Genomic DNA, 288,358 nt, shown 5'->3' on the forward strand with positions numbered 1-288,358 from the left:
CGCATTCAGCCCCTAATCTCTGGTTAAACTGGTTCCTGGGGATGTCTGCCCCGCTCTCTCTTGCTGCTGCTTCTCCAACACCTCATTTGTCTCTAAACTGCTCCCTGACTCACAGTTTCCTATTATTTCCTTTATTTTAGTTATTGGCCAGACATGGTTTTCAAAATGTCAATTCAATTTTCCTTTTCCCAAAAGCATTCATTTTAATAGCATCCTACCATTTTGTGACACCACCCATTAGTTGTTTAATTGTCCACCATCATTATGACTGGATGTGGCAGGACTGCACAGATTTGTTGTTTGTGGGATTACTATCTCAATCTAATACACACTGCTTCAGTTGCTCAGCATGCATGTAGACTTCTGCTGTAACTTCACTATGTTGACATCTCATTTTTAGGTATGCCCAGTGCTGCTTCTGGCATATATTTCCTTATTCCTTATTGAATCAGGGTTGGTTCCTGGCTTGATGTTAATGATAGAATGAGGATTCTGCTGTGTTACAGGGTTGGTTGGATACAATTCTGCTGCAGCAAGTGGCCCACAGTGCCTCATGGATGTCCAGTGTTGAGCTGCTAGATTTATTCTGAATTTATCTGTGCACCATAGTGGACATAACACGATGGGCAATGTTCATAGTGTCCTGGGAATAGTTTCTACAAGGACTGTGTGGTTGTCACTCCTTTCAATACTGTCATGGACAGATGCATCAGTGACAAGTAGTTTGGTGAGGATAAATATGGATGCATGGGATTGAGGGTGATTTAGCAGTTTGGATCAGGAATTGGCTAGCTGATACAAGACAGAGGGTGGTGGTTGATGGGAAATATTCAACCTGGAGTTCAGTTACAAGTGGTGTACCACAGGGATCTATTTTGGGGCCACTGCTGTTTGTCATTTTTATAAATGACCTAGATGAGGATGTAGAAGGATGGGTTAGTAAACTTGTGGATGACACCAAAGTTGGAGGAGTTGCAGACAGTGAGGATGGATGTTACAGTTTGCAGAGGAACATAGATAAGCTGCAGAGCTGGGCTGAGAGGTGGCAAATTGAGTTTAATGTGGAAAAGTGTGAGGTGATTCACTTTGGAAAGAGTAACAGGATTACAGAATATAGGGCAAATGGAAGGGCTCTTGGTAGTGTCGATGAGCAGAGACATCTCGATGTACATGTGCATAGATCCCTGAAAGTTGGCACCCAGGTTGATAAGGTTGTTAAGAAGATGTACGGTGTGTTAGCTTTTATTGGTAGAGGGATTGAATTTCGGAGCCGTGAGATCATGTTGCAACTGTACAAAACTCTGGTGCGGCCGCACTTGGAGTATTGCGTACAGTTCTGGTCGCCGCATTATAAGAAAGATGTGGAAGCACTGGAAAGGGTGCAGAACAGGTTTATCAGGATGTTGCCGGGTATGGTGGGAAGGTCTTATGAGGAAAGGCTGAGGGACTTGAGGTTATTTTCGTTAGAGAGAAGAAGGTTAAGAAGAGGTGACCTAATTGAGGCATACAAGATGATCAGAGGGTTAGATAAGGTGGACAGTGAGAGCCTTTTTCCTCGGATGGTGATGGCTAACACGAGGGGACATAGCTTTAAATTGAGGGGTGATAATTATAGGACGGATGTCAGAGGTAGATTCTTTACTCAGAGGGTAGTAAGGGCGTGGAATGCCCTGCCTGCAGCAGTTGTGGACTCGCCAACTTTAAGGGCATTCAAATGGTCAGTGGATAGGCATATGGATAACACTGGAATAGTTTAGGTTAGAGGGTCATTAGATTGGTTCCACTGGTCGGCACAACATGGAGGGCCAAAGGGCCTGTACTGTGCTGTAATGTTGTATGTTCTAAATTCAAGTAGGTTTTTCCCACTTGCGGGTTCCCTCATCAACTGCTGTAGGCCTAGTCTGGCTGATACGTCCTTCAGTACTCAGGCAACTCAGTCAGGCATTGTGCTACCAAGTCACACTTGGTAATGGACATTGAGTTCCCCACCCAGAATAAATTGTGTCTTTGCTACTCTCAGTGTTTCTTCAAAGTTGTGTTCAGCATGGAGCAGTACATATTTGTTAACTGAGGGAGGCAGGAGGTGATAATCAGCAGGAGGTGTCTTTGTTTATGCTTGACCTGATGACATAAGTCATGGAATCCGAGTCAATGTTAAGGAATTCCAGAGCCACTCCAGCCCATACTGTTTACCACTACCTGTGGTGGATCTGTGCTGCAGTGGGACAGGACATATCCACTGATGGCGAAGAAGGTGTCTAGGACATTGGATGAGTGGTATGCTATGCATACGTGAGTATGGTCACATAAGACTGTAGCGTGACAAGTCTATGGGATAACTCTCCCAATTTTAGCACAAATCTTAGATGTTAATGAGGGGGACTTACATAGAAATATAGAAACTAGAAGCTGGAGTAGGCCATTCGGCCCTTTGAACCAGGTCTGCCATCCATCTTGATCATGGCTGATCATCGAATTCAATATCCTGACTCCCTCTTCCCCCCATATCCCTTGATCCCTTTAGCCCCTAGAGCTATATCTAATTTATTCTTGAAATTGGGTGTTTTGGCCTCAACTACATTCTGTGGTAGTGAATTCCAAATACTCATCATTCTCTGGGTGAAGAAATTTCTCGTCACCTCAGTTCTAAAAGATTTATTCCTTATTCTCAAATTATAACCCCTAGTTCTGGACCTCCCACCATTGGGAATATTCTTTCTGAACCTACCACATCTAGCCCTGTTGGAGTTTTATAAGTTTCTATGAGATGCCCTCTAATCATTCTAAACCCTAGTGAATATGATCCTAACTGACTTAATTTCTCCTCATATGACAGATTTGCCATCCCAGGGATCAGCCTGGTAAACCTCTGCTGTACTCCCTCTATAGCAAGATAAGGACACCAAAACTGCACACCATACTTCAGGTGTGGCCTCATCAATGCCCTGTACAATTGCAGCAAAACATCCCTATCCCTATACTCAAATCCTCTCGTTATGAAAGCCAACATACCATTTGCCTTCTTACGGCCTGCTGTACATGTGTGCTTACTTTCAGTGACTGGTGCACAAGGACACCAAGATCTCATTGAGTAACCATCTCTGTCAATTTACATCCATTCAAGTAATAATCTGAATTCTTATTATTACTACCAAGGGGATAACCTCATATTTATCTGCAACTGCCATGCATAAGACCACACACTCAGCCTGTCCAAATCACGCTGGAGCATCCCCGCATCCCTCCACACAGCTCACCCTCCCACCCAACTTTGTATCATTTGCAAATTTGGAGATAATACGTTCTTCCAGATCATTAATATATAATGTGAACAGTTGGGGTCCTAGCACAGATCCCTGCGGAACTCCACTAGTCACTGACTGCCAATCAGAAGAGGACCCATTTATGCCAACTTTTTGCTTCCTATTGGCGAACCAGCTTTCTATCCATCTCAATATATTACCTGCAGGGTTTGCAGGGTTGATTGGGCAAGATGTACCTTCTTGTTGTTTCTGGTGCCTACGTCAATGATAGGTGATCCATCTGGTTTTATTCTTTTCATGGCATATTTAATGCACTGAGTCATTTGCTGGGCCAGTTCAGAGGAAGATTAAGAGTCAACTACATTTTTATATGTCATAAGAACATAAGAAATAAGAACATAAGAACATAAGAAATAGGAGCAGGAGTAGGCCATCTGGCCCTTCGAGCCTGCCCCGCCATTCAATAAGATCATGGCTGATCTGTCGTGGCTCAGTTCCACTTTCCCGCCCTCTCCCCATAACCCTTAATCCCCTCTCTTATCAAAAACCCATCAACCCGCTTCTTAAAAATATTTAGCGAGGCAGCCTCCACCACTTCAACGGGCAGAGAATTCCAGAGATTCACCACCCTTTGAGTGAAGAAGTTCCTCCTCAACTCCGTTCTGAACCGCCCCCCCTTTATCTTGAGGCTGTGCCCCCTAGTCCTACTGTCTTTTTTGAGCGGGAAGAGTCTTTCCACCTCTATCCTATCCATCCCATTCATCATCTTATACGTCTCAATGAGATCTCCCCTCATTCTTCTAAACTCTAACGAGTACAAGCCTAGTTTATTCAGCCTCTCCTCATAGCTCAACCCCCTCAACTCCGGTATCAGCCTAGTAAACCTCCTCTGCACTCCCTCCAAGGCCAAAATATCCTTGCGCAGGTGCGGCGCCCAAAACTGCACACAGTAAATGACAGTAAACCAGACAAGGATGACAAATTTCCTTCCCTGGTTACATGGTTACCATTGCAGATATTAGATTTTTATTTCAGATTTATTTAATTAGCTAAATTTAAATTTCCTAGCTGCCATGTTGGAATTTGAAGTCATGTCTCTAGATTATTAGCCAGGACTCTGGATTACGAGTCCAGTAACAGATTCACCATGCTACTGAACCCTAGGCTTCAACACACCATAATCTCCTCTGAAACTCTCTTCCAAAGTCCCTCTGCCTCTTCACCCTTTCTTTTCTTTAAAACCCAAATCTTCAACCAATCATTTAATCACCTCTCCTAACATTTCTTTCTTTGGTTCAGCCTTGCTTTATCTAATGCAATGCCTTGGGATATTTATAGGCATCATGGACGCTAGTAAGACATTACAGGTGCTAAATAAATTCAAATTGTTGTATTATTTGATAGTAGTCAGATACGATAGGGGGAATTTCAATTTCAAAAACAATAGCTTTGGGTCAGGTGGGGGTTGAAGTGTTAAGTGTCTAACTCCCAATGCCAGCCTGATTCCAACCACCTACTGCTGGTTGTAACAGAGATGAATAGAATGGTGGGGGTAGATGACCAAGCTGCTAAAAGAAGCAGAATGGCACTTTAATAATAAGCTGATGTACCTTATTTGTATTCATTGTGTGAAATGCAACTCTGGCTGGTTGGGTTTCCAGTAACGCGGGAAACCCATCAGCTAAACCAAGGTGAGGGACTGGTGGGTAAGAGGCCAGTTCCTATCCTGCAGGACCCAGTGTAGCTGTTGGGTCAACCCTATGATTGGACAAATCACCTGAAATCATTCCAATCCCCCCACAAGCAACAACCCACCATACTACCAGCCCTATCCAGGCCGTGGGGCAGACTTCCCTCATCCTGCCGACTCCTCTAGACTGCAGACTGCCCAACTGGAAGTCAAGACTGGTAATCAGGCTAGTATTCAGATGGGGAATCTGTTGCTGACAGCGCACACAGACCGGGATTTCCAGCACTTTATTATCCTCACCCTACCTCCTGGTAGATCACAAAAGTTATATTTTTCCCCAGTGAGAGAGCTTTCTCCTTACATGGTTCAGTTACCATGTTATGGTCTGCAGGCAAAACTCCAGATTCCCAGCCTTTGGAAATCACTAAGATTGGTGGAGTACTGGATGAGGTGAAGGGCTCTTGTAGGCTGAAAAGAGACATTGATAAGATGCAAAGCTGGGCTGAAAAGTTGCAGATGGAGTTTAACTCTGATAAGTTCAAGGTGATTCATTTTGGTAGGACAAACTTGAATGCGGATTACAGGATCAATGGCAGGGTTCTGATGAATGTGGATTTTTAAATAGGCAGGATCACTCAGGTCAATGGCAGATCTTATAGGTTCGTGTCCACAGATCACTGAAGGTTGCCACTCAAGTGGATAGAGCTGTGAAGAAGGCTTATAATGTGTTAATGTTTATTAACGGGAGTTTGAATTTAAGAGTCGTGGGGTTATGCTGCAACTATACAGGACCTTGGTGAGCCCACATTTGGAATATTGTGCGCAGTTCTGGTCACATCACTATGAGAAGGACGTGGAAGCATTGGAGAGAGTGTAGAGGAGATTTACCAGGCTGCTGCCTGGTTTGGAGGGTAGGTCTTATGAGGAAAGGTTAAGGGAGCTGGGGCTCTTCTCTTTAGACCAGAGGAAGGTGAGAGGCGACTTAATAGAGGTTTATGATAAGGGGGATAGATAGAGTGAACGTTCAGAGACTATTTCCTCAGGTGGATGTAGTTATGATGGGAGATATAGGAGAGATGTCGGAGGTAGATTCTTTACTCAGAGAGTGGTTGGGGTGTGGAATGTACTGCCTGCTGTCATAGTGGAATCGGACACTTTAGGAACTTTCAAGCTGTTATTGGATAGGCACATGGAACACACCAGAATGATAGGAAGTGGGATAGCTTGATCTTGGGTTCATACATAGCTCGGCACAACATCAAGGGCCAAAGGGCCTGTACTGTGCTGTTCTATGTTCTATGTTGGTACATTGGGATGATGGTGAACAAAATTGCGCACAAGCCCAGCTCTGATCTTGAGTGATCCTGCCTATTTAAAAATCCTGGTTGTTGTTTCAAACATAGAACATAGATAGTGCTATGAAACAGAATATTTTAAGTGCTTAAACTAGTTCAAAGCTGATATTTTCTTCGCTGCTACTGCAATCTGTACTGCAATTTAGTACAAATGGAAAAATGGTTGAAAACACATGGGACTGTTTACATAATTCTTGGTATAAAATGTTGTTTCTGTCACTTGCAATTTATTAACTCCTACTTCCTAAATTGCAAATAGGATACATAATCCTAATACATACTCATATATATGTCAATAACTTTATAACACACCTTGCAAATATTGTAGACTGCTCTTATGTTTTATACTTATGTTCACATATCTGATGTACTAAATCTGGAGTCTAGAGAAATTGGAATAAAACAGAAAGTGGCAGCATCTGTGGAGAGAAAAACAGAAAGAGAGAAAATAAAGAATCTGCTTTGGAATTAGAGACATTGGGATTGTTCTCCTTAAAGAGGATTAAGATTGACAAAGGTTTTGATAGAGTTCCACTGTGTGTGGACAGATGTGGATACGCCAGTGTTAGACTGGGGTAAACACAGTAAGAAGTCTCACAACACCTGGTTAAAGTCCAACAGGTTTATTTGATAGCAAAAGCCACTAGCTATTGGAGTGCTGCTCCTTTGTCAGGTAAGTAGGACTTCTGTTCACAAACAGGGCATATAAAGACATAAACTCAACTTACAAATTAAGTTTGTGGACAGATGGCCAGAAAAATATAGATCTAAGATAGCCAAAATAGTGAGCAAACAAGAAACGCATGTTTTTATGATTTGGAATTAGGGTCTGCCATTCCTTAGAGTTGGCCTGGACTCTTAATAATCGAAAGTCCATCTCCAGGACACTGCTGACTGCAAGGCTTGGCAAGCTTCACAGTCACTGTGGTAGTTTTTTGAGTGTTTTGATGGGGGAGAGGAAAGTTGAAAGATTCAGACCAGGTGAGTAGAGTGCATGCTAGAGCACAGAGCTGTACACATTCCAGACACAGGCCCAGGTGAGCTGGGGGGATAGAATCTGAGCCCAGCACGTGGCTGCCAGTGTCACGTGACCCGCCACACCACGTGACTGTCGCAGGAACGTGACGTAAACAGACTAGTCCAAATAAGAATGGGGGGGAAATTTGGAAGAGAAAATTGTTTTTATAAAGTCGCAAGTCTGTTTTGATTGTTTCCAACAGTTATCATGTTAATATTGTATTTTCAGTTTGTTACTGAAGTACTCGACCACAGCCACCACTATTTGCAGTGTTTAACATTTATTTACAGCACAGAACACCCCGTTTATCTCTGATTGAAATAAACCTCGAGTCTGCGCACTGAGTGACAGATGGATAGAGGGAGAGAGGAGGAGGGGAATGGAGGGACTGAGGGAGAGGAGGCCGCAGTGGGACAGGTTGAGGCCGGAGGGGAGGGAGCTGAGGATGGGCCGGTTCGCTCGGACAAGGCGCCGCTCAGAGTCTCGGGGAATCTCTTCATTTGCTCTTTCGGCTGCGGAGCCACTTTCGCCAAAAACTGGCGGCTGCTGGCTCACCTGTGCCGGCACACGGGGGAGGTAAGAGCGGCAGGGCCGGCCTCATTGCAGTTATCTAGGGCCAGGCTCGCTGGTATGGTCTGAGGCTGGGCTTGTTGGCACTGGCAGTAGTGCAAGGCGGTATAGTGTTTAGCTCTGCAGCCTCACAGCTCCAGAAACGCGGGTTTGATTCCCGCCTTGGGTGACTGCGGAGTCTGCACATTCCCTATATTTCCATGGGTTTCCTGTGGGTGCTCTGGTTTCCTCCCACAGTCTGAAAGACATGCTGGTTAGGTGCATTTTTTTCTGTTTTTACTCCAATTCAATCAAATCAAGTCCAATTCAGAGTCTCAACAAGCTGAGACATTCCTGATCCAAGCTGACAAGACAGGGCTTTCACCTCCTGTCTTGGGCTTGATCTACATGATCCAAGCTGATTGGAGTAGGCATAGCTCCTCCTCCAAGACTTGATTGCATTTGCATCTTAGCCAAAAGGTTGAGATGCTGCTTTTAAAAGTTGCTTCAAATGAGGCTAAAATGTAACCTAATGACCTCAACCAAGTGCAGCATGTCAATGCTACACTCGATCTTAGGCAAAAGGCCGATGCTAAATTCTCCTTCAGTGTACCCGAACAGGTGCCAGAGTGTGGCGATTGGGGGATTTTAACAGTTACTTCATTGCAGTGTTAATGTAAGCCTACTTGTGACTAAAATTTAGCTGCAATGTTGGGCTCACTGATGTCGGAGAAATTCCCAAGTCTATTTGTAAAGAAGACGTTGAGACCAGGTTGCTTTGTTAGTAACTGTTTATTGCTGTCATGGTGTTTACTTCTCCACTCCCATCACCCCACTACTGACTCTCTTCTGAATATAGATATTTTAGTGTTATTAACTAATCACTGAGAGTGGTGAATATCTGGAATGCCCTGCTGGGGGAAGTGGTGGAAACAGGTATAAAGGCATTTAGGAGGCATCCAGATGAATGCATGCATTAAAATGGGGATGTGGACTTGGTGCATATGGTTTTAGTTTGAGCAGGCATCATAATCAGTGCAGGCTTTAAGAACATAAGAAATAGGAGCAGGAGTAGGCCATCCAGCCCTTCGAGCCTGCCCCGCCATTCAATAAGATCATGGCTGATCTGTCGTGTCTCAGTTCCACATTCCCGCCCTCTCCCCATAACCCTTAATCCCCTCGCTTATCAAAAACCCATCAACCCGCGTCTTAAAAATATTTAGCGAGGCAGCCTCCACCACCTCAACGGGCAGAGAATTCCAGAGATTCACCACCCTTTGAGTGAAGAAGTTCTTCCTCAACTCTGTTCTAAACCGCCCCCCCCCCGCCCCTTTATCTTGAGGCTGTGCCCCCTAGTCCTACTGTCCTTTCTGAGCGGGAAGAGCCTCTCCACCTCTATCCTATCCATCCCATTCATCATCTTATACGTCGCAATGAGATCTCCCCTCATTCTTCTAAACTCTAATGAGTACAAGCCTAGTTTATTCAGCCTCTCCTCATAGCTCAACCCCCTCAACTCTGGTATCAGTCTAGTAAACCTCCTCTGCACTCCCTCCAAGGCCAAAATATCCTTGCGTAAGTATGGCGACCAAAACTGCACATAGTACTCCAGCTGCGGCCTCACCAATGCCCTATACAGCTGCAGCAAGACCTCCCTACTTTTATATTCAATCCCCTTCGCTATGAAGGCCAGCATCCCATTAGCCTTCCTGACCACCTGCTGCATCTGCAGGCTGGGTTTTTGCGACTCATGCACAAGGACCCCGAGGTCCCTCTGCACCGTCACCTGCTGCAGTTTTTCGCCACGTAAGTAGTAGTCCTTCCAACCATTATTCCTACCAAAGTGGACCACCTCACACTTGCCAACATTAAATTCCATTTGGCATTTCCTGGCCCATTCGCCCAGCCTATCTAGATCCTTCTGCAGACTCTCCACACCCTCCGCGCAATTTGCTGTTCCACCAATCTTGGTGTCATCAGCAAATTTCGACACCATACACTCGGTTCCCTCCTCCAGATCATCTATATAAATGGTAAATAGCTGAGGCCCCAGCACCGACCCCTGGGGCACTCCACTAGTCACCAACCGCCAATCTGAATAGCACCCATTAACCCCCACTCTCTGTCTCCTATTTGACAACCAATCCTCTATCCACGCTAACACCCTACCCCCAACTCCATGCCCCCTTACCTTCTGCAATAACCTCTTGTGAGGTACCTTTCTGAAAGGCCTAATCCGGTGCTGTACTGTTCTCTGTAATACCCAATATCTGTATTTAATATCCATCAACAGAGCCTATTAGATACGAAAAATGGCACTGGCAGGAGTGACTCATGGGCCTGGCAGGAGCCAAGCTCACTGGTAGTGTTTTTTGTAATGAATGATTTCCATGAAGATAGCATATCAAGATTCATCTTGCAAGTTGTTATTTTTTTTCCCTCAGAAACCATTTTCTTGTGAATATGAGGGATGTGGGAAAGGTTATTCCAGAAAAGGTCACCTTGCAAGACACATTCTGACTCACAAAGGAGAAAAGCCATTCAGGTCAGTGCAAACCATGCATTCTTAACATCATTGTAAGCTGTTTTTATATCCTCTTGGCTCTTATACTAATTACAGAGTTCATTGCTTTTCTAACTTTAGCTTTTATTACTATTAAAGTTGAAGCTTTACAGAGATGATTAATAGAAATATTTAGTGGTACAACATGAAACTCAGGTTGGCCAATTCTGCTTAGAATCCTTACAGTACAGAAGGAGGCCATTTGGCCCATCAAGTCTGCAAAGAGTCTTGAGGATACTAAGTGGTTAGCAATCCGTTGACATGCTGCATGGTGTTCTTTAGGATTGTCTCTTGTTGGCCTTGTGAACTGTCACTCTGAACTTGCTGCGATAACTGGTTCTTGCTGACACAAAACCAGCTTCCAAAACTTTTCTGTACTTCAATACTAGTTCAAACTTCAGCATCTGATGTTAATAGCAGCTTCTCACAGATGTTCAAGGCCATGTTAACCTCTGACAGTCCGCTGAATGACTTTTCAAATGTGGTCGATTTCTATCAGGTGTAAAACCTTATAGTGCGTTTTGGATGATTAATCCATATACTTAGTCAATATTTTTTTTAGTTTCACCTTCAGAACCCTTCGGCAATATAACAGAAAGTAGATACTGTATTCTGAAATTTCATTAGTTTCAACTGAATGAAGAATAGAGGATGAACTTTAAATTTTATTTGCTGAAATTAAATTTATTTGCAGTAAAAGTAATACGTTTTAAGGGGGTTGAATTTATACATCTTTATGCTCCAGAAGGAATTGGTTAAAACTTTAGTTGGGTGATGTCATCTTCCACTCCAATTTCATTAGCAAAAGAAGTGGTGATCACTTTAAGTGACTTATTCAGTTTCTAATTCCGCACAGAAAAATGGTGTTATTGCTGCTATTGAGCGTACAGATTAAACACACGCTCTTGTCAAGCACTCTGAGCTAAATGGCAAATACGACACATGTCCTAATTCGAACTGGATCTTTGAAAAACACAATGTCATCCTTCCTGAAGGACATGTTTGTATGAGGTTCATGATTGCACAAGATGGCCATTCAGCCACACTACTGTAAGATATTTCTCTTAACTCTCTTTGACTGTCTTTCCTCTATCCTTTGAGACCTTCACCAAACAGAAGTCAATTGATTTTGGTCTTGAAAATTTCAACTAGAGGTGAGTGTCTCCCATAATCTTGAACCTTATTGAGCAGGCACAGTGGTTAGCACTGCTGCTTCACAGCAGTGCGGACTGGATTCAATTCCAGGTTTGGGTCACTGTCTGTGTGGAGTTTGCATGTTCTCCCCATGTGTGGGTTTCCTCCCACAGTCTGAAGACGTGCTGGTTAGGTAAATAGACCCAAACAGGCGCCGGAGTGTGCCAACTAGGGGAATTTCACAGTAATTTCATTGCAGTGTTAATGTAAGCCTTACTTATGACAATTTAACTTTAACTTTAAACATTTTATGATTTTAAACATGCTGATTAGATCAGGCTTCTAAATTCAGTAGGATACAAGCCAGGTTACGTAATTTAATGCTTTACGTGTGGTGTATCATTCTGATGAATTTGCACTGTTCTCTCCCAGGTCAGTATATCTTACCTAAGGCGTGGTGCCCAAAGCTCATGCCAACACTCCAAGTGAGATCTGATAATGGCTTTGTAAAATTGAAGCATCACTTTCTATCTTTTCTATTCCGGTCTTCTTGAGATGAAGCTAGCATCCTTTCAGTCTTCTGTTTTTTTTTTATTATTTGTGTGCCAGCTTTTAGTGATTTTTGTCTGCTTGGACATTTAAATCCCTTTGCTTCTCCACAGTTCCTAGTCTGTACCACAAAAAAAAAGTTTTGATTTTGTCTTGGATTAAAAGTAGATGAAAAGGCACTCCCAATATTGAACTCCATTTGCCACAGTTTTTCAGGCATTCAGTCTGACTGTGCACCTTTGAAATTTGTCACCTACGCAACTTACTGTGCCCTCCCTAACTTTGTGTCATCTGCAAACTTAGATATATAATTTTATGTTTTGTGTTCCAAGGCATTGATTGTATACTGTGAAAAGCTTTTTCTCTTGCATCCCAGCCAATTTCTAATCTATGCCACAAGGTTGTCTGCTTCATTTTTTTTTATAATCCCCTGTGTGGTAAATACCTTACGATGACTTTTAAAAGTCTGTATAGGCAACAAATGTAGACACTCCTCATCCACTTCATACATAATCATCCAAAAATAAAACTCTTTACTCAAGCAATGATAAGACTGACTGAAAAATGGATTTTTTTTCAAATAATGAACTGTATCACTTAAGAGCTGTAGAGATTTACAGTATGAAAATAGGCCCTTTGGCCCAACTTGTCAATGCTGCCCTTTTTCTTAAACCCCTAAACTAATCCCAATTGCCTGCAATTGGCCAATATCCCTCTATACCCACCTTACCCACGTAACTGTCTAAATGCTTTTAAAAAGACAAAATTGTATCTGCTTCTACTACTACCTCTGGCAGCTTGTTCCAGACACTCACCATCCTCTGTGAAAAAATTGCCCCTCTGGACACTTTTTTGTATCTCTCCCTTCTCACCTTAAACCTATGCTCCCTAGCTTTAGACTCCCCTACTTTTAGGAAAAGATATTGACTATCTAGCTGACCTATGCCCCTCATTATTGTGTAGACCTCTGTAAGATCATCCCTCAACCCCCTATGCTCCAGCGAAAAAAGCCCCAGTCTATCCAGCCTCTCCTTATAACTCAGACCATCAAGTCCTAGTGAATCTTTTCTGCACTCTTTCTAGTTTAATAATATCCTTTCTATAATAGGGTGACCAGAACTCCACACAGTATTCCAAGTATGGCTTACCAATGCCTTGTACAACTTCAACAAGACATCCCAATTCCTGTATTCAGTGTTCTGACTGATGAAACCAAGCATGCTGAGTGCCTTCTTCACCACTCTGTCCACCTGTGACTCCACTTTCAAGGACCTATGAACATGTACCCCACGATCTTTGTTCTGTAACTCTCCCCAATGCCCTACCCTTAACTGAATAAGTCCTACCCTGTTTCAGTCTACCAAAATGCATCACCTCGCGTTTGTCTAAATTAAACTCCATCTGCCATTCATCAGCCCACTGACCCAGTTGATCAAGACCCCGTTGCAATCTAAGATAACTTTCTTCACTGTCCACTATGCCACCAATCTTGATGTCATCCGCAAACTTACTAACCATGCCTCCTATATTCCAACATGCCAATAGTTGCCATGATTTTTGTTTATTTCCCAGTTTTTCAAATTAGTAAACATAGACTGAGATGAATATTTAATTCCTCCATACTGCAAAATTAAGATTGAAACTGGTTTCAGTGATGTTTTGTTCCTAGGTGCATTTACGAAGAATTTCAATGAATCACATTGTTACAGAGTGGGAAAGAGGAAATCAAATGTCCAAGATTTTATAGTTAGAAAATCATGGCCTGTGGCACATCAATCTCTCATGGCTGTGGAGACATTGGATTCATAGAATCCCTACAGTGCAGAAGGAGGCCATTCAGCCTATCTAGCCTGCAACAACAACAACAATCCCACCCAGGCCCTATTCCCGTAGCCTCATACATTTATTATCCTCCTAATCCCCCAACACTAAAGGGCAATTTAACATAGCCGATCAGCTTAACACACACATCTTCGGATTGCAGAAGGAAACCGGAGCACCCGAAGGAAACCCATGCAGAATATGGGGAGAACGTGCAAACTCTGCAGACAGTGACCCAATTCAGGAATCGCATCTGGGTCCCTGGTGCTCTGAGGCAGCAGTATTAACCACTCTGCCAGCACACCACCCTTTTCACTTGAAGTTGGGATGTAAGCATATTATTGGAGCAGTGCTGAGAAAATGTACACTGAACAGTGGTTAAGAGAAAATGAAGTTTTAAGTCCTTTGAATGTGGGGAGCTCAGTGGAGGGTTTTGGAAGAGATCCCCAAAGTGCAGGACCATGATGGCTAAAGTGGAAGGAATGGTGTGCACAGTGAGCCAGAGCCAAAGTCAAAGTCAGAATGTGCAAGATCTTAAATGAGGCAGCAAGAGATTGCAAAAGTAGAGTGGACAAGCCTGTAGAGAGAGGTTCATTTGAAGATTTCAAAATAAACATATTGGGAGATTTGGAGACAAAGTTATTTTGAGATGAATGAATGAGGTTGTTAATGAAAGCTGAGGCTGTTTTGAGAATTAAGCCAGGAGCTGATGAAAAGTGGGTTCCTCAAATACTGCTGAGAGAAAGATCCTTAATCATGAAAGCATCACAAAATGAATTAACGTCTGTTTCTTTTTAGTTTGCATTGCAAATAGATTGCTTTTTACCTTTTGTATGTCTTGCAGGTGTACACATGAAAGATGCAATCAAACTTTCACAACAAAAGACAATTTGAAGAAACATATCTCAAGAAAGCATCTCCACGCAGAAAAGCTTTATTTGGTAATTTGTCTTCTACTTTTTTAATTCATGGAATTTATTCATTGGCAAAACCAGCATTTATCACCACTTCTTCAATTGCTGCAGAATCACTGGGGTGATTCTGACCCAGCAACTATGAAGGAACAGTGATAAATTTGCAAGTCAGGATGGTGTGTGACTGGACAAGAACTTGCAGATTGTCTTCCCATCTGGTCACTGCCCTTGGCTTCCTTGCTGGTAGAGATTGAGGGTTTGAGTGCTGTCGAAGAAGACTTACTGTAGTGCATCTTGTAGATGGTACACACTGCAGCTATGGTGATGAGGGAGCAAGTGTTTAAAGTGGCAGAGGGGGCGGTCCTTCCCAGATGCTGTCAGATTTCCAAAGTATTTTAGGAGCTGAACATATCCAGGCAAATTAAGAGTATACTCCATTATGCTTCTAACTTCATAGAGACCCTACAGTGAAGGAGATCTTTTGACCCAACAAGTCTGCATCAAATCTCCAAAAGAGCATCTTATTAAAGCCCATCCCAACCCCGTAACCCCATGCATTTCGCATGACCAGTCCACCTAACCTGTACATCTTTGGACGGTGGGAGGAAACCAGAGCACCTGGAGGAAACAAATAGGGAGTATGTGCAGACTCCACGCAGACGGTAACCTCAGGCACAGGCACAGGCCCTGGCACTGAGGTAATAGTGCGGATCATTGTACTACCACTGTGTCTTACGAATGGTGCAAGGGTTTGGGGAGTCAAGAGATAAGGCCCATTATTTTCCTAGTCAGTGATGACCACCTATATTGATAGTTGGTGATTTGGTAACATTGTTGAATTCCTGCCCCACACTGTCCCCTAACTACTGACTTTCTGGTCACTTTCAGCGGCTGAACTCGACTGTTAGCAAGATTGCCATCTTTTTGATTGAAATGAACATTTGCTCTACCCACAAGACTGCCTACTTATGGTTTCTAACATTGCGCCTTTCTGCACTTGCATCAGCTCATCTGCTATAGCTGAAACACATAGCTATCCTTGTATCTCTGCACCTATTTTGCAGCCCACCCTCTACAAACTTGGACTTATCCAAAACTCTGCTACCTGTAACCTAACTTGCACCAAGTCCTATTCTCTGCGTTCCTCCAATTCTGGCCTCTTGTGTATTCCTGGTTTCACTTGTTCCACCATTGGCAGCCTTGCCTTTAATTGCTGAGTCCAAAACTTTCAATTTCTCTCTGTCTCTTCTCCTCCTTGTAGATGTGTCTTAAAATCTACCTCTTTTTGACCAAATGTTTGGCTCCCTTTCCTAATATCTGCTTTGTGACTTCGTGCTAAATTTTGTTTTGATGTTGTTCCTGTGAACACTTTGGCTTTTATAATTGCTTTAATATAAAAGTTCTGTTATTTTTGCTTTGAATTGTACAGAGGGCTTGTTTTTGATGATTTCAATTTCTAAAGCACAGTAACTGTTTTAGTGGCTGAAACCACTGAAAATACAGATCCAGCAACCTATGAAAATAGGTCAGTTACCTTGCAAGCAATTCTCAGTGAACCTGACCCTACATGCTGGGCAACCAAATACAACTGGCCACTTGTTTCTAGTTAGTCTTAGATATTTAATCATTTGTTTTCATAAACTTTGCTAATGGTATAAAAATCATGGCTATATACAAAAAATTGTATTAATGACTACCCTAGGACTATTGTGAAATAATCAAACTTCCATATACCCTTCTATGAGCATTAATTTAATGCTGTGAATTGTGTATCTCTATTATTGGTCTGCTGGCTGAAACTAATAGTTTAATTGAATGCGACAAGATATCCTAAAGTGCTTTATAACCAATTAAATAGTTGTAGATAGCGGGCTAGATGAGCTGAATCGACAAACTTTGTTATGCTTTTATTTGTTGTTCTCTTAGCAGTTAATCAATTTACAAGCTCTTGCATTAGCTGCAAGTCTTTTTTTTAAGAGTCTATAAAAAAACGCAATAATAAAATTGCATTTATAAAGTGGCACGATGTCCCAAAGTGCTTTGGAAACATAACATCAATTTGTATGCACAGCCATGAATTAAATGACCAGATCAACTGATTGAGATGTTGGCTGAGGGATAAATCTTGTTCAGGAAGCTTCTGAAACCATTTAAAAGAAAGGACTCCAGTGATGCAGCATTCCCTTAGTATACTGAAGTGGTAGCCTAGATTGTGTTTATGCCTCAGGAGTGGAGCTTTAATCCATGATCTTTTGGTTCATGAAAATGCTTACAAATGTCACTGAAACATCAACCATATTCAGCAAGTACTTATGTGAATTAACATTACAGCTTTAAAGTGCTGCTTGAGCAGTAACCTTGACCAGATCAAATGTATTGAATATAGCTTAGATTATATTGATTTGACATGTTAAATTTGATACTTGATTATTGACAGATTTTGTATTTTGTCATGTAGTGTGATTTTGAAGGATGTGGTAGATCATTTAAGAAGCACCAGCAACTCAAAGTGCATCAGTACGAACACACAAAGGTGCCACCATTCAAGTAGGTATACAACTTTGCTTTTACTACACTTTTTCTATCTTGGGAGGATGTTAAAATCATTTAATCACATTTCAATTTTTACTAGGTGCAATTATGAGGGCTGTGACAAGGGTTTCTGTCTGCCAAGCAAGTTGAAACGTCATGAAAAGATACATGCAGGTGTGTCTTATGTGCCAACCTTTCTCCAATATTGATGAGGAGAATGGAATAATCAACTGTTCCAAATATCCTGTTATACTTGCTGATGTAAAACCTGTTCCTAAGTGAATGAGGTTGACCATTTGCTGAAGGATTTCTAACCAGTTAATTACTGTGAATGGCAAGAACGGCTCTAAGGTTTCATTCTGTGGGCAGGAATTTGGCCTCACTAGTCTTATGGTACAGGTGTAAAATGTGACTCACCAATAGTTTTTTTTACTCTACCTATCACCTCAAAAGAAAGTGTATAGGATTGATGCTCTTTAAAATGCAGGGTCCTGATATCTGTAAATGGGATTGAAATAAAGATGGATGTGACAGTTATTTCTGTGGTTTTGTAGAAAGGTAGTTGAAGTCAGGAAAGGTATTCGGGTCAGTGGCTAGTCAGGTTGGAGGGGAGGTAGTTAGATGATGAGGGATGGTTGGGTCTGATCAGGGGGTTTGGGGGCCAGGAGGGATGGTTGGTATAGATTGGGGAGGGGGGGGTGTCAGTTCTGTAGTTAACTAGGAGTTAGAGGAGGGTTTTTTATATCTAACAGTTCCTTGATAACTATTCCGGTAAGTTGTCGGAAACTTTTGATGAAAGTTCTAGGAAGCAGGAGAATTGCTCTTCAAAGATTCAAACATACTGGGCAATTCCATCGAAGATCAGCACATCGTAAAGTCCATGGAGTCCTGGTACACACATTGGGTTCTATGTTCAGTCTCCAATGATCTGAAGATCTGGACCACAGTGCATAAGCAGTTTACTGCAGTTCAAATCCTGATGTGAACTCTTCCTAATACAAAGTTGCAAATTTATTGATTCCAGCCTGGAGGAATGCCATGTGTGTGACTTGTTACAGTTTTTGTCATTTTGAATATAAAATCCAGGAAATTTCAGTAACAGTTTAGGATATGAAAAATACTATTTGTTTAGCATGAGGACCTCACAAAAGAATAGTTCGTATAAAGTACAAAATAGCCAAGTAAGTGAAAAGAGTAATAATCCCAATCATAGCAAGTTGCGTAAATAAAGTTGATCCATGGCATTTCTAATCAGTTTCTCCTGGAAGGATGGGGGAAAAAAAAATCATCTGGAATGATGTACTAGTGAACCATTGTCCAACAAAAATTCAAGGGAAAGTCTATTTAAAAGTTATTTAATAGCATAAGGTTTACTTAAGACTTGTGATATTTTTATAATTTTCATTTTATGAACTGGGTAGAAGAATGGCTCTTGACTGACTTGCCAACTTGCCTTTTTATAAGGTGCGTTTGCTTGATCATTTAAATTTAAAATGAGCTCTCATACTGCTTTCAAAGATTGAATTGAGATCCTGGGAAAGCAGAGTGCGTAAACAGCAAATGGGGTTTGCTTCTCAGTTCCCAGGTATGTTACCACTTACTTAAATTATTGGGAATTAGGACTTGTACATGAGTGTTTTAAAGTGCAAGAATTGAAATAGTCTGGGTTAAGATGAGAAAGTAGTCCAGAAATGTCGTGGGTTTCCTTTTATTGTACTTTGAAAATTTGACTAATACATCAGAAAAAGTCAAGTTTTTCAGAACTTTTGTATATCATGATGCTATACTGGCTGGTTAAATACCATTGGTTTAGTTTAAGGATCACATTACCCAACTGGCTTCAGATCTATTGGTTTCTTGACAGATTTGATAAACTAGTGTGTTGAAATGCTGGTAAACAGAAGTATTTAAATAACCAGTACTTCAGCAAGAGTCATTTTCTTTGTGCATATAATCACATAGAACATAGAACATTACAGCGCAGAACAGGCCCTTCGGCCCACGATGTTGCGTCGACCAGTTTTAAAAAAAAAACAACAACAATGACCCACTAACCTAAACCAATCCCTTTTCGTCCATAAACCTGTCCACAGACCTCTTAAACGCCCCCAAACTAGGCGCATTTACAACATTGCCATATTTTATTTGGATTTCATTGTATTTTTATACAGAGGGAAATGTTCTTTCTCTATGATTTGTTAACATTGATTGTAAATCAAAATCTGTTCCATCACAAAGGCAGTAGCTATTAATAGAAGTGTTGCATTTGAAAAAAATGCAGCTTTTGACATCAGGCATGCAACCGATTTGCCCTTCAGACTTGAGTTGTGTCTTTCTTCTCTTCTGCTCTATTCCCCAGTGACAGTTCTGTACAGAAAATAAACAGGTGAAATTATAACACTAAATGACATGCCACATTATTTTGCAGGTTATGTATGCAAAGTGGAATGCTGCTCATTTATTGGGAAAACATGGACAGAGTTGCTTTGCCACAAGCGCAAACAACACCAAGGTAACCACAAGAATGAGGATTAGCTGTAAAGTAATTGTATATTGTTGCTATATGTGAAACAAAAAAGTGTTTAATTCTGCCTTATGCTTGACTGTGCAGTGCATCTACTTGACAACTTTTAAACTGAAATTAAATTGATTCTATGACTAAAACATACTGGAATATCCCTTTGACATTCTTTTTGTTTTAAAAAAATCTAGCCTTGTGGGTTAAACCAGTTGGAATTAATTATTGATGATTATTTTAACAAACATGAATGCTTGAAATAGGTCATTGGAAGTACTTTTTAGATTCAATGTCATTAATGTAGATGACAGCAACGTCGTCCAGATTCCAATTTGACTTGTTTTCCATCTAAATCTTATCTCATGCCCACATCTGTTAATTCTGGCATCTATACATTTTCCAATGGGAAAATTTTAACATTTTCTTTAGTGTTTTAAGAAAACTGCCCCAGACAAGTGTCTGTTCTATTACATTAAGACACTTATATTTACCCTTCTGTTTCAGCTGATTAGTATGTATTTTGATAACATATTGAAGAAAATACATCTATAACCAGTGTATTTCATCTTAAAGTTGGATCATGTTTGCCCCATCAAACCCTTAACTCTCCAACACTAATGTTGCATCTTTCCTTAATAGCTCCTCGTTTAAGCAACTGAGCCACATTACTTATTAATACTTTGTATATTCATTTAATAATTATTCAATTATATTATGCCAACATTTAACCTAAAAGTAACATCTTGAGCTTTGAACCAATTAAAATAATTTGATAATCTTTTCAGCTTTTATAAGATTCAAGATAAAGACTAAATGTAGAACTATCACCTACACTGATCAAATACCCTCCTGCAGATGACTGTGGAATAGTTATAACATTAGTCAAACTTAATTTTTTTGTACTTGGTAGATTTCATTTTGTTCATTAGTGTAGTGATTCAGAGAAGGGCTTGAAAGTGGTAGTTTAAAATTTGTAAGTGTGATTGGAATGTAATTTTATCAGTAATTTTTGAATTTTATCTAGAAGACTTTGTTTGCAACCAGTGCAATCGGAAATTCAAACGCAAAGCATTTTTAGAGGCACACCTTAAAACTCATGCTCAAGAAAGGGAAGTCTTCCGATGTCCCAGAAAGGACTGTAAGAGAACTTACACAACCACATTTAATCTGCATAGCCATATTCTGTCGTATCACGAGGAACAACGAAATTTTGTTTGTGAACACCTTGGCTGTGGGAAGAGGTTTTCCATGAAAGTAAGCTTTATTTTGCTTCAAATTATAAAAATTAAGTTAGTAAGAAGTCTTGGTCAAAACCTACTGAACATAATTCCACATCATCTACCTTTGTTATATTTATTAAATTTATAAATTTGAGATCCATTTTGAGCTATGAGAGGCTGAATAAACTAGGCTTGTACTCATTAGAGTTTAGAAGAATGAGGGGAGATCTCATTGAGACGTATAAGATGATGAATGGGATGGATAGGATAGAGGTGGAGAGACTCTTCCTGCTCAGAAAGGACAGTAGGACTAGGGGGCACAGCCTCAAGATAAAGGGGGGGACAGTTTAGAACGGAGTTGAGGAGGAACTTCTTCACTCAAAGGGTGGTGAATCTCGAATTCTCTGCCTGTTGAGGTGGTGGAGGCTGCCTCACTAAATATTTTTAAGACGCGGGTTGATGGGTTTTTGATAAGCGAGGGGATTAAGGGTTATGGGGAGAGGGCGGGAATGTGGAACTGAGCCACGACAGATCAGCCATAATCTTATTGAATGGCGGGGCAGGCTCGAAGGGCTAGATGGCCTACTCCTGTTCCTATTTCTTATGTTCTTATAATGTAGTACATACGTAGGGACCTTGTTTGGGATAGATTGTAGCTGAATACATTCTGCATGGACACAATCATTCTTTTGAAAATGTAGACAAGGTGTGTTTAAAAAGAACATTACAAGATGCTTAAAATGTTACCATTCATTTGTGTTGTAGCAAAGCTTGGAGCGCCATTCTGTTGTTCATGATCCTACAAAACAGAAGTTGAAGGTATCTCATGAAAAAAGTTTTGTTTTCTTTATGTTTAATGTGAATATATTGTATGCCAAAAAGTAACTGACAAGCACTACAGGACTAAGTTGCTGTGGATATATGTTCTTGGCTCATGGACAACTAATTTTACTGTGTAATTAGTTTTTTTAACTTCAATATCTATAATTAAGAGAATTTTACAAAATTCTCTAATCTTGGCACAGTCAGATACTTGGCAATGCTTTTTTTTCATGGCTTACTATTCATAGCTAAAGTTGCTAAGTCTGGAAATGTACAGCAGATATTTTAGTGGAACAGGAAAGACTGGTTAACAAAATTGTAAGACACCTTGGCATAGCTCCTGCCATGCCCAAGCCTGCAAGAAACTAAAAGGTCGTGAATGTAGTCCAGTCCATCACATAAACCAGCCTCCCATTCATTGACTCTGTCTACACTTCACACTGCCTCAAAAGCAGCCAGCATAATTAATGACTGCACCCACTTCAGACATACACTTCTACCTTTTTCTGAGGTCACATACCATCCGGCTCAACAACAGCTTCTTCCCTACTTCCATCAGCCTTTTCAATGAACCTATCTCGAACTAAGTTGATCTTTCCCTACACCCTGACTGATGGGCAAAGCAGGCAGAAGTAGGGAAACCTGAATGACTCGGGATATTGAGGCCTGGTCAAGAAGAAAGAGGCACATGACATGCATAGACAGCTGCGAGCAAGTGAATATTTTAAAGATTATAGGGGGTGTAGGAGTAGAGATAAGAGGAAAAATCATGAGGGATTGTTGGGAAGATAAGGCAAAGGAGAATCCAAAGAACTTCTACAAATACATAAGAGGACAAAGGAGAGAGTAAGGATCAACAATGTCATCTATAAGCAGATCCGCAAGAGATGGGTGAGGTCCTAAATTAATATTTCTCATCAGTATTTACTGTTGAGAAAAGCATGCACTCTAATTTTGACTAAACTCTTGTGTGAAACCTTATTAAAAGCCTTCTGGAAATCCAAATATGCAACATTCACTCATTTCCCCCCTTATCTATTGTACCAGTAGGATCCACAAAAATTCCAGCTGGACTTCCTTTCCATAAATCCATGTTGACTCTACCCAATACTGTTGTTATTTGTAACAAAAACACAAAATACTAGCAAATCTTAGCAGGTCTGACAGCATCTGTGAAGAGAGAATAGAGACAACATTGAGTCTGGATGACCTTTTGTCGGAGTTGAGACTCAATGTTGGCTCTATTCTCTCTCTACAAATGCTGTCAGACCTGCTGAGATTTTCCAGCATTTTCTGTTTCAGATTCCAGCATCTGCAGTATTTTGCATTTGTTATTATCTATTATCACATCCTTTTAAAATAGATTGATATTTTCCCAGCCTAAGATCTGAAATTCCCTGTTTTCTCTCTTCTTCCTTTGTTGCATTTGCTACTTTATAATCCACAGGAATCATTCCAGAATTTTTGAAATGTGACCACCAACGTTCACCAACTCTGAAGCCACCTTTTTCAATACTTTGGGGTGTAAATCATCAGGATCTGGGGATTTATTTAATTTTCAGTCCCTTTAATTTCCCCTCTACATACTTTTCTGTAATCTTTCTTGTACTATTAATAACTCCTAGTTACTATTTTTTCAGTTCCTCATCCTGCTAGTCACTTGGTTCCTTAGTATTTGAGTTTTTTTAAAATATCTTCTTCTGTGAAGACAGACGCAAGGTATTTATTAGTTGTTAGTCCCCATTATCAACTCCTCTGACTTCACCTGTAGTAGGCCCACATTTGTCTTTGCACATCCATTTTTGTTTCTTGCTTGTTTATTTACCTAATTTATTTATTTTTTTAGTTTCATGAGCTTCCTTCACTGATTTCCAGTAATAATCCTCATGCTTACCTTTTTAGCAACTTTAAAATCCTCTTCCTTTGAACTAATACAGTTGTGTTTTGAAACTGCTCCCTGCTGGGGGAAAAGAATGCCAAGCCCAAAAGTTCAGAAAGATAAATGAAATAGCAGAGATACAAATAGTGTGCAACTGGTAAAATCTTGGAGCTGCAAAATTATATATACTATTTTGGGGATTTCAATTATCATGAAAAAATTGATTTTTAACATGACTTGTCCTGTCTTTTTGTGTGTGACCCATGGGGCTCTTGTAAGTGTTTAGTTAAAAAAGCTTTTGGTTCTGATGAATGAACGTACAAATTTAAAGCAGGAATAGGCCATATTTTTAAACTGTGTCCCTTAGTTCCAATCTCCCATTAAAGGGGAAGCTTCCACCTTGTCAGGTCGTTATTAATTATAATTTTGTTATACATGTCACATCTTGTTTCCGACAGGAAAAACGACCTCGTCCTAAGCGTAGTGTTGCGTCTCATCTTGCTGGATATATCCCTTCCAAGAAACAACCAGCTGCTGTCTCGAGTACTTTAACTGAAATGTTTGAAAAGGCCACAGTATCTTTCTTGGAGAAAAAATCTGAGCTGACTGAACCAGTGGTAGCCAATTAATGTCAGTTATTGTATTAAGGCAACTGAAACCTTGAACTGTGAACTGCTATGAAGTATGTTTATTTGCCTCAGCATAGTGAGATTTTGTACAGGCTTCCATGGATACATCAGTTTTTCCAATTTCATAGCCCACTATTAATTGCTTGAGCTTGTAAGAAGTTCAAATCTCACTTTTATTTCCTACTATTAGGAAGTAATATGGGGCAGTTTGGTGTACCTTGTTTATTTTTATACAAAATACTATAGTTTTGTTATTCAGTCAAGAGTTTGTAAATTTATTAATAGTTTCTGGACCATTTTTGCTGCCATTTATCCAAGTGACCTTAATTTGAGAGAGCCAGTCTGATCCTTATTCTCACAGCTACACAAATCAACTTTATTGATCATGGATCTGCCATGTAATGTCTCAACAATGTAACTTCTGTTAAATAAAAGATGCTTTGTGAACAAAATTCAATAACACTTTTAGACTTCTGCTTCAGCTTCTCACCTTTTGCTTGTACGCTCTCAGTTCTTTTTCAGATATATGACGTAGAATGCACATAGCTGCTTTCCCTTCTTTAATGACCTTTGGCTTAGACACATAGGTAGCTTTGTCATGCATGGACTGAACTATCTCTTCCAACAGTATTTCCTTAGATAAGAGATCAATAGATTAGAAGTAAATTGTTCTGTATTGGTACCTGGTTATTTAAATAAAAGTGGAAGTTAGTATTCTGCCCAAATCTAATGGTATCACAAAGAGAAAACACTGGATACAATATCTGATGAAGATCTATGTAAAATGTAATTAAATGAACCTCTCATTTATTCAGTGGAATCTGGCCCTTCATCTATATTTAGAATTATGCTGCAAAAACAGCCATAGCTAGTGGTAGAATGTTAATTCAAGAGTTGGCAATTCTATTTTCCAAAAAGTCATCAGTTATGATAGAATAACATAAACCAAGCAGGAAAGCTCAAATAAGCCATATGTTACACAATCATTATTTGGAATGTTTTTTTTGCTAGTCAGTGTAATGAAGATTGTAGCTTCAATGCATCCTAAAATTGGGCTCTCTGATTTGGGTCATATCAAAGCAAATTATCAATGACAACTAAGTCAGTCCTGAAAGATTCTGTTCATAAGTGATTATTTGTTCATATAAGTGATTATTGACCACTTTACTCGATTTGGAAACTCAACCAAGCCTATTTCAACAAGCTACCATATCCTCAGCAGGAACAAGTTTGGAGTTTTGCATCAAAAAACCACACTTAAGGGAAGCGTAATTTACTACTTGTGAAAAATTATTCCTGCAGAAAAACAATTAGGCAGGGGTTACTGGTTTGTATTCTCCAAATAATAGTCCTTTCCTTCACATTGAACAGATAATCTTGGTAGAAAGTTGACTTGTTGCATTTGTGATCAAATATTTGATTTCTCCAAAAAAAAAGGAATTTCCTCAAGTTACCTCATCAGCCAAGTTATCTTGTCACCCACATTAAGAGTAATAAGCAGCTGATTGGGGAAACCACTGAAGCAGTTTCCTGTGAACCAGTTCAAATCACAGCTGCAGTTGAGTTTTTTTCAAAATTAAGATGCCTGAATTCAACTACACCATAAAAGAAAGCAGGGATAACTCCCTTACTAGTTAAGCACCAACACAAATTCTGTAGTCTGCTATGTTGGTAGCTCTCCAAAGCTCTTGTAATCTCACCTATAGTTCAGCAATGATTGGTATTATATGCTCAAATTATTAGTGCAGGATTTGAATTTAAAAGGGTAATAACAGAGCACCTTTGTTAATAAAACTTCACAGTTTTCATAGGAACATTAAACAAAATATGACAGTGAGCCTTATAAGGAGATACTGGGCAGAATTTAATCAAACCACTTGCAGCTGGGCCCATTTAAATCATAGGAGAGCCTCTTGGCAGTGGCAGCTAACTCTCCCCTGATTAAAAGGGAGGGTCTAAGTGACTGACACAATTCCTGGCCACCACTGGCAAGATGTTAATTGGATGATATCCATTATCCTTCAACCTGCTGCAATTAAGTGTTGGCAGATGAAATAGGAGTCACAAAACCTCCCAGTGGTGATCCCTCAGTATCAGACATTGTGCCTCTGATACTGAGGGACCTGACATTAGGGCGGGGGTAGGGGAGTGAAAGTCATTCCTCTGCCCTGGCCTCTGGCTCTTAGCTCTCCCATCACACCCTCATTCACCTTTTCCCTAGAGTCCAACAGCAGAAGCAGAGAGTCAGGCTATGCTCCAAGTGTCAAATTTGACCTAAAAGAGGCCAAGTGTCAAATTTGAAAATGTATATAAAGTTATCCTACAGCACATGGCTAAAGCACCAAATATGGGCCTCTCCACAGAAGTCAATGTACATTTTGACTGGTATGTTGGCTATGCAGTTCAGTAAATGTGTTACTTTGCCCAATTATGTATGGAAGGTGGGGATCAAATTGCCTACCTTCATACAGCATTATTTTCTGAAAGCAAACATTGTCAAATCACCCACCCATCATACAAGAGACTTTTTAATTTCAGTGAAGTAAGATACACTAATACTCAAGACAAATGTTCATGTCATGCACCCATTACTATGGAACATTACTCATGTCTAACTACATCTGATTTTCAAATGACATCAAGAAAATAGGCAAATTATACACTGATCAATGTGGACTTTACAAAATATTGTTCTATTAATGACTAAAAAATCATAACAGTAACACCAAGAGAAGAACCAATTGCATGGTACTACCATGTCAAAGTATCTTAAATAGTCACATTTATGTAAATGTCTGGCACTGGTTCACTGATAAATGAAGGATGCTTCCATTTAAAAGCTTTTAGGACTATATTTCATCACCTAATATTTTGTTGAGAACATGGGTTGGACACTGATTTACCCAATGCTTGTTTAGTCTTTGTTAAGCCATACCATTTTATCTGCTTTGTCCACAACAGTTCCTTTTCTAACAGTAATCCGAACATGGTGCTTCTTCTCAATCCACTGCTGGATCTGCTTAATTTTTGTTTGCAGGTCATGCTTTGCAATGTCTGCTGAGAAAGTCTGCTCCTTGATTTGACATGGTCCTGCATTCAGAAGGGGAGATTTAAGAAAACTTTATAATTTTTTTTGGCTACTTTCTGTTAAATTTTGTGCCTTCAGACTTATAGACCTCAAACTCAAAATCTGTCTCTAAACCCCTTTGCCTCTCCTTCACATCTTTCCTTTTGGGTTTTGGCCAGGGGCCAAGCTGAGTGGGGTGAGATCAAGGATTATCAGAACATGGGAAAAGACTGGCATCAAAGGGGCAAACTAGTCAGGCACCACTCCAATGCCTAGCAGAATTGTCAAGTTTGTTATCTTACATGATTAAAATTGATGTATGGCACATTGTAAAAATGTCCAGTGTTCAGACAACTCCAGATGTTGAAAAAACACATTTGAGACACTACTGGACTGGAATTGTAATACCATTCTAGCTATTGATCATCTTGACTTCTGCTTTCTCACCACTGTTTCTTCCAATTTTCATCACATTTGCCTGTTCTATATTAATTTTAATTCTTGCATACATGAATTTTCATTTCATAAGTTTTCACCACTTCATTCATTCCATCCAGCAAGCCCATGTGTAACATTAAGATAAGCACCATTAAAAATGTTGTAATATTGTACTGATGAGATCTTTGCTAAACTACTACTTTTTTAAACTAGAGAATTAAGTTTATCTTTATTCATATAAGCCCTTCCAATTTACATTTTTGTTCCCTAGCTAATGCACAAAGACAAACTCTAAGATACAGTCCATTGGTCAACCCATTTTAAGGTGTACACCTGTTGCTAATTTATACAAGAAAGTTTGCAACATTGCTGAATATTTTGCACTTTTTTTTTAAAAAAGGGACCGGTTAAAACAAAGTTTGAAACAACCTCCTTGACATAATTTGTCCTTTATCCAAATTATTTTTTCTTGAATTCATCAGGAATGACAAATTAACAAATGAAATGTAATCATTGTTCAATGCATTGCTATAATGAATATAAATAATCATGTTGATTATACAGTTTTTATTTTTAAAAAATTATTAATAGTGGAAATGGTCCTGGAATTGTTTTGAGCTAATATGAAAAACAGATTACTTTAGCCAAATCATTGAAAAATATCCCCTCTTTATTAATTCTCCTCCAGCTTTCAAGGATCTTAGTATGGAAATTTTAAGACTGGACAAATGAAAGAGTGCAACAGCTCCCCACTGTGCTCGTGCCTATGTTGCAAAGTCTGTGGTCTTAATTGATGCATAAAGTCCACAGAATAGTTGCTTTTTTGTGCTATACTAAATTTTTAATAAACTACTTAATTTAAAGCAGCAGTGATGGAGTTTGAAATCTAGGTTGACAACTAGCATTATCCAGCCAATTACCAAAATGGATAACCGCAACAGTCATGAAAAGCTGTTGTGGCGATCAAGTTGCTGGTAAAAGTAGTCTAGTGTTTTATTTAAAAATGATGCCCCCTATCCCTCACCAGATTCATCTTGCAAAATCAGTAATGCTAGTTCCATATACCCTGCTTTCTCATCTTCAGATCTTTTATACACAGGTAGAATTATAAATACCATTGTCAGAATACAGAGGCAAATAGGCCTTTAAAATCTTATATGCCAGAAATATAAATTAGTCCTTTGAATGTTCTGGCCTGGAGTTTCTGCTTGATCACACGGTGCATTTTGAAATGCTGCTCAGTTGTACTGATTCACAGCAGATTGAGTTCAGTGAAATGCAAATGAAAAGTCACCAAAAAGAAAAAAGGTGCAACTGAAAATCCAATCTGCACCACAATTGCCGGGTGTGCCAAAAGCAGAAACTCTGTCCCCATTATATTATCAAAACACATTTCTTCACCCTCACAAAAGAGAATTAACAAAAGGCACATGAATTGCTATAAATGTTTTTTTTTAGAATTTAGAACTTTTTGACAAAAACCCAAACCAAAAAAAAATCAACAAAAAAAAATTCCTCAAAAATGTGCATTTATATGACATGTTATCACACATGTTTCAAAGCACTTAACACAAATATTTCTTGAAGCATAATGATCATCATGCAAATAAACCAAAAACAGTAATGAGACACAGTCTGTTTTTGATAATGAGGGGTTTGAAAGAGGGAATACTGCATACATGTCTCTAAACAGTTTCACTGGATATTTGATTTATTTAATCTATTCTTTCATAGAATATAGACATTACTGGCATGGCCAGCATTTGATGCTGACCCCCGACTGAATTGGTGAGCAAGCCAGAGGGCAGTTAGTAGTCAACCACATTGCTGTGGATCTGGAGTCACATGTAGGCCAGATAAAGACAACAAATTTTCTTCCATAAAGGATACCAGTGAACCAGACAGGCTTTTACAGAAATTGATGATAGTTTCATGGTCACCATTACTGAGACTAGCTTTCAATTTCAGATGTTTAAAAACTGATTTAAATTCCACCAGCTCCTATGGTAAGATTTGAATCCCTGCCCCCAAAGAACCAACCTCAGTCTGTGGATTACTGTTCCAGTGACATTACCACTACGCCAATACCTCTCCCAAATGCCCGACCTAATCACCATAAAATCCCAAATTCATAATGCTTCATCCGATGGGTCGACATATTACCAGATGGTCTTAGTTTTAAGAAAAATCAATCACAATATTTTGAATGTTTTTGTTTGATAGGTGAGTGGTAGAAGGAAAAGGTTTAATTGAAAAAGGAGAAGTTTGATAGATAAGATACCTCACTTATCCGTCCACTCACCTGTGTTAGATTTGTTTTTTTGTTTTTCTCTGAGTTTCATTTGTTCTTCATGGATCTGTTTTCCTGTCATTAGTTTATACACTGGAGGGTCTGTATTTTCTCTGAGAGGTACCACCTTGACTCCACGCTCATCCATCAACCGAATAACTTCAGCTCTATGCAAATTTCCCAGGTTCTCTCCATTTTCATCTATCACCTGAATGATGCGATGGTGAATCTTTCTGCCAATGCTCCCTAATGTTCTTCGTGCTCTTGGATCCTTTTTCTCTCGGTGTTGCGCCGTCTCAGTCTCCCCCTCACCCACATCAGTTGTTGTAAACTTCTTTACAAGCATAGTCCAGAGGCCTGGTTTCTGACAGGGTGTAATGTGTCTGGATTGGGGTATCATTACTTTCATTGTGGTTTGTACCAAAAAAGTGGTAAACTGTCTTGAACTCTCAGGACAAAGATACCAACAAGCATAACCTGTTTTAGTTTGCAGTGTTTGGAGAGCAAGTTTCCGTATGCAATGCGCAGCCATCCTGAAAGAAAATACAGACAGACAAAAGAATTATTACTGCTTGCGGATTAGTGAATGATTTGAGTGGCTGTTTTTTTTGCTGCTTGAATGAAGTTATATAATGGATGTGTGTTACCCTATCCTCATTTTATTTTCCTGTTTAAAATGTCCAATATAGCACATATTATTTGTAAATTTAACTTAATTCCAGAGACTCAAGGAGCTTCTTTTCAAAACTTCCAATTACAAATATTTTGGATTTTCTAAACTTGTATATATTCACCAAGATTCTAAGAAGTAAATACTTTGAAGGGGAAAAATTACATGATCACAAGATAAATGCTGTGGAATATTGCAGATCAAGGCTATATATGCTTGCTTAAATGGATGTAGAAATCTTTGCCATTATGCAAAGAAAAGCAGAATTGTTCTGATTGTGCCCCTCAATGATTATACTGTGCAGAAATTGGCTGCTGCATCTGCTTATAACAGTGACTGCGTATCAAAATATTTCCTTGGTGATTCAGCTATTTGAGAATGCAGAAGATGTATAAATGTTTGGTTTTTTTTAATCAACATCAGAACTGAGTAATATTTGAACACTGATTGGGAGGGGAAGTGGCAGTAGATTGGAAATAGGCCAATATGGTGCCATTATTAAAAAAGGGGATGAAGAGGAGGAAGGATGAGGGCAAATCAAAATTCAGGTAACTAAATGTTATTTGATGTAAAATAAAACTTCAAAAGGTTATAATTTGTAAATTATATGGATAATATAGCAACAGTTAGTTGGATTCAGAAAGAGATCTTGGTTGACTTTCTCAACTTCTAGCACTTTTAAGAGTTTTGTAACCTATAAGATCACCTCTTGTTCTTCTTAAATCTAGATATTACATACTCAATCTCTTCAATTTATCTTTCATTCCTGGGGCGGTGGGACTGTCCTATTGTCTGGTGAACCACTCTCTATGGCAAGTATATCCTTCCTTAGGTAGGGGGATCAAAATTGTACACAATACTCAAGGTGCAGTGAAACCAAAGCTCCATACAATTGCAGCAAGACATCTTTACTCTTATATTCAAATCCTCTTGCTAATTGCTTACATTGATAGCAAGAAATGATATAGGATCAGAAGGCATAGAATCTTTGTGGATAGAGTTGAGGAATTGCAAAGGTAAAAAGACCCTGATGGGAGTTATGTACAGGCCCCCTAGTAGTAGTCAGGATGTAGGGCAAAAAATAAATCAGGAGATAGAAAAGGCAATATTGCAATAATCATGGGGGACTTCAATATGCTGGTGGACTGGGAAGATCAGGTAGGTAGTGGACCCCAAGAAAAGGAATTTGTAGAATGTCTAAGATTTTTTTTGGAGCAGCTTGTGACAGAGCCTACTAGGGAACAGGCAACTCTGAATTTGGTGATGTGTAATGAGGCAGATTTGATTAGGGAACTTAAGATGAAGGAACCTTTAGGAAGTATTGACCACCATATGATAGAATTTACCCTGCAGTTTGAGAGGAAGAAGCTGAAATCAGATGTAATGGTATTACAATTAAATAAAGGTGCATAAATCCCAGGTTACAGAGAAAGTGAGGGACAAGACCTTGAAGGTATTTGAAAATGGTGATAAATGTTAAAATTGAGGTGTTTGCTAATAAAAAGACTATGATATCTCATGAGGAAAAATTATCAATCACCATTTTCAATTACCTTCAAGGCCTTGTCCCTCTATCTCTATAATCTCCTCCACACCGACAAGCTTCTGGGATTTCTGCATTCGTCCAATTCAGGTCTGTTGTGGAATTCGATACTAATTGCTTCATCATTGGCAATTGTGCCTTCTGCTGCCTAGGTTCCACATTCAGAAATCGCTCTTGCTCTCTCCCTCTTTCTTCCTTTAAGGCAGTCCTGCAAACTATTGGTCACCTTTCCTCATAGCTCTTTGTGTCCTAGTGAAAATTTTGTTTGATGCTTTTGTGAAGAGCCTTGGAACTTCTAAAGACTTGGCCCATTGATGTGGAAGTCCTAAATCAGAACACCAAGGTCTTGGTTTGACAGGTTGAGATGTACACAAATATAAATCAGATACATTTTATGGCTGTTCAGTCATAAATGGATGAATGCTAGACTGAAGGATGGTATGCTGATTATACACAACTTTCCTGGGTTAGCTCATTTCCATAATTATTCAGTTTCCAATGCAACTTTGCCCTTGTGTCAGCAGCTAACCTAATGAACAAATTGTGCTGAAAGGGAAAATTAAAGTGGCTGCCTGGAGGGGTCAAAAACAAAAAATCATGCAAGCTTTGGAAAGATTTACATGGCATTTCAATCAGCTGGCAAGCTTTGCCAAGATTAAAAGGAAATAGGCAGCAAACACAAGCTGGAACAAAAGGAATTCAATATGGAGGCATGTTATGGCGTCTAAAATAGGATTGCCAACCCACCAGGATTGGCCTGGAGTCTCCAGGAATTGAAGATCTATCTCCAGGACACTGCTGTACGCAAACCCGAATAAAACTCACCAGGATATTAAAAAAGGTTTTTTAAAAAATATTTTAACATTTCTCTTTACCAGCTATAAAAATATTAAAAGAGGCTTTCTGGCTTACAGTCAAGTATCATCCACTTGGGTGATGATTCTTTATACCTTTCAATTAATGTAAGAAAGCAATGCATCACAAGGATGGATGTGTCAGCTGACTAATGGCTGGAGTATGGAGCAAGTCCTGTGATGAAGAAACTTCCATGAATACATTTAAACACAGTTAATCAAAGGCAAGTCCCCCTGAGCTATATAAGATGGGTATGAGAAGAACAGCCTATTTTGGTACTATGATTTGCCTATCTTTAATAAGTAAAAAGTCTGACAACACCAGGTTTAAGTCCAACTGATTTATTTGATAATAAACTTACTAGCTTTCGGGTTTGTCCCTTCGTTAGGTGAGAGTTCTGGCCTCAGACAGAGCATATAAAGCACAGACAGTTTACAGATTACTGATTAGAATGCAAATCTTTACACCTAACCTGTTGTTCAAGTCCTAAAGTGGCTGACAACGTGAGTGGAAGGAGCACTGGTCACAGGTTAAAGAGATGTGTATTGTCTCCAGACAGTATGGTAAGTGATGTTTTGTAAACCCAGGCAAGTCACGAGGCTTACAGATAGTGCGACATGAACCCAAGATCCCTGTCGAGACTGTCCTCGTGTGCGGAACTTGGCTATCTCCCTCAGTATAGCAGAAAAGGCACCCGAGTGTGGTGTCTAGGGGATTTTCATAGTAACTTCATTTCAGTGTTGATGTAAGCCTACTTGTGACAATAACGAATAATAAACTTTTACTGATGTTTCTGACATGTCTTCTTTCATTTTGTACACTTTAACTCTGAAGTATTGTATCCAAGAACCCAAACCAATCCCACATTAACAATACCTGCAAACCATACTTTGCTGCTTCAACCAAGATGTGTTTGTTGGACCTTGTTGAACGAATGTTTTTCAAATGGCCTCCACTGAGTCTATTCCCACCAATTCCTGTTGTGCTGAAGTTCTGAAAGTGGTTTACTTGATAGTCCACTGATTTAACAGACACCAATGGGCGGGGGCGGGAATTAATGCTAAATATAACAATGTGTTAGTAAACAATATCCTCCGAAATAAATTTGCAAATTCAACTTAATAAACCAGTCCCAGTCGCTCTGACAAGTAATGGTTTCATATGAGAGATGTTTAAACAGTGTCTGTAATAGAAAAACACAACTCCCCAAAGTTTAACATCATTTTCCAGACCCTCCTACCCTCGCTGAACGACTCCAGTCCGGCCAGAGTCCTCACCCGGGCCCCAGGCCCAGGCCCCAGGCCGCGCTCTCACCCCAGGCCCAGGCCCCAGGTCCCCGCTCTCACCCCGGCTCCGGGCCCCAGGTCCCCGCTCTCACCCCGGCTCCGGGCCCCAGGTCCCCGCTCTCACCCCGGCTCCGGGCCCCAGGTCCCCGCTCTCACCCCGGCTCCCGGCTCCGGGCTCCAGGCCCCACTCTCGCCCCGGCTCCCCGGTCCCGGGTTCCCGCTCTCAGCCCGGCCGCAGGCTCCGGGCCCCGGGCCGGTGCTGATGTCCTTGTGTGTGTCCGGCTCAGACTCACCCGCTCACTCCCAGCCACAGACTCCGAGTCGCCGATGAAGACGGAGCGGCCGCACGTGAACCCGGAGGGAGGCGGAGACTGAGAATCACCGGGAGATCCAGGATCCCCGACAGATACCGAGAATGAGTCAGCTTTAGATCCAGAGAGTTTGAACATCACAGAGTGACTGGGAATGACTGAAAGATACTGAGAATCACAGTGAGAATCATTCTGAGACATTGAGAATTACCCAGCTTTAGAATCTGTGATGAATTGAGAATCACTGAAAAATTGACTATCACTGAGTGATTGAGAATCACTCAGCGAGATTTAGATTCATGGAATCCCTACCGTGCAGAACCTGCGCCAACAATAATCCCACCCAGGCCCTATCCCATAAACTAACGCTGCTAGTACTCCTGACACTAAGGGTCATTTTATCATGGCCAATCAATCTAACCCGCACATATTTGAAGTGTGGGTGAAAAATGGAGCACACAGCGGAAACCCCTGCAGACACAGAAAGAACATTCAAACTCTACACAGTGACCCAAACCTGGAATTGAACATGGGTCTTTGATGCTGTGAGGCAGCAGTGCCAACCACTGTTGTAATTGTGAATACAACCAGCATCCTATATTGTTACTGCAGCAGTATAATTGCTAGAATGTTTGTTTTAATCTGAAATGTTCTTGGTGTTCTCCTGGGATTTACAAAGTGGGGCTTGATTGGATGATTGATGGGTATAGTCATGTGACAGGGTGAAGTTAGCCTTACACAGAATATTCAAGCTTAGGTGCTGTTTTCGAATTGAGGGAGAGAGAGCAGTGCTTCTCTTTTCCCCTCTTTGGCCAGCCTCGTGATCCTGCAGCATATGCCATGTGACGCCACTCACTGAAGTTGGAGAATGGAAGCTGCCAGGAGATAAGTCTCTTTTTTGGCGATTCTGCTGTATGAGAGTTGGTCTTTCTCTGCAAGTTGCTGTTTTGGAAACTGCAGAGAGAGGGGTGTCCTCTTCTGTCTCTGAAGTCTGGAGAATGGGAACTGCCAGAGACTAGACTTACTTCCCTGAAGTTTTGCTGTTTTGAGGATATATCCTTCTCTGGAAACTGCTGTCTGGGTCTTTGTCCAGAAGCATTAAAAGGCTGAAAATGCAGCACCATGTGAGCATACTGGTTTTGTGCTAACTAATTCTGAAGAAGGGTATTGATTTAAATTGGGACAATAAGACAGCTAGTTGTTAAGGATTATACTTTGTCATGTTTAAGTATTTTAACTGGTAAAAGTTACGCTAATTATTTTTACCTAAAAAAAAAAGTGGGATTTACTCCAGTTTTCACGTGAATTTGACACAATTTTTTTTGGGAGAATCCCCCCCAACCCCCACCCTTATGCTTACCCTAATACCAAAATCAAATGTAAAAGTTAGGATCTAGGCTAACTTTGTAAGATATTGGAATTTGTGTGTGATGGCTGCCCATGTGCACTTTCCAGCAGGGGTCGCTGGATGGCAATGAAGAAGGGGAATTCTGGCTATTTTACTCCCTAATAGATGTTGAAGGCACAATTACTGCTGTTTGTCTTGGGATGGCTCAAGGAGCACAGCCTAAGGATCTAACCAAACCACTGATGCCATCAGATTGGATTAGTACATTTACCCAGAGATTCATTTGGGGAAGCTTATATATATATATATCTATCACACAATGCATGTTGTCAATCTGGTATATCAGGATGTGTGCCAACCATTACTTTGGTTAGACTATCATAACACATCAGCTATAATTTTCGTTATTAAAGTTAGGCAAAAATGTTTGTCAATATATTGTTAAGTAGAAGCCGTGCCTGACAAATCTGTTGAAGTTCTTTGAGGAGGTAACAAGGATGTTAGATAAAGGAGAATCAGTGGATGTGATTTATTTAGATTTCCAGAAGGCTTTTGACAAAGTGGCACGTAGGAAACTGTTAAATAAATTAAGTGCTCATAGTGTTAAGGATAAGATCCTGGCATGGATAGAGGATTGGCTGATTGGCAGAGGGTGGGGACAAAGGGGTCTTTTTCAGGGTGGCAGCTGGTGATTAGTGATGTGCCTCAATGTGGAAAAGTGTGAGATTATGCACTTTGGAAACAGAAATGGAGGCATAGACTATTTTCTAAATGGGAAAATGCTTAGAAAATCAGAAACACAAAGTGACTTGGGAGTTATTGTTCAAGCTTCTCCTAAGATTAACTAAGGTTCACTTGGCAGTTAAGAAGACAAATGCAATGTTAGCATTCATGTTGAGAGGGTTAGAACACAAGAGCAGGGATGCACTTCTGACACTGTATGAGGCTCTGGTCAGACCCCATTTGGAGTATTGTGAGCAGTTTTGGGCCCCACATCTAAGGAAGGATGTGCTAGCCTTGGAAAGGGTCCAGAGGAGGTTCACAAGGATGATCGCTGGAATGAAGGGCTTGTCGTATGAGGAACAGTTGAGCACTTTGGGTCTGTACTTGTTGTAGTTCAGAAGGATGAGGAGGGATCTTATTGAAACTTACAGGATATTGCGAGGCCTGGATAGAGTGGGTATGGAAAGGATGTTTCCACTCGTAGGGAAAAACTAGAACCACAGGGCACAACCTCAGACTAAAGGGACGATCCTTTAAAACAGAGATGAGGAGGAATTTCTTCAGCCAGAGAGTGGTGAATGTGTGGAACTCTTTGCCGCAGAAGGCTGTGGAGGCCAGATCATTGAATGTATTTAAGACAGAGATAGATAGGTTCTTGATGAATAAGGGGGTCAGGGGTTATGGGAAAATGTCAGGAGAATGGGGATGAGAAAAATATCATCAATGATTGAATGGCAGGGCAGACTTGATGGGCTGAGTGGCCTCATTCTGCTCTTATGTCTTATGGTCTTATGGTCCTGCATAGACACAACCATGTATGAAAGCTTAATTCCAAGCCATCTGTATAGATTCTCCATCAAGCTTGGTGCTCCTATATACGATACGAAATGGTGACTAGTGGAGTGCCCCAGGGGTCGGTGCTGGGCCTCAGCTATTTACCATTTATATAGATGATCTGGAGGAGGGAATCGAGTGTAGGGTGTCGAAATTTGCTGATGACACCAAGATTGGTGGAACGGCAAATTGTGCGGAGGGTGTGGAGAGTCTGCAGAAGGATCTAGATAGGCTGGGCGAATGGGCCAGGAACTGGCAAATGGAATTTAATGTTGGCAAGTGTGAGGTGGTCCACTTTGGTAGGAAGAATGGTAGGAAGGATTATTACTTACATGGCGAAAAACTGCAGCAGGCGACGGTGCAGAGGGACCTCGGGGTCCTGGTGCATGAGTCGCAAAAACCCAGCTTGCAGGTGCAGCAGGTGGTCAGGAAGGCGAATGGGATGCTGACCTTCATAGCGAGGGGGATTGAATATAAAAGTAGGGAGGTCTTGCTGCGGCTGTATAGGGCATTGGTGAGGCCGCAGCTGGAGTACTGTGTGCAGTTTTGGGCGCCGTACTTACGCAAGGATATTTTGGCCTTGGAGGGAGTGCAGAGGAGGTTTACTAGGCTGATACCAGAGTTGAGGGGGTTGAGCTATGAGGAGAGGCTGAATAAATTAGGCTTGTACTTGTTAGAGTTTAGAAGAATGAGGGGAGATCTCATTGAGACGTATAAGATGATGAATGGGATGGATAGGATAGAGGTGGAGAGACTCTTCCCGCTCAGAAAGGATAGTAGGACTAGGGGGCACAGCCTCAAGATAAAAGGGGGGCGGTTTAGAACGGAGTTGAGGAGGAACTTCTTCACTCAAAGGGTGGTGAATCTCTGGAATTCTCAGCCCGTTGAAGTGGTGGAGGCTACCTCGCTAAATATTTTTAAGACGCGGGTTGATGGGTTTTTGATAAGAGAGGGGATTAAGGGTTATGGGGGGAGGGCAGGAATGTGGAACTGAGCAGCGACAGATCAGCCATGATCTTATGGAATGGCGGGGCAGGCTCGAAGGGCTAGATGGTCTACTCCTGCTCCTATTTCTTATGTTCTTATGTTCTTATATTATGATATCCAGCATTGTTTATACCATTTGATATGCATTGTTCTTTTATCCTGCTACATATATTTTATATGAAGTTAAATGTATTCAATGGACGGATCTTGATGCAAATATAAACTTAGCAAAAAACTGCATATGTTAATTACTCTGTGACAGCAAAGAAGAAAACCTAATGAAGGGAAATGCAAGGGAAGATTGTTTAATCTGGGAAAAGAAGCAATGATTGGACTGAATATATATAGAACATGAGCTGGAAAGTTAGTTAACATTTCTCTTTGGGAAGTAAAATCAATATGCAGATAAAAAAATTTGTGTGACTTGGTTCCTGTGTTGATTGATTTTTGTGCCATCTAATACTGGGACAATGTCCAGATCTTTACAGCAGGTTTTTAAAAATCTGCAGCAATAAAACAATGAAACTTGTGATCAAAGGTCACTATCTTCTAAGATTAAAATACTGAAGATTAAAAGTGTGGAAATGATTGGCTGCAAACTGAATGAAGGAGGGCACTTCATGGAATCATAGAATCCCTACAGTGCAGAAGGAGGATATTTGGCTCATTGAGCTTGCACCGACCACAATCCCATCCCAATTCCCTTAATCCCACATATTTACCCTGCTAACCCTCTGACACTAGGGTCAATTAGCATGTCCAATCAACCTAAACCCCACATCTTTCTGTCCTGAAAACAATGTTTGATAAATATAGACACATGTTAAAAACAAATTTTTAGAAGAGATGTAATTAACAAATTAATTAATCCAAAATTAAAAGCAGAGTTGAATGGGTTTTGATGACCTTATAGGAGCAGTAAATGAATGGGGCGGACTGGATAAAACAAAGCATCCGAACAATTATCTGTATGGGAATGATAGGTAGTGGCTTTGTTTGTTTTTTTAAAGGAGGTAAAGGTAAAAGTAATAAAATTTTAATTTAATGTTTTGATTAATTTTCCAACCCCAATTAATCTGACAACTACCCATCCCCAAAGATGATTTTGAAAATTAATCCCACAAATATGGATTTTGATTTTCATTTATTTATTATTGTCACATGTATTAGCATACAGTGAAAAGCATTGTTTCTTGCGCGCTATTGAGTCAAGACATACCATACATAGAGAAGGAAAGGAGAGTGCAGAATATAGTATTGATGACTATCTCCTTTGTTTGTTGACATTGAGAGAGAGATTATTGTCATCGCACCATTTCACCAGATTCTCTATCTCTTTCCTGTACTGTGTCTCGTCATTATTTGAGATCCGACCTATAATGGTGATGTCATCAGCAAACTTGAAAATCAAGTTGGAGGGGAATTTGGCCATACTGTTGAAGGTATATAAAGAATTTAATAAATGCTGAGGCCACAGCTTTGAGAGGCACCAGTGTTGGGGATGATCATGGAGGAGGTGTTGTTGCCTGTCCTTACTGACTGTGATCTATGGGTTAGGAAGTCTCAGATCCAGTTGCAGGGGGAGGAGCTGGGCCCCAGGCCATGAAGTTTGGAGATGAGTCTCGGAAGAAATATGGTTTGTACAGTGTACTTCTGATGCATCAAACTTTCTCAATTCATTCTTCAGTACTGATTTAGTATTCACCATCAATTGCCTGTCTTACATTGTAGATTTAATCATCATACTCTGTGAAGACAGTTATGTTTGTTATTCAAAGTCATTTGTGTTCCTTTTCAATTTGTTTTTAATAATTAAAGTTTTCTCATTACAAACATTTCTTTTGACCTACATTTATCTGAATTTACCTGAGTTTTTGAATTCAGAACTAACAAAACTTGGAAATTAGAAACCTTGATTATACAGCCATATAAAGTGTAGAGTCAAACAGAAAACATCTGTACAAATGGCACTGTTGACGTAATATGAATTTTTAAGCCGACTTTGTTAACAGGACCATCTAGATAGAAATCCAAAAGCTCACAAAAGCTTCATGTCTCTCGTTTACAATGGTAAATCCAGTGATTTTGTAGTCAGTTGAACAGCAATAGCTGAATTATCCAAAGCATTCTTTCAGAAAGAAAGCACAAACTTCATTTTGCTGAATGGTTTAAACCCTGACATTTAAGTTGAAAGGTAAAGGCTCTTAGGTCCAGATAGTTAATGTTCACCTGCTGCTCCTCCATAGGTGCTGACCTTTTAGTCTACTCCTGTTCTAGCCTAATTGAAGATGAATAGCGAAAGCATTGTGAGATGTAGAGAGAGCTTTGCCTACCGATTGACTCTCTTGTTTTCCCTAAAAGAGGCCTACGGATTGACTCTCTGTTGACTGTAGCCAGAGGAAGTAAAAGAATAAAGAGGTTAATGGTCAGGCAAGGGGTGCATTTGGTTTTGATTCAGTCGATGTTTAAAGCACAGCAGTTACTTTTACAAAGAGATATACTAAATTTAATGGAATCCCAGGCTAACTGGTTCTATGGATGCATATTATGTCATTTTTAATTGAATTCAATTAAAGGTTTCAAATTGAAGTAATTGAAGATGGTTTGATGAATACAAAAAGGGCATTGAAAACCCTGGTGTGTAGGAAAGCTGGAATATCCTTAAAGAGGCAATGTAGGGTTTGTTTGGGAAAGAAGAGACAATCTTTGTTTTCAAAATGACATAATGTGAAAGCAGTCCAAGAGTCTGTAGCAATATAATTATATTGCATTGTGTGTCTCTTTTTTCTATCAGAATAAAAAAAAACTTTCGATCAGTCTTATGGAGAAATGCCAACTAAAATAATAATGGTCCTGTTTGTGACAGATATTTTTGTTAAAAAAGGCCACAAACAAGATATAATTCTCCGTTGCAATAAGATTAAAGGTCTTGCTACTCTCCATAATTTAAAATTTCCTATTAGAGTATGCTTTGTCAGACCATATTCATGGGAATTTCATATATGACAAGTCTCCTATTATTACACATTTTGAAATTGCAGTGCAAAAGTCAAAGAAATGTGTTTCAGAGAGGAATGTAAAGGAGAAGATTCAGAGACATTTGAGGGGGAATTAATCAATTTAAGTTTATTTATTAGTGTCATAAGTCATCTTATATTAATGCTGCAATGAAGTTACTGTGAAAATCCCCTAGCCGCCACACTCAGGCGCCCGTTCGGGTACACTGGGGAAGAATATAGCATGGCCAATCATTCAGGAAGGGAATTTCACATAAATGTTGAAAAACAAAAGAAGATTCCAGATTACAGGACGAGATTAAATTAAATATTTCTGGCAGAAATGAATGAAAGGAGTATAGGACGTATCTTGTTTTCTATACTTGCCTGGTGTGTACTATAATGCTACACTTAGAAGTAGCAAATCTCAGACCTGTATGTTCAGTAACGTGCCCCAGTTTGTGGAGCAAACCCAAGAGATTGAATGGCCTATTCCTCTTCCTATTGTTACAAAGGGAAGGTTGATCTCTCTGAGAATTAACACTCAACCACTCAAAGAGAAGTGCCTCCCTTTATAATCTGTTAAAAAGTTTGTGAGAAGGGGGATTATCTGTCCTGATCTTTTGGGTCAAAGGGGATTATCTGTCCTTCAGCAGCTTTTAGTGGTCAGATCAAAATAACTACGTGAGACTCCCTCAGCAAAATCAACAAGTAATACTTTACTTTTCTTAATGACAGTGAACAGATTAACTAAACTATTAACAAACAAAACAAAACATCCTATTGGAATGCTGTTTAGATAATTACAATTCTTACTTATTACTAAAAAAATACAATTCTTAGTCACACTTGAAATGCAATCAGGTTTGGTGTCTTCTGGAATGTTCTTTCTACTTTTCTAATTTCTTTTGTTTTCACTATATTCTGTTGGTACCTTTACGATTGAGATGACATGTCAGAGTCATCATTCCCCAGAGAGTACTAAGACATCACTAGGGCTTGGATTGTTGATCATTTATACTCATCAATGTGATCACAAGAAGTGTTAATATTGATGCCAAGTCCCAAAAAGTTGCTTCCGCTATCCTTTCAATGCAGTTAATAGTAAAGATTTGTACACGCTTCTTGTCTGTTGGACCTACTTCAATATTGTGTTTTTACATGTGTTGTGATGGTGTTGATTACCGAATGTATCTGTTAAATAAGTCTTCATAGTCCTTTGTATGTTAACAGCAAATCATTATGAACTAAGACAGAAAATGCTGGAACATTGCAGCAGGTCTGATAGCATCTGTGGGGAGAGAATACAGCCAACATTTCGAGTCTAAATGTCCCTTCATCACAGCTTGTCAGAGAAAAGAGCAGTACTTTTTCAGGGAAGGCATTCCTGGAAGAGAAGCGGCAGTGAGTTAAACACATAAAAGCAAAATACTGTGGATGCTGGAATCTGAAACAAAAACAGAAAATGCTGGAAAATCTCAGCAGATCTGACAGCATCTGTGAGGAGAAAATAGAGCCAACATTTCAAATCTAGATGACCCTTCGTCAGAGCTGGTGAACTACTTGTAGTTATACACATATGCACAATAAAGGATACAGTCAAAGAGATATCTCCATCTCCAGATCTTAACACATTTCTGGCCACTTTGAAGGCCAAAATAGAGAAAGGTTCCATGTGAACGGCAACTGAACATGGGTCAGTTGGTCCTAAGTTTGAGTCACGTGCCTTCTTACATCACTGTGTGGGTAATACTGTAGTCAGTCCCACATTAACCCTGCATGTACTAGACCCTTTTACTGCAACCTCAAACTCTAATCTGTGCACAATCTTAAAAGCAGAGTTAGTCACCACTTGCTGAGCTTGATTGCTGAAGCAGTCATCTCATTTGCTCCCAGTTGCAAGTTCAATTTCTCCAACAGTAACCAGGATCAATATAACTTTCAGTCACATCCTTTTGTTATACCAGAATATATTAAATAACTGAAGCAAAAGAATTACTTGCAGTAAATATGGGCTGTGATTCTCCAAAATCGGGACTAAGTGCCCACATCAATGAGAAAACCAGAGTGTTTGTGGGAATGTTTCTCCCATCAGATGGATGTAAATGTGTGCATCCAAAGCAACCCACCGGCCAGCCCAGCTTCTCAGAGATTGGGGCACAATTATTAAAGGGTACCCCAATCTCCATGCTTGGAGTCAGGCTCCCTCCCTCTCAAAAATGAAAATAGAAACCCCTCTCCTTGACCAGAGGAGCATCACTAACCCCTCAGCAAAGAGGGGCATTCCACCCCATCACACGAATAATGGGGCACACCCCCCCATACCACACAGGCTTGTGGATGACACAACATGACCTCCCAGCAGAATCCCCTCCACAATACCTCAGACCACACTCAACCCCTTCTCCTCTCAGCACCCCACTCAGGACCTCCTCCCTCCCCTTTCAGAACCCCAGCTCTTCAGGCCACGTGCTTTGGCAGTGCCAATGGTGCACTGCCCCCTGTTGCTCTGGTACTGACACCTTCACCTGGCACGTTGGGCCCTGAGGGTAGTCAAAGATGTAGTCCAGTGGTCATGTGCCCTTTGCCACTGCCAGGCTGCAGGGGGAGGGGCCTGTTAAGGTCCTGGGGTTTGGGTGGGCTCACCATTCTCTCTTGGGATGTGGTCTCATTGCTGGACTGCCCCTTCTAGCCCTGGCAGATCTGAAGATCACCCCTAGCCTGATGATCAACATCTTCATTCCTGCCTGTCAGCTGTGAAAATTTCAGGTCATCATAATCTGAGTGCTGCTGGTCACCTAGCAGGCTTTTAAATCACTGCAGCGCTGCCTTTCTCCCTGTCAGAAGCTGCAGGTGTGAGCAGATCACATTGAAGTTCTCTGGCAGAGAGGAGATGTCAATTTCAGTATGGGGTTGGGGGGGGGGGGGGGGAGGTGCGGGGCTTTGGGGGGTCGCTTCTCCACAGCTGTGCACTCAGCCTCATTCTATTTACATCACTGTATTGGAAGTTTCTGAGCCTTCCTAACAAGCCTGATTGAGAGCTATAGTTTCTTCAAAGGAAATTAGTTATCTGCAAAAGAGGAAATTTAATCAATTCCTTTGAATAAACCACAGGGGGGCCTCAATGATCTCTGAGCCACCCGCCCCTCCGTTTTTTCCCCCCCACCCAGTATGGCCTGCAGTGGAGGCCGGTAGTAATTCTCATTGGGCCAATGCTGTACCTGAGGGTTGGAAGATCCCAGGAGCTGGGAGAACCTGGTATCAAGTGGACAAGCATATTTAATTGCCACTTTAGATATGCTAATTGCCCTTGTGCCCTTTCTGGGCACAATGTGATCCACACCAGTAGAAAGGGACTGGGATAATTGTAAATCGTTTGGGAAATTGGGAAGCAAATAAGAGATAAAGAGTTATTTTTGGATGTTTAATTTTATTTGAAATGATTAGATTGATAAAATGCACATTGTTATTACAAAGAATCATAGAATATGGGGCAGGGTAGGTGTAGGAAGATGCTTTATGAAATGGCGGCGCGGGCTCGTTAGGCCGAAGGGCCTGTTTCCCGTGCTGTGTTGTTCTTTGTTAATAGAATCCTACAGTGCAAAAGGAGGCCATTTGGTCCATCAAATCTACGCTGACCACAATCCTATCCAGGGCCTTTCCCCACAACCCCTTTCATTTACCCTAGCTAGTCCCCCAACGCTAAGGGGCAATTTAGCATGGCCAATCCATCTAACCTGCACATCTTTGGGTTTTTAACTTTATCTTTTTACAATGTTAAAATTATTAAATCTATTATTCCAATAGAATCGGTATAATATTATGCAAATTCAATAAATATTGAAATACTGATGCTCAATCTGCAAGTTATTTTATAGTAGTAGTAATTCTATTGGTTGAAAGGTCTCATTATTTAGCAGATTCTTCTGCCACTCACATTGACATCTGCTATATCCCTTTATATTTAAATGTGATCACTTTTCTCCTGATGGACCTGATAGTTGTGATACCTCAAAAGTACAACAAGCGAAAAAAAAAGTTTAGCTTTCCATTCCTAACCATGTGTTAAAGGAGAACCCAGAGGTATGTGTAAATTATTTCCAACAGGTCATCCAGTTTTCTGAGCACGTTCTTCCAGAGAGCCATAAAGACTATATTATTATTCCCTGCTTCCTCATAATTTTCACCATACCTTTAGAAGTTGCACACATTTCGATCAAAAAGACTTTGGCTGTCAGGAACTGCACTGTGGCAAACATTTTATAATTAGTGTATTCTGGCTGTTGTTAGAAGCTGCAAATGATGTGACATGCTGACCTTCAACTCATAGAGAGAGACCATTTAGGTCATGTTTTCATGCTGATAGGGAATTATTATACAGACACTAGTGTCTCTGAACAAGCAATTTTCCTATTACCATAGCACAGCTATAGCCCTGCTGGCAAAATGCCATCGTTGATTTTCATTGCTGCTGCAATTCTGATACAAATCTGGCCGCTAGATGAGGTTGTAAGTGCATCAATGCTCATGTTGATGATATTATCATTTTGGTTCATATTCTCAACACTCATTTACAGAAGAGAGGAAATCTAAACGTTCAGGGGCATAAAATACTTGTAAAAATAGTTTGCATATTATCATCTGTCCTCGTCACGTCAGGAAAATATCAACAATACAGAGTCTCGTCTGTCCCTCCTGTTCAGGGTGTTCATTTACTTCCATTTTATGTCAAAATCCACAATATGGTAAATAGAAAAATGTAGTCATCTATTAGTTCTCATCAAAACTGCCTCTTTTTACTGTATGCTCTATTATCAGTAGTTTTGTCTTTTGCACATAAAGTATTTAAACATTTTTTAAAGAGTGACTCAACACTTTGAAACATCAGGCAGAAGAGTTCCACTTAAAATCTTAAATTAATAAACAATGACAAAATGTGTCCAAGAGTCATTGCATCAGTGAAATGGAATTTTGAATTGTCTCATTCATATTTATTAGCTGCATATTTAAAAACAAACCATTTTCCATTTGCTTTCTTTGTTTCAGCCTATTGCATGACACTGGGGAATTTGATTTTATCTTGCCTTTTCTCCCATTAAACTCCGTGAACCTCCCTGAAATACTTGAACTTAGTTCAGGTGAAAATTTCCTGACCTGAGTTTATATTGGAATTTTTTTTCTGATTTCTGATCAACTAAATACCAATCACATTGAATTTCCTAGCAATCCCTTATTGTCATTCTCATTTGATCTTTACTTCTTTCATATTTCTGTGTCTCTCTTGCCCATTTCTTGACACTCTTTCAATACTTTGCATCTTTAATTTCCTGCATGTTAAGTCCCATTGTTCTCTCCAGCGAGCCAACTGATATGAACATTGTTTTTTGTACATATTTTACAGTTTAAATTCTGATCTGTGTTAGGGTTAATGTGTGAAATTCACTGCCACAGAAAGTAGTTGAGGCTGAAATATTGTCTGATTTCAAGAAGAAATTAGATATAGCTCTTGGGGCTAAAGGGGTCAAGGGATATGTGGAGGGGCGGGGGGGAGGGGGTTGGTGGGGGGATCAGGCTATTGAATTCGATGATCAGTCATGATCATAATGAATGGCAGAGCAGGCTCAAAAAGCCAAATGTTCTATTCCTGCATCTAGTTTCTATGTTTCTATCTGGTGCCGGATTTTCCCGTTTGAGATGTCAAGCAGGACAGATTGCAGCTCATCTCCATCGTGGCTCGCTGCTAAGTGTACTCATCCAGTTCCTCAAACCTGCACCTGCTCGATAGTTTTGCAGTTTATTTCTCTGCAGGTAATTATCCAATCCTCAATCCTTTCACCTACAGGAAGTTAATGCCCATACACTCTGTCCAGACCGCTCATAATTTTGTGGACATTTAGCAAACCTCCACTCAGTTTTCTTTTCTCCAAAAAGAACAGCACCAGTTTCTCCAATTTATCCATGAAACTGAAGCTCCTCGTACCTGGAACCATGTTCATGAATCTTTACTGCACTCTCTCTAATGCTTTCAGGTCCTTACTGAATTGTGGTGTCCAGGAATGGACACATTACTCTAGTTGAGGCTGAACCTGCATTATATTTAGATTTATCATAACTTCCTTGCCTTTGTATCCTATTTATAAAGCCCAGGATCACAATTAACTGCACTCACAACCTGTGCTGCCACCTTCAATGATTAGTGCACATATATGTTCAGGCCCATCCTCTCTTCACCTTATTTTATATTGTTTCTCTTTGTTCTTTCTACATAAAAATGAATCACTTCCCAATTCTCTGCATTAAATTGTGTCTGCCATGTGTCTGTCTATTTCACCAGCCTCTTGAAGTTTATCACTAACCTCCTCACATTTCACAATACTTACATATTTTGTGACATCTAGAATTTTTGAAATCGTGCCTTGTACATCCAAGTCTAGGTCAAAAGCAGATGTCCTAACACCAACTCCTAGGGAAACCCACAGTTCACCAGCCTCCAGTTCACCACTACTCTCTATTTCCTGTCACTTAGCCATGTTTGTATCCATGCTGTTACTGTCCCTTTTATTTCGGGAGCTCTAACTTTGCTGACGAGCCTGTTGTGTGATACTTTATAAGGAATCTTGCGAACATCCATTCATACCACATCAACTGGTCCTTTTCAACCTTATCGGTTAACGCAACAAATAACCCTGTCACGTTAGTTGAACACAATTTGACCTTAACAAATCCATGCTCGCTTTCCTTCATTAATTCACATTTGTCCAGATGATCATTAATTCTGTCTTGAATTATCATTTCTAAAAGCTTTCCCTTTTAGAAAAGGTGAGGTGAGATTGATTGGCTTATAGTTGCTGAGGTTTTCCTTGCACCTTTTTTTTGAATAAGGGGGTAATGTTCGCAATTCTACATTCCTTTGGTACCAGCCCTGTATCTAAGGAGGATTAGAGGATTATGGTTCATGCCTCTGCAATTTCCACCCTTCCTTCCTTCAGTAACTTTGGAGGAATCTCATCTGGTCCTGGTGACTTATCCACCAACTATCTAATAACTCCTCTTTATAAATCCAGTATCTTAATTATCTCCTCTTTTACAATGACCTGTGAGCAACTTTTTCCTTGAACATATTTCATAAACTCTTCCCCCTCCCTGCCTTTGCACTGTTACTGCCCCAGTCTATATCAGGGTAATTAATGTTCCCCATTCAAAGTACTTCATAGTTCTTGCGCCTCTCTAATTTCCTTATAAATTTGATCCTCTATATAGAGTCTTAGTGGTTTACAGCATGGAAACAGGCCCTTCAGCCCAACTTATCCATGCTGCCCCTTTTTAACCTCTAAGCTAATCCCAATTGCCTGCATTTGGCCCATATCCCTCTATACCCATCTTACCCATGTAACTGTCTAAACACTTTTTAAAAGACAAAATTGTACCTGCCTCTCCTACTACCTCTGGCAACTTGTTCCAGACACTCACTATCCTCTGAAAAAATTGTTCCTCTGGACCCTTTTGTATCTCTTCCCCCTCACCTTAAACCTATGCCTTCTAGTTTTAGATTCCCTGACGTTTGGGTAAATATATTGATTATCTAGCTGATCTATGCCCCTCAATATTTTATAGACCTCTATAAGATTACCCCTAAACCTCCTACGCTCCAGAGAAAAAAGCCCCAGTCTTTCCAGTCTCTCCTTTTAACTGAAACCACCAAGTTCCGGTAGCAACCGAGTAAATCTTTTCTAAACTCTTTCTAGTTTAATAATATCCTTCCTATAATATAGTGACCAGAACTGTACACAGTATTCCAAGTGTGGCTTTACCAATGTCTTGTACAAACTTCAACGATGTCCCAGCTCCTGTATTCAATGTTCTGACCAATGAAACCAAACATGCCGAATGCCTTCTTCACCATTCTATCCACTTGTGACTCCACTTTCAAGGAGCTATGAACCTGTACCCCTTTGTTCTATAATTCTCCCACCATCTACCATTAACTGGGTAAATCCTGCTCTGGTTTGATCGATCAAATGCATCGCCTTGCATTTATCTAAATTAAACTCGATCTGCCATTCATCAGCCCACTGGGCCAATTGATCAAGATCCCTAGATAACCTTCTTCACTGTCCATTCTGCCACCAATCCTGGTGTCATCTGCAAACTTACTAACCATGCTTACTAAATTCTTATCCAAATCATTAATATAAATGACAAATAACAATGGACCCAGTACCAATCCCGGAGGCACATCATTGGTCACAGGACTCCAGTTTGGAAAACAACCCTTACAGCCACCCTCTGGCTTCTGTCTTCAAGCCAATTTTGTATCTTTCCCATTATTTAGTGGCCTACAGTATGCAGCTAAGGTTCTTAGCTTTAGCTAAATAGATTCTGTCCTTGACCCTTATAGAACATCCCTTATCTGTAATTTGTTTCTTAGTCACCTCCTACATATCTCCTTTCTTTCTTATCTTTCCTGAACGCCATATATCCATGAATACATAATACCCCGTACTAGCCTTTTTTTGTGTCACAACATTCTCTAATAGACACAACATGCTCCTATGTAGATACAGAAACCCACTGAAACCCTACAGTGCCGAAGGAGGCCATCTGGCCCATTGAGTATTGACAACACTGACAACAATCCCAGCTAGGCCCTATTCTGTAACCCCACATATTTAACCCACCAGTCCCTCTAACCTACGCATCCCGGGACACTAAGGGGCAATTCGTCTTGGCCAATGTACCTAACCTGCACATCTTTGGATTGTGGGAGGAAACCGGAGCACCCAAAGGAAACCCACACAGACACGGGGAAAACATGCAAACTCCACACAGACAGTGACCCAAGCCAGGAATCGAACCTGGGTCCCTAGTGCTTTGAGGCAGCAGTGCTGATCACTGTGCCATCATGCCACCCATCCATGATCAATGATCATCTATGCTTCTACCATCCACAAATGCCATGACTTCCAAGTCATTACTATTTATTGCATTAAAAAAAGTCAACCTCCCACCCCAATGCATCTCTTGCCTAAAACCTCCTGGGTCCTTGTATCATCAGTTAACTTGAATAGCTTTTCCTCATCTGTTTTTGTTTAAACCTGCATAATCATTTATTCTTCTACTGCATCTCCTCTCAACCTCTTTTGTTCCAAGGAGAACAACCCAGTTTCTGCAATCTTGGGTGAGATTATCCGGCCTTCCAGCTATGTGTTTCCCGCCAGTGGGAGGTGAAGCGTTGTTTGCTAGCAATAGCACTCTATGGTCCCGCCGCTGTCAATGGGAATTCAAATTGATGTCACACTACACTGGTGGGAAACCCATGGGCTGGGGTGCGCAGCAAGCAGGACTGGAGCATCCCGCCGATGTGAATGGCCAGAGAATTCTGGCCCTTATTTAGTAGCTAAAATCCCCCACCCAGGAACTATTATGGTATATGCTATATATTCTCTGCACCCTGTCACAAATCTTCACAACCTTCCTAAATGGTGATGACTAGTACTGGATACAATACTCTGGTGGTGACTTCATCAGAGCTTTATAAAGGTTCAGCATAATTTCTTATTTTTGTGCTCATACTCAGTGCTTCTGTTTCATAAACCCAAGGTCCATATGCTTTGCATATTACTGTCATGCCCCAGAACATTCTGAACTCTCAATCGATACTTTTCAAAATTGGACACAAACAGACAATTAAAATGGCTACTGCAGATCATGGGATCTTTGACATTTGAGTTATAAACTGTACCTTGTCTCAGATGAATGCTTAATTAAATATGGATATTCACGGCCATCCAGGGAATTCACATGCCTCTTTGCTTAAGGATAGACCAACACAAAAGGACTATGGAGTCTGTTTTCTGTTTCCAGTTCAATGTAGAAAGCCAGAGAATGAATTGGCAACAAACAGCAATACCTTGAAAGCAGGAGATCCCAAAAGAGAGAAGGAACCTCCCCCAATCTGTTCCAACTTCAATTTCACCAATCTCCTAAATTTCAACTACAAGAAACCTCACAGCTTGCTGAGAAATGTTAGCTTTACAAGGCTCCTGTTTCAATATCAAAATGTCAAAGCTATCCTGGGAACTAGAGGTCTGGCTCATGGGACAAAGATAGTATAAGCTGTTGAAGTACAATATCTTTATCTGTATCTCATCTTTGTGCATGTGAGAGGGTGTGTAAGACAAGTGTATGTGTTATCACGCATAAATTTGAGGTAAGGATGGGAGAATAAATTACCTTCTTTAATTCTAAACTCACAAAATCTTGCTGCTGAAGTTATTTAATTTACTTAACACATTATTGAAGGAGCACTGGCTTGGTTGCCCCACCTTTCCCTCTAGCAGGCAGTATGTTCATGTTGAGAAATGCGTGTGTAAGACTTACTGCTGTGCTACTTGAGTGAGCACATGAATATCAGTGAACATAAGAACATAAGAAATAGGAGCAGGAGTAGGCCGTCTAGCCCTTCAAGCCTACCCCGCCATTCAATAAGATCATGGCTGATCTGTCGCTGCTCAGTTCCACTTTCCCGCTTTCTCCCCATAACCCTTAATCCCCTCTCTTATCAAAAACCCATCAACCCGCGTCTTAAAAATATTTAGCGAGGCAGCCACCACCACTTCAACGGGCAGAGAATTCCAGAGATTCACCACCCTTTGAGTGAAGAAGTTCCTCCTCAACTCCGTTCTAAACCGCCCCCCTTTTATCTTGAAGCTGTGCCCCCTAGTCCTACTGTCTTTTTTGAGCGGGAAGAGTCTCTCCACCTCTATCCTATCCATCCCATTCATCATCTTATACGTCTCAATGAGATCTCCCCTCATTCTTCTAAACTCTAACGAGTACAAGCCCAGTTTATTCAGCCTCTCCTCATAGCTCAACCCCCTCAACTCCGGTATCAGCCTAGTAAACCTCCTCTGCACTCCCTCCAAGGCCAAAATATCTTTGCGCAGGTGCGGCGCCCAAAACTGCACACAGTACTCCAGCTGCGGCCTCACCAATGCCCTATACAGCTGCAGCAAGACCTCCCTACTTTTATATTCAATCCCCCTCGCTATGAAGGCCAGCATCCCATTCGCCTTCCTGACCACCTGCTGCACCTGCAAGCTGGGTTTTTGCGACTCATGCACAAGGACCCCGAGGTCCCTCTGCACTGTCGCCTGCTGCAGTTTTTCGCCCCGTAAGTAATAGTCCTTCCTACCATTCTTCCTACCAAAGTGGACCACCTCACACTTGCCAACATTAAATTCCATTTGCCAGTTCCTGGCCCATTCGCCCAGCCTATCTAGATCCTTCTGCAGACTCTCCACACCCTCCACACAATTTGCCGTTCCCCCAATCTTGGTGTCATCAGCAAATTTCGACACCCTACACTCGGTTCCCTCCTCCAGATCATCTATATAAATGGTAAAAAGCTGAGGCCCCAGCACCGACCCCTGGGGCACTCCACTAGTCACCATCCGCCAATCCGAATATCAAATATGAGTCCTTATTGACAGAGCTTTTTGGTGGATGATATTACTGGTGGGTTTGACAGAATATGGACTGGAATTTTTTGACCTCACCTACAGCAGAGATTCTATGGTCTCACTGCAGTAAATGGAGATTTGGTTGGACATCAAATTCTCTGTTCTCGCTGACAGCAGTGGTGGGCATTCAGCATCAGAGAATTCTGGCCATGGTATTTTCAAATGTATTAACTGATCTTGACCATTCATTCTTGCACCTTTTCATCCAGCGCCTTGGGACTTGATTCCTGGCATTGACCACCATAGCAATCTGCAGATTTTCTGGCCCTTCCCACCGGTGGGATCTTCTGGTCCCACCAAAGTCGATCAATTTGTATACATCAGATATTTTTAATGTCCCAATTAAAGCATTTTACAGCTGGACATCTAAGAAAAAACAAAGAAGGGAAATGAGGAAAGATGACTGAAACCTTAATCAAAAAGATAAGAGAGGTAAGCATTTTGCTTCTCCAAGGAGGAGTAGAACCAGACCCATCAAATAGTATGGCAAAAGGAGTGGGGGATGCACAAAAGTCCAAGATGAGAGTAATGGACAGCTTCACAGGGCAGGTAAGCGGTCAGGGCTTGAAGAGGTTTGAGAACGGAAAATCATAGAGGGGCTTTGGACTTGATGCACATGTAAACTCTGAGGTGTTAGGAGGCAGGAGCTGATGTAGCAAAGAAAGGATGATTGGAGTTTTTTCTGATGTAGTACAATCCAATATCGTTGGAATTTTGAATGAGTCAACAACAATGGAACATTGAACATGCAAGGCCAGCAATGAAACATTATACCCAGCAGTGATAAAGTTGAAGGTTTCATTGGCAGGCACTGAGACAGAAACTGAGGAGGGATATTTCTCTGGAGAAGTCCAGGTGTGTTGGTGCTGGGGTAAGAAGAAATGCCATTGCTAGAAACGTCTGGTTATGTTTGGATAAGTAATATTGGAAGCAAAAATGGGATGTCCCACTGAGGGGGACAAAGGATGAGAAGCAGTTGAGGATGAGAATATGATCAATTTTGTTGAAAACTGCTGCAAGGACAAGGAAGGATAATACACCGTGGTCACAGTCACACAAAGTGCTGTTACATATTGTGGGAGGACTGAACACCTTTGCAATCATTAAATGTGTGGAGAATTCATTAAAACAAAATTAGAACAAAATTCATTACAGCAGAGTTCTCACCAATTTTCACCCTTTCCTCCCTCGAAAATGTTTTAATTGTCTCCAAAAAACCAGGTATATATGTGACAGAAAGGCAACCTCAAGTATTGAACTAAAGAATGAAGGTGAATTGCTTCATCGCTGCTTGAGAATATAGCTAATGGTGGCATTCATAATTGTCCTCCTTAGGATTGACATTTATTCAATTAACATTGAGTGGCATGTGTAAGGACTATCACATAACATATATATAGTGTTAGTCACATCTGCTGGATTATGACATATGTGAGAAACATAAAAATCTTAATGTCTGATGCCTGCAGGGGATGGATTTGAACCAGTTATGGCACAATACACTAAGACCTTATCGTAATCAGCATCTGAGCTTTCAGAATAACGATTTTTACACCACTACAAGGTTTCCTTAATTGTTCACACAGACTAGGTTCACTATGCTACACAATATCCCATCCTGTAATCACATATTCATATGTTGCTCATGAATTTTTAAATGATTTCAGTGCTTTGTAACCAGCCTTCAGAGTGATTCTAGTTGTGAATGCAAATACTTATAAGATTAGTGAAAAGCAGTCATTATGTTTGAATTAGTTATATTAACCAGTTATGATTATTTCCCAAAAGAGAATTTTAATTTTAGTATTTCTGAATCCTCTTCAAATGTGTACTTAACAAAAAAATCATCCAACTCTACATCATCTGATCCTCTTTCGATATCACACCACATCCTTCAATATCCTTGCCCCATGTACAACCTGTGTCCCACTAATATGTAGGAAATTACTAAACAACAAGCAGTAACAAAAAACTATTGAATGTGAGGAGAATTCATTGAAACAAAATTAAAACAATTTCATTTGAACAAAATTTTCACCAATTTTCTCCTTTTCTTCTTTAAAAGAGGTTGATCCCTTGCAGGATTACAGTTGCATAATTGCCATCGCCCTGCAGCGCAACATCCAACTGGCAATCATTTATTTGTGAGCCTTGGAAAAAATGCTAGTGGGCTATTTGGCTGTGGGAGAGGGCGCCACAGCCAAACCTGATTGTCTCCTTAACCAATGTCTCGATGTATGGATTTCCAGAAGGGGTCACTCGAAAGCAGTCAGGAACTGGAACCCTTGCTGAGTTTTCTCTCCATAACAGAGGGATGCTTTGGCTAATCGTAACACCTCTACGCTGCTGGAACCAGCTAACTCAGCACAGATCAGGGAAAGACCTGGGACTTTATCTGTATGGCTCAGCTGTAGTCTTGCTGAGACATTGGACGGACTAGGAAGTTCATTTTAATTAAAAGGTTCTACGATTATGTTAAACTTGTAAGTAAATCAGACACTAATAAGCTGTGCTTCGAATGCAGCTCTTCCATAAAGGCAGCCGCAGCGAGCAATTCATGCAACTGAAAGACAGACAGGTGCCTTCAAAAGAGCTGTGGAATGGCTGGACTTGGGGAGGGGGTTGTCGGGTTGTGGGGAGAGGGAGACTGACAAAAGATGGAAGTCGCTGTTAATACACTGAATGTTTATACAACCAATTAGAAAAGACAGCTTTCATTAAAACCATGGGTTCCTTTCAGACAGGTGGAACCACATGCATGGTTCAATGGATTTTAAAAGTTCAACCGTGGGACAGAAAGAAAGCCCATTCATCTTGGAAAAGAATGCTTCCTAATGCTTAGCCGGTTGCTTCTATAATTGTGCTGTTGATGCACTGGGTTTATCACGAGATCTGCATGAAACGGTTGATACACTCAGAATGGATGAATATCTCCAGAAGAAACAAACTATCCTTCATCTTGCATTTTACATATTTCCGTGATTAGATTATCACACCCATAGGAGATTTCAACAGTTACCTGAAAAAGAGCGACCAGTTATCCATACTAAATAAATGTCTGAAATTCACAGTTCATGCGGAATTTTTAAAACATCTTCATTGCAACCTGTTTGTAAATATTAAATCAATAGGCTCTGCACAGCATAGCATTAGATATTAAAAATTGAATATTAGTTAACATTGAATTATTTCCAAATTTAAAAATAATTTTAGAGAGCTGAATGTTAATTTGGCAGAAAATGCACTTAGTTTTTCAAATTTACCAGTTTCTTTTAAAAATGTTCCCTTTGCTTTTTATTAAAAAAAATAAGAATTGTTCTGTTTTATTAATTGTCTGCATTCACTGCAATAACAAATATGTTTCTTGTTTCATAACTGTAAGACTGATTTGCATTTGTAATATAGGTAGGGTTAAATAGTCTCCTGTCTTTGTCTCTCTTTTCTGTAATGATACATGATTTCATAGAATGTGTACATTTGCTTCTGCAACATTTATAATAATTTTTAAAATGTCATTTTGAATATGATTTTGTGTCATGAGGTAATTATTACAGCGTGCAAAACACATCAATGAGATAATAAAGCTTTCATTCAACTAACACATTATATGGAGAACAGTGACACCGAGTGCTACCTGCAGACTGTTCTGTGTGCTAATAAGGTTGTTCAGCTAGAATATTGACAGCAGTGATTAATGGTCCAAATTTTACTTTAATAAAAATATATCCATTATCTTAAATGCAGATACCATGGCTTACCCTAATATGTGATACACTCAGAGGCACTTGATGGAGTAAATGCTGTGAAAGAGAGTTTAATTAGTCAATGCACAATGATGCTGATTGTGAGATTAGTTAATGCCGGTGTTTACTTTCAAATAAATGAAGCTGTCAGTGATGTGCTGCAAACATTGCACTCCGAGCTTTCTGGATTCCGTTCTGAATATCAATGTATCACTCCTTTATGTAATACTTCCACTGTGCTTCTTAAAAAAAAGTGACGACAAATAGTTGCAAAGAGAAGATCTACTTCTTTCAGCATTTGAACATGAGGCACATACCACTGTTAACAATGTGTTGCCTGTCAATTAATTAAATAAAAGAAATAGTGGCAGCTCCATTGAAGCTTTTGAGCCTGTCTTCGCCAACAGAATAGATAGAATGACAGTAATTGTGGTAATACCACTCTCTGAGTCCTTTCTGTGACAGCTGACAAGTAAACCCAGTTCATATTTAGTTTTGTATAAAAGCTATCCAATAAACCATACTGACTAGCTTCTAATGATGCGCATGGAATCAAGTTGAAATAACTTACTTAGTAATTTTTGGCGGCAGTTAAGTAGTAAGACATTTTTGAGTACACTTCACCATTTCCTCCATTCTATATCACTATCTCAGATGATAAGTGTAGTGAAGTTAGATGTTCAGGGTGAGCAAAGTCAGTTGTTAAACTGTAAACTGTTTGGTTTTCTGTCTCCAGAGCAGATTCATGTTAACTTTGTTAATGTGGTGAGAAATCCTGTGTGTATGAGTCCTGAGTACAGTGACACATGAGCCTCATGTCTGTTTTTGCTTAGTTTAAAACTAATGTCCTACTGACAGGCACAATAAATTGAAGCTGATACAAATCTGCCATTGATAAGGGTTAGATGTGTTGAAGTAATTAGAAAGCCAAGAGTCCAAATCTGATTCAAAATGAAACCAGAAGGGATATAAACGGTTATTAAAATTCAAATGCATTATAGATATGTGTTGTCATACACTGAAAGCCTTCTGATGCATTCATTTTTCCAGTTACATTATTGAAATGTGGATCCAAGTGGTCATTTAGGTTTCTGATGCTAGGTTTTAATATCAAGCAGTCATTTCAAAGCAGCATCTCATTGTTCTAGCCTATTAAATGTGCAAAGTTTCACAACCTGCCCCATTGCTGATTAATAGATGAATATTTGCATAATCACTGTACATCGAATATTATTATAATAATTAGAAGAAAAACTAAGATTGAATATTAATAATCATGAATGAATCAGTACATATAGACTGTTGTGATAAGAGCTTTGTTACATAGATGGAAAGCACACAGATAAAATAGCAGAACAGAAATTGGTCATTTTCAAGTTACAGCAGCTAGCCCCATACATGCCCTTCAGAATGTGTACATGGATCTCTCTTCAGTGGCTATAAAGAAGGAAAACTGCACTGTAATTGCCCAATTAGGACTAATGCTGCATAATGTTGACTGTTAGTGTCCATATATTGTGTGTAGAACTAATTGTAGTGTAGGCAAATGAATGGACAGGAGACAAACAAGCTACTAGAAAATAATTACTTGGAGTGTTTCTTTTCAGTACCTGTACAGGCAATTTCATTATAGTCAACAGCCTCTAAAGCTGCTTGAAATGGTGGTATTTGTCATTTTCATAGAAACTTGATAATGACATTAATTTGTCTTAATGGTCTACTCTATTGTTATAAATAGTAAAATTAGCTTAAATTGTCTTGCTTCGGCTGGCTTTGGATGGCTCCAAAGGGCTTACAGCAGTAGATGAGTAGATAATTTGGTGTGCTTGTCAAATTTCCAATAATTTGTTATGTGGAACATGAGTAATGCGAGTACCATTAATGTTCATTTTCCGCAAAATTCATTACTGCCCTTTTCCCTTTTATCTTTTTTAATGCTTGGGCCATTTTTATATGTTTCAAGTACACCACAAAGCCTATTCATCCACAGCTAGCTATTAACATTCTGTACATAGTGAAGATGTAGTGGGAGTACTGACCGGGGTGTTACAATGAAGACTGCTGGTGGCTTTTGTGTTAGGAAACAGCACAAGAGGGTGGGAAATATTTGCACTTTGTTATTTTGTGGATAGTTTAATTTTCCTTCACATTGTTTCTTTTTGGAAAGCAACAATTACATAAATGACGATGAGAAAGAAAGGTGGTAAATATTGGAAAGCCAGAATGAAAATAAAGAAAAATGTATAAAACAGGTTGATCAGCATCGGACAGAGAACGTTGGTTAACATTTCAAGTATAGCTCTTCATCAAAACCAAAATAAACATCATAAAGTCAAATCTGAGCTGAAAGATTGAAGAAAATACTAGAAATTTGTTCTTACTGATAATTAGATGAGATTATTTGAATCTCTCAACAGCAAGTTAATCTCCTTACAGAAGTAATTTACATTTTGGTTGGCAAGTAAGTATTTTACAGTATGGGACTGAATTGCAGAGGTAAGCATTAGGCCAGTTAATTCCAGTAGCTGCCAGGCAGAGGGATAACAAAGTTGCAAAACTAATAAAACAAATATAGCTGTTGTAAATACATATGTAGGTTCTTTTCATTATCAATGTTTCAGACAGAATTCTTCTTGCATAATAATCTTTGGACTCTTTAATAAGGTAGTTTCTTTTTCACACTTTTCTTTTGATTAATGATTTACCATATTGCAATGTTTGATCCTCATTCCCTGATAATGCAGGTAGAGAACGTTGTTTTCTGGTTATCTGTTGATTTTTTTTTAATAGGCATTTTGGACTGGAATTTTCTCTGTTTGGTTGTTTAGCATTGGCATTGGAACTTCCTCCTGCCCAAGGGATGCTTTGGCTCGCATCTTTTTTCTGGCTTGGCTCTGATTATGGTTAAAAGCGGTTAAAGTTGTCATATCAATGGGAGGGGTGGAGGGAGGCAAATCAAGATGTGTTGCAGCACTTAAAACTTGCAGTCGATTAAACGGGCACACATGTTTTCCTGATAGGTGCAGTCACCTATCAGGAAATCAGCTTTCAAGATAGACAGGCTGTCGGATTGGGCGGGTGCATGGCAGATGAAATTTAAAGTAGAAAAGTATGAAGTGATATATTTTGGGAGGAAGAATGAAGAGAGGCAATATAAAACAAAGGGAACAACTCTAAAGGAGATGCAGGAACAGAGGGACCTCAAAGATGTACAAATCGTTGAAGGTGGCAGAGCAGGTTGAGAAAGGCATTCAGGATACTGCGCATTATAAATAGGGGCATGGATACAAACACAAGAACATTTTGATGACAAACATTGGTGTATCATGTCCAATTCTTCACAGCACAATTCAAGAAGGGTGTTATGTCTTTAAAGGGGGAGCAGAAAGGATTTTTGAGAATAGCTCCAGGGATGGGAGATGTGGATACGCTGTTGCCGTTCTCTTCAGGGATAAGGACATTGAGATTTAATAGCAGGTGTTCAAAATCATGAGAGGGCTGGAAAGAGAAGACACAAATAAATTATTCTCAATAGCAGAAAAGTCACATGAAAACTGGAGGACACCACTTTGAGGTGATTGGCAAATGAATCAAAGGCAGCATGAGGAAAATTTTTTTCTCAGTGAGTGGTTAAGGTCTGGAATGCACTGCCTGAGTGTGTGGTGGAAGTAGTTTCAATCGTGGCTTTCAGAAGGGAACTACATAAGCACCTGAAGAGAAAATAATTGCAGGGCTATGGGAAAGGGCTGGGGAGCGGAATCAACTAAGTTACTTTTGCAACAAGCTGGCAAGGACTTACATAAGAACAAAAGAAATAGGAGCAGGAGTAGGCCATCTGGCCCATCGAGCCTGCCCTGCCATTCAATAAGATCATGGCTGATCTGTCATGGCTCAGTTCCACATTCCCGCCCTCTCCCCATAACCCTTAATCCCCTCTCTTATCAAAAACCCATCAACCCGCGTCTTAAAAATATTTAGCGAGGTAGCCTCCGCCACTTCAACAGGCAGAGAATTCCAGAGATTCACCACCCTTTGAGTGAAGAAGTTCTTCCTCAACTCCGTTCTAAACCGCCCCCCCTTTATCTTGAGGCTGTGCCCCCTAGTCCTACTGTCCTTTCTGAGCGGGAAGAGTCTCTCCACCTCTATCCTATCCATCCCATTCATCATCTTATACGTCTCAATGAGATCTCCCCTCATTCTTCTAAACTCTAACGAGTACAAGCCTAGTTTATTCAGCCTCTCCTCATAGCTCAACCCCCTCAACTCCGGCATCAGCCTAGTAAACCTCCTCTGCACTCCCTCCAAGGCCAAAATATCCTTGCGTAAGTACGGCGCCCAAAACTGCACACAGTACTCCAGCTGCGGCCTCACCAATGCCCTATATAGCTGCAGCAAGACCTCCCTACTTTTATATTCAATCCCCCTCGCTATGAACGCCAGCATCCCATTCGTCTTCCTGACCACCTGCTGCACCTGCAAGCTGGGTTTTTGCGACTCATGCACAAGGACCCCGAGGTCCCTCTGCACCGTCGCCTGCTGCAGTTTTTCTCCACATAAGTAATAATCCTTCCTACCATTATTCCTACCAAAGTGGACCACCTCGCACTTGCCAACATTAAATTCCATTTGCCAGTTCCTGGCCCATTTGCCCAGCCTATCTAGATCCTTCTGCAGACTCTCCACACCCTCCGCACAATTTGCCGTTCCACCAATCTTGGTGTCATCAGCAAATTTCGACACCCTACACTTGGTTCCCTCCTCCAGATCATCTATATAAATGGTAAATAGCTGAGGCCCCAGCACCGACCCCTGAGGCACTCCACTAGTCACCAACTGCCAATCTGAATAGCACCCATTGACCCCCACTCTCTGCCTCCTATTTGACAACCAGTCCTCTATCCACACTAACACCCTACCCCCAACTCCATGTCCCCTGACCTTCTGCAATAACCTCTTGTGAGGTACCTTGTCAAACGCCTTCTGAAAATCAAGAAAGACCACATCCACCAGCTCTCCTCTATCCACCGCCCTAGACACTTCCTCATAGAACTCCAGTAAATTTGTCAGACACGACTTCCCCTTAACGAAACCGTGCTGCGTCTGCTCTATCAAGCAATTCCCCTCAAGATGCCTCGCTATTTCCTCCTTGATGACGGATTATAACATTTTACCTACAACAGACGTTAAACTAACGTTAAACTAAACTTGATGGGCTATATGGCCTCCTGCTGTGCTGTCATTTTTAAAATTTATTTTTTAATTCATTTACAGGATGTGAGCGTGGCTGGTTAGACCAGCATTTATTGTCCATCCCCAGTTGCCTTTAAGAAGGTGGTGGTGAGCTGCCTTCTTTAACTGCTGCAGTTCCTGAGGTGTAGGTACATACTCCATGCTCTTAGAGAGGAGTCCCAGGATTTCGATCCTGTCACAGTGAGGGAACAGCAATATATTTCCAACTCAGGATGGTGAGTGACTTGGAGGGGAACCTCCAGCTGGTGGTGTTCCCAGGTATCTACAGCCGTTGTCCTCCTAGATGATAGTGATCATGGGTCTGGAAGGTGCTGCCTAAGGAGCCTTGTGAGTTCCTGCAGTGCATCATGTAAATTGTACACAGTGCTGCTACTGTTCACCAGTGGTGGAGGTACTGAATAATTGTGGAAGGGGTGGCAATCAAGTGGGTTGCTTTGTTCTGAATGATGTTGAGCTTCTTGAGTATCGTTGGAGTTATACTCATCCGGGCAAGTGCAAAGTATTCCATCACACTCCTAACTTGTGCATTGTAGATTGTGGACAGGCTTTGGGGAGTCAGGAGGTGAGTTACATGCCACATGATTTCTAGCCTTTGATCTCTTCTTGTAGCTATGGGATTTATATGGCTAATCAACTTCAGTTTTTGATCAACGGTAATCCCCAGGATGTTGATAATGGGAGATTCAGCAATAGTAATGCTATTGAAAGTCAAGGTGTGCTGGTGAGAACCTCTCTTGCTGGAAGTGGTCATTGCCTGGCACTTGTGTGGCAGGAATGTCACTTGCAACTTGTCAGCCCAAGCCTGGATATTATCCAGGTCTTGCTGCATTTGGACATGGACTGGTTCAGTAGCTGAGGAGCTGCAAATGATCCTGAACATTGTGCCATCATCAATGAATATTACCACTTCTGACCTTATGATGAAAGGAAGGTAATTTTTGGTAACTAGCGGAGTGCCGCAGGAATCGGTGCTGGGGCCTCAGCTATTTACCATTTATATAGATGATCTGGAGGAGGAGGCTGAGTGTAGGGTGATGAAGTTTGCTGATGACACGAAGATGAGTGGAAAAGCAAATTGCACGGAGGGTGTGGAAAGTCTGCAGAGGGATCTGGATAGGCTGAGCGAGTGGGCAAGGACCTGGCAGATGGAGTATAATGTTAGCAAGTGTGAGGTTATCCATTTTGGCAGAAATAATCGTAGGAGGGATTACTATTTAAAGGGCGAAAAGCTGCAGCATACTATGATGCAGAGGGACCTGGGGGTCCTTGTGCATGAGTCACAAAAACCCAGTCTGCAGGTGCAGCAGGTGATCAAGAAGGCGAATGGGATGCTGGCCTTTATAGCGAGGAGGATAGAATATAAAAGCAGGGAGGTCTTGCTGCAACTGTACAGGGCACTGGTGAGGCCGCAGCTGGAGTACTGTGTGCAGTTTTGGTCGCCGCGCTTGCGCAAGGATATTTTGGCCTTGGAGGGAGTGCAGAGGAGGTTCACTAGGCTGATACCGGAGATGAGGGGGTTGAATTATGAAGATAGACTAAATAGACTGGGTCTGTACTCGTTGGAGTTTAGAAGGATGAGGAGGGATCTTATAGAGACATATAAGATAATGAAAGGGATGGATAGGGTAGAGGTAGAGAGATTCTTCCCACTTAGAAAGGATAGCAGGACTAGAGGGCACAGCCTCAAGATAAGGGGGGGGGGCAGTTTAGATTGGAGTTGAGGAGGAACTTCTTCACTCAATGGGTGGTGAATCTCTGGAATTCTCTGCCCATTGAAGTGGTGGAGGCTACCTCGCTAAGTATATTTAAGTCACGGGTAGATAGGTTTTTGACAGACAAGGGAATTGAGGGTTATGAGGAGAGAGCGGGAAAGTGGAACTGGTCCACTTCAGATCAGCCATGATCTTATTGAATGACGAGGCAGGCTCGAAGGGCTAGATGGCCTACTCCTGCTCCTATTTCTTATGTTCTTATGTTTAATTGATCAACTGAAGTTGGTTGGGCCTAGGACACCACACTGAGGAATTCCAACTGTGATGATCTGGAACTGAGGTGATTGACATCCACAACCACTTTCCTAGGTGCCAGGTATGACTCCAACCAATGAAGAATTTAACTCCCGATTCCCATTAACTCCAGTCTTGCTAAGGCTTCATTTTGCCACATTCTGACCAAACCTCTGGAGTTCACCTCTTTTGTCCATGTTTGAAAAAAGGCTGTAGCAAGTTTAAGAACTAAGTGACCTTGGTGGGACGCAAACTGAGCTTCCATGAGCAAATTATTGCTGAGTAAGTGTCAGTTGATAGTGTTGATGATGAGCCCTTCCATCACTTTACTGTTGATCGAGAGTAGACTGATGGGGTGGTAATCGGCTGCCTTGGATTTGTTCTGTTTTTTGTATACAGGACATATCTGGGTAATTTTCCACAATGCTGGATAGATGCTAGTGTTATAGCTGCACTGGAATAGCTTGGCTAAAGATGTGGCAAGTTCTGCAGCACAAGTGGGTAGGACAGTGGTTAGTACTGCTGCCTCACCAAGATAAGGACCCGCGTTCAATTCTGGCCTCAGATGACATCTGTGTGGAGTTAGCACACTCTCCCAGTGTCTGCAAGGGTTTCCTGCGGGTGTTCTGGTTTACGTTCCCCCCCCCCCCCGCAACCCCCACATTGTCCCCGGGCCAAAGATGTGCGGGATAGATTGATTGGCCGTGCTAAAATTGACCATTAGTGTCAGGGAGATTAGCAGGGTAAATGAGTTAGGTTGAGGCATCAGGACCGGCGTGGGATTATTGTCAGTGTAGGCTCAATGGGCTGAATAGCCTCCTTCAGCATTGTAGGGATTCTATGATATCCTAAATCTTCAGAACTAATGTTGGAATATTGTCAGGGTCCATGGCCTTTCCAGTATCCAGTGCCTTCAGCTGTTTCTTGATATCATATGGAATGAAGCAAATTGGCTGAAGTCTGGTATCTGTTGGAGGCCGAGATGGATCATCCACTCAGCACTTCTGGCTGAAGATTATTGTGAATACCCTTATCTGTTGCATTGATATGCTCGGCTCCGCCATCATTAAAGATGGAGATATTTATGGAGCCCCCTCCTCCAGTGAGTTGTTTAATTGTCCACCACCATTCACAGCTGGATGTGGCAGGACTGCAAAACTGATGCATTTGTTGTGCAATTTCTCAGCTTTATCTATCATTTGCATCTTATTCTGTTTGGCATGTAAGTAGGCCTGTGCTGTAGCTTCACCAAGGTGACACCTTTTTTAAAATATGCCTGCTGTTGCTCCTGGTATGCCCTCCTACACGCTTCCTTGAACCAGGGTTCATTCCCTAGCTTGGTGGTAGTAGGAGAGTGGGAGATTTGCCAGGCCATGAGGTTATAGATTGTGATTGAGTACAATTGGGCTGCTGCTGATGGCCCACAGCACCTCAAGGTGCCCAGTCTCAAGTTGCTCAATTTGTTTGAAGTCTATCCCATTTTGCCTGGTGGTAGTATCACACAACATACTGAAGGGTAGCTTCGATGTGAAGATGGGACTTTGTCACCACAACGACTGTGTGGTGGTCACTCCTACTGATACTGTCATGAACAGAAGCATCCGTAATCGGCAGGTTGTTGAGGATGAGGTCATGTATGTTCTTCCCTCTTGTTGTTTCCCTCAGCGCTGCCACAGTCCCAGACTAGCAGCGATGTCCTTTAGGACATCTATTATTCTGTAAGTGGAAGAATGGCAGAAGTGAATTGGAAGGGCAACAGAGGCTTCCATCATGGAAACAGCCCTAAGGCTCAATATGCACCCCTGGATTTTCATTTCACTGAAGTGAGAAGCAATTTAATTCTGGGGGTTCCAAACACAAAACTTCACAAAATGGTGACACAAGGATTAAAAAATGAGGCAGCAGATGTGGTCAATGCAACCTGCGTATTTCCACAAATTGCCACACAGAGAAGAGGTTTACATAAGAAATAGGAGCAGGAGTAGGCCATCTAGCCCTTCGAGCCTGCCCCGCCATTCAATAAGATCATGGCTGATCTGTTGTGGCTCAGTTCCACTTTCCCGCCCTCTCCCCATAACCCTTAATCCCCTCTCTTATCAAGAACCCATCAACCCGCTTCTTAAAAATATTTAGCGAGGCAGCCTCCACCACTTCAACGGGCAGAGAATTCCAGAGATTCACCACCCTTTGAGTGAAGAAGTTCCTCCTCAACTCCGTTCTAAACCGCCTCCCCTTTATCTTGAGGCTGTGCCCCCTAGTCCTACTGTCTTTTTTGAGCGGGAAGAGTCTCTCCACCTCTATCCTATCCATCCCATTCATCATCTTATACGTCTCAATGAGATCTCCCCTCATTCTTCTAAACTCTAACGAGTACAAGCCTAGTTTATTCAGCCTCTCCTCATAGCTCAATCCCCTCAACTCCGGTATCAGCCTAGTAAACCTCCTCTGCACTCCCTCCAGGGCCAAAATATCCTTGCGCAGGTGCGGCGCCCAAAACTGCACACAGTACTCCAGCTGCGGCCTCACCAATGCCCTATACAGCTGCATAATTGGAGGGCATATTCTGTAATAATAGTCATTGCTCCCCCTCATTACCTATAACTGGATGAAGGGAAATCTGCCCAATTCACAAGCAACTTCTCAAACCAATGATACATCTTGGTAACTTCATACCACTGTGTACATTCATATTGATTGCCACATGAGGGATCTGCTAGTCTTGAAGGAGAGGTATTGAGAGGGAACCATGGAATCATCATCTTCAAGCATTCATCATGGGATAACTGCAATCAACTGGATGAAGAGAAATATAATCACCTCTTAGGTTGCATTATCATTTGTTCTATCCTTGTAAAGGAAAATGTTGCTTACGAACAGTGACAAAGAAATAGGATTACCTCTCACATTCCAAAATTTGAGTGGCTTGTTAAGAGAGTTTTGCAGCTATGATATCCAGGTACTGTTGTGGGAAATGGGGAAGCAGGAGGTGAATTGCGAAGGGTAGGTTGGTGAAGGCAGGGCAAGGAAGAGCACCACTAGATCTGTTTTATGGTCAATGTCAAAGTATCTAAATGGACATTGACATATGCCACTATACCTTGGAGATGCCATGCGATTGTTTACACAGTTAAGATATTAAAATGATAAAACATCTCTGAAAAATGCCTTAGAAGAAGAGAAGTAGTAGGAGGGGCATTAGGACCTTTCATGCTTCAGAGCTCCTGCACCATCCTCCCCAATTCAGTAAGCATCATATTTACTCCAAAATGATAATTAGTGAGCTACAGTTTAGATGCCCTTGGGAGTGTCAATTTTAATGAAGTAGTTGGAGGCGTGGGGATAATTCAGAAAAGGATTGTTATTTTTCACCATTATTTTGTTGTTGAAAGCAATTTACAATAAGCTGCTGCCTCTATTCTCTGTATCGATGAATCTACTTCCCCCTCCCTCGTGAAATATCTTCAGAGGTCGGGACAGAAGACTAACTCCATTTTCTTCAGCTTCTGTATTACCATGTGACCAAGCGTACAGCAAATTATTGTGTTGTTGGACAATGAACTTGAGCTAACATGGGCAGTAGGGACCTAATTTATACAGTGGTGAACTGATGTCTAATAAAGGTCACCTAAGATGGAGTGGAAGGATCAAGTGGCATAAAAAGAAGTCTTCACTTTCACTGTGACAAATACCGTGCTCTTCATTGAAGTGGGAGGCATCAGGGTGAGCAGTAAAGTTCACTCAAAACCTGGGAAGACACAGTCACCAACATGCCATGATGACAGTAAAGCTGGTGGGTGGAATTGAATGGATCTCAGCTTGCGAGATGTGTCTCTGAAGTGTCTGGCCAGCAAAGAACACATTACTTCATCCAACTTTCAATGCAATATGTCTGGCCATTTATACGTATCCAGGATTGCAAAGTTCATCAAAAATGAACTTTGTGTGCTCATGTAACCACTTGTCAGAACACTTCTGAATATTGGATTAGAGGTGCAACTTGGAGGAAATTGTCAGTACAATTTGGTGATACCCACCTGATTCCATTTAAGGTAGCATGGCAAATACAGACATTATGATTATTTCAGGATAGAATTTTGGTAGTCATTTGCTGGGTCAAGATCTTACTCATTTTTACAACCTCAAAACCACCTGAAAATGGACAATATTTCAAAGGAAAATCAAACTCCCTTCTTACAACTCATCATGTTTCAGTGTAGATGTCTTCAGCTTTAATTCTTCTCTCGATGCTGGAGGAATAATAAAAACAAAATAACATTATTTCTGCAAGCTCCTCAGTAGATTGACATTTCTTCAGAGTTTTAGGGTTACAACACCAACAGGAATCATAGAACTCTTACAGCACAGAAGGTGGCCATTTGGTCCATAGTGCTTGCACCTGCTCTCCACTCGCCTAGTGCCATTCCCCTGCCTTCTTGCCATAACCCTGCACATTCTTTCATTTCAGGTAACAGGCTAATCCCTTTTCGAAGGCCCTGACTGAATTCCACCATATCTGTTTCAATTGGACCAGGAGTCTAGTTCAAATTTTTCAAATACAAGTTTTTGTGTGTTACAAAATCCAACCTTACCTTAAAGTCATGCAAAGGCTGGGAACACTAATTCCAAACCGCCCTTGGAAATTTTGTGCTGATGTGGAGTGGGCTGCTCTTGTACAGCACAATGTTTTGTTGCTCTCAGGGCACCAGCATGAAAAGGAATGACAAAAGAAACAGATTTGATTTGATTGGTTTTTAAACAAAATTAATCATGCTGGTGTTATACCCATGACTCTGTACCCTAAACTCTACAATTTGACTAGCTAAAACATTGGCGTTTTAAGATCAGAATATACCTTTAGCTTATTGAATTTTAAGCATGGGAAAGTGAATCTTGAATAGGAAATGATTTTGAAATGCATTCAGTGCATTTTAAATTCAAAACTCCAATGATTTTTAGGGATTGAACTGCACAGTTTAAGAGTTTGGTGATGTGGGTACAATGCAGAAGAGATGAATTTTCCTACCTTTAAGAGTAATGGAGAAGAACCATTGTGAGGCAGGCTGAGAATCATGGTTCATGAACAATCACTGTACCATTACTTTTTTGTAGATTTCTTAATGACAAAGGGGAGAAGAGATGAACTGATGTTGTTGAAAAATGGGAAATAAAGCACACAGTAAGACCCAGGCCTATGCTTGTTACATTCAGTGTTTAATTCAGAGAGACATTTCAGAACAACTATTTCTTCCAAATTCTGTCACCACTTTGTTCAGGGAGAAATTAATTAGCAGCCACAGGAGTGGGAATGAAGGTAGGACAACAGAGGGCAGATCTAATTTAAATAGCTAACAACAGCATTACTATGGTTGTTTCATTGAATCAGTAATTATTGTACTGTTACTGATGGAACAGGAGCAGCAGAGGGCTGGAATCCAGGGCAAGGCAGCTTCTTACTTTGATGGTGTGAATCTGGAGGCCCTCCTTGAGTGGTAAGGGAGAGAAGGGAGGTCCTCTTTCTTAAGAGTGGCAGGGAAAGCCACCCTCTCAAACTAAGTAGGCCTGCATCGAGGCGGCGGAAACTGTGAGCAGATAGTGGTCTGTAGGAATTGGGTACAATGCCACAAGAGGCTCAATGACCTATTCACTGTAGCAAAGTGAGTGCAATGCCAAACCATCAGGAAAGGCCTCTGGGTGTTCAACCTCCAGTGGACACCCCTGCTGAGGGTGCATGTTGCTCATAAACATGTGTATTCATGACTAATAAACTTTAACAAGGAGGAATGTGGCTGATTGGATGGTCTTGATCTTAGTGATAAAGAAAACCATAAGCTCCAGGCTGTCGTCAGAGGTAGCATTGGAGGAGACAGGGTAAACAGGTTTAAGAAGACAGCTTGCAGTAGAGAAAAGAAATCAGGTATTATCTTTGCATTAAGGAATGATCCTAGAATATTAGTAGATGAGATGGAGCAGAGGCAGCAGAGTAGTTTGCCAAGTGAGGAGGAAGAAGCCCCTCACAGGCCTCATCCACCTTGGCTCTTCAAAGACTCCTTTCTGCGGCTCAGCCAGGGGCATACCTGCAGTGTGTGCTTCAACAAAGAGGTCACAGGATTGTGCCATCTCCTCACCTGACCTGCAGCCTCACAGCCTGGCCAGTGGCTGGCAATGTTATCATGACTGTAATTTCTTTGCATATGAAAGTTACCAAGCTGAAGCTGACAATATCACTGACAGCGTGGTTCTCCATCCACCCATGCATGTGGAATGTCAACAAGTACTTGTACAGCAGGAGAGGGGATTTTCTTCTCTTTAAGCAGAAAAAATGGAACAGGCACATGGCTTTGCCAGGGTAGTAGGCATTCCCCATGGTGGAGGGAGCCATCAAGTGCATGACTGTGGCTTTGTGGATGCTGTATCCTGGTAATTTCAGCCACATTGCTTATCACAGCCTTAGTGATGGCTGCACCAGGCATGCTAAGCATCACATTCTGGGGGCGTACACTGCCGGGTCATTCCTGCTGCCAACTTTTCTGAGCCATCTTGTTCTGCAAGAGAGAGGAAAAATTATCAGTGTGTTGTAATGAGTTTGTGTGATGTGCCTTTCATTGCTGAATAGCTGTAGATGGGAGTAGTGAGGTGTGTGAGGGATGTAGCAGTGATTGGTGCAAGTGTGAGGTGGGTTATTTGAATGTTTGGCATGAGATCTCATAGCTGGGGATGGTTGACAAGTGAATGATGGAGCTTTGGTGTATGGGCAGTGAGAGCAGTTGATGGTGCCACTGGTGAGATGACAATGGGAGATACATTCACTGACCTTCACCGCTTGTATGAAACTTCTTCCGTTGCTGCATCCATATTGTCAGGGTTACACTGTTGGCAACTGCTGTGACAGCAATTTGCTTCCACTGCCTATCTGCAGGGCTGCCTGGTCACCTGTACATAAAGTAATCTCTCTCCTCTTTTCAATTTCTGGCTTCCAGCACTGCACCTGAGAACCTAAGAGCCCTCTGGTCGACTACATCATGACTGAAGTTTCTTCTTGCTTCTAATGTGTTACTACTCCAGTTGAATGAGCTCCTGCAGCCAGAAAGTACTTCTCTCTTTTAGAGTTACAGACTGACTTCAAGGAATGCAGGTGTGCTTTAACTGCTGCATTCCTTAGATAGACTGAGACCCTTTGATGAATGTACATCCATTCTGCAGCATGTTTAATGCTGGGCTGCATATCATATGGGAAGACAACACAAAATCATACAGAGGTCCCTGTGCTATTAACATGCCTTTGTGAATATTTAACCCCAAATTTTATAAGTTTAATACCAAAGGTGCTTAAGAGAGACTTGAGAATCCATTATAACCAGGAGACAATACCTTTTTATATATTCATTTCGAGCATTAGAATAATAGCCAATTAAGCTGCAGCATCACCCAGTCCAATTTGCAGCTTCATTTTCACTTCAGATATGTTAGAGATAATTTGCAGGCTTCGCATTCCTTTCCTGGAGCATCGCCTGCTGGGAGCGATTGGAAATTTAGATACCTGTGACATCTGATTAGAGGACTCTTCAAATTAATCAATAAAAATGATGCACAGCACGTGCCTGATTTGCTGCTATGCACTTCCAATAGCGAGGGTTCTTATTGGTAGCACAAAGTCAGAAAATTATCCCTGCAATTCTCCATTGGTTTTTCACAGCCAACTTCACTGGAATCTAGCCAGAATAATGTTGCAATTGTGCTGTTATTTGGAATAGGATGTGGCGCTAAATTGTCAATGTGAACATTCTGCTTTTAGGGGTTATAGTATAGTTTATAAATAATCCTTCTGTGTGCATACAAAAGTAGGTAAGTGCCAGCTTGGCTCAATAGCAGCACTCTCATCCGAGTCTGAAGCTTGTGGGTCCAAGCTCTATTGTAGGACTTCAGCTCAATATCTGTGTTGATGCTTGCTTCAGCGCAGTGCTGAGTGACTGTTACCAAAGAAATAGCACAGCTAACAATGTAAGACATTAAAGTGAAGTGGTAAACTTTTTTTTCAAATTAATAGTAAAGATGACATGGCACTATGTGAAATACAGCAAGAAATTCTTCCAGCATAAGAATGAATATTTACTCCCAACCGGTACAACTAAACAGATTAAGTAATAATTTATTTTAAATTGGCTACCAAGTTTGCTTACGTAACAGCAGCAACTGCAGTTCAAAAAGCAAAAAGAAATGATTGAGAACTTCAAGTATTTAAGTGTCCAGATCACCACAACCTCTCCTGGTCCCTCCATGTGGATGCTATAGTTAAGAAAGCCTACCAACACCTCTATTTTCTCAAGGAGACTAAGGAAATTTGGCATGTCCACTACAACATTCACCAACTTCTACAGATGCACCATAGAAAGCATTCTTTCAGATTGTATCACAGCTTGGTGTGGCTCCTGTTCTGTCCAAGATTCCAATAAATTACATAGAGTCATGAACAAAGCCCAGTCCATCACTCAAATCAGCCTCCCATCCACTGACATGGTTTACACTTCCCGCTGCCTCAAAAAACCAGCCAGCATAATCAAAGACCCCATGCACCCCGGACATACTCTCTTCTACATTCTTCCATCGGGAAAAAGAGAGGCTCTTCCCACTTAGAAAGGACAGTAGGATTAGAGGGCACAGCCTCAAGATAAAGGGGGGGAAGTTTAGAATGGAGTTGAGGAGGAACTTCTTCACTCAAAGGGTGGTGAATCTCTGGAATTCTCTGCCCGTTGAAGTGGTGGAGGCTGCCTCGCTAAATATATTTAAGACGCGGGTTGATAGGTTTTTGATAGGCAAGGGGGTTAAGGGTTATGGGGAGAGGGCGGGAATGTGGAACTGAGCCACAACAGATCAGCCATGATCTTATTGAATGGCGGGGCAGGCTCAAAGGGCTAGGTGGCCTACTCCTGCTCCTATTTCTTATGTTCTTAGAACACATACCAACCGACTCAAAAATAGCTTCTTCCCTGCTGCCATCAACTTTTTGAATGGACTTACCTTGCATTAAGTTGATCTTTCTCCACATGCTAGTTATAACTGTAACATTACATTCTGCACTCACTCTTTTCCTTCTCTATGAACGATATATTGGTATGCTTTGTCTGTATAGTACGCAAGAAACAACACTTTTCGCTGTATACTAATACATGTGACAATAATAAATCAAATCAAACCGATTAACTATGAAGCTTTTTGAGAGCTGTGAAAGGCAAATCCCTTTCTTTCTCATGTGCAGGGAATACACTTTACACAAATTTACATCTAGAAGCTACAGTCCTTATGAAAGCATCTGAGAAATTGTTGCAATGTGTCAAAGTAGGTTTGTGCTTTGGTCTATCATTTACTTCAGTTGGTTGCATATGCCAAACAACAAATTAATAGACCCTTAGTTGTATGAAAAATTGGCAAAAATAATTACGTATGAAAAGTACATAGCAGAGTCCATTACTAACTAGAGTCACATAAAAGAGGCTATTGATTTGCTTGAGCAAAGTTTTCACAAAATATTGTCTAATTTTGCCATGGGTATACAAAACAGGGAAGTCTTAAGGTGCAGTGGTAGCTTCCCTACCTCTGGCTTAGAAGCTATGGATTCAAGCCCCATTTCAGGATGTGATGGTTATAAAAGGTCACATTCATAACGTGCAAATCCTTCCAATATGCCTGATAAAAAACAGCAAGTTTCCTGGTCAGCCATGCTACAGAACAAAGCAACAAATCATTGCAATACCTTGCTAAACATAATTGTGGACCAATCCAATGGAAGTCCATGGTTGGCAATGCCCTCTTAGGGCATGGTGCCTGCAGGAGGAGGAAGTTACTGGAACATACAGACTCGCATGGTAGCACAGTGGTTAGCACAGTGCTGGGAACCGGGGTTCGATTCCCGGCTTGGGTCACTGTCTGTGTGGAGTTTGCACATTCTCTCTGTGTCTGCACAGGTTTCCTCCGGGTGCTCCAATTTCCTCCCACAGCCCAAAGATGTGCAGGCTAAGTGGACTGGCAATGCACAATTGCCCCTTAATGCCAGGTGGACTAGCTAGGATAAATGCATGGGGTTATGGGGATAGGGCCTGGGTGGGATTGTAGTCGGTGCAGATTCGATAGGCTGAATGGCCTCCTTCTGCACTATAGGATTCTATGATTCTATGAGACATTGGATAAGGATGAATAATCTTTTGGGATGGAAAACTGATGCAGTGTGAAATGACGTACTTTAATTCATCAAAAGACATTGCAATTCACCCAATGATTTAAGCACTGTGCTCTGTAGTCATAGCAAAATAGTTTTTCTTACAAATAATTTCTAAGTAAGAAATGGATGAACATGCTATTTTTATATCGTAGATCATAATTTTTATTCTACAATGCTTCTTCTACCACCTGTCTGTCAGCAAAAAGCACAAAGGAATGCTGTGGCAACAAAACTAGGGAACCAAAAAGTGCCTTCAATATCTTAAACTGCAATTTGATTCTCAGCTACATAACCAAGTAGAATCATAGAATCCCTACAGCACAGAAGGCCATTTGGCCCATTGAGTCTGCACCAACTCTGAGAGGGTACTGTATCCAAGACCTGTCCCCCACCGTATCCCCATGAACCACAAAATTTTGATCATGGCTAATCCATCCAATTTACACATCTTGAGACACTAGGAGCCAATTTAGCATGGCCAATCCACATAACTTGCATATTTTTAGACTGTGAAGGAAACCCTCGCAGGCATGGAGAGAATATGTAAACTCAACACAGACAGCAGCCAAAGGCTGGAAGGGAACCTGTGTTCCTGGCGCCTTGAGGCAGCAGTGCTAACCAAGATGCTACCGTGCTGCCCACAAAGCACAAAAGAAAGTAATAGCTATAGGATTAGAGGCTTTCAAAACCCTGAGGGGATGGATAGAGTAGATAGGGATAAATTGTGCCTGCTCATAGAAGGATCAAGAATGAGAGGGCATAGATTTAAAATAATTTGCAAAGAAGCAAATGTAATGGGAGAGAAACCTTTCCACACAGTGAATGGTTCGGGTCTGGCATACACTGCATAGAAGTGTGGTGGAGGCAGGTTGAATCAAGACGTTCAAGAAGGCATTAGATGATTATTTGAATAGAAATAATGTGCAGCGGTACTGGGAAAAGATTGGTGAATGGCACTGTGACATAATGCTCTTTGGAGTGCTGATGAAGACACGAAGGGCCAGATGGCCTCTTTCTGCACTGTAACAATTCTGTGATTATGTGACTAGGGTACATATGTTTACATCAGCAGAGCAAGAAAAATATAGGGCAGCCATTGCAGGAACAAATCACAAGTACATAGAAAATAAGGACTGGCACTTATTATCCCTTAAGTATGGAGTACCATCAAATATTCCAAGTATTGTATTAACAATTCCAATAGAAAGGTTATAGGTATAGGTCAAGTAAATTAACTTACAAATCAATTAAAATGGATAGATTGGGGTTTACTATTGAGTTTTGATATTGGTACATTGGTTTCTTTATCAGTTTGATCGCGTTCAAGTAACCTCTTGGCTAAATAACAGGTTATTAAAATAATCTAATAATAATACTTGTACCATAAGATGTAGGAGCAGACATAGGTCATTCAGCCCATCAAAACAGTTTTGCCATTCAATGTTGTTGGAGGGACATTTTAAAGTTGCACTAACTAAAAAGAGTTTACACGATGGATTGTTTTGTGACACTACATTCCACATCAAACACCACTTCTAATTTCAATGGCACTGTGAGAACAGCTTTTTCAAAAATGCAGGATTTTTTGGGGAATTACGCCCAATGGTCAGCCAGAGTGCGTAAAATTCCTAATCTTTATTAAACATGCACTTCTCTTTCACACGTTATTTTAGGACATGTTTTTTAATAGACCAATAAATTAACCTGGAGAATGTGCAATACAATTAAAGTCAATCAAATTAAGATTTCTGCAAACTGTAGTTTACACTATTATTGTTAACACATAAAACAACAATTCAATGCATATTCAGTTTTAAATAATTTATTGGGTCGAAAAGTGTGTGCTTATGAGTCATTATGGCACAACATTAGAACATCTCAATCAATCTGATTCATTCTTGTTATTCAGATATTTTGGATCAGATTTCATTCCTTTATAAACATGGAAATTCTGTGTACTTTATATCATTGATATATAAATTGTAAAAATGCATTTTAAAGTCAAGCTTCAAATGTACATTGGCTACTCAATAAATAACAGCCAGCTCAAGTCACAATTATTTTCTCAAACATTCAGTTCATTTATTCATTAAGCTCTGTAAAACTTTAAGGATGATGTGAAAAATCCGGTGCAATCTGAAAGGAATCAATTATGCTCTGCCATTTCATTACAAGGTGTTACTTGAGTGTGGTAATATTAAGTATACTGCTTTTCTTAGCTTCAATTACACAGATGTTAATCTGTACAACACTGAATATATCGAACAGATACAGTAATTACAATCTGTTTCCAGGATACAATGGTGCTAAGCAGCTTTCAAGTGAAATTTCCCCAGATATTATCCAAGATTCATAACATTTTCAATTACCAGTGAAGGCTTTTAATACATCTTTAAAGCTTGCACTATAGTTCAGGCCACATGTAGCTAATTGGGAATTGGGTGTGGTTAATTACATTTTCGGTCAGTGTATGAAAGATTAGCAAGAGACAAAGACCATCACTGAGTATGCGCTCTCAATACACATACTTACATTGTATAAATATGTGTACTTTCTGTGCATTTAATTATTAAACAGCAAGACAATTGTTTCATGCAAAAGTGTTTTGATTGTTGTATGTGCTTCACTTCCTAGATCACTGCTTATTGATTATCTGCTAAAATAGTGTGTAATGGTTGAAAATACTGGACTTCAGCACTATGGAAACACCAGCCACATTGTATGGAAAAGGGAGTTATCATTGTAGTCAGCTCGACCAATAACTGCTCCAGCCAGAAAAAAGCAACCCAGCTAAGTATGAGCATCTCCAACTGGACATGTCACAGTAAAGGTTAAGTAGCATCTAACCAATTCTGGATGGAAAGCAGGGACAGGTCTGGGTCATCTGACTGTTCAACTTAACATTTTTAGTGGTCACTTTGATGAATCAAAATCCTGTTCATGATTATTGGATAAGCTCTGGAAGCTGCACTGCAATGCAATTATACTCATAAATTCATTCTTGAATTCCAAAACTTGGTGAAAGACAAAGTGCGCTGAATGGTGGCAGATGTCGTTAAATATGCACGGGAGTTGGTAAGTATGCATGGGGCGGCATGGTGGCACAATGGTTAGCACTGCTGCCTCTCAGTGCTAGGGATCCAGGTTCGATTCCCGGCTTGGGTCACTGACTGTGTGGAGTTTGCATGTTCTCCCCATGTCTGCGTGGGTTTTCCCTGGGTGCTCAGGTTTCCTCCCACAGTCTGAAAGACATGCTGGTTAGGTGCATTGACCCGAACAGGCGCTAGTGTGTGGCAAGTAGGGGAACTTCACAGTAACTTCATTGCAGTGTTAATGTAAGCCTTACTTATGATTAATAAATAAACTTTAACCTAGTTACTATACTAGTATTGTGCGCAAGGTATTTTCTACTAAAATTTGTGCATATGGCTAAACTGGTGTTGCTTTAGACATACCTGTGACCAGTCAGAGGTTTCTATTGGACAATGCTGCTACAGATATTAATCTCAGATACTACAGTGTGTACACAGTTGGCAGGCCAAATTATACTATTGGTGTAGTTTTCAATTACTGCAGCATTGAAGTACACTGTATATATGTGCAAACACAAGGTGAAGCCTTCCATTGTTTGCTGGAGCAGACGAGTGAAGGAGCAGAGAGACAGCTAAGATTTTACCTGTTAAAAACCAGTTTAAAATAAGTTTAAAGCACTTTGTTCTTTGTAGAACTGTTTAAAGCATTTATTTATTGTATTTACTGCTTTAAGAATTCTGAGGGAGTGGTTAGCAGGCAGTTGTGGGCCATCAGATTTAAATCAGCGCCAGGTTTAAAAGGAGGCCTGGCGTAGACAGCGGGCAGCGTCTGAGCGGGCAGCGGAGTGAGAGGGAAGCAGAGTGAGCTACTAGGGCTTAATATCAAAAAGGGCTTGAGGGAAAAAAGGCCAGGTGAGTTCGTTTGAAAAACAAAAAAAACAAAAAAATTTTTTCAAAACTACTACAGTAAATAATGGAGGGGCATGTGATGTGTGGTTTCTGTATGATGTGGGAACTGGTGGACCCTAGGGTTCATCCCAGTGACCATGTCTGCAGTAAGTGCAGGTTGCTGGAGGAGCTCCAGCTCAGGGTAAATGAGCTGGCCTCTGAGCTACAGACACTGAGGCTCATCAAGGGGAGAGAGGGTGCCATTGTCAATGAGGTGCAAGTGACATCCACCCCCCCTAGACTGGCTAACTCTAAGGGTCAGGGACAAGAGGGGGCTACTGGGAAGAGGAAGGGGGGTGAGGAGCGGAGGCCTCAGCCTCTTAATCTGCATAACAGGTTTGAGGTTCTTGCTTCCAAGTTGGACGAGAACAAGGCAGGTGAGGTTGGTGAGCAAGCTGCACAGGGTACAGTGCTGCAGCAGGACATAGGCAAAGAGAAAAGGAAAAGGAACGTAGTAGTTATTGGGGATAGTGGGGTGAAGGGTATTGACACTGTCCTTTGTCACAATGACAAAGTGCACAGAAGGGTGTGTTGTCTGCCTGGTGCTAGGGTACGGGATGTCGCAGCTGGGCTGCAGAGGAATCTGGAGTGGGAGGGTGAGAATCCGGTCGTTGTGGTACATGTGGGTGCCGGCGACGTAAGCAAAATGCAGACTGAGGATCTGGGGAGGGAGTATGAAAAGCTTGGAATGGAATTAAAAAGTAGAACCGACAAGGTGGTTATCTCTGGGCTACTGCCTGAACCGTGTGCAGATGGGCGTAGGGTTGACAGGATTAAGGAAGTGAATGGGTGGCTCAGGGATTGGTGTGGGAGGAATGGGTTTGAATTTATGGGGCATTGGCACCAGTATTGGGGTAGGTGGGACCTGTTCGGGAGGGATGGGGTTGGTCTGAATCGTGCTGGGACCAGAGTGCTGGCGAATCGAGTAAAGAGGACTGTAGACAGGGCTTTAAAGTAATTATGGGGGGGGAGGATGTGAGGGTAGGTGACCTTACGAGGTCTAAAGTTAAGGAGAGTGTACATGTAAGGGAAGAGGCCGAGGATGTCCCAATAATAGAGGGAGTAGGGGGCGTGAGTATAGTTGGTGGCGTTGCGGCAAATAGGGTCCAGGTGAAGGCTGGGATGAAAGCACTTTATCTGAATGCACGAAGCATTCGGAATAAAGTGGATGAGCTGATGGCGCAGATCGACACAAATGGATATGATCTGGTGGCCATTACAGAGACGTGGCTGCAGGGTGACAGGGACTGGGAGCTGAATGTACAGGGCTATCAAGTGTTTAGGAAGGATAGACAGGAGGGAAAAGGGGGGGGGCGTAGCTCTGCTGATTAAGGATAGCATCACGGTGGTAGCAAGGGATGATATTGGAGCCAAGGAGCAGAGGGTGGAATCGTTGTGGGTGGAGATTAGGAACAGCAAAGGGAGGAAGACGCTGGTGGGTGTCGTCTATAGGCCCCCGAATAATGATCTGGAGATGGGGCGGGCTGTTAACGCGCAAATAAGTGCGGCGTGCAGGAATGGGACGGCCGTAGTTATGGGGGATTTCAATCTGCATATTGATTGGTCGACCCATGTTGGATGTGGGGGGCTCGAGGAAGAGTTCTTGGAATGCTGCCGGGATAGTTTCCTCGAACAGTGTGTGTTGGAGCCGACGAGGGAGCGAGCTATCTTGGATCTGGTGCTATGTAATGAAGCGGGTAGAATTAGGGACCTTGTGGTGAAGGATCCTCTTGGGGAGAGTGATCATTGTATGGTGGAGTTTCTGGTGCAGATGGAGGAGGAGAAAGTGGGTTCCCGGACACGCGTCCTTTGTTTGAATAGAGGGAAATACGGTAGGATGAGAGAAGAATTGGCGAATGTGGACTGGGAGAGCGCGTTGGAGGGAGGGTCTGTTAAGGAGCAGTGGAGGATCTTTAAGGAGATCTTTCTTGGTGCTCAACGGAAATTTATTCCGATGGTCAAAAAGGATAGTAGGAGGAGAGGTAATAAGCCGTGGATAACAAAGGAGGTGAAGGAAAGTGTTAAACTAAAAGCGGAGGAATTTAGAGTAGCTAAGAGTAGTGGGCGAGAAGAGGATTGGGAGAGGTTTAAATGTCAACAAAGATTGACAAAGAAGTTGATAAGGAAGGGTAGGAGAAACTATGAAGCTGGGCTAGCGCTTAATATAAAAAAGGATAGCAAGAGTTTTTATAAATATATAAAAAGAAAGAGGCTGGCTAGGGTGAATGTTGGTCCTTTAGAGGATGAGAAAGGGGACCTAGTGGTAGGGGATGGGGATATGGCTAAGGTATTGAATAACTTTTTTGTTTCTGTCTTCACGGAGGAGGACGTGAATAATTTGCCGGGTGTTAGCGATAGAAAGGTGGTAGGACTGGAGGGTCTTAATGACATTACTGTTACTAGAAAGGCGGTGCTCGACAGACTGGAGGGGCTGATTGTGGACAAGTCCCCAGGACCGGATGGAATGCATCCGAGGGTTCTGAAAGAAATGGCGGAGGTGATAGTGGATGCCTTGGTGGTTATTTTCCAAACGTCGCTGGATTCCGGGGAAGTGCCGGATGATTGGAAAACGGCTAATGTTACGCCGTTGTTTAAGAAGGGTGCCAGGCAAAAGGCGGGGAATTATAGGCCGGTTAGTTTAACGTCTGTGGTAGGTAAAATGTTAGAATCTGTCATTAAGGAGGAAATTGCGAGGCATCTTGAAGGGAATTGCTTGATAGAGCAGACGCAGCACGGTTTCATTAAAGGGAAGTCGTGTCTGACAAATTTACTGGAGTTCTATGAGGATGTGTCTAGGGCGGTGGATAGAGGAGAGCCGGTGGATGTGGTCTTTCTAGATTTTCAGAAAGCGTTTGACAAAGTGCCTCACAAGAGGTTATTGCAGAAGGTCGAGGGACATGGAGTTGGGGGTAGGGTGTTAGCGTGGATAGAGGATTGGTTGTCAAATAGGAGGCAGAGAGTGGGGGTCAACGGGTGCTATTCGGATTGGCGGATGGTGACTAGTGGAGTGCCCCAGGGGTCGGTGCTGGGGCCTCAGCTTTTTACCATTTATATAGATGATCTGGAGGAGGGAACCGAGTGTAGAGTGTCGAAATTTGCTGATGACACCAAGATTGGGGGAACAGCAAATTGTGCGGAGGGTGTGGAGAGTCTGCAGAAGGATCTAGATAGGCTGGGCGAATGGGCCAGGAAATGGCAAATGGAATTTAATGTTGGCAAGTGTGAGGTGGTCCACTTTGGTAGGAAAAATGGTAGGAAGGACTATTACTTACGAGGCGAAAAACTGCAGCAGGCGACGGTGCAGAGGGACCTCGGGGTCCTTGTGCATGAGTCGCAAAAACCCAGCTTGCAGGTGCAGCAGGTGGTCAGGAAGGCGAATGGGATGCTGGCCTTCATAGCGAAGGGGATTGAATATAAAAGTAGGGAGGTCTTGCTGCAGCTGTATAGGGCATTGGTGAGGCCGCAACTGGAGTACTGTGTGCATTTTTGGGCGCCGCACCTGCGCAAAGATATTTTGGCCTTGGAGGGAGTGCAGAGGAGGTTTACTAGGCTGATACCGGAGTTGAGGGGGTTGAGCTATGAGGAGAGGCTGAATAAACTGGGCTTGTACTCGTTAGAGTTTAGAAGAATGAGAGGAGATCTCATTGAGGCGTATAAGATGATGAATGGGATGGATAGGATAGAGGTGGAAAGACTCTTCCCGCTCAAAAAAGACAATAGGACTAGGGGGCACAGCCTCAAGATAAAAGGGGGGCGGTTTAGAACGGAGTTGAGGAGGAACTTCTTCACTCAAAGGGTGGTGAATCTCTGGAATTCTCTGCCCGTTGAAGTGGTGGAGGCTGCCTCGCTAAATATTTTTAAGACGCGGGTTGATGGGTTTTTGATAGGAGAGGGGATTAAGGGTAATGGGGAGAGGGCGGGAAAGTGGAACTGAGCAGCGACAGATCAGCCATGATCTTATTGAATGGCGGGGCAGGCTCGAAGGGCTGGATGGCCTACTCCTGCTCCTATTTCTTATGTTCTTATGTTCTTAAACACGTATGTGCAGTGTTCTGTTCCCTGTGCATGTTAAAAGTAGTTGGGCAGAAGGATAGGATAAGAGTCAATTTTTGTCAGCATTGAACGGATTCAGAAGTAGGTTTACAAAGTACACTTAAATACTTCTTAAATATGACTTTGCTGTTATACTATTTCTAATGAAAAACCCCAAATGGTCTGAGACTATCCACTGCAGTCCTTGTCTTTAGTGCCAAGGAGTAAGATTGGGAAATGTTTATGCATTGAAACACATCCAAAATGCTTTGTATTGATAGGGAAATATGATATAATGGCACTGTATGCTTGCTTCAATGTATATGACAGCTGCGCTGACAAATGTCTATTTCTAGTTTTGTACGAAAAACTGGTCTGAAGGCCACCTAATACATGAACAAGTGATAGGCGCCTGCATTCCTCATATCTGACTTTAGCTGTTGCACTTCCCGATCTTCTGATTCATTCAGCACTCCCAAAGGGTTTTAAGAGTGCAAAAGTATGGGCCTGCTTTCTCTTTCCAGAAATGATTAACTCTTTTTGTACTTGCATTATTTTCAGATATTATTTCACATAACAACACAGTAGTTGGAATTTATATAAATCTGAATGTATCCAGGGAGAGTATTTACCAATCCAGCTCCTAATCAAATGTCTATACTGCAATATGGAGATATTAAAATTAATCTTTAAATTTTTACTCTTTAAATCTGTAAATCATTACTTTCACATCACCTTTTAAGTTCAATTGGATTAAAAGACATAGCTGCAATGGAGGGTCAGCTTTATATTCTTTTCTGCTAATCTTATGACTGAAAGATTAGAAATGAGGGAAAAATTCTGAAAATAGAAAGTCCGAAATAAACACTGAAAATGTTAGAATTGCATAACCCAATCAGCACCCTTAAATTAAAAAGAGGTTCAGCTTTTGTGCAGGATCTTCTTTAGAACTTAAACCAGTGACGATAATGTTTCTGACAAAGGGCCTGATCCATATATCAAGTTATGTTTTTCATCATTGACTAACCACCTCTGCACTTCCAACATTTTCGGTTTTATTTCCCAATGGAAAGGTTTCTCTATTCGCAATATTTTAAACAGTAAATTTAATCAAATAAAAGCACAGATTATAGTAAGAATACTGCTTTTCTGTAATTGATCAACTTGGAGAAGTACTTATTTTAGATCAAACACTTGATTGTAAAATCTCCCTTTCAATGCATCAAAAAATTAATAGTTTATCTTCAAGCCTACTATTATGATAAGGTAATAGGACAACAAACACTTAAATGATATGTTAAAATAGAAAAGGTGAACTATAAAAAAAAGATAAAAACAGGCACTCTTAGCCATTTTTCAGCAGGTTTAGGGCCTCAACCTCAAGTATTCCATATTAAAATTAGTTATGTAACATGTGTACATTTAAATATCTCAAATATACTGTTGGTACTAGAACACTAGTATATGTCAAAGTTTTGGAAATTCATGCACCGTGATGCAAGTGTTGCTAACAGTTTCACTTCAATGGAAATGTACTGTAATGGGAAGTAAGTGCACATACAAACATCAGCTTGCGTGGTAATTCAGTGAAATAAATACAAATACAGTAGCTAAACTCTACTTTTAAAAATCATTTTACATTAAAACTACATTCGTGGTAATATGAGGTTCAAAAGTCACTATAAGGCTTGGACTGGCTGTGGCTGTCTGAAACTTATCCGGTTGGTAAGGCTTTTAGATCTGAGTAATGAGAATAGCTGATTACATAATTTCTGATAACCTTGAATTAGCTTACCTTTACTAATCATGAATAAGGGTTATTGATTTTAAAACTGTTGAATAGTTGTTGACCACACGATTGAGCTGCAAATGCAAATATCTTAAAATTTTACAAAAGAGTACATTATAGTTTTATATCCTGCTAGTCACTGATCGATAAAAATTGTCAGTGAATCCTGTATTGTTTGAATCCAATATTCCTGCACAATGCATCAAACTTAATCATTTGGCTTTAATTTAAATAAGGCTTCCCGGCCACGATATAACAGTTAGTGTAACTTTGTTTCGTTGCTCTTTCAGCATTGGGACGAGAGCAGAATGGCTCATGCCTGCTGTTGAGAGTCCATTCACTGCTACAATCATATCACCACACCTACAAAGAGAACAAATAGAAAAATAAAAAACTGTGAACCCTAATCATTTATGAGGAATGACAGGTTGTTTAACATTAACAATTGCACTCAGCTACAAAATAGTATGATAATGTAACTGTTATCTTATTGACCATACTGAGATAATGTAGTATTGGGGTGAATTTGTTTGAAAACTGATTCTCCTTGCTGATGTCCTGCCAAAGCTTCTAAGCATTAATAATTGCATGCAGATTCTTAACTGCATAATGGGTGACAGCTGATAGTTTGTATGGTGTGTCATAATGGCAAGAATAATAGATCCACGCCAGTCTCTTCAGCACACTCCAGACCACAATCCTTTGACCTTTAGTGCACTGAAAGAGTCTCCCTGTGAAACATGCTGTTATGGAGTCCCCAGGCATGTGACGCACTCAGTGGCCTTGGCTACGCACTGTTGATATGGGATTGCACCCACAACCAGTCACATCAGGGGGATGGCAGCACATAGACCAGCCCCCTACTTCACTGAGGGAGAGTCATAACAACTATTGGATCCTGTGGAGGATAGTCCTGAAACCCTGGGAGGGACCATGACCCCAGAGCAGGGACTCCAATGCGGCTTGGAATGTGGTAGCCGTGGCAGTCAGTGCCCGTGGCCTGAAACTGAGTATCAGAAATAGATGAAGGACCTGATCTGATTCATCCCCATCTGTCAAACCTGGAATGTTACCTCAATCCAGTCCCTGGCACCCCCTCGAGCTATACTACCTGTCACCCCCACCAGGAGGGAACCACCACCAAGACATCAGAAGCATCACCTGCACCATCCACCAGTGCAGAGATGCACACCTTGGTGGGCGGAATTAGTAAACAGGCTTCAGGGATATTTTCTGGTGAGCACTTTACAGCTGCTGATGCACATCAGGTGGAGGTGGGAATGTGTTATTGATTGGGCACTTGGGAGGTCTGCCAGATCCAAGGAAACAGCTGGCCCCCAGCCGGATGCTGGGCAAGTTCTCAGAACTGCTGGGATGCAGAAGCAGAGCCAGGAACAACAGGAGGGTGTGTCCCCGACATTCCAACAACTGCGAGGCTGTTGGGGGAGTCCCACAGGAGATGGTGCCAGCATTGTGCACTATCCAGGTTAACACTGCAAGGGTGGCAACCGCAGTGGAAAGTTTGGGGCAGGAAATGGTAGCCTTGGGTGACAGGGTACAAGGCATGGCTGAATTGCTGAGGACCATGGCTGAGGGCCTTAGGGGCATGTTTGAGTCACAGCATGCGATGCAGAGAGGTTTCAGAGCTTGGTTCAGACTTAGAGGGCTATCACTGAGAGCTCTCACACTCTGCCCTATACCCATAACCCCATGCTTTTATCATAGTTAATCCACCTCACCTACATACCTTTGGACACTAAGAGTCAATTTAGTATGGCCAATCCACTTAACCTGCAAATCAGCTCACCATCCCTTTCTCAAGGACAATAAATGGTTTCTTTGCCAAAGCTGTCTGCAACCCGCAATCAAATAAGAAAAGTTAATGATCCCCTAATGTTGGTGAAATGCAGGTAGAGTACTTATCATACTATTACTGGCATTGCGGGGGAAGCAGATAGAAGTAATGACCCTGGCATTTAATTAAGCTATTACTTTGTTTTTATTTGCAGATTGACTGAAATCATTCTTGCCAATGATGGGGCAGGCTCTGTGATGCTCTGGAGATATCCTGATAGCAGAAGCTACAGCTATCCAAAACTTACTGGGCCATGCTTTTCTGTTAAGAGTATCCTTCAGTGCCAAAGCGGTTGCCCTTTCTTCAACTTCTATGATTGTAAATACAACTTTTGTGAATCTGGGCTATCACTGCCTGAAAGGGTGGTGGAGACAAAGGCCCTCATAATACTTAAGGAGCATTTGGATATGCACTTGCAATATCAAGACATACATGGCTATGTGTCAAGTGCTGGAAAATGGGATTAGAATAGCAAAATAATTGTTTTTGACTGGCACAGACGCGATGGGCTGAAGGGCCTTTTCTGTGCTGTATACATTTATGATTCTAAAAGTACATGGAAGACAAATATGGTTAGCTTCAACTATAGAATAACTCCAAATATTTTGGCTTTAAATCACTTTGTATGTACAATCATACAAATTAGGCGCAGGAGTAGGCCACTTGGCCCCCCAGACCCAATCTGCCATTCAACAGGATCATGGCTGATCTGATTAGAACTTCATCCTCACATTCCTGCCTACCTAATTTTGGAAAGTTAAAACCAATGCATCAACTACCTCATTAACCGCTTCTTTTAAGAAGTCCATCTGGGCCAGGTTATTTGTCAGCCTACAGACCAACAATTTGCACAAAAACGCTTCCTTCGTGAGAGTTCTCCTCTCCCTTCCATTTCCTGCATTTCTGGGATATTACTCTATATTGAAGACAGATGCAAAATACCTGTTTAATTCATCTGTCACAGCTGTACTTTCCATTATCAAATCCCCAGATACACTTTCCATAGGACTAATGCTCACTTTGTTAGCTCCTATTTAAATATCTATAGAAACTCTTATTATCCATCTTTATGGGCAGAATTTTGCCATAACTTGTCACAGTGTCAGGCTCTGTATGAAAAAAGGCATGAAACTCTACAGATCTTTTGGCACTGAGTGCAGACTAATTCTGAGGCATAGTTTATGCCGTCATTCTGGCAGGGCCTGATAGAGCTGGCAAGGCTGGCACTACGGATATCAGGGTGCCATCTTTAAAGGGAAGCCCATTCAGTGCTGGAATTATTGTTGTCAACATCACCCCCAGCCCCCACAGACACAGAGAACCCACCACAAACATTGTGGTAATCCCATCACCCCATCTTGGAGATATTGAGGGCTCTCTTCCTATCTCCCATCAACCACAGCACACAAGTATTGGGTGCTCTGCCCCCCCACTCCACCTTCCACCACAGCAGGATCATGGGAACTCTCCCCCTTATCGCCATTGCCTCCCGCGTTACTGGCATCGCCACCCTTTTGCTTCCCATAGCCATTGCTACCCCCACTTCACCAGCAAAATTCAATCATACTATGATTGCTGCTACTTAGAGATGCCTTCATTGTGAGGACATCAGTTAATCCTATCTCATTGCACAATAACAATCTAATATAACTTGCCCTCTAGTTGGCTCCAGAATGCGCTGTTCTAAGAAACTGAAAACATTCTTTGAACTCTTCATCTGCAAGTTGAAGCTTTATCTAGCAGTATAAATGCAGCACAGCATACAATAACTCATTCAGCTTGTGCAAGGAAACAGTCCATCAAAAATTGTGATATTGTTGAAAACTGCATACAACGAGCCTCACAACACCAGGTTAAAGTCCAACGGGTTTATTTGGAATCAGGAACTTTCAGAGCACTGCTCACTCACCTAATGAAGGAGGAGCGCTCCGAAAGCTTGTGATTCCAAATAAACCTGTTGGACTTTAATTTGATGTTGTAAGACTTCTTACTGTGTCCACCCCAGTCCAACACCGGCATCTCCACATCGTTAGTTTGTTGGTTAATGAAATTTTCTACATTCTGTAAATTATTGTCAGCAGTATTGAAAGAGTGGCAAGTAAACATGCCACTAGATCAGTGGTTCCCAACCATTGTGCCATGGCATACTGGTATGCCATGAGAAGCTTGCAAGTGTGCCGTGGCCATGGCTGTGGGACAGACTCCTAGCCCTGATCTAATTTTTTTCCTCTGTCAATTTCCCAAGGCTCGGTTCTGTCAACCTCCTGAATCTCAGCCACTATAGCTTCAGGGGAGTTTCCCCGCTGAATGCCAGAATCAGGAAGAGTCCTTTAGTTCAAGCCCCTGACCTTGAAGTGTCTGCGGGCTGGGGTGTGCCATGATGGAGCCTCTGCTCCACTGCTACGTGGCTGCTGTGGTTTTGAGCAAGGCAGGAGATATGCTCGGTTACAGGAATGGTTCCTGGGATTCTGCAAGAGCAGGAAGGGGATCCACAGCCAGCTCTAGGATCGGGGGGTCCTTTATCACATCAATGTGTCTGGCTGGAGGGTGAGCTATGATAAAGTCATCCATCTGGCCGTGCATGGGCTCTGGTGTACACGGTGGGATCCACGGAACACGTGCAGCAATTGTACAAGAAAATGGCTTGGGAATACAAGGTATGTAACTTAGTAGTGTTCAAATGGTATGCTGCAGCCACTGGTATGGAGCAAACTCCAAGTCCCAATAGATTGTACAACTGCTCTTTAGATGGTTTCCATACTTATAAAAGAGAAAATATCACAACTTACCCAGTTCCAGTGGAAAGTAAAGAGAGGAAATGCTGCAAGGATACTCTGAAAGCCTCATTAAATAAATGCAACATGGGAATCACTGCCTAAGAATGCAAAGTGGAAAAAAAGCATCTGTGAAGGTGCCAATCACCTCAAATGTCACTGTTTGGAGCACATGGAGGCTAAGTGTAAACAGAGTGCAAAATCCAGAACATCCCAAGCACCCATCTCATCAAACACTACCTGCAAAACCTGTGGCAGAGTCTGTGCCTCCAGGATTGGACGACTTAGCCACTATAAAACACGCCACCCCTGAGTGGAAGCAATTCATACTCAACCCTGAGGGGCTGCCAAAGAAGTAGTGGTAGTATTAGTGGATCTTTTGCCAATGATTTTCTGTCCTGTCCATAAAATGGCATGCAAGTATTACAAGAGTAATCTTACCAAGATCCAATACAAGTTTAATATAACGTCTCTACTTCTCTAGAATTTGCGGATGACACCAAGATTGGGGGAACGGCAAATTGTGCAGAGGGTGTGGAGAGTCTGCAGAAGGATCTAGATAGGCTGGGCGAATGGGCCAGGAAATGGCAAATGGAATTTAATGTTGGCAAGTGTGAGGTGGTCCACTTTGGTAGGAAGAATGGTAGGAAGGACTATTACTTACGGGGCGAAAAACTGCAGCAGGCGACGGTGCAGAGGGACCTTGGGGTCCTTGTGCATGAGTCGCAAAAACCCAGCTTGCAGGTGCAGCAGGTGGTCAGGAAGGCGAATGGGATGCTGGCCTTCATAGCGAAGGGGATTGAATATAAAAGTAGGGAGGTCTTGCTGCAGCTGTATAGGGCATTGGTGAGGCCGCAGCTGGAGTACTGTGTGCAGTTTTGGGCGCCGCACCTGCGCAAAGATATTTTGGCCTTGGAGGGAGTGCAGAGGAGGTTTACTAGGCTGATACCGGAGTTGAGGGGGTTGAGCTATGAGGAGAGGCTGAATAAACAAGGCTTGTACTCGTTGGAGTTTAGAAGAATGAGGGGAGATCTCATTGAGACGTATAAGATGATGAATGGGATGGATAGGATGGAGGTGGAGAGACTCTTCCCGCTCAAAGGCGACAGTAGGACTAGGGGGCACAGCCTCAAGATAAAAAGGGGGGCGTTTTAGAACGGAGTTGAGGAGGAACTTCTTCACTCAAAGGGTGGTGAATCTCTGGAATTCTCTACCCGTTGAAGTGGTGGAGGCTGCCTCGCTAAGTATTTTCAAGAAGCGGGTTGATGGGTTTTTGATAAGAGAGGGAATTAAGGGTTATGGGGAGAGGGCCGGAAAGTGGAACTGAGCCACGACAGATCAGCCATGATCTTATTGAATGGCGGGGCAGGCTCGAAGGGCCAGATGGCCTACTCCTGCTCCTATTTCTTATGTTCTTATGTAACATTTTATGGGTTATTTTAAAAAAAGGTTTTTTTTTAAACTTGTATTGGTAATTTGAGTGGTTTATATATGTGCACCTGCAGATTCCTTTTCTCTACCAAGGTGCGAATCTATTGACAAACTTGGAAGCTTTTATTAGAACAAACTTTATTTAAGAACATAATTTAACTATAACAAATGAATTATCTTAACCTTTAACAATAATTAAACATGACAAGATACAAGTCTTAACTGCTAACTAATGAGTTCCATTTCAAGCAACATTCCTCTGATAGACTCAACCCCCTCTTTAAAAATGACTTAGTAAAACACAGGCATACTTGCTGTGACATAGGCTAACCAGGCTTTGGAACTTTCAAATGGCCTTTTCAGAGAGAGAGCCACTGCTCTCTTCTGGCAGTCCAGGTAGCAACTCCCTTTGTATTTTAAAATGAAGCTGAAATCCTTTCTTTCCTGCAATCTTAACTCCTCCCATTAATCATATAATTGTTTGTCAATTAACCTAATCAAAACCCTACTCTGAAAACGCAGGGGAACCCAAAAATACACAAATGCATTAGCACTGCTTAAACCAACACACAGGCCCTATTTTACCATTTTGATTCTAAGTGCTGGGTGGACTTGAAACCGGGAGGGTTCCAGATCTGGTTTTTAGACGCATTCTTAGGTACCCCCATACGCACTCTACCTCTAAAAATATCTGCGATTTTGAATCGCACTGTAGAAGTCTGTGGGTGGGACTTAACACGCCCCAAACCCTGCAGCTCCAATCGGTGCTTCCAACGGCACATGCGCAGACAAAAAAATGATAGAATGCCACTCCCTTGCTTCATCACTCCCGGGCTGGATAATGCCTTCCCCTGGTCCCCACAGACATTGCCTCACCTCCCCAACATTACTGACCCCCTTATCCCATCCACTCCCCTGCCACCCAGACTGATCATGGACTTCTTTCCCCTTCCTCTCCACTGATCTCAGGCAGAGTGGCAGCAGACCATTCCCTGCTCCCCCCCTCGTTTTTTCAGCCCTTGGTAAAGGCAGAACCGGTGCAAAGACAGATGCGAATCACACTACTCAACTCATTCCCGATTTTACCGAGCTTTCGTGCCCGAAAACAGTACAATGCAATGGTTGAATCAGTCCCACAGTGTCTAAAATGAGTACTTATCTTGTGCTCCTAGCTACTAATTTAAAGATTTATCTTGACAAATCAGCACCCTGCAAAACAGACCTGAATTCTAAACATAACCCTTCCAACAAACATGATGTAAATATATTTTATAGTCCAGAGGGGCAGCACAGTGGCACTCAGCGCCAGGTTCGATTCCCAGCTTGGGTCACTGTGTGTGGAGCTTGCATGTTCTCCCTGTGTCTGCATGGGTTTCCTCCGAGTGCTCCGGTCTCCTCCCACATTCTGAAAGATGTGCTGGTTAGGTGCATCGACCAGTTAGGTGTGGCGACCAGGGGAATTTCACAGTAACTTCATTGCAGTGTTAGTGTAAGCCTTACTTGTGATTAATAAACAAACTTTACTCTATATTTCTTAAAGGCGCAGCATCATCACATTTGCAACTTTATTGATGCCTTCTTTTATTTTGTGGCAATCTTCCTTTGTGTTAACTGCACCCCCAATTTGGTGTTGTTTCCAAATTTTAAAATTGTACTTTTCATTCGAGTCCAAATCATTAACAACACTTGTCCTACAACCAACTGCTGCAGAACATCACTTCCCCTTTTAACAATCTGGGCAAGTTGCTCTGTCAGGAAACAAGATCTTTAATTATTTTTTGTAATATTACTGTGACGTTCTCCTGTATTGGGAAAAAAAAGCATGCAGGGGTGTGACTGGTAACTGAATTAGAGAAAGATAGACTGCAAAGGTCAAACATCAAAAAGGAGGGTGTGAAGGCAAATGGTTTGATCTGTTGATGAACAGAGGGTGCCAAGAAAGCTTACATACAAATTTACAGAAGACAAAGAAAAAAGTGGTTTGAAATTGGCTGTGTATGCCAGAGGGCAGCATATACAATTAGAAGATTGTAAATAGATGAGGCAAAGAAAATGTAAGTTTACTTTTAAAACAAAGGGCAAAATCTTACCAAAACATTAGCCGAGTGTTGATTCTGGTAAGAAAATCAGTGAATTTCTCTAGAGAAACGCAGTTTTCTCTCCAGATCTTACAACATTCTGCCTAAAAAATTCTGTGTTTCATGCTGTCATGCAGGAAGTGGGGCCTAAACAAGCTGGCAAAAGCCGTCTGCACTGAGATTGGGGTATCATGTTTAAAGGGCACCCTGATTATAATGAGAATGAAACTCCCCCTCAGCCCACCACAGAAGTCACAGCAGCTCTCCTCTCTACCCCTGATCTGAGTTGGCACTTCTCTCCTCTTCTTCCCCTAATCACCAGCCCCTTCCCCTCCTCTCCTCCAACTATTGGCCCCTACCCCCTCCAGCAACACCAGAGCAGGTACCCCCCCCCCCCCCCCCCCACCCACCCTGGCCGTGTCAATTTATATCATGGGGCAGTGTCAAGGAACATTGCCAGGCCCTCTCCCCCTGGGCCTTTACTCACCGTTATGCCCAAGGGCGACATGTAAATGAACCTATTGTAAATGGCACCAGGGAGAAGTAATGCTGGCACACACTGAATATCCATTGAGATGGGAAGTCCTGGAGAGAGGGGGAGTGGGAGAGCAAGTGGGGGAGCAAGAGGGGGAAGCGGGTGGGGGGAAAGAGCGAGAAAGCGAGGGTGCAGCGAGCGAGAAAGTGAGGGTGGAGCGAGTGAGGCAGAGAGAGGGTGGAGACAGGGAGCAGAGACAGAACAGAGAAGGTGGAGAGAGAGAGAGGGAGAGGGTGGAGGGAGAGAGAGAGCGGGGGGCCAGAGAGAGAGAGAGCAGGGGGCCAGAGAGAGAGAGAGAGGGGGGAAAGAAAGAGCTCAAAATTGCCCATATAGTAGCCATAAAGTAAAAATAAGAATTTATCAATTCTGGAAAAAAAAGGAGCTTCAAAAGGATTGTAGGATACAATAGAGGATAAGATCAAAGGGGAAAAACAGATTTAAGAGAACATTGAAGACTGTGTGTGTGGTGTGAATGTGGGCTAGTTGGTGAGACCTCAGAGGAGACAGTTGTGGAGAAAGCCAGACCTGGAAAATACCATTTGCTGTGATCCTTAGAGAATCTTAGAGCAGCATGGCAATTTATGGTAAAATTTTTGGGATTTTATAGATTAGAAAATATACAAGACTGCTGACATTGAAAGGGGATTTTGTTTTCAGTTATTTAAGCCAAGATCTGTTTGGAAATGTTTATAAAGTACTGTTAACTGTGTTTTAAAGTGTAATTTTTTTCTATTACTTTAGCTTTACGTAAGTTTAACTTTAATATAAAAGTCATGACAATTAGTCTGAGAAGCTACTTTCTGATTTCAGAAAACCTCCTCTTAATACACAAATTGCAAAACTATTCCAGCAACTGTTTCAGGCTTTTCTTTGGGATTTGGGAAGCTCAGCACTTATGTGCTATACCATAACAACTCTTACTCTGTTTTACATTTTGTAATGATGTGGGTATGCCGGCGTTGGACTGACGTAAACACAGTAAAAAGTCTGACAACACCAGGTTTTGTTAGACTTTTTACTGTATTACATTTTGTAACCAGCTTGTGATCCATTATTATCATTGATAGTGTTATGTAGACAATAGGGTTCCCAAAAGATGGCCTAAAACCAAATGTGAACATACTACTACCATGCTCAGTGCTGTGGAAAGAATCAACTTTAGCAAATTTCTTCAATGTTAAATTTCTAAATAATTTGGGATGTCAGCCTCCTGACCACAGGTACAACATTGGCCTGAAATTTATCTCTTCTCTAGTTACTTTTTGATAAGAGATTCCCCTCTAAACTGGGAAACCATCCTTTACCTTAACTCTAAGTGTGATCATAAAGGCACAATTTAAAAAGTCAGTTGTATTTCTTCCTTCATGAGTCTTTACTGAGGCCTTAGCTACCTTTGGCAAAAACACAATAGTCTAACAATAAACTTCTTTGGTGTCAGGTATTGAAGATTCTGACGAAGGGTCATCAACCTGAAACATCAATTTGATTTCTCTTTTTTAAATTTGTTCACAGGATGTGGGCCTCAATAGGATGGCCAGGAGTTATTAGCCATCCCTAATTGAGAAGGTGGTAGTGTGCTGCCTTTTTGAACTGCTGTAATCCATATGGTATAGATACACCTACAGTTCTGTTAGAGGGGGAGTTCCAGGATTTTGACCCAGCGTAGGAAAGAATAGCAATACAGTTCCAAGTCAGGATGGTGTGTGATTTGGAGGGGAACTTGCAGGTGGCGATGTTCCCATTCTTCGGCTTCCCTTGTCCTTCTAGACAGTAGAGGTTATAAGTTTGAAATGTGCTGTTGAAGGAGTCTTGGTGAGTTGCTGCAGTGCACCTTGTAGATGGTACACATGGCTACCGCCATGTGTCAGTAATGGAGAAAATCGATGTTGCAGTGGTGGATGGGGTGCCATTCAAGAGGGCTACTTTGTCCTGGATGGTATTGAGCTTCTTGAATATCGTTGGAGCTTCAGGCTTTGGGGAGTCAGGATGTGAGTTACTCAGCAGAATTCCCAGACTCTGACCTGCTGTAGTAGCCATAGCTTTTATATGGCTGCTCCAGTTCAGTTTCTGATCATAGGTAACCCCCAGCATGTTGACAGTGGAGGATACAGCGATGGTAATATCATTGAATGCTAAGGGGAGACTGTTGGATTCTCTCTCATTGCAGATGGTGAATACCTGGTGCAAATGTAATTTTTTAATCATGTTGCCGGAACTGCTTAGTATTTCCAGCATTTTCTATTTTTATTTCAGATTTCTAGCATCCGCAGTATTTTGGTGTGTTACTTATTTAAAATGGCTGATCAATTTTATGTCAATTAACTATAAAAATCACATCTGATGTCAAGTGATTCAGACTGGAACCAAAGTTAATTGGTTATTATATAATTTTCTAAGGTAATTTTTCCTGAAGGTGTGTAAAAGGTGATTAATTTTTGCTGTAGTAAGTAGGGGAGTGTGTTTAAAAACATATATTTCATGACAAAAACTTTGCCACTGTCAAGTTGTTTAAAATTAATTCTTTACAATATTTTCATTATATCTATATGCCAATTCTCCCCCTGATAGAAATTGGGTCTAAATGGTTTACACTTGTGCTAATCACACAAATACTTTCAGATCAGCTCATTTACATAACTATTCACAAACCCAGATGTCAACTTGAACAGGTATTTAAAGCACAGCAATGGAGAAGACAGATCATCTCGGATGCATATAATTTAAGGGATAGTGTCAATGAAAGGCAAGCAACACGAAACAAAAGCAAATATTTTGAAAACTGGGTGCAGGTAATAGCAGGCTTATTGCACAGTTCGGTTTCTAGCTTTTGCTGACCCAGACACAATACAAAGTCTGGGCATCAGGATCAGACCAAGGAGGAGGAGGAGGAGGAAGAATGTGTACGCTGAGGACGATGACAAGAAGAGCAGAGATTATTCCAATGTTGTAAAGTGAAACAAATGGACAGGATGGGCCAAATGATTGCTTTACATGTTGTAAATTTTCAATGGTTTTACACTGACAGTTAGTTAAGCCAAGTACTATCATTGCAACTGCATTGCAGAGTTTATTTTGGTGGCAACATTAATGTTCAAGAAATATAACTTTTAAGTAAAACAGAAAAAGTAAACATTATTTTAGCTAAGTTGAAACAATGAAATTCTCAACAAATATTGCTTATATGATATGCTTACATGACAAAATATTGGACTAACCAGAAACATTAACTACGAACCAATCAGAAAACTCAAAAATAAACTAACTGTTACAAAAATATCTTGATGAAATTAATTACATAATAAATTGCTTAGATTCCAATAATGAAGAATTTTCATTTATACCATTTCTACCACATGAACTTGATCAATGTTTAGTTTTTGCGGGTGATGGAATTTGAAATGCCATTAATTATTTCCAGGAATGTGCAAGTTTTCAACACTTAGCACAATGAATTTGATGTATGATGTAATATTTAACAAAATTTGTGACACTATTAACTTTCATAAAATATATCACATTAATTGTGTTAAAACATTTTAGGAATCAACAGTGATGACTGTTTACATAATGCTCTCATTCATAAATTTTGAGACAACTATTTCACATAAACAAAATACATACAAAAGAAAAAGTGCAAGGAGACTCAATATTTTAAAACATGTAATTGCATTGAAATTAATCATCTTTATTCACTGAGTTCTCAATTTTTCTGCAGCCACTCATTTCTAAATTGGTGCCTTAAAATGTTCATTATATATTGCCACTTGATTATTAGAGCTATTGCAAAGTGACATAAACATTTGGGCTTACATTCAGCTTCAGCAATGAAGGAGCATAGTGTGCAGAATTTCTCATTCTAAAATGGAGGTTTCTCTAAAAAGATGGTTCCAAATAAAGACAAAAAATGCTTACTTACCTCAGTCTTCCATCGTAATAAGCTGGTGTCCCAAATACAATTGTTTTAATAAAGAAGGGCTGATTATAGTGATTTTCTTCATAACCACCAACAATACTAAAGCCCCAGCTTCCTGAGTTACTCCTCCGTAAGACAATATCATGACTGCTATGAAGGGAGCTGAAAAGAAATGAAACATTACACTAAATGCTTATTGTAGCTCCATTATGTTTTCACTTGTTTGCTAAATATTCTTTATTCTTGGCATCTAATTCACACTTTAGGAGATAGAAAAATAGCATAACCAGAAAACAAAGAAAGAAGTCACTTGTGTGGGTGTTAAGATTCTGGCAACTGGAACAAATTAATCAAAATGTAGATCATCTCTAGCTGAGTGATCTAAGCCACAATTCTTTCTTCTGGTGTGCAGATTACTCCATGTGGCAGCTTTGCAGCTGTTCTGAACTGAGATCTACTTTAAGTCAGCTGAAATAATAACAAATCTTAAGGAGTGCCCTTAACAAAGGCCTTCTGACTGCCACACAATAGCAAAGAAGAATAGATTGAACCATCCATTTTACCTTCCCTTTTTGGAGATAGTCTGACTCAGCCACAGACCTCAAAACTGTTGGCAAATTCACAGAAAAACTTGATATGATGTATGTTAAATGCCAAAGATTTTATAATTATCAACTTAGTGAAAACAGCAATTTTGTTTTTGATTTGAGAGGAAGGAGGTTTGAAGTTGGGGTAATGATATCGTATTGAAGGATGAATTGTTATATCATTTTGGGCATCAACTTACACTAAGACCAGGTTAGAGGACCATCATGTCAAATTAATTGATTAATGATCAATGCTGAAAGTTCGTTACACCACCTATCAAAAGGCACCCATAGGCAGCTATCTACAAGAGAAACAAGAGTTTGCAAGAGTTTTAGAAATTCCAGTGCAGGAAACATTATTTACAAAGAACAAAAATTATATACCCAATTCAAGGAAGAAATTGAGTTTGCACAGCAGATTGATAATGAAAGAGAAGAATGATCCCCAGTGAAACTTGGCAAAAGATGATCATGGCAAGTTGCTGCTGAAATTCATGCTAATATAAGCATGAATAAAAGTAGAAAACACAGGCGCTACGGATATAACATAAGCTAAAGGACCAACTTATTGAGCAAATATCACTGGAGTTGATGCCAAAGTCTCAATACAAGCCAAGGTGAAAAAGCATTTTGGTCTGTTAGCACCAGTCGGACTATCTCCAGTCAGTGCTTCTGCCTCCAGTCCTAACTTGGAGTCTTGGGAAAAATGCACGTTCAGAATTTTGAATTAGATATAGCAACATGGCAGCTGCAGTCCTATGCTTAACTATGTGAAACATAGTTTTTGATGGGGGAAAACAAACAAAAATCCTCATTTCTATAATGGACAAAGCCAATTTCAGGCACTCGCTTGATATATAGATGATGTTGAAAATGAAGAACTAGGGAAATTCAAACAATTTTTTGGAAAGTTCCCAAAGGTAGGGGAGTCTAAAATTAGAGGGCGTAGGTTTAAGCTGAGAGAGGAGAGATACAAAAGTGTCCAGAGGGGCAATTTTTTTCACACGGAGGGTGGTGAGTGTCTGGAACAAGCTGCCAGAGGCGGGTATAATTTTGTCTTTTAAGAAGCATTTAGATAGTTACATGGATACGATGGGTACAGAGGGATATGGGCCAAATGTGGGCAATTGGGATTAGCTTAGGGGTTTCAAAAAAAAGGCAGCATGGACAAGTTGGGCAGAAGGGCCTGTTTCCATGCTGTAAACCTCTATGACTGTAATACTTTTTGAATAGAAGTAAATTTATACAAAATGTCTTCAGCGTTTCGGAATTAATACTGAAAACAGGCTTAATGTCATCAATTCCACAAGACAGAATACATAAGTCATTCACCTTGGCAATCCTAACCACATGACCCACGATGGTGACCAAGCAGTATCATACTCATTCTCATTGTTTGTGCTCAGTTGCTCCTCCGCAGCTTGGCCCTGCTCTTCTATTGTTTGTACTTCCAGTGCCTTTAGTACAACAACTGGTGAAGTAGCACTAGTTTTCAGTGTGTCCACTGCTTCGCTGTGACTCAGACAGGTCAGGTCAATACCATTGATGCTCAGTAGTACATCCCCTGTTTAAAAAAAAATCAGACTTATTTTCAGCTTTCCATTAGTCAATGTATTTTAGTCTTTGGGTGCTTGCATTCATTTTTTTAAATTTGTTTTGACATTTTCACAAGATTACTAATTTACATGAAATCCTAATTAAAAGTTCTTGAACAAAATTCAATGCACTATTAAATTTGGAAAATGTTACTTTTACTTTTTTTACTCAGTTACATTAATTCCTTCTAAGAAATGCAGAGGTTGATACATTTCCGAGCAGCAAGGCTGACTATGCTACGTAAAGTTGAATTTTACATCTGACCAGGGCCTCTGCATCCCCCAGTGTAAAAGTTGAGGGCCAACTCACCTGCACTTGGCTTGTGCACCACACAGCCATTTACTAACCATGAAGCTATTAATTGGCTTGAGGTGGATCTTCTGCCCCATCCAGAAGGAAGTCCCACCTCTGAGAGCTGCTAGCGAATCAAATAGCTGGCAGATCTCTTCTCCTAGCAATGGCAGCAGAAGTAGTAGCTTCTATTGGCCTGAAGAAGTCTATGGATTGTGAACACTGGGGGGGTGTTTGATTGGCATAGGTTGCTCAAAGAAAAGGGAACCTCTCTCCCTATTACCAAGGTCACCAGCTTTTACTGGGTAGTGTGATCACTTGGCTCTGGTCTCCCCTGCCACAGGTAAAATCCATTAATTGGTCCCCTTAAAAGGTCCTCAACTGGCTCACAGGCAAGCAGGCTAATGCCTTCCCTGCCATGGGTAAAAATATATCCTGGGGAGCATAAAATTCTGGCCATAATCTCAGTCTTCATTGTCAAGTGATGGTGTTCACTTCTACAAAAGATACACTTATCAGCTTATACACAGCTAGCAATAACAAATCAATGTCAATCATAAACAGTCATTCAAAAACAGAGAAAAATGTTGAACATGGGGAATTGTTGAAAAGGAGTATCCAAATCTGCTTTAAGCATGTTAACATACGGTGTCAACCAATTTCTCCAATTCCTCTCAGCTTCAAAATCTAAATGTTCTATTTATCTACTTGTTGTCATAAGATGCCATAAATTGAATTCATAATTAGAAAATATGATCATCTATATATTTACTGCATTACATCCTCACAGTTAATTGAATACAAATAAAAAAAATTTAGTTGAATTTGTATTATTCTCCATAAACTTAGTCACTGAAGTTCTGTTTTGTGTTTATCGTCTCACTCCGACAATAAACCCCTAGTTATAAAATACATGAAATACACTGTGTAGAAGCAATACATTAGCAGGCTTACAGATGTTACAAAAGATGACTGTCATAAATTTTCAAAAGCCTTGGGAATTGAGGTTTAGTCAGCACTTTACTTTTTCACAACTACATTCAAATTCTAAGATATTGCACAGCAGGTACAATTTGTTCCCTACTCTGCATGATGAAAATAGGTTACACTTTATAAATTAAGATGCTTATTGGAATCATCGAAGGTGTTCCTGTGGATTCTGACCAGTGTATAGCCTTACCACGTTTAATCCTCCCATCTCTGTAGAGGCAGCCATGTGGCTGTACACTGGTGACGAAGATTGGCAATTCACCGTTTTTGCTGCCCCGTCCTCCTGCTACAGTCATCCCTAAAGATTCATGAGGATTTTTCTTTACATTGATCTGCTTTTCTTGACAAGTAACACATTGGGATAGGTCCTGAGGAAATAGGGAAAACTCTTGTTTTCATTCAATGTCTTCAAAATTAATGTGAAAACTGGGAGTCTTTATATATATATTTTCATGGATTATATGGATTATCATTTATTTCACGATCTTTTCATTTATTTACCTTCAAAGATGATCATTCAAAAATGACATCCAATATGGCTGTGACAATGACATTCAATATGACTGTGACAAGGCCTAATGGCAGCCTTTGACATGGTTGGTCACACTAACCTCCTCCAGTGCCTATCCTCTGTCACAGAGCCAGGTGGGACTTCCCTCTCCTTGTCCTATTCCAATGTTTTCAATTGTAGCTAGAGAATGACAGGCAATGGCATCTCTTTCCTTTCATGCACTGTTAAGTCCAAGGTGCCCCAAGGATCTATTCTTGATGACCTAGTATTTCTCACCTTTCCGTTGCCCCTTGGTAGCGATTTTATCCAAAAACACTACAGCTTCACAAATACACTGACAACATCCAGCTCTAACTCACTACTACCGCTCTTGAACCTGTCACAGCTTCTGATTTGTGTCATTCTGCTTAAGTAACATGCAGTACTGCATGTGCAGAAATGACCTCCACTTAAACATTGGAAAGATTGAAGGCATCGTCTTCATTCTCCATTACAAAATCCAATCCCTAACTGCTAATCCATTCATCTCCATGGCCAATGACTGAGGCTGAAATAGACTTTCAATAACTCAGTGTCCTATTAAGTCCTGAGATAAGGTCTTGAACCTTTATTATGTCTATCACTAAGACTGACTATTTCCACATCCAACTCTATCCCTGCCTCAGCTGATCTGCTACTAAAAAACTCATTCATTCCTTTATTACCTCTTGATTTGACTATTCCAAGGCTTTCGTGGCCAGTCTCCCAACTGCTTACTCGGAGCTCATCCAGGACAGCACAGTGGTTAGCATTGCTGTCTTACATAACCAGGAACCTGGATTCAATTTCCAGTTTGGGTCACTGTCTGTGCGGAATCTACACGTTCTGCCCATGAGTTTCCTCCGAGTGCTTCAATTTCCTCCCACAGTCCGAACGAAGTGCTGGTTAGAGGCATTGGCCACGCTACATTCTCCCTCAGTGTACCCGAACAGCCACCGGAGTGTGGCGTCCAGAGGATTTTCACAGTAACTTCATTGCAGTGTTAACGTAAGCCTACTTGTGACAATAATAAATAAACTTTAAACTTAAAACCAAAACTCTGCAGCTTGTATCCTAACTTGCAGCAAATTCCATTCACTCTGTGCACTCGCTGACCTACACCTGCTCCTGGTCCAGCAATGTTAATTTTGAAAATGATCATTCTTGCTTTTAATTCCCTACATGGCCTTATACAAATGATCAATTTTCACTGCATTATCAATGGCTGCTGTATCTTCAGTTGCCTCAACGCTGAGCTTTGGGATTTCCTTTTCTAAAACTCTCTGCCTCCTTTTCCCATTCTTTAAAATGCTTCTCAAAATATACCTCTTTGACTCAGCTTTTGCAAGTGAACACCTGTTCCAACATTTCCTCACATGGTTCAGCATCAAATTTTATTTGACAACGGACTTGTGAAGTGCCTTGGGACATTTTTCATTGTTAAAGGTGCTCTACCAACAAAAGATCTGATTGTTATTCATTGATTTTTCCTCCTATATGGATATAAGTAGGTAGCCTTTGCCAACCTCTCCTTCCAGTCAAGATTGGAAACAGTCTGCCCAGAGAATCACAGGTGTCATCATTCTTAGCAAACCTAAGAGTCCAAGATCGATAGGTCACCACAGATGCATCCTACTTAACTTATGTGTTATTAATGAAACGTATCACATTGGAAACTGCAAAATGATTCCTAATGGACAAGTATTATCTTGCTGATTATAAATTTGAAGTAAATAGCTTTAATCCAATATTTAATATCAAGTGATTCCAGAGTTGAGAGGGTTGACCTATGAGGAAAGACTGAATAGACTGGGACTATTCTCATTGGAATTCAGAAGAATGACGGGGTTGGGGGGGGGTGGTGGTGTCTTATAGGAACATATAAGATTATGAAGGGAATAGATAAGATAGAAGCAGGGAAGTTGTTTCCAGTGACAGGTGAAGCCACAACTAGGGAGAATAGCCTCAAAATAAGGGGGAGCAGATTTAGAACTGAGTTGAGGAAGAACTTTTTCAGCCAAAGGGTTGTGCATTATGGAATTCCCCACCCAGTGAAGCAGTTGAGGTTACCTCTTTGAATGTTTTTAAGCAAAGTTAAGATTTTTGAACTGTAAAGGAATTAAGGGTTATGGTGAGCAGCAAGGTAAGTGGAAAATCTATGAAAAGATCAGCCATGATTTTATTGAATGGTGAAGTAAACTCGAGGAGCCAGCTGGCATACCCCTGCTCCTAGTTCTCATGTTCTTTGTTCTTATGATAGTCGTGCATACTGAAGCTAATTGGGAGTTATCTTAGAACTACTTTTATAACACAGCCAATTAAGTTAACAATGAACAGGTTCAAATAATATAAAGCATGCATTTTAATGATATTCATTAGTGAATTACTTTTCTTACTCACCTTTTGAGTATTGGGTCTGCTGTGGTATAGGAGCTCTGTATGTTGGGATAGATGCTGATTACTTGTCTGAGATCCCAGTTCTCGAATAACATTTGGGAGCTGCTCCTTTGTTGTCCTACAGATTATGAAATGAACTCTCTCACCACTGGCCTGATAATCATAAAAATAAAACATTTACTTTTGGATTACCTTATACACTATTCATTAACAGTTAAAATGAAAACATTTCAGAAGGGATTAAGAACAAGGGAATCCAGAAATTGTTGGGGTCCAATAAGTTGGCCTTTTAACTCCGAAATTTGATAAAAATCAGCCTAAGTTGTGATGAAAGTATTTTCTGTTTACTGTAAGTACCCTATTTAAAATGAAATTAAGCAGTACCAATTCAATCCTCATGGATGTACGCCTACACTGCAAAAGGTCAGAGGAGATGTGGTGATGTAATGGTATTGTCACTGGGCTAGTAATCCAGAAACCCAGGATAATGTAAAAGCAAATTGCCAGAATATGAAACAAGAATAAAAAATGCTGGAAAATCTCAGCAGGTCTGACAGCATTCGTGGAGAGAGAACAGAGCTAACGTTTCGAGTCTGGATGACTCCCATGGAAGAATAGAAAAAAATCTTTAATGCACAAATCTGATCAATTTCCAAAACTTGGCAGTGCCCATCAACGTTATCTTCCTGGTGGGGACTCTGGGATGAGCAGGAGTCATGGGTGCTGCTTCCAGCAGCAGTCCTGAGCTGAAAATGGAGATAAACAGATGGTCAGACGGCCCAGTTAAAAAACCCCTGCCTCTGTTTGCTGGGATATCAGTCAAGTTCTGGGGAGGAGTAAGTGGCCCCCAAAGCCCTGCTCTCTCAACTGTAAACCCACGCTGTATCCCCTTGCCAACCTTCCCTCCCATAATCCTCCGCTCTGTCATGTTCCACCCTCCATACTCCCCTCAATTCCCCTTCTCCCCATTCCCAATCACTCAGTATTTTCTATACACAGAGCTCATAGGCCCTATTATAGCATGGGAGGCTTCTAAGCAGCTCATAAAACTGTCAAAATAAAGTCATTCAAAATTCACTTAAATTTATTATTCTCCTATCTGTTCATAAAACTGATAAAATAACCAATCTCGTAGTTCCCTTGACAGTCTTATAAGCAAACTCTGCTAAATTAAATCCATTTATCGTTATGCATATCAACTTGATTTAATTCAAAAACTGTTGTCGACAAATCTTCCAGAGCCAAACGCCTTTGAAAACAATCAGAAGCTCGGCCATCTGTCCAAGTTTTGAAACAGTCAAAACATATGTCTGAACTGAATTTCAATAAAACCATGAAAGCATTGGCAACACCTGACACAGTCAAATCTGAATTTCAATGTTGTGTAATGTAGAAGAACATGATGGATAATGTATTTTAATGCATCAGAAGACTTTTTCACTTTAATAATGCTATTCAATTTAATGGTCACTTACCTTTTTTAAAATCAGCCTGAGCCATCAATCACTGTATGAAATAGATATATTACTTATCAGACAGCATTTTATTATGACACATGAATTTGGCAACACCTTTTGCACTTGTTTGTCACACAGTTCCTGACTCCAAACCAGATTCCCCCATGGTTCATTACACCTCTTAGCTGGTATGAACAACATCAAAAATCATAACTCCATGAAAATTGAAGGCACTTATAAAGCACATTTATTTTAATTCTAACAATATATTTTGGCTTGTTTTCTGGGTACTTCTGCTTCTTGAGCCTTTACATTTTGAAACTAAAATTAAAACAATTAGGAAGAAAGGAAACTAATTTATGCTGAAGGTATCTCAGAATCCAGCAGCCAGTACAGACATATTGAAAGTAAATGATCTGAACAAGAGTGATCGCAGCAGTACGATCACACTGCAGAAGGAGTTGCACTGCTGATATACATAGTTAGGACAGAGGGGAGGAGAGCTTCGCTCTGTATCTGTTTTATACAATCCACCATTCCGATGGTTGGTGGATTGTGTCAAATAGCACATCCCTTTGGCTGTTCGCAACAGGCAGAGTTGACTGCACTCAACCAGCCTGCGCTTGCAAAACATCGGGCCCGATTTTACCATATTGATTCTAAATGCTGGGCAGATTTGAATCTGGGAGTGTTTCAGATCTGACTTTTAGACCCCATCTCTGGTGCCCCCATACACACTCTGCTTGGAAAAACAAAATCAGTGATTCTGAATCGCGCTGCAGAAGCCTGTGGTCAGGGCTTATTGTGCCAGAACACTGCAGCTCTGATCAGAACCTTCAACTGCACATGCACAGTAAAAAGTATAAAAACGCTCCCCTGTCACATCGCTCCAGGGCCGGATAATGCCTCCCCCCAGTCCCACAGACATTGTCCCACTCCCACAACATAACTGACCCCCTTGTTCCCCCCACCCAACCACTACCCAGGCTGATTGCAGCCTCCTGCCCTCCTTCCCTTCCACCGATTGCACGCAGAGTGGCAGTGGACTCCCCCTTCCCTGCCCCACCTCCCTTGCTCCCTTCTCTCCTCCCTCCCCCACCATAGAGCCATCTGACCCACCTCCCTCCCCCACCAGAGTGTGATCTGACTCATCTCCCTTCACCTCCACCAGAAAGCCATCTGACTTGCTTCCCTCCCATCCACCCAACTGAGAGCGATCTAACCAGACTCCTTATCCCCTCACCAGAGAGCCATCTGACCCGCCTCCCTATCCCCACAAACTACCATCATCACCGATTTGAGTCAGAGAGCCACTGGAAGCTCTGAACTTACCTCCTCAGAAGTTGGAATGCCTGAATTGGACCTTTGCGGACCATATCTGTTTTGTGCCGAATCTGGACCGGCGAACATGGTGGTAAAGAGAGAAGTATTCGTATAGTTGGGCGTCCAGCCCATTAATTTAAATGCATTTAAATTGCTTTGTGCCCTTTTCGGGCATGATCCCAATCGCCACCATCTTCAGCCATTGGTAAAGGGGGAACGGGCAAGGAGACAGGTGCCGATTGCACTACTCACTTCATGCCTGACTTTACCAAGTTTTTGTGCCCAAAAACGGGCGCAACTTGATGATAAAATCAGGCCCATAGTGTCCAACATTAGGTGTAATTCTGGAATTTGACATGCATGCTAAACAATCCTCATTGTGCAAAGAATTACACTGAAAACCAATTCAAAATTATTTGTTGGGGGTCACAGGGCAGCTCACTTATGCATGCTAGAAGCTATATATATTCATGAACGGGCCCTGGCTTTTGCAAACAAACAGAACATGTCCACACGTTGTGCCTTTTTCAACTAAGCATAAGGTTCAACTAAGCATAAGATTGGGTGACAGTCATTCCCTGGAGCATGCCCATGCCAATGTCTCTGCCAATCAAACTCCACTTGCTAGTCAATGAGCACCCTCTTCTCATGCAGCATAAATTGTTGTCCTTCGAGATTTGGTATTCTTGCGAATCTGTCCTGATAAGCACCAGATGAAAAGTTGTGACAGCATGTCTCTTTTTTTCAGCACAAATGAAATTAGTACTACTTGACTGCTTCCACAAAATAGTTCCATAGTGGGCAGTTATGTAAGTTTGGAGTTTGATTCATGAGTAGTTCATGAGTTGTCTTTGATTTGGAATACAAATATTTGTTTTGTAAGGAATCAAGTACTTGAAGGGATTTAATATTGAATGGACTTTAATCAATGGAAATGTCTCTTTTATATACAGTGGAGTCTGTAATATATATTAGGAACTTTTTTTCATCTCAGCATGACTCCTGAGGTCTACTCATGATAGATACTGGGTTTGTTGGCATAGAGGATATGAGGGTAAAGAGTGGTGGATGGGAACATGAGTCAGCATGTGGGCTTTAGACAGCCATGGGGTGGAGGGAGAGGCATTGGTTGACAGAGGGTATGAGCAGCCATGGTGGTGTAGAGAGACATACGTTGGCATGGTGTGTGGGAGTAAGAGGATGATGGTTAGAGGGAGGTAATTTGTTTTAGCATTTTCATTATAACTGGGACAAAGTCCCAGAATACTGTGGCAGCCTTTGCATTGCTTCCAGGGACAGCAGGCCATACTCCAGTATGTACCTACATCCTGAGCAAAACTCCGGTTCTGACCCCCAAGTTGGGTTTGCAGAGTTGGGAAATTGGGTGTGAAAATTTGAGTCTAACACTTAGTGGTATTCAGCATTCCAGCCACTAGCACACATATCTCTCAGCTTGATGAGCTCTGCTAAAAAGAAAAAGTGAAAATTAAAAACGCCAAACAATAATTGCACTGAGCTTTGCTTTATGATGTCATTACTCTGTCTAATTTGAAATTAAATAATATTTTTGTAAAACTTCCAATGACACAAAATTATTCTCAAGTTTTAGTGTTACCTTTCTTCAAGCTACAGCTACAAGTAGCACTATAACATGGAGGCTAACATGCAATTTCACGCCAAATATTTGACTATATTCCAATATTACTGAAGCACTAAAATAAATGTACCTGTATAATTTGTGCAGCATGTTCAGGCGTTCCATGCTTCAGGTCATGTCCATTTATGGCAAGCACCCGATCATTGCTGCACAGCCTTCCATCCTGAGCAGCCAAACCACCTTCTAGAAGGTCCAGTATGAAGATGCCTGCTTCATCTGTTCTACGAACCAATTTAATACCAAGTTGCTCATTAGAGTCCCTTTTAAGCAAAGTCACATGAAACCCATCTTCTCGTATACTGCTGCTATCAGGGTGGATATTTGTTCGAGCAAAGCGTCTCTCCCTTAGGACAGTGAGATGTAGAGCAAAGCAGGGTTGTGAAAATACAGATCTAGCATAATTGTGAGGTACATTGCTGATATCAACACCATTCACCTGAAATAAAATAGAAATGACTGCAGCACTGTATTTTACATAAAGGACATAAAAAAAAGAATGATCGGCACAAAACATAGATTTCCTGACATTTATTGCATTACTGAAGCTATACAAGGACATCACATGTCAAACATGCACTGTCTAAAGGCAGACCCTTGGTTCATTTTCTGCTGATGCTTTCTCCTGAGCCCTATTTTTGGTAGTTTTTGTCAGTGGTGGTTTGCCATTGCCTTCTGCTCCCAGGGACAGAGGAAGAGGCAGGTCCCAAGACAACCTCAGCCAGAATGGGAATTGAACTTGCACTGTTGAAACTGTTCTGAATCACATGCTAACCATCCAGCCAATTGAGTGAACAATCAGCCAAACATTAGCCAATCTATATCCTCCAACTTTTAGATGGGAACGTAAGCAATGAGGAAGATATAAAGAGACTTCAAAGAGATACAGGCAAGTTGGCTAAGTGGGCAAGAACATGGCTAATTGCATACAATGTGTCAAGGTGTGAAGTTATCCACTGCGTAGCACAAAAAAAACTATATATCAGTGTTAGCTGTCCAGAAAAGTAAGGTATTTTCTCTAAAGGGCAAACAAGCTGCAACAGCAGTTTAATGGCAGACAAAGTTGTAAATTTATCTCTTGGATTCTTCATTTTAACAATGACCTTTGGATCCAAATCTTGTGTATAGGAAAATGAGAACTGATTCAACAAATGCACAATTATATAGTATATATATTCTCAGAGGCACATATATAAACCAACAGTCCTGTAATGCTTAAAAATCAAATGCATCATTGCGAGGGATTCAAAGTTGTTCTGTATGTTAAAATATCACATTTGATCTTATAGCTTAGACATGTTTTCATTATAGTGCCAATATTGTTTGAACAACATTCTTTTGGTCAGATCTCCTCAGGTTTAGTGAAATAATCTTTTAATTCAAGTTTAGAAATATTGATCATCATATTTTTTGACATAGTAAATACATGTGTGAATGAGATTAATTCTGTAGCTTGCTAATTATGGAGATTTAATAATTCAGATGTCTCTCATCTCCTGATGTTATTCAATTGCAGAAGGAGTCTAATCTGAGTTATTGTTTCAAGTAACAATTTGCTGACAAAGTAATTTCCAACTGAGTGGGTCCCTGGTAAGCCCAGATATTCAAAATGACAGCTCACCATAATGAGAAAGAATGGTCCCAGCATTCCAAGAAACATTCAAAGGAATTATTTTCATTACATAGCCAGGAATTGGTGAGATCAGTTTGGATAGAGAAAGTATACTTTACAAAACACAGCAATGACGTACAATTTATCTGCATCTTACGTAGACTAATTACTATGAAACAAATCAAATTAGATACAGAATTGATTTTTAGTTTATTACCTGCAATATTTGGTCACCAGAAAGAAGCCTTCCATCTTTTGCAACAATACCATCTCGATAAACTTCCTGAATTACAATATTTATCAAAGGAGTTTCATTTCCACCTACGATGCTCAGACCTAGCTCCATGTAGGGATTGGCCCTATGGATTTCAATACTGGTAATCTCTCCTTCAGGCAGACCAGGTTGCTTTGGTCGTGCTGCAATTAAAAAAAAATACACGTAAGTGCACTTAAGTCATAAATTTCCAATTCATTATCAGTCAGTAATTCAGAACTTTTTATTATACAAATGTTTATGCACATATGGTTTAGTCACATAACAAAACACATTTTCTGAGATGGTGGGTAGCTTGTGTTTCTCCACAAATTGCTTCCTCTTCTTAGGATGTTCAGAAATGTTCAGAAATAAGCCTGATCCTTTTTTCAAGGGGAGGATGTGAAGGTTAAAATATCAACTATCAAAGGAAAAAATCTATACTCACATGCAAGAGTGTGAGATAAAGAATTCTGTTTGAAACTAAAGACGGAGAGCAGGATTAATAAAACTATTGGAATAGAAGAAGTTACGGTAAAATAAGTAGGAGAAAAATACCATTAGAAGAGGAAGTACTTATGAGACAGTCAGAAATCTAAATAAAGGACCAAGGGAAACAAAAAAAAATTCCAGTTTGGAACAATAAGGAAAAAGGTACCAGAAAAGTAGTATCAGATTTGAGTGGTAGGTATATGAATGCATAGTACTTAAAAGAAAATTGAGAAGTTAATAGCAGTAATAACTAAGGCACAATATGATATAGTAGATATAATGTGGATTAAATTTAGACAAGACTGGGAAGTTAACATTTTCAAGTATAACACGTCAGATTTTGTGATCAAGATCAAAGTCAGAGGAGATGTCAGGGGTAAGTTTTTCACTCAGAGGGTGGTGAGTGAGTGGAATCGGCTGCCATCGGTGGTGGTAGAGGCGAACTTGCTGGGGTCTTTTAAGAGATTTCTGGATGAGTACATGGGATTTAATGGGATTGAGGGTTGGTAGGTATGGATATGACCGGCGCAACTTGTGGGCCGAAGGGCCTGTTTGTGCTGTAGTGTTCTATGTCACTGCACTTGTGCTGATCTGAAGAAAACAACCCAAAATTACTTAGTGATCACTGTGGCTGTTACCAATGTCAGTTTGCAACTGGCATCAAGTCACTGCTGCTTCACAGTGCCAGGGACCCGGGTTTGATTCCTGGCTTGGATCATCGTCTGTGTGGCGTTTGCACATTCTCCCCGTATGTGTGTGTCTTCCTCCGGTTTCCTCCCACAGTCTAAAAGATATGCTGGTTAGGTGCATTGACCTGAACAGGCACTGGAATGTGGCTACTCGGGAATTTCACAGTAACTTCATTGCAGTGTTAATGTAAGCCTTACTTGTGACTAATAAATAAACTTTTAAAAAACCCTTACAGATCTGCAGACATCTAGCAGCAATGTCAGCAAGCAGGATAAGTAGCCAATAATACTTAAGTATTCTTGTACACAGCAAATCAAGAAGTTAAAAGCAATTGAATTTGTTACTTTTAATTATACTTTTGGAAAGCAAAACAAATTTTTGGGACATGCACATGGGATTAAGGGAGAAATTAAAATAACACTTTTAGATCTATTTTAATACACTTATTTTGAAGGAGAAATTTAACATTACACAAATAAAATGGAAGTTTTTCATGTACATCAAGACTATTCAGGAGTTATTGTGAGATTAATAGCTAAAAAGGGATCTCTCCTCTGTTCAGTGATTTTTACTAGATTGTGGTGGGGACTTCAACAGCATGCCTTCAGGGGAAGCAAAGAATTACTGACTTCTGGATTTACACACTTAACTGCATGTAACCAGACTCCAAAAGTTACTGTCAGTTTCAAAAGAGTAACAAAGCAAACACTGACAGCTTTGTGTCATTACTACCATAAAATCTGGGCCAATATTTTCAGATTTTATTAACGTTTTTCTTGTGAGCTGCAAGTGCAAAATGGCCATTTCACTAAAGCTTAGCAGTTCCTTGCAGCAGAAAGATCAGTAAACCTTAGTACACAGCCAGTAAGCAATGCCTGTTGAGAGGAGATTGTATGGTGACAAAGGTATGGGAGGGGGAGTGCATCAAGAAAGAGTGAAACATCTTGCTTCTTTTGGCAAAGAGAGTTAAGTCCGCTTCTAAAGGGCTACCTGAACATTGATTGCATTCAGTGCTGTACAACAAACAAGCAAAGTTAAAGTTCTCAAAATAAAAGGAACTGTAGCAACATGGATACAAAGTTGGCTGAGTAACAGGACACAAGAGATTAGTAATTAATGGATGCTTTTTGGGCTGGAGGAGGATTTGTAGTGGAGTCTGCCAGGGTCTGCACTGGGATCCTTGTTCTCAGTGATATACATTAATGACCTAGGTCAGTAGTGTGTAACGTGTGGCCCATCAATGTTCTGAATGTGACCTATGGGATATGTTGTAGGATTGTCAGATTCCTCCAGTTTCCATCTGGTAATATTGAAGTGATAAGCAAAGGTGCCTGAAGTGAGCTGCCTGCTGATAGCACACAACTATGACTGTAAAAGCCATGCGCTCCCTTTGTGTGCAATTAAAATGGTGCTATGGTTCAATTGGTACACCCTGCAAATTCTAGATACTCAAGTGTAGTATATCTATTTTTTTTTTCATTTGAAGTTGATGACAGTTCTGTAACTCGTTATGAAATATTCAACATGTATTAAATGTATTTAATCTTATTAATGGGGTCATGGTTAGTGCACATGCCTAATTTCAAACCACTCACGCGGCCCTCTCACTTGTCTATGTTGCTCATCACTGATCTAGACCTTGATTGACCATGCACAATTTCAAACTTTGCAGATGAGACGAAACTTGGAAGCATTATGAACTGTGTGGTAATAATGTAGAAGTTAGAAAGAACATAGATCAGGCAGTGGAATGGGTGGACAAGTGGCAGAATAAATTCAATGTGGAAAAATATGAGGAGGTTTGAATAACATGGATAGACAGTAGAAACTAAAGGGCACAACTCTAAAGGGGATCGGAAGGACCTTAGTGCATATGTGTATAAGTCATTGAAGGTGGCAGGACAGACTGAGACAATAGTTAAAGCACATAGAATCACAGGCTTTATTAATAGGTGCATAGAGTATAGGAGCAAAGAGATTATGTTGAACTTGTATGAGACACCGGTTTGGCTTCAACTGGAGTGCTGCAACCTGTTCTGAGAGCCATGCTCTAGGCAAGATGTGAAGGTTGGAGAAATGGCAGGTAAAATTCATGAGAATGGTTCCAGGGGATGAGAAACTTTAGTTATGAAGATATATCGGAAAAGTTGGGACTGTGAAGAGAAAACTGAGAGGAGATTTGATTGTGGTATCAAAATCATGAGGGGTCAGGACTGAATAGATAGGAAGAAAGTGACATGAGGAAATTTTTTTCTAAGTTGTTAAGATTTGGAAGTCACTGTCTAAGAATATACTGGAGATAGGTTCAATTGAGTCACTGAAATGGCAACTTATCTGAAAAGGAAGTATGTACAGGGTTACAAGAAGATGAGGAAATGGCACTCCATGGATTGCTCATTCAGAGAGCTGATGCAGATACAGTGGACTAAAATCCCTAGTACTGAAAGGGTTGCATACTTGATTATATATTGTGATAAGAACTGATTTAATTAAAAGTTAGACTTGTTCAGGCTCTGAGCCTTTTGCTAGATATTTCACCATTAACTTAGCACTGAACCATTTTTAATGATTATCAATCACTGAAGATCTGGTTACATTTTGTAGCAGCCATTTCCTGTACATCTTGCAATCTTCAGGGATCTGTGGACATTCATTCCAAGCTCCTTCATTTCCTCTACACCTTGCCTTCTCCCATTAATTGTGTAATACTTCGACTTGTTTGAATTCCCAAATGCAAATAAATTGCAAAAAGTAGAAAGAGTAAGATCACCTTCCTCTGTGGTTGGACTCTGGAGTTCAGCACGGAGATCCCAGCTTGCAGTGCTGTTTGCTCGGTGAAGATAAATATTGGAATTTGTCAGCTGTCTTTTAGGGCGATTTGGCTGAATATCCATAGGATGAATACCTGAAGGTTTAGAAACATATTCACTTAAAAAAACAAGTCCATACCACTGCAAATAATATCTAACTTAAATCTTAACGTAATTTAAATAAATACTTTGACTGATCAGAATCAAAAATAATTACTCCATGTTATATCATAACAACATTAGGCTTTTGTAAGCTTGTTTACTTTTGACAGTTTGGAATTCAGTCCTGGTTACATAATCAACAGAGAAACAGAAATAAGTCATTTAGTCCCTCAATTCTGTTCTGCTAGATTTTTAAGACCCTTCTGTAAAACAGCTTTTCAATTTTACAGTAAATAGCCTAGCTGTAATTCTAAGCACAGGCTTGGACATCTCAGAGGTGACATAGGTTCTGCAGCTGGAGCTACCGTTCATCAGGGTGTCAGGACTCATGGCCGCATATTACAAGTGACAGCCAATTACATGGCCACCACTGGGCCGGAGATCCTATTAAGGATGGAAACCTATCCCCAAAAGCTGCTGGCCCAGAGAGCCGGCAACCTTGTCAGGGCCACCAAAGTTGGTCACTGCTGAGGCAGTCAGCTGAACTGAAACCTAGAACAAGTAGATGAAGACAAAATTTTAAATAATTAAAAGGACTGAGTGCTACAGGGAAAATAATTCTTGGCAAATAGTTTGGGCTGAGGGGAGTGCCTTCTCTGTTTTTGGCCCCTCAGTAGTTTCATAAAACCTTCCAACTGGGTTGCTGCTTCATATAGCTGGTGGTCTCCTCACTGGCTGGGGTTGACATTTGCAATCATCTTTTTAACAACCCACTTTAAATGATTCTAACTGGGCCTTTAAATACATAATTTAGCTGCCCACCCCAAGGATTTGGGCAGTCCATCTGCTTCTAGTCCTAGCATTGGTAAAATGAAGGCAGAACCATGTCTGAATCAACGTTACTCCCTCTGATTTTCCTAGCTTACACCCACTCCTGGATGCCAGTAAAATTGAACCATCTGTCTTCTTGATCATTATTGCCTCAACACACAAAATAGTTTTGCTGTATATGCCTTATTGAATCAATATTGTTTTAAACACATTCATTAGAATGCCCTCCATAACTATTGAAACTCAAAGAAATACAAGACAAGTTAATGAAAAAGCAAAATACTGCAGATGATCAGTATTGTTGGAAATAAGAGACATATCAAAGCTTTTCATCTTGCGCTCATCAGGACACTTGGCAAAAATACCAACATAAGTGGAAAACACCAATTTACATTGTTTGAGAAGAGAATTCAGATTTGTTGACAAGTAGACTCTGATTGGTAGAGGTGGTACCATGGAGAATGCACCAATTAATGATGACTAACAGATAACTGCCAAATACTTAAACCACACAGCTCGTCTCTGATTGGTTAAAATTTGCCCTGAGGAATGAGTCAGCTAACGGTGTCACTTATTTTGTTTAGCTGAAACAGGCACAATGTGTCCTATTTTACCCATCGAAACTGGGAGTGTTTCAGATCTGACTTTTAGACCCATTCTCAGGCGCCCCCATTCGCACTCTACCTGCAAAAATATGAGTGATTCCGAATCGCGCTGCACAAGCCTATGGGCAGGGCTTAACACGCCTGAAACACTGCAGCTCAGACTGGCACCTCCAACTGCGCATGCTCAGAAAAAGAAGATAGAATGCTGCTCCCCTGCCACATCCCTCCCAGGCCGGATAATGCCTTCCCTTGACATCCATAAACATTGCCCCAACCCCACAATATTACTGAACCTCTTATCCCCCCACACTCCTGCCATCCAGATCGATCACGGGCTCATCCCCTCCCCCCCACTGATCTCAAGCAGAGCGGCAGTGGGCCCCCCTTGCCCCCGCACTGATCTCAGGCAGAGTGGCAGCAGACCCATCTCCCCCTCCCCGATCCCCCCAATTGTGGCCATTTCTGCGCCTTGGTAAACGGGAAACAGGCGCAGAGGTGGGTGCAGATTGCACTAGTCACCTCACACCCGACTTTACCAAGTTTTTGCGCTTGAAAACGGGCACAATGCGATGGTAAACTTGGGTCCAAAGTGTGTAAATGTTCGTTCTGTCTACAAAGAACAGGTTTCCGTCTTCATATACGTAGCTTCCTGCACACGCAAATACACCACATTGCAATCCCAACTGACAATTTTAAATTGGTTGTCAGTATAATTCTTGGTAAGGATTATTTAGCAAATGTTGTTCAATTGTGGGATAACGTTTAATGTTGAACACTGTTTTGAGTTTTGCAAGCATGGACGGGTTGGAATGGTCTGTACCTTGCCAATGGCTAACAGTGACTAGATTAGGCTGTGTGATACGATCCTCCACTCTTCCGGATATCTGGCTTATGTAACTAACAACACACTGGCACGGAAATTCATATACCAAACTAATCATGTGTGTGATAGGCAAAAGTCTTTGTGACTGATCAGCAGGATCCTGTTGGTGGCGAATACCACTTGTGTTGTTATTGCATGGTAGTGAGAACCAGCTCGCTTCACCTGTTGCTCAATTTTTGCCCTTTCAGAGTAATCAGAGGTAGACTGGGCACTTTTCAGGGTCAAAGGTGATGGCCTTAGACCCTTTTGGGAGTCAGCCTGAAATATAGCGGCATGGTAGCACAATCGTTAGCATTGCTGCTTCACAGCTCCAGGGACCTGGGTTCGATTCCTGGCTCGGGTCATTGTCTGTGTGGAGTTTGCACATTCTCCTCGTGTCTGTGTGGGTTTCCTCCAGGTGCTCCGGTTTCCTCCCACAGTCCAAAGATGTGTGGGTTAGGTTGATCGGCCATGCTAAGAAATTACCCGTTAGTGTCCTGGGATGCGCAGATTAGAGGGATTAGTGGGCAAAATATGTAGGGATAGGGCCTGGATGGGATTGTGTTTGGTGCAGACGCGATGGGCCGAAGGGCCTCTTTCTGCACTGTAGGGTTCTATGACTCTATAGCGTGAAATGATTTGACCAGGTTAGCCATTAGCCCGCACAATTCCTTTGCTGTGATCTATTTCAGCATCAAGATCGCATGGTGAGCAAATGGCTTGGACCCTGTTTAAAGTTCGCCGTTTGGATAAATTTCATCGTGTTCTCAGCTAGAACTCCTAATCAAAGAGGTAGTAACAGGACATTTATATTAGACTCCCCCACCATCAGCAACATCCTTCCTGCATCTACCCTATCAAATTGTTACAACTTTATAGGTTTTTAGGAGATTTCTCCCCTCATTCTTCTGAATTCCAGTGAATATAATCGTAACTGACTCAATCTCTTCTCATACGTTAGTCCTGCCATCCCAGGAATCATTCTGGTAAACTTTTGCTTGCATGAAAGAGGCCAGTGAGGATGAGTCAGTGGTGAGTGGAGTCAAGGATATGGAGGGAAAGGCCTATCACCTTTGGTGTGGTAGGAACAGTCAGTCAAAGAAAAACTAAAGGGCTCTAAAGAGAAGTGTCAATACCGTACTTTTGTGTAGACCTACAGGGCTTTGAGTTTACCTATAATATTTCAATTATCCCTGCTGAGAGTTACATTGAACAATGTCATCTGCAATGCATAGAAAGGAGGGCCAGCTGAGCCTGCAAATTCAGTCATGTTCCACAGAGATGACTGACCTCCAACAATCACAACCACCTTTCTTTCTGCTTGGTATGACTCCAACCAGTGAAGAGGTTTCCTCCAATTTCCATTGACTCCAGTTTTGCTCGAGTTCTTTGATGCCATAGTCAAATGCTGTCTGGATGTCAAGAGTAGTCATGCTCACGTCACCTCTTGGTTCAGCTCTTTTGTCGATGTTTGAACCGAAGTTGTACGGAGGTCAGGAGCTAAGTGACCCTGATGGAACCCAATCTGAGTGACCATGGTCAGGTTTTTGCTGAATAAGTGTTGCTTGATCACATTGTTGATGACCGCTTCCATCACTTTACTGATGATTTAGAGTAGACTGATGGGGTGGTAATTGACTGGGTTGATTAGTCCCCTGCATGGGGCATAACTGTGCAACTTTCCACATTGCTGGGTAGATGCTAGTAATGTAGCTGTACTGGAACAATTTGGCTGGGGGTGCAGCAAATTCTGGAGCACAAGTCTTCAGTACTATTGTCAGAATATTGTCTGGGTCCATAGGTTAAACTTTAAACCTTTGCAGTATCCACTGCCTTATATTCCATCTGCCAAATTTTTGCCCACTCTCTTAACATATCTATATCCCCTTGCAGAGTTATGCGCTCCTCAAAACCTACTCCTATCTATCTTTGTGTCATCAGCAAATTTAGCAACAGAATATTTGGTCCCTCCATCCAAGTCATTAATATATATTATAAATAGTTGAGGCCTCAGCACTAATCCATGTGGCACTCCACTAGTTACAGCTTGCTAACTTGAAAATGGCCCATTTATTCCTATTCTCTGCTTCCTGTTAGCTAATCAATTCTCTATCCATGCTAATATATGTTAGCCCATAAACCACATGCTCTTATCTAGTTACAGTAAAAGTCTTAAAACGTGAAATCTAGTTCCATTTAGAAGCTTGGATTTCTCTTTTTAAAGGTTATTGATCTTTATGGGGATTGTAACGAAGGTTGTAGCTATGGCTGAACATGGCAAGAATTTTTTTGAGAGTTTTCCAGATCGACCATTATAACTTTAGCAGAAACCTCATGTGGACACACAAATGGGATTTTCATTGATATTCCACTGAAGTTATGCTGTCAGTTTGGAGAAATCCTAAGGAAATTCCCAGTTTGATGTCAATTGTTTTATACACTACACTAAAAACTCATAGTGCAAATGATAGGCCAATGCAATTTTGAAGAGTTACTCAGGTCAGAAACATCAAGAAGTATCACTTACATGGATAATTTGGTGCAAGTAAAATTTCAGCCTTTGCAAAGCTAGGGTTCATAAAAACTTTGAGATAAAACTTACTTTGTTATTTAGGTGGAGCAGTGAATTGCCATTTAAATGTGATCAAAACTCTATTGAATATAGTTCTCATATATTCAGAAATCAGGACAGAAAGCTCATCAGCTTTTTGATCTTAAAATAATAAAAATAATATAAAATTAATGTAAAAATGTGGTTTTAAATTGATCAGAATTGCAGTAATTGTCAGCTCAAATCTGCAACAACTTGGCAACCTCAAATACTCACTGTTTTCCTCTGTGCTTCCTTGAAAGGCAGGATTGTCTAGGCCATGTTCATCTACACAGACAGGTGTTGCTGAAGCAACGCTGGATCCCACAGTTGTCGTTTTGGTCTGTAATTGGTCTGTATCTGATGGCTGCCCTGCCACAGTGGACCTGCTATCACTTCTGTTCTCAGTCTGTAATCTGCAAGCCCTCTGTAGCTCTAAAGCAGCTCTGTGGTTTGATGCTCCAGGACACCTAAAAATGGAAACAGAACCAAATATATTTCAGCCTGTTTTGAAAGATGGAAAATTTTGAAAACCACTGAATTCTTAATTTCAATGATTTCAGACGGAAAGACAAAATGTAAAGTACAGAGGAATCAGTAGTATTTAGAAATTATAAAGTTGAGTGCATTTAATATTAATGACAAATGTGCAATAAAGCCAAACACAAATTAATCCAATTAGCCCACTTTTCCATAAGAACTGAGGGTCTCTCAACCATGGCACCAAATTACCTGTTGATTGATTCTAGAACTTTTGATCTCCATTAATTTATCTGGAAGGTTATTTCAGGCATTGAGGAAGTTAAAAGATGATAATCTAGATTTGATTTAGCATGCATGCATGCGGTGTGAGAAGAGTGCTGCTCGATCTGTACTGTGTTCACTGTGTATGTATTTGCTAGATCACTGCCTTCGATTATGAGCATGTATACTGATTTGCATGAAATTGTGCACTATCACAGGAATTTAAGATGTGAAATAGCTTAAAATGGAGGCATAGCTGGGCCACTTTGGAACCCAGTTCAAAAAAGTACCAAATGCAAGAAGCTAGAGTACCCTGTGTTTTGAGACAGGCCATTGGCCACAGGAAATGCTGTCAATGACAGCAATGAGGTAAGTGTATACAAAATAGAAAGGGGAAATATTTTGTAAACTAAAAAAAGGATAAAACTCCTGTTCTGGATGGATTGTATCCATTTGAAGAATTTTACATTCCACTGCTGGTGGGTTTGCAGATGGGGTAGGGGGCTATAAAATTCCTCAGATCGCCTCTCCAGAGGCTCCTATCCACCCTGACTCTTCTGTTACTTTATTGTGGGAAAGATGAATCACATGTTAATCTAGCCACGTTTCCCCCAAATGAGGCAGATGAGTAGGCAATTAATGACAATTTGAGGGCCGTTTCCTGCCTGGCATCAATTCTCAGGCTGATAGGAGGAGTTCAGGCATTGAAATGAAGCCCAGAAAGTGACTATGCTCAGGCCTCAGGCAGAGAAGCTGGAGAGGCCACCATCTATGGTTTCCCTTCAACTGTGGGCAGCTGCACCACACCTACAAGGTCTGTCCCTTGTATGTTCTTGCCATCCAACATCTCCAACTCCTCTTGTTCCAACCCCCAAGGTTCATATCCACTTCCTGCATTGAAACACCATGTACTTACGTTATCCTGGACTCCCAGGAAGTAGACTCTGGGGACTGTTCATAGACTGAGTCCTGTCCACTGCAGCTGCGGGCACCACCAGTATGATTGATGGCAGCTCTCTCAGGCAACACTTCTCCCAACTGAGAAGTTAAGTCCTGCCTCCAGACAATTAACCCTTCTTGGGAGTATTAAACAGCTGCAGAGCCAATATGGACAACGATGCATTCGCCACCAACTCTTCGGGTGGATAGGCCTACTATCCTAAAAATCCTGGCCCATGTATTTTAAAATAATCTAGGAAGAGATAGCAGAGGCATTTGTTCGAACATGGTGCAGCACCAGAAGACTGGTTAATAGTTAATGTGACTCCTACATTTAAGAAAGGGGGCAGAACATGCCAAGTGAATAATTAAACAGTCAGCTTAACATCAGTTGAGAAATGGAAATGCTACTAAAGGATAAAGTAGAACGTAAATATTTATATAATAACAACAAATAGTGTGGATTTCAAGAGGGAAAATCTTGCTTGACCAATTTCATTGAACTTTTTCAGGAGCTAACAAAGAACGGTTTATGAAACATAGCTTGCATGCAGTAGATGGAAGGGGCTGTGAAATTGGTCTGGATCCCTGGTGGTCAGCTGAGCCCAATTACATGGCAGAAAGCAAGAGCAGGTTTTGCAGGCTTGCTGCCGAATCACAAGACGGAGCCAGGAAACTCACACCACCTGATGACCATGCAGGATCTGGTGCCACGTTTAATGAGGCAGCCACCCTTGTGTTAGAGTTGGAAATCATTCCACAGGCTTTAAACTCTGCAATTTAAATCTCCAGCATCTCAACTTCTGATGCACAAAATACAACAGTCCAAAGTGCAGGCAGAAGATTCTTTCGTTGTTGCACAAAATCATTCAGTGGCATCAACACAGCTTTGAGATGTCACAGTCCAGCCAGCACATTCCCTTCAGGGAATGAAGCATGTCAAGGTGGATGACTCCCCGTGCTGCCACCACCTCTCCCTTTCTTTGCAGACAGCCTCACAAGAGTCCTACCTTAGGGACTCAGCTGTGTAATACCACTTTCAGGGATGACTCCTCAGTTATGGGCTGTCCTCTAAATTTTAGGCTCAGTACTTCTGGATGCAGAATTTCCTGCCGGAGGCTCCATCTGTCAATGTTGTTAGGAAGGTTGTTAAGAAGGTTGTTAAGAAGGCATACGGTGTCTTGGCATTTATTGGTAGGGGGATTGAATTTAGGAGTCGCAGCGTCATGTTGCAACTGTACACTACTCTAGTGCGGCCGCACTTGGAGTACTGTGTGCAGTTCTGGTCCCCGCATTACAAGAAGGATGTGGAGGCGTTGAAGAGGGTGCAGAGGAGGTTTACTAGGATGTTGCCTGGTATGGTGGGGAGGTCCTATGAGGAGAGACTGAGGGATTTAGGGTTGTTTTCGTTGGAAAGAAGGCGGCTAAGAGGGGATCTTATTGAAACATATAAGATGATTAGAGGTTTAGATAGGGTGGATAGTGATAGCCTTTTTCCTCGGATGGAGAAAGCTAGCACGAGGGGGCATGGCTTTAAATTAAGGGGGGGGTAGCTACAGGACGGATATCAGGGGTAGGTTCTTTACCCAGCGGGTGGTGAGGGATTGGAATGCCCTGCCTGCTGCAGTTGTAAATGCGTCTAGTTTGGGGGCGTTTAAGAGATCTCTGGATAGGTTTATGGACGAAAAGGGATTGGTATAGGCTAGTGGGTCATTGTTTTTGTAACTGGTCGGCGCAACATCATGGGCCGAAGGGCCTGTTCTGCGCTGTAATGTTCTATGTTCTATGTCAGCTCAGCAGGTTTTAACACACAGGAAACATCTCCAAGATCAATCCAGTGCCCTGTGACTCAGTCTGATGGACATCTAAAGGATTGAATGCACTTAGCATATCAATGAGCTTTGTGCCAGTAAAGGGTGAGTTCACAGTTTTGTCACCTTGCTGTCACTGTCTTAATCATTTCGGGGTCTACCCCTGACAAAGGGGCAGACCCTGAAAGCTAGTGGGTTTACTATCAAATAAACTTGTTGAACTTTAACCTGGTGTTGTGAGACTTCTTACTTAATCATTTACAACAGGCTTGTCAAGACATGGCCCACGGTGCTGCCTAGAACCACTGTTCAAAATATCTGTAAGGCAACTAAATTAGAAGTTGAATGATTCTGCAAGGAACTGCTCCTCCATTGGAGACTGTTCCTCTCCTGCATTTGCTGCTGTAAGGCTCACTCAGTTGCAAAGGTGGGAGAGAAACAGTCCCTGATTGGAGGAGCAGCAGACAGCAGAGTGGTGAATTTGCTGAGAAGAAATAAATTTTCACGGGGAGAGTCGGTGAAAGAGAACAAGAGACTGCTGGGCCATACTCTGGTCAATATCACATTCTAATGTCAATTCAATTAATTACTATTTTTTAAATCATCAATTAAATTGCTCTGACATTGTTTTATTTTTGCTCAGCAACTTGTTTCTTTTCTTCATACTTCAACTTTATTTATAACTTTATTTTTCTGAAATTTGCTCAGTGGCCCCTTGAGTGAGGAAAAAAATGGAAATATGGCCCTTCACATGAAAAAATTTGGACAAGCCTGGTTTACATTTACTCGCCAAGCGCATAATTCTCCATGTCCACTCACTATCTTGCCCACTCCATTAGACCCCATAAAATCCAGTCTAATTTCTCTGTATATTCAAAAGACCTTGGTAAAAGTGCCCCAAAGTAGACTAATGAATGCACCAGTGACACCAGTGATAAGGAAGGACTGTAGAAAAAGAGATAATCAGCCATAGATATCTAAGGAAATAAAGGAGGGTATCAAATTGAAAGAAATTGCACACAAATTGGCTAAGATTGGTGGGAACCTAGAGGATTGGGAAATCTTTAAATGTCAGCAGAAAGTCATGAGAAAAGCTATGAAAAAAAGTAAGATGGACTATAAGAGTAAACTAGCTCAGAATACAAAAACATGTAGCAAAAGTTTCTACAAATGTATAAAACAAAAAAGAGTGGCTAAAGTAAACATTAGTCCTTTAGAGGATGAGAAGGGGGATGTAATAACTGGAAACGGGAAAATGTCTGAGGCATTGAACAAGTATTTTGTGTGTGTCTTCACAGCGGAAGACACAAATAACATGCTAAAAATTTGTAACAGGAAGGCTATGGCAGGTGAGAACTAGAAATTATCATCACGAAAGAGGTAGTGCTGGGCAAGTTAATGGGGGCTAAAGGTAGACAAGTCTCCTGGCCCTGATGGAATGCATCCCAGGATACTAAAAGAGATGGTGGGAGAAATAGCAAATGCACTAGTGGTAATTTACCAAAATTCGCTGGACTCTGGGGTGGTTCCCACAGATTGGAAAACAGCAAATGTGACATCACTGTTTAAAAAAGGAGGTAGACAAAAAAAAGAGGTATAGGCCTGTTAGCTTAACTTCTGTAGTAGGGAAAATGCTTGAATCTATCATCGAGGATATAAATTGTCCCAATTGTAAGATGCAGCGTGGGTGCATGAAGGGAAGGTCATGTTTGACTAATTTGGTGGAATTCTTTGAGAACATTGCATGTGCAGTGGACAATGGGGAAGCTGTGGATGTGGTGTATCTGGATTTCCAGAAGGCATTTGACAAGGTGCCACACCAAAGACTGCTGCTTAAGATAAAGATGCATGGTGTTGCGGGTAATGTACTAGCATGGATAAAGGACTGGTTTACTAACAAAAAGCAAAGAGTGGGGGTAAATTGGTGTTTTTCTGGTTCGCGATCAGTGACTAGTGGTGTGCCTCAGGGATCAGTGTTGGCAATTGTTTACGATTTACACAGATCATTTAGAGTTGGGGACCAAGTGTAGTGTGTCAAAATTTGCAGATGACACAAAGATGGGTGGAAGAGCAAAGTGTGCAGAGGACACTGAAAGTCTGCAAAGGAATAGAGATACTATAAGTGAGTGGGCGAGGGTCTGGCAGATGGAGTACAACGTTGGTAAATGTGAGGTCATCCATTTTGGTAGGAATAACAGCAAAATGGATTATTATTTAAATGGGAAAAAAAATTGCAGCATGCTGCCGTGCAGAGGGACTTGGGTGTCCTTGTGCAGGAATCTCAAGGAGTTGGTGTGCAGATGCAGCAGGTAATTAAGAAGGCAAATGAATTTTGTCCTTTATTGCGAGAAGAATGGAATTTAAAAACAGTGTGATTATATAGCAGCTGTATAAGTTGCTGATAAGGCCACACCTGGAGTACTGTGTCTCCTTACTTGAGAAAGGATATACTGGCACTGGAAAAGTGCAGAGGAGATTCACTACGTTGATTCCAAAGTTGAGAAGCTTGACTTATGAGGACAGACTGAGCAGACTGGGGGTCTACTCATTGGAATTCAGAAAAACGAGGGGAGATCTTATATTAACATATAAGATTATGAAGGGAATAGATACAATAGAAGCAGGGAAGTTGTTTCCACTGGCAGGTGAAACTAGAACTAGGAGGTATAAACTCAAAATAAGGGGAAGCAGATTTAAGACTGAGTTGAGGAGGAACTTCTTCACACAAAGGGAAAGTGAATCTGTGAATTCCCTGATCAGCGAAGCAGTTGAGGCTACCTCATTGAATGTTTTTAAGGCAAAGATAGATAAACTTTTGAACAATAAAGGAATTAAGGGTTATGGTGAGCATGTGGGTAAGTGGAGCTGAGTCCACAAAAAGATCAGCCATGATCTTTCTGAATGGCGGAATGGGCTCGGGGGGCCAGATGGCCTACTCCTGCTCCTAGTTCTTATGTTCTTTCCCAGCCCATGCAGAAGCCCCCATCCATCCTCACTCATTTGTGGCCTGGGTCCTTGTTGATCCACAGCCTCTGGTGAATGCCTTACTAGCAGCAGCAATTGCTGCTGGTCCTGCTGACGGCCGATGGAGAGCTGCTGGCCTTGGATTCGCCAGCAGATTTCTACCCTAAATCCCAGCAAAGACCTGTGCTAGCCTTTAATTCTGTCAGGTTTTCCCCCAATGGAGGAGATGCAGGGCTCCTGTTGATTCTTCAGTGAACAGGCAAGATCCCCTCACTGACGTAAAATTCTGCCCAGGGAATGGGAGTATTTATTCAGAGTGACAGAAGGTTGGAATGGCATTCCACAAGGATTAGTGCACTGCTGATCACAATTTGCATTAATGATTTGGATTTAGGAATCAAAAACATAATTCTTAAATTTGTGGATGGCATCAAAGTTAGGGGGATAGTCAATACCAAAAAGGACTGCAGCAAGTTACAGATTAGCCTTAATAAACTTGCAGAATGAGTAAATAAGAAGCAAATAAATGTGGAATGGTACATTCTGGTAGAATGAATAAGGGGGTCATTTATTACTTGGAAGGTGAAAGTCTAGATGGAGTAAAGGAACAAATGAATCTCAAAGTACAAACACATCAAACACAAAGTTGCACTACAGGTTAGTAACGCCATAAAAAAGCAAACCAAGCACTAGGTTTTATTTCTGGAGGGATAGAATTGAAAATTAGAGAAATTATGCATAATCTGCACCAAACTTGGGCAGAATTTTCTAGCCGTTCACACCAGTGGGATTTTCTGGCCCCACTGCAATGGACGGAGATTTGGCTGAACGCCAACTTCTTCTTCCTTGCAGCAGCAACAGGACATGAACAGCTGGAAAATCCTGGCCCTTCTCTCAGTTCAGCAGCAGAATTGTACATCTTTACAATTCAAATTAAACATGCTCCATTGTGAAAGTCTATAATTTGGTTGCTGGATTGAATCAGTTTTATCATTTCAAATGTGCAGAGCTTTTGTACAAATTTATTTTAAACCCAACAGATTTCAGGTTGCAGGGACAAATACAAAGTGCACAGGCAGGCCTAGGCAATAGGCTTAAGGTATATTAGCTCCCGACCTGCAGCTGGCCTACTGCCATTCTGAAATGTGCAGAAGGTGTTGGCTGGTCAATGAATCAATATTTGGAAATCAGAGCCTCGCAGACAGCACCAGAAGGTGTGAAGTGCGGTAATTTTGGGAGTGTCTTGCAGGAAAGAGTAAGGGGACGTTTGTGATGGAGTAAGATTTGCGACTTTCCTTTTAAAACCTAGAAGAGCACTCCAAAATTTTAATAACCCAATAGTGCAGATGAAATGATTTTAATAAAATGGTTCTTCAAAACACAACAGAAACTTTATGAATGTCCTCACACATAAAATAATTTGAAATGCATGTTATCAACTCTTAAGCATCAAGGAACTTGTGCAACATAAATTTCAGGAATTTTGTAAAATACTTTGCCATTGCTGCTTGCTTCCTGCCAATAGCACATTTGTCCACAAACTGTTCATCTTACTTAAGTGCAAGAGGAAAGTCAGGATATCTGGTTTAGTTATTAATTCCTCAACATTGACATTTAATTCAATGCCATGACTGTGGCAAGAGCTGTTTCCTGTATCTCAATCTGCTAACTGGATCCAGTTACTTGGGCTTTTTCCTCACTCCTTCCCTGCCCCACCACCCCCACCCGGCATCCTCCTCTCACATAGCATTAACAATTACCATGTAAGTCAGCAGTCTGGACTTCAGGACATCCTTACCAACACCAACAATGGACTTAAAACTCATGTCTGTTGGCAATCGGAACAGAGAACTCATTAGTTCAAACAGGTTTGCTGCTTCACTGTCAATCACTTGTGCCTTTGTGGGATCTCCAATTGTGTTGGATGCAGCTGCTTCCTCTGCTGGCTGATTGAATTTACAGTGAGGAAAGCAGCTGCCAATAGATTCTGCTTTTAGATGTAGGCACTTCATGCAAGTGCCACAGTTGTCAACTAACAAGGAAACTTTGTTATCTTGCAATGTCAGGGTTCAAAAAAAGAGCAATAGTCATGCATGCCTTCCTATTGTTTTGTTATGCTACATGGAGAGTAGCATCACCTAAAAAAAGAACAGGCATTTTTTTAAAGAATTCTCAATCGTCAGTGACTTTATTTTCCCACCAGTCATGTCAAAAAGAGGAAATAGGTCAGCAATATAAGATTTAAACTAATAAGGTAGGAGACTTAAAACAATATACATCAAGTCTTTGTGCCAATAAAAATGTACTTTTATGCATACATCTAATTAGTTTTGAGAACTGTTCAGTGACCAAATAGAGCAGTCCAGTTATTTTCATCTAAATATTTTATTAATAAGCACTAAAAATGTTTAAAATACATAAGATATCCATATAAGTAAGAGTACATTTGCCACTGCTTACAGTGAGCATGCAGGTACTAATGTGATTTTCCCACTGCATGCATTGGTCAGCTAAATACCATTATGAAACAAAACTACAGCAAATCATGTTCAGTAACTAAATAAAACTACATGCTGTGTAACTAGTTTTATTTAAATAACCATACAAGGTAGTTGGATTCCAACAATATATTTTTTATGTATTCAACACTGATTATTGTAATGAGTATCAGAGTACTAAATAATGCAAGATACCAGTTAGAGGTGATTCGTGTGTAGTGAATGAAGTGCAAACGATTGAGTAAACTAACTGTACTGAATAATATCATTTAAGAATTTCCTGTCCATTCGTAAGTACACTTTGGCTGCTACTCCAGACCTAAGATCATCACTTCATATTTTCTCCTCTCCTTCTACTTCTTTTTCTCTATCCCTCCTAGAACTTTTGTTTTACCTCCTTTCATTCTCCTCTTTTAGGAACCCTGCTTCCCAAATCCCTATCCAAACCTTCTTTTTATTACTCTTCCATCATGGCTTGGCTCTCTCCTAAATTAGCTTTAAGCTTCTCAGTGCCTCATTTGGCATTCTCTGAAGGACCCATTAAAGCACTTGTCATTGCATTCTCACGAGAAACAATTACAACTGGCCACCCCACAGTTCTACTGACCTTCCTGCCCACACGCTGGCCAGAGTCTGATCTCTCCAATGTCTTTCCCAGTTCTGACCCCATGGGCTCTGCAGGTAGCTCAGCTATCATCACTGAGCCTCTCTGCATCTCCTTCCTGAATGTCCATTCATTCACGAACAATCCATTAACATTGTGGGTGATTGCACTGACATATGGCCTTATGGAAACTTGGCGGAAAATGGATGGCACCTTCTCTTGAAGTGCCTGCCTTTCTATATCTTTCACTTTCATCATTTGCTTCACCCAGACCATTGTGGTGTGCCTCTTATCACCAAATCTCACCTTAAGCTTCTCCCTACTGCTCTGTTCCTTTCTCCTCCTTGGAGACCCTTACCTTGGTCCATTCTCTCAGCTCTCATTCACAATCCTATTTTTTAACCACCCTCCCATGTACCATGCCAATTTTATTAACAAGTTATCTTCGCTGCTTTTTTCCCAAGCATCTTCACCAGCGATTTCTCAACCGATGTGATTTGAATTCCATCACAATTCATCATGTTCTCTCTCCCATGTTCACTCCTATCCTCTCAATTGATCCTGCCATGTAAAATCCCCAACCCATATTCATAGGCATTTGTTTGAATTTGCCATTTCAAAAAGGCCCTCTACTACCATTGACATTAATCAGAGATAAGGCCATCTCTGATCATTTTCATGAGATCACTCCACTCATGTCCCCATGCACCCCTCACCCCCACACACACACAAACAATCCTGCATCTTCTCCTCAAATAACTCTCTTGCAATTCACTTATAACTGAGGTCTCAAAATCCCAACTGTCTAGCCTTTGGCCCTCTGTTTACCATAAAGGGTCTAGAGCTCCCAACCTGCTCAACCACACCCCTACCCACATCTTTGATGCCCTAATCCCTGTAAAACCATTACTCCTTTTCACTCTAGTTATTTCCCTGGTACAGGCACCCCATTTCCATTTGGGCACAGACTTCAACAGATATGGTGGATAACTGGTTAGCCATTCACCATCAGAACTGGTTGAACCACATAAAGCACTATTGGGTCCTGCTTTCATCAGTAAATACTTTGTACTTTTCCAGGATCATCTAGAATGGAAATGCAATCTCCAGCTTCTTGTCCCTATTGCAAGGGGGGCTCTTGGGCCATTGAAGCCCCCAGGTTGTCAGGGGCATGGATGGGCAATATTCACCAAACAACCTGGCTGTGCCAACTGGACACCCTGGCAGTGGCCACCAGGTGTCCCAGCAGTGGTAACTGGACACGGCCAGTATTCCAGGGCAATGCCAAGGGGGCGGGGCTTAAAGGTGTGGACCACGAAGGGGGTCATGCTGGGGGTCAGGCATTGGGGGGGGCCCAATGCCCATGTTGCAGAGGGGGTGGGGAACTTGTGTTGGGGTCTCCCAGTGTACTGAGAGACTGGGGCGCTCTTGTGAAAAGGCACTCAGATGCTCTGAAGTTGGGCTCACCATTGTGTTTAGGCCCCCCCATTCCCTTCACCAAAACAGACATTAGCAACCCCCAACCCCCCCTTGCCACCACACCTTTACAACCCTCTCTCGTCTTAACTGAAATTCAGTTAAGCAGGGCTTTATTGGCTTGTATTGAAGATGGAATTGCTTCAGAGTTGCTGAAAGCAATGCTTTATTGTTGATGAAGGGTGTGTTCTCAGACTGGAGTTATTGTTCTGAGACTGTTACTATTAACCTGTACTGTATCTTACCTTGGATGACTTATGTATAGTATCAGGCGAGGCCAATTTTGCTCTTGATTTATATAAAACCAGAGGCAACATGGAGAACCAGTTTTTGTACAGAGCGAATTGTGATATGGAGTGCCTAAAAGGGCAGCGGAAGCAGGTTCAATAATAGCATTCAAAAGAGAACTGAGTAAATGTTTGAAGGGGAAAAAATACAAGGCTGTAAGGAATAAGCAGGGAGTAAAACTAATTAGATAGTCTGCCAAACAGCCAGTATAAGCTTGATGGGTTGAATGGTCTCCTGTGCTGTATGCTAGGATTCTAAGAAAACACCTATTTGCATAAATTTATTTGAAAATGTGACAGTTATACATCATAGGGATGATCCTGAGCCTGCGTTTGACATCTGTGTGAATGCCAGCAGGGGTCAAGATCTGGAAGTTGCAAGATCTGGATTTTGCTGGTAAGATTACAATCTTGGATCTTTTTTGCCTCTCGCAGGCAACTTCATCAGGTTCACATCAGTAGTAACTTGCCCCCTCGCTATATACTGACACCTACCCCCCCATATATTGATACTGCGCCAACAAGATGTAATTTTGGCACAGTTTACAACAGGTTCACTTATAGATGAACGTGTTACAGGGTTCACCCCAGGGGCATAAAGTATAGCCCCCAGGGAGAGGGACATGGTCAGGCAGTGGCCTGGCAATAGCCCCTGGCACAGGTTGAGCGGGGGGGGGTGGGTGGGGAAAGAGGTTTATTCAGGTAATCATCCTTTAAAGATGGTGCCCCAAGATGAAGAACCTGAACAAATTACCCCTTCAGAACAAGGGTTCCCAAACTATGCTATTCCTGAGGGCATCAAGGACAGCTGTGGAGTGTGTGCAGAAGAAATTGTCTAACAGCGGCAGATTCCTTTGCACAACCCTTCAACTTGCACCCTTGCATGTGCTTCTTTGGAACCCTTGGGTCATTCTCTTTTTGTGAACTCCCTCCAATTTACTTTTACTCATTTACCGCTTTCTCCATTTAGATATAACTCTGCAGCCACTCTGATGCTACAGTCCATAGAAATGACTGGGTAACTTTATTACCAGAAAGTGAAAATTAAGCAATTTTCCAAACTTCTACTTTCAATATTCTGTTTAACTTTGTGTAAAACCCCTCAGGCCATATGACTCAATTGAATGTATACACTAAATATTACATGCATTACAAATGTATTGAAGCACCTCAGAATACAACATGGCCTATGTAGAAAATTTTAATATCATTGCACTCTGCAATGGACATTGAGATGTTTTGTAATTTTTTTTAAAATATAGTTTTGCAAAAATACATTCATCTGTTTTTTTCCTGCAGATGGTGAAGGAGGCAGTTCATTTTCTTTTGTTTCACAGCACCATGCTGCAATTTTCATTAAATTAGGAACTGTGGACTGTCGCTCATTGGCATTGAGGCATCGTACATGGTGTATGCAGTTAAATAAAAGAGACTTCAGGGAGCACCGATTGGATTTAAATTCTTTGGCTGCTGTTTGTCTTATTAAGATCATTTAGAATGAAAATAAAGACTTGCATTAAGGATTTTAACAAGATGATGACTAGATATTACAGGAGATAGTGGAGGCAGATTTCAAGACTGTTGGAATATTCCCTGGGTTTATCTGATCAGATTTTTAAAAAATCAATCCTTGCTTGTTTTTGTTCAGAAAACTGTGTCCTCCTCCGTTAGGCCCTTTCCCCCTCTTTCAATGTGTTAGTATTGACCACTACACAAGCTTTTTGGGAGAAATTCCAATTATTTTATGTTCTTGAAATCAATCATCATACTGAGAAAATCTTGACAAATTTTCATTTATTTCATAGGCTGACTGACCCAGTTTCTTAGAAAACTTGATGATTTTTTATTAATTATGCACCAATTCCAATTTAAATCTGAAATGTACAACTTAACTATTTGGAGTATATTTGAATATTTGAAACAATTGTGTAAGCAATCGTATTTTTATATGTGGTCTTATTCAGTACAATAAGATACATTGAAAGAAAGAAGTTGACTTCATATGTGACCCATCCTACAGGTACAGTGGTTACAAGATCATATCCCATTGCTGAGAAATGCATTTACTAAAGCTTGCATGGAGTAAATTTGGGGGGAAATACTTCACATTCTTGACCTCTGCAATACCTGAAATGTCAAGTAGGATTTATAATAAATTTAGGCTGGTTAAAGAGACAGTCTGTCATCCTAGATTTAGGTGATACCACCAGATAAAGTCCATTTCACATCCAGTAAAAACTGGAGCCACTACAAGACTTTCTGCAGTAACCAGGGCCAGGGATATGCCATTTAGCCTGTCAAGCCTGTTCCACCATTCAATGGAATCATGGCTGTTCTTTGACTAACGTCTTCAATTGGGTTGACACTTAATACAGTTGATCAACAAAGATTATATCAATTTCAGATTTTAAATTTACTTCATTGCATAACATAATAGGTTCAAGTAATTAAATGGCCTACTCTTGCTCATACATTTCTAAAATTAACATGTTATCTAACATTAATTACCATTTGCAAAATCTAATTCTATTATTGGAAGCTCCTGTCACCATTTGCCTGTAAATATTTTCTAATTTCACTCCTGAAAGATCGGATTCTAATTTTAGACTATGCTAGTCCTAATTATAGACACCCTTGTTATTTTCTTAATGTCTTAAAAACTTCAATCAAATCACAATTTTATGTTCTAAATTCCAGAGAATGCATTGCTATTTTAGTTAATAAAGACCTGTAACTTAACCCTTGGGAACCAGGTTTTGTTCTGGTATACCTACGTTCCACTGCCTCCATAGCTAATACATTCCCCCTAAGGTGGGGTGCCTGGAACTGCTCTTGCCAAAAGAACAAGAAAACCTCCCAAGTAAGTCAAAAGATGGGAGATAACAAAACAGAGCTGACAACAGTTTGATGCCATTTGCTACAAATTACATTTCTATACTGCCTTTAGCATCATGAAATATCCCTAGGTGCTTCACAGGAGTATTCTAAAAGTCACAAAGCGCTTGGTCAAAGAAATAAGAGTGTCTTAAAGGAGGAAAGTGAGATGGGGAGGACACTCCAGAGTTTGGCACTTAGGCAATCAAAGGTAGAGTGACAAAAATTGGATGTTGCAGAAGAGGCTTGAATTACTAAGCTGTAGATACCTTGGGGTGTGTGGCTGCAGGACATCAGAAGCAGGGAAGAGCAACATCATGGAGGCATTTGAAAACAAGAATTAGAAGTTTAAAATCAAAACATTGCTTGACCAGGAGCCAGTATGTCAGCAAGCACAGAAGTGGTAGAGAATTGGCACTTGTTGCAGGTTAAGATACGGGCTGCAGAGATTTGGATGACATCAAGATTGCATGGATGGTGCGGAGCATGTTGAGTATTGTTGGAGCTGCACTCATCCAGGCAAATGGAGAGTATTCTGACTTGTGCCTTATAGATGGTGGACAGGCTATGGGGAGTCAGGAGGCAAGTTACTTATCTCAGAACACCCAGCCTAAAACCTACTGTTCAAGTCAGTGTTTATATAGCTGATCTAGTTTAGTTCCTGGTGAATGGTCACCCAAGGATGTTAATAGAAACATAGGAAATGGGGGCAGCACCTTGAGCCTGCTCTACTATTTCAACTAAATCATGGCTGATCATCTACCTCAATTCCTTTTCCTCCACACTCCCCATTCCCCGCCCCCCCAAGGCCTGTTCTAAGAATTTTATGATTCAGTGAGATAATGTCTCATTCTTCTAAATCAATGGTCTCCAGCAGTCTTAAAAATTTCAACTTTACTAAAACCCCCAAAAATGTATGCTATGCATAACGTATGCATGACCTATTCGTAGTATGACACCTGAAAGTGCTGTGAAGTCTGGGTCATAGTTTGAGATGGCCAATCTCATACAGTCCATCATATGAGTATCTGTGAGATGTGTGCGATACTTGACCTTAGTGATTTTCATCTGGGAAAGAGCCATCTCACAGAGGTATATGAAACCAAAGTAGGCACTCACCTTGAATGCACAGAATGTCAGAAGAGAATACTTCTCTGTTCCCAAAAGTCTTTGTCCTTTAACATAGTTTTCAGCTCTATGAAATTTTGCATGATGATAATTTCCATGTCAAAGTGCTTTATTCAAACACCTGCTGAAATTTTGCTTTCAGTTCTCCCATGTCCACTTGAGGAAAAGGATTCAAGACAAATGTAATGATTTGTTCCATATTGTGTACCTTCTGAAATCGTCCGCTGAATTCCTTTCCCAATTTGTCTGGTTGGTCACAGAATTGGTTTGGATAAAACCCTGTTTGACCAGTTGTTGGATTTTATCCAGATTTGGGAAGTGTTCAGTAATTTTGGCACAGTTTCCAATTGAATGCATTCACCACACTGATCATGTGTGACAATCTCTGTCCCAGTTTGTGATTCAGTTTGTTCAATTTTGCAGTTACGTCTGTAAGAAATGCCAAGTCTAGCAACCATGTATTAGCTGACAGCTCGCTGTACACCTCACTTCTTTATTTAAGAAAGGTGACAATTTCAGGGAGCAGACCTAAAAATCTCTGGAGGACTTATCCTCAACTTAACTACCCCACATCTCCATGAAGGATTAGTTCATCACATAAGTGGCATCAAGCTCGAGTAACAATTTGAACAAGTGATGTTGCAGAGTTCTGGCACAAATTGAATTGACGATTTTGACAACTGTCATTACATGAGATAAGTCATAACCTTGCTCGCTTATGGGTGGACAACACAATGGTAATTGACAGAGGAGAATTCAGGGCCATTTTTGCAAAATGCAATAAAGCCTGCACTGGCACCCAGAATTAATGGTGCACCATTGGTTGTGATTGAAACCAGTTTCTTGATTGGAATGTTTTTCTTAGTCACATATCTTTAGAATTTATTGTAGACATCCTTACCTCTAGTCCTCCCTTTTGAGTGGCAAAGAAAGTGAGAAAGTCTTTGGTTGTTGTTGAGTCTTTGAATGCCATGTGAACAAAACCAATCAGCTGGGAGGTATCCATCACATCTACTGATTCAAACCATTTTCTGAGACAGGTTCTCGGACAACAATTCCAACCTTCTGGCTACTGTTAAAGCAGCAAGCTCTTGATGGCTGTCATAATTTCATCTTTTTTTTTGCTAGCCTTGCCTTTAGTCACGGTTTTAGAAAAGAGTGACTGTTGAGTTTTCAAAATTCCTTTAACTCCCCAATTTACTTCATCCGAATCACACTGTTTAAAGGGGAATTTTCTTGAAATTTTGCATTCATTGTCCTTTGATGCCATTCTAAATTACCTCTTCTCAAGACTACACTCTGATGACAAATGAGACAAGTGATCTTGTCTTTGAAATTTATAAAAAGAAATTCACTTTCCTGCTCTTGGTGGAAATGATAGGATTATGCCCACTTGGACGTCCCTCGCTTATCATTTCACTGTAGAAAATTAGAAAATGAAAAGCCCAGCTTATTACAAGTTTTGGTGCGAGCAAGAATCTCATTTGCGCATTTTTGATGCAGTTCAGCAGGCAATGAGTTGATTCATCTGTGCCGACATTTAGCTCTCTGTTTTAAAACTTTTCAGCAGCTTGTATTTGCACCCCATAGCTGCTTCTGTTTAAAATAAAGGCACCATGCAGAATCTTAGCTTTTCCTGCTCAATATATATTTTAAAAATGCTAAAATCGACTGTTCAAGACTCTGGGGTCGATTGACTGTCCAGCGTTTAGTTTCTAAATTCCACAAAATACAGGCCCAGTCTCCTTAAATTGTCATAGAAACTAGAAGCAGGAGTTTGCGATTCAGCCCTTCAAGCCTACTCTGCCATTCATTTTGATCTTGGCTGATCAGTGAATTCAATAACCTGATCCCCCTTCCCCCCCTTATCCCTTGATCCCTTTAGCTCCAAGAGCTATATCTAATTTCTTCTTGAAATCAGACAATGTTTTGGCTTCAACTACATTCTGTGGTAGTGAAATCCACACATTCACCACTCTATGGGTGAAGAAATTTCTCCTCACCTCAGTCCTAAAAGGTTTATCCCTTATCCTCAAACTATGCCCCTAGTTCCAGACTCCCCACCATTGGAACATTCTTTCTGAATCTACCCTGTCTAACACTGTTAGAATTATATAAGTTTCTATGAAATCCCCTCTCACTCTTCTAAACTCCAGTGAATTTAATCCTAACTGACTTAGTCTAGTTCATAGTTGCATTGCCTCTATGGCAAGCATACCCTTCCTTAGGTAAGGAAACCAAAAGTCTTCACAAAGTCCAGGCATGGCCCCACCAAGGCTCCACACAATTGCTGCAACATCTTGCAATAAAAGGTCAAAAAGCCTGAAAGATACAAAACAGAAGCGATTACTTCTATTCGGGATCAAAGAGCTACATAATCTGAGCGGAGTACAGAAGCTTAAAGAAGTCTACAGGATGAAACTAGTCCGGGGTTCTGCGTGCTCCATTGTTCATAGCTGAAGTGCGAATTATAACCTGTTAAGCTGTATTAATTAGCACCACGTGTCTTTGGTCATTTTTTAATTTCCACTTGACTACAATTTTGACGATCCTGCTGTTGGCTTAGGTATCGTGCCCAAGTTCCTTAGAAATTAAGTACCTATGGCAAAATAATGACACACTCAAATTTTAAAGGAAAAGTTATGGATGAGTCATGAATGCTTTGATGGTTAATTGAAGTATTTGAGTGCATTCTTATTATTTCTGTAATTCTTGGATCAGGAGTTTAAGACTTGTTAGGACCAGGAGAGTAATTACAGAATCTGGCAACCTTTAGAAGAATGTGGAGATGTCGGTGTTGGAATAAACACAGTAAGAAGTCTCACAACACCAGGTTAAAGTCCAACAGGTTTATTTGGTAGCAAAAGCCACAAACATTTGAAGCACTGCTTCTTCATCAGGTGAGTGGGACTTCATTCACAAACAGAGCATATAAAGACACAAACTCAATTTACAAAATAATGGTTGGAATATGAGTCTTTATAGGTAATCAAGTCTTAAAGGTACAAACAATATGAGTGGAGAGAGGGTTAAGCACAGTTTAAAGAAATGTGTAATGTCTCCAGACAGGACAGTTAGTGAGATTTTGCAAGCCCAGGCAAGTCGTTGGGGTTACAGATAGTGTGACATGGATCCAAGATCCTGGTTGAGGCCGTCTACATGCGTGCGGAACTTGGCTATCAATCTCTGCTCAGTGATTCTGCACTGTCGTGAAGGCTGCCTTGGAGGACGCTTACCTGAAGATCAGAGGCTGAATGCCCATGACTGGGCATTTTACAACTTTAGAAGAGGCAAAATAAAAGACTGCACAGTCTATCGTGTTGGGAACTTTGAATCTTAGTCCTGTCTTGTCTGGCCAGCTTGCAGCCTGGCAGAGGATATCACCTGATGGTAGGAATATGGTGACTTGTGAGGCCTGTCAGTAATCAGAGACAGGTTAGGTGGATTGGCCATGCTAAATTGCCCTTTAAGTGTCCAAAGATGTGTAGGTTAGGGGATTAGTGGGGTAAATGTGTGAGGTTACAGCGATAGAGTGCCGTGTGGCACTGGGTAAGTTGCTCTGTTGGAAAGTCAGTGCAAACTCAATGGGCCAAATGGCTTCTTGTACCGTAGGGATTCTATGATTCTTAAAACAGTGAAGAGTTTATCTAACTGTGAAAACTAATTTTTTCTTCAGTTTAATTACAATCATTTATAAAGTCGCCAGAGGAAACAACAGTAATCTTTTCTTCTTAAGAGTGCGTATTGTTATGTCCTTTGTCTTATTAAGAAGTGCTGGTTTGACCACATTAGTTGACCTTAATACTCCCAACCTGCAATGGTGTGAAACCTAAAATTTCATTAGTGCCCATATTGATATTCTAGTTATTATGTCATGGTGTGTGTAAGAATCTTTAATTTCGGATAATAAGGTTCACACATATAAAGCTTGGTAGTTTCTAATTTAAAACGTTTGATTACGTGAATTGGGAATGGATTCTGATTGCTCAATTATCCTGCTTCTATCAGAAAAAAGTAATCTTGGGTGAGAAACCGTTTATAAAAAACTAAAATGTTTGGGATCAATTGGTGTTGAATCCAAAATGCTATCTTCCCCAGTCGGAAGGTTTTCTTTCAAAGTTGATAATGTTACGAATGATTTTTGTTGTTTTCAATCCCCAAGGGTAAAATCTGTCGGAAGAATACTGCATACTCAAGGCATCTATTTTCCCATTAGATCATGTTGAACGCAAAGCTGTCACCCTAGAATAACAAACCTGCTGAAAATGACAATGATTTCTCTCTTGAAAAACTGAGCATCATTTTGCAGAAATGTAGGTGAACTATACAACAGGGTGCTGACATTAGGCAGCGTCAGCATGTGACATTGATGCAAATCAATGCACTGAGTTATTGGTAATGTTTTCTGGAGGTTTATTACTACCTTCATAGTTATTATACTGTAGCAAAAAAAAAAATCAATAAATGTCAACAATTCCAGAAGTTTGCTATGTGCAACATCAATCACAGTAGAATGCTGTAGTTCAAGTCCAATTGGCCACAAAACGTAAATGATTTTCCAAAGAAGCAGAGTGCAGTGCTTATTCATTACAAAGCTCACATTAAACTATTCTTAAAAATACTTCTTTTGCTGTTCCAGTGTCCTACATATGCCAATTGTTGGTAAGGGTTTCATTAGGGAAGGCCAAAATTATGCTGGAACTTTTAAGAAATTATTTTTTAAGAATAACAATCCTTGTTAACTGACCAACACAAAAATCGTTGTCTTGAAAAAGGAATGCAATACAAATCGGTGTTGTTCCTGTTCCCTGTCCTCTTTCTTTTTCTGTATTTTATCCTTTTAGTTTACAAATTGGATCAAGCCTCATAATTTCAAGCTTCTATTTAAAACTTTTACCAAACTCAGAACAATTGTTGTTTTTTAGTATGTTACTTTTATTTCTCAGCTCTAGACAGTAGACTTATTTAAAACTTGTGTCAATATCTCTATTTCCATTTGTAAATTTACTAGTCAAAGTGAACACCATGTTGTAAAATTAAAATTTTTAAAATATCAACTTATTTGGCTGACAGAAGTCTTTCAGAAAAAGCAGAGAAATAAATTTTGCTGTGAAAACATTTCAGTTCATAGCTTGCTTTCAGCAGGCAATGGTTTAAAAATGCATTATGGGACCAATTATGGCCGGTACATGCCACTGTGTTCTGGACAATGAACATGTTTGCAACATTTGAGACAACCTTGAATGATAAGGCAAAGTCAGGTAATTTAAATATTCAGCACATGATGAATGTGCTGTCCAAAATGAGGTTTGGGGAGGGAATGCACAATTGGATCCAACTGTTCGACACAAACATCATTAATGCAGTTTCAATCAGAAAGCTTTCAGACCAAATCTGGCAATAGGCATCTCCTATTCTGTTTGAGTGTTGCATAGAGTCCATTATGAAGGATATGGGCATAAGAGGTATGATGATCCCAGGCAGTGGAAATGGGCAGGTCAAAGCCTCCCTATACATGGACGATGTCACCATCTCCCGCTTGGATCCAACACAAGCTCCTGAACATCTGTGGCCGTTTGAACTGGCTTCAGGAGCCAAGGAAAAGGTGACAAGAGTGGGGCTATGTTCTTTGGGAACTGGATTGACTGATCCTTTGACCCTCCACCATCAGTAAAAAGTCTGACAACACCAGGTTTTAGTCCAACCGATTTATTTGATAGTAAACTCACAAGCTTTCGAGGGGACTCCCTCTTCGTCAGGTGAATGGAGAGTTCTGGCCTCGGACAGAGCATATAAAGCACAGACAGTTTAGAGATTACTGATTAGAATGCAAATCTTCACACCTAACCTGCTGTTCAAGTCCTAAAGTGGCTGACAATGTGTGTGGAAGGAGCATTGATCACAGGTTAAAGAGATGTGTATTGTCTCCAGACAGCACAGTGAGTGAGGTTTTGCAAACCCAGGCAAGTCACGGAGGTTACAGATAGTGCGACATGAACCCAAGATCCCTGTTGAGACCGTCCTCATGTGTGTGGAACTTGGCTATCAGTCTCTGCTCAGCGACTCTGCGCTGTTGTGTGTCGTGAAGGCCGCCTTGGAGAACGCTTACCCGAAGGTCAGAGGCTGAATGCCCGCAGCAACTGAAGTGTTCGCCAACAGGAAGGGAACAGTCTTGCCTGGTGATTGTCGAGCGATGTTCATTCATCCGTTGTCGTAGCGTCTGCATTGTCTCCCCAATGTACCATGCTTTGGGACATCCTTTCTTGCAACGTATCAGGTAGACAATGTTGGCCGAGTTGCAAGAGTATTTACCGTGTACCTGGTGGATGGTATTCTCACGTGTGATGATGGTATCCGTGTCGATGATCCGGCATGTCTTGCAGAGGTTGCTGTGGCAAGGTTGTGTGGTGTTGTGGTCACTGTTCTCCTGAAGACTGGGTAGTTTGCTGTGAACAATGGTCTGTTTGAGGTTGTGTGGTTGTCTGAAGGCAAGAAGTGGGGGTGTGGGGATGGCCCTGGCGAGATGTTCGTCTTCATCAATGATATGTTGAAGACTCCGGAGAAGATGTCATAGCTTCTCCGCTCCGGGGAAGAACTGGACGACGAAGGGTACTCTGTCCACTGTGTCCCGTGTTTGTCTTCTGAGAAGATCGGTGCAGTTTTCGCCGTGGCGCATCAGAACTGTCGATCGATCTATGAGTCGAGCGCCATATCCTGTTCTTATGAGGGCATCTTTCAGCGTCTGGAGGTGTCTGTCACGATCCTCCTCATCTGAGCAAATCCTGTGTATACGGAGGGCTTGTCCATAGGGAATGGCTTCTTAAACATGTTTAGGGTGGAAGCTGGAGAAGTGGAGCATTGTGAGATTGTCTGTGGGCTTGCGGTACAGTGAGGTGCTGAGGTGACTGTCCTTAATGGAGATGCATGTGTCCAAGAATGCAACTGATTCTGGGGAATAGTCCATGGTGAGTCTGATGGTGGGGTGGAATTTGTTGATATCATCATACAGTTGTTTCAGTGATTGTTCACCATGAGGCCAAAGGAAGAAAATGTCACCGATGTATCTAGTGTATAGCATCGGTTGAAGATTCTGTGCAGTGAAGAAGTCTTGTTCGAACCTGTGCATGAAGATGTTGGCATATTGAGGTGCAAATTTGGTCCCCATGGCTGTTCCGTGTGTCTGGATGAAAAACTGGTTGTTGAAGGTGAAGACATTGTGGTCCAGGATAAAGCGGATGAGTTGTAAAATTGCATGTGGAAACTGGCAGTTGTCAGCATTGAGTACTGAGGCAGTCGCAGCAATGCCATCGTTGTGGGGGATGTTGGTGTAGAGCGCCGAGACATCCATTGTGACGAGGAGTGTCCCTGGTTCAACTGCTCCATGTGCGCTGAGTTTCTGTAGGAAGTCCGTAGTGTCGCGACAAAAGCTGGGGGTTCTTTGTACAATGGGTTTCAGGATGCCCTCGACGTAGCCGGAGAGGTTCTCACACAGAGTTCCATTGCCCGATACGATGGGACGGCCAGGTGTGTTTGCCTTGTGTATCTTTGGGAGGCATGGTACACTGGGGAGACCATGCAGACGCTACGACAACGGATGAATGAACATCGCTCAACAATCACCAGGCAAGACTGTTCCCTTCCTGTTGGCGAACACTTCAGTGGTCACGGGCATTCAGCCTCTGACCTTCGGGTAAGTGTTCTCCAAGGCGGCTTTCACGACACACAATAGCGCAGAGTCGCTGAGCAGAGACTGATAGCCAAGTTCCACACACATGAGGACGGTCTCAACAGGGATCTTGGGTTCATGTCGCACTATTTGTAACCCCCGTGACTTGCCTGGGTTTGCAAAACCTCACTCACTGTGCTGTCTGGAGACAATACACATCTCTAACTTGTGATCAGTGCTCCTTCCACACACATTGTCAGCCACTTTAGGACTTGAACAGCAGGTTAGGTGTAAAGATTTGCATTCTAATCAGTAATCTCTAAACTGTCTGTGCTTTATATGCTCTGTCCGAGGCCAGAACTCTCCATTCACCTGACGAAGAGGGAGTCCCCTCGAAAGCTTGTGAGTTTACTATCAAATAAATCGGTTGGACTAAAACCTGGTGTTGTCAGACTTTTTACTGATGGTGGAGGGTCAAAGGATCATTGCTGAGGCATTGCTGCGACTGCCTCAGTACTCAATGCTGACAACTGCCAGTTTCCACATGCAATTTTACAACTCATCCGCTTTATCCTGGACCACAATGTCTTCACCTTCAACAACCAGTTTTTCATCCAGACACACGGAACAGCCATGGGGACCAAATTTGCACCTCAATATGCCAACATCTTCATGCACAGGTTCGAACAAGACTTCTTCACTGCACAGAATCTTCAACCGATGCTATACACTAGATACATCGGTGACATTTTCTTCCTTTGGCCTCATGGTGAACAATCACTGAAACAACTGTATGATGATATCAACAAATTCCACCCCACCATCAGACTCACCATGGACTATTCCCCAGAATCAGTTGCATTCTTGGACACATGCATCTCCATTAAGGACAGTCACCTCAGCACCTCACTGTACCGCAAGCCCACAGACAATCTCACAATGCTCCACTTCTCCAGCTTCCACCCTAAACATGTTTAAGAAGCCATTCCCTATGGACAAGCCCTCCGTATACACAGGATTTGCTCAGATGAGGAGGATCGTGACAGACACCTCCAGACGCTGAAAGATGCCCTCATAAGAACAGGATATGGCGCTCGACTCATAGATCGATCGACAGTTCTGATGCGCCACGGCGAAAAACTGCACCGATCTTCTCAGAAGACAAACACGGGACACAGTGGACAGAGTACCCTTCGTCGTCCAGTTCTTCCCCGGAGCGGAGAAGCTATGACATCTTCTCCGGAGTCTTCAACATATCATTGATGAAGACGAACATCTCGCCAGGGCCATCCCCACACCCCCACTTCTTGCCTTCAGACAACCACACAACCTCAAACAGACCATTGTTCACAGCAAACTACCCAGTCTTCAGGAGAACAGTGACCACAACACCACACAACCTTGCCACAGCAACCTCTGCAAGACATGCCGGATCATCGACACGGATACCATCATCACACGTGAGAATACCATCCACCAGGTACACGGTAAATACTCTTGCAACTCGGCCAACATTGTCTACCTGATACGTTGCAAGAAAGGATGTCCCAAAGCATGGTACATTGGGGAGACAATGCAGACGCTACGACAACGGATGAATGAACATCGCTCGACAATCACCAGGCAAGACTGTTCCCTTCCTGTTGGCGAACACTTCAGTTGTCGCGGGCATTCAGCCTCTGACCTTCGGGTAAGCGTTCTCCAAGGCGGCCTTCACGACACACAACAGCGCAGAGTCGCTGAGCAGAGACTGATAGCCAAGTTCCACACACATGAGGACGGTCTCAACAGGGATCTTGGGTTCATGTCGCACTATCTGTAACCTCCGTGACTTGCCTGGGTTTGCAAAACCTCACTCACTGTGCTGTCTGGAGACAATACACATCTCTTTAACCTGTGATCAATGCTCCTTCCACACACATTGTCAGCCACTTTAGGACTTGAACAGCAGGTTAGGTGTGAAGATTTGCATTCTAATCAGTAATCTCTAAACTGTCTGTGCTTTATATGCTCTGTCCGAGGCCAGAACTCTCCATTCACCTGACGAAGAGGGAGTCCCCTCGAAAGCTTGTGAGTTCACTATCAAATAAATCGGTTGGACTAAAACCTGGTGTTGTCAGACTTTTTACTGTGTTTACCCCAGTCCAACGCCGGCACATCCACATCCTCCACCATCAGGTCAGAGTACCTGAAAGTGCTGGGGGTGTAGCTCGGGGCAGTTGGGGTGTGCTCCAAAAACTGGAAGGGGCATATTGCTAAAGCAAAACAGAAACTGAGCATGTGGGAGAACGCGCCCTCTTCAGTGTGGACAAAAACCTGGTCATCAGGTGCGAGGTACTCTCTGGATTGGTTCCTATATCCTGATCTGGTGCCAGAACAGTCATCCAAACCATCTTCAAGTTCATGTGGGGATCCAAGATGGATCATGTCTGAAGAGATACCATGCACAAATCTCTGGATAAGGGAGGGAAAAAAGGTACCCAACATCGCCTTCAATCTGATGGCCAACTTTATGTGTGGCTGCATCAGGCACATTCTTGGTAGGTAAACACCAAGTACACTGAGGTTCTACATGTCCCCGGTGTTGTGAAGGATGAGTCTGACCACATTGCTGCAGAATGTTTCAAGTAGTTAGATCATGCCTATCACCTATCCCTCGTTCACTTTTGACCACAAGGCTACCAATCAGTGGTCTTCACATATTGTCCTCAAAGCCTTAAGGAAAAAGGGGATGGTGGATCCTGTCAGACATTGGCAGAATATCTCATTACACGAACTTTCAAACAAGTACCAAGACTAAATTTGGCTGGTAGTGAGAAGAGTACTCCGCATCAGATCCTTCATGCACACCTAACGCGCATGAAGGGGCTGCGAATCTGTGGAATTCCCTGCCCACTGAAGCATTGAGGCTACCTTGTTGAAGGTTTTTAAGGCAAAGATAAAGGAATTAAGGGGTTATGGTGAGCAGGAGAGTAAGTGGAACTGAGTCCATGAAAAGATCAGCCATGCTCTTATTGAATGGCACAGCAGGCTCAAGGGGCCAGATGGCCCACTCCTGCTCCTAATTCTTATGTGTCAGCGCCACTGCACGCTGCCATTGAAGTGTCTGCGATGGGAAGAGATGGTCGAATACCTCCTAATGGAATGTGCCTTTGCAAAGAAGGTCTGGAGAGATGTAGTGGCCATTAACAATTCATCATTGGGATTCATCCCAAGCAGCTGTGATGCAGAACTCCGTTCTCTACGGGTTGTTCCCAGGGACGCACACAGAAACAAACATCAACTGCTGCTGGAGAATCATCAATTCAGTGAAATACGCTGTTTGGTCTGCCCAAAACTTGTCTGACTGAGTGTTGAAGACTGGCACATTCCAAGGTCCAGAACTGAGAGATACACTCAAGCTTGGGGCAGTTTGCCCACCAAGATCCAATGGGGAAAGGCCGCTGTGTAAGGCTTTCCAACAATAGCACATGGAGGGACTGGTAAATGTGAAAGCCCTAGGACTGTGTCTAATCCCAACATATGTAAGTGTACTGAATGCAACATGGCCGATGTTTATAGTTTGAGAAAACTGTACTCTCTGCAATGAAAACATTGAAATGTTTATAATGTTCTCATTATTGAACTGAAGCATCTCAGAGTGCATCTTGATTGCTGGAGAAATTGTGAATATCATTTCACTTTACTGTTATGACAATTTGAAATGTTTTGTAATGTTTCTTTCAGATATTATATGAATAAAGTGTATTTTTTGCAATAAAAAAAAAATCAGTGCACAGCACATAATGCACTGGAAACATGCTGCCAGCCACCAAAACTTCATAAGCATCTGCTGGGCTTTCTTAAGGAGGGAGATACAACTTAAAATTTTCAAAAGCTGTGGTTCAGAAACAAATAGATGGAATACAACTTCAAGGGCTTTTCTGCCTATATGTCAATAACAAGTAAGTACCTTGTGCTGTGACCAAGAGAGAATTTATAGGGATAAGCCTTCAAGTATGCAATTTATTTTGAAAAAGAAATCCAACTTTATAAACCAAACTAAACATACTTCCCATGCAGTACAATTGTTGATCAGATGCTCCAGTACTCCTTTAGATCGCATTTAAATTTAGGCAAGGATAGTTCTCTTAGGGCCCTGAGCTAACAACAGTAAATAGGTTACCTGGTCATTTATATCACTGCTGTTTCTAACTTTGTTGTGTGCAGATTGATTTTGATTTGATTCATTATTGTCACATGTATTAACATACAGTGAAAAGTATTGTATCTTGTATTGTATCTATACAGACAAAACATACTGTTCATAGAGAAGGAAACGAGACAGTGCAGAATGTAGTGTTGTAGTCATAGCTAGGGTGTAGAGAAAGATCAACTTAATGCAAGATAAGTCCATTCAAAAGTCTGACAGCAGCAGGGAAGAAGCTGTTCTTGAGTCAGTTGATACGTGACCCCAGACTTTTGTATCTTTTTCCCGAAGGAAGAAGGTGGAAGAGAAAATGTCTGGGACATGTGGGGTTTTTAATTATGTGGCTGATTTGCTGAGGCAGCTGGAAGTATAGACAGAGTCAATGGATGGGAGGCTGGTTTGCGTGATGGATTGGGCTACATTCATGACTTTTTGTGTTCCTTGCAGTCTGGGGCAGAGCAGGAGCCATTCCAAACTGTGATACAATCAGAAAGAATGCTTTCTATGGCACATCTGTAGAAGTTGGTGAGAGTTGTAGCTGATATACCAAATTTCCTTTGTCTTCTGAGAAAGTAGCGATGTTGGTAGGTTTTCTTAACTATAGTGTTGGCAAGGGGGGACCAGGACAGGTTGTTGATGATCTGGACACCTAAAAACTTGAAGCTCTCGACCCTTGCTACTTCATCCCTGTTGACATAGACAGGGGCATGTTCTCCTTTATGCTTCCTGAAGTCGATGACAATCTCCCTCGTTTTGTTGACACCGAGGGAGAGATTATTGTTGCCGCACCAGTTCACCAGATTTTTTATCTCATTCCTGTACTTTGTTTCATCATTGTTTGAGATCCGACCCACTACGGTGAAAATTGACAACTGCGAGACTTTTTTAAAAATTAATTCACGGCAGCGTCACTGGCAAGACCAGCATTTCTTGACCATCCCTGATTGTCCTTGAACTGAGTGTCTTGCTAGGGCAAAACATTTAACTACTGTGGATCTGAAGTCATATATAGGCCAGATCAGGCAAGCACGGCAGATTTCTTTCCCTAAAGGATATTCGTGAATCAGATTGGTTTTTACAACAATTGATGATAGTTTAGCTTTATGTTCCAAATTTGCTAACTGAATTTAAATTCCACTTGCTGCTTTGGTGTGATTTGAACCCATGAGCCTGGTGCATTGCCTGGGTTACTAGTCTAATTACCACTACACCACCACCTCCCCCAGATGGCTACACCACAACAGTGATTACCCATACTTTAAAATTGCTTCATTGACTTTGAAGTTCTTTGAGAAGTCCTGAAGGGATGCAAATTCTCTCTCAGTGTGCCTTCTGCGTAACATGCTGAGTTTCTTAGTACTGAAGGATTTTGTACTCACACAGACTATGGGTGGGATTTTCCACATAACCCACCATATATGTTTTACAGTAGCGGAGGTGACCCGCCATTGCCTGTGCAGGATCTTCTGGTCCTGCCATTGTCAGCAGGATTTTTTGTTGAATGCACCCCTTGCTGCTGGAAAACCTGCAGCAGGGGTGTGCCATTGGCAGAACCAGAAGATCCGCTAATGTGAATGGCTGGAAAATTCTGGCCTGTGTGTGCAACAAATTATAGTTTAATCAAATTGTTTACTATTTTTCAAAGTACCTGGGAACAGAGTAAATCATTACACATGGGGAGGCAATGGCCTCGTGGTATAATCGCTAGACTATCAATCCAGAAACTCAGCTAATGTTCGGGGGTCCCAGGATAAAAGAAAATTACTGCGGATGCTGGAATCTGAAGCCAAAAGAGAAAAGGAGAAAATGCTGGAAAATCTCAGCAGGTCAGCCAGCGTCTATAAGGAGAGGAAAGAGCTGAAATTTTGAGTCCAGATGATCCTTTGTCAAAGTTGACAAAGGGTCATCTTGGACTCGAAACATCAGCTCTCTTCTCTCTTTACAGACGCTGCCGGACCTGCTGAGAGTTTCTAGCATTCTCTCTTTTGGTTTCTGAGGACCCAGGTTTGAATCCCATCATGGCAGATGGTGGAATTTGAATTCAATTTAAAAAGATATCTGGAATTAAGAATCTACTGATGACCATGAAACCATTGTCAATTGTTGGTAAAACAAGGGTAACTTGGGATGGACAATAAATGCTGGCCAGTCAGCAGAATTGAATAAAAAAATTCAATTTTCATTTTCAAGATTATTGTGCAACTGACCACAATTGTGAAACATAACTACACTTAAGTAATGTAGGGTTAAAAAAAAAGTACAGAAGCATATAGTGTTCTCCATAGAGCACAGAAGCTTCTATAGGTGTGCAAACTAATGAAGGGTTTTGATAAGAATTATATCTTGCACAGTATAATTCTGTACAAGCAAAATGCATCCAATAGACTTCATGAACTTTCCCAACTGTTAGAGAAGCTTCTCTTGAAACAACTTTATCATTTAGCTGGAATTAATTGGCCCACGGGAAATGATAAGGAAATCCTGTTTCCCGGATGTTTTCTTATCATAGGAAATTCTCACGTCATAAAATAGGAAGCTTCTTTTTAAATGATCATGACCATTCTTGCTGTTTTCATTGTAATCAAAGTGTCAAAGTTACTGGATTTTGGAAGCAAATGTTCATATATTCATGCTCACTGGAAAAGTACATGCAGCGACTATAAACACAATGGCACTCCAATTGTCATGTGAACAAGACTTCCACTAGTAAGTAGGTCAGCTGACATTCTTAAACAAAACAGGGAATGTTGGAAAAACTCAGCAGGTCACATGCTACAAAAAGAAATGAAGGTATTCAAAATAAGGAAGGCAACAATGTTGATCTTGCGTACAAAACATATAAGAAAATATTAGAAAAGCTCATGACCTACAATCTGGAAAGAAAGTAGTTGAGGAAGGATCACATCAAAATTTAATATAACTGAGCATTAGTACATAAGACCATAAGAAATTGGAGCAGGAGTAGGCCATCCAGTCCCTTGAACCTGCTCCGCCATTCAATAAGATCATGGCTGATCTGATAGTGAGTTCAGTTCCACTTACCTTGTTGGTTAAAAATCTGTGACTTAAACACATTTAATGAGGTAGCCTCTACTGCTTCATTGGGCAGAGAATTCCAAAGATTCACTACCCTTTGGGAGAAGAAGTTCCTCCTCAACTCTATTCTAAATTGACTCCCCCTTATTTTGAGGCTGTGCCCTCTGGTTCTGGTTTCCTTTCTGAGTGGAAATAATCTCTCTGCTTCTACCCTGTCTAGCCCCTTCATTATCTTATATGTCTCTATGATCTCCCCTCAACCTTCTAAACACCAATGAGTACAGGCCCAGTCTACTCAATCTCTCCTCATAAGCTAACCCCCCTCGTCTCTGGAATCAACCTGGTGAGCCTTCTCTGTAGCCCCTCCAAAGCTAATATATATCCTTTCTTAAATAAGGGGACCAAAATTGTTCACAGTACTCTGTGTGGCCTCACCAGTATCTTATACAATTGCAGCATGACCTCCCTGCCTTTATATTCCATCCCTCTCGTGATAAAGGCCAACATTCCATTTGCCTTCTTGATTACCTGCTACACCTGCAAACTGAGTTTTTGTGATTCATGAACAAGGGCCCCCAGGTCCCTCTGCACAGTAGCATGTTGTAATTTTTCACTGTTTAAATAATAGTCCATTTTACTATTATTCCTTCCAAAGTGGATAACCTCACACTTACCAACGTTATACTCCACCTGCCAGATCCTTGCCCACTCTATTATCCTATCCAAATCTCTCTGCAGACTTTGTGTCCTCCACGCAATTTGCTTTCCCACTCATCTTTGTGTCATCTGCAAACTTTGTTACCTTACACTCGGTCCCCTCCTCCAGATTGTCTATGTATATGGTAAATAGTTGAGGCCCCAGCACCGATCCCTGCAGCACGCCACTAGTCACTGATTGCCAACCGGAAAAGCACCCATTTATTCCGACTCTCTGCTTTCTGTTAGATAGCCAATCCTCAATCCACGCTAACCCTTTACCCCCAACTCTGTGTACCTTTATCTTATGCAGCAAACTTTTGTGAGGCACCTTATTGAATGCCTTCTGGAAATCTAAATACACCACATCCATCAGTTCCCCTCTGTCAACCGCATTCGTTATATCCTCATAAAATTCCAGTAAATTAGTCAAACATGACTTTCCCTTTATGAATCCATGCTGCATCTGCTTGATTGAACCATTCTTTTCCAGGTGTCCTGCTAATTCTTCCTTAATGATAGATTCCAGCATTTTCCCAACTACGGACGTTAAGCTAACCGACCTGTAGTTACCTGCCTTTTGTCTACCTCCTTTTTTAAACAGTGGTGTTATATTAGCTGTTTTCCAATCAGCTGGCACCCCCCCAGAGTCCAGTGAATTTTGATAAATTACAACTAATGCATTTGCTATTACTTCTGCCGTTTCTTTTAGTACCCTGAGATGCATTCCATCCAGACCAGGGGACTTGTCTACCTTTAGTCCCATTAGCCTACCCAGCACTCTCTCTTTAGTAATAGTGATCGTTTTAAGGTCCTTACCCCCTACAGTCCCATGACCATCAATTATTGGTATGCTATCTGTGTTCTCCACTGTGAACACCAACACAAAAAAAACTTGTTTAAGGCCTCGGCCATTTCCTCGTTTCCCATTATTAAATCCCCCTTCTCATCTTCTAAGGGTCCAACATTTACTTTGACCACTTTTCCATTTTATATATTTGTAAAGACTTTTACTAACAGTTTTTATATTTTGTGCTAGTTTACTTTCATAATCTATCTTTCCTTTCTTTATTGCTTTCTTAGTAGTTCTTTGTTGTTTTTTTAAAGCTTTCCCAATCTTCTAGTTCCCCACTAATTTTGGCCACTCTGTATGCATTGGTTTTTAATTTGATACTCTCCTTTATTATCCATGGCTGGTTATCCCTTTTCTTACATTCCTTCTTTTTCATTGGAATATATTTTTGCTGAGTACTGAGAAAAATCTCCTTAAAAACCCTCCACTGTTCCTCAGCTGTCCTACCAACTAGTCTGCGCTCCCAGAATACATTAGCCAATTCCACCCTCATCCTATTGTAATTCCCCTTGTTCAAGCAGAGGACACTGGTTTGGGAAATTGTGCGGAGGGTGTGGAGAGTCTACAGAAGGATCTAGATAGGCTGGGCGAATGGGCCAGGAAATGGCAAATGGAATTTAATGTTGGCAAGTGCGAGGTGGTCCACTTTGGTAGGAATAATGGTAGGAAGGATTATTACTTACGTGGCGAAAAACTGCAGCAGGTGACGGTGCAGAGGGACCTCGGGGTCCTTGTGCATGAGTCGCAAAAACCCAGCTTGCAGGTGCAGCAGGTGGTCAGGAAGGTGAATGGGATGCTGGCCTTCATAGCAAGGGGGATTGAATATAAAAGTAGGGAGGTCTTGCTGCGGCTGTATAGGGCATTGGTGAGGCCGCAGCTGGAGTACTGTGTGCAGTTTTGGGCGCCATACTTACGCAAGGATATTTTGGCCTTGGAGGGAGTGCAGAGGAGGTTTACTAGGCTGATGCCGGAGTTGAGGGGGTTGAGCTATGAGGAGAGGCTGAATAAACTAGGCTTGTACTTGTTAGAGTTTAGAAGAATGAGGGGAGATCTCATTGAGACGTATAAGATGATGAATGGGACGGATAGGATAGAGGTGGAGAGATTCTTCCTGCTCAGAAAGGATAGGAGGACTAGGGGGCACAGCCTCAAGATAAAGGGGGGGCGGTTTAGAACGGAGTTGAGGAAGAACTTCTTCACTCAAAGGGTGGTGAATCTCTGGAATTCTCTGCCCGTTGAAGTGGTGGAGGCTGCCTTGCTAAATATTTTTAAGAAGCGGGTTGTTGGGTTTTTGATAAGAGAGGGGATTAAGGGTTATGGGGAGAGGGCGGGAATGTGGAACTGAGCCACGACAGATCAGCCATGATCTTATTGAATGGCGGGGCAGGCTCGAGGGGATAGATGGCCTACTCCTGCTCCTATTTCTTATGTTCTTATGTTCTTATGACCCTACTTTCTCACCCTCCATCTGTATTAGAAATTCAACCATATTGTGATCACTCATTCCAAGAGGATCCCTCACAAGGAGATCATTAATTTTACTTGTCTCATTACACAGGACCAGATCCAAAATAGCTTGCTCCCTCATAGGTTCTGTAACATACTGTTCGAGGAACCTATCTCGACAGTATTTTCAGAACTCTTCCTCAAGTCCACTGCATCCGACTTGAGTTGACCAATTAATATGGAGGTTAACATCCCCCATGATTATTGCTGTTCCATTTTTACATGCATGTTATTTGTTTGTTTATAGCCCACCCCACCCTGAAGTTATTATTTGGGGGCCTATAGACTACGTCCACATTGACTCTTTCCCCTTACTATTCCTTATCTCCACCCACATTTATTCCATGTTTTGCTCCTGAGAGCCTATATCATCTCTCACTACCGCCCTGACGTTATCCTTAATTAACAGAGCTACCCTGCCCCCTTTTCCTCCCTGTCTATCCTTCCGAATTATCTGATACCCCTGGATATTTAGTTCCCAGTCCTGGTCACCCTGCAACCACGTTTCTGTAATGGCCACTAGATCATACCCATTTGTACTGATTTGTGCCATCAACTCATTCACTTTGTTTCAAATGCTACGTGCATTCAGGTAAGGTATCTTTACGTTAGGCTTTCTTACCTGGACCCGATTTGTTAGTGCATTCCTTTGTTTGCACGCTCTGTCCCTTCCTGTCACAGACTGGTTATTCTTCCCCAGACCATCTCCCTGCACTGCATTGACCACCTCCCTTCTCACGCTTGTCACCTTTTTTACTCTGCCTGAGATTAGATTCCTGCCACCTTCTATATTCTCTGTTTAATTACGTGGTCTGGAAACTTTACTAACCTCTCCTGAGCCCTCAGCTCATTCAACTAGTTGAAAGTCCTCATCGTTAACCTGCACTCCTACCCTCTCCTTTACCTTTGATTTTGTAATTCTCCATACAACTGAACCCTCCCCACCACTATTTAGTTTAAAGTCCTATCTACAGCCTTGTTATACGATTCGCCAGGACTCTGGTCCCAGCACGATTCAGATGAAGACCATCCCATCGGAACAGGTCCCCTCTTCCCCAGCACTGGTGCCAATGTCCCATGAATTCAAACCCATTCCTCCCACACCAATCTTTGAGCCACGCATTTACCTCCTTAATCTTATTGACCCTGTGCCAATTTGTTAGTAGACCTAATAACGATAATTATAATAATATACAAGCAACACAGCGATCATGGGTTAGATCCCACAAGTTCTAATCCCAATTTAAATACATCTGGTACTTGTTAACTAGTATCAGAAAAGTGTCCATAGAAATTGTCAAATTGTCATTAGAAACCAAACTGCTCACTAACGTACGCATGGGATGCTGGCCTTCATAGCGAGGGGGATTGAATATAAAAGTAGGGAGGTCTTGCTGCAGCTGTATAGGGCATTGGTGAGGCCGCAGCTGGAGTACTGTGTGCAGTTTTGGGCGCCGCACCTGCGCAAGGATATTTTGGCCCTGGAGGGAGTGCAGAGGAGGTTTACTAGGCTGATACCGGAGTTGAGGGGATTGAGCTATGAGGAGAGGCTGAATAAACTAGGCTTGTACTCGTTAGAGTTTAGAAGAATGAGGGGAGATCTCATTGAGACGTATAAGATGATGAATGGGATGGATAGGATAGAGGTGGAGAGACTCTTCCCGCTCAAAAAAGACAGTAGGACTAGGGGGCACAGCCTCAAGATAAAGGGGAGGCAGTTTAGAACGGAGTTGAGGAGGAACTTCTTCACTCAAAGGGTGGTGAATCTCTGGAATTCTCTGCCCGTTGAAGTGGTGGAGGCTGCCTCGCTAAATATTTTTAAGAAGCGGGTTGATGGGTTCTTGATAAGCGAGGGGATTAAGGGTTATGGGGAGAGGGCGGGAAAGTGGAACTGAGCCACAACAGATCAGCCATGATCTTATTGAATGGCGGGGCAGGCTCGAAGGGCTAGATGGCCTACTCCTGCTCCTATTTCTTATGTTCTTATGTTCTTATGTACTTCAGGGAAAGGAATCTGGTTCCCTCTACACAATTTCACAGTACATGATCTACTCCCATAAGGTAATTTGAGATGCTTAATAATTACTAGTCTTCCAGGGTCATTCATATCTTGCCAACATAACCCAAGAACCAAATTTGCTACAGACCAATGATAAATAATGGAATGGTATGAATTTCCAATGCATGCAACATTCCAGCTCAACTATAAGTTGGGGCCCATGAATATGTAATAAATTCAATATAGAGACTCCTTGGGCCCAATTCTGGCATTGCGTTGTGCCTGTTTTCGGGTGCAAAAACATGGTATAGTCGGATGTGAGGCCATTAATGCAATCTGCGCCCATGACCACTTTACCGAGTTGGGGGAATGGCCGTGATCTAATTTGCACCCAAAACGGATGCAACAGCGATTTAAATACATTTGCAAGTATTTCAATTGAATTAATGAACTGCCCACTCAACTTCAGATCATTCTCAGGGGGTGGGGGTGCTGTGGGGAGGTGGTGGTTGCAGATCATTGTCTGGTTGTGGGGGGTGGTTGGAGGGCAGATCGTTGTTTTGGGGGGGGGGGGGAGCAAGGCAGATCGTTGTCTGGTTGTTGCGGGGAGGGAGGAGAGTCAGATGTACCTCAGGGGGCGGAGGAGAGCGAGGCCAGATCATTCTCCGGGAGGGGAGGGAAGGGCAGGTAAGATGTGTCTCTGGTGATGGGGGAGGGGGTGGAGAGGCCAGATAGATCTCTGGTGGAAGCAAGGGGGGTGAAGGGGAGGGTCTGCTGCCACTCTGCTGGCGGTCAGTGGCAGGGGAGGGGGTGTGGCATGGGTAGGGGGGTCACAATCGGTCTGGTAGTGGGGAGATGGGTGGATAAGGGGGACAGTGATGTCTTTGGGGACCATCGCTCCCGCTTTTCATTCCTGGGTCGCTATTTGACACAGGTGTGCTTTTTCAAATCTTTTTCTAACAGCGCATGCGCAGTTCAGAGCTCCAATTGTTTTGGATGAGTTAAGCCCCACCCACAGCATGATTCAGACTAAATGCGTATGGGGGTGCCTGAAAGTAGATTTCCAAGTCGGATCTGAATTTTGCCCAGATTCAGCACTTAGAATGAAAATGGTAAAATCAGGCCCCTTGTGTGCTTGTCCTGGTATGCTGAGTTTAAAGAGAAATCAGTAAATGCCTCTTGAGCCTCACGTTTGTGTCTGTTACTCTTCTGCCCACTCAAATGGATATTTCAAACCTTTTGTTACAATTACCTTATCTTCATCTGCTATTTCACTAACCTGGCTGTACAGCTGCCAATGTCACCTCTCCCTTGATTTTTGGTCAGCCCCAAGAACTAGAAACAACTCTGGTCTGTGCTTCAAATGTTTCTGTTATGATGACCACAGGGGAATCATCAATAAATTTCTCTATGGACCTCGTAGAATACAAGCTCCCTTATTAGCTGAGTGAAGGCTTGCCCAATAGGAAGGAGCAGCAGTGGGGGAAGGGGGAGATGTGGTTTACAACCAGCATGTTCCACTCAGACCAGCAGTTGAAAAACTTTGGAGCTGACCCGTAAACACTGGCCACTGAGTGACAAGTTGAGCATGTTGCAAATAAAGGGTGATAGAAGACTGGTCTTGGTATGATCATTACATTGGCGATAAGGAGTAAAGCAAGATTTCCTTCCCTCTGTACCATCCTTTCTTTCGAGACAAGTAATCTCCCAGTAAGAAAAATGCTTCTTTTTGGTAAACTTGAAGTCTATAGCGCAAGCATAGAACACTAACAATATGCAGGACGCATGCTTCACTTTTTGGATCAACAATACTGAGGGCATGAGGAAAAGAAATTAGTCCTATTGACAGCATGTGGGTGCCCGACCTTCAGTGTAATAAAAAGTCTGACCTACACAATTGCCTGAAACCTTTAATTAACGTGTGGAATTGATTAAAAGCTATTATAACCCAAATTCTTCCAGTAGTCCAGTGATACTGCTTTAACATGGCAGCCTCTGGGGAATCTGTGATTGAATTTCTGACCAGTTAACACAAACTGGCAAAGCACCATGAATCCAGCCCATCCCTGAACAACATAGATTCATAGAGGTTTACAACATGGAAACAGGCCCTTCGGCCCATCTTGTCCATGCTGCCCTTTTTTTAAAAACGCCCAAGCTAATCCCAATTGTCCGCATTTGTCTCATATCCCTCTATACTCATCGTACCCATGTAACTATCTAAATGCTTTTTAAAAGACAAAATTGTACTTGGCTCTACTGCTACTTCTGGCAGCTTGTTCCAGATACTCAACACTCTGAACACTTCTGTATCTTTCCCCTCTCACCTTAAATCTATGCCCTCTAGTTTTAGACTCCCCTACCTTTGGGAAAAGGTATTGACTATCTAGTTGATCTGTGCCCCTCATTATTTTATAGCCCTCTATAACATCACCTCTCAGCCTCCTATGCTCCAGAGAAAATAGTCCCAGTCTATCCAGCCTCTCCTTATAACGCAAACCATCACATTAGGAGGTAGAATTAACAATGTGACAAGCCAAAAAAAAATTGGCAGAACCAATTTGGATCTAGAAAAAAACTATTGAGATATCTGGAGTAGGAACTGAAACGCTTGAAAAAACTGGGCATAATAAGACCCGTACAATTCACAGAGTGGGCCGCACCTGTTGTTCTTATCCTTAAGCCAGATAGATTGGTCTGACTTTGTGGAGGCTATAAGTTTACTGTCAATGGGGTTTCTAAACTTCACAGATACCCCATGACCCAAGTTGAAGGGCTGTAGGCTAGGTTAATGGGGTGGGGGCAGCTGAGCATTTTCAAAGTTGGACATGAGCCATGCATATCTCCAACTTGAATTAGACAAGTTGTCCCAAAAGTATGTGACAATTAATACACACAACTACACTCGCCTGTCATTTGGGGTCTCATCTGCTTGTGCCATTTTTCAACTGGTCATGGAAAACATACTCCAAGGGGCGATACCTTGGTCGCAAGAATTTCCGAATGAGAATGTCTAGTGAACGTGGAAAAGATCTTCTTACAGTGATTTTTGGAAGTCTGAGTATGCCTGAAAAGGAAAAAATGTGTCTCCCAAGCATGATCCATGACCTATTTGGGATATCGGGTGGATGCCAAGGACCTTCATCCAGTGGAGGACAAAGTGAGGGCCATTAAGGAGCTACCACCTCCAAGGAATTGAAATCCTTCCTGGGGTTAGTGAATTATTATGGGAAATTTACTCTGAACTTAGCTTCTTACTACTGGCCTCCTTGCATACCCTACTACAGAAACATCAAAGGTGGTCCTGGGAGGAATCACAGCTGAAAGCTTTCAACACCGCTAAACAGAAATGTTTGATCTCAGTTATTGGTCCATTTTGAACGCAAAAAGAACTTTATCTTGATAAGTGATGCCTTCCCTTACAGGATTGGGGTGCGGGTGGTACTGGCACATTGCTGGAAACATGGAACAGAGAAGCCACTTGCATACACATCTAGGACCCTTTTGGACACTAAGCGGAGGTACTCGCAGACTGAGAAAGAAGGGTTGGCAGTTGTCTTAGGCATTAAAATAGTCCATCAATATGTCTAAAGTAGATGTTCATCATAATAACTGATCATAAGCCATTGCTGTCACTTTTTAAAGAAGACAACACAATACCCTCCATTGCCTCCATCCAGAAACAGCATTGGACCTTGTTACTGGCAGCTTACGAATGTCTCCTTGAGCACTGCCCCAGAACCTGGATAGCTAATACTGATGCGCTGAGTCATCTGCCATTTCCCATTGGCCTGGCTTTGTTACCAGCTGTGGAAGAAGTCATGAAGACCCTCAATTTTGTGGACACCTTGCTGGCGTTTGCAAGGCAAATCAAGACCTGGATGCAAAAGGCCCTAGCCTTATCTAAATTAAAACATATAGTATTACATGGGGATTCAGAGAACAGCCCTCAGATTAAATAAAACACTACATGACAAAAAAAAAGAGACTAGCTCAACGTTGATGATGGCATCATCCTCTGGGGTTTCTGGGGTCCCTTGCCCAGGGCAATGTCCAATATTTATAGAATTATACCACAATCACCCTGGGATTTCAAAGATGAAAACGCTAGCCAGGAGCTAAATATGGTGGCTCAGGCTTGATGCAGACATTACCAACTTGGTTATACAGTGTGAGTCATGCCAAGAGAATCAAACACACCCGTCTTCAGCCTCCCTTCATCCATGGGAAAGGCCTGGTAGGCCCTGGGTGAGGGTAAATGTGAACTTTGCTGGTCCTTTTATGGGTTCCGTGTTCTTAATTATGGTTGACATGCATGGATGGAGATATATTGCATGGGTTCCACCACTTCCCATACTACCACTAATAAACTACAACAATGCTTCTGCGTGCATGGGATACTTGAAATCCTGATCTCTGATGATACACTGCCTTTGCAAGCACCAAATTTCAGGCTTTCCAATGGAATCAAACACATTAGGACAGCTCCTTATCCTATCATCGTATAAGTTGACTGAACCGATGGTGCAGATTTTTAAGCTGGGTGTGAAGAAGCAAGCCACAGCGTCCATAGAGTCCAAACCGGTGCAACTTTTATTCGAATACAGGACTATCCCTCATACAACGACAGGAATTGCCCCAGCAGAATTGTTAATAGAATGAAGGCTTCAGATGAGATTAAGACTACTGTTACCAAACCTGGCAGGGAGAGTGGAGTCTCAAACAGAAAACCAGAAGAAGAATTATGATAATGCAAGGAATGTTCACAACCAGTAACCAGTCCCTGTGAGAAACTTCAGGGATGGTGTAGTTGGACTCCTGGGATCATAACAGAAAAAACAGGGCCTGTGTCTTATAATGCCCAAGTGCAGGGAAAAAGTGTCAGGAAGTTTCTGGACCACCTCAGGAGTAAGGAGCCTGTGCCAGTGCATGCCTCATGACCAACCATGGAGATGATCATTGCCAGTGTTAAGCCCTGACTAGAGGTCAATCCTATGCCTGCCCCTTCGGCTGATGGAGATGTGGATTCTGAGCTAGAAGCAGAAGAGACCAGCATCCCAAGTGAACCAAGACCTCAGGAAGAACCAGCATCTGTGGTTCTCGTGCTCATTTTGGAAGCAAAGGTCTGCAATTCACTTTACCCCCTCTGATCTGGCCTTGCCTCCAAATCAACCGAAGGCCAATCACTCTCTGATTGTATAGTGATTTTCTAGAAGTCCTGCCATTACCTCTTGATAATAGAAAACTGCTTCCCATCTCTTTCCTTCGCTGCGCACGTGTTACATTTTTGATTTTTCAATTTGAGATCTTTTCAATTCTGGGATCTTTCCATAATCTAAGAAATTATACTATAACCAACATCTCTGAAGGCACTTCTTTTAACATCCTAGGATGCAGGCCATTAGGTGCAGGGGAATTGTCAGTTTTAATTCCCATCCATATTTTTATTACTTTTTCTTGAATGATAGCAATTTTTTCTTTTACATATATTGGCCTCATTATTATCTTGAGCCACTTAAATTATGAGATGGCAACATTGACTGTAAAATATGCATCAGCCTTTAATAGGAGCAGACACTGTGGATAATGTGATCTTCAATCACATTGTAATATATAACACTTGGCACCAACTTTACTAATAAGTAATGAAGAAATTACTAAAGTAAAGAGTTGACTGCTGCAGATTCCCCAGGCATTATTTTTTTGCTGATGGATCTGAACCCCACTGAGCAAAGGAGTCAAACACTGGAATGCCTACATTTATAATTTTACTACTGATGACAGGACACGCTATTGCTCACTTAATCTCTCCAAAAAGAAACCTAACATTACATTGCACAAATGATCTGAATCATTTGATTGTATTATAGTAATGTATCAAACTCCAATTATATTATCTTTCTTTTCATACACTTTCTGTCCTTCTGCCTTATTTTCCATTACTTATCGATTCTCAGCCTACATCTCACTGCACAGTCATCCCCTAAATGTAAGTGATAGAGTGGAAAATGTAAGTTTTAAGAAGTAATTTTAAAATTCACCTGTGGCTCAACAAGGTTATTAAAAGAGTAACTGAGCTAGAAAGACCAGAATGTCCCAAGTTTGGCCCTAGCTGGAGCGGACTTCAGCAGTGCAATGATGAAACTACAAAAATAGGCTTTAGAAAAGAAAAGGAAAAACATATTAGTCTAGAAAGACGAGTATGTTAATGTTGAATGAGGAACAGGTTGGGCTCAGGCTTGGCTGTGATGCCACTGCAACTGAATAGCTTGGTAAAACTCAACAATCAACAATTCACACTTTGGCAAGTACTAGAATTTTTTTTCACCAAGGAACCCACACCTTTCAGAGAAAACGGGGTGGGAAAATAGCAGTGGAAGAAAGTAATTTACAATTTATAAATTGATGGGAAACATCAGTTCCTATGGTTATAAACCTTTTATTTAACACCAGCAGAACGTTACGCTACTTTTCAAATCAGAGATGGAACAAAACCAGTCATAACATGGTAAGCACTTTTACCAAATTGGCTATTTACTAGGTTAAATGCAAAACTTATCAAAAAGCATGACCATATGAACCAAATTTTTCATTTGTTAGGGATTTGGAAGTTAGAGGTTAACAGTGAACTTGAAACGAAAACAAAAATAACAGACAAACGACAAGATTATCAGGCATCTACGATTTTCCCAGCAACGAGATTAGCAGGCATCTAGTGAAACTGGAGATGCAAATCGCCATTTCAGAAACATTGTTTACCAGAAATCAGCCATGTTATACAAATGATACATTCTAAAAGGTAACGAGTTTGAGAGCTGGGCAACCAAATTCAAAGTGGGGATATCAAAGCGGCTGAATAGCAATACTGCTGGCATCCGCACTGGGGAGGAACCTAGTTTTCTATCCAATAGCAAGACAGACCAAAATCTTATTCATTTTGGAAGTGAAAACAAAAAATAGTATTACTTAAACATAGAAAAAAAACTGCAGAAAGCTACAACACAAATGGACTTGGGAGTACTTGTGCACGAAGCACAAATCTAGCACACAGATGAAGCAGGCAATCAGGAAGCCAAATGAAACATTGGTCTTTATTTCAAGGGGGTTGGAGAATAAGAGTAGGGTGGTCTTGCCGCAACTGTAAAATGTACAAGATACTGGTGAGCAGTTTGGGTCCCCTTATTTAAGCAAATATATTATTTCATTGGAGAAGATTCACTAGGATGATAGAAACATAAAAACTGAAGCAGGAATAAGCTAGTCAGCCCTTCAAGCCTGCTCCACCATTCATTTTAGCCATGGCTGATCTCCAATATGGAGAGACTGTCTTATGAAGAAAGGTTAAATAGGTTGAAACTCTACTCATCAGAATTCAGAAGAATCAGAGGTGATCTCAATGAAACATATAGGATTCTTAAGGAGCTTGGCAGAGTAAATGTTGAGAGGATGTTTCCCCTCATTGTTGAGTCTAGGACCAGAGGCCATAGTCTCAGAAAAAAGGGATGCCAATTTAAGACTAAGATGAGGAATTCCTTCTCTCAGAGGGTTGAGAGTCTTTAGAACTCCTTGCCATAGAGAGCTATGAGGGCAGAGTCCTTGTATATACTTAAGACTGAGATAGATCATTATTGATCAGTAAAGGAATCAACAACGATTATAGGGTAATGGCAGGAAGGTGGGCATGAGGAATGTCATCAGATCAGTCACGATCCTATTGAATGGCAGAACAGGCTCGGAGGCTGAACAACCTATTTATAAACAAGGTTTGTATTTCTTATGGGCTTATTTATTCTCTAATTAAATATCAGGATGACCAAAACCACAAAGTAATTTCCTAGCCATTGATTTCAAATTGTTCCTAACCACTGTTTTAAACTGTTTGCAACCAGATTGTCCTATCTTTCTGCCTGTCTGTCTAACATGTACTATCCGGATCACCTAGCACCCATGTATTTGCTGACATACATTGACTCCGAGCTCACCAACACTGCAGGTTTAAAATTCTGATCCTAAGATTCAATTTGTCTGTGGCCTCACCTGTTCCTAACTCTGGAACCTTTGCCAGCCTTTCAACCCAAGAACTTTGTATTCTTCCAAATCTGGCCACTTTTGCCATTCCCTGCTTGCATCACCTTAACAATGGCAGATGGCATCTAAGCCCCAATATCTGGAGTTTCCTCTCTAACATCACTAATTCTTCCCACTTTCTCCACCTTTACAACCCTTCTTAAACTCTATTGCTTTGATCAATTTTTAATTGCCAAAGATTACTTCTTTGCACCGCAGTCAGTCTTTGTCTGTTTACCTTGTGATATTTGCCCAAGCTGTATAAATGCAAATTGTTGTTATTGCAACAGTCACCCTTCTGTTGTTTAGGACAGTTGGGGAGGGAAATCTTGAGAGAAAAAGAAGTGAGGAAAGAGAGAGAGAGAATAAAAATGAATGAGAAAGAACGAAGAAGCAAAATACGTATAAACGGATGAGGAAGAATGAATATCCTATAATCAGGGTTCGTGAAATGATCAACAAGGTTTTCTGCCTTCTGGAATCAACCATCTGCAATTGTTACAATCGTGCAAAGGAATTGTCAGACCACACCTGGAGTAGTGTGTCCAGTTTTGGTCTCCTTACTTGAGGAAGGATGTGGTGGCACTGGAGGCAGTTCAAAAAAAGTTCACCAGATTGATTCCGGGGATGAAAGGGCTGTCATACGAGGAGCAGTTGGATAGCTCAGGCTCGTACTCGTTGGAGTTCAGAAGAATGAGTGTAGGGTCGTGGGGCGGGGGGGGAGGGTTCTGATTGAGGTATATCCAATGCTTAAGAGGATTCATAAGGTGCATGTTGTAGAACAAGAGGTCATACATACAGAGAGTGAAAGGAGGTAGGTTCAAAACTGACATGAGGCAAAACTACTTTTTTCAGAGGGTAATGCATTTGTGAAGATTGCAGTAGAGAGAGAGTCAATCAGATTCAAGAAAGGAATAAATAAGTTTCTGACGAAAAGCAGGATAAAGTGCTATGGGGAGCAGGCAGGAAAGTGGAGTTGAAATCAGGATTAGATAGCCAGGACCATGTTAAATGGTGGGGCGAACTCAAAACTAAATTGCCTACTCCCGCTCCTAATTCCTACTACAAGTTGAGGTAATTCTTAATACCCAAAGCATATTTAGCTACATAGACTTTATTTTCGTGCTTATACAGGTTAAAAACCACAATTCTTTGCAACTATTTAATTTTCAGCTCACATATAACCCATTTGACTTTAGCTTTCCAAGAAGCACTCTCCCATTTTAAACTTCAACTGTCATGCAGAAGTATTTTACAACCTATTCTAGCAGTCACAATAAGTATCATATTGGGAGGTCTGACTAGAAGCTGCAGTAACTGTTGACTGTCTGCTTTACGAGATCAGTTTGTTTCTTCATAAATTAGCCTTTTGAAGTAAAATGCGGCTAATAACCACAGGTAAATTATGTCAAATTTAGAACGTAAAATATTACCTGTGAAACACTTAACTAAATTGGTCAGTCAACAAAGTCATATAATGCTCAAGTGTATTAATGTCTGAAGTAATGTGCATTGTATTATTTAAAATCTGTTCTTGGCTGAAAGAATGTCAGATCTTAATAAATAGATGACACACTGAAAAATGCAGGCATTACCTAAATGTAAAACGATATAAAGTGACAGGCAAACATGTATCTGAATGAGTGATGCCAAGTTCATTTCTCCAAGTACTTGATGGAATATTGATGAAAAAATATCGATGAAAAAAATAATTCCAGTAGAATATTGCAGGTTATCATTAGATGGTTTTTTTTAATGAAGGTAATTCACACTGTTCTACAGTAGATATAAATATGTGAAAATTTTCATTTGTGACCAAGCAATTTGCTTGATTGGTTTGAAAGGATTAGCTAACTTATACACTAGTAGCTTACGTTTTTCAGCAGTTACCATACATATTAGTGCCATGTCATGTTTCATGCAATCAAACAGATTAAGTTTGTAATATGATCAATTGCAATATCAGTATGATGATGTATGAAACACAATTGTAAAAACATGCAAGCTCAACCAATCAAAACCCAATTTCTCCACGTTCTCCTCTATTGCACAAACACTTTTCAAGCTAGAGTTTCAAATTGTTATACACTTAACCAGATTCAGCCTATTTCCAGCAATTGATAGGATACTCAACCAGGTTTGACACATTTCCCACACCCAAGTTTAAGTTTATTTATTAATGTCACACGGATGACATAAGTGCTCCAGTTTCATCCCACAATCCAAAAGACAAGCTGATTAGGTGCATTGGCCATGCTAAATTCTCCCTCAGTGTACCTGAACAGGTGTCAGAGTCTGGCGACTAGGGGAATTTCACAATAACTTCACTACAGTGTTAATGTAAGCCTACTTGTGACACTAATAAATAAATTTTAAAAACTTAAGCACATGCTGGAGGAGCAACATCTCACCTTCCAGTTTGGGCACATTGCAGCCCTCAGGACTCAATGAGTCGAGCAGTTTCAGCTTGTACCTTTTCTCCTCCTTGTAAAACTCAATTTTTAAACAACATCCTATATATGTATTGCCTCAAAGCAACTTCTCCCCTCTCCCCCACCCCCGTTCTCTGCTATCTATCTTTTGTTCTTAAATTGCTACATTTTGGAGCAATCACTCACAGCTACACTTTAACATCTGACAGTCTCCTCTTTTCAGTCCTGATGAAGAGCCATAAAATGTTAACTCTGCTTTCTCTCTTTACAAATGCTGCCAGAACTGCTGAGTTTTTCCAGCATCCTCCGCTCTTGATTCAAAAACACGTATTGGACAACACCACCAGACCTCTTAGTAACAAGGTGGCCCAAGCAAGTACAGTAGACGTTTATAATATTTAAAGCTACCAATTATTTATGCAATATATTGAATAAATAGGATACTCATTAAAACCGATGGGATTTCTTTATATCTGCTGTACCCCTAAATTCAAGGCACCATATTTTATTCCTTGATGACGAGCAGAATTTTGAACTTATTAGCACCTAGGTTTGATTAACAATAATCATGTGGGACCATAAACATTCTTAACCTGACAAATATGAATAGAAATCAGTCATAGCGGAATATATTTGTAAATATAATGAATATATATCAATTTCAGTTTCTTCACTACCTCCATCTCTTGGAATTAATAGTAGCAAAATAAAATTCATAGCATGGCATTCTAATGTAATAAACCGCTTTGCTTATTGTCAAATAAAATCATTGATCATGTATCAGATCAATGAGATAAAGCTTTTTGTGCTTAAAGATTTCTTGAAATCCATTCACTTAACAAATCTGAACAATGAGGTTAAACTTGCCTGACAGTGTTAACAAAATTGTATAATACACAAAACTGATCGGTGTTTTCCTTTAGACAGAGTTAGCTGTTTTTTGGAAAATGAATCAGAGATACAATGGCTAAATTAGAATTAAATTAAAGTTAGGTTGTTAAAATTATATTCATGAAATTGATTGTCTTGTTAAAGCACCACATTCCCCAAAAGGCACCCAATGCTGCATGTAGACATATATCTGCCCATTAGAACCTTAGAACCCCTGAAGTGTAGAAGGAGGCCATTCAGTCTATTGAGTTTGCACCAACTCTCCAAACAGCATCTTACCCAGGCTCCCCAGCAATGACAATGGCCAGAATTTTTTTTAAACCTACAATGAAATTAGACATAAGTCTATTTGTATGTGTAAATAAGTTGCTTAAGGTCTGCTTCTAGTCCTCACTGCAACTTAGGTTTGCCGTGAAGCGACAAGCTGATTAAGGAAGCACTTATGATCATACCACTTGCAGTTTGGAAATTTATAACTTCACCTTCCAATGCCACATCACCCTGATCCTAGCCTCCACTTCACAACATCATTCCCTGCACTCCTCCCAATCTTCCTGAGGATGCTGAACTTTCTATCTGACCTCACCCTGCAGCCCACGCGTCACCCCAAATCACTCACAAGGCCTGTGATCTTCCTATCCAACCCCTACTGAGCCTTGATTACGAACTCCAAAACTCACTCATTCCTCCTCTGGGCCCACATGAACCAATCCAATCAAATCACTAAATTACAAATTAGAGCACCAGCCTGTGCAAGACTCCTATAGCAGCATTGTCTACATTAAGAAGAGGTTAAGAGATCCAAAATCAGGGGCTCCTCAGACCTTCAGACCTCAGCACAAGCAGTTAACATTGTGCAGTTGAGGTGTCCATGAACAGTTGTGCCTGAATTTCTCTGCCCTGATACTTAGTAATTACATCAATGTGACTTTATCAATATTGATACGATGGTAATCTATGTACTTGGAATTTTCAAAAACCTTTTCCCATATTGCTTACCTATGTTTAAGATGTGCTTCCAAATCACAGCGTTGCATCACTTCTTGACAATCATTTTCAAAAGGACACAACACCAACAGTTTGTCTAGAAGTTTGTGAACAAGGATGCTGGACCTTTTGCACAGTTTAAAGTGAAGCCTTTTGCGGTCCAATGGGCAGAAATTCTTCTCTCGCAAAAAATTACGGAGGCACTTGTGGCAAAATGTATGCCCACAGGGAGTATCAAGTGGCTGTAATAAAGGCTGGAGACATATGTGGCAGACAAGGTCATCATCCATTTCATGCTGGTAATTGTACAGATGGTTCTCCCGTGTCCAGTGCTGCTGACCACACTCAAAGCATAATGGGTTTAAAGGGGACTCCTGTTCCTCTGGATTAACGTCACCATTAGTAGTACTCATGGTAACTCACTTTGGCACAGTTGCTGTCAATCAGTTACTAATTTATGGTTATCGGTCCATGGTCAGATATTCAAATGCAATTTATCCCTGGTGCCAGCAATCTTTGAGTCTCATTGTTCTGCAAAAAAATTAAAAAGTTATTCTTCAAACAAAAATTCCACTTTACCCAATTGTTTTACCATTCTTAATTGATTGAGGAATATAGTGTTTAACAGTATCAAACATGAATATTTACACTAAAGACAGTTCATTTTTTCATATATTCAGAGAATGAGTCATTCTACTTTATAGCTAGCTCCAAATAATATTTATCTTTTTTATCAAAATGCTTCACTTGATATTCAATTAAAAAACCAGTTAACAACCTATGGTTAAAAGCTCTCATGTAACATTTCACAAAATATTCCAATTTGCTGCCTTCATAGAAAGCCTGCACTGCGGATCAGTCACCCATTATACAAAAATCAGGCAGTTCACATAATAGGAGGTTAGAACATTAGGTGCAGCATAAGACTGAGCAGAGTAGGCCATTTGAAAAAAATAATCCCCGACAATGCCCTTTCCTATTGTTCCTCGATTTCCTTCATCACCAACCTCTAGGTCTCCAAAAAAACTATCCTATCCCTTTTCTCTATCAACGTTTCCATGCACCTGCTCAAAAGCTGCCTTGTCTCCACTTTGTATCTGATTCCAGATAAGCTCTCAATCTGGTAGGAGAGTCATTTTATGACCTCAATCCAGGGTTTTTAGGCATTAACGAAGACCTTTGGACTAGTCTAAACCTATGCAAACACACAGTGGCTCCCCTCAATCAAATTCAAACATAAACAATAATAGCCAAATCCAAACCATTATTAGCCAAACCCAAACTCTTCACCAAAACTTCAAGACCTCATTCCCAAGCTAATTTAATCTTCACTTGGAGAAAATAGCTTGCAAATATTGGTCCCTTTATTGATGTTAGAACAATATGAGTGAGAACATTCTACTTAAAACAATTGTTTAATTCCCAATGCAACCTGAACTCTGGACAGTGTTCAAGAGAAGCTTTATAGGATATTGTGAACTTACAATTAAAGGAGTGAAGTCACTTAAAGGATAAGTGCCCATATAAAGGAAATATGATGAAGCCTCATTATTGACAGAAATCCCACCACAAAGACATGAAACAGATTGTGGGAGCAAACAACAAAACATAAATGTCCATGACCTCCTTTGATAATAATTGTTCTGATTTAGAAAAACAAATACTGTCGCCAAATATATTTTGCAAAAGGAATCACCTTAGAACTGTGGAAAATAAAAGCAGTGGCCTGGATTTTGCAATGGTGAAAATGGCAACATTCGCTGTCATTGTTCTGTGAAATGGACAGCAAAAGGAACAATAATACAGAAATCCACATTGGTGCTAGTATTTAATGCTTCTCCAGAACTGCTGAGGTCTCAAACAGTGCAATTTCTAAGCAATCAACCAACCAGTAAACTACAAATTTTATGCTGTTGATCTCATTGTAAAAGCACTTGAAGTGTTTTCCCTGGGGTGCAGCTGTTTCAACATACTAATGGATGTCTGGGATTTCAGCCAAGTCCTTTTATGCATTCTTGGCTGAGATCCCAGATCAGTAATGTAGTGCTATTGGAGCACTGCTTCAGCACCTTCTATTTAAAACAGATTTATCCAACTCAATGCAGTTTGTCAAACTTATTGGACATTAAAAGGGACTTGTATTTGAAAAAAGTGCTGCAAAACTACTCCTCCAATCACAGACTGCTTCCTCCCTGTATTTGTTATTGATAAACTCACGAGTGAATAATGCTGAGATAAACCAGCTTATGATTGATAAGCAGCAAAAAGTGAGAAAGTAAGTTTTGAAGGCATGTTCCAGGGCCCAGGGCAGGAAGTAGCAGGATCCCAAGCAAGGCAACAAAGCAGCAAATGCCACAAATGAGTGAATGATTGGACACAGGAGGGCAGGTGGGAGGGGAGATGAGAGTGTGCTTGGGAGGGGTGGAGAATAGAAAAAGTGTGTAGGAGGGATGGCGAATAAAGGGTGTGTGGGATGGGTGAAGAAAAGACCATGTGAAGGGCAGAGAAGAGAGTGGGGGTGAGGGCACAAAGAGAGAAATGATTGTATGTGGGAGTGTTGGAGAAGGGAGTGTGCCGGGGACAGAGAGATTTTTGGGGCTGTGCTGTGGGGTGGGGCAGAGGGCAGAGAGAGAGTAATTCACTAATTCCTGGGTTGTGATGGCCTGAGGATGTGAAACACCATTTTAATGTTGTATTCCCTGCTGGCAACTTGACATAGAATTTAGATCACAGAAACAGGCCATTTGGCCTGGCACACGTGTGTTGGTGCTTATGTTCCACGTAAGTTTCCTCCCACTCTTCTTGATCACATTTGGGTAACCTTCTTTCTCATGTTTTTATCAAGTTCCCTGAATGTATATATACACTAGAACCATAGAATGTTCACAACACAAAAGGAGGCTATTCAGTACTTTGCCTTTGTGTCAGTTCTCTACTACAGCAACTCAGCTAGTCTCACTCCTTGACCATTTTCCTGTGGCTCTATATACTCTACTTTTAGATAATTGCTCAGTGCCCTTATGAAAGCCACAACTGAATTTGACTCCACCACATACTCACACAATGCATTCCAGATCATAACCACTTGTTGCATGAAGAGATTTTTCCTCATGTCACATTGGGGTCTTTGTTAATCATCTTAGCGTTCTTGACCTTCTGCCAATGAGAAAAGTTCCTCCCCATTTAAGCTATCCAGCATCACATATCTCCTTTCAACATTCCCTTTTTGAAGGGAAAACAGCCTCAACTTCGTCAATCTATCCACATAACTTTCATCGTCAGAATCATTCTTGTGCATCTTCTCTGTATCCTTTCTAAAAACTTCAGATTCTTCCCATGGAGGCTGAACAAGTGTTTTATGCAGGCTCATAACTTATTTGCTTTTGTACTCTGCGCCCTTATTTATAAAACCCAGTGTCAGTATAATTTAACTGCTTTCTCAACCTGGCCTTCCACCTTCAATGATTTATGCACATATACACTAAATCACTTCTCCTTGTTCTTCTGACCAAAATGCATCGCTTCAGCTTCTCGACATTAAATTTCACCTGCCATGTATCTGCCTACTCCACTGGTCTGTCTACATCCTCTTGAAGTTTATCACTATCCTCTTCACAATTCACAATACTTCTAAGTCTTGCATCATCTTCAAATTTTGAAATTGTGTCCTGTACACTCAAACCTTGGTTAGAAATAAATCAAGAGAAGCAGTTTTCCCAGTCAAAAAGTAAGTAAAGATTTCTGTAATTCATGTTTTTAATATTTTGAATTAAATAATTAACTGTTGCATAATTAAATTCTTGCTATGCTAAACAGTAACGATTCAAAATAAAAATCCTACCACACTAATATTTTTCACTTAAAAAGTATAGTTCCACTGACATTTTAAATGATTAATACACAGGAATCCAACATAATAATATTTAGAAATGTTATGGTGAACATATTTTATTAGAATTCCTGCATCTTAAAATTTGACACTACCTTACTCTCCCAGACATTTAACATTACGTGATTGGCAGTTTCTTCTCTGTGAGCTATACTGTCCATTAAACAACATTTATTTACACAATATAAAGTGGTGTTATGTGCTTGAAGTTTCAGCAAGTAGTGAATGAATGTTGGTTTTTTTAAAAAAATCATGTTCACAAGTGTTAGACTTCACAAAGCCTATACCCTTCATGCTATTGGTTGGCATGGAGAGTGTAATTGTCTGTGGTGGGGGGGGGGGGGAATAAAGAGAGAGAGAGAGAGAGAGGAGAGGAGAGGCAGGAGCTGGGAAATTTCCTGACTCCAAAACGCCCACCTTTAGGATGAAAATCCAGACCATTATGTCAGTACTGGCCAAAACAAAAGAGAGTTTTTCAGCCTAATTCCACTTTCCAGCTCTTGGTCCATAGTCTCCTGAAAAGGGAGTGCCATAATCTAAGTATTTTTAAATGCAATGAGTGTTTCTGCCACTACTACCCTTTCAGGCAGTGAGCTCCAGACCTCCAACATGTGTAAAAAGATTTTTCCTCAACACTCCTCTAATCCATCTACCAATTGCTTTAAATCTAATTAAATCTGGATACTGGCCTCTGTTAACAGAAACAGATCCATCCCAAGTCACTACATCCAATTGCCACATGGTTGAGCATTTTCATCACTCAGCTCTAATGTTCTTTTATATTCTTCCCATGGTATTTTATTTCAGCATTTTAGTGATACTGTAGGTGTAACTCACTTAAGTATTTCCATTTTAAAAATATGCAATGAAGATCTAAAAAATGTTACTCAACCTATGTGATCTGCTGACATTCATCAACCTTGCCCCTGCAGTTTAGTCATCTAAATCCTTGATTGAAATTGACAACCTTGTAACTCCTTCCATTATAAGTATACATCTACCATCATCAAGAGTACAACTTTTTATTTTTTTCAAAATCATTACATTGTTGTTTCATATACACCCAGCTGTTATGCCACCCACAGCAAAGAATTAATCTTCAAGCGACACATCGTGATTTATGCCTCCTACACTGAATGAGTCATATCGCTGTGCTATGCCAGTATAATATGCAAGTGATATATGTACAGGCTGATCCAAAAGGCAGCAAAAATAATTGAATACATTCCCCTTGCTTGCTATATTTGCAGATTAGGCACCAAAAGGTGCTTAAAAGGTGACGCGTTGCCCTCAGCCATGGCAGGTGTTTAAAAAAATACTGTTAAGATAACTGTTAAGCAGGAATCACAATGCCCCTCTTGTTGATCTGTGACCAAAATAGAACATAAGCTTGCTCTAAAGCCACTGGATTCATTAATCCATATTTCTACCAGGATTTAGCTTCAAAATAATTTTATACGTACAGTATTATTGTATGGTTATTTATTTTGCAGTCATTTTTGATTAAAATTTTAAAAGAAACTAGATGAAATAGTATTTCAAAAACAGCAGGGCTGAAAATCCACTACACTTGCGGCATATTCCTGCTGTAACTCCAGGAAAAATACCTTCAGAAGTGTTTAAAGTGGTCTAAAATCTACAAACAATCTTGCATCACAGATTCCATGGAGCCTTATAAAAGGCAACTACTCTTCACATGGTATAGGAGAATGCTGGGTTGGAATATTCCCAGCACCAAGAGTTCCTGAGTTCATGGTCCCACAGAAACCCAGGGCATCACTGGACCAGGCATAGCTGAAGGCCATAAACCACAAAGGGTCATAATCCATGAAGATTTAAGGATGGCACAATTTTATTTTAAGAAAGATTAAAAAAGACTATCTTTCTGCATGGCAGCATTCTTCTGCATTGCTTTGCAACTAAATTGACCTCCACAGTACAGGTCCTGGTTGAGCTGTGCATTCTGGAACTTACATTGTCACACATCACTCCTCTAACTTCTGGTTTAGCAATTAAATACCAAGTACATGGATTATTTTTGTTAACAGCTTGCCTGAAATGAATATACTCCTGTTTTATAAAAAACTCTTATTTCGCGTGTCAAATTTCATATATGCAAATAAATCAAAATCGTTAAAAGTTCTCTGTCTAGCAACTTCAAAAATGTCAAATCTGGAATCATTATACATTTGTATGACAAAAATTGTAATGGATTCAAATAACCACCTGTCTCTTCTAAGCAAATAAATACCTAATTTACTAAATATGATCATGAGTAGGAAAAACCTGTCAGCAAGGAACAAGCGACGTTCTAAAACTAGCAATAACTGAAAAGTAACCATGGCAAAATTGACTAAATTGCTCAAATAATTTGTTCCATTTTCCTTTTTCATTCAGATCAGAGTTAGAAATAATATCCAGCAAATAAAATGTTTTGCATTTATTATAGGACCACCAGATGTCTCAAAGCACTTCACAGCCAATGAAATATTTTTGAACTGTAGTCACTGTAATGTAGGAAACACAGCCAAGCAAACTCCCCATAAACAGCAACATTATGTAAACAGAAGATTTATTTTTGCAGTGTTGATTGACGGATAATATTGGTCAGGACACCAAGAAGAACTCCCATGTTCTTCTTTGAAATATAATGACTGGGGATTTTTTAAAATCTATCTGGGAGGGTAATTGGGTCCTTGGTTTAACTTCTCAGTCAAAGAACAGCACCACTGACAGTACAGTGCTGCATTGGAATATCAGCCTTGATTTTTGTGCACTAGTGGCACAAAAGCCCAGAACATGCCACCAACTGAGCCATGGCTGACACTCTGAATGCAAAATGCACAAAAGAATTAAACAAATTTCTAAAAAAGAACCACAACTTTTAAAATTAGTTATTTAATTAGAATCAAAGAAACATGAAGCACTGGAGACCACTACTCACTCATTCTTCTAGAAATACCTGCCAGATGTTCCTCTACGCAAGTCCGTTTCAGGTTGAAGTTGGACACTTCACCTATACTTTTGATATTGAGGACAATGTTAATGATGTGGATTAAATTGTTAATTCCAATAATTGTATGTTCAGGATGAAAGGACAGAATTTATGGCCTCGCTTGTCCCAAAACTGTAAAATCCCACTTGAGATCAACGGACATTTTCACGGTCCACGTCTCGCCCACTCTGATTCCCATGGTGGGACGGTAAAATTCCAGCTAATGAGTCTGAAGCTAGCCTGTAACTTAAAATAGGTTTGTTTCCAAGGCAGCAAAATAAAGTCACAGGCTCTCTCAGTTCCTCTCAGACACCCAGATTGAATGGTTTATCTACTCAGGCAACGAATCTATAATTCTTCCCCAATTGCGGACATTCTGTACTTACTTACCAACTTAAAGCATGTATTCTATTACAGCACAATTTCAACATTAATATAAATCATGAATGTTGTGATTCTCATTCTGTCCCATGGAGCTTCATCACCAGATTGTATAGTGGCAATTGGTGAGAAAATTACCAATTGTAAGTTGTAAGCAACAGAAAGCACAGATGTCAGAATTAACTTGAACAATGCCTAGGGCTGCATCCAGGAGCTCAAGATGGAGACCGCCAGCAATCCTAGACCCCGGTCCAGCCTCAGAATAATGGAGACCTGGCTCAAAAAAGGGTAGAATTGGATATTAAATATTACTGGATACAAGGGGCTTGATTTTCCTTCTGAGGCTGGGAAACAGATGCTTGTACTGTTCTGGGTCCTTCATCCTCCCCAGGTTGTTAGGAAAGCAGTCACAGGTTCGATTTCCAAAGGGGCAGCTTTAATTGGCCGGAGGATTGGCTGGGCAACAAATTAGTGAACAAAGGTAGGAGCGAGCACAGACCTTTTAAGCAAACCATTACTGGTTACTCATTAAATTTTACTCATTAAATTGCAGCAGTAGTTACAGAACAGGAAAGGCAGAGGGCTGGAACATGAGGCTAGGCTGGTCCTTGCTTCAGCGATGCCAATCGGGAGGTCCTATTGAGGCAGTGAAGGAGAAGAGGGAGGTTCCCTTTCTAGAGGCAGGAGAAGGCCACCATCCAAAATCAAGGTTGCGTGGATTGAGATCACTGAGAATATCAGCAGATGAAGTTGACAAGGAGAAACTGATTCAGGGCCAGAAAAGGTTTAATGACCTTATTCACACTGGTAAGGTAAATGTAATGTCAGACCTTCATGACAGTAGTTTAGCTATTCAACCTCAGGAGTTGGAGGGCACACGTTGCTCCTGAACATGGGAGAAAAGTGGATCTGGAGTACTTATTGATCCCCCAGTCAGGCTGAGTCCCAGTGCTACTGAGGACTTGCAGCATTGATACATGCAGCTTTCTAGCTCAGATACAGTCAGGTTCAGCTGGGCACAGGTAAAAGGCTTCAAGAAAGAAAGCCCTACCTTAGAACAGCAACAGGAGTTGAGCACCCACAAGTCAGAGCTCCCCAAGGTACTGCACTGTTACGGGCAGAGAATGAAGGAGTGTAATGGTTCAGGTGTGAAACCCTGGCTGAGTGCTGGAGACAGATCAAAAACAGATTCTGTTTGTTGTGAAACAACAGAGTTCTCATTACGGAAGAGGAGCATCCCACAAGCCACTTACTAGTGGGAAAAATACCCAGGAATGAATTTGAAAAGTTACAAAGAGGTGCAAAAACTATAAATTAGTGATAATGGAGACTTTAATTACCCTAATACAGACTGAGATAGTAGCACTATGGAGAGAGGGGAAAGAGTTTAAAAAGTCAGAGTCATAATGGCACTGGTGGAGGCCATTCAGCTCACCAGATCCTTGTCAGTGTGTTCAGAAGAATTTTCTTAATCATGATGTTTCTAGCCCAAAGAGAAAGGAAGCATTTCTGGATCTGCTTCTGGCAAATTAGGTCAGTCAAGCAGATCAAAGGGTGATCTTACCTTCCCATCCCACCAGTCAGTGGGCAGGGCAAGCCGGTAAGATCACAAGAGAGCTGGGGAAAAAAAAAGAAAATCGGGTTCTCGCCCTATATCTCGCTTCTCGCGATCTTACCAGCATTGGATATCAGCCTCATGCCCAAAAATCAGCGATGGAGGCCAGTGATAGCTGAGGGAAGGCAGCAACAGATCTTTCTACGATCTGTGCATATGCAATGATGCCCTCTGTTGCAAACCATCACCTCTTGACCAGCTTAGGCCCTGTCCCCTCCCCCTGCTGGCAGGAAACAGATCTTGCTTCGTTTTTTCCTCAGTATAGAAGATTGGATTCTTAGCTCACACACCTTCCCCCCCACCCCACCAAAAAAAGCGCAGTTCTCTCCAGTTTTCACATTCGTTTGACACTTCGAATTTTTTTGGTAAGATCTGAGGCAAGAATGATGTTGAATAAATTATTCAAATGGGGATTTAAATGTAATTAATGAGTCCAGGACTGAAGTCTCCAGGCCCGCTAAAATCTGCACTCTGCAGTGCACTGAGTGCGGGAGATTCATTTTGAAAGTGCAGCTGAAAATAAACCAGTGAGATTTACTTCAGGTTTTATACAAATTCAACATTTAGGAAAGAATTTATTTGGGACAAACCACGCTATACCTCTGGAAATCCTGATAAATTACAGCAGGTGACAGTGCAGAGCGAACAGCCAGCTGTGAATGAAGGAAAGCTATCTGATGAAATATAAAATAAACACTGAAAAAGCAAAATGAAATAAGGTTGGAAAATGTTCACATCAGGACTTAATTGGAAGATACCCTAGAAAACACAAGACACTAAAGTCAATGAATTAAATTGTTCAAGATCGGAATAAACATTTTTGAGGTGTCACAAAGGCACAAGAAAGAGACTACAGAACTGAAAAAAGGTTGAATATTTTGGAAGAAAACTTAAGATGAAACATTACATTTCCAAGGTGGCATGTAAAGAGATGGAAAAATCAAGAACCTAAAACAACAAGAGAAAGTAGAAGTTGTCACAAGAAAGCGAGAGAAACCTCAAAAACAAATAGCAGAAGCACAATTACAAAATGCAAGCTTGAATGATAGCACAGAGGAATAATACTCTGCCAAGGAAAATCATATTAGCATAGTGAATCAATTTTCAAATATGAAAGAAGCATATTATCAAATGAGAAAAATGTGGAACACTTGAAATAGGACTTGAAATGCTTAAATGATGAACTTGATCAACAAAAATGGATCTTCAACTAAAATTTAATGAACTTCAAGCAATCGAGCAAAATACCTAGAACAGGAGAAGAAATTGTTGATGAATCAGGACACAGTTATTTGAATGCTGGATAAACAACAACTTTGGTTCAAACAGAACAACATGAAGGACGAGATGTGCAGTGTACAGACTTTAAAACCAGAGAAGGGAATGCTACAGAATAGATTGAAAATTTAACAAATGAAATTAAAGAGTCTTAGGAGCAGTCAGCAATCATGGAGGAAAGATTCCAAAAATAACTGATTGCTCAGACGAAGTTGTTAAAAAGTTTCACAGATGACTCAAAGATAAACAACTTACTCAAGTTGTTGCTTTGAATGCAAAGATTCATAATAACTTCTGAATCAACCAAAAATGATTCAAACCAATGAATGAAAAATGAAGAGGATAAAAAGATACTCAGATGACAGAACAAATTCCAAATCAACAGGGTCTGCCATTGTTCCGATATTTGTGTGAATGAGATATGGAAGAGTTATAAGGCCTCCAGACTAGCCGAACTTTTGAACTCTGAGACTTGAAAGGGTTGATGGACTTGAAACAGCAATAACAATGTAATGTATAACAATTGGCAATGTAATATAGAATTACTTGAAATAGATTGGATAAAGACTTGCTGGTGGTGGGTGGGCGGAGGGAGGTGTAGTATCTTGCGGGGGTGGGGAGGTGGAGGGAAGGTGTAGAATAAGGGTCTAGCAAAAAAGGTTAATAAAGAATAAAGAAAATTACAGCACAGGAACAGGCCCTTCGGCCCTCCAAGCCTGCACCGACCAGTGGGACCAGGTAGTGTACCACCCACAGAGTGATGTAAAAGAACACATGACCTGCCTCTGGGAGTGGAGACAGATCCTAACTTGAACTCTTTACTGTACTTGTTAACTACAAGAATAATGTATATACACGTCATCTATTTAAGACAACAAACATTTCATTCAGACCTACTATTACCATGTAACATTACCAAGTTCAAAAAAGGGTCAAAGGATATATCCAGCAATTGCAGATCAGCCAATTTAAACTCAGTTGTGGAAAGACTTTAAAAAAAATAATCCAGGACAAGATTGTCATTTGGAAAAGTGTGGATTAATTAAGGAAAGTCAGTAGATTTATTAAAGGCAAATTATATTTAATTAACTTGATTGAATTTTTGGTGACATAACCACGAGAGTAATGTGATTGATGAAGTGCACATTGATATCCACAAAGGTATTTGAAAGTACTACATAATAAGCGTAATAATCTGACTGAGGCCAATTTTCCATCATCATCACCCTTTATTTGAAATGTGCCAAAGTGCTGCTCAGCGGCTGCCCTGCACAGGAAAGCCTCAAAGTCTTTCAACTGCCGGCCTGAATGGAGCCAACTGCTTTTATACCCCTCTGCATGTCCTATCCTATTGGGCAAGCCTCTAACAGGAGAAACTGTATTCTACAAGGCACATGGGGAGATCTATTGACTGTTCCCCGTGGTCATCATGACATCAAGTTTGCAAACAAAGTTGAAGTTCATGGAATAAAAAGGACAGTGGCAACATGAATACATTGTTGAATAAATGTTAGGGTACAGAGAAGAAGTGAACTATTGCTTTTTGATGAGAGTAAGGTGTAGAGTACTATTCCCTAAAATCATAATTGGGACCACTATAGAGATCATAAGAAATAGGAGCAGGGTTAGGCTATTTGGCTCATCAAACCTGCTCCACCACTCAATAATATATTGCATAATCTGACTGTGGCCTTCCTTCCAATTTTCTGCTAGCCCCCCCATAACCCTCAACTGCCTTATCAAAAATTTGTCTAACTCAGTCTTTTATATATTCAATGCCCAAGCCCCTACAGCCCTTTGGGGATGAGAATCAGCAATCCTTAGAGATGAAATTTTTCATCTGATTCATAAATACAAGACCCCTTATTTTCAAACAATGCCTCTAGTTCCAGATTTGCCTGTGAGAAGAAGCATCCTATCAGCATATACCATGTCAAGTCCCCACATAATCTTGCGTTTCAAAAGATCACTTTCATTCTTCTAAACTCAAATGAATATAGAACCAATCTGCTCAATCTTTTCAATAAGACAGCCATTTCATTCCCAGGAATCAACTGAGTGAACATTCAATTAACTGCCTCCAATATAAGTATGTCCCTCCTTAAATAAGACCATCAAAACCATTCACTGTCCTCTCAGGGCAGTCTCATTGCCCTGTACAGCTATAACAAGAAACTTTCTAACTTTTATTTTCCTGCCCTTTGCAATAAAAGCCAACCTTCTATATGCTTTCCGAATTATCTGTTGTACCTGCCTGTTAATATTTTTGTAATTAATATACAAGATACCCACATCTCTCTGGACCGTAGCCAATTGGACAATCTTACACTTTCCCTCAACATACTCAACCCGCCAAATTTTTGCCCAAAAGCTTAATCTAGCTACATTCCTTTACAGACTTTTGAGTTGGATTTTCACGGTCGTGAAGATTCCAGAGGCCTCTCAAAATGGTGGGTGGAGCCTCAGTCCAGAATTCCAGTGTCAACATTTTACATATCTACTTCAGGAGGGAATAAGGGTGGGAAATGGCCCCCACATGTGGAAAACTCAAACTCAGTAAGGCCATTTAAACTCTGTGCTGTGTGCTGAATTTAAACAGAGCCCACTTGTCCTGATGCAAGGGGCTTTTTCTGCAATGAGGGAGGTATGAATCTTTGGAGAGGCTGCAAATACTCAAGGGTGGATAAGGACTGTAGAACAATCAAAGTTATCTAAATGGCCGGTAACAATTGAAAATAAAACATCTATCTGTGTCTGTGGCAATTGAAAAAAAAAGTTCAATAGTTTCAATTAGCAGTTTGTTGACAAAATTCTAAGTGCTATCAATGTAGCATTATTAATGTTTGGCTGTTTTCCATAACCCTTCATTATCACAGTAGGAAGTTGTATATTCAGTTTGATTGACAGCTCAAGATTATGAAGAAATTTACTATCGTTCATGCGGGGTTATGAATACAAATGTTTGTTTTTATAAGGGATTGAGTACATAGAGGGGTTTAATTGTATTGAATGAGAGTGTTCACTAAAGTGAAAGCTGTAATAGATCTATATTTTATTTAACTCAACGTGGCTCAGGAGGTCTGCCCATGTGGATACTGAGTGAGTTAACATGGAAGGTGTAATTCCAAGGGTAGGTGGGAGGGCATATGTTGGCTTGGGGGGCAGGTAGGATAGTAATAGAGGGTGAGGGTACAGACTAAAGGGCCTAATATTTAACACTGCCTTTAAACAGCTCACTCCAGCACTTGGCCATCTTTGTGGCCACCTCCTATATTTGGTATTTGTAGTTCAAGACATTCTATTATAGAAAACAAAAGCATGAGAAAAGTTGCAATGTAGATTCAGTAGAAGCCACTGGGAATGAGGACATTATAGTTATAAAGAGAATTTTCAAAGATTTATTCTCATAGGAGTGTTCAAAGGTCAGAAACATAAACCTTTAAAAAGGTGGGAAAATATATTGATAAAGGATTTGGACCCACAGTTTTAGGAGTAAGGCATAGAGTACATAAGCAAAGAGATAATGCTAAATTATACAAATTATTGATTAGGCCATAGCTAAAATGATCTATCCAATTATTTTGCCTCCTTTATCTGAGAGAACTAGTTATATCCTAAAACTAATCACCAGGCAATGTTGCAAACAAAAATTGCAAATCAGTAAAGAAAGGACCCCTACTACTAATGTGGTCTGATGCTTATATTTTTTTTCCCCCATTTCTGATAGACTCCAAGGCTTCATCAGTGAACTAGTGATGGAATGCCAGATCCCATCTATCCAGTTCTGCCAAATCCCAGTTTTCCCTTCCACAATGCTGCTAAACCACAGGAAACACCCCACTCTGCTGTCACATTCGATCACAACCATCGATGCCAAACTCCAGGGCCTACATAATATTACTGGCAAATCCTAGAACTAGCCCTCCAGTTCTACAAAACCCCAGGACCCCTCTCGCCCCACCTCTCAGCATTGCTAAATTTCAGATACCCACCTAACATGGTGCATCTTCTGTACCAACTGGTTGTGCAATCTAGCTTTAAATTATGTAAGGAATAAAATGTAAATAGGCTACTCATTTAGAAACATTAGAATAATCCAGGCTTCAAATATAGCTGTCACAGAAAAACTGAGCAGCTGCTGACTTTAATCCTCAAAACACCAATATAAATACGATGTAATAAAACTGAAATGGACTCTGTGACACTAATCATTGGCCTGATAAATACATTGTTACATGGCATAACATTCCTATTAAAAATAGCACGCTCTGTCTGACTCACCATGAGCAACACCACATGAAATCTGTAAAAATAACACATCTGGATTACATTTTGAATTCTTCAGTCTCCTCTTCAAATTCCTTCTAACTAAAATATCCTCCATGATTCAGATCCCTCCCTTCGTCCTTTGATCCTCAGCCCATGTCCTTCTAAGCATCCTTCTATCCCTTTGCCTGATCAGTCACTTTTGATCTTCCTACTTATGCCCGCCATTTTTGAGGAGCTGCTCTTAAGATTTGATAAAAATGAATCATCTCTTAAAGTTTATTTATTTGTAACATAAGTAGGCTTACATTAACACTCCAATGGAGTTACTGAGAAAATCCCCTAGTCACCACACTCTGGCGCCTGTTCGGGTACACGAAGGGAGAATTTAGCATGGCCAATCACCTAACCAGCATGTCTTCTGGACTGTGAAAGGAAACTGGAACACCCAGAGGAAATCTATGCAGACATGGAGAGAATGTACAGACTTCGCACAGACAATGATCCAAGCTGGGAATCGAACCTGGGTCCCTAGTGCTATGAGGTAGTGGTGCTAACCACTGTGCTGCCATGCTGCCCTACACATGCCTCAAGTCTCACACCATGATTTCAGATAGATTTCTTATGGAACAGCCACTCACCAACACCTTCTGTGAAGCTCCTACATTAGAAACATTTATAAAAATGCAGTTATCAGTCTTCACATTAAAAAAGGTAGTAATCTGCCCCTGGACATTCAATAAGTAATCTTAAACAAAAAGGCAGGACTGCAACCCCCCAAGGAATAAATTAAACATTGATTTCAGCATAATTTTGACCTTTTACAACAGAGCACACTAGCCAGTTGCATGGTCTTATTTATATTTGGCATACAAGACATGGAGTGCAAAACAGTCATCTCAATCAACTCGCCTGACCGAAGCCGCAACATCAGGCCAGGACAGCCACAGCAAGATAAATTGAGGGGGAATGTAATCCTGGGGCAGGAGGGGCCCAGATTATCTTTTCTGGCCTTAGTGGAATATCTTGGGACAGCATCTTTGGTTATACAGTCTTTGGAACTGGCGAAACTCTGAACGGCACACATTCTGACAATAATGATAACTGGGGTAATATAGAGAGTCAGTGGTGTTAAAAGGTCTCTTTGTCATCCAGCAGACTAGGTTGCTTCTAACCAATATAAATCTTTGAAGAGTTTCCCATGGGACTTCAATACTGAACAAGATTAAAATAGGAGGACACAATTAGTGCACATAATACAATGCTTACATTTAAGGGTTAGTCACATCTATAACTTTTAACATACTGATATAAAACCCAAATCACCTCAAGTATCTGACAAATTAAGCCTAAGCAGATCACCAAAAGCACATTTCAGTACAGAAATTACAATTTTCCCACGTACTACATAATTAATATAAGGCAGTTGACAATCTCAGGTATCACAGTTTAACAGGCAGACTTTCAATAAGATTATTAAAAATAACTAAAATTTAAAGTACATTAATGTGTGATATTACAATATTTATGCTGTAAATTGTACACAACTATATTTCACCAATGAGAAAATGAGTACAATGTAGTTCAATTAAATTTTAAAAAACATAAAGAGCAAAGGAAACACTAATATCATCAGATAAACATAACCGATTAAAATAGGGGACTTTTCCTAGCGCAGATGACACCAACTAAAATTATGCTCAAATTGTGCTCAAATTTAAATTCATATCTAAAACAAGCAAGGTAATTTATATAAGTGAGTTGCCTCCGATATTCTTAATATGACTGTGCTACACAAAGAGTTATGCTCTTGCTATTTTAAAAATCATAGCTTAAGGATGCTGAAGAAATGCAATCACTGTTGGGGTGAAAGAACCTCAATGTGGGCACCATCAATTTTCAATCTTGGGCTGATGCCCCAACAAGATTAAAATCAAGGTCAAAAGGCAAGACTCGGGGCTAGATTTTAAGGGGCGCTGTATTCCTCCCACGACCACCCACTAATCTGACTGAAAAGTGAGCCTCACAGTTAGAAGGAGCTTGAATTGTCTCAGAGTGGGACTTCTGTCTCCATCTGGGAGGACGTGCTGTCTTAGAGAGCTGGTGGCCAACAATCCCAACATTGCCAGAATCAAGCAGTGGCATTGCTGGAACAGGCTGGACTTAAAGGCAAGTCTGGGATTTTGGGCAAGCCTAGGTGGCAAATCCCAGTGAGGCTAGGAGGCAAAGTCTGGGTTTGAGAGGTTGGCAGCAGGTGGCAGGATGAGGGGGTGGGATTTTGGTGGATGAAGATGCCACCGATGGGCACAGGAAACTCCCCAAAAAATGGAAACCTTCCCCATCTTGCCTCTACATAAAATAATAGCAGAGGCAGAGGCTGAGGCCCTTAAGTGGCCCCCAATAGACCTAAAGGCACGAGGAGCTAGCTGATATCTTCCCACCCATCAACATATCTTGGGACGTGAAGGTGCAATTTGGCATGGCCAAACCACCTAACCTGCACTTCTTTGGACTGTGGGAGGAAACCAGAGCACCTGGAGGAAATCCACGGGGACACAGAGAGAATGTGCAAACTCCACATAGACAGTTATCCAAGGCCAGAATTGAACCTGGGTCCCTGGCGCTGTGAGGCAGCAGTGCTAACCTGTGCCACCTTGGCAGACAGTTCAGGGATGGGAAGGAAGGCCATTTGCTTTTCTTTGCGACCTCAGCTGCTTTCAAATAAGCCTGCAGAAGGCTGCAAAATTCAGCTTTCAGACTGCAAATTTAACTCACAGACTTAACAAGAAGGCCGACAGCAAGAATAAGATGATTTAAAACCCAAGCGTAAATTAGATCAGAGCTCTGAAAATAGGACTATAAATACAAACATTGAACAATTGAATGAAAACAGTGTCATTAAACTGGATGATTACAATAACAAAGTCAAAAGATTGGAAGCTGATCGTAGCATAAATCAATCCAAAACAGGATTCGTGTTTTAAATTACTATCCAATAAAAGTATATGTGCAGCGAGAAATTAAATAAACTTCTTAAATCAGAGTAGGTGATAATAATTACTAAATCTAAAGACTTCTAAAGAAAGCTTCTGAATTAGTGAGTAAATATTAAAAAAGGCCCAATTTTTCAGTTAGTAGAGACGGTTACACCAGAATGGAACAAGCATTCAGTTGGTTAAGGAATTTGGCAATGGTCTTGGTTGTATGTGACCTCCCAAGCCTCTTAGCAAGCTCTTGCACCAAATGTTAAGAATCTTCACATGGTAATATTATTAACACTAACTGAAACATAGAACTGACAAGAATTTTTCAATCTTCTCACAGGAAATATGCTCTGTCTTCAGGTAACTGCCAGAGTAATCAGGGTCACACGATTTTTAGGCAGATAGGAAATAACTGTTTAAAGGAATCATTTTGACTTAAATATGGAAGTACACTTTCGGTTGGAAAGAGCTTAATTTTTGGTATTTAATGAATTCTGGATCCCAACTTTCCAACAGGAAAAAGACTGAAAAGGCTTAGACAGGAAGCAAATTTGACTGCCCAAATCCATGCTTACTCACGGAATCACATTTATACTTCCCAGAAACATTTACTGGAAACATATTTTTATCACCAGGAACTCAGATCAGCAGAAACCTCCATCAAAAAAAGGGAAAGTAGCTAAAGTTTTGAACTTTGGGTTTGATTATGGCCTTGAGATGTAAGATGTATGTTTGCCCTGTGTCTTCCAGGTTTCTTCCAGGTGCTCCAGTTTCCTCCCACAGTCCAAAGCTGTGCAGGCTAGGTGGATTAGCCATGGTAAATGCATGGGTTACGGGGATGGTAGGGGGGGGCCTGAGCGGGATGTCCTTTCAGAGATTTGGTGCAGACTAGATTAGTCCATTGGTCTCTGCACTGTAAGGATTATATCATTCTGTGGTTCTATGGTTGATCACAGGGAATATTAGCAACAGTGAGACAATCTTCAGTGCTGTGATGCAAATTTATCAAGCTATCCATCACCAAGGAACTTATTTTCATCAATTTCCTTATGAAAATTGGATAGGATAGAATTGCAAAAGTTTGCCATTTTTCCACATTGCTGGACTCTCCAAAATCCACACAACGTTATTAATGGTGCATAAATAGGAATGTGGATGCTGCCCAAAATCCCATTCATGATCTATACAGAATTCCGTACTTCAGTTGCAAAGGATTCCATTCCTATCAGTGTGCAAGTAGTCAGTGACAAGTAGAATAGGATTGTGCAGGTTTGTATACTCCACATAGTATTCAGAATCATTTTGTTTTAAGTCGAGCTTTTATGCCAGAGATATTTGAAGGTAATGGTAGACAGCAAAAGTGATATTAGCCAACTAAGCTTATTCCCTTCAACCCTGGTTCATGAAACAGCCCCATCAAACCACCATCTCAGCCCATCTGCTGTTGAAACTCTTATCCATGACTCTGTCAATGTCAAATATGCTTATCCCTATTTTCCCTTGGTTGGATTCCTGGTCTCTATCCACCTCCAATTTAGAATTGTTATCCTCTTTTTTACATGCTTCACGCACCTCCCTATTTCTGAACCTCCTCCATCCCTTCATCAGAACAGTGTGTTTCTCAAACTCTGGCCTTCTATTTGAATTTCCCATCACTCACCTCTTGATATAAAATAAATAACATTGGATTTCAATTTTTAATAATCTAACAAAATCTTTGATCAGTACTATACCAACTTTCAGGAGCACATTCTGATATTTTGCTGGCAGTTGCTGCACAATTCTACTGCCGAGTAAAATAAGCTACCTGCTTGCAAAATGATTAAAATATGGGTAACCAGTAGTGACTTAAAGGGAACAGATGTTCAATAAGATAGAAATATTTCTAAGCTCATGATTGCTGTTCATGAAAATATCTATCCATGCAATTTCCTCAAACAGACTAATTATTTTTGCTTTGTTAATAAATTATTCATTAAATATCAGTTTTAACTACTACTTCATTTTTAATTGGTTATTAGTTGATTATGTCGGGAGTTTTTACTTCACAAAAGGTTTACAGGATTCAATCGGACAAAACACTATGAACACAAGAAAAACATTTCTTCTTCTCTAAATTATTTTCTTGGGCACAAATATATCACCTATTTCTTATACTCTAGCATTATTGTCCTTATTCCAAGCTCTTTTCTCTCATCAAACTAATCCTGTCACAGAAGCAGCATTTCATTGTGAAAATTTAAAGCATTGCTGTCCTTCACTATGTATGAAATGATGTTATCCCACAAGAAGACACTGACCTTTCATAATGATATTCAATTTCAAGCATAAAATTACGGCTTAACACCAGGCTGGAAGAGAAAAGTAAGTCTTTAAATCAAAACCTCCCATCCATTCCCATTTTATCATGAACTGGTGTTGCACAAATATTACATCAACTTTCCAAACAAACCATGCTTTCAGTCCATTTCCACCAAATCCAATTATGCCAGCTGACTATAGTCAATTCTAACATAATACTGCACTGAAGTTGATTTTAGATTGGTCACTTGATAAACAAAGATAAAATGAGTACTTGCTTTGGATCATTGCTGTAGAAAACATTTTTATTTCACTGCATAATAAAGCATTTCCTAACAAATAAAAAAACTTACTCATTTTCATATTAATAGCTTGTAATTCCAGGCAAGTTAATACAATTTGTAGATAATGGTTACATCAAAAATAAAATTTATAGAATGAATCAAAGTAGATTGGTTAATAAATAAACAGTCTGCTAAAGATTCCATGACATTGTCGTTTGCATGTGATGTTACAGAAGAGCAGATCTCATCTAAACACTCCAACTCTAGCATACCATGGCTGTGGTGTGTACTATCTACAGGATTCTCTGCAGCAGTTTGCCAGAGTTTCTTTGAAAATCCCTCCAAATCAGTGACTTTCAGCATCTAGAAGGACAAGGGAAAAGGGTACATGTAACATAATCACCTCAAAGATAAACTACAAGTCACATACCATCCTAATTTGGCCACATAAATATGATTCCTTTATCATCCCTGGGTCAAATTACTGAAAGTCCCACAGGCTTAGGAACACCTTCAACACTCAGTTCCAGGTGGCCCACCACACCTTCTCGGGGCAATCAATACCCATGCGTTAAGTACAGATACATAAGGAGTAAGATTAGGAGAAGGTTCTGTGTCCCTTTGAGCCTGTTCCATTATTCAACAAGACCGTAGTTGATATTCTACTGCACTATCCCCACATCCCATAATTGCTTAAGCATCACAATGACTCAGCATCCACAGCTTTCTGACATATTGAATTTCAAAGAATTAGGATTTTTCTCCTTATTTCATTCCTAAATTATCACATGCATAGGCAGCTGGGGTCAAGCGGATCTCTTGAAGAGTATGGGGGTGTAGGAGTAGACTTGAGAGAGAAATCAGGAGGGCGAAAAGGGGACACAAAATTGTTTTGGCAGATAAGGCAAAGGAGAATCCAAAGAGCTTCTACAAATACATGAAAGGCAAAAAGAGTAACAAGGAAGAGAGTAGGGCATCTTAAGGAAGAACAAGGTAATTTATGTGCAGATTCACAAGAGATGGGTGAGATCCTGAATGAATATTTCTCATCAGTATTTACTGTTGAGAAAAGCATGGATGTTAGGAACTTGGGGAATTAAATATTGATGTCTTGAGGTGTGTATATATTACAGAAGTGGTGGTGCTGGAAGTCTTAAAGCGCATCAGGTAGATAAATCTGCAGGACCTGATGAAGTATATCCCAGATCCTTGAGGGAGGCTAGAGAGAAAATTCAGTTCACCTAGCCCAGGTATTTGAATCATCGATAGTCACAGGTGAGATGCCTGAAGATTGGAGAGTGGCAAATGTTGTGCCTTTGTTTAAAAAAGGGCTGAAGGGAAAAGCCTGGGAACTACAGGCCAATGAACCTCACATCGGTGGTGGGTAAATTGTTGGAAGGTATTCTGAGAGACAGGATTGACGTGCATTTAGAAATGCAAGGACTGATTAGGTTCAGTCAGCATGGCTTTGTGAGTGGAAAATCATGTCACAAATTTAATTGAGTTTTTTGAAGGGGTAACCAAGAAGGTAGATGATGTTGTTTACATGGACTGTAGCAAAGCTTTTGACAAGCCTTGTCATAAGGTTAAATCTCATGGGATCCAGGATGAGGTATCTAAATGAATAAAAAATTGGCTTCTTGACAGAAGCCAGAGGGTGGTTGTACAGAGTTGTTTCTCAGACTGGAGGCCTGTGACCAGCGGTGTGCCTCAATGCTGGGCCCTCTGTTATTTGTCATTTTTATTAATGATTTGGATTAGAATATAGGAGGCATGGTTAGTAAGTTTGCAGATGATACCAGGATTGGTCGCATAGTGGACAGTGAAGAAGGTTATCTACAATTGCAGTGGGATCTTGATCAATTGGGCCAGTGGGCTAACGAATGGCAGATGGAGTTTAATTTAGACAACATAAGAACATAAGAAATAGGAGCAGGAGTAGGACAAATGCAAGGTAATGCATTTTGGTAGACTGAACCAGGGCAGGACTAATGCTAGGGCGTTGGGGAGAGTTACAGAAAACAAAGAGATCTAGGAGTACATGTTCATAGCTCCTTGAAAGTGGAGTCACAGGTAGACTGAGTGGTGAAGAAGGCATTCAGCATGGTTGGTTTCATTGGTCAGAACATTGAATACAGAGGTTGGGACGTCTTGTTGAAGTTGTAAAAGACATTGGTAAGGCCACACTTGGAATACTGTGTGCAGTTCTGGTCACCCTATTATAGAAAGGATATTATTAAACTAGGAAAAGTGCAGAAAAGATTTACTAGAATGCTACTAGAACTTGATGGATTGAGTTATAAGGAGAGGCTGAATAGACTGGGACTTTTTTCTCTGGAGCGTAGGAGGTTGAGGGGTGTCCTTATAGAGGTCTATAAAATAATGAGGGGCATAGACAAGGTAGATAGTCAATATCTTTTCCCAAAGGTAGCGGTGACTAAAACTAGAGGGCATAGGTTTAAGGAAAGAGGGATGAGATATAAAAGTGTCCAGAGGGGCAATTTTTTCACACAGAAAGAGCTGAGTGTCTGGAACAAGCTGCCAGAGGTAGTAGTAGAGGTGGGTACAATTTTATCTTTTAAAAAGCATTTAGTTACATGGGTACGATGGGTATACAGGGATATGGACCAAATGTGGGCAACTGGGATTAGTTTAGGGGTTTTTAAAAAAAGGGGGGCATGGACCGAGTTGGGCCAAAAGGCCTGTTTCCATGCTGTAAACCTCTATGACTATGACTCGATAACTCCTTCTCCTGAGATTGTAACTCCCGATTCTAGGCTCCCCACAGAGTAAAATATCATCACAGGATCTACTCTTTCAAAGCCCTTAAGAATATTTCAATGAGATCACCTCTTGCTCTTCTAAACTCTGGGGAAAATAGACATCTATTTAATCTCTCTTCATAGAACAATTGCCCTCACTTCACAAAAAAGTCTGGTGTGAACTTCTGTTGCACTTATTACACTCCCTCTAAACAAATATATCCTTCCTTGGGTATGGAGACCAAAACTACACACAGTACCCCCAAGTGCAGTCTCACTGAGGCAATATATAATTGTAGTATGACTTCTTTACACTCAAGTCCTTTTGTAACACAGGCTAACACACCATTTCCTTTCCTATTGCTTGCTGCATCTGAATGTTAATTTCCTGTGTAGTGTGTGCAAGGACACCTAGGTCTCATTGAATACCAACATTTCTCAGTTTCCCACCTGATTTTTCCTACTACAATGATGAGTTTGCATTTCTTCATGATTTATCCCAACTTTCACTTTTTTGACCATTCACTTAACCTGTGTTGAACAAATAAGTCTCCTGGAACACATTCCTCCATTTCTCACTCAGATCTCTGTCCCTCCTGAAAATTCATGGAAAATTTATTCACTTTCCTAAAGTGGCAGACTTACACTTTGTGGAGCCAGCATTCACCTTCATTTTTGCCCCACTCCATATCATCATGCCCTTCCACAATTGATATCATACCTCTCCTGCCCATACAGGCACAAAGGCATAGTCACAAAAATACACAAATTAATCACTGCTTAACTGATTTAGTGTTTTTTAACTTAAGACACACCCATATGAATAATTGCTGAATTGAAATCCAAATCTTTTTGTCAGAATGACAGTACAGATGGTCAATATTGCAATATGTGTCTTCAGGTGTCAAATGTGGAACTTGCTGATGAGCAACAAGATGGGAAAAAAATAAGTTGATGATATCAGTGTAGCAGAAGCCAGTATAGGTCTGAATGGAGTATATGCTCCTGCACTGGGCTCAAACAAGATGCATATGCTGCCAGTGTATTTGTGTCAGAAGTTAACTTCCTCTTATAAAATCAAAGAAGTCATAGTTGTAAATTCATGTGAGTGGAGTGTCCAGTGAGTCTAAGTCCAATATCAGTAGCTCTCCCTGGAGGATTTTGTTCTTTTTCCTGATGTGATTTTCTGAAGTGATATGGAGATGCTGGCGTTGGACTGAGGTAAAACACAAAGAAATCCCACAACACCAGTTTAAAGTCCAAACAGGTTTATTAGTAGCAAACGCTGCAAACTTTCGGGACAGCCTGTCCCTTTGTCAGGCGGCTAGGAAAGCCTGCGGCGTTTGCTACGAATAAACCTGTTTGGACTTTAAACTGGTGTTGTGGGATTTCTTTGTGATTTTCTGAAGGCCAGTCTTGAGAGCAATGGTTGTTCAAATGATCAGCATGTGACAGTTGCAGGCATAGTATCAAAATGATTCATTTTGAAAAACAGAAATTAAACAAGACAATATGAAAGTTGGACAGATATTTTACATTTTCTTGCTTCATCACTTGTTGGTTTGGCCATTTAGACAAATATTTTCTTTACAAAATCATCAATTACATCATCATAGATAGAATCTTGTAAAGATGCACTTCAATCATCAGTATTGCTGAACTTGTCAAATGTTCCTGGCCCATTGTACTTCACAAATAATTTTAACTCTTTCAATACAGAAAAAGAGTGTTCACCAGAAACATGTGACAAGTAATGTTAAAAATATTTTCAGAATGGTTGCCTGACACCATCATGCCTGTACAAATCAGTTGGTGATCTTGAAGCACAGGGCTCATCATTATCGATGAAATTAGCCAAGGGGAGGCCAGGATTGGCAGCCAAGGGGAGGCCAGGATTGGCAGCCAAGGGGAGGCCAGGATTGGCAGCCAAACATTCCAGGATACAGATGTTTCAGGCGGGATAGGGAGGGATGTAAAAGTAGTGGAGGAGTTGCACTGCTGGTTAAGGAGAATATCATAGCTGTATTATGGGAGAACACCTCAGAGAGCTCATACAGCAAGGCAATATGGGTAGAGCACAGGAATAGGAAGGGTGTAGTCACAATGTTGGGGGTTTACTATATGCCTCCCAACAGTCAGCGGGAGGAAGAAGAACAGGCACGTAGGCAGGTTTTGGTGAGGTGTAAAAGTAACAGGGTTGTGGTGGTGGGTGATTTTAACTTCGCTTATATTGACTAGGACTCTACTAGGGCATGGATGGGGCAGTGTTTGTAACGAGCATCCAGGAGGGCTTCCTAAAACAGCATGTAGCTAGTCCAACTAGGGAAGGGGCCATGCTGGACCTGATATTAGGGAATGAGCCCTGCCAGGTGGTTGATGTTTCAACAGGGGAGTAGTTTGACCACAGTTCAATAAGCTTTAAGGTATTTGCACCCCTTTATTGTGGAGTCCAAGAGGTGTAGACAAAAGTCGTAGGTAGGAGAAGGATTGGAAAGAGGCACTCACTGAATGTGAAAATGGGCAGCGCGGGCTTGTAGGGCCGAAGGGCCTGTTTCCTGTGCTGCGTCGTTCTTTGTTTATTGGTGGATAAAAACAAGTGTAGTCCTCAGGTGAAGGTGCTAAATTGGGGGAAGGCTAGTTACAACAATATTAGGCAGAAACTAAAGGAGGTAGATTGAGGGCGGATGTTTGAGGGCAAATCAACATTTAGCATGAGTGAGGCTTTCAAGTGTAAGTTGATAGGAATTGACAGCACATTCCTGTAAGGATGAAGGATAAGTATGGCAACTTTCAGGAACCATGGATGAGAGAATATTGTGAGACTAGTCAAAAAGGAGGAAGCATTTGTCAAGGCTAGGAGGGTGGGAACACACAAAGCAAGCGTGGAATACAAGAAAAGTAGGAAGAAACTCAAGCGAGGAAGGAGGGCTAAAAGGGGTCACGAAAAATAATTGGCCAGCAAGATGAAAGAAAATCCCATGGCTTTTTATACATATATAAACAGCAAGAGGGTAGCCAGGAAGAGGGTTGGCCCACTCAAGGACAGGGGAGGGAATCTATGGAGCCAGAGGAAATGAGCAAGGTATTAAATGAATACTTTGCGTGTACATTCACCAAAAAGGTCTTGGTGGATGATGAGTCTGGGGAAGGGTGTGTAGATGGATTGGATAATGTTGAGATCAAAGAGGAGGGTCTTGAGAAACATTAAGGTAGACAAGTCCCTAGGGCCTGAGGGAATATAGCCCTGAATACTAAGGGAGGCAAGGAAAGTATTGCTGTGGCCTCAAGAGAAACCTTTGTATCCTCACTGGGCTACAGAGGAGATCCTAGAGGATTGGAGAATAGCCAATGTTGTTCCTTTGTTTAAAAAGGGTAGCAAGAAAAATCCAGGTAACTACAGGCTAGTGAGCCTTATGTCAGTGGTAGGGAAATTATTGGACAGGATTCTTCGAGGCAGTATTTACTCCCCCACTTGGAAATAAGTGGACATATGAGTGAGGGGCAACATGGTTTTGTGAAGGGAAGGTCGTGCCTCACAAAATTGATCGAGTTTTTTGAGGAAGTGACAAAGATGATTGATGATGGTAGGGTGGTGGATGTTGTCTATGTGGACTTCAGTAAGGCCTTTCACAAGGTCCCTCATGGCAGCCTGGTGCAGAAAATAAAATCACATGGGATCAGAGGTGAGCATTGTGGATAGCAATGAGGACTGTCAGAGGATATAGCAAGATATAGATCGGTTGGAGGCTTGAGTGGAGAGATGGCAGATGGAGTTTAATCCAGACAAATGTCAGGTAATGCATTTTGGAAGGTCTAATATAGATGGGAAATATACTGTAAATCACAGAAACTTCAATAGTATTGATAGGCAGAGGGTCTGGGTGTACAGGTACACAGATCACTGGAAGTGGCAACACCAGATGGAGAAGGTTGTCAAGAAGGCTTATGGCATGCTTTCTTCGTCAACCGGAGCACTGAGCTTAGAAATTGACAAATCATGTTGCAGCTTTATAGAACCTTAGTCAGACTTCACTTGGAAAATAGGGTTCAATTCTGGCACCACACTACCAGAAGGATGTGAAGGCTTTAGAGAGGGCACAGAAAAGATTTACCAGGATGTTGTCTGATATGGAGGGCATTAGCTATGAGCAGAGATTGGAGAAACTTGGTTTGTTCTCACTGGAACGATGGAGGTTGAGGGATGACCTGATAGGAGTCTATAAAGAGGCATGAGGGGCATGGACAGAGTGGTCAGACATTTTTTCGGGGGGGGGGGGGGGGGGGAAGAAAGGGAGAGAGAGAGAGAGAGAGAGAGAGGTGGTGTGGTGAAGAGAGTCAATTACTAAGGGGCATATGTTGAAAGGAAATGTATGAGGCAAGTTTTTTTTTTACACAAAGAGTGGTGGGTGCCCGGAACTCATTGCCAGGGGTGGTAATGGAAACAAACAATAATGACTACTAAGGAGCATCTTGATAAATACATGAATAGGATGGGAATGGAGGGATATGGTCCCCGGATGGGTAGGGGGTTTTAGTTCAGTCAGGCAGCATGGTCAGTGCAGGCTTGGAGGGCCAAGGGGCCTGTTTCTGTGCTGTAAATTTCTTAGTTCTCTTTGTTCTAATTGTTTCACTTCATCTTCAAAAAAATGTCTTTACGTCCTACTAATAGAATCCTCTTAATTTCTTAATTCAATGGCTTTTAGCTTTTACATCCAACCTTCAATGAAATGTATGTAGAATAAATCAACAATTTTCTTCAGAGATTCACTTCTACTCTATGATTGCACCATCATTGTGTCATAAATAATACTGACAATCTCAATGATAATCCTCTTCTTCCTTTTTAAAGTGATTCATTGTCTCTAGTTTCATCGAAAAGTAACTTCCTGTCTTACATGCTTCTCATCATTACAGGGTATTTTTTGCTAATGTTAGAGCCTCTGCTTCTACTGAACTATAGTCATTTTGAACTCCTGTGACAAAACATTTAACTGAGGTAAACAATTCAAAGATGTTGCATCAGCATTTTTCAACGAGTTGCCGACTGCATTAATTCCTTGAAGTAATCGGATCTTCAAAACAGGAAGCAAAAGCACTTTTAAACTTCTCTGCTAAGGATTTTGCTTCAGCTTTCACACGTTTTTCAGGAACATGGGATGAATAATGCACAGGGTTTGCATTGTTCAATCTTATCTGTGAACCTGAATATTTTCTTGCCATATTTGGGTCACTATTGAAGCTCTGTCCACAACAATTTTTGATGTCCAAACCGAAATTTGCAATGATTTCAAAACAATTGCCTCCAGATACTCAGAAGTGTGGGATTGTAACTAGACAAAAGAGAGAAATTACAACGTCATCATCGCTCGTCACAGATCTTAATACTAATTGGTCGACATGACTCACATCTGGTGTTGAATCAACTATTATGGGATATTATTTGGCATCTCTTACTTCATTAGTGAATTGGTTTTTGAGTCGCTCTGCCATTTAGTGATGAAGTCACTGTAGGTTCTATACATCAAGTTGGTTTTCACTGACTCACTGTTGTTGAGCTTCTCAAAAAGCATTTGAAAAATTACCAAATTCACTGAGATGTTCAAGGCAGGCTAAAAGAATTACCTCTTTGAGGTGACAACGATGACTGATCATGTCTTCTTAGAGGTAGTCCCAAAGAAGACATCAGTTTGACTGTGGCAACAACGTGTCTCAGCATTGTTTGCCAATAAGAACACTCCTTTTCAAACTGAGCCGATAATGCAGAATTAATTATTATTGATAAGTTACATCTTAGAACAAATACACACAATTTTAATATGAGCTTTGAAAGTTTCATAATCAGCAATATCTCTTCCAACATTTCTCCAGTTAGAGTACCTGTCAACAAATGCTTGTTTCCCTTTATTAGAGCCAGGAAATAATTTGCAAACAACAGTAAACTGCCTTACAGGTATCCAAAAAAAACAACCAATTTCTAATTTCTTCTATTCTATTTCTCTTCACCCACAGAAAATGGGAATTGTAAAAGACTTCTAACTTGCTTTCAGCCCAACACTTTTCTCAAATTTTCCATTTTATCTGTTTTTCTGGTGTAGTCAGTACTAAATATTCTATCGTACCTGTGGAACAGATACAAGACAATATTTTCAACAGAAGAAATACCTTGTAGTTCCATTGTCAGTTCAAATTCCACTTCTTGTTCAACTCCTGTCTACATCAACTGTGATCAAGTGGAAATAGTCAAGAGCTTCAAGTTGCTGGGTGTTCAGATCACCAACAATCTGTCTAGGTCTCTTCACGCCAACGCTATGGTTAAGAAAACCTACCAACACCTCTACTTTCCCAGAAGGCTAAGGAAATTTGGCATGTCCATTACAACTTTCACCATTTTTTATAGATGCACCATAGAAAACATCCTTTCCAGATGTATCACAGCTTTGTATGGCTCCTGCTCCAACCAAGCCCGCAAGAAATTACAAAAGGTTGTGAACGTAGCCCAGTCCATCATGCAAACCAACCTCCATTCATTGACTCTATCTACACTTTCCAATGCCTTGGAATAGAAGCCAGCGTAATCAAGGACCTCATGCACCCTGGAAATACTCCTCTTTCATCTTCTTTAATCAGACTAAAGTCTGAGAACACATACCAACTGACTCAAGAACAGCTTCTTCCCTGCTGCCATCAGACTTTTGAATGGTCCCATCATTTATTAAGCTGATCATTTTCTTCACCTTATCTGTAACTGCAACACTATATTCTGTACCCTATCCTTTTCTTCTTCCCCATGTACTCTGTGAATAGAATGTTTTGTCTGCATAGCATGCAAGAAACAATACTTTTCACTGTATCCCAATACATGTGACAATAATAAATCAAATTAAAAACTTTTTCAGGTGATGTGGTTTCTCTGGAAATTGGCAAGTCTAAGTCATCAACTAATAATTTTGTAGATGAAAGGGGTCAGTGCTGGGTCCTCTGTTATTTATCATTTATATTAAATGATTTGGATGAGAATATAGGAGGCATGGTTAGTAAGTTTGCAGATGACACCAAAATTGGTGGCATGTGGACAGTGAAGAAAGTTATCTCTGATTGTAATGGGATCTTGATCAATTGGACCAGTGGGCTGACGAATGGCAGATGAGTTTAATTTAGATAAATGTGAGCTGATGCATTTGGTAGATTGAACTAGGGCAGCACTTACTCAGTTAATGGTAGGGCATTAGGGTGAGTTACAGAACAAAGAGATCTAGGAATACATGTTCATAGCTGCTTGAAAGTGGAGTCACAGGTGGACAGAGTAGTGAAGAAGGCATTCGGCATGCTTGGTTTCATCAGTCAGAACATTGAATAGAGCAGTTGGGATGTCTTGTTGGAGTTGTACAAAACGTTGGTAAGGCCACACTTGGAATACTGCATACAGTTCTAGTCACCCTATTATAGAAAGGATATTATTAAACTAAAAAGAGTGCAGAAAAAGTTTACTTGGATGCTACCGAGACTTGATGGTTTGAGTTATAAGGAGAGGCTGGATAGACTGGGACTTTTTTCTCTGGAGTGTAGGAGGCTGAGGAGTGATCTTACAGAGGTATATAAAATAATGAGGGGCACAGATCAGCTAGGTAGTCAATATCTTTTCTCAATGGTTGGGGAGTCTAAAACTCGAGGGCATAGGTTTAAGGTGAGAGGGGAGAGACACTGAAGTGTCCAGAGGGGCAATTTTTTCACACAGAGGGCGGTGAGTGTCTGCAACAAGCTGCCAGAGGTAGTCGTAGAGGCGGGTACAATTTTATCTTTTAAAAAGCATTTAGACAGTTACATGCATAAGATGGGTATAGAAGGATATGGGTCAAATGCTGGCAATTGGGATGCGTTTAGGGATTTAAAAAAAGGGTGGCATGGACAAGTTGGGCCAAAGAACCTGTTTCCATGCTGTAATCGTCTATGATTATGTGAAGTATGTGCATTGTTCAATACTTCAAACTTTTTAAAAGTAAAATATAAACTGCCTTTTTGTCTAGCTTCGTCCTCTTGCCACACCTTCAATTTTGTGTGTTTTGGACAGCCAGATTGTTGGTGTCACTTCTTTCTTGGTTTTAGTGAATGATTTTTCTGAAAGATTAGGCTTTTTTTGCCCCTCCTCAGCCATGGAGATTGAGTCACCCCTACTCCCCAGTTACCCTGAGTCCCGGCCAGCTGGCTGGTTCACTCACCACTTTGCTCATAAACACAGGAGATCTTCACCTTCACAATTGCCTCTCTCCCCACTTAGACACCTCGACGTCAAGTGTTTTCCTGCTGTAAGGGAACTCAACCAGAGTCTGATGTCACTCTGCATTGCCTGTACTCAGGCTCTGACTGGTGCCCAGAAACACTGGCCGATGTGGGGGCTGATTTTGGCCTTACCATATCAGCAACCGCATACCAGTCCCTGTCTACGGTAGCAAACCAGATGGTGTCCAGAAAGGGTGCAAGGCCAATTTAAATATGCTTAGTCCATTCAACACCGGATTTTTCTACCTCCCGGGATCTTCCAACTCTTGGGCATGGCATGAGGCTGGCTAGATTTAGTACCGGTCTTCACAAGCAGAGGCCAGGCATGATGGTCACAGCTGGGAGCGGTGGGGGTATCTCAAAGGCCACTGAAGCCCCCCTGGTAATTCGAGATATGGATGGGCATTGCCCACCTGGCAGTGCCCAACTGGCATGACCAGTGTGCCCAGGGGAGTCAGGGGGACCCATTGGGAAAGTTGGTGATCTGTGTTGGTGTGGGGAAACATGCTGCACCAACAAGGGGGATGGGGATGGGGGTGGGGGAGGTTTCCCAGTGCAGAGAGAGATTGGGGCACCCTTTCAAAACAGCACCCAATCACTTCACAGATGGGCTCACCAGCGTATTTAAGCCTCGCCCCTCACAGAACCAACACTCAACTCACCTCTGTCCCATAAAATTAATGTGTGGGATGATTGCGATCCGTTTTCTTGCCATTATGACACTTAATTGGCAGTTGGCACAATCTTACTGGCTCGTGCCACTGGTTGATTGGCGATCCCCCAACATTTTCATCCGGGCTCACTTACCTTAGTCCCTTGACCATTAGCCATTGAAGTCCCCCAGGTGGTCAGAGACAAAGCAGTGTCCATGGGACAATGCCAGCTTGGCACATTGGTAGTGCTTACCAGCATCCTGACACTGCCAGCCTGGCATCTGACATGGATGCCAGCCCCCTCCCCCTACTGGGGGGATATGCATTACAGCTTCTGTACACTGTGCTGTAAATTCCCATTACTTACCTCACTGAAAAAAAGCCAAGAAAGCCTATCATTTTCTCACCCATTCAATACTTGGAATTTTCTCAAAAATTCTTCCCCACACCACATCTCACAGGAATGATGAAAACTGACTACATAAATACAGTAAAGGCTGTCATGCTGCAAACATGAGATCCATTTGGCACAGTACAACATCTCAAAGCAGCAATTAAATACATTAACTATTTAACATTAATTTTGGTGATAGCGGTTGAGGTACAATGTTGATTAAAATATTGGGAAAGTTCTTGCTCCCTGACAAATAGTGTAATGGCATCTTCAAAGTTTCCCTGAATAACAGGAACAGGATGCTAAGGAGGATCAGACAGGGAGAACAAGAAATGGTAGTTTAATAAATGCACATTTTCTAAGATACTAAGAAGCGGAAGAACAGGAACACGATGCTGAGGAAGGTCAGACAGAGTTAAAGAGAGTAGGTAGATGAATGAAGGAGTTCAAACCTTCACAAAGAGTGGAGGTATGCATCCTGCCCCACTTGGATGTTGTGTGTGGTTTTGTTATGAAATTGTATAATGTGATTAATGCACAAACTGTCATCTGATCATGCAAAAAATCAGAATATCTAATTTAACAGATGGAGAGGATGATGATTTATTGTTTATTTAGAAACCAAAAATTCAAAATCTGATCCGCAGTGGGATCCTTATGATGCCATAGCCAATGATGGTGGGAGCACCATCAGTATGAGCATTGTTGCTGCAAGTAGAAAGTCCACCTATCACCCACTCAGTGATAACTGTGTTTTTCTCTCTCCTGAGAGACTTGCGAAGTTTATCCAGTATTTTCTGTTTTTATTTCAAATTTCCAGCATCCACAGCATTCTACTCTTAGTTTAGATCTTTTGAGACATCCCAGTCCAGGCTCATCCATCTAGCACTGAAGAGAAATGAGTCTGACATGGAGCATGCCAGTCTCAATCACTTTATATTGAAGAGTCCAGCAGCAGAACAATTTTCTCTGTGGTCTGCCAATCAGGACTGTAACATTTCATACACTAAGCAGAGGCCTGGAAGAGCGGCATTATTAACTATAATGATAATCAATAAACTTTGACAATTCCTGACATTTGATACAAGCTCTGAAGACAACTTTTAAAAAGAGACATAAACTTCCAGTTACTAGCTGAAAGAATGACATTAACTGTAATCAATGTCTAAAAGCACGATTCACCAAATACTGTTCTCTTTTGTAGACAACTTATACTTTAAACTACAGAGGGGAACACTGCCCTTTTATACTTATCTCACATTTCTATAAGGACCGTAATTCCATAGAGTACAAACAGTCCAGTTACTCCCAGCTTCCAATGCATTCCCATATCCCTGCTTCACTGAATAGTGACTCTGGGTGACCTCCAGGTCTTTTCCTCAGATTTTGGACCATTTATTAAATCCACTACCAGCAATAAAGCCCATCTCAATAATCTTTCTTCTCTCAACCATGCCAGAATAAATCTGTCAAAATCAGTAGAAGGCTGGAGGATGTGTCTCTTTGACTACCTAGAGACCTTCTCCCTCTCACATTTGGTTTGGCTTCCTCTTCCCCATGGCAATTTGAAACACATAGGTAGAAATGCCAACTAGTTTTCCTTGGCCTCAACTTCTTTTCATCTTACAAGTAAATGGATAGTTTACAACATAATTTTCCTTGTGGGCGACAGCAGTGCTGACTACTGTGTCACTGTGTCTCACAGCACCTGGGACCCAGGTTCAGTTCCAGCCTCAGGTCTGTGTAGAGTTTGCACATTCTCCCAGTGTCTACATGGGTTTCCTTTGGGTACACCGGTTTCCTTCCACTGTGCCAAAGATGTGCGGGTTAGGTTGACTGGCCATTCTGAATTGCCTCAGTGTCTGGGTTACAGAGATAGGGCCTGGGTGGGATTGTAGTTGGTGCAGGTTTGATGGGCCATATGGCCTCCTTCTGCACTGTAGGGATTCTATGATTACTTTTCATAGCCTGATACTAATGACATCTTCTTGATATTTTGGCTGAGTCAGAGTCTACCCACTATAGTCTCAGAGACTGCTGTAATTGTCTTTAAGTGCAAATACCTATAACTAAATATCTTCTTCCCCAATAAAGCAATAAGCTTTTGATCTCTAACAAATCAAGCCACTCAGGCTTACTGTCAAGCAGACTTCAGAACAGGTCACATGATTTCCTTCATTTACTCCAATTTAAAACTAAGGCCCAAAGTATAATAATCTTATAAACCTCATAACTTTCCCAGCTATAGTACTAACATTATATGCTCCAGAACTAGCCGTGTCCCAAGTCAAACATTTCTAGTACAGCTACAACACTGGCATCTACCCAACAATGTGAAAAATTGCCCAGTACGTCCTGTCCACAAAAAGCAGGACAAATCCAATCGAACCAATTTATGCCCCTTTCCAAATGGCATACAACAACTGAACAGGAAGCAATCAAAAAATGTTTACCTGTTAAAATATTTATCTAAAGTTTGACTGAAACAATTTTCCAAAGAACATAAAAGGGTTCAGATAACCACTAATTGCTCTTTCTTCAATTTACTTTTCATGGAAACTTTGAAGGGTATGCAAAGGCAATGATAAATTGCGCGATGGGTCTAAACGGTTCAAGATTGAGCAGAATTGTTATTTTGGACAGGCATCCAGGCAATAGCAAGACTGCATCAAGTTCAGAATTCAGAGACCATGAACACTGCAAGTCAGCTGGATAATAGTACTGGTTCACCCTTGTCTAAGTTTTTAAATTTGCAGCATCAGGTGAAGAGTAGAAATGGTTTGGTAGATGGGGGACAGTTATGCAATCAAAAAGAGACAGGAAAACTTGTCAAGTTAATATTCAATGTAAAAAAAGATGCTGGGCAGAAATTAATAGTCATAGCTGGGGTCTGTCCATTGGCTGAGGGTTGGTGATAACCTCACCTTACCATTTCTGGGTGTCAATTAACCTCCGGACAAGGTCGTCCTCAAATCTTTCTACCCTGGGTTTAATTGAACTAGGAAAATTAACAGGACAAGAGGCTGATAAATCCTCTGGACCTAATAACCTATATCCTCGGATCTTAAAGGAAGTGGCTAGGGAGATAATGACTGCGTTGGTTGAAATCTTCCAAAATTCCTAGGAAGGAGGGTTGTAACAGATTGAACATTTCCATGAATGCTCAACCATATCAAACATTCAGGAGCAATATAGGAATAAGGCTGTTTTAGTTTTCAAAATTCCAGTTGTCTTAGCATTCACAGTATTTGAGGAGATTGTTCCAGGTTTCCACTCCTCTTTTTCCCCTGAATTTCACCCCAAAATGTCACACTTTTGTTTTTAAGATTATGCCTTCTTATGCTGGATTCCTTCACTATGCAGTCCTTAACTAAATCTCAAAACTATACTGCAGCTTTAAAAATTCTCCCAGACAATGGTTCACATTAGGCAAATATTTTTGTATTCATTAAGTATGCTAAAGCAGTGATGATTGACTATTGGATCCCTATGAATAATGTATATACCTACTAATTTCTGTATTTTCTTCTGCCAACAGACAAAGGTACCAGGAAAATGATTGCATCTAATACCTTGTCACACAAAATTGTTGCAGATCACCTCCTCCACCTTATGCTTGCCTACTTTTAGTATGAAAAAATAAATTCTCTCTAGTCAAAAGACACAACCCTCCAAGAAAAGAAACAATTGCCCTGCCTCATACAGATGGATAATTACAGACCTCTAATATAAGCAAATATCTTATTTCATAACCAAATTATACAAAGAACATACAATATTATATATATCCATATGAATAAGGATGAAAAAAATATGCAAAGCCACAACCTTCCCAGAACAGCCTTGTCGAACTATCAGAATCAATCCGTGTTCGCTGTGTTAATGGCTTAAGACAGAAGTTTTCTTGCATAGAATTCCAGGATATGCTTTGCTGCTCTGAAGAACTTCAAAATACAAAAGCAAATTTCATTTTAATTAAATGCAATTCTAGGAATTTTAGAACATGGAAAAACTACAGCACAAACAGGCCCTTCAGCCCACAAGCTGCGCCGAACATCTCTACCTACTAGGCTTACCTATAACCCTCTAAGTCCCATGTACTCATCCAGAAGTCTCTTAAAAGACCCTATCAAATCCGCCTCCACCAACACCGCGGGCAGCCAATTCCACGCACCCACCACCCTGAGTGAAAAAACCTACCCCGGCATCTCCTCTGTACCTACTCCACAGCACCCTAAACCTGTGTCCTCTTGTGGCAGCCATTTCAGCCCTGGGAAAAAGCCTCTGAGAATCCACTTAATTTTACAAATTAAATTTGATCAGGAGATCGATGCTGAAGAATATTGGACAGCAAAAGACAATTGTTTAGTGCGGTTATGTTTGGAACATTGGGTAATAAATCCACATTAATCCTAGGATGGTTTATGACTTTTCAATCCTAATAAGCTGTTAGTTTTATCAGTTCTCCAGTACGAATTGCTAGCTGTCACTACACTCATAACTGTGGCTAAAGAATTAATAAACATTAACTTTGGTAGAAAATGCCACGAGAAATGCTCAATATTGGCAAAAACGTATATTATGGGCCCGATTTTACCATCACTTTGTGGGGAGGAGGAGGCAGGCAGGTCAGATGGCTCCCTGATGATGGGGGAGGTGCAGGGACAGGGGATCTGCTGCCATTATATGTGCAATCAGTGGTGGCGGGGGTGCTGAATAAGGGAGTCAATTAAGTTGTGGTAGTGAGGCAATGTCTGTGGGGGCCAGGGGGAGGCATTATCCGGCCTAGGAGCAATGTGGCGGGGGAGCATTTTTCTATTATTTTTACTGCACATGTGCATTTGAAGGCTCCGACTGGAGCTGCAGCATTTCGGGCACGATAAGCCCTGCCCTCAGGCTTCTGCAACGCGATTCAGAATCACTGATACTTTCTCAGGCATCGTGCTTATGGGGGCGTCCCAGACCAGGTCTAAAAGTCGGATCTGAAACGCTCCCAGATTCAAGTCCGCCCAGCACTTAGAATTAAAATGGTAAAATCAGGCCCCATGTGTATATTTACTGAACATCCCCAATATTCAGTGACCAAGGAAGCATTGCACTCCCAATGATCCAAAAATAACACTCACCACAATTCAGCTTACCATTTTAACCAATAAAGTAAGCATAATCACAAGCTGTGAGAATACATGTATCGATCTTGGACCAATTCTTTTCTGCCAGAAAATTGGCGACAAATGTGCAAATTAGCCAGGATTTGTAGCAAGAAATAACTGCCTCATTGAGTTGTGAATCACCATTAACTGCTGGCTGATATGCCCCACTTCACAAAAAGCATCTCACACACAACCTTCATGATTATCATCAAATAGATGCATTTGTACATTAAACTCAACACAAAAAATAATTTAAGTATTCTTGCAAAGACTTAATAATTGTCAAATCAACTTCTTTTGCCCATAAAACGAACAATTAGTAAAGTATTAAGTTTCATTGCGTCAGGTGGTGAATTGTTTTAGCAGATTGTAAAAAGATTAAGCTTTACAATTTATTTTTCCTTTCAATCCCATTTTCTTTACCCTTTTACGAGCCAATTTTGCACTCCAGTCAACTCACTGTCTGCTATTAATTTTTCAGTTCTTTAAACATATTGTCCCAATTTTCAGTCCTTCCATTGTTATATAATTCATAAAGGGCTAGGGACTAATTGTTATGTGAATATATATCCTGGGATGCCCTCAGGCACTGCAGTTACAGTGCATCAACCTACAGGTCCACCAGATGCGTGGCCTGTGTTTTTCAGCAGTCCTTGCCAGCGGGATCTTCCGGTCCTGCCGGTGACAAACCCCGTTGCAGGTTTCCCGCTGACAGGGGATGTATAGAATGGGAAACCACGTTGAAGGCATCAGAATCAGAATCAGAATCAGAAGATCCCATCTGGCCAATGGTGGGCTGCCTCCGCCACTTCAAAACACACCACAGAAGATGTGGAAAATCCTACCCATGGAGAGCTGAAAGAGAAAACTCCAGCATTTTTGAGTCTATTGTGATTATTCCTAACTTATGGGATACAAAAGGCATAATGGTGTCAGTGGTTGTCAGTGAGTAAAAACCTAAATCATTTTAAACAAATATAATGCTGAATTAGATTGAGAAAAAAAATTAACTTGCATTAGTGCCAGAGAAAAACTGAGCGAATCATGCAAGAATTAAATGACCGCCCATGATAGATTAGAAGGATGATATTATAAAGGCAATCAAGAAATTTAGCAAAAATTGCAGACTAGTCATAGAAGTTTACAGCATGGAAGCAGGCCCTTTGGCCCAACTTGTCCATGCCACTCCTAAGCTAATTCCAATTGCCTGTATTTGCCCATATCCCTCTATACCCATCTTACCCATGTAACTGTCTAAATGCTTTTTAAAAGACAAAATGACACCTACCTCTACTACTACCTCTGGCAGCTTGTTCCAGACACTCCCCACTCTGTGGGGAAAAAAGTTACCCCTCTGGACACTTCTGTTTCTCTCCCCTCTCACCTTAAACCTAAGACCTCTAGTTTTAGATTCCCCTACCTTTGAGAAAAGATTTTGACGATCTAGCGGATCTACAGACCTCTATAAGATCACCCCTCAGCCTTCTACGCGCCAGAGAAAAAAGTCCCAGTCTCTCCTAATAACTCAAACCATCAAGTCCCAGTAGCATTCTAGTAAATTTTTTCTGCATTTTTTCTCGTTTAATAATATCTTTTCTATAATAGGGTGACCAGAACTGTACACAGTATTCCAAGTGTGGCCTTACCAACGTCTTGTACAACTTCAACAAGACATCCCAACTCTTGTATTCAATGTTCTGACCAATGGAACCAAGCATGCTGAATGCCTTCTTCACCATTCTGTCCACCTGTGACTCCACTTTCAAGGAGCTATGAACATGTATTCCTAGATCTCTTTATTCTGTAACTCTCCCCAACACCCTACCATTAATAGAGTAAGTCCTGCCCTGGTTCAATGTACCAAAATGCATCACCTCGCATCTATGAAACTCCATCTGCCATTTGTCAGCCCACTAGCCCAATTGATCAAAATCCTATTGCAATCGGAGATAACTTTCCTCACTGTCCCCTATGCCATCAATCTTGGTGTCATCTGCAAACTTAGTAACCATGCCTCCTATATTCTCATCCAAATCATCAATATAATTGACAAATAACAGTGGACCCAGCACTGATCCCTGAGGCACACCGCTGGTCACAAGTCTCCAGTTCGTAAAACAACCCTCCAGAACTTCTGTCAAGAAGGCAATTTTGTATCCATTTAGATACCTCACCCTGAATCCTGAGAGATTTAATCTTATGCAACAAACTACCATGCGGTACCTTATCAAAGGTCTTGCTAAAGTATCAACTGCACTGCCCTCATCTACCTTCTTGGTTACCCCTTCAAAGAACTCAATTAAACTTGTGAGACATGATTTTTCACTCACAAAGCCATGCTGACTATCCCTAATCAGTACTTGAGTCTCTAAATGCCTGTAGATCCTGTCTCTCAAAATACCTTCCAACAACTTATCCACCATAGATGTGAAGCTCACTGGCCTGTGGTTTCCAGGCTTTTCCCTACAGCCCTTTTTAAACAAAGGCACAACATTTACCACTCTCCAATCTTCAGGCACCTCATTTGTGACTATCGATAATTCAAATTTCTCGGCTAGGGTACCCGCAATTTCTTCCCTAGTCTCCCACAATGTCCTGGGATACACTTCATCAGGTCCTGGGGATTTATCTACCTTGATGCGCTTTAAGACTTCCAACATTTCTTTCTCTAAAATATGTACACTCCTCAAAATATCACATCCATGCTTTTCTCAACAGTAAATACTGATGAGAAATATTCATTTAGGATCTTACCCACCTCTTGTGGATCCATGTATCGATGACCTTGTTGATCCTTAAGAGGCCCCACTCACTCTGAAGTTACTCTTTTGCCCTTTACGTATTTGTAGAAGCTCTTTGGAATACCCTTTGTCTTATCTACCAAATCAATCTCGTGTCCCCTTTTTGCCCTCCTGATTTCTCTTTTAACTCTACTTCTATAGTCTCTTTACTCTTCAAGGGATTCACTTCATCCCAGTTGCCTATGCATGTCATGTGCCTTCTTCTTCTTCTTGACCAGGGCCTCAATATCCTGAGTCATCCAGGGTTCCCTACTTCTGCCAGCCTTGTCCTTCACTCCAAGAGCAATGTGCTTACCCTAAACCCTGGTTAACACACTTTTGAAAGCGTGCCACTTACCAGACATCCCTTTGTCTTCTCACAGACTCCTCCAATTAACTTTTGAAAGTTCCATCAGAATTGGCCTTGCCCCGGTGCCAGACCTATCATTCTTCATAATGATCTTAAAACTCATAGAATTATGGTCACCTGTCCCAAAGTGGTCCCTCACCTCTGTCAACTGTCCTTCCTTATTTCCCAAGAGGAGGTCAAGTTTTGCCCCCTCTCTAGTCAGGCCATCCACATACTGATGAGAAATTCCTCCTGAATATACTCAGCAAATTTCTCTAACATAAAGTAGCTTTCTAAAAGACAATAGTGAAAAGGAAAGGGTCAGCTATATGATTTTTTTGGGATAAGAGTGAATGAATTGAATGTTTCAGAGCCGGGAGATGAGTGAAGACAACAGCAGAAACCAGAGAAAATGTCTGAAAAATGCAGCACAGATCCCTAGCCAAAATCAAATGATCAAATCGACAGATATGATATTCAAGGCCTGGGGCAGGAATCAGGAAAACCTATTGATAAATTCATAACAAGATTGAAATATATGGCCAGAAAATATAGATTGAAGGTCACAGATGAAAGGCTGCTAGATCAACCCACTTGGGCTTTGTACACCTGAAGTACAAAAAGAATTGATTGGAAAAGGAAAGCTTACAATATTACAGACTGTAGATGCTGCCAAAGTACATGAAGTCACAAAGGACAGATGACGATGCTGACTACCCAAATGGCTTTTAGTTAAAACAAGAGGAAGACAGCAAGGTCGATGCAATGATACAGAGAAAAAAATGTACAAGAGCTGTAGATGAGTACACATGTTCACAAACAGAAGGAAATATCCCATGTATGGACCAAACTGCAGAATTATGGAAAGCTTAATAACTGGGAAAAGATGTGCAGGACAAAGAAAGGAGAGGACAGACGTCAGAGCAATGGGACAAATGAAAAATAAAAATCAAAAACATCCATACCCTGCATAACGGCAACAAGTTTGAGGACACAGTAGGCACAAGAACTATACAACTGCATGAAATGCCAACTGCATGAAATGGCTGGATGTGACAGTTCTGAGAGAGAAAAAGAATCATAATCATTCAAATCAGGAAGAAGGTAGACATAAGCCCACAACCATAATTCTGAAGCTTGATGCTGGAACATTCAGACTCTATCAGAAAATCTTCCTTGAAAACTTGAAAGAAAACATGCTTTGCAGCGGACCAGCGTTATGTTCGTGGCATACAGGAAAATGGAGATTTAATAACAAGAGGGAGACACAAAGGAAAATATGTTGACTAAATTTTCTATGTTACTGAAACAGATGATCCTGCTATTGTGAGGTTTAGCAGTTGCAAAGAGATCCAGTTTGTAAACTATGAGGAAATAAAGGAGCTAGAGGGCTGAAGGTAGGACAACCATTAGAAAGCACTCTTTATTCAGAAACTTGAACCTAGTGTCATGATCTTGATAGAGATCAGTAATTTGTTTTTAATTTTTTTAAGAATCCAAGAACCTAGGTAATCGACAATGTTCATGGTTTAAATAAAAGAATTTCACTTCACAAAAATCAAATAACAAGAACTATAATAACTATACACAATCTTAAATAGTCAGTTACATTAAAGATAATTAAAAAGTACAATGAATACAATTACTCTTATGTAAATCAAACATCTCAATTCCATTTTCTTTCTACATAGGGACAAGAGTGGACCATTCAGCCCCTTGAGCCTGTTTCATCATTAAATGAGATCATGGCTGATCTATGGCCTAACTCCCTATACTTGCTTTTGGCCCATAATCCATTTCAATTACAAGCCAAAACTCAAAACTTATCAAAAGTTGGAAAAATCACACTTAATCCAAGTAGTGCTTTGAATATTTGAATAAGGATAGAGATTTCTTGGATCTTGCTCTTACTTCCGGAAAGGTTTTACTAACAAATCTGCTCCAATCACTTGATGGTTACAAAGTTGTTGTTCAACACAGGCATGTCGTGTAACCAACCTGGGTCAGAACTCTGCTGGTGCTAATATTTTTCTGCTGGAAAAGTTCCATACATACCTCTAAAGGAGAAAGTTCATATTGGAGATTGATCATCCACTGAATCAGATCTGCAAGAAAATCTGCACAGTGCTCTAGCAGGACTGCAGAGGTTACTTGAGGTTCAGAGCTACAATTTCACTGCAAAATACAAGCGTGGAAGAGGATTGCTGCTCGTAGATGCCCAGTCAACAAAAGGAGAAACAAGAAGTAAAAGATCTAAGTTTGAAGTATATTTATTGGTGTCATAAGTAAGCTTACATTAAACACTGCAATGAAGTTACTGTGAAAATCTCGTAGTCGCCACACTCCAGTACATGGAGGAAGAACTTAGCATGGCTAACGCACCTAATCAGCACGTCTTTCGGACTGTGTGAAGGAACCATAGCATCTGGAAGAAGCCCACGCAGACATGGGGAGAATGTACAAACTCCACATCAACAATGATCCAAGCCGGGAACTGAACCCAAATCCTTGGCGCTATGAGGCAGCAGTGCTAACCACTACGCCACCATACCACCCCATGATCTAGGTATAAAGATCCATCACCTAGTAAAGGTAACACAACTGAAACTGAATCAAATTAGAAATGAAGCTGGCAAAGATAAAGTATTACAGGTACTGTTTCAACAGGTGAGCAAGAGACAGTCTGATAAGATATAGCAGTACTGGGCCAGAGATGGCATCTCACCAGGAAATGGCACTCAGCTAGCCAGATCTGGATAATCATACCCAAAACAATGCAGGAAGAACTTCTCCAAGGCCAAATGGGAATGGAGAGTGTATATTCAGAGCTAGACCATCTGTGTGCTGGATAGACATCCAGAATTCTGTTTACATGCAAGAAATAAAGAAATACCCAAACAGAAAGAGGAAATGATAGCTACTAAAGTACCAACTAGACCATGACACATTGTGGGAGCAATTTATTTGCACACAATGAACCAAGAATGATATCACATAGTTTTGCAGAATTCATAGTTCTCTTTTATCCGAAAGGGGAAATATTTGAGAGCTATAACAATCATCTCAACTGTACAAGTTCTGTTCACTGAACAAGAAATTCCTGAAAGAAAATGTGACAATGTAACCCAAATCATCTCTGGAGAGTTTAGGATATTTACTACATGTAGGTTCAATATCATTACCTCATCACCCCAACACCAGCGGATCACTGGTTCACAGAAATATCCAGATGGTAAAGAAAGACAAAGTGCTAAGCAAAAAAGGAAGACCCAAACCTTGTTTTATTGTCATTCTGATTTACAACTCTCAAGGCTGACATGAAATCACCTGCAGAGCTGTTGAATGGAAGGAAGTATAAGACAATTCTGCCAAGCAAGGCACATTCTGTCCTGCAAGTGACCCAGAGGAAGTAAGACAAGTACTGACGCACAAGTGGAAAGAGATCAACACTTTAACAAGCATGCCAAATCCCTGACTATGTTGTTGCAAGGACAAACTGTACATGAGGATTCAATCATTAAAAACCTGGAACCCAGCAAAAGTTGTTGGTGAAATGAAGCAGCGACTCCAAGGTATACATCACAGACTTGACACCAGTAACAAACGAGAAGGACCAGAGTCCATATTTAACCTACACCAGAGCTGAAGAGATCATCAACATCACTAACCAATGAGACAACATCAACAGCATCACCAACAAGAGTGCAACATCAACAAACAAATGACACTAACAACAAGCACAACTCCTATAACATCAGGAGCAACATGCAAATCACTGCCTGTGCCAACTCATCACAGAGCGATGAATGTCAAATCTACAAGATGGAGGCACAACATTCTACCACCTAAGTGATACCTTGAATGTTTTCTCAGCAAAGAAAACAAGCTATATAAGACAGAAGGGATTCAGTTTATTTATATGAGCTAAATTATAATTGGGATAGCATCACTGAAATAGAGGCTTTTATTAAAAAGGTATACTATATTGTTATATTCTTCATAAGGAGCAAGGAAGTAATTGTTATATGTATACCCGAGGGTACCACATTCACTATCACACTGCAATCATGTGAATAACAACCTATCAGTCCATTAACCACATGGCGGGCTCAAAGAAATACACTGGATGAAGCTCTAGTACTGTATCTAAGTGTGATTATTTCTAATTTAGAGGAACCAGATGACATAACAGCATTATAATTCCCTCAGTCATTTAATCTCATTGGTTAAGGAGATGTCCTAGTGTTCAGAAAGGTACCAGTCATCCTGTTGACCTCTCTGTGCCATTATAAACTCGCACTTCCAGCAACTTTGTGAGCAAATTAATTTAAATTTAAATGTGCAATTATAAATTTAACTAATGTAGCACTGCCAAAATGCGTCTCTCCAGCGAAATCTGGCCCACCCATGATATTTTACGACTTGAGAAATAAAAGTAATCGATCTAAATTTCCGAACTACATGTAAGATCACGACACAGCGTAACACGCAATTTCACTTACATAATTTTGTTACGGGTGATCAAAACAATTCGAAGTACTGAAAAGTATATATAACTGACTTATAGTTACAAGTATCCATTAAAGTCCCCAGTGCGCAAAGGGATTAAAATTTCTAACCACAATAGACCGAAGTCAAACCATTCAAGATTGATCACGCAGTCAGATATTACGCAATGCTAAATAACACGACCAAACTCAACCCAGAATTTAATTAATATTTAAATTGATGCCATAAATTAGATCTTATATTTGTTCAAAAATGTAAAGTAATATGATTCCCTCGCATCACGACTTAATTTTTTTAAAAAATCAACCCCTTTAATTTGAAAGGCGAACGAATACGAACATATTTGCATGATGAATAACGTTGCAACAAAATTAAAATCTGCTTACTTAAGCCATCTCCATTAACTTAAAACATTTGATATTACAATGGAATTAAACACGTTCCACTGCATGAAAGTGTGCACATCCAAATCTATTTAACAAGCCACGTTTACATAATGCAAGAACATTTTCTAAACTAAACGCTCCTACTTAAAAAATTTGCAAGGTCAAAAAAAAACTTGTGTCTTTTGTTTGTCACATGGACATCAAAATTACCCGAACAACTGAGCAAATTAACGATAAAGGTACAGGACATCAAGGTAAGAATTGAAAATGGAAATTCGTGATTTAAAAATTCACGCATTATACACCTATACAAAAGCAAAATGCTGCGGATGCTGCAAATCTGGTGGGGCGAGAGTTGGGGATGGCGGTGGGGGGAAACTATATATCTATGATGGTATTCTCAGAAGTGACAAGTTTTATACTCTGCACAAGCACATATTATTGCTCTCCAAATGGAATATAAACACTCTCGAAAGCACGGTGAGATGTGCAGACGCACGGAGTCAAACATCAAAGCAGCCTCCGCGCCCAATCCAAGAAGCCGCTCTGTCCATTCCAGCGGCTTCCCCAATAACTGTCACATCAGCCGTGCGCTCCTATAAACACTCTGACACATAAAAGCGGCGCTCTGGGGGTAACAAAAATTCCACCGAGAACGAAGATTTCACCTTAAAAAGATAAAGTCGAGAGGAGTGGGAATAGAGGCTTTCTCTCTGCCTCACACGCGCTCCCTCCAAGGTTCTTCTCTTGTCAAGATACCAGTAACAACGAAATAAATATCAATTAGCCATTTCTTTAACATTTACTTTACCTTCCATCGCTGCAAATCGCATCCACTAATCATGCAGTGGCATACAAGGAACCGTGCAAGTAACTGGATGCTTCAAAGGGACCGAACGGCATTTACCGTCGAGAACTTGGTCTCGGTGTTTAAGATTTGCACAAAAATTACCGGCCAAATTAACTTGCTTGCGGAGGAGGGGCGTTTCCATCCTCCGATTGACATGATAATTATCCAATCGCAACTCGAGATACCGCCTGGTCCAGCCCCTATATGACGTAATAGGACTGTAATAACCAATAGGAGAGCAGAAGGTGAAGATCCCGCCCCCCCTCTCCTGCCAGCAAGTTAGAATGAAGTCGGGCTGAGGAAACCTGTCTGTCTTTGGACGCCGCCTGCGCGAATAAGGAGGAGGTGAGAGGAGGAAGAGACAGAAAAATTTCCTCAAGGAAGTGTAGGTTATTTGTCGCAGAGATTCATCGTGTTTCATCTTTCAGACAGAGCTGATTCCGCAGACTGTTTTATTTTGTTGGCTGCTGGGATCAGGCGGATGAAGTGGGCCATCCGCCGGCTGGGTGCGAGAGGGCGGGGAGGGAGGGAGCTGCTGGTCTTTAGGCGGTCCTGGCGCCGCTTGGGCCCGGGGAAGGAGAAGCGATCGCGCACTCGGACTCGGGCTTTGAGAAGTTAACCGGCCAGCTGGCAGCGCCGTTAGAGGCGCGCGGGGTTGTCATGGAGAAAGATGGCGAGCTCGAGAGGTAAACAGTGTGCGGCCACCTCACACCGCCTTTCAAACTGAGATGCTGTTAATGCTGTGTGATCGGCGGCCTTGCTGCACCTCTGGCCGCGGTGTCTTGGCAACCAATTTAAAAACAAATCCGACTCTTAAGATTTTCTTATTACCCGTTCAGTGTGTTGCCCCTGTTACGGGCCTCCTCACGCCTGACGCGTGTGTGTGTTGGCTGGAGGGCTTAGCCTGATTTGACGTGTTTCTTGCCCAGCTTTCAAATTTGGGACATGTCACTGACAGTGGAGTTTGGTCAGCAAGTGCCTACATAAAGTCAAGTTGCCCTCACGCTGAATGCCACACAGTTGTGTTCAGGGCAGGGGTTGAGTGACGGTTCAGAAACCTGGCACGTTACACTATAGCATCTCACTCACCAGTAGAATATTGCATGTTCATCATTTTTCTTTCAATTATGCCCTGCTCATATTATTTTGAAAATCAAATTAAAATATGAAGTCTCGCCATAGGTAGCCTAATTATGTTCTTTGAAAATGCTCCCATTAATTTTTTGCTTCGATTGTGTTGGCAGCACAGACTCATATCCATATTCCAAAGAAACAGAGACAATAGAAGCAGGAGTAGGCTATTCGCCCTTTTGAGCCTGCTCCTCCATTCATTATAATCATGACTGATCATATTCAAAATCCCTTTAACCCCAAGAATATTTTGAAATCAGAATATTTTGGCCTCAACTACTTTTTGTGGTAGTGAATTCCACACATCACTCTCTGGGTGAAGAAATTTGTCTTCATCTCAGTCCTAAAAGGTTTACTTCTTATTTTCAAACTGTGATCCTAGCTCTGGACTCCCCCCACCATCAGGAATATTCTTTTGGAAACAACCCTGTCTAATCCTGTTAGAATTTTATAAGGTTCTCTAAGATCCCCTCTTGCTCTTCTAAACTCCACTGAATATATCCTGTAAACACTTCTATGGTTAGTGTCAGTTGAACCAGATATAACCTGATGTAAATAATCTAAAGCTGAGTCTAGAATATTTTAAGTGATGGGGTTGTGACTATTTCCATTGGGAGCTTGTTTGACTGTGGGGTTATCTTTAAAGTAAAGTTTATTTATTAGTCACAAGTAAGATTTACATTAATACTGCAATGAAGTTACTGTGAAATTCCCCTAGTCACCACATTCTAGTGCCTGTTCAGATCAATGCAACCAGCATGCCTTCCAGACTGTGGGAGGAAACCAGAGCACCCAGAGGAAACCCATGCAAACACAAGGAGAACGTGCAAACTTCACACAGAATTGAACTCGGGTCCCTGATGCTGTGAGGCAGCAATGCTAACCACTGTGCTGCCCAGAAATTATAATTTATATCTCTTACCTTCTCAAGGGCAATTAGGGATGGGCAATGAACCTACATCCCTTGAGCTAATAAACAAAAACAAGATCCAACAGAGTGGAAATAAAGGAGAAAATTTTGTTGAGCAAAATTATTGTAATCTGGGATGCAGGTCCAAAAGGGAAAAGCAAATATTATAGTAACTTTTACAAGACTTGGAAAATGAGAAATGCGCAGATTTATAGGTAACAGGAGTGGAGGTAGCCAAGGGACAAACTGGATAGCTCGTCTAAAGTAAAAATTGGCCCAGGCACATTGTGTTGTGCAAATTTTTTTTAGCACACTTCAGAGCTCCAAATAGTCAATAAATATATTTACTGTTAGCATAATTCCTACATTACAACCAGTTGCATACAGCAAAATCCCATAAACAGTTTTTAAAATATGATGTTGATTGAGGAATAAACATTGACCAAGAACCTGGAGAGAATTAGAAATAGTGGTTCTCGCTCATCCTCCTCAGAGGACAGACTAAGCCTTGGGTCATTTGAAAAGGCCACTTTCTGTGCTTCAAGACTCGGACTCTGCAAATTGACAATTCTCTCATTTACTTTTAACAACACTTGTAAAATGCTTTGCTGTTCGTTTTGATTTTTAAACTTGATTTCCCACTGTTGCTTAACTCTCTCTTACCCTTTTTTTTGTCATTATTACTCTTGTATTTAAGGGGTTACATTCATTGAAAAGAAAGATGGTTGATATAATATCTTGGAGACAAATGGTCTTTGTAAGTTTGTGTGGATGGCTACTTTATGTTTTGTCATTGTCAGTGGGCACTCGGTACTTGTTTCTATCAATTCTGACCAGTCCATTTTATATTTTGTAGTCCGTTTACTTTTCTCTCCTTTGCTGTAGTGATTCCTATTCCAAATTTTTGATCAAGAATGTGACACCAGTGACTTATGCAGCATCCCTTTAGATTGCTTCAATTTTTTTTATATTTCTTGACATTTAAGGACTACATGATTTATATGCTCAAGGATTGGATGAACAAATGTTTGAGAGTTGAGGCATACAGTTTTGTAGCACAGAAAGAGGCCGTTTGCGTGGATGGGAAAGAGTAGACAATCCCATGAATTCCTGAGAAATTAGTCTGCATTAACCGTTGCAAAATTGAGATGCAGGCTTTGCATCAGCCATCAAGCATTTAATCCCATTTTTCAGCACTTGATCCGTAGTCTTGCATGCTATGGAAAAGAGTTTCTTTATCTTGCCTTTACACTATAGTTACTAGCACAGTACTGACAGTATTTTAGCTGTGATGTAAAGTCCTGTAAACAGCCATGTGATTATGTCCAGCTAATCTATATTTTAACTCAACTATATGTGGGCATTGACTGACCATGCTGCCCTGCTGGAGTTATAACCTATTCAAGAGTTGTGAGATGAGCAATTTCACAGTAAGAAACAGGTCATGCCACACCATCCAGTCCATCTTGGAACCATGAGCTGATTGTTTTGCGTATATACATACATATACATGGAACTATGTCAAGCATGAGCTGCAATTTCATTGCCTTGGAGTGGGATGAGGTTGGGGCCTATATGTGTGCACTCAAAGCCTGCATCTCAATTTTGGAACGATCAATGCAGACTAATTTCTCAGGAATTCATGGGATTGTCTACTCTTTCCAATCCACGCAAGTCGAAATATATTGCCAAAGAATTGTTGAAGATAATAATTTGGAAAGTTTTACTGCAGTTGGAGTAAACCATATAGAAACAGAAAGATGACATTTCTTTTGATTTTATAATTGTTATGTGCTCAAAATGAGAAACCCAAAGAGACTGTCTTAATGCCTCTGGAGGCATTTGTAAGTTATTATTTGGGCAATCACATCAACAGCAGTCACAATGAAGTAACCCAGAAGTCAGAAACAGCATTCTGCAGGCAGTGGACTATATACCATTTGATAAAATAGTTTGTGACTATGTTTGTATTGCTACTGAAAAACTGCATCACTAGATGTGATAAGGCACAAACTGCAGTTTCCTGAGATTGAAGTCAGTTATCTAAAATATTAAATCTGTTGCAGTGCAGTTCATTTATTTTTACATTGCATAATCTTATTTTTATTGAATTGCATTCAATAGCTGTGATTTATTTACTCTTGATTAGGTTTTATTTTGTGCATTGGTTGATGAATTTATGTTAATGGAATAAGGAGTATTTTTTCTTATTAAGAATATTGGAACTGTTTTTTCTAATGTAAGAAAAGTGTATGGTTGTATTTTCAAAAGTATTCAACTCGACAGGACATTTTGATTTCTATCTGGATCTGTCCTGAATGTTCGTTTATTAAATTATTAGATCAGATATTAAACCAACGCCTCATCCACCCTTTCAGGAGGACATAAAAGATTCCATGACCCTACTTCAGAGATGACCAGAGAGCCCAGGCCTATAATTATTCCCCATCCAACATCACTAAACATTCAGATTATTTGGACTTTGCTGTTAGTGGAATTGAGCTGTGCTCAGGATTGGCTGTCACATTTTCTACATTACAACGCCAGTTATACTAGAAAGAAAATTCAGAAGTACTTAATTGCTGTAAATCACTTTGGGATGTCCTGAGGATATTGAAAGGCACTATACAAATGCAAGGCTTTCTTTGTCCTGTGTAGTTTCAGCTTTTTTTCTATTTTTCCTCATTTGGAATATCTGATTGGCATTGAGGGTAATGACCTTAATGTCAGTTTAAAGAATTTAGCTTGGGTTGCCTTTTAATGTTCTCCCATCAGCAATACAGCTGCCAACAACTATGAGATAAAGTAAATGAAGGTGATAGCAATGAAATTTTTGCTTTGTTTGACGTAATTAGGAATTGTGTTATCTTAGACACTCATGGTTGTGCAGAAATGGGGAATTTGGTGACTTGTGTATAGAGAGAGAAAGTTGTAGTGCGTTTCGCCTCTATTATCTGGGGTTTGTGTAAGCTTAAAGCAGAAAGTATTTAAATTTTGTCCAGTGTTTTGGTACTTAATACAAGATTGTGTGCAGCAAAAGAAAAATCTTGCAACAAATAAAAAAGTAAATAAAAAGTAGGAGCAGGAGTAGACCGAACACATTCTAAGTGTGCCCACCATTCAATACGATCTTGGCTGATCATCTATCTCAATTCCACTTTACTGTCTGTTCATCATATTCCCTGAAAAGTCTGCCTATCTTTGCCTGAAACATATTCAACAATGGAGCATCGACAACCCTCTGGGACATATAATGGCCACAGATTACTGAGGAGTGATAATCTCAGTCCTAAATAATACAAATGGTCTAGACCAGTGGTGACCAACATGTAGCCAATCAGAGTTCTGAGTGCAGCCTATAAAACATTTTGTTGACTGTTGCCCAAGTGCAGGGTTGCCACATTCCCTTCATTTCAGTTTTTGTTTTCCAACCAATATGACTGAAATGATATGCGTATAAACCAATGCCAATGAAGTGAAGTGCAAGGTGAATGCGCACAACATTGACTGTGAGAGCCATGTGTTTGCCTGCGTCCAAAGTGTAATGTTTATTTTGTTTCATTGGTCGTACTATTAATATGTAAATAATTAAGCATTTTCTATACCTTCTTATGAAATATTTGGTGTATGTTAAATCTATTTAATATTATTCATGGGGTCATGATTAGTGAACAAGCCTGATTTCAATCTTGTGACCCACTGAGATGAAGGAGGGCCACTCATGCAACCCACTCACTAGCCTAGGTTGCCCATTACTAGTCTAGACAAAAGATATGACAGAGTATGTTGTGTGTAAAATGCAAAATGTTTATATTAAATGCATTTCAAGCAAAACTGGCAAATGGATGTGATTGTAGGAAAATTTGCAATCATCCAATTTGAACTTAAAACGATACATAGAACAGGTTGCTTTCAAAATGAAAACCTAGGAACAATGGGGGTCAGAAGAAACTTGGCGGTCCATGTGCATAAATCATGAGCAGATACAGAAAAAAAAACTAAAAAGGCTGATAGAATGCTGGCCCTCATATCTAGAAATTAGAATGCAAGGAGTAAAAATCATGTTTCAGCTACACAGAGCCCTGGTTATACCACACTTTGAGTACTGTGAGCAGTTCTGGCCATCACATCTTGGGGAGAATATATTGGGCTAATCATACCTGGACTGCAAGGGTTAAGCTAAAAGGAAAAATCGCACAAACAAGGGTTATATTTTCTGGAATTTAGTAAGTTAAGGGATGATTTGGCCAAAACATTCAAAATATTAAGGGGATGAAAGAGGATAGATAGAGAGAAACTTACCACTGGTTGGAGAGTAGGACTGGGGGTGAAGTTAGAGTCAGACTTTACAGGAGTGAAATTAAGAAAGGGTGGTAGAAGTTTGGAACTGTCTCTTTTGGAAAAAGAAATTGATGCTTAGATTAATTGTTAATTTTTAATCCGATATTGATTAAATTGTTAGCTAAAGATTTTAAGGGTTAGGGGCTAAGGCAAATGTGTGGAATTAGGTCACTGAGCAGTCATTATATCACTGACTTGCAGAATGGGCTCAAGGGGTGAACCAGCTTACTACTGATTCAATGTATGCACTACACTTTGTCTACTTGATGATTTTCATATTTTAATTTGTTTGATTTTATTAAAATTAGGTCATGTTTCATTTTTGTTTCATTTTAGACATACTGATGTACCAATTACTCCAGGTGATGCATGGTTGATGCCAAAGTTCAGGGTACAATTAAATAGCGCTTACTATATTTGATAATCCAGAAAATGTGATTTCAGCCTCCATTGTGCAGCTTTAATAGAGTTATTTTCAAAGTAAAACTGCCCCCATTGAAATTATCCATGGAGCTGTTGAATTGTTGAAAATAAAATCCTGGTGATGTTCTTTAGGGAAAGAAACCTGTCCTCTATATCCAATCTAGCTACAGTAACACGGTTGACTCATAACTGCCCTTTAAAATAACCTAACAGGGTACTCAATTATATTAAATCATTACAGAGTGATTCAAGAAGAACGCCCACCCCCTCCTAGTTGAAGGCAACAATCACCAGATCTCAACATTAAATTAAAAAAAATAAGTAAGTGCTTTGACCTTGACTTCAAAGAATACCTCCATTGTAACAATGATAAAGACCTATACAATAGGCTTGTCCATCAGGTCGATGTGATGCATCTAGTAGTATATGGGAGAAAAAAGATAACATGCCTTCCTACGTTTTGTGTGCTAGTATGCTTCTCATTTTCAATCTTCACTTCAGGGCACCATTTTCAATTCCACACTCTCAGCATATGGGAAACGAGTGGAAAAATGCTCACTGATTTAAGGCTAACACCACTGTGAAGGAAGTGGTCAATGAAGTCAAGCAATCCACTCTTATTAATTACAGGAGGTAGCCAAGGGATAAGACTCTGAATGCACTAAAAAATGCTCAAAGTAAAGTTCAACTGAATGATAGTTGGGTGCACCAATGATAGCTGGTTACAACTTTGTCAGATGCCCTTCAATACAGGGAATACTACTGGCATATACAATGGGATCAAAAAGGCAACAGGTCTGTTGATTATTAAAACATGTCCATTTTGAACAAAGGTAGAGGTGGTCATTATCAACTGCAATAAACAGTTGGAGAGGTGGGTAAAACCTTGGGTTGTACTTGAGAGTGAATACTATCATCGAGAAAGCTCTGGATACCATTGAAAGCCTGGCTATTCCAGTTGGAAGAGCTGAAAATAAAATCCACTAGCTTTCCATGGGCAATACTCCAGGTGCAGATACTATATCACCTAGATTCATAGAGCATGAGACACTGGCACTTCTGTAGCATCTGCACAAACTTCACTACTTCTGCTGAAGCGAGGGTGGTGAGCCCCAAGAAATGCTTGATGCAAAGATTGTGATCCTATATGAGAAGAAGAATGACCACAGCAATTGCAACTGCCAAGGCATTATCACCCTGTTGAGAAAAGTATTTGCCCATGTTTCCCTTGTCAGACTACAGGTCTTGGCTGAATGCATCTATCTTGAATCCAGGAGTGGTTTCAAAACTGGAAGATCCATAGTTAAAATCTTGCGAACAAAGGAGACAACTAAATATTTCCTTCAATCTCACCAAGTTACTACGTGAGCAGAGACGGTTTGTTTAAGCAGCTGGAAATAATTGGCTGCCTGCTACAGCTGCTCAATATAATCTTTTTATGATAATATGTTTGGTTAGGTCAGTTGTGACAGGGCAACACTGGAACATTTTGAAATCTGTGGTGGAATCAGACAGGGTTGAGTTTGGCACCCATTCTCTTTGGCATATTCTTCTCTTTGCTATTGTACTATTCCTTTGGCTCACCTAGAGAGGGTGACTACTTACATACCAGAACCGACAGAAAGCTGCTGAGCCTTCTCCATGTAAGATCCAAGGCAAAAGTGCCCTAAGTCCTTATCAAAGAGATGTGCTATGCTGACTATGTTGCACTAGCATTCTGTACAAGAAATGTCCTCAGCAGCAAATGGATGGAATTTTTTATGCCTATAAAGAATTTGGTTTGACTGTCAGCAACAGGAAGACAAATGTCATGGTCTGTTGACAATGTGATGTTCGAGGTTGTTGATAGCGACACAATCACTAGCAATCTGTCAACTAATACTAAAATCAACATACTGTTGGCAAAAGTTGCATCTATATATGTCCAAACTGACTGACTGTGTGAAACAATAATAACCTACCTGAAAACTCCAAACTGTGAGTTCACCAACCCTGCATCCTCAGCCCACTCCTGTAGTAGTGAGACCTAAACAACATATGCTGGACAGGAGAAAAGGTGAGCAGTTTCCACCTTCATTATCTTAGACATATCCTTGACATTTCTTGGCAGGAAGAGATCACCAACTCTGAGGTCTTGGAGTGTGCTAGTTCCATCAGAAAGCAAATGATGACATCTATACTGGCTCAATCATGTTGATTGGATCGATGCCAGTTCTACACTCAAAGACCTTCTATACAGTGAACGGCTAATAGATCATGAACTGCTGTGTGCCCATACCTCTGCTACTGGGATACCTGCAACTGAACTATGAAGACGGAAGGTATTGATACCACAGACAGGAGGTAGTTGCCATTGGCCGTGATCTCTGGAGGCTGATTCTTCGGAATGACAGTGGAAGAAGCAAGGAGAAATGGAAACTCAGCTGGCATAGAAAAGGGCCCAGAAAAAAACATTGTCAGTGAATCCTGCACTGTCTCAGCCCAACATCTTCCACTGCAGCAAATGTGGTGGCAGAAACTAGAGACTGCCAAGCCAAAAGTCAAGTTCCTGAGCTACACGAGTCAATGTTTACTACATAGTTGACCACAACAGTGTAAAGCATCCTCTCATGCAATGGAAAGTGGCCAAGCAAGAAAGGAATTTTTCACATCAGTCTGAGGGGGAATTTTTGTTTTAGCTTGCAGATCCATTGCATGATGCTAACAGAGAGTCAAAAGATGTTTATGTCATGGGCCCTTCATTTACAGTAACTAGAAGTCAAATGGCATTTGTATTATGTAGTATTCTAGGATGTTTACTGATGTTTTAGAGATTCAAATTTGAAATGCCATGACTGTTCATTATTCTGTAGAAACCATACATGGTTAAAGTTAAAGCTTGTTTATTAGTCACAAATAGGCCTACATCTTGAAAGGGCTGACCTGTTCAAGAGGGACGGGTTACACCTGAACTGGAAAGGGACTAACATCCTGCCAGGGTGATTTGTTAGAGCCACTCAGGAGGGTTTAGTTTGGCAGGAGAGTGGGATCCAAAGCAGTAGGGAGACAGAAGAGAAGTTTGAGAACAGCACAGAAGTTAAAGAGAGCACATTAAGTATAAAGGCAGAGTCAGTAATCCTAGTACCAGACAGATCAGGCAAAAGCAGGATAGAGAGTAAGGGAAGTCCAGATTAAACTGCAGTTATTTCAATCCAAGAGGCCTGACGGGCAAGGCAGATGAACTCGGGGCATGGATGGAAACATGGGACTGAGATATAGCAATTACTGAAACATGGCTAATGGAGGGACAGGATTAGCAGCTCAATGTTCCAGGGTCCAGATGCTATAGGAAAGATAGAACAGGAGGTAAGAGAGGGAGGGGAGTTGCACTTTTGATTAGAGAAAGAATCACGGCCGTACTGAGAGGGGATAGATCAGAGGGTTTGGCCACTGAGTCTATATGGGTAGAACTGAGAAATAAGAAGGGGGAAATCACTTTGATAGGGTTGGACTATAGGCCCCCAAATAGTCGGCAGGAAAGTGAGGAGCAACTATGTAAGGGGATTACTGATAGCTCCAAGAAAAATAGGGTGGTAATAGAGATTTTAACTTTCCCAACATTGACTGGGACAGCCATTATATTAGAGGATTGGATGGAGAAATTTGTCGAGTGTATTCAGGAGGAATTTCTCATTCGGTATATGAATGGCCTGACTAGAGAGAGGGCAAAACCTGACCTCCTCTTGGGAAATAAGGATGGGCAGGTGACACAAGTGTTGGTGAAGAATCACTTTGGGACCAGTGACCATAATTCTATTGGTTTTAAGATAGCTATGGAGAATGATGGGTCTGTCCCAAAATTCTAAATTGGGGCAAGGCCAATTTTGATTGTGTATCAGACAGGAACTTTCAAAAGTTAATTGGGGGAGTCTGTGGGAAGGCAAAGGGACATCTGGTAAGTGGCACGCTTTCAAAAGTGTATTAACCAGGGTTCAGGGTAAGCACATTGCTCTTAGAGTGAAGGACAAGGCTGGCAGAAGTAGGGAACCCTGGATGATTTGGGATATTGAGGCCCTGGTCAAGAAGAAGAAAGAGGCACATGACATGCATATGCAGCTGGGATCAAGTGAATCCCTTGAAGAGTATACAGGGTGTAAAGTAAAGAGAAAAATCAGGAGGGCAAAAAGGGGACACGAGATTACTTTGGCAGATAAGGCAAAAGAGAATTCAAAGAGTTTCAATAAATACATAAAGGGCAAAAGAGTAACAAGGGAGAGAGTAGGCCTCTTAAGGATCAACAAGGTCATCTATGTGTGGATCCACAAGAGATGGGTGAGATCCTAAATGAATATTTCTCATCAGTATTTAATGTTGAAAAAAGCATGGATGTTAGGGAACTTAGGGAAATAAATAATGATGTCTTGAGAAGTATACGTATTACAGAGAAGGAGGCGCGGAAGTCTTAAAAATGCATCAAGGTAGATAAATCCCCAGCACCTGATGAAGTGTATCCCAGGACATTGTGGGAGGGTAGAGAGGAAATTGTGGGTCCCCTAGCTGAGATATTTGAATTATTGATTGTCATAGGTAAGGTGCCTGAAGATTGGAGAGTGGCAAATGTGCCTTTGTTTAAAAAGGGCTATAGGGAAAAGCCTGGGAACTACAGGCCAGTGAGCCTCACATCTGTGGTGGGTAAATTGTTGGAAGGTACTTTGAGAGACAGGATCTACAGGCATTTAGAGACACAAGTACTGATTAGGGACAGTCAGCATGGCTTTGTGAGTGGAAAGTCATGACTCACCAATTTGACTGAGTTTTTTTGAAGGGGTAACCAAGAAGGTAGAGGAGGGTAGTGCAGTTGATGTTGTCTACATGGAGTTTAGCAAGCCTTTGACAAGGTGCCACATGGTAGGCTGTTGCATAAGGTTAAGTCTTAGGGGATCCAGGATAAGGTATCTAAATGGATACAAAATTGGCTTCTTCACAGAAGCCAGAGAGTGATTGTAGAGAATTGTTTATTCAAACTGGAAGCCTGTGACCAGCGGTGTGCCTCGGGAGCAGTGCTGGAGCCACTGTTATTTATATTAATGATTTGGATGAGAATATAGGAGGCATGGTTAGTAAGTTTGCAGATGACACTAAGATTTGGTGGCAGCAGTGGACAGTGAAGAATGTTATCTCCAGTTGCAACGGGATTTTTGATCAATTGGGTCAATGCGCTGACGAATAACAGATGGAGTTTAATTTAGACAAACACGAGGTGGTGCATTTTGGTAGATTGAACAAAGGCAGGACTTACTCTATTAATGGTAGGGCGTTGGGGAGAGTTACAGAATAAAGAGATCTAGGTGTACATGTTCACAGCTCCTTGAAAGTGGAGTCACGGGTGGACAGAGTGGTGAAGAAGGCATTCAGCGTGCTTGGTTTCATTGGTCAGAACATTGAATACAGGAGTTGGGATGTCTTGTTGAACTTTGTACAAGACATCAGTAAGGCCACACTTGAAATACTGTGTGCAATTCTGGTCACCGCATTATAGAAAGGATATTATTAAACTAAAAGAGCGCAGAAAAGATTTACTAGGATACTACCAGGACTTGATGGATTGAGGTATAAGGAGAGGCTGGATAGACTGGGACTTTTTCTCTGGAGCGTGGGAGGTTGAAGGGTGATCTTATAGAGGTCTATAAAATAATGAAGGGTGCAGATCAGTTAGATAGTCAATATCTTTTCACAAAGGTAGAGGAGTCTAAAACTAGAGGGCATAGGTTTAAGGTGAGAGGGGAGAGACACTAAAGTATTCAGAGGGGTAATTTTTTCTCATACAGTGGTGAGTGTCTGTAATAAGCTGCCAGTGTTAGTAGAAGAGGCGGGTACAATTTCGTCTTTTTAAAAGCATTTAGATAGTTACAGGGTATGATAGGTATAGAGAGATATGGGTCAAATGCGGGCAATTGGAATTTGCTTAGGGGTTTCAAACAAAAAGGGCGGCATGGACAAGTTGGACTGAAGGGCCTGTTTCCGTGCTGTAAACCTCTATTACTCTATTAACACTACAGTGAAGTCACTGTGAAAATTCCCTCGTCGCCATACTCTGGCACCTGTTTGGGTACATTGAAGGAGAAGTTAGCATGACTAAATGCATACTCCACATAGACAGTGACCCAAGCTGGGTCCCAGTGTTGTAAGGCAGCAATGCTAGCCACACTGCCATTCTTACTATTACAAAGGCACTAGAATCCCAAGTTCTTGTTTCCAGCAACATGAGATATGCCTGTATATTTTACTTTGCCCTTTACTCCTTTCAAAGCTCAGGTATTCAAGCTATGATGGATTGAGTCAGATATTTGATGTATAATATTACTCTACATTGGGAGAAAGTGATGTTTAGTGACATTGGAAGCAGTCGTGCAACTTCCTAGCATTGGAGATGGTCCTGGATTTTCATTTTCACTGAATATTGTTTTGGCCTGTTAGCACTGAAAGGTATGGAATTCTGGAGTTTGATAATATTATCTATTATACTACTGAGATTTGGCAGCATGGGAAGATCCTTAGTGTCTTGTGGAGAATGTGGCATTTAGCAGATATGTGGATAAAGAACAAATGAGTTGGAGATGAGGTACCTGATAGATTCACCACTGTAATACTTTCTAAAAGACAAAATATCAGTCCATGTTCTGGCTAGCGACCTCAGTGTAGTAACCCCAACTAGAGCAGAGCTGGGTTATAGATGCAGGTAGAGTGGAGAGTGCAGGAGAGAATTGTGGAAGAAGAAAAGGAAGATGGGAGAAAGACAGAAAAGGGGTTAAACATTTTGCGAATTGCAAAATTTGCCAATTATACCAAACATAGTGTGGATGACACCAGTTGATAGTAGCAGAATGGGCAAACAAATGGCGGATGGAATTTAAAATGTAGAAGAGCAAAGTGTTTGGCAAAACGGATGCGGAAAGGCAATATAGGCTTAATGGCACAGCTCTAGAACATGGGAGTTTGTGTGCATAGACTTCTTTGAAGTTGGCAGGATGTATTGAGAGAACAATTACTCTTAAGATCTTAGGCTTCATAAATTGAATTATTGATTGCAAAAGCAGAAAATTGTGCTGAATTTTTATGAAACTTTGGTTGTGCTATTATTGTGTCCAGTTCTGATCACTGCACTTTAGGAAGGATGTGAAGGTCCTTGAGAAGGTGCAGAGAAAATTGGTCCAAGGGTGAGGGATATTAGCTGTAAGGTTAGGATGGAGAAGCTGGCATTGTTCTCCATGGAACATAGGAGATTGAGGGGAGGGGGTACAAGATTATGACATTAGATAAGAGAAGCTGTTCCCATTAGCTGATGGTACAAGATCTAGGGTGCAAGAGATCAGAGGGATCTGAGCTGCAAGTGATAATGACCTGGAATTCACTGCCAAGAGGAATGGAGACAATTACTGATTTCAGATGGAAGTCGGATGGGCACCGAAGGAAATAAATTTGCAGGGCTGCAGCTATAGAGCAGGGGAATGGGACCGACTGGATTGCTCAACAGAGTCATAATGACTCCATGACTAACCACATAAAAGAGGATGTTTTCACCAATCTACTGATTGCTTAGGAATTGCACTCTGGGGTACCTGAACAGAGCACCATCTGGAGGAACATTGAATCACTGACAGCAGTTTTTGAAATCAGCTGTATTCTGTGCATGTGCAGACTTCCAAGGTTGCTGTCAGTATCAGTGGAGTAATGAAACATGCTGACAATTTTGTTGTCATTGCAACTGCAATATCTAGAATGTTATACATTCCATCAAGGCTGGATATCTTAGAAATCTGAAAACTAACAATCCCCATGATCTGCACATTTTAAAAATAGATTATTAGAATTCAATTCATGCTTATAAAGATATTCAATTTTTCATATTTAAGCTGTTTCCCTGAATTGCTTAAAGGCAAGTTACCGTTTTTGAAGTGATAATATTTCAAGATTGAGTGATTTTTTGATGGGATGGGAAGGGAGTAAGGAAAATAACGTAAATGTTACTGGATATCGCACAAACATATAGAAACAGATGGGTTATCAAATGAAATTACAGTTAATTTCATTACTGATCTTGCTGAAGACACATGTAATATCTCACCCAGCTTCTAATTTGTGCAACAGTAACCATAGTGGTCAGGTAATTAATCCAATAAATACAGTTGGTAAAAGAATCATCTTGACCAAACTACATTATGACTTTCAGGATTACCGTCTGCAATTATGAACATTAATTTTCTTTTTCTTGGTTGGAAGACAGAATCTGAAAATTAATAGTGTTGACTATACAAAAAAAAAATCTGCCATTTACTGTACATTTTCTATCTGTATTAGACCTTCCAAAATGCATTACCTCACATTTGTCCGGATTAAACTCTATCTGCCAACTCCCTGCCCAAGTCTCCAACCAATCTATGTCCTGCTGAATCCTCTGGTCCTCATTTCTATCCACAAATCCACCAATCTTTGGGTCATCTGCAAACTTACTAATCAAACCAGTTACATTTTTCCTCCAAATATATACAGCAAAGTACAGGTCCCTGAGGAACACCATTTGTCACAGCTCTCCATTCAGAAACACACCCTCTGACTGCTACTGTTTTCTGTGATTGAGCCAGTTCTGTATCCACCTTGCTTGCTCACCTCTGATCCCAAGCGACTTCACCTTCTGAAAAGAAAGTGATGTTTTTAAACATCACAAGTTAAACTGCATTAAGTTAATGCACAAGGCTGAATGTTTTAAAACTTGTTTCTCTTTGCACAGTGGATCTGAATTTAGAGAACACAGCTTATAATTTTTACTTGCTGTGGGGTTTGATGTGTTTCCTCAGAAAGAACTCTTTAAAAAATGCAGATACGAAAATACAACAAAACTTACTCCAACTTATAAATCAAAGAAAGGGTTTAATAAAGAAACATCATTACTCCAAATTCGGGGTCTCACCTTTCACCACTCCAAGCTCTCCACAATTCTACACAGATTCCTATTTATAGTGAAACAGCGGACTATTACATTACTCTGTAATTGGTTCCATGGTTCACTGGGTCAGCTGACCCTTATCTTGTGACCAATGGGAACATTACATCCAATACAAAGTTGTCAGCGGTTACATTCTAACATGATGGTCCCATGCAAATACTGTTTGACCTTGACATCTTCCATCACTGGCTTAAGAGCCATATGTTTTTCTCCCTTGTCAAGTATGAATATGATACTAAAACCAAGTCATGTGAACTACTGTCCCAAAAATACAAACTATCAAACTTTCCTATATAGTTACTGATTAATTTAAGCCAGTTGTCATTTTAGCTTACTGAAAGCTTCTATCTCCTATAGAGAATATTGCTCAGATATTCCTTGTAGATCCTTGTGAGAAACCACTGTATCTGCTTGTCAGAGGCATCAGTCAACTAATGTGCAGTTTATTCATAAATGCTGGAGCCCAGCAAAGCGGCAATGCTTGCACAGAGAGCATATGACCTTAAATTTCTGTTGATTCTTCTCTTTTCGGTGAGGACAGGTGGAAACTGGGTCCAAACATCTGTGTAAAACCGAGAAAGCCGTTATGCACATTAAAATTTCAATTCTGTTATTGCTGGGGAATAGTTTGAAAATACTTCAAGAAATGTATCACTAGTGTAGTTACAGGGTGCCTCCATGCAGTGTTAAATCATCAAAATGACTTATTACACCAGCATTTTACCTGTAAATTAACTAGTTAATTAGATAACATTGCAAGTTTCTGAAAGCAAGCGTAAAATGAATAAATTGTCAAAAACGCACTGAATTTCCAGGAATATATGTCAAGTTAGTGATGTTCTATTGCTCTCATTGGAATTAATACACGTTCTGAGAAGCAGAGGCTTAGAATATTCTTGAAATATTAATGCTGAAACTGACACCAAGATTCTGATGTACAAGGCAGTCATCCTCCCAACTCTTCTATATGGCTTAGAAACTTGGACTACATAAGATCCCACCTCAAGGCCCTGGAGGGACACTTCAGTGCTGTCTGAGATGGATTCTCCGCTTCAGCTGGCAGGACAGACGAACTAATATCAGCACCCTTGAAGGAATCAAGAGCACCAGCATCAGGGCCATGATCATTTGAACATAATTCAGCTGTGCTAGCCATGTGCTTAGGATCCTGATTGTCAAAGCAAATCTTCTTCGCCCAGCTCATAGCAGGCTTCTGAACAAGAGGAGGACAATGGAAATATTTCAAAGACACCCTGAAAGCTTACTTCAAGAAGTGCAACATTAATAACCTTTGCTCAAAAGAGACCTAGTTGGAGGAACCTCCTGACTGAAGAGACACGATTCTTTGAAGGCAAGAGGAGGCCCAGAAAAGGAGCCTGAGAAAAGAATACCAGCGATCTAGAGTCCAAGGACTGAACCCACCTCCCATAAACATCTGCCAAGTGTGCAGTTGAAGATGCAGTTCTAGAATTGGACTGTTCAGCCATGCCAAGGACCCACAGAACCCATGACCAGAACATGGAGTTTTTTTAGGTAGACAAACATACTCGTTAGCAAGTGGTCGCCAGATAAATGCTAAAACCATTCTAAATTTACATTCTGTGGATATTTAGTTGTAAAACTTTGATAATGTAAAACACAAATGAATGGCATATATGCGGAATAAATTAAACGTTTTAAAGTATCGATTCTCAGTGCTATCTAGGTTAATTTCTATGAGCTCTTGGAAACATTAGAATAGCAAGTGTTGTTACTATGATTTTTAGTCCCCAGCACAAAAGTTTTTGAAGAACCACAGTACTAAGTGTTTCCTGAAACCTACTTCAAGCATACCTTTTAAGAATTTGGCACAAGTTAGTTAAAATATCTATATAAAAATACATAATTTGTTTTCTGCTGTGCAGATCTTCAGCTTAAAGCATACAAAAAGACTTCATAAGACCATCAGACATTAGGAACAGAATTAGGCCACTTGGCCCATTTGAGTCTGCTCTCCCATTCAATCATGGCTGATGTTTTTCTCATCCTCTTTCTCCTGCCTTTTCCCCGTACCCCCTGATCCCCTTGTTAATCATGAACCTATCTATCTCTGTCTTAAAGACACTCAGTGACCTGGCCTCCACAGCCTTCTGTGTCAAGAGTTCCACAGATCCACCACTCTTTGGCTGAAGAAATTCCTTCTTATCTCTGTTTTAAAGGATCGTCCCTTTAGCCTGAGGTTGTGTCCTCTGGTTCGAGATTTTCCTACCAGTGGAAACATCCTCTATAAGTCCACTCTATCCAGGCCTCGCAGTATCCCTGCAAGTTTCTATAAATTCGGCCCCACCCCCCCCCCAATCCTTCTAAACTCCAAGTACAAACCCAGAGCCCTTAACCATTCCTCGTACAACAAGCTCTTCATTCCAGGGATCATTTTTGTGAACCACCTCTGGACCCTTTCCAAGGCCACTACTTCCTTTCATAGATATGGGGCCCAAAACTACTCACAGTACTCCAAATGGGGTCTGACCTGAGTCTTATACAGCCTCAGAAGTAAATCCCTGCTCTTGTATTCTAGCCCTATTGACATGAATGCTAACATTGCATTTGCCTTCCTAACTGCCGACTGAACCTCCATGTTAACCTTGAGAATCTTGAACAAGGACTCCCAGGTCACTTTGTGTTTCTGACTACCTGACCATTTTCCCATTTAAAGAATAGTCTTTGCCTTCATCCCTCCTTCCAAAGTGCATAACCTCTCACTTTTCCACATTGTATTCCATCTGCCACTTCTTTTTCAATTCAAAATCAAAATCAAACTGTGGTCTGGACTTTGCAGTAATAATTATGGCAGAAGCATTAGCATCCACCGTCATCACTCTAATGGAACATGCGCAAAGTAACATGAAAATCCAGAAGTTGCTGCCAGTGATTCAATGCTCATCCAAAGGATTGCATTCGGAATGCAATCCCAAAGCCATCAGTGAATAGACGAAACATCCATTAATTCTGTTAGTCTCACTGTAAAACTCTTTAAAAAGATATGCTTTGTTGAAGATGTGTAACTGAGCTTTTTAAGTGTCCTATAATTATTATTAAATGTCCTCACTTGCCCTGAAAATTTAATTTTATATTTGCGAAATGTCAAATTTTTCTACTATGATAAAATTCCATCTTTAAATTTCTTTTAAGTTTTTATTGTACTTTAGCTCTTGTGTCAATCTAATAATTTATTTTGTTATCTGAAAATCTAAATTAAAGTTGACCAATAAACACTGCTTTTCACTTCCTGGTTAGCTGTCTGAGAATGCTTCACCATATTGGCTACTTACTCTGCTTGTTGATATCACTGCTGCTGTATGTTAGGACATCCCCTTGACTGAGACCAAATTTAAACTGCTGTTGGGAACAAGGAAACCAATGAAACAAGGCTCACTAGATGTTTGCAAGCAGTTTTCTTCAGTCATCACTTTGCTGCTGACCTCAAAATCCTGTCCTGTAGCTTTTATTCATCAGTAGTAATGTTACTTTATAACTTAAGAATGAAGAAATCTGCAGTAAATATGCTAGGATTGTAAGTATAAGTAGGAGGGAAACTCTAAGCTTCTAACTTTGAGCAATTAAACATTTTTTAAATCTTAATATAGAAAAGCTGTGGAAGAACTTCTTACAGAGGCAAAGCGTGGAAAAGCCAGGGCTGAAACTATGGGACCCATGGGCTGGTAAGAATGTACTTGAAACTTAAAGTATGCAAATAGAAAAATTGGTGCAATAATACCTTTTTGCTTTTGCCTCGTCTGTATTTTTTGATTTACCACATGTTTGCAAGTTTGAACATTTGAGAATGTTAATGTTGCTCAAGCTGCTATTTAAGTATAATTTTTTGTAACAGATTTTTTCCATAAAGTTATTTGGAAATAACTAAGCTGCTCCACCCAGTGGAGATTTACTCAAAGATGTCATTTCAATGATTTGAGCAAAAAAGTGAAGTCTTGATGGAACAGACATCTAAGTTCAACTATTTGCAAATTAAATCTTAATTTAATCTTTTGTACTCCTCCTCCTCTGAAAAGTAACATACTTCTATACCTTGAATTTTTTAATAGGATGAAGTGTCCTCTGCCAGGAGCCAACAAACGATTTCTCATCAATACTCTTAAGAATACCTTATCATCTCACAGGCAGACATATGACCATAGACAACGGGAAGAGGCTAAGGATTCGGATCTAAAGGAAAAGGAACGAAGGAAAAAGGAAAAAAAACACAAAAACAGTTTTCAACCCTATAAACAGGGATCAAAAACTAAGATGAAAGCAAACAGGTCTCCTTCTCCACGGGAAAATGACTCAAAGAGAACTACTAAAAAACACAAGAACGCAAAAGATTATTGAAAAATCTTTTACATCATTATGGCACCTAAGATGATTAAACTATTAAAGAAAAAAGCTCAAGTTAAAACAGAAAATAACTTGCTTTAAAGAATTTCAGACTTTAACCTAAAACAGGAACAACTGACAACTATCTTCTTTACAGACAGTTTTCTAGCACACTAACCAGATAACATTTCATGCAACTGTTTCACTTTCTTGTTCTACATAATTGTGTGTATAGAATACAGTGTCACGTGAAGAACTGTTAAGTAAATGATTTGGCAAGTACAAATCAATGTGTTCAGTTGATCGCTATTTAGAAGCTGGACATATAAAAATGAATGCAGAGGTATGCTGCACATAAAAAAAATCCTTAACATTTGACAAAAATGGTGCAGTGGTTATTTAAAATACAGATAATTATTTTTGTGGTATCATTAGAGAGTTTGTGTATATATACCTTGTGAACTTTTTTTTTGTTGTTTTAAGTGATTTTAAATAGAAAAAACTTTCTTACTGTACATCCTCACCTGGTTTTGTAATTCTTACCGGCCCACAATTTGCATCCCACTCATGTTAATGGACAGGAAAACTGAGCTGGTTAGAGCAGAAGTGGAAAATCTTAGCCATTGACTATATTTCAGTTGCTGGTAATAGTTTATACTTTGCTGCAAAACTCTGTATGAACATAATTTTTGCCAGACTGCTAAGGTTCAGCTTATTGATTCTATTTACCTTAAGACTGCATTACATATTTACAAATAAATCATACATAATTTCTTCATGTAGAATAATCTTTTCAAATTGAAAACCTGTAATTGAAGATGTGCAGACTTCAGATTGTCTCAAATATCCTTATAGATTATGCTGCTAAAGTTAAAATAGTATAAAATGATTTTATTTGGTCAAGTGATATACAACAGATAGTATAAGCAGCAATATTTACCATCAAGAATTTGTCTTGGAAAAATTAACCAGCATGATGTTTATCAAAACGTTAATGAATTATTCTTTGGTATCAATTACTATTATCTAAGATTACTATTAACATCCACGTATGCAGAGTCAATGAAACATATCTGCATTTATATTTAAGAATCAAAGAATACCTACAGTAGAGAAAGAAGCCATTTGGTCCATCAAGTCTGTACCTTATCCAGGCCATATCCCTGCAACCCAACGTATTCCACTAATCCCCCTAATCTACACATCTTTGGATGGGAGGAAACCGGAGCACATGAAGAAAACCTGCGCACACACTGAGAGAACGTACAAACTCCACAAACACAGTCATCCAAGGCTGAAATCGAACCTGGGTCCCTGAAGCTGTGAAACAGCAGTGCTAACCATTGTGCCACCGGTGGAGGAGGCAGATCCGGTTATTATGCTCCTTATTGAAATCAACAAAATAGATGAAATGAGATTCTGTGGAGGGAGTTTGAGGAGTTATGTTCTAAAAAGGAACATAAAGATAACTTCCTGATTACTACTTGAGCCACATACAAAGGTTAAGCAGATCAGTTATTTAAATGTATGCTCAACACGTGTGGAAGGAGGGAGTTTCAGGTCATTGGGCATTGATATAACTACTTGCAAAAGAGGGAATTGTTCCACTGGGACTTAAACCAGGCTAGGATCTGTGTTTTGGAGAATTGAACAACTTGGACTGTAGGTAGGACATTTAATTAAAAAAAACAAGTTGGAAGGGTGGAAAGGACTTATGAATGGGGAAATTAAGATATCAAAAGAGAAAAGCCAAGGCAAAAAAAACAATGTAGCAATTTGTGTGAAGATAACCAAAATGTGATAAGGAATGAAGTTTATCAGCAAATAAGTTCCAACCAGGAAATAATAGTATAAAATTAAAGTCTTTTTATCTGAACTCATCTATAATAAGATGGATGAACTAGTGGCACAAATAAAGATAAATGGTTTTAATTATAATAGCCATTACAGAGCCTTGGTTGCAAGATGACCAAACGTGGGAAATAAATATTCTAGGATACTTTGCACTTTGAAAAGATAGGCACAATAGAAAATGGGATGGAGCATTCCTGATAATAAGGAATGACATACAATGTCATTTTCCTTTCTGGTGTTTATGTTCAAGGGTGGTAATCAAGGGTGGCAAGTGGGCAAGAGCAATGACACATGATCTTGCACTGGTCAACACATTACTCTCTGATATAGATCACAGTGAATCTCATGGCAGGGGTTCCAAGAAAGTTGTTCCTACCATTACCTCATGTAGGCATAGGTCCGACGATAAATTTAAAGGGTACCTGAACAGCTTCCACCATTCCTACTACCTTTGGTTGTCAAATAGGAGGCAGAGAGTGGGGGTCAACAGGTGCTATTCGGATTGGCGGATGGTGACTAGTGGAGTGCCCCAGGGGTCGGTGCTGGGGCCTCAGCTTTTTACCATTTATGTAGATGATCTGGAGGAGGGAACCGAGTGCAGGGTGTCGAAATTTGCTGATGACACCAAGATTGGGGGAACGGCAAATTGTGCGGAGGGTGTGGAGAGTCTGCAGAAGGATCTAGATAGGCTGGGCGAATGGGCCAGGAAATGGCAAATGGAATTTAATGTTGGCAAGTGTGAGGTGGTCCACTTTGGTAGGAAGAATGGTAGGAAGGACTATTACTTACGGGGCGAAAAACTGCAGCAGGCGACGGTGCAGAGGGACCTCGGGGTCCTTGTGCATGAGTCGCAAAAACCCAGCTTGCAGGTGCAGCAGCTGGCCAGGAAGGCGAATGGGATGCTGGCCTTCATAGCGAGGGGGATTGAATATAAAAGTAGGGAGGTCTTGCTGCAGCTGTATAGGGCATTGGTGAGGCCGCAGCTGGAGTACTGTGTGCAGTTTTGGGCGCCGCACCTGCGCAAAGATATTTTGGCCTTGGAGGGAGTGCAGAGGAGGTTTACTAGGCTGATACCGGAGTTGAGGGGGTTGAGCTATGAGGAGAGGCTGAATAAATTGGGCTTGTACTCGTTGGAGTTTAGAAGAATGAGGGGAGATCTCATTGAGACGTATAAGATGATGAATGGGATGGATAGGATAGAGGTGGAGAGACTCTTCCCGCTCAAAAAAGACAGTAGGACTAGGGGGCACAGCCTCAAGATAAAGGGGGGGGGGGGGCGGTTTAGAACGGAGTTGAGGAGGAACTTCTTCACTCAAAGGGTGGTGAATCTCTGGAATTCTTTGCCCGTTGAAGTGGTGGAGGCTGCCTCGCTAAATATTTTTAAGACGCAGGTTGATGGGTTTTTGATAAGAGAGGGGATTAAGGGTTATGGGGAGAGGGCGAGAAGGTGGAACTGAGCCACGACAGATCAGCCATGATCTTATTGAATGGCGGGACAGGCTCGAAGGACTAGATGGCCTACTCCTGCTCCTATTTCTTATGTTCTTATGTTTGCCCACTCACTGATTCATGCTTCTCTACTAATCAATCCTCAGTCCTTCTCACGCAACTTGCATTGCCATCACCTGGTCTCAAGCATAGGCTGGCATTTACAGGTACTCCGCATAGAGGACAATTCAGTAGCAACTCACCATTGCCAGATGCACACCACTTTTCTGCAGTTGTAAAAGTGAATGTTCTTATTTAAGAAAACTTAATTTGACTGGGGAGCTTAATTCTGACAAGGTACCCTCTTAGCGAGCATGTGTGACATGCAAAAGGACTTCCAGATGTTATTCATCAAGAAGCTTGACCCACCTTTAACTTTCTTGTAAAGTCCCATAAACAGAATCAGGAAACTGATTTTTGGCCTCAAGTCAAATTAAGTTCCCCTGCCACCAAGCTTCCTGCCACAGGCAAGACTGGAAGATATTGTCCATACGGACTATAATAAAGGATCTTGAATCAGAAAATCGGGAAGCAAAGTCAGTATGGGTGATGAGAAGGACTATCAATGGGTAGAAAACGTGGTGGGAATATTTAAAGGACCCAAAACAGTTGTTTTTCTATGAACATAACTCAATAAATAAAATATTTTAACAAAGATAATGCAATAATCATGGGGACTTTAAAAATATGGAAAGAACAAATCAAATTAGCAAAGATAATCTGGAGAATGAGTTCTTACAACACATTCAAGACAATTTCCTCGAAAAATATGCTATGGAACCAACCCGGAATAAGACTTTTAGATCTTGTATCATGTAGTGAGACAGGGTTAACTAGGAATCTCATAGTAAAGGATTCTACAGGGCACAGTGATCATAAGATTGAATTTCTCAAGTTGAGAATGACACATTTAAGACTGAAACATAAGTTTTAAACAGTTGTCTGGTAGTCTAGAACTTGATTATTGCTGAAAATAGAGACATATTGCTGAACGTTTTCATCTTGCAGCCATTGGGACAAAAACAAGAGTGCCAAATTTCAAAAGCTCACCACAATTTATAGTACAGAAGAAAGGGTACAGAAAAGTTGGTAAGTCATCTCCTATTGACTAGCTTTGCCATGGAGAAAGCAATGGAAAGCTATAGAATCCTCAAACTTCTGGGTAATTCAAAAAAGGCACAAGCTTACTCTTTTTGCAGAGAACAGGTGCCTGCATATGAATATATATTGCTTTTAACAAGTGTAAATGAGCCATAGTACAAGCTCAACTGATTACCTTAAATCAGTTAAGTGTAGCTATTAACACATGCCTGGACTGTTCAGAAAGTACTCTCAATCATATCTAACAGCACATTATTATTTTGGGTTTTGCAACTGTGAACAGGTTTTGTATGGTCTATACCTGCCTATTACAACCAAAGGAACAGGCTGTTTGATCATCAGCCTATTACTCAAGATGTATGGCCTACCAACCTGTCATTGCATTGGCGTTGAAACTCGTATGACACTGTTCAATTGTGTTGTAGGCAGAAACCTGTTAGTGGAAAAAATGACTTGTGATGCCACAGCGGATGAATAGCATGAAACACCTTCCTTACCTATTGTTCAAATTATTGAGATCTTTGTCTTTCCAGAGTAATTTGAGATAGACCAGCCACACTTCAGGTCCGTAAGTGGTGGCTTTTGGCCCGTTGGCGAGTTTACATGATACACAGCGGCAGTGATCTATTGGCTTGCCATTATCCTGAAGGATGACTTTGATATGCTCTTTTCTGTATCAAGCTTGCAAGATGAGGAATGGGTAGGGCACAAATTTGGATAAGATTGATTGAGAAAGTAGATTAAAAGTTTTGGAAGTGGATAAATAGCTGTCAACATTTCAGGAAATAATGTAAACCATCAGTGCGTAACTCACCCACAAGTTGACTCTTGAGGTTCACTGGTTTGTAGTTCCCTGGTTTATCTCTACAACCTATCTTAAGTAATGGAACCACATTAACTGTGCTCCAGTCCTCTAGCACCTCCTGCATGGCCAAAGAGAAATTAAAAATTTGGGTCAAAGCCTCTGTATCTCTCCTCCCTTGCTCCACAAGAGCCTGGGACACAATTCATCTGGGCCTGGAGATTTGTCCACTTTTAAGTCTGCCAACACCTCCAATACCTTGTCCTTTCATTATTGATGTTTCAAGATACATCTTGTGCAGTTGTCTTGTAATTCAATATTGACCTGAATGTATCATAAATGATTGCTTCCCTTTTGTAAAAAAAAAGTCTGATTGAGGGACAGAATTCCTAAGAGTTCATTGATATTACACCAAACATTTGTACTGCATTATATTTCATTGTCAATGGAGATTAAATCATGTTTGAATATACAGTGTTTGTGTGTTTCAATCACATTTGCTGTGCTTTAAAAAGATTGTCTACTATTCGATAATACGCAAAATCCCTTTGTTTATTTGGCAATTTGCTATTTTGATCATGTCAAAGCTGGAAAATAATCAAATATCCACTGAAAATATTCACAAAGGATTTTGGGCAATTTTAGATCAAAAGAATAACGCAGCTGGAGGGGGCTGCTGTTTTTCGAAGACAAAGGTTTTTTGTACGCAGCAAACAGTCCTGTTACTTAGACACACATTTTAATTCTTCCAACATCTATCTTGTTTTCCGTTTGACAAAGTAGCCCCAGCATCTTGAAATGAATGTTGACTATTTAACATAAGGACATTTATTTCAGCAACAATTTTCACCTTATTTGCATGTAAAATACAGCAGATTCAAGTTTGTTCAACCTTTCTTTACAGTCCATATCCTCTAAATTGGGCAACATTCTGGTCAATCTCTCTGCACCCTTTCCAATGCATCAACATCCTTCTGGTAACATGGCAACCAGATTGCATACCATACTCCAAATGCAGCCAAACCAAAGTTTTTTTCAGCTGCAACATGATTTTCCAATTTCTATACTCAACAATCCAATAGATTAAGACCAGCATGTCATACACCTTCTTGACCACCTTGTTCATCTGAGTTGCCACCTTCAGAGTATTGTGGATCTGCATGCCTAGATTCCTCTGTAGGTGAATATTTATGAGGGCTCCACCATTTACTGTATACTATTGTAGTAGACCTGCCAAACTGCATCAGCTCACATTTGTCCTGGTTAAATTCCATCTGCCGTTTATTGGCCCAGGTCTCCAGCCGATTTATATCCTGCTGTGTCCTCTGACAATCCTGCTCATTAAAGCCAATGGAATTAGATCTCAGGTGGTGTGCATAATGGGCGACCAATCTAATACTGCCTGTTTTACACAATGCCTAAGGTGATTCTCCAGCCCCAGATATCTTCCAAATATTCAAACGTTCACCTACATAATATCTATTAGGTCCTGTAAATGGAAAAGAAACCTGTAATCAATATACTATGATGCTCAGTCCTTCAAAGGCAAATGATTATGCTATAGATTCAGGAACTAAGTACAAATGCTGCTCTAAATCCTCTTTAAGATCAGTCATATTTGGAACTAGCTCTTTAATAATGGCAAGTGCCATTTCAATTTCAATTTTCCCATTATGTATTCAAACATTGGAAAAAGCAATAGAACTAGGTTTTAAGCAATCAGTGCTTAGCTTTGATTCAACAAGCAACAAATAAACAACCTTTAAATTGGAATTAAAATACATGTTTAATGTTAGAAAACTGAGCTTCAATGCTCAGTGCAAAACAGTGCAACAGTTCTTATTGCCCAAGCATTTCTACTGCATTCCACATTTTACATTCCAGTTTCAAATTCTGAATCACAAATTATACGAGCGTTCAGAAATAGAAAGCTAAACTGTGATATTTTGGTTACAAAGGAAACATTCACTGCAATGTTAATAAACTGAGTTCTGGAATGTTTCGGGACAATAAAATCAGGGCAAGGCAAATTTAAAGTGAAGCGCAAAGTTCCATATTGGAAGAGTTCTAAACTTTCATCCTGTTGTAGGATATGATAATCTAAGCTATTTTAACTACAGATAAATAAAACGCTCTTTAGCAGGTGTCCAATAAATTATAATTATACGATTTACTAAGAATTAACCACAACAGAGCCCTTTTAGACAATATAATTAAAAATTGAACAGTCTGCAAAAAGAAAAGCTAATCATCTGAACTTAGGGGTTGAAATGTGCAGCTGTCAAAGCAATAAGGTAAATGGGTTTTACACTGCAATGGTTTTGCTGTAGAACTCCATATTCTTTTTTTTAAAAGGGGACAGTGAACTATAGCACCATCCTACTGTTGCTCTGTAAAATACCATTTTGGCTGACTGGGTGGTCTTAAGTCCATTGCCACAGTGGTTACATAGCTGATACCAATCAAGGCTCTGCAGCTGAGGCCCTCTGTGACCTGTTCCAACAGCTTGTCAAACCCCAGTTCACATTCATTTGTGTGAGGATGCTTTTTTCTGGTGTTTTATTTATGGGATTACATAAATGAGCCATTAAAAATGTAAATCTTCAAAACACTGGATGAATACAGCTTTAAACAATAAGCTTAGCGCAGTACAGTATATAAATGCATTAAATCAGGAGTACCACAACCCCGTATCTATGGCAACAATACCGAATTAGAAAAAAATGAACCAGCTCAGTGTCACATGAGAAATTGGAGCTAGAGAAAGATTAGTTGCCAGCACATATATCTGAAAAAATAATGTCTATGCAGTTAACAGAGAGGGCTAGATCAATCTCAACTAGTTCAGGTGCAAAACAGTCCAAAGGGATCCCTTATTTTAAAGAAAAATCTCTTTAGAGTAAAGGCATTAAAGCCAATCAGATCCCATGCTTATGATGGTGAAAAATAATTAACTCCAAAATATTAGCTCCAAATTTAACATACACAATTAATTGATTTGTTAAAATAAAATGTCGTGTTTCTTAAGTTCCAAAGATCTGAACTGATCGCAAGATGTGGAAGAGTTTTGCCGGCTTTTAAGTTCCAAAGTGGGATGATTACACTTGTTTTACTTTAAAAACTTCTCTTTGCCCTAACTTTTTATGCAGTTCGTTTTGAATTCAGTGTCAGTGTGAAGATCAAATGGTTTAAACTGATAAACTTCTTAAATTCACACCATCACTGCAACAAGGACAACCCAGAAGCTAGAACAGGAGTATTAATATTTAAAATGCTCTGCAGACTATGTTTCTGTATATTTACATATAAATAATTTGATTTGTAGTATGTGTCACCATCTTCCAGCCCTGAATAAACTTAATCCCCAAGAAATAACATATATTATTGGGTAACTTTTTGTATTGTGTCTAATATTTGACATATTTAAGTTTCAGCTATTACATGCAAGAGACATAGATAAGGAAGATTAATTATGTGCATGGAACTATAGTTTAGAACTAATAAAATAAATAAAATTGACAATCAAATTACATTTGTAACTTTTAGAAAATCCTTTTTTAGCTAATAAGTGGATTATGTTGTTTCTCCTAACTTTGGTAAACATTTATTCAATTACCACATTTAAATATTTGTCCATGTGCTCAAATGAGTTATTTAAAAAACTGGGAAAGTATTTTTTTAGGCTGGGATTTCTCAGCCCCATTGTTGGATGGGAACATGCTGCAGGAGATTCGGTGGTCTAGCCAAAAGACCAGACAATCCTGGCAGTGGGTAGAATCAAAAAACCCTGTCCTTAGAAAGTATTTCAATTTTGTTCCTATTTCAAATTTTCCAGGCTTTGAAATTCTGATATTCCCATTCCCTTATGTTCCTAATTCCACTGAAAGGTGTCTTCAGTCAAATCACATAATTTCTTCAAATATGGTACGTTCCTTCGACGTTTTTTTCCCACTGTCTAAGCCTGAGCACTAATGGGGAGAATTTGGATACTTCTGGGTTACAATCATTGCAGTTAAGTTCAACTTTGGCAGGGCCACAAAATGGGCAGTAGTGGATGAACTGTCCATTGTATAGGATGCTCAATTTTCCTCCCATCAAAGTCAATGTAAAGAAAAACTATGTAGGACACTTACCAATTGGCCAACCATCTGATCTGCACCCTAGGTGAAGATGCATTTTCTGCCTGTAAAGCTTTAAAGCAAGCAATAGGCCATTTAGTCCATCACACCAGTGCTGGCTCTTTCAAAACTGTCCTTTCATCATTGCCATTAAAATACTCATTCCAATTAACATTTTTGTGCAATTAATTCATAAAAAAAAGAAATATCCCAACTTTGTGAAAAAATACCATATTGTGGCCCAGCACTTCAATATTTGAGAATTATGAGCAGAGAGGTCTCAAATTTGCACTTAGCCTTAGCTCATCCCAATAATAATGATTGTATTTCAATGTTGCTATTTAATCAAACTGCTATTGCTGCAGAGTTCCTTGATTTCAGGGACACCGATCACAACTTTTCTAATCAGATCTCTGGTTAATAATAAGGGTCTTCCACTATTTTCCTGACCCCATTCTTCCCAATTCACTGCATTGTTGCAGAAAGGATAAAAGCAGATCATCAACAATTTGGGGATTTGGTGAGAAGGACAGACACTATAATTATGAGGAGGGATTTGAGATATCTGCACTATTTCCATCGCCACAAGAAGGCTGTAAGTAAATGGAATTGTGTGGGTTTATAATTTATGAAGGAGTTTGACAAGAAAATAGACCAGATGATAGGCTAGAAGTTGATTTTCCCCACTTCTTAGATGTGGTATCACAGTCAATGACTTGCTTGTACCCATTCCAAATGGGCAACACACCAAGTTCATGTTCCCAATTCATTTGAACCATTATGGAACTCAATGTTCCCTGCTGCTAAACTTTAATTGCAGCCTCTTTGCATAGCAAGAGGGATCAGCAGTCTTGTTTGCAGTCCACAACGTACATTTGGGCAGTTTATAACTTAAAGGGAAACCAAGTCAACAATATTGCTACACTGCAAATTATTGCAGAAAGATTCATAGCGATGAATGTATCACACTGGAGGCATTTGTGATATAGGTGGAAAGAAGAGAAACCAGGGCCTATGAGTGACCAGAAGACTGTACTCTTAGAAGGGTGTGGGAACAGGTGTTAGGGAAGATCAACCTGGAGTTTAGACCCAAAGATCTAAATGCTTGAGGAGGGTGGTAAAGTTAAATGAATGCTGCTAGTCTCACAACCACCTCAACATATCTCAAGCTAATCAGCTATGTCAAGCATATCACTCAAACACTGTATCACACAAATACTGACATTCTGCCCTCCCACCATCCTGCAATCTGGCATGATTAGCAAGCTGCAGACTTTGAGACCATAGACATTGTGCTCTCCTTTCCCATGCTCCTCCTTTTGTATCAACCTTCCTCTCCTGAATCCATGCGTGTAAACATTCAAGAACTACCACTTGCCCAACAGCAGGTGTCCCTATGAAGAGGCGAGAAAACAAAGCACAAGGCTGAGGAAACTTGGATCTAACATTCTTAGCTTAGATAGTGACTGTGTGTGTATTTTGGAGTCTCATGCAGAGCTGAGATCTGCACGTAGACAGTCACCAGGTACAAATGGGCTCCAGCAAGACCAGGATAAAAGATGGGTTTGTTTGCCAGCTCACCAGAGGGTGGGGGTCACAGAGCTTTACTATAGGGGGTGATTACCTCGATGGAGTAACAGACCGAAGGATGCTCTGTGCACACCAAGATGCTGGGTGCATTAGCTGGCCTGCCAGATAGGCTCCTATCACTGTCAAGGATTATGGAGGAGGCTAATTGGCCAACTTAGGAAAGGGGATCTCGCAGTCCTTCGGCAACCTCTCAAATCTTTATGGAGATAGTTGAAGAGTGGGTGACCAGTCTACATAAGGCTACATGGGGGCAGCACTGGGAGTGCCTCAGGATCTGTATTGCAGATTTATCCTGTGTTGCAGATCCAGAGACACTGCCAGTGTTGTCTCCATAACTGTTACAGCCTTATGTCTCTGGCAAATGCAAAACTAAACGAGAATATTCCAGAGTTGAAACAGAAAGAGTTCAAAAGCAAATCCTTACCTGCAATCAGGGTGCCTTTAAGTAACATTATGGCAGGGCCCATCTTGTAGCATCACACTTGATTTTGCTTGAGTAAACAACACAGATGTGGCCTGGACATTCATCACTCAAATCCTTGCATTATATCAGCCAGCTGGACTGTGCGATGATAAGATAGTGCTGAATCAAAGTTTTGCAACACATAAAAGGGTTGGCGCACCTTACCCTAGCAGACATCCACATGGGCCGTGCAGGAAGTCATTGGTGGCATGGGGGCAGAAATACAATGGCTCAGCTATACAAGATGGCAGGAAGAAGATTGGAAAAGCATTTGTAAAATGCTATAGTTTGGGGAACTAACAGGTGTTTCTGCAAGCGCTGATATGAATCCAGGATAGTTGTTGCCTCCTTGATGCCAGGGTCAAGCACATTACTAAGCAACTGCAGACCACTCTGTTGGGGGTTGGGAGGTAGATTGGTAGGGTTAACAACCAGCTGTCATGATTCATGTATTGGTAACAGCATCATAGATAGGTAGGCCAATTCAAGATCTCTATAGCACTGCCAATTTTGTCCTATTTTCTTGAGTCAAGGTCAAGGGTGCCAGCAATTTAAAACTGACGTGAAGACAGTAAGGAGAGAGGTTACACAAATATTTCTTCCACAGAATAATTTGTTAATCTATTTAGGAAAAATTTATCAAATCCCTACTGTGCAGAAGGAGGCTATTCAGCCCATCAAACCTGCACTGACAATAATCTCACTCAGGCTCGATCACCATAACCCCACTTATTTACCCTGCTAATTCTCCTGACTCAAAGGAGCAATTTACCATGGCCAATTAACCTAACCTGTACATCTTTGGACTGTGGGAGGAAACTAGAGCACCCGAAGGAAATCCACACAGACACAGGGAAAATGTGAAAACTCCACACAGTCACCCAAGGCCAGATTTGAACCTAGGTCCCAGGTGCTGTGAGGCAACAGTGCTAACCACCATGCCACTGTGCCATCCATATTAAATTATGACGAAGGGGAAGATTCAGAGCTACGAGGAGGGAGCAGGAAGTATTAGTTTTGGAAATCTCTTGCAGAGCTGGCAGAAATATGATGGCTCAGCTATACAGGATGGCAGGGAGAAGATTGGAAAAGCATTTGTAAAATTCTACAGTTTGGGGAACTAACAGGTGTTTCTGCAACCGTTGATACAAATCCAGGATAGTTGTTGTCTCCTTGATGCCAGGGTCAAGCACATTACTAAACAACCAGTTAACAACCAGTTGTCATGATTCATGTATTGGTAACAGCATTATAGATAGAAAGAGGGATGAGTTGATTTGATTTATTATTGTCACTGTATTGGGATACTGTGAAAAGTATTGTTTCTTGTGCGTTAGACAAAGCATACCGTTCATAGAGTACATGGGGAGAAGGCAAGGATAGGGTGCAGAATATAGTGTTGCAGTTACAGGTAGGATGAAGAGAAAGATCAGGTGCTAGTTGCAGGTTTTAGGGAGCTATGAAACTAGCAAACAGGGCTTCAAAGTTAATAATTTCTGAATTACTTCTGGTGTCACTCGTTAGTGAGTAAAGAAGTAAAAAATAGATAAATAAGTAGATAGAATCATGGTTTGAAAGATGGTGAAGGAGGCAGGGTTTTAGATTCTTGGGACATTAAGATTGGTTCGAAGGATATGGGATCTATACAAGTCAGGCATGTTTCACCTAAACAGAGCTGGGACTGATCCCCTGGAAGAATAGTTTGCTAGTGTTCTTGACAAAGAGATGGGAACGAGGACATCATCTTAGAGAGGAAAGATAGGATGCACAAAAGAATTTTAACAGAAGTATTGACCCATTAAAAATCAATTTCTTTGCAAGTTCTAGGACTCATTCTTTTTGTCAATAAACAAACACTTCATCTAAAATAATTATATTCACTGAATCGTTTAATTTAAAATGTGAATCTTAGTATGTTAGTGGATATAACAAGCCAGTTTAATTCAAACATAATGATTTGATAATGTTAAAAGTTTGTCAGTTAAAACTTTTGAAATTATGTTGAACTAACTGTATTCCATATGGATTTGAAATACTAAATCCATGATTATAGAATCAGAGAATCCCTACAATACAGAAGAAAGCCATTTGACCCATTAAATCTGTGCTGATTCCAAAAGAGCATCTTACTCCTCCACCTTATCCCCTTAACCCTGTATATTTATCATGGCAAGTCCACCTAATCTACATATCTTTGGACACTCAGGGGCAATCTAGGATGGCCAATTCACCAAACCTGCACATCTTTGGACTGCGAGAAGAAAGAAGAGCATTTGAAGGAAACACAGAAAACGTTCATATTTCACACAGTCACCCAAGGCTGGAATTGAACCTTTATCCTTCACACTGTGAGGTAACAGTGCTAAACATTGTGCCACCATATCACCCTTTGAATTACTTTGAAATGTTAAAATGGCAACAAAAAGATGTTCTTAGGATCCATCACTTGGTCATTGGCAATTTCTAAGTTATTGCACGTTCTTCTTGAATGCATCCTTTTTTTTAAATCCTATAATATTCATCTTCCATATAGTGACCAGGAGTTGCACAGGATCATTACTGAGTGTTCCAAACAGGTCTTTTGAGCATAATTCCCAGAACTCTCCTAACTTCACCTCTAAGCTGAATGCTGAATTAAAGTGGATCCTGCTGTTAAACTTTTGTTTAAGGTTTTATTTTGAGTTGGAACTTGCATAAGCTTAGCACCGACATGGCATTGCAAACTGCAATTGCACTTCAATGCAGAGACAGAATATTGGTTTATTAAAATTATTTTAATATTGTTTACATAAATCTTTATCTAATCTTGCACGATACCTAGCTTCACATTTCAAGAACTGTTTAGAATAGACAAATATAGGAAAACCATTTCCCCGGATGAATGAAAATCAAATTGTCGTTCGAAATCGGGGTGCTCTTGTGCACCTCCTAGTGGTTGAATACACTAGGGCATCCAAAAAGAAGAGTTGCACTCAGAACTTCCGTTCCAGGAAGATATATCTGGAGGAACTAACTGAAGGAGAGAGAAAAATATTGCTTAAAAAGTTGGCAAAATGATTAACCGTAAAATATCTGTTTGCATACATTGTAAAAAGTGAAAGTATGATAAGGATAGCATTAAGTGGCGATTTAAAGCAACATTTCATATTTTCTACGCTGTACCAGTTGGGTGGGAATTCAATAGTTAAACTGTTTAACTCTGAAATATTAACCACTATATTCATGTCACATTTCAGTTATGGATATAATGTCCATACATGTATATTTCTCTGTGTGTCTGTATCTATGTTGTTAAAGGATTTCTTGAATTTGAACTTAAATTTAGATGATAAGAAAACGTTCTTTAATACATTTTCAACCTATTACAAGATACACTGGTTAAACAACTAAGCTTCAACTTGAAAGCAGCAGCTGTTTTATAGTGAACAAAATGGATACAAATGGGTATTATTTTAGGAAAAATGCTCGATTTTAATTGAAACAACCATATTGGCCTCTCTGTAACCCTATGCCACACAAGCCACAATCTCCAGTAGAGGGCTTGATTGCACAGGAAACTATATTAACTTGCTATTGCCCACTTAAATGACAAGCAGTGGGCAATGTTCTAGTTACTATGGTAATCAGAAAATGGAAAGGTCTTTTCTTCTTTCCACATCTCTGCATGTTGCCACAGACTGCTCCTGAATAGTCTGCATCTGCAAAAAAAGTTTTAGCACGGTACTCAACAAAGAAAGGAACCAAAAATGGGCACTGACCCGTTTCAAAAAAATGTTGCAAATTTTACATATTAGAAGTGAGAAGCTGTTCCACTTTGCACATGTTACGTCATAATGTGAAGAAAAAAGATAAAAGCTAATGAAAGCTATTGCTGTCAAATATAGAGGGAAAGAAGCAGCCGTAAATGACAGCTTTAATGCAGATGTAGCAGAAAAGTCAAAGATGGGTGACAGAAAGTTACCGATCAATGAATGTCGAAAATTTTCAAATGAAGAAGACAAAAGGTCAAAATACAATAAAATTCTGGAGAGATTTAAGAAGTATTGAAAAGATAGATCGTCAAAACATAATATAAATTTGTGTGCAATATTGTACTGTATTGCTAACATATTTTCTGATGTAGAGACATTGATGTTCCCTAATTATTGCAAAAACATATTGCAAAGTAATTAAATCCATTACTTTTCTTACCTTAACAGAGATAGCAAAATATCTTATAATGTCAGTCCATTTTTAGGTAATGGTCTTTTCAGCTTTACAGTGAGAGAATGTACATTTAATCCGATGTTAGAAACAACATTCCGATTAATATTTAACACATATAGAGAATCGCGTTTGACCACTTAACATTCAGGTTAAATGATTTAACTAAAAGCAAAGTACTGGGGATGCTGGAGAACGGAAATAAAAATAGAAAATGCTGGAGAAACTCAACCGGTTTGGCAGGAGAAAGTAACAGAATTAACATTTCAAGTCTAATATAATTCTTCTTTGGAACTAAATGATTTAACTCATCTTTTAATAGAGCAAAGACAAAAATTACAGACGAACAAGCCACATATTTCTGCATTCCAAATGCAGAATGTAAATTCAGCTAAAAGGTAGCCTGTTATGATGCACTTCTACTTGCTTCATTAGAAACGCAAAAGATATTTATTAATAAGAACGGTACAGCAGTAACTGGCTATCTTATTCTCCTACATGTCTTCTGCTTAAGAGAGATCTCCATCCTCTGGGTCCCAACTGGTCCCCCAAACAAGCTGACCCTTACTCTACTCTGATGCACTTAAAGGGACAATCACCACAAATCACCCAATCACTCTCCCTTTAACTCCTTTATACAAGCTTCAATAACTAAGTCGTTCTGTCCTAAATTCTAACTTAACATAATATACATGGATTGGACAGTTATAAATTGAGTCTTTGGGTTTTTTTTCTTTTCTTGTTTCTTGAATAGCAGCATAATTCTGTGATCTCGGATGCTTCAACGGGATCGACATTAATAGGAACTGCAGTAATGGGCATCCTCTAGCACAGGCTTGCTTCTACGGAGACATCAGTTATGTCTATAACAGTTCAATCAGGTACTTCAGCGCTTACAGGTTCGAAAATATTTCTTGAAGCCAACACCGACTGCTGGAGTCTCTGTACTTCTCCAGTGATCCACATGTTTAAGAATGATCCGTTCCCCCATGTCTACTGGGTACGACAGGAGTCCGATCTCAGAAGCAATAATTCCGGGGATCTAACTTGATCCACTACCGATGTTTCATATTATGATACCATGTCATATTATGTACCTAATATTGGCTTTTTATTTTTGCTCTGTTTCTGGCACTTTGATCACATGATAAAGTTTCTTCTCTTTTCAGCACTTCAATGTGGCATCCTTTTCATTGACCATTTTATCAAATTGATTCTTATAGTTTTCTATTCACCATTTCAGCATTCTTGTTCTGGCACGAAATCTCAGTTTCTTTCTCTGTCTCAATTGCTGATTCTGCTGTCAGTTTCAATGCTTTTATGTCTTCAGTTAATTTCTTACTGTGAAGCTTTCCTTCTTCAAGCTCTTGTTCTACTGATTTAATTCTTTGCTGAACTTGCTTTTATTTTCTAGTTGCTTTTTCATGGAGTTCATCTTATTCTCCATTATCTGATTAATTTCTCCTTCTTCCTCATTTCATTTTGTAAATTTTTTTTTCGAAGTTTGCTGTCAGCCACTTCATCATTTTGTTTTAATATTTTCTGTTGAGTTTTAATTCTTTTCACTCTTCCTTCTTTATGTTCGATTGTTCCTGGTCTCTTTGAAGTCTTTAATTTCTGCATTTCTTCCAAAGGAAATCTGTCACGTACACATTTCACAAATATTACTTGTGTTAACTTTAGCCAAACTCTGTTGCCTTCACTGTTGGTTTTCTCCAAAGTTTTGTGTTGGTTCTTCTTTGAGGTCTTCATTGCTTATAGGCGTCTTCTGAGAGTTACCCTCTATCTGGGATCTGAAGTGCTCATCCAGATGCTCCTGAAATGTTGCAAGAGTACCTGCCTCCATCACCTTCTCAGGCAGCGTGTTCCATATTTCCACCACCCTCTGAGTGAAAACACTTTTCCTCAGATTCTCTCTAATCCACTTACTCCCCACTTTAAATTTTGTACTTTTATCACATTTTCCCTCTACCTCCTCTGCTCCAGGGAAAACAAACCCAGCCTGTCCAGTCTCTCCTCAGAGCTGAAACTATCTATCCCTGTAACATTCTGTAACTTAGAATCATATCATTCCTATGATACAGAAGGAGATCATTCAGTCCATCAAGCCTGCACCAACAGCAATCTCACTCAGGTCCTATACCCTTGACCCCATATATTTACTCTTCTAGTCCCTGAAGGGCAATTTAGCACGGCCAATCCACCTAACTCGCACATCTTAACATCCTGGTGAACTCTGCACCCTCTCCAGTGCAATCATCCTTTTCTGATAGTTTAGCAACCAAAACTGCACATGGTACACCATCTATGCCCTTATCGATGTTTTATAAAGTTGTACCAATATTTCCCTGCTTTTATAGTCTGTGTTCAGGATAATGAAGGCAAGCATTCCATATGCCTTATTCACCACTCTATCTACCTATTCTAGGTAAAGTCGCCATATTCCTAGATGACTATAGGCTATGCTCCCCTTTGAGATGGGAGAGCTGACTGGTGGTGATATAACCTGAGGATCACCACATCTCAGATAAAGGGCAAGGTTGAGAAGGTGAGCCTTGATTAAAGGCATCAGCCAATATGGAGTCTGAACTTGGGCTGTTGGTGTTGCTCTCCATCACGAACCAGCTGTCTAGCCAACTGAGCTAAACCAGCTGCGTTGACTGTTGTGGGGGGAAGAAGTCGGATGTTCAGGGGGAAGGGGGGGCGGAATGCTGGCACTGATTGTTTGAGTGGTGGGTTGAGGGAAATGGGTCCAATGTTTGAAAGTCAGGGTGGGGCAGCCAGCACTGATTATTGCAGGGGTTGAGAATGCCCACTCTGATCAAGGGGTCGGGGAGGTCAATGCTGACTCTAATCAAGAAGAAGTGCCGGTTCCAATCATACAAAAAAGGAGCAGGAGTAGGCAACTTAACCCCTTGAGCTTGCTTTGCTATTTAATGTGATCATGATCGTGCTATTTAATATGATCATGACTGAGTTTATGACTCAGCCTCAACTGCAGTTTCCTGCCCATTCTCCATAACACTTCAGCCCACTGCTAATTAAAAATCGGTCTATCTCCTCCTTAAGTTTAGTCAATGTCCTGGCATCCACCGCACTCTGGGGTAATGAATTCCACAAATTCTCTTCATCTCTGTTTTAAATCTGATACCTCTTATCCTAAAACTATGCCCTCTTGTTATAGATTGCCACGCAAGAGGAAGCATCCCCTCTATGTCTACTTTGTCAATACCTTTTATCATCTTATTTATCTCAATTTGATCTCCTCTCATTCTTCTAAAGTTTAGAGAGTGTAGGCCTACACTGCTCAATCTCTCTTCATAAGACCATCCTCTCATCTTTGGAATCAATCTAGTGAACCTTCTCTGAACTGCCTCTAAGGCCATTACATCTTTTCTTAAATAAGTGGACCAAACTGTACACAGTTCTCCAGGTGCGGTCTCACTAGTGCATTGTACAGTTGCAGTAACACTTCCTTACTTTTATATTCTATTCCTTTAGCAAGAAATACTGAAATTCTATTTGCTTTCTTCATTACCTGTTGTACCTGCATACCTGCTTTCTGTGACTCATGCATGCGGACACCCAAACCCCTCTGCACCAAAGCACCCCAAAGTCTCTCCATTCAGATAAGTTGCCTTTTCATTTTTCCCATTAAAATGGATAACCTCATACTTGTCCACATTAAACTCCATCTGCCACATTTTGGCCCACCTGCCTAACCTAAATATATCCATTTGTAAATTTCTTATTTCATCATTACAATTTACTATCACACCTATTTTAGTGTAATCTGCAAATTGAGCTATAGTACCTTCTTTCTGTTTATTCAAGTTGGGGCATGAGGACTGAATCGTGTGACACCCCACTAGTTACTTATTCCCAGCCAGAAAAAGACCAATTTATCCTTACTCTCTGCCTTCTGTCAATTAGTCAGTCTTCTATCCAAGCTAATAAATCACCCCAACCCCATGTGATCTTACCTTGTGTGTTAACCTTCTGTGCGGTACCTTATCAAACATCTCCCTGAAGTCCTGATATACTACAAAGAACAAAGAAAATTATAGAACAGGAACAGGCCTTTCAGGCCTCCAAGCCTGCATTAACCATGCTGCCTGATTGAACTAAAACCTCCTACCCTTCCAGGGACCATATCCCTCCATTCCCATCATATTCATGTATTTGTCAAGGCCCCCTCTTAAATGTCGCTGTCGTATCTGCTTCCACTACCTCCCCTGGCAGTGAGTTCCAGGCACCCAGCACCCTCTACGTAAAAAACTTGCCTCGTACATCTTCTTTAAATGTTGTCCCTCTCACCTTAAACCTATGCCTCCTAGTAATTGACTCATCCACCCTGGGAAAATGGTTCTGATTATCCACTCTGTTCATGCCTCTCATAATCTTATAGATTTCTATCAGGTCACCCCTCAACTTACATCATTCCAATGAGAACAAACCAAATTTCTCCAACCTCTCCTCACAGCTAATGCCCTCCATACCAAGCAACATCCTGGTAAATTTTTTCTGTACCCTCTCCAAAGCCTCCACATCCTTCTGATAGTGTGGCGACCAGAATTAAACACTACATTCCAAATGCGGCCCAACTAAGATTCTACAAAGCTGCAACATGACTTGCTAATTTTTAAACTCAATGCCCCGGCCAATGAAGGCAAGCATGCTGTATGCCTTCTTAACTACCTTCTCCACCTGCATTGCCACTTTCAGTGACCTGTGTACCTGTACACGCAGATCCCTCTGCCTATCACTACTCTTAAGGATTATGACATTTACTGTACATTTCCCACCTGTATTAGACCTTCCAAAATGCGTTACCTCACATTTGTCCAGATCAACTTCCATCTGCCATCTCTCCAACCAAGTCTCCAACTGATCAATATCCTACTGTATCCTCTGATAGTCCTCTTCACTATCTGCAAATCCACCAACTTTTGTGTCATCCGCAAACCAGTTACATTTTCCTCCAAATCACTTATATATATTGCAAACAGCAAAGGTCCCAGCGCTGACCCCTGAGGAATGCCACTAGTCACAGCCCTCCATTCAGAAATACACTCTTCCACTGCTACCCTCTGTCTTCTATGACGGAGCCAGTTCTATATTCACTTTGCCAGCTCACATCTGATCCCATGTGACTTCACCTTCTGCATCAGTCTGCCATGAGGGACCTTGTCAAAAGCCTTACTGAAGTCCATGTAGATAACATCCACTGCCCTACCTTCATCTATCATCTTTATCACTTCCTTAAAAAACACGATCAAGTTATTGAGATACAACATCCCCTTCACAAAACCATGTTGCCTCTTGCGAATACGTCCACTTATTTCCAAGTGGGAGTAAATCCTGTCTCGAAGAATCGTCTCCAATAATTTCCCTATCACTGATGTAAGGCTCACCTGCCTGTAATTATCTGGATTATTCTTGTTACCCTTCTTAAATAAAGAACAACATTGGCTATTCTCCAATCCTCTAGGACCTCGCCTGTAGCCAATGAGGACAAAGATTTCTCTCAAGGCCCCAGCAATTTCCTCCCTTGCCTCTCTCAATATTCTGGGATATATCCCATCAAGCCCTGTGGACTTGCCTACTTTAATGTTTCTCAAGAACCCCAATACTTCCTCCTTTTTGATCTCAACATGACTCAAACTGTCTACATGCTTTCCCAGACTCATCATTAACCAAGGCCTTCTGTTTGGTGAATACTGATGCAAAGTACTCATTTAATACTTATCACATTTCCTCTGGCTCCACACATAGGTTCCCTCCCCTGTCCTTGAGTGGGACAATCCTCTCCCTGGCTCACCCTCTTGTGCTTTATATATGTATAAAAAGCCCTGGGATTTTCCTTAATCTGCTAGCCAATGACTTTTCATGACCCCTTTTAGCCCTTCTTACTCCTTGCTTAAGTTTCTTTTTACTTTCCTTGTATTCCACATTTGCATAGTGTGCTCTCAGCCTCCTAACCTTGACAAATGCTTCCTTTTTCTCTCTGACTAGGCTCACATAATCTCTCGTTATAAGAACATAAGAACATAAGAACATAAGAAATAGGAGCAGGAGTAGGCCATCTAGCCCTTCGAGCCTGCCCCGCCATTCAATAAGATCATGGCTGATCTGTCGTGGCTCAGTTCCACTTTCCCGCCCTCTCCCCATAACCCTTAATCCCCTCTCTTATCAAGAACCTTATCCAAGGTTCCCAAAACTTGCCATACTTATCCTTCATCCTTCCAGGAATGTATTGGTCCTGAATCCCTATCAACTTACTCCTGAAAGCCTCCCACATGCCAGGTTTTGATTTGCCCACAAACATCTGCCCTCAATCTACATTCATCAGTTCCTGCCTAATATTGTTGTAATTAGCCATCCCCCAGTTTAGCACCTTCGCCTGAGGACTACACTTATCTTTATCCATCATTACCTTAAAGCTTACTGAATTGTTGTCACTGTTCTCGAACTGCTCCCCTACTATAACGTCGATCACTGGCTCATTCCCCAATATCAGATCCGGTATGGCCCCTTCCCTAGTTGGACTATCTACATACTGTTTCAAGAAGATCTCCTGATTGATTGATCAAGATTGGGGGAACGGCAAATTGTGCGGAGGGTGTGGAGAGTCTACAGAAGGATCTAGATAGGCTGGGCGAATGGGCCAGGAAATGGCAAATGGAATTTAATGTTGGCAAGTGTGAGGTGGTCCACTTTGGTAGGAAGAATGGTAGGAAGGACTATTACTTACGGGGCGAAAAACTGTAGCAGGCGACGGTGCAGAGGGACCTCGGGGTCCTTGTGCATAAGTCGCAAAAACCCAGCTTGCAGGTGCAGCAGGTGGTCAGGAAGGCGAATGGGATGCTGGCCTTCATAGCGAGGGGGATTGAATATAAAAGTAGGGAGGTCTTGCTGCAACTGTATAGGGCATTGGTGAGGCTGCAGCTGGTGTACTGTGTGCAGTTTTGGGCGCCGCACCTGCGCAAAGATATTTTGGCCTTGGAGGGAGTGCAGAGGAGGTTTACTAGGCTGATACCGGAGTTGAGGGGGTTGAGCTATGAGGAGAGGCTGAATAAACTGGGCTTGTACTCGTTAGAGTTTAGAAGAATGAGGGGAGATCTCATTGAGACGTATAAGATGATGAATGGGATGGATAGGATAGAGGTGGAAAGACTCTTCCCGCTCAAAAAAGACAGTAGGACTAGGGGGCACAGCCTCAAGATAAAAGGGGGGCGGTTTAGAACGGAGTTGAGGAGGAACTTCTTCACTCAAAGGGTGGTGAATCTCTGGAATTCTCTGCCCGTTGAAGTGGTGGAGGCTGCCTCGCTAAATATTTTTAAGATGCGGGTTGATGGGTTTTTGATAGGAGAGGGGATTAAGGGTTATGGGGAGAGGGCGGGAAAGTGGAACTGAGCAGCGACAGATCAGCCATGATCTTATTGAATGGCGGGGCAGGCTCGAAGGGCTGGATGGCCTACTCCTGCTCCTATTTCCTATTTCTTATGTTATGTTTCTCACAAACTCTGCCCCATTCATGCCCTTAGCACTAAGTGACTCCCAGTCAATATAAAGGAAGTTAAAATCTCTCAGCACAACAACACTGTTACTTTTACAACTTGCCAAAATCTGTCTACATATCTGTTCCTCAATCTCCCACTGGCTGTTGGGCGGCCTATAGTAAACCCCCAACATTGTGACTACACTGTTCCTATTCTTAAACTCTACCCATATTGTCTCACTGTATGAGCTCTCCAAGGTGTCCTCCCGCAATATAGCTGTGATATTCTCCTTATAATGTGGGTATGCTGGCGTTGGACTGGCGTAAACACAGTAAAAAGTCTGAGAACACCAGGTTTTAGTCCAACCGATTTATTTGATAATAGACTCACAAGCTTTCGGGGTTCGCCCCTTCGTCAGGTGAATGGAGAGTTCTGGCCTCAGACAGAGCATATAAAGCACAGACATGCTCTGTCTGAGGCCAGAACTCTCCATTCACCTGACGAAGGGGCTAACCCCGAAAGCTTGTGAGTCTATTATCAAATAAATCGGTTGGACTAAAACCTGGTGTTGTCAGACTTTTTACTATATTCTCCTTAACCAGTAATGCAATTCACCCACCCCTTTTAGATCCCCCTCTATCCTGCCTGAAACATCTGTACCTTGGAACATTAAACTGCCAATCTTGTCCTTCCCTTAACCAGGTCTCTGTAATAGCAAATACATCTACAGGATCCCCATTATCCACTTGGCTAGTTAAATCTTCGAAGAATTCTAGCAAATAAGTCAAACACAATTTATCCTTCATAAAACCATACTGACTCTGATGGATTATGCCTTGACTTTCCAATATCCTGTTACTACTTCTTTAATAATGGATTCCTAACAGTAGACTTTAAAGTAACTGGTCTCTAATTTCCTACTTTCTGCCCCTCTCCCTTTTTGAATAAGGGTGTTACATTAGCATTTTTCAATTCACTGGAACCTTACCCACATCCAGGGATTTTGAAATATTATCACGAATGGACCCAGTATCTCTGCTGCCATTTCCTTTAATACCCCAGGATGTAGGCCATTAGGATCTAGGGACTTCTTTACCATCAATCCCAATGGTTTGTTGAGTACTAGTTCCCTTTTGATGATGATTGTTCTAAGTTTCTCCCTTTTTGTTTCCTCTGCATTAATTGTTATTATTGTGATGGTACAAATGTCATCCACTGTGAAAACTGTGCAAAATACTGATTTGCCATTTCTGTATTCTCCACTATTAACTCCCTGGTCTCATCCTCCAAAAGACCAACATTCACTTTAGTTATTCTCTTCCCACTTAGATACTTATAGAAGCTTTTACTATCCTTTTTACTATTGAGTACTAGTTTTCTTTCATAATTTACCTTTGCTCTTTTTATTAGTTTTTTAGTAACTCCTTGTTGATCTTTAAAAGGTTCCCAATCTTCGAATCTGCTACTAGTCTTTGCAATATGCTTTGCCTTGGTTTGTGTCTTTAACTTCCTTGCTTAGCCATGTTTTTTCCCCTCTACAGTTTTCCTTCCTACCTGAGATATATTTTAGTTAGGAAGAATTGAATATCTCCTTAAACAACTGCCATCAACTGTTCTAACTTTTAGCCTTCCTGCCCAGTCCACTAGGGCTAAATCTATCCTCCTGCCTACGTAACTATCTTTGTTTAACTCCAAAATGTGACTTTGAATTCTATCATACTATGATCACCCTTCCCTAGATGATCCTTAACTATGAGGTAATTAATTATTCCCTGCTCATTACACAATACCAAATCCAGAATAACCTGCTTCCTGGTTCATTCCACAACATATTTCTCCAATCTCTAACAAATTAAACAAACTGTCCCTCAAGGCTACCCTTGCAATTTGATTAATCCAGTTTTCGTGCATCTTAAAATCACCCATAATTATTGCCATACCTTTCTCACAAGCTCCTAGTATTTCCTGGTTTATACTACGCTAAACTGTGGAACTATTCTTTGTGGGGGCTATAGAATATTCCCACCAAGAGCTTCTTTCCTTTGCTCTTTCTCATTTCTACCCAGACTGATTCCACATTTTGAGCTCCAGTGCTTAGATCATTTCTCACCACAGCACTTCCTTCATTAAGAAAGCTACATCACCTCCTTTTCCTTTCTGACTATTCTTCCAAAATACTGAGTGCCCTTGGATATTCAATTCCCAAACTTGGTTTCCCTGTAACAATGTCTCACCAAATCATACCCCTTTATCTCTAATTACACTGTTAATTCATTCATTTTTCATCTGAATTCTTTGTGCATTAGACAAATAAATTTGTTCTATTGTCAAATTTCTCTACTCTTGTATAATTGCTTGTTGCAAGATGATGTTCACATGTTCTGTCCATTTCTTTTATTTTCTGGTAACAATCTGCCTCATCACTAACCTGCACTTCTACCTACTTTAATTTCAATTTTCTAATTTTCCATGTAACTGAACCCTCCACCCAAGCACTTAGTTTAGGGCCCTTTCTACAGTCCTAGTTATGTAATTTGCCAGGATTCTGGTCCCAACATGATGCAAATAAAACCTATCCCATCTGAACATTTTCTTTCCCCTATACTGGTGCCAACGTCCCATGATTTCAAATTCTTTTCTCTCACACCAACATCGAACCACACATTTATCTCCTTAATCGACCCAATGCCAACCAGCTTGTGGCTTAACTAGTAATCTAGAGATTGTTATCTTTTTGGTTCTTTAATTTAGGTTTGGTTTTATAATTTAGCCCCTAGCTGAACCTTTATCCTTGTTCTACCTATGTCATTGGTACCCACGTGGACCACGACAGATGTATCTTTATCCTCCCACTCTAAGTTTCTCTGTAACCTAAATAGGATATCCAAACCCTGGCACCAGGTAGGCAACACAATATACAGGACTCTTGATCCTGGTCACTGACAACAGTATCTGTGCCCCTAACTATGTTATCCCTGATTACAACCACATTTGTCTTCTCTCCCTCACATGAAGGCTCCCTGTACTATGGTGCTGTGGTCAGTTTGCTCATCCTCTCTATAGTCCCTGCTCAAACCTGTTGGACAGGGACAAGTGTGAGGCTCCTGCAATCCTACATCCTGATCCCTCTACTTGCCTCACTCACAGTCACACCATCCTATCCCTGACCACTGGCCAAATTCGAGGTAGTTAATCTAAGGCATTTGACTGCCTCCTGAAACACAGCATCCATGTATCTCTCCCCCACAGCCCCCACCACACCCCCCCCCCCCAACCCCCCATCCCCATTGATGTATTGCAGCCTCTGGAGCTCAGACTCCTACTCATCAACTCTGAGCCGCAGTTCCTCGAGCAACAAACACTTACTACAGATGTGGTTACTAGGAACCTCATTGAGGTCCACCAGCTCCCACATCATGCAGCTACAACACATCGCCTGGCCCTCCATCCCTATTTTATTTAGTTAGTATTTATGTTTTTTTAAATTTTCAAATGGTTTTTAGCTTCTTGATCTGTAAAATATATTTTTTTATGGAGGGGCTGGTGGTGCAGTGGCATTGTCACTCGAATTGCAATCCAGAAACTCAGGCTAATGCTCTGGGGACATGGTTTCAAATCCCACCATGGCAGCTATTCAGTTCATAAAATCTGGAATATAGTGCTTGTCTCATTCAATTAATTAAATTGTAATCAATTAATTAATAAATACAGAATTGAAAGATTGGCTTAATAATTGTGTCCATGAAACTATCATTGTCCTTAAAAACACATCTGGTTCGCCAATGTCCTTTAAGGAGCAAAATCTGCCATCCTTCCCCAGTCTACATGGGCAACACAGTGGCACAGTGGTTACCACTGTTGTCTGACAGTGCCAAGGACCCAGGTTCAATTCTGACCTTAGGCTACTGTCTGTGTGGAGTTTGCACGTTCTCCCTGTGTATGCCTGGGTTTCCTCCAGATGCTCTGATTTCCTCCTACAGTTCAAAGATGTGCGGATTAGGTGGATTGGCCAATGTATATTGGGTGATAGATAGGGCTTGGGTGAGATTGTGGTCAGTACAGACTTGATGGGCTGAATGGCCTCCTTCTGCACTGTAGGGATTCTATGATTCTATAACTAAAGACAGATTTCACTCTGAAGAGATAATTTTATATTTGCCCTATGTTATTAAATGTTCGCCATTAACATTAATTACTGGACTTTGAATAGATTTTTTAAAATAATTAACTTTTTCAAAGTTTGTTTCAAATATTTCAGGTAACAGTCAAAATGCAGAGTAGATTCGCTTGCATTCAAAAAGTCGAATCCAGATAATATTTTGAGTGCAGATTGTTAGTCAGAACTCCTATGGTGTTTATTTTAAGTGAACAAAACTTAATCACTTGGCTTTGAAGGTCGCTTTGAACAAATATCAATTTTTCATAGGAATGCTGTATTTTTAAAATTATATTCATTGTTTAAATTTGTATTTTGTTGTGTTGATAGATTATAAAGAAACATTAAAAGCAAGAATTCTGAAGAAATATCTGCATGGACAGCACGGTGGCACAGTAGTTAGCACTGCTGCCTCACAGCACCATGAGCTCGGGTTCAATTCCCTGTCTGTGCAGAGTACGCACGTTCTCCCCCGTGTCTGCGTGGGTTTCCTCCGAATGCTCTGGTTTCCTCCCACAATCCGAAAGACATATTGGTTAAGTGCACTGGCCATGCTAAATTCTCAGTGTACCCGAACAGCTACTGGAGTGTGGCGACTAGGGAATTTTCACAGTAACTTCATTGTGGTGTTAATGTAAACTGACTGGTGACACTAATAACTAAAAACTATGTGAACTGTCATATATATCAAAAATACGTTTAATACTAAGACCATACTGCTAATCCTATATATTTATATTTGAATTCAGACCCAACACTCAAGAGCAATATTCAGATTGATTTGAATAATTCCAGCAAAGTATTCTACATCTGATTTTGGAAAAGTATGGACTTTGGATTTTGCAAATAACAATGAAGATAATGAAGAAAGCCCGCTTGCTTTGGACATTGAACAGAGATTCACTGAGAGATCTAGTATCTCTGTGGTGAGAATTTCAATTGTTTCAATGTGCAGTCAATCAGCAAATTGTTTACTGGGGGTTCCCAACATTAAATTGCAATAATTGCAAGTTGTCCAAGCAACCAATTACATTAAAGTATTCTCACACACTGCATATCAGGAAATGAAAAGCTCTTTGTCCTTTCCAAAAGGGTAGGGAATTTTAGTTAAGTCGGGCAGTATGGTCGGTGCAGGCTAGGAGGGCCAGAGGGGCCATTCCTGTGCTGTAATTTTCTTTGTTCTTTGCTTTTGTTCTCTGCCAATCAACAGGTTAATCAATACCTGTGAGGAGAAAATAAAATAAATATTTAGATTGATGAACTTTCATCAGAACAGCGCTGTCTGATTTCCAAGTAAATTGGAGCCTATGCTAAATCTTCACAGTGCCAAAATTTAGTCAAATTCAGAGGGATAACAATGGCATTACTAACTGGTTGCCAACTAAAGCCTCAGAAGTTCTGAGCCATTATGTTTCTGGAGCGACTCAATGTTCCAGGAAGTAATATATTCCTCACACCGGTGAATGCATATGGAGCATGGCTGAAATATTAAGAAAATACCTGGCTGGTGATAGAGATGAAATTGTATTCAATTGTATCAGAAGGTTGCCAGAAGAAACAACATAAAAGGGAAATGTTGAACATTAAAGAGAAAACAGCCTCACTCATCCCAAAACCATAAAATCCAGGTCTCCAGCCAATTTATATCCTGCTGTATCCTCTGACAATTTTCCTCACTATCCGCTACTCTGCCAATTTTTGTCTCATCTGCAAATTTACTAATCAGACCAACTACGTTTTCCTCCAAATCATTTATATATATTACAAACAGCAGAGACACCAGCACTGATTCTTGAGGAACACCGCTTGTCACAGATGTCCAGTTAGAGAAGTACCCTTTCACTGTTACTGTCTGCTTTCTATGCCCAAGCCAGTCTTCTATCCATCTTACCAGCTCACCTCGGATCCTATATGACTTCACCTTCTATATCAGTCTGCCATGATTGAAGGTATTCAATTATTGAAGGTTTTATTTTTAAAACCTTATTGAATGTTTTACTAAAGTCCATGTATACAACATCCACTGCCCTACCCTGATCAATTTTTCTTCACCAGGGCAGGACAGTGGATATTGCCCCTCAAGAACTCAATCAAGTTTGTGAGATACAACCTCCACTTCACAAAATCATTCTGCATATTGCTAATAAGCCTATTCTCTTCCAGATGTGAGTACATTTTGTTCCTAAGATAATAATTTCCTCACCACAGATGTGAGGCTCACAGGCCTGTAATTTCCTGGATTGTCTCTTCTGCCCTTCTTAAACAGAGGAACAATGTTATCCACTGTCCAATCCTCTGGTACCTCGCCTGTGGTTAAAGAGGATACAAAAATTTTGGCCAAAGCCTCAGCAATTTCTCTCCTCACCTCTGTCAATATTCTGGGATAGAACCTATCTGGCCCTGGAGGCTTGTTCATCTTAATGTTTTTCAAAACTTCCAAGTCTCTTCCCTTTTTATCTCACAATGTCTTGTAAGGCATCAACCAAACACAGTATATTCAACAATGCTGTTGTTCTTCAGGGACACACTGAATTATTAGCAAGGAAGATAAGGATGTGAATGATAATTGTTGAAGTAAATCACGTTTTAGTTTCAGTGGAAGGTGCTTGATTAAATGACTATTCCAAGATGAGTTTAAAACTTGACAATACACCAGTATCCAGTAGAAAATGGGGTAATGCCTTTATCTAGTTTCAGTCTTGGCATGCACCTATAATTCAAACATTTGTAGCATTATAATGGGTATGATATTCAGCAAATGTTTTCTGGCAAGAACAGTATGTTCTGACTGTGTGCCCCATGTCAAATTCTTAAAGAATTTCCTGAAACTTTTCAGACTCAATAGAATTTCTGTCATGAATATGACTATTTCTGAAGGAGGATGAAAATTCTGAGCCTGACTAATCAAAATACAGTTATATTGAACAAAAATCTAAAGTCTTCATTTTAGCAATGAAAACAAAAGTAATCTGATGCATATTCTGGCTGTAGTTGATCAAAAAATTTGGACCAGACCCTGGGGACAGTTTTCTGAATCCCATTTGTGTGCCATAAACCTGATTTAATGTCAGTGTAGGTGCATATCATGCTTGAATCACATTACATGGCCTAAGCATTATTAAATCTAATTTTTATCTTTTTTAAATGAGCCATGTTTTCCAGTGGATACATTCTGGCAGTGATCGTCTGCAAAGCATTATTCTACCAGCCTTCATTATTGATTGAAGAAAATGGTGCTGTCATTGCTTTAATTTTAACAACTTTTCTTTACCAAAACTGAAATTCCCTAAGGAGATGTAGATAATTTTGACTTTGGAGGCAATGGAAATATAAATCAGAAGGCATATAAAATGGGTGGCCAATTCTCTAAAATTTGTTTTTACATTATAATACAATGAAAATCACCTCCTGGGTTTCAACATCCAGAATGCCATGTAAATTATTCTTAATTATTAAATCGATAGATCTGTCGAAGAGGCTATGCTGTAAAAATATCAGTATTTCATCAACAGTACTTATTAGCTTTGCACAAGCACTGCCTCTAATAATATTTATCACTGTATCTTGAATCAGTAATTACAGGACTATTAGGACTGTTAAAGATTAGAGCACAAATACCGATTGAATATGGCAATGCCCATTTCTTGTCTCCAAAAATGTGGAGGAGAAAAAACTAAGCAAGATCAAAGCATTCAGGGAGTTTTAGAGATTTTCTTAAAAGATCTTTGAAAACTTCCAAGAGCTCTTGGATGAATGCAGATGAACAAAAAGGGAACGCTAAAGTTGTACTTCATCCAAGTTCAGCAGTGCTGTTGCTAAATACACATTTAACAGTGCGTAAACGAGCATGACAAGACTGAGAGATTCCAACCATTTTGTCTTATTTGTGTACTAACCACTTAAGGTTCAGTTAAAGCCTTGTGACCTGCACTGACACATTTAGTTATCGGGGTCAAAATGCTAGCCGCATCCATTGTGCTAATCTAGCTTCATTAAATTCATTGATTTGACCTGTATTTTGAAGACTAGAAGTCAATTCATTTAAGTGCATTGGTTCCCATGCAAGAAACCATTTCTGAACAAAGTACTTTACACCTTATTAAACTATGTAACGCATGAAGAAAGGGTATTATAAGGCTACTGTGTGCAAGCGTGTCGGTCACACACTATTCTAGAAATTGTGGCTTCAGCTCTCAGAAAATCTATTTGTTTCTGTAATTGTGTTTGAAGCTTGGTGGAAAAGTTAAGCTGTGTTAAATTAAAACCTTACCCAGGTGCTAAGGCGCATCACTTTTTAACTGGGATACTTAATGAATTTCTTAACACCCCCAGTGCAGACTTTACATTTTGCGCAGCAACAAATTGTTTTCTGGAGCTAGTTCACAAGTATTATTCGAACTTTTTAAGTCTGAAGATTATTTGTCCTCTGAGCTGTGCATACGTTGCACTTTACACACACAGTTTTATTCTGAAATTATTTTAGAATATGGCATCCGACAGCTTTATTGTGAGTTGAACCAATATTCTGAGTATAGAAGGATGCCACAGCCATAGCTACATGAAACCAAAGATATTGGGTGGTCTTTCTCTTTCAGCTAATCCTCCTTAGATCAAGGGAATCAATGTCCAATAGATAATAGTGCTAAAGGAGGCAGATTGACTGAGAAAAGTAATGGATGCTTTGAGAATAAAGCAGAGTCACTTAAAAATGTGAGATGATATTCAGATTAGCTAAGAGAATGCATGCCCATTCCATTCATTTCAAAAATGACAGAGAAATGTGGTAAACCCACTGATGGACAAATTATTCTTTTGAAAGCAGATCATAGAATGCAGTTTTGCTTTTAGTTGACAACCCTCTAACTTCACTCTATTTCTGGCAGAATAACATCACTTCTCAGTTTAATGTTAGACTTTGCAATGACAATCACAAATAACAGGGAAAACGAGAATCTATTAGGAATTGGAAATGGGAAGTTTAACTTATTTTTTTCTTATTAACACAGCTTCGTTTGGATTTGAGTATCATTGACCTATGATTCAGACTTCTCAAGATGTGTCAGTTAAAAGATTGAAAATAATCCCTATTTCTCATAATCCCATTTTTGCTTGCAAAAATTTTCCAAACATCTCAAACATGACATGACAAAAACTCACTGGTGAAGAGCTTTGTGAATTGTACATCCAAAGTCAGTTTTTCCTTGTAAGGAATGCTGTATTTACCATATCATGTCTTGAATTGCTTTTGTATGCATTTCAAAATTTGAATTTCTGGAAATGGGGTGGCAAAGTGGTTAGCACTGCTACCTCTCAGCACCACGGACCTGGATTCAATTCCCAGCTTGGGTCACTGTCTGTGTGTAGTCTGCATGTTCTTCCTATGCCTTATGTGCCAAAGTAGAGGCCTAATTAGAATGCATTATATGCCCTGCACAATTTGCTGAAGGGGCCAATAGTAAAATTGAAAGTTTGGTCTGTCTTTGTGGGGATTCTAAGTTGACAGTTAACAGAGCCTCCTTGTTTAAATTGATATCCCATGTTACACATAGAAGACTTGTTTGCGAAGCTGTCTGGGAGTCACATATTTTCCAAATTGGACATGAGCCATGCCTACATCCAACTTGATCTTGAGCTGTCATTCAGGAATTACGTCAACATAAATGCTCACAAAGGATTGTATCAGTATACTCACTTGCCCTTTAGGGTATCTTCAGCTTGTGCTCTTTTTCAAAGGGTGATGGAGAACATCTTTCAAGAGATGCCCAGAGTGGCAGTCTATCTGATGTTTTAACCTGAGGAGCTTCTGCAAAGGGATATTTGGAGAGTTTGGAGGAGGTCTTACCATGTTTTTCTGGCGTTCGATTGAAAAACATGTGTTCCAGGTAAACAAGGTGATGTGCCTTGGGTACAGATTTGACAAGGATAGATTACACAATGTCAAGGAGAAGGTGAAGGCCAAGGTTGCTTGATAGAGCAGACGCAGCATGGTTTCATTAAAGGGAAGTCGCGTCTGACAAATTTACTGGAGTTCTATGAGGATGTGTCTAGGGCGGTGGATAGAGGAGAGCCGGTGGATGTGGTCTTTCTGGATTTTCAGAAGGCGTTTGACAAAGTACCTCACAAGAGGTTATTGCAGAAGGTCGAGGGACATGGAGTTGGGGGTAGGGTGTTAGCGTGGATAGAGGATTGGTTGTCAAATAGGAGGCAGAGAGTGGGGGTCAACGGGTGCTATTCGGATTGGCGGATGGTGACTAGTGGAGTGCCCCAGGGGTCGGTGCTGGGGCCTCAGCTTTTTACCATTTATATAGATGATCTGGAGGAGGGAACCGAGTGTAGGGTGTCGAAATTTGCTGATGACACCAAGATTGGGGGAACGGCAAATTGTGCGGAGGGTGTGGAGAGTCTGCAGAAGGATCTAGATAGGCTGGGCGAATGGGCCAGGGAATGGCAAATGGAATTTAATGTTGGCAAGTGCGAGGTGGTCCACTTTGGTAGGAAGAATGGTAGGAAGGACTATTACTTACGTGGCGAGAAACTGCAGCAGGCGACGGTGCAGAGGGACCTCGGGGTCCTTGTGCATGAGTCGCAAAAACCCAGCTTGCAGGTGCAGCATGTGGTCAGGAAGGCGAATGGGATGCTGGCCTTCATAGCAAGGGGGATTGAATATAAAAGTAGGGAGGTCTTGCTGCAGCTGTATAGGGCATTGGTGAGGCCGCAGCTGGAGTACTGTGTGCAGTTTTGGGCGCCGCACTTGCGCAAAGATATTTTGGCCTTGGAGGGCGTGCAGAGGAGGTTTACTAGGCTGATACCGGAGTTGAGGGGGTTGAGCTATGAGGAGAGGCTGAATAAACTAGGCTTGTACTCGTTAGAGTTTAGAAGAATGAGGGGAGATCTCATTGAGACGTATAAGATGATGAATGGGATGGATAGGATAGAGGTGGAGAGACTCTTCCCGCTCAAAAAAGACAGTAGGACTAGGGGGCACAGCCTCAAGGTAAAGGGGGGGCGGTTTAGAACGGAGTTGAGGAGGAACTTCTTCACTCAAAGGGTGGTGAATCTCTGGAATTCTCTGCCCGTTGAAGTGGTGGAGGCTGCCTCGCTAAATATTTTTAAGACGCGGGTTGATGGGTTTTTGATAAGAGAGGGGATTAAGGGTTATGGGGAGAGGGCGGGAAAGTGGAACTGAGCCACGACAGATCAGCCATGATCTTATTGAATGGTGGGGCAGGCTCGAAGGGCTAGATGGCCTACTCCTGCTCCTATTTCTTATGTTCTTAAAAGGGGCTCCAACGCCAAGGAGCATGACAGAGTTGAAGTCTTTCCTATGTCTCATACATTAGTATGGAAAATTCATACTGGACTTGGTGACTCTAATGGCACCTTTCCACGTTACTGTTAGAAAAAAACAGAAAGTGTTGTGGCAAATGCCACAAGATTAAGCCTTTCTAAAAGGCAAACAATAATTGTTGTCAACAAATATATTAGCCCATTATGAACCATTGAGCCCATTCATTGTAACCTTTGTTGCCTCCTTCTATGGGACGGGAGTAGTATTATCACACTGTTAAGATGAAGAGATAGAACATCCAATTGTGTACATATCATGAATCCCAGAGGATACAGAGAGGAAATATGCCCTGATCAAAAACAGGTTTGGCCATGGTGCTTGCAATAAAAGAGTTCCACCAGTACGTCTATGGGTGGCAATTCACCATTGTAACTGATCACAAACCTCTGTTAGGCCCCTTCAAGAAAGGCAAGGTGACTCCTCCCATCACATCAGCCCAGATCCCAACACTGGTCACTGCCTACGAATATACTTTAGAATACTGTCCAGGGAAACATATAGCCAACATGGATGCCTTGAGCTGCCTGCCGCTACCCACTAAACTACACTCACCTCCAAAGGTGAATGAAGTCATCATGACTCTGAACTTCATGGACACTCTGTCAATATCAGCCAAGCAAATCCAGACTTTGACATAAAAGGACCCTAGGTTGGCAAAACGACATCATGTTGTCTTAAATGGCGGACCACAGGGCATCCTATGGGGAATTTAAAATCTCGCCTAAAATATCAGGAGTTGAATATAGAAGATGGCATCATCTTGTAGGGAGCCTGGATGCTTGCCCCGCATCCAGGGCAGCGAGCAATATTTCAAGAATTGGACAATGGCCATCCAGGAATTTGTAAGATGAAAATGCTCACATGGAGCGATGTCCGGTGGCCTGGCATAGATGGTAACATCAAAAACCTGGTCAAGTGGTGCAAAACCTGCCAGGAAAACCAGGAGGCCTCACCAGCAGACTCATTGCACCCTTTGGAATGGCTGGGGAGACCCTGGGTGCGAGTACATGCAGACTTTGCAGGACCATTTATGGGCTCCATGTTTATAACACTCATCGACATCCATTCAAAATGGATAGATGCAAACCGGTTAGCCTTTACTACCTCTTACAATAACATAGAGAACATCCCATCAAACTTTTAGTGCGTGTGCTATACTCGAGCTTCTTGTGAACGACAACGGGACCCTGTTTACCAGTGAGGAGTTTCAGACCTTCATGAGTTCAAACATCCGCACTGCACAGTATCACTCTGTCCTCAAACACCTGGCTGAATGGGTGGTTCAGATTTTCAAAACTAGCATGAAGAAACAAGCCACAGGTTCCCTAAAACCAAAGCTTGCACCTTTTCTTTTCCACGATTGGAATATGCTACATGTGATGACAGAATAGCCCTGACAGAGCCCACAGCAAAGGGTCTACTGGGATAAAATCAATATTCTCCACATGATGGAATAACACAAACCCAGAAAGCTCAGGCTTTCATTGCAAGTCATTGTTGAGACCTGCAGTGTCCTGAAATAAGACCTTCGTTCAAGAGGTCCAGGTGGACACATATTGCCAGTGGCCAACTGACCCAGCAGAGTCCTGAATTTCTTCACACTGGGTTCTTTCCAGGGACTTGCTCATGACATCAACAACATCTTTTAATCCGCTCCCCGGAAGTACACCTCCAAAGTAACTGATCCATGCACATTATCACATATATCCTCCTCTTCCCCCACTGAATATGCCATGGGGGGAGGGCATCAGGTTCTGCCCTAAGTGTTAAACTGACACTGTTTCCTCATCTTCCAACCTGATCATACCATTCACCTGAGGGGGACTGTCCAAATGGATTTCAACAGGCAACATAGCTGTGGGCAAGAGAATGAAGAGTTCAGGTGAAGTGTTTGATTCATTGATATAAACGTAACGTCACTAACAAGCGAATCTCCGAGTGTAGCTATTAAGTCTTTCTTGGCCATTTCCTATTACTTCCACATAGTGCAATCTCCAATCCCTTTCAGCCAATGTAGACCAAAGAGCCAGTAACCGAGTAAAGCCCCTTGGACTATGTGCATATTTCTAATTGTGTTCAATTTTATTAAAGAATAGCAGAGTGCAACATGACCAATGTATATAGTTTGTAAAGAATTTTGGACTTTGTAATGAAAATATTGAAATAATGTTTACAAACTGAACACAGTGAATTTTGATCTCAGGAGAAAAAATAAATATCATCAAACTTTACTGTTGTTTTATAATGTGTCTTTCTGATTTTATAAAGTATATTTTTGCAAAAAGTGGATTTCTGTTCATTCACCTGTTTGGACAGATGAGATGCCTCTGGCTGATGTTCCCTAGGTTTTGGAGCCCATGAGGTCCCGACCAAAGATTGCCCATTTGCACATGTGTAGGACAATTCAGTTATCTGAGCAGAAGTCAATAAGTGAGGGTCTGGTTGGGGAGAGAAAGAGGAGGGCAAGGGATTGGAAGTGGGAATGGGAGTCCTTTTCTCCACCTTCCCTTCCATAACCCAACTGCACTTTCCTACTAGGCAAGAGCTAGAGAGCACTTGTTGGAATTTCAAGGAGGCATTGAGCCCTGTGTAAAGCGGCAGGCCATTGGTCTGGACCAGCAGCCACTCAAAGGCCTGTCCTGTCTGATTATCATTCTTTCCTAGAAGGTGCACATCATAACACTCGTGTGAAAGATAGATTTTTCTAATCTCTCTTTCAAGGCTGTGTCTTGCCTCTTGAAATTCTGACCGATGCACACACATTTCCCATTCCAAAGATGTGTGGGTTAGGTAGACTAGCTATGCTGAATTGTCCCTGAGTGTCAGGGGGACTAGCTAGGGTAAATGCATAGAGTTATGTTGATAGGGACTGGGTGGGATTGTGGTCGGGGCAGACTCAATGGGCCAAATGACCTCCTTCTGCATTGTAGGATTCTGTGAGTGTAGGTCATCATCACACCCATCTATCATTGCATTAGAAAGGATATTAATGCTGTTGCTGAGTTGCACAGCCATAGCAAAGCCTGCTGCTGAAACAAGCACATTTGGATCAATCTATGTAACCAAAATCAGTGGACGTAATTTTAGTTTTTATTGTTTGATGAAAAATGGGGATAGCAAATCAGCCACTCATTTTCCACAACTCCTGATTTAATTTTCCATTGAATTCAAAGGCTGTTAATTCCCAACTGCTTGCTCTTTGACCATCAATAAAAGTTAAAACTATCCCTAATCAGTTCAATGTATTGGAACTACTAATTAAACTTCGGAAATGCAAGTTGACCTGAGTATATTTATATGGATGAAAAGCCATCAACTAGACAGGAATAATTTCTGAAATCAGCTTATTTCATTACATTAAAGTGTCTCATAGCTTGAATTCTTGTATATGTGTATATACACACTCACGTTTTCGGGTGTTTGACGTAACATTAACATTTCAGAATCTTACTTAAACCAGATACATTTTATTGCAATACACATTTGTTACTAACACAGTGTTTAAGGCTGGCAAGACAGATTCACAAAGAATTTTTCATGACAGACAGATAATGGCATATGTAATCCTTCTTCAGACCAAAAGGGGCTTAAGAAGATCAAGGGGTGAAAATGCTGTCCAATGGGAATGAAGGATATATTTCTCTTTCTTTCTTGCTCATAGCTACATGTTTAACAATGACAATTCACATCAATTTATTTTCAATCAGGTCATTTAAAACCTGATTCACTCAGAACACTGTCCTTTCACCTCTGGGACCTGAGTTTGAACCCATCCAGCACAGACAGAGTGAACGACTCTTCCCTTTGATGGCTGTACGGGTTTGTGGCATTATGGGTTGCATCAATCTAGTTTTCAGTGGACACGAGTCCACAGCATGAAACTTCCTCTGAGATTGAACAATATTAGCACAAATTTCAGAATCTCACTCAGAGGTGGCCATAAAAATCAGTTTGGAACATGGCAAAATCTTGCTTGTGCAGTAGGAGGTGCTCCTCTGAGGTTAAAGGTCAGGTACATTGTCAGGGTAATGAAGGGGAACATTGTATTAATTTATCCTGTGCTACACCTGACACAGCAAATGCAAAGAGAAGATTTCAATTCTCACATTGCTTTGATAAACACAGATAAAAGAGCAAGAAATAAATAACTTGTTTGTTTTCTGTTTATGCATCTATCAGAATTTATCATAAATTACATGTTCAACAGAAGTTAAAATAATACAAATTATTCAAATAATACAAATCTTTCTTCCTTCACAGTTTTCCTTTCATGTTAATATTGATCACCCTACAATTATTTTTGCTAAAATCACTACAGGACCTTCAGAAGAAGTTTTATTTATAGCAGTCAGGACCTAAATGTAGCTAAATGCAAGTTGCCAAAAGACATATTATTTTTCCAGAATTCAAATCTGCATCTTGTCTTTGAGGTCACAGAAGGATTCTCGAACAATTAAACTTTATTGAGTTTTACCAAAGGTCAACTTTGGTTCTGGTTCTCTGGTATATATAGAATTCTACAGTGCAGAAGGATGCCATTTGGCCTATCAGGTCTGTGCCGATCGCAATCCCATACAGGCCCTATCCCCATAACCCCACGGATTTACCCTAGCTAGACCCCTGACCCTAAGGGACAATTTAACATTGCCAATTCGTGGGGGGATAATGCACATCTTTGGACTGTTTTACAATGCAGTGAAACAATGAATAATTCAAGATAAAATATTGTTGCTTGGTCTAATTCAGAAATCATTGTATTTAACATCACGGCCCCCAAAAGGGGCTAATTACTATTTTTGGTAGAGATGCTTATTTTGGGGAGTTCTGTTGATTTCAATAAAATTAGTTGTGGGATCATACAATTTTAGACAGTTATCTAAACTAAACTCAACTGAGATTAGGTGATATGCCTTAGATAATAAGGGACAGCATTATCTGTCATCTTCCTTGATTGTCATCTTCTTCCTTCCAAGTTTTTTTCCTTTCAAATTCCAGTTTAATTTGTACAGGTATGCACATTATTTTCTCTCTTGCTGTTAAACTGTACATTTTCTGTACTTAGAAAGATATATTAATTACTAATAATTGGAATGTGCTTTACATTTGCAACTTCCACTTGGATCCAAAAATAAAGTTTCTGAAACTCTTTTTCTTAATCACTTGTGGAAATTTCAAATACCTTCTTAAGATTTCTAGCCTCCTTCAAAATGCCTCCTCAGATCTTCAAGTACTCATGAAACAGGTAAAAGGCATCATAAAACAGTACCACATCAAGTAACCTGAATGATCTAGTCAGATACACGAGTTAAGTGTAAAAGGTACTATTCAACTAAACAGATATATCTTTGAAATTATAATTGCTAGAATTTAATCAGTTTTATAAAAGCCTTGTTTCAATTGTTTTTTTTTCTCCCTGAATAGAAGTCACGAAGGAAGGAGCATCATATTGATAATGGTCTTAAAGCTTGTTACTGTGTGATCAATCCAAAGATCATGGTACCTCGTTCCTTTAACATTGACAGATTGCAAGCTTCAGCTAATACAAGGATGCTTAATTAGTTGCACTTGGCTATCTTTGAATATGTCTTGTAATTTGCCATATCATTTGACAGGGTTAGCCACTTATACAAAGCTGCTCTTGACTGTGTGTGGATTGTTCCGTTTATTTTAGGAGTTAACAGAACTATTAGCTCATTAATGTAAATTAAAATTTGTAGCATAAAATTAATTGGAATTTAATTGGAACTGAGGAAACCTAAGTGGGATTCAAACATGAAAATGCTTAATTATTTGTTCCCTCCTCTGCTGTTTCAGGGCATTTATGTATTTATTTTAAATCAGTTAATACCCCTATTAAAATAGGAATAATTTCAGATAATTTCAGTTCCCTGGTGATTTTCAGCAGAATAATCTTTCATATTTCCAAATGATCATTGTCTTGAAAAACAGCTTTGGTTCTCTGATTTAAAATGCAGATGCATAATGATACTGGAAGACATTCCAATAGCCTACTCAGAATCACAGAACACTACAGTGTAGAATGTGTAATCATGTACAGCTATCTCATTTCAAATGTGGCCAGATGACAGCGAGGATTAAACTTGGATTTGGTGAAAATTGCAGTTTTCCGGTCCAATATGCCAGTCACTTCACTAGTAACTGAAACCAGAGTGCCTCAGTTGTGCCTCCCAGTTTCTTTTACATAATGCTTTGCTATATTTATGCAATATCAATCCAGCAACATTGCTAGTGAATCTCAAGGCACTCATCGAAACCCATAAAGCAATTTTAAAATATACTTTCTAGCACATGTATTGGCAATTAATTTTAAAACCACTTCTGTATCTAATGTCAACCATAATTTTGATTAACTTGAGTGCATTCATGATACAAGGGAAAATTTTACAGTCTGACCTGTTTGTGACTTTTTATTGCTAAGTTATATTATATAAGTAATATAAAATAGTTGCATGAGCTGTAGACTATTTCTGCTTGGAACATTTTTGTTTCACGAACAGGCTGAACTTACCACTATAGTTTCTAAACTGTCTCACTGATAGCCATGGGGGCACGATTCTCCCATCCCACTGTGCTGCTTTTGTAGTGCAGCGGGCCGGGAGACTTGAGCGGAGCGGGGGTCACAGCCTCTGAGCGTCTCCCAGCACCAGATTTCCAGCACCATTAGCTCCATGCCAGAAGTTGATCTAATATATGTAGCAGATCATTTGAATATGATTCAAATACTACTAGCGGGCCTGGGACTGAAACCTCCAGGCCTGGTAGCCTTTCCCCCAGGCCAGGAGTATTTCACTCCAGTGGGGTTTAGTATAGATCCTCACTTGCTGGGCGCTGGCGGCCCAATCCTGCTGGAGTGAAGGGGGAGCAATCGAGGCTCTCCTGGAGGGTTGGGCACTGGGGCGTTGTGTCCCTGGGTATTGCCACTTTGGTCAGCCTGGGCCCCCTCACACTGCCCAAGTGGCAAAGTACCAATAACCAGGGGTCATCTTGGCACTGCCCACCAGGCATGGGGCAGTGCCAAGGGGGCAGGACCTAATGGGGGGCCTTGATGCATAGCAGGCCCTCTGGAGCGGGGGGGGGTTTGCGATCTATGGGGGGTGGTCCGACTGCCACTCTGCAATCAGGCTGAGTGCCAGATGAAGGGAGTAAAGGTTACTGCGCATGTGCCGATCTCTGCTCTGACAGCCTGCTCAGCGCTACGCTACCGGCCTCTCCAGTGGAATAGACCCCAGTCCTTGAATTTCAATGGGATTAATGCTAGTACACTCTGTAGTGCACAGATTGTGAGAGATTCATTTTGAAAATCCCACTTGAAAAAAAAGCAGGATTTACTCTAGTTTTTAGGCAAATTCAACACTTAGCATTTTTTTGGGAGATTTCCACCCGAGATTGGCAATCGTAGCCTTGATGAGGAGTTCATAAAAAGCTTTTGATTTAGTTTTTTTTATATATCATTGCAATGGGCTGATTATATTGGATCTGGTATTGTGTAGTCTGACAGGATTAATTAATGAGCTTAGGCACCCCGAGGTAACATTGACCAAAATATCATTGAATTTTGAGTCAACTGTAGTGAACTGGGACCCTAGGCTACAGGATGGATTAGTAGAGGAACAGTGGCAGATATTTAAGGAGGTATATCAGGCAAAGAATAACTAAAAAGTTTATCAGGAGAAAAAAATTATAGTATGACAGGTTAGCTAGAAGTGTAAAAGCAGATATTAAGAGTTTCTACAGGTATTTAAAAAAGAAACAAGGACAGTGTGTTAGTCCTCTAGACAGTAAGAATGGGGAGTTAATAGTAGATAAAAAGAAATGGCGAATGAAACGAACAAATATTTTTCACCTTCTTGTTGGTTATGTTTATGGAACCTGAACCTTGTGGTGATGACCAAAGTTTCAGGTGAGAAGTGGCCCTGCAATATCTCTACAATCTTGTCATAGATTTTTGAGTCTGTTTTTCTGGTTGTACCAAATTTTGCAGGGTGCTAAAAGTTTCCCCTCATTTTCCTCAGGAAAGTTGGGACTGCTTTATTCCATAATTCTGTTTGCTTGGACAATGTATTTGAATCTTTCAGTATATGAGCTCCATCACTCAGTGTTTTCACCAAATGATCCTATGGTCCATTTTTTTTTAAACTTTATTCCAATCCAATCCAGTCAAATCAAATCCAATTCAGAGTCCCAACAAGTTGGGACATTCCCGATCCAAGCTGACAAGACAGGGCTCTCACCTCCTATCTTGGGCTTGATCTACATGATCCAAGCTGATTGGAGTAGGTGTAGCTCCTCCTCCAAGGCTTGATCTTATTTGCATCTTGGCCAAAAGCTGAGATGCCGCTTTAAAAAATTGCTTCAAATGAAGCTAAAATGTAACCTAATGACTTCAATCAAGCACAGCATGTCGACACTACACTTGATCTTAGCCAAAAGGCTGAGGGCGCCATTTTTACTATGGGAAGTGCTTGCATATGCCTGATGTGCCATGAGGTTTTTAGTACCACTTTTCCTTCAAACAAGGTAACCCTGAGCTCAGCCTGTTTTCTCCTGAGTTTTGCAACATCTTTCAGCTCTAATTTATTTTTGTAGGTGGTCGGAACCCCACTGATGTTACCTGTGTCTCAAAACCCTGAAAGATAACTTGAAATACTTGTTCTTACTGACGTATATTTGTTTGGAATAAAATGAGGAACAACGTACAACCCAGTGAGGAACAAGTTAAAGCATTGTGTGAACAACTAATAAAGAGTATTTATTAAAGTGAAAGGGAAAAAACACACAAGAAAGACTAATTTACACTATAAACACAAAGTTTTATCTAAAATTATTTATTGTTCCAAAAATATATTCACGTACCCTGAACTCATGAAGGTACCCCTTTCCCAGGCAACATCCACTTTAGTAACTTTATAGGTCAAATCCAGCTCACAGTTACTACAGAATATGGCTTAGAAGGCCAGATCTGGGAAAAGATTGTTTGCTGATTCAGTGAAGATACGAAACTGTGTCTTTTAGAGGAAAATATCTAGAAACTGCTTGGCTCTAAAGCTTAGATAGAACAAGCCTCCAAGCTCTGATCATAGATGGAACTGGCCTCTCTGAAGTTTTTGGCTTGTCTGGCTGTGAGATGGAAAACTAGTGTCCTTCCCCAATGAGGGTGCTAGCAGTTATACTGTTCATCCATCCTGTGGATTTGGCTGTCCATCTCTCAAACACTTTGCCTTTAGAAGTTATCCTTTTGCATAGCCCCATTGATCTCCAGTAAACACCAAACAACTCAAGGACAGCTTCTTCCCTGTTGCTGTCAGATTTTTGAAATGATTTACCTTGCATTAATTTGATCATTCTCTACATGCTAGCTATGACTGTAATGCTACATTCTATACTCTCTCGTTTCCTTCTCTATGAATGGCATGTTTGTCTGTATAGCGCAAGAAACAATATTTATCACTGTATGTTAATACATGTGACAATAATAAATCAAATCAAAATGAAATGATATGGCAATTAGCACCTCAATTTCTCTGGACATCTGCTAATCTTGTTACTTGTCTACTTTTTGAGAGGAATGTCAAGCTGCATGCATGACTTGAACAGGTTACTCTAGCACACGATGCTCTTGCATTTGACAGACTAAGAACACTTCTGATCCTTCTCTTGTGAACTGCAGTGGACGTTTTGTGCATCAAGGCAATCACAGTCACAACAACAACAAAATGGAGATTTTTATTGGAGAAAGGACCACTGAAATACAGACCTTTAACCCTGCTGCATCTCCCACTACTGAAATACCAGACTTGGAGAGCTCCCAATGAAAAGGGAATTCCTCGGTCACTGTTCATGATTCTAATTACTGCAGGAAGAGCAATGTGCAGAAACCCCACAAGTAAGCAGTAAAAATGAACACAAATATCTAGCCCACAATAAATTCTGGAACACTCCTATCAACTCAATCTGCCTTTGTTCCTATCTCCTTTTATCTAGCTTTGGGTGACAAAATAGCAAAATTGGATTAGCCATCTCCCTGTGTTGCCTACGTGTTGAGCTGGAAATCTCACGGGCAATGTAAAATTTCAATTAATTGGTGTATAAATAATTTAAATTAGCTTCTTAACTTTCAGTGGTAGTCCACTCTCATAGCTGCCAACCAAAATATGTGAGTGCATGATGATGTTGAGGTATGCCCCCATGTCTTCTTGTGCAGTGTCACACAATTCCAGGTTGGACACCTTTCTGAACTTCAGCTGTGAAACTCTGGCCATGGTATCTAAATTTGCAAATGACACAAAGGTAGGAAGTAATGGTGTGAAGAGGACATAAGGAGGTCGCAGATGAGTATAGATCAGTTGAGTGAGTAGGCAGATAGAGTATAATGTGGGAGAATGTGTTCAATTTGGCAAGAAAAGTAAAAAAAGTAGAGTGTTACTTAAACAGAGAATGACAGCAGCATTCCGAGGTGCAGAGGAATCTGGGTGTTCTAGAGCATGAATCACAAAATGTTAATATGCAGGTACAACAAGTAACTAAGAAGGCTAATGAAATGCTATCCTTTGTTATGAGAGGAATCAAACATAAAAGTAAAGATGTTATGCTTTAGTTATGCAGAACATTGGTGAGACATCTTCTTGCATATTGTGTGCAGTTTTGGTGCCCTTATTTAAGGAAGGATGTGAATGCATTGGAGATAATCCAGATGATGCTGACTTGATTGATACCTGGAATTTGCACATTGTCCAATAAGGATAGGTTGGATAGTTTGGGCTTGTCTCCACTTGAGTTAGAAGAGTAAGAGGTGACTTGGTTGAACTATATACGATCTTGAACAGTATTGATGATATGGACGTGGAAAGAATGTGCACGAGTCCAAAACAAGGGGCAAGTCAGAGGTTGGGGATTCTGTGACAGTATCTCACCTCCTGGCTCTCAATACCTTTCCAGCAAGTCCAAAGTCAGGAATGTGATGGAATTCGCTTCACTCTCCTGATTAGTTCAGCACCAACGGTAACCAAAAAGTTCAATACCATCCAGGAAAAAGCAGCCCACATAATTTGCACCCTTTCCACCACATTAAACATTATCTCTCTCCACCACAAGTGCACAGTGACTGCAGTTGTACTATCTACAAGTTGCAGTGCATCAATCCACAAAGGCTCTTTAGACAACACCTTCCAAAGCTGTAATCTCTATCACCCAGAAGAACAAAGGCAGCTGGGGACTGAGAACACTACCGCCTACAAATTATTCTTTAAGTCACACACCACCCTGAGACACACCATGTTGTCCCTTCATTGTCACTGGATAAAAACTCTAGCATAATCTCTCAAATAGTATCGTAGGTGTACCTACTCCAGGCAGAATACAGTGGTTTAAGAAGGCCATAGGACAATAAGGCATAGGAGCAGAAGTACGCCATTTGGTTCATCAAGTTTGCTCTGCTGTTCAATGAGATCATAGAATCCCTATAGTGCAGAAAGAGGCCATTCAGCCCATCGTATCTGCACCGACAACAATCCTACCCAGGCTCTATCTCTGTAACCCACATATTTATCCCATTAATCCGTCTAACCTACGGATCATGGCTGATCCAACCAGATAATCCTCAACTCCACTTCCTGCCTTATCCCCCTAACTCTCATTTCCTTTACTGATTAAAAATTTGACTCTCTTCAGCATTTCACCAGCATCCTTTCAAGTGAAATTGGGCATGGGCAATAAATACCAGCCTTGCCAGGGATGCTCACATCCTATCAATGGGTAAAGAAATAACCTTCAAAGAGCTTGTTAGTACAGAAAACAGGTAATAATGCAAACTGTGATCATTGAAAACAGTGAGGTCTTAAAACTGGTTTGAAACATGACAAATCCAAAGACTTCCCAAGCCATGTGAATAAGTAAATAGGAGTTGAGAATCTGACATAGGGAATAATAATCAATCATTCCAAAATGACTGAGGATCAATCCCATTCCTAATATACTTTCATGCCTGTCTTCATTTACATCATTTAGTTCTTACACTTGTTTCCAATTAAGACAGGTTCCCACCAGCAAAAGCTCAACAAGCAAAAAACTCCACCACCTCTTTCATTAGATCGGCCTTTCTTCAGCTTAATTACTGTTGAAGTCCTGGACTATTAAATTAGTTTTTCCAGCTCATTCTGAAATCTTGTGGAAATTATCTAAAAATCATGAAATCAATTCCCTTACGCTCTTTTAATCCTTTATTTTTTTTTGTTGCAGAGAAGGATGGGCAAACAAGTGCAGACCGTTCAAAAGTGTGCACCACTAGACGGCTCAGCAGCCTTCTATCGCCTTTGTCGACCATCTGGGTCAATTTCCTTCCAGCTAAATGAAATGCAAATAAAAATTCCAGCAGTTTTTCAGCTGCAGGGTGCCGAACGGATTAGCATAACAGAAGCTCGGAGCTGAGGCCTGACCCTGTGCACTTCCCCTCAATCTCATTAAGTTGTAACTCTACCGTGGCCACATTCATGGTGTTTATTGACGCTGAAAGGCGTCTTTATCCAAAACTAGCTAAATTCACATTCAGAGTTTACTTGGAAACCTTGCTTGCTGTATGTCTACGTGAAAGTAAAACTATTGTCCCTGTTAACATGTCCTGCTGATTCTTATAAAACTCAGGATTTCAGAGTCCTCTGTGTCACACAGTAATGCCCCCAAATGGCTCAGAAAAGGCACCTACAGCTGATTATTTCTGAACAATTGATTCTGTAAATTTTTGTAGTTGATTTTTGATTATTTTTCAATTTGCTTTTTTCTCAGATACATCGTAGTTATCAGGGCATGAGTTAGAGAGCTGTTGGACTGATGTAGGGAGCGATTCAGCTAAGCAAGTGTGAGTCTAATTTATAAACAACCTTTGCAACATAGCTCTTGAGTTATAGTCAAGATTTGCAGCGGTCCGCAACATTTTATATGTCATGGCACACTTCTATGCTATAAAAATTTTGGGGAACACCTACTACTTTCTCTGTCTACTTCCCTAACCGGGAACTTCGTTTTTAAGTTCTCCCTGTTCTCTTGCCTGTTTTTTTTAAACTGCTCCCTGTCTCTCTCGCTTCTCTCAGGGTTTTTGAGTTTTAGCTTTTTGTGTAGGCACATGGAACCTTTGTCGTCAGCTCCAAGTACTCATGGTTATGCGCATAGACCTGACCAACGTAAAAACAATCTAAGATGCTCTTTCAGAGAGTTGGTGCAGACTCGATGGGCTGAATGGCCACCTTCTGCACTGGACAGGTTCAAGGATTCTACGTCCGGCTCGTCATGTCATTTCTCACTCTCTCAAAGAGAATCTTATCTAGTCCCAATCCCCAGCTCTGATTTTTTTTCTCTTCTGATAATTAACTAATTTCCATTGAAGACTTTGATTGAATCTGGCTCTACAACACTCTCAGGGCAGTGTGTTCCTGATCTGAACTGCTTGCTGCCAAAAAAAATGATTTTCCTTGTTCCATTGCTTCTTTTGTCACTCACTTGAAATTGCTGTCTGCTGGTTCTTGATCCTGCCACCAAAGAGGACACTTTCTCCCTATCTATTCTGCCCAGAACATTTTTAATTTTGAATGTCCTCTTAATTTTCCCATCTCCAGCTTTTCCAATCTATTCCTGTAACTAAATTCCTTATCACTGGAACCATTCTTGTGTTTTTTTTGCACCCCCTACAATACCTTCATATCCTTATGAGTTGTCAGGAACAGATCCAGACTCAATACTTCAGTTGAAGATGAATCAATATTTTAAACAGGTTTATCCTTCCTTTTGCATTCTCAGGGCAGAATTTCCCCATCCCACTCGCCACGGGAACATGGTGGGCAGGACACAAACAATGCAAAGATCTGTTGACCTCGGACAGGATTTTCCAGCCTGAGGGCGAGCGTGGCTGGAGAATCCTGCCGTTGTCCCTACTTATAAAGCCCAGGGTCCTGTATTTATTACCCATTTTCTCAACTTGCCCTTCCCCCTTTCAGTGATTTGTTCTCACGTACTCCCAGTTCTCCCTGCTGCAGTACCTACTTTATATGGAAATGTCAAGACCACTTTTAACAAATCCACCTCCTTTCTTTTCCTATCACCTTGAACTCTAGTTGTGTGTGAAGGTGACAACTCAGAACTGGAGCCTCTGTCAAAACCAATCACCACATAGACTTCATACACCAAAAGCAGCCAGTACAGACCCATCTGAACCATGCACACCTTTCTAAACAGAGCTCAGCACCAACATTTGTAAACTATTCCTTGGACTCAGACTCAATAAAGTAGAAAATTCTCAGATTGATAGGGAATGCACCACAACAGTGAACCATTCCTGGCAATTAAGCTGCTGTTGGTGCTTTAGCTGGAGCCTTGTTTCTCTGAGATCCTTTTATCACATACATTCCCATTCCATTTTAAATTACACCATTCATCTTGCCACAACACTTAGTTGTGTGGAGCTTCCCCAAATCTAATAGCTCTCAGTGCAGAAATCTTTTCCCTTCAATTATTCCAGTGAAAATCCTTTATTCACATCATTTTGCTCCCGTTTGGTACACCAGTGGGAAAAAACCTGTGCTACCTGCCAACCCTCACCCCCAATCACCATGTTTCAGCACCTCTCAGATGTGCAAAAATGTCAGGTCCTATGGCCACCCCATTTTCCCTTTTTTCCCTCCTACCCCCAATTATTCCTGTCTGCAGTCTCTCTCTCTAACCAAGCCCCATTCTCCCGCACTCCAATGCTCAATCACTCATTCTATTCCCCCAAGCCCAACCTTTCTAGTCCTGATCCAGTAAAGCCACATATTTTTCACTGGGGCTGTCTCCCTTTCCAGTTACTCCTCGTCAGGGATAACTCTTCATGTTAGCAGTGGTAACATGGAGTGAGATTTGTGGCAAGATATTAAAAGTTCTCCCAGGCTGTTTGAAACAATGCCCAGAGTCATGTCCAATTTGAGGGACTCGCAGACTATTTGGAAGGTTGTCAAACCTCATCTACATTCTAATAATGACAACTTACCCACAGCCATGAAAAAATTCCAAGGCATTTAAGAGAGTTATAAACACAATATTAGTGCCAAGCCAAAGAAGTGGGGATAGTGACCAAATTTAGGAACCAGAAGAGTTGAGGTTGGAAATCAGGGTGTAGAATGCAGATGGCTGAAGGCCTAGCCACCAATGGTATGGCACAAGGAGAGGCAATGTGCTTAAAGCCAGAATTAGCTGAATAGAGAGCTTTGGGTTGTTATACGTTACAGAAATTAGGTCACAAAGGGATTGAAAGGCAAGGATCAGAATGTTGAATCTGAGTCGCTTACAGGCTGAGTGCCAAAGTAGGTCAATGAAGGAGCAAAACTTGGTGCAGGAAATTATATGGACAGCAGAGTTTGGGATGAATTGAATTTTACAGAAAGTGAGGAATGGGACGGTGAGTGGTGAGGACATTACTGAAAGAGTCAAATCTGGAGATAATGAAGAGATGGAGGGGTGTTTCAGCAGCTGTGGAGAAGGGCTAAAATGAAGGAGGTTAGACGCTCCATTTTGAATTGAAATGAATGCCAAGATTGTGAAACAGTCTCAGGTAGCTGTCAGAGAAGTTGAAATGGGAGTGGAATCAATGGTGATGATGCATTTGTGTCAGAGCCAAAGACAGTGGTTGCCTGCTTCCACTTATGGAAAAAACTGATTGTCCAGGACTAGATATTGGACAAAAGGTCTGACAACACTGGAACAGTGGAAGAGCTGAGAGTGCTGTTGGAAAGGTAGAGCTGGGTGTGTCACCAGTATAAATGTGGACGTTTAGGGATTACGTCACCAGGGCACTGGATTTAGATGATGAAGATGCCAAGAATAAAATGTGAGGGGCTCAACAAGTAACAGTGTGAAGCAGGAAGATTCTCTGGCTACAATCAGTTAAGTAAGAATGGAATCAAATCAGACCATACCGCTGAGTTATACAATGTAGGAGAGATTGTGAAGGACCATGTCAAAGGCTGCAGAGTGGACAAGAAGGACATGGAGGGATCATACATCATGACAACTTTCACAGAGCATATCATTTATGTTGGTGCTGTGGTATGTCAAAAACCTAGCTGGTGAAATTCAGACAGGTAATTCCAGGCAAGACAAAGCTTATTTATTAATGTCACAAGTAGGCTTACATTAACACTGCAATGAAGTTACTGTGAAAATCCCCTAGTCACCACACTCTAGTGCCTGTTTGGGTACACTGAGGGAGAATTTTAATATGGCCAATGCACCTAACCTTTTGGACGTGGGAGGAAACCAGAGCATCTAGAGGAAACCCACGCAGACATGGGGGCAACATGCAGACTCCACACAGACAGTGACCCAAGCCGGGAATTGAACCCAGATCTCTGACACTGTGAGGTAGCAGTGCTAACCACTGTACCACCATGCTGATAGTGTGAACATGGAAGAGCCATGCCAAGGGGATATTATTGAAGCTTAAGTGAGTCGCATCATTCATAAATGATTATTTTTGCATAAATAAGAACAAAATACTGGAAAGATGCAGCAGTTTGAGATCATCTATGGAGAGGGAAGCAGAGTTACCATTCTGGATCTGTATGACTCTTCTTCAGAACCTTCAGATATTATTTTTACAGAAGGTTTCAGGAATACTTTGCCACAGGGAATGTTAGTTAAACTTGAAACTGAGAAAGTTACAGGGATTTTGTGGAGAATGGAATTACTCTAGCATTTTGGATTGATCCAGTAAAAAGCCAACACAAACAAGCAGAACCAAGTGATCTTCTGTAATGTAAATGTCAATGGCCATTCACATTACTTACCTCATAACAACATGAGTAAGAGTACAGGAAGTGTAGTTTACATGAAGTATGAGCTATGAAGGCAATGACTTTAAAAGGAAACAATACCTGAGGAGAGGGAATCACTTACGTGTCATCTTGCACGGCATCCATGAAGAGAGGTTGGTTAGTCAGCAATTTATTAGCAATAAAGATGTGTTTCATGGACCAAGTTGAGCTTGAAGGGGACATGGGAGGAAATTGGAGAGGAAAGGTTTCAAGGCCATGCACTATTAAGGAAAATGAGAATTAATAAGTCGTTGTTTCCCAGTTATTGTACATGACGGCGATCATATTATATGCATGTTACATGCAGTTATATGCATTATTGTCAGCAAGACGGTTATTCATTAACGTTTGGTTGCAGACCACAATCCCAATATCTGTCTGTATTATTATATAACAACCTGGCCATGTGGTATTATCGCTAGATTATTAATCCAGAAGCTCAGCTAATGTTCTGGGGACCCACGTTCGAATCCTGCCACAGCAGATGGTGGAATTTGAATTCCATTAAAAATATCTGGAATCAAGAACCTACTGATGACCATGAAACAATTGTCAGAAAAGAAACATCTGATTCACTAATGTTCTTTAGGGAAGGAAATCTGTCATCCTTACCTGGCCTGGCCTACATGTGACTCCAAAGCCACAGTAATGTGGTTCACTCTCAATCACCTTCAGGCAACTCGGAATGGGCAATAAATGCTGGCCAGCCAGCGACGTTCATGTCCCACGAATGAATAAAAAAAACCTAACAAAGGATGATCAGACAACAGGCATCACATTTTGTTACAGGTGCAAAGCTAGATAAAGGCAATGAGAATCAGGCTTTCATCTGGTTTGTTCTGACTAAGAGCCTGGCATGTATAAACAATTTACTGCCCACTAATTTACCTCAGGAATTTACAAGCTGCTATCATTATCAGGAAAAACTTGGCCTTTAAGGGACAGGTCAGATGAGTTGTGATAGATTGCAGCTATGCTCCAGATTCTAACCTAACCATGGGTAACACTATAGGAGATCTGCTATTTTACAGATCTATGCAACATATTTAAAATATTAAACTGGCATATGTTTCACATCTTAAAAAAAACCTTACTTTCTGTTGTTTTGACTCAGCTTTTGTTACAGATTTTTCTAATCCATATTTGTTACGATAATTACTATCACAGCATTTGGCCTGCTATTCTGCTCCCAGTATGGTACTACTTCACCCTGTTTCCCAGTCTTTACTGATCTTATCAATTATACTTCTGTTTCCCAAATTATCATAAGTTTTTAATCTAAAGTAGTATAAAATAAAATATTATGCAAAGAAGGAACAGGATTTATTACTTTAAAATTGTATCTGGTTTATGTGGCCTGGAGGGAGTGCAGAGGAGGTTTACTAGGCTGATACCGGAGTTGAGGGGATTGAGCTATGAGGAGAGGCTGAATAAACTAGGCTTGTACTCGTTAGAGTTTAGAAGAATGAGGGGAGATCTCATTGAGACGTATAAGATGATGAATGGGATGGATAGGATAGAGGTGGAGAGACTCTTCCCGCTCAAAAAAGACAGTAGGACTAGGGGGCACAGCCTCAAGATAAAGGGGAGGCGGTTTAGAACGGAGTTGAGGAGGAACTTCTTCACTCAAAGGGTGGTGAATCTCTGGAATTCTCTGCCCGTTGAAGTGGTGGAGGCTGCCTCGCTAAATATTTTTAAGAAGTGGGTTGATGGGTTCTTGATAAGAGAGGGGATTAAGGGTTATGGGGAGAGGGCGGGAAAGTGGAACTGAGCCACAACAGATCAGCCATGATCTTATTGAATGGCGGGGCAGGCTCGAAGGGCTAGATGGCCTACTCCTGCTCCTATTTCTTATGTTCTTATGTTCTTATGTTCTTATTTTACGGTCTCACTCATCGCAAAACCATAATATTCTACCCGCGGTCAACAGACCTTTCTAAGCTCCATTCCTGTGGTGGGTGGGATGGTAAAATTCCAGCCATACTCTTTTTGAATAAAACAATAATCAATAAATAATCAAAAATTACAAGTGTGATAGCCCATTATGGGCACTGTAACTAATATAAAACATCAAAAGGAAACTTAACTAATTCAATTAAAATGTCATTCCCGGAGGTGATGATGCATCCCAGCGGTGCCCATTAATCATGGAAGACCTGAAGCCTGCTGATGGACACCTCATGCTCCCTCTCCAAGCCCACCTAGCTGCAAATCATAGAATCCTTGCAGTGTGGAAGGAGGCCATTCAGCCCATCAAGTCTGCACTGACCCACCTTTTATTTTACCTAGGCCCTCTCCCGTAACCCCACATATTAACCATGCTAATCCATAGAACCATAGAAACCTTACCGTACAGAAAGAGGCCATTCGGCCCATTGAGTCTGCACTGACAACAATCCCACCCAGACCCTATCCCATATCCTTACATACTTATCCGCTAATCCCTCTAACCTACACATCCCAGGACGCTAAGGGGCAATTTAGCTTGGCCAATCCACCTAACCCACACATCTTTGGACTATGGGAGGAAACCGGAGCACCCAGAGGAAAATCACCAACTAACCTACACATCTTGGGACACTAAGGGGCAATTTAGCACAGCCAACCTGCACACCTTTGGATTGTGGGAGGAAGCTGGAGCACCTGAATGAAACCCATGCAGACATAGGGAGAATGTGCAAACTCCACACACAGTCACCAAAGGCCAGAATCGAACCTGGGTCCACCACATCACCCTATATAGCCACAGTATTATTCTAAGCCAGCCCTAATCCAGTTATCCTCTGTTATCCCATTTCATCTATATTTGGCTTCTGCCAATCTCACCATCCACTTCTACTGCCTATGGACAGGGTGAGTAGGGAGTAGCTGTTGCTTTTTATTGAGGGATCAATCATGAAGGGGGATAGTTTTAGGGGAAGGGGCAGGAGATTAACAGGGGATTTGAGAAAAATATGTTTTCAGTCAGAGAGTAGTGATTATCTAGAATGCACTGCCTGGGAAGGTAATCGCGGCTGGAAAACTCACAACCTTTAAAAAATATTTAGATGAGCACTTGAAATATCATAACATTCAAGGGTATGGAACAAGTGCAGAAAACTTTTAGTGATAGATAGTGTTGGTGCTGACTCAATGGGCAGAAGGGTCTTTTCTGCATTGAGTGGGTGGGATTTTACGGCCTTGCTCAAGCGAGTCTGGAAATTCCTGCCCGAGGTCAATGGACATATTTGTTATCCGCCCCTCGCCCGCTCCGAGTCCTTGTAGAATTTTGGCATATGAATCTATGGACCCTATTTTACCATTTTGATTCTAAATGCCGGGTGGACTTGAAACTGAGAGTGTCTCAGATCCGACTTTCAGAAGCATTCTCAGGCACCCCCATATACACTCTGCCTGCAAAAAATATCAGCAATTCTAAATCGCGCTGCCAAAGCCTGTGGGTGGGGCTTCACACACCCGAAATCCTGCAGTTCCGATCAGCGTCTCCTGCTGCTTATGTGCAGGAAAAAAAGATAGAATGCGGCTCCCCTGCCACATCGTTCCCAGGCTGGATAATGCTTCCCCCTGGCCCCCACAGATTTTCCCCACCCTCACAGCATTTCTGACTTCTTTACGCCCCCACTCCCTCCATCATCCAGATCAAATGTGGGCCCCTCCCCTCGCTGATCTCAGGCAGAGTGACAGCGAACCCGCCCCCCACCCCGCCCAGTCGCCTTCATTGATCTCAGGCAGCAGCGGACCACTCCCCTCCCCCACACTGGTCACAAGCAGAATGGCAGCTGACCGCCGCTCGCACACCCCCCCCCCCACCCCCCACCCCCACCAACACCTTCCATCTCACTGATCACAGGTATAGTGGCAGTGGAACTCCCCTCCCACCCCCCTCTACCCCCACCACTGATCTTAAGCAGAGAATTGTCAGACCCACCTTCTCCCCACCCCTGCCGATATAGCAGAGAGCCATCGGACGTGGGCACTTAGCTCCTCACTAACTGGAGTGCCCGAATTGGACTTTTGTGGAACATGCTTGTTTCACACTGAATCTGGATGGGCAAACACAGTGGTAAAGAGGGAAGACTTGGCAATGTTGAGCGTGCAGCCCATTAAATCAATCTAAATGCATGCAAATGCAATTAAATGGACATCGTGCATGTTTCGGGTGTGGTCCCGATCATGGCCATTTTCAGGCCTTGATAAAGGTGAACTAGTGCGGATGTGGGCACAGGTCATGCTACTCGCTTCAAATCCAACTTCACCAAGTTTTTGCACCTGAAAACAGGCACAACACGATGGTAAAATTGGGCCCATACTCCAGGACAGATTAACTAGTAGATATCAGCTGCCAACACCAATCAGAAGCCTGACTGGATGATTCTGCATTGTTCCA

General features: G+C 40.8%; 3 protein-coding genes across 11 annotated transcripts; 1 reads left to right on the forward strand and 2 right to left on the reverse strand.

The window, feature by feature from the left end:
* Positions 1–19,155: 19,155 nt before the first annotated feature.
* Positions 19,156–35,221, reverse strand: mtif3 (mitochondrial translational initiation factor 3). 7 transcript variants are annotated; one of them, XM_080197395.1, is made up of 7 exons: positions 34,196–34,574; positions 30,264–30,784; positions 27,392–27,546; positions 24,947–25,090; positions 23,843–23,905; positions 21,874–21,925; positions 19,156–19,755 (listed from the first exon to the last, which is right to left on the reverse strand). In XM_080197395.1, exons 1-7 carry the CDS (start codon positions 34,204–34,206, stop codon positions 19,703–19,705), a joined length of 999 nt encoding a protein of 332 aa, XP_080053521.1. In that variant the 5' UTR covers positions 34,207–34,574; the 3' UTR covers positions 19,156–19,702. The 7 variants fall into 7 exon arrangements, with proteins under 7 accessions (XP_080053521.1, XP_080053527.1, XP_080053526.1 ...); XM_080197400.1 differs by lacking the exon at positions 34,196–34,574 and adding an exon at positions 34,762–34,795 and having other exon boundaries at positions 19,158–19,755; positions 23,843–23,908; XM_080197398.1 differs by lacking the exon at positions 34,196–34,574 and adding an exon at positions 34,666–34,672 and having other exon boundaries at positions 19,158–19,755; positions 23,843–23,908.
* Positions 35,222–73,918: 38,697 nt separating this feature from the next.
* On the reverse strand, positions 73,919–212,428 carry lnx2a (ligand of numb-protein X 2a). 3 transcript variants are annotated; one of them, XM_080197404.1, is made up of 12 exons: positions 212,311–212,428; positions 186,509–186,599; positions 166,256–166,774; positions 118,834–119,066; positions 113,567–113,701; positions 109,579–109,778; positions 107,823–108,188; positions 103,319–103,468; positions 100,580–100,757; positions 98,845–99,076; positions 96,929–97,087; positions 73,919–74,006 (listed from the first exon to the last, which is right to left on the reverse strand). In XM_080197404.1, exons 3-12 carry the CDS (start codon positions 166,654–166,656, stop codon positions 73,979–73,981), a joined length of 2,082 nt encoding a protein of 693 aa, XP_080053530.1. In that variant the 5' UTR covers positions 166,657–166,774; positions 186,509–186,599; positions 212,311–212,428; the 3' UTR covers positions 73,919–73,978. The 3 variants fall into 3 exon arrangements, with proteins under 3 accessions (XP_080053530.1, XP_080053528.1, XP_080053529.1); XM_080197402.1 differs by lacking the exon at positions 73,919–74,006 and adding an exon at positions 82,557–84,702; XM_080197403.1 differs by lacking the exons at positions 73,919–74,006; positions 186,509–186,599 and adding an exon at positions 82,557–84,702.
* A 462-nt stretch (positions 212,429–212,890) lies between these two features.
* Positions 212,891–233,561, forward strand: LOC145349399 (protein POLR1D). The gene is made up of 3 exons (XM_080197925.1): positions 212,891–213,035; positions 231,764–231,838; positions 232,223–233,561. Exons 1-3 carry the CDS (start codon positions 213,010–213,012, stop codon positions 232,506–232,508), a joined length of 387 nt encoding a protein of 128 aa, XP_080054051.1. The 5' UTR covers positions 212,891–213,009; the 3' UTR covers positions 232,509–233,561.
* Positions 233,562–288,358: the final 54,797 nt, after the last annotated feature.

The sequence above is a fragment of the Carcharhinus amblyrhynchos genome, chromosome 10 (genome assembly GCF_965287045.1).
Source record: "Carcharhinus amblyrhynchos chromosome 10, sCarAmb.v2.hapA, whole genome shotgun sequence".
Classification (NCBI taxonomy): domain Eukaryota; kingdom Metazoa; phylum Chordata; class Chondrichthyes; order Carcharhiniformes; family Carcharhinidae; genus Carcharhinus; species Carcharhinus amblyrhynchos.

Bases quoted from the DNA above. Each gene is read 5' to 3' on its own strand.
- mtif3 (XM_080197394.1), bottom strand. The intron at 25,091-27,391 runs GTATGGCTTAAC...CTCTTATCTAAG, and splicing joins TGGACAAAGCAGATAAAATG to GAAATACTGTTGGAAGAGAT. The intron at 19,756-21,873 runs GTAACATTTTAA...TTTTCTGTACAG, and splicing joins TGCTACAACACAAATGAATG to AACTGTCACTGGGGAATAGA.
- lnx2a (XM_080197403.1), bottom strand. From the start codon at position 166,656: ATGAGTACTACTAATGGTGACGTTAATCCAGAGGAACAGGAGTCCCCT. The intron at 109,779-113,566 runs GTGATCTTACTC...TTTTAATTGCAG, and splicing joins GAGTCCAACCACAGAGGAAG to CACGACCAAAGCAACCTGGT. The intron at 100,758-103,318 runs GTGAGTAAGAAA...CTATTTCCTCAG, and splicing joins GCAGACCCAATACTCAAAAG to GACCTATCCCAATGTGTTAC.
- LOC145349399 (XM_080197925.1), top strand. From the start codon at position 213,010: ATGGAGAAAGATGGCGAGCTCGAGAG. The intron at 213,036-231,763 runs GTAAACAGTGTG...ATCTTAATATAG, and splicing joins AAAGATGGCGAGCTCGAGAG to AAAAGCTGTGGAAGAACTTC. The intron at 231,839-232,222 runs GTAAGAATGTAC...ATTTTTTAATAG, and splicing joins ACTATGGGACCCATGGGCTG to GATGAAGTGTCCTCTGCCAG.